This window comes from Gadus macrocephalus, chromosome 11, assembly GCF_031168955.1.
Source record: "Gadus macrocephalus chromosome 11, ASM3116895v1".
NCBI lineage: Eukaryota > Metazoa > Chordata > Actinopteri > Gadiformes > Gadidae > Gadus > Gadus macrocephalus.
In genome coordinates this window covers 21540894-21813300 of record NC_082392.1, presented here as the reverse complement: position 1 = coordinate 21813300, position 272407 = coordinate 21540894, and the positions used below count along the sequence as shown (strand labels likewise).

The 272407-nt window shown below is 45.5% G+C and overlaps 16 protein-coding genes, 2 long non-coding RNA genes and 1 pseudogene across 34 annotated transcripts; 9 read left to right on the top strand and 10 right to left on the bottom strand.

The window, feature by feature from the left end:
• Positions 1 to 2834: 2834 nt before the first annotated feature.
• seta (SET nuclear proto-oncogene a) lies at positions 2835 to 8297 on the bottom strand. 2 transcript variants are annotated; one of them, XM_060065771.1, is made up of 9 exons: positions 8043 to 8281; positions 7864 to 7899; positions 6995 to 7052; positions 6769 to 6911; positions 6471 to 6574; positions 6273 to 6386; positions 5855 to 6025; positions 5551 to 5682; positions 2835 to 3555 (listed from the first exon to the last, which is right to left on the bottom strand). In XM_060065771.1, exons 1-9 carry the CDS (start codon positions 8113 to 8115, stop codon positions 3532 to 3534), a joined length of 855 nt encoding a protein of 284 aa, XP_059921754.1. In that variant the 5' UTR covers positions 8116 to 8281; the 3' UTR covers positions 2835 to 3531. The 2 variants fall into 2 exon arrangements, with proteins under 2 accessions (XP_059921754.1, XP_059921755.1); XM_060065772.1 differs by lacking the exon at positions 7864 to 7899 and having other exon boundaries at positions 8043 to 8297.
• Positions 8298 to 9253: 956 nt separating this feature from the next.
• Positions 9254 to 50909, top strand: LOC132468115 (serine/threonine-protein kinase N2-like). 6 transcript variants are annotated; one of them, XM_060065767.1, is made up of 20 exons: positions 9254 to 9592; positions 11102 to 11204; positions 11685 to 11809; positions 12469 to 12640; positions 24415 to 24498; positions 24938 to 25047; positions 25373 to 25516; positions 27247 to 27322; positions 28113 to 28278; positions 37295 to 37391; positions 37583 to 37626; positions 37714 to 37771; positions 37854 to 37945; positions 42249 to 42425; positions 44784 to 44846; positions 46266 to 46351; positions 46597 to 46739; positions 48820 to 48927; positions 49187 to 49267; positions 49672 to 50909. In XM_060065767.1, exons 2-20 carry the CDS (start codon positions 11102 to 11104, stop codon positions 49867 to 49869), a joined length of 2127 nt encoding a protein of 708 aa, XP_059921750.1. In that variant the 5' UTR covers positions 9254 to 9592; the 3' UTR covers positions 49870 to 50909. The 6 variants fall into 6 exon arrangements, with proteins under 6 accessions (XP_059921750.1, XP_059921749.1, XP_059921747.1 ...); XM_060065766.1 differs by having other exon boundaries at positions 11062 to 11204; positions 46266 to 46342; XM_060065764.1 differs by having other exon boundaries at positions 11062 to 11204.
• A 19-nt stretch (positions 50910 to 50928) lies between these two features.
• Positions 50929 to 53996, bottom strand: LOC132468117 (palmitoyltransferase ZDHHC12-B-like). The gene is made up of 5 exons (XM_060065770.1): positions 53580 to 53996; positions 53223 to 53356; positions 52834 to 52923; positions 52022 to 52188; positions 50929 to 51851 (listed from the first exon to the last, which is right to left on the bottom strand). Exons 1-5 carry the CDS (start codon positions 53707 to 53709, stop codon positions 51530 to 51532), a joined length of 843 nt encoding a protein of 280 aa, XP_059921753.1. The 5' UTR covers positions 53710 to 53996; the 3' UTR covers positions 50929 to 51529.
• A 22359-nt stretch (positions 53997 to 76355) lies between these two features.
• Positions 76356 to 82531, bottom strand: slc25a25a (solute carrier family 25 member 25a). The gene is made up of 10 exons (XM_060065762.1): positions 82249 to 82531; positions 80825 to 80948; positions 80600 to 80687; positions 80354 to 80465; positions 79864 to 80022; positions 78486 to 78638; positions 78218 to 78325; positions 77702 to 77869; positions 77448 to 77598; positions 76356 to 77300 (listed from the first exon to the last, which is right to left on the bottom strand). Exons 1-10 carry the CDS (start codon positions 82405 to 82407, stop codon positions 77116 to 77118), a joined length of 1407 nt encoding a protein of 468 aa, XP_059921745.1. The 5' UTR covers positions 82408 to 82531; the 3' UTR covers positions 76356 to 77115.
• A 3595-nt stretch (positions 82532 to 86126) lies between these two features.
• gle1 (GLE1 RNA export mediator) lies at positions 86127 to 111514 on the top strand. The gene is made up of 15 exons (XM_060065761.1): positions 86127 to 86391; positions 86812 to 87039; positions 87398 to 87538; positions 88366 to 88514; positions 88673 to 88733; positions 93603 to 93842; positions 94785 to 95007; positions 95580 to 95692; positions 96036 to 96248; positions 97592 to 97782; positions 99238 to 99367; positions 100102 to 100206; positions 109479 to 109561; positions 110606 to 110669; positions 110868 to 111514. The coding sequence occupies exons 1-15, from the start codon at positions 86293 to 86295 to the stop codon at positions 110934 to 110936; spliced, it is 2109 nt and encodes a 702-aa protein (XP_059921744.1). The 5' UTR covers positions 86127 to 86292; the 3' UTR covers positions 110937 to 111514.
• Positions 111515 to 112251: 737 nt separating this feature from the next.
• Positions 112252 to 116956, bottom strand: ptgesl (prostaglandin E synthase 2-like). Its single transcript, XM_060065763.1, has 7 exons — positions 116553 to 116956; positions 115868 to 116044; positions 114843 to 114898; positions 114600 to 114752; positions 113998 to 114198; positions 113082 to 113199; positions 112252 to 112776 (listed from the first exon to the last, which is right to left on the bottom strand). The coding sequence occupies exons 1-7, from the start codon at positions 116910 to 116912 to the stop codon at positions 112645 to 112647; spliced, it is 1197 nt and encodes a 398-aa protein (XP_059921746.1). The 5' UTR covers positions 116913 to 116956; the 3' UTR covers positions 112252 to 112644.
• Positions 113518 to 113636, top strand: LOC132468440 (5S ribosomal RNA; annotated as a pseudogene).
• A 415-nt stretch (positions 116957 to 117371) lies between the features above and the next one.
• Positions 117372 to 146012, top strand: LOC132468109 (ral guanine nucleotide dissociation stimulator-like). 2 transcript variants are annotated; one of them, XM_060065760.1, is made up of 18 exons: positions 117372 to 117841; positions 131246 to 131550; positions 132171 to 132245; positions 132686 to 132879; positions 133744 to 133868; positions 134066 to 134281; positions 134734 to 134837; positions 135043 to 135127; positions 135956 to 136033; positions 136366 to 136452; positions 137418 to 137450; positions 137621 to 137742; positions 138919 to 139014; positions 139199 to 139415; positions 139544 to 139618; positions 140393 to 140641; positions 141243 to 141357; positions 142667 to 146012. In XM_060065760.1, exons 1-18 carry the CDS (start codon positions 117821 to 117823, stop codon positions 142840 to 142842), a joined length of 2373 nt encoding a protein of 790 aa, XP_059921743.1. In that variant the 5' UTR covers positions 117372 to 117820; the 3' UTR covers positions 142843 to 146012. The 2 variants fall into 2 exon arrangements, with proteins under 2 accessions (XP_059921743.1, XP_059921742.1); XM_060065759.1 differs by lacking the exon at positions 117372 to 117841 and adding an exon at positions 124046 to 124373.
• On the top strand, positions 124394 to 130879 carry LOC132468110 (uncharacterized). The gene is made up of 2 exons (XR_009528167.1): positions 124394 to 127725; positions 128377 to 130879. It is a non-coding gene; the product is annotated as an uncharacterized LOC132468110 (long non-coding RNA).
• A 1957-nt stretch (positions 146013 to 147969) lies between the features above and the next one.
• LOC132468105 (SWI/SNF-related matrix-associated actin-dependent regulator of chromatin subfamily B member 1) lies at positions 147970 to 153324 on the top strand. Its single transcript, XM_060065753.1, has 9 exons — positions 147970 to 148127; positions 148469 to 148580; positions 148698 to 148827; positions 148932 to 149069; positions 149674 to 149801; positions 150399 to 150565; positions 150956 to 151146; positions 152258 to 152389; positions 152984 to 153324. Exons 1-9 carry the CDS (start codon positions 148044 to 148046, stop codon positions 153021 to 153023), a joined length of 1122 nt encoding a protein of 373 aa, XP_059921736.1. The 5' UTR covers positions 147970 to 148043; the 3' UTR covers positions 153024 to 153324.
• An 88-nt stretch (positions 153325 to 153412) lies between these two features.
• LOC132468106 (derlin-2-like) lies at positions 153413 to 158156 on the bottom strand. Of its 6 annotated transcripts, XM_060065755.1 has the most exons (8): positions 157917 to 158156; positions 157514 to 157678; positions 156869 to 156934; positions 156702 to 156775; positions 156177 to 156270; positions 154958 to 155239; positions 154677 to 154767; positions 153413 to 154185 (listed from the first exon to the last, which is right to left on the bottom strand). In XM_060065755.1, exons 2-8 carry the CDS (start codon positions 157622 to 157624, stop codon positions 154148 to 154150), a joined length of 756 nt encoding a protein of 251 aa, XP_059921738.1. In that variant the 5' UTR covers positions 157625 to 157678; positions 157917 to 158156; the 3' UTR covers positions 153413 to 154147. The 6 variants fall into 6 exon arrangements, 4 of the variants coding, with proteins under 4 accessions (XP_059921738.1, XP_059921737.1, XP_059921739.1 ...); XM_060065754.1 differs by having other exon boundaries at positions 157514 to 158156; XM_060065756.1 differs by having other exon boundaries at positions 155044 to 155239; positions 157514 to 158151.
• A 5707-nt stretch (positions 158157 to 163863) lies between these two features.
• On the bottom strand, positions 163864 to 182686 carry mmp11a (matrix metallopeptidase 11a). Of its 2 annotated transcripts, XM_060065751.1 has the most exons (9): positions 182545 to 182686; positions 178844 to 179080; positions 174274 to 174476; positions 173024 to 173167; positions 171891 to 172024; positions 170828 to 171060; positions 168286 to 168490; positions 166096 to 166356; positions 163864 to 165233 (listed from the first exon to the last, which is right to left on the bottom strand). In XM_060065751.1, exons 2-9 carry the CDS (start codon positions 178976 to 178978, stop codon positions 165112 to 165114), a joined length of 1437 nt encoding a protein of 478 aa, XP_059921734.1. In that variant the 5' UTR covers positions 178979 to 179080; positions 182545 to 182686; the 3' UTR covers positions 163864 to 165111. The 2 variants fall into 2 exon arrangements, with proteins under 2 accessions (XP_059921734.1, XP_059921735.1); XM_060065752.1 differs by lacking the exon at positions 182545 to 182686 and having other exon boundaries at positions 178844 to 179614.
• A 174-nt stretch (positions 182687 to 182860) lies between these two features.
• Positions 182861 to 185870, top strand: gstt1a (glutathione S-transferase theta 1a). The gene is made up of 5 exons (XM_060065758.1): positions 182861 to 182994; positions 183543 to 183630; positions 184314 to 184470; positions 185029 to 185205; positions 185504 to 185870. Exons 1-5 carry the CDS (start codon positions 182889 to 182891, stop codon positions 185702 to 185704), a joined length of 729 nt encoding a protein of 242 aa, XP_059921741.1. The 5' UTR covers positions 182861 to 182888; the 3' UTR covers positions 185705 to 185870.
• A 12393-nt stretch (positions 185871 to 198263) lies between these two features.
• Positions 198264 to 201038, bottom strand: LOC132468357 (uncharacterized). Its single transcript, XM_060066085.1, has one exon. It carries the CDS (start codon positions 199576 to 199578, stop codon positions 198613 to 198615), a length of 966 nt encoding a protein of 321 aa, XP_059922068.1. The 5' UTR covers positions 199579 to 201038; the 3' UTR covers positions 198264 to 198612.
• Positions 201039 to 210721: 9683 nt separating this feature from the next.
• On the top strand, positions 210722 to 213215 carry LOC132468265 (uncharacterized). Its single transcript, XM_060065995.1, has 2 exons — positions 210722 to 210822; positions 211940 to 213215. Exon 2 carries the CDS (start codon positions 211990 to 211992, stop codon positions 212968 to 212970), a length of 981 nt encoding a protein of 326 aa, XP_059921978.1. The 5' UTR covers positions 210722 to 210822; positions 211940 to 211989; the 3' UTR covers positions 212971 to 213215.
• A 763-nt stretch (positions 213216 to 213978) lies between these two features.
• Positions 213979 to 218021, bottom strand: LOC132467554 (uncharacterized). The gene is made up of 5 exons (XM_060064902.1): positions 218010 to 218021; positions 217446 to 217645; positions 216269 to 216451; positions 215874 to 216225; positions 213979 to 214342 (listed from the first exon to the last, which is right to left on the bottom strand). The coding sequence occupies exons 1-5, from the start codon at positions 218019 to 218021 to the stop codon at positions 214199 to 214201; spliced, it is 891 nt and encodes a 296-aa protein (XP_059920885.1). The 3' UTR covers positions 213979 to 214198.
• Positions 218022 to 223413: 5392 nt separating this feature from the next.
• Positions 223414 to 225430, bottom strand: LOC132468099 (uncharacterized). Its single transcript, XR_009528161.1, has 2 exons — positions 225137 to 225430; positions 223414 to 224185 (listed from the first exon to the last, which is right to left on the bottom strand). It is a non-coding gene; the product is annotated as an uncharacterized LOC132468099 (long non-coding RNA).
• An 8745-nt stretch (positions 225431 to 234175) lies between these two features.
• On the bottom strand, positions 234176 to 251497 carry rusc2 (RUN and SH3 domain containing 2). 4 transcript variants are annotated; one of them, XM_060065736.1, is made up of 13 exons: positions 251013 to 251497; positions 247996 to 249620; positions 246944 to 247448; positions 245280 to 245939; positions 243079 to 243264; positions 242784 to 242912; positions 242158 to 242234; positions 241450 to 241624; positions 239281 to 239386; positions 238903 to 238949; positions 237630 to 238629; positions 236798 to 236950; positions 234176 to 236103 (listed from the first exon to the last, which is right to left on the bottom strand). In XM_060065736.1, the coding sequence occupies exons 2-13, from the start codon at positions 249430 to 249432 to the stop codon at positions 235920 to 235922; spliced, it is 4659 nt and encodes a 1552-aa protein (XP_059921719.1). In that variant the 5' UTR covers positions 249433 to 249620; positions 251013 to 251497; the 3' UTR covers positions 234176 to 235919. The 4 variants fall into 4 exon arrangements, with proteins under 4 accessions (XP_059921719.1, XP_059921720.1, XP_059921721.1 ...); XM_060065737.1 differs by having other exon boundaries at positions 242784 to 242909; XM_060065738.1 differs by lacking the exon at positions 243079 to 243264.
• A 1531-nt stretch (positions 251498 to 253028) lies between these two features.
• On the top strand, positions 253029 to 264018 carry LOC132468097 (protein unc-13 homolog B-like). Its single transcript, XM_060065747.1, has 9 exons — positions 253029 to 253357; positions 257913 to 257942; positions 259472 to 259571; positions 259774 to 259891; positions 262134 to 262257; positions 262376 to 262449; positions 262782 to 262824; positions 263380 to 263412; positions 263674 to 264018. Exons 1-9 carry the CDS (start codon positions 253336 to 253338, stop codon positions 263880 to 263882), a joined length of 753 nt encoding a protein of 250 aa, XP_059921730.1. The 5' UTR covers positions 253029 to 253335; the 3' UTR covers positions 263883 to 264018.
• The last annotated feature ends 8389 nt before the right edge of the window (positions 264019 to 272407 follow it).

Genomic DNA, 272407 nt, shown 5'->3' with positions numbered 1-272407 from the left:
ACGACGTACTACAGCTGACGGATTACAAAGCAAATAGAGTGGCGAAGTCACGCCCCTTCCGGTAGGGCTCATGGGACCTATGAGATCGAAAAATATGAATGGGGCTGTTTCCCAAAGTGAAGGCTGCAGCCTTGCTAGGACGCGTCCTTGCTAGTCGCGTCCTATGGAGATGAGACTGGAGTGCTAGCTCGAGTGCTTCCTGGCGTTTGTAACGTCGGACTTTGGGAACGACTTGGTAGTGTGGAAGCGCTTCCGCTTCCGCTTTTTAATACTGCGTGTCCGCTTGTAAACACATGTGCGCTTATGAATAAAACATGGCATCAATCAAGCTGATCGATATTTATTTGACTTTTGTCTGTTATGAATGCGGTCATGTCTCCTTCGCATGGAGCCTCTTTGGGGAAGTCACAAAAGCTTTGTTGTGGTTGATCGAATTGTCTTTATTAAAAGGAAAATCCATTCAATTTTTATAAAACTAAGTGAAATTGTCTGAGAACTTAATTCATGCATCACATTTACAGTACGGTTGATTACTATTATTCAGGGGGGAAAAGACAAAGAAAGAGATGATAATATATCATATAAAATACAATTAAATACGTTCATTAAAAATTACAAACATTGCAAATGATCGGTTGTGCATTAATTTTACAACATTGGATAGTGGCACTATCCCTTCCACCGGTAAACAAATGTTTGTGCGCCACCCTAAGGCGCACAAAAGCCTCCGTTTGCTGGGCTGACCCTAAAAAAAACGATTCAACACAAACATAAATAAGTATGCATAAATAATGTAATCTTGTGAGAGAGTAAATTGACATTGGTGACAGTGGTGTTTAACACCAGCTACGTCCATGCAAAATATAGCAACGTATCATTAAGTTGCAAAAACGTTTGAAAAGTGGCACAGGTCTTTAGGCTTGATTATTTGCATTAACATGATGAATCTATAAAAAGCAATACGGCACAAAATATTTCTGAAAACTAATATAACTTCACTTCGTTTGAACGTGTAGGCTACTGCTCTGCCATTTTCAAGAACCCGCCCAGTGAACGCAGAGGATTGTGGGTAGTTTTGGCTCGTCTAGGATGCAGCGATGCATCCTTGAAAAATCTCGGAATTCTCAAAAACAAAGGACGCAAAAATGGCGCGGCTTTCGAGTGTCCTCAACATTGGAACAGTGCTTGTCGGCGTTCTATGACGTAGCGTCCTTAAAAGGGCGGCCGTTGAGCATGCTTCCTTGACATTGGGAAACAGCCCGGGTGTCAATGGAGAGAAAATAATTATTTTCTGGTCCCAGTCTTTATATGCCCTGGATTACACATGTTGTTTGTGGATTTAAATGATAATTTTACATGCAAAGAAAACTAAAAATGTTCGTGAAGAAGTTTGATAATTTTAGGTTTTATGTGAGGCCGCTTTGTGAACTACAGCTCTTCGCTGCTCTCGACGCATATGATATACGTCACCACACCCGCCCTTGGAACTCGGCACAGAGATGGCGATCTCTCTGCCCCACTTCGCCGCTTTTTCCAAGGGGAGGATAAAAGCATCGAAAGAGGTGAAAACCATTATAAATCGGGGCACGTGCAGAGTTTCAGTTATGCCGATGGGAAGATTGTCGGTCTTCTCCACGCCAGTCGCATGGAGCGTGACGTCACATACGAGCCGTGTAGTCTTTCTCGTTGTGTTTTCTCTACAGCCTTTATCTGAACAATTGCACAATAAACGGTCGAACTCTTTGCATGAACAATTATCATTTAAATCCTCAAACAACATATGTGTAATCCAGGGCATATAAAGACTGGGACCAGAAAATAATTATTTTTTCTCCATTGACACCCATTCATATTTTTCGATCTCATAGGTCCCATGAGCCCTACCGGAAGGGGCGTGACTTCGCCACTCTATAGGACAGTCATTCATATATAATTCGGCCACACTGGCAAATCATTTGGTTTCAATCGAAAAAATAAGGTTTCCGGTTCCCACCATCCCATCTTATTCATCTCATCTTTGTTTTATTTCTGTAACCAAGAAAATGCAAGACCTAGCGCATATAGGCCACATTTATTTTAAATGATTTGACTAAATATTCGACTTATAAATAAAAACGGTTCCTCGTTCCAGCATCGAGCGCATTGATACCATTTAAGTTTCCGGTCGTGCATGCGTGGTGTATCTCTTTAAACACAGCCATGGTGTCCATCTGTCAAACGAGTATGAGGGGCCCATTATGCCCCCTGCTCCCCTTGTTGTGGTGCACACAGACATGTAGCGACGCGTGTGCGGTGGAAGCGAACGGCACAATGCTGCTCTGTAGGTACTGTGGACACACGACTCGGTTCCTAGTCCGTTGGCGCTCTCACCGCAACGACTCGCTGCTCGGAGCCAAACCGCTTCACATTCAACTTCAACAAAACCCTAACTGACCTCAAATCGAGGTCATTACATTTAGAACAGCAGATGTAGCCAAGCGGTGGCCGGCCGACGGGGGCTTCTCCTGGTTCCCGGGGTTCACCTGGACTTATTGCCTCATGCCCGAGGTGTGGAGCCCATCTGGGTAAATTCAAACCACACAGTGATCCGAACCGGGATAACTCCTAACGACCATGCTGTTCTCTTCATGATGGTCCTTCCAGCCCAGCGAGTGGCCCCTGACAGCCCCGGACAGCAGGTTTGACCACTCGGAGCGGACGTTTGAAGCGGATCACCGATAGCCTGTTGGCGAAAGACTTTGCTCAGTCTCCTGATCCCCAAGTCCTTCTCCAGCTGACAGCAAGGCGGGCGATACGGTTCTCTTAATCCGTTCAACTTGAGTCCCACACATGTATACACATTAAGTTTTATTGTAACAAAGCAAGTTGTACAACTCAAATTTAAAACAGTTTTTCCCCCCAGCGGAAAAGAAAACGTGATTTTAATGCGGATGAGTCGGTGGTCATTTCTTAAGCAGCGGGGGCCACAATTTACAAGCTTGTTTTTTTCTCTTTTTGTTCTCTTTATTAAAAATGTCATTTCAAATCTTATGGATATCTGTAAAACAATACAATGAAAAAAAAATCCCATAGAAATGGTGTCAAAACATCCACCTTCCCTGATAAGCCCATCACATCCCACCCCCCCTCCCCGAAAAACATTACAAGCAGGAATGAGCAGGATCTCACAAGGGACAACAGGTCATACAGAAATCATAGGGAACTAAGGAGTTGAGGAGTTCTTCTAGTGCTAGGTAACTACACCAGGTGGTCAGCCTCCAATTCATTTCTCGTTCCACTCACGGTGTCACCCTAAAGATATTTTTTGTACATTTTATTATTTTGAGATGATCTTTATTTTTTAAGGGAGGTTTTTCACAATTCAGGGCAAAGTGCCATTGGCCTGGGAGTTAAAGAACGTAACATGGCACCAAATAGGTGGTTGCTTCAGAATGGACAGAAGCACATGGAAATCAGAAAAAACTAAATACTTTGCTCCCGATCATGGTGGATAAAGCCAACGAGGAAGAGAAGTTTGAGGGTCTGGTAGCTTTAGTCGTCCTCTCCATCGTCATCCTGAAACAAAGCGTTTAAAGCGATCAGAATAACAAATAGACAGCCTTGTAGAATAATGTTTGCACTAGGGATGTGAATGACTCAAATTTTCATGGTCAAATAGTCATTGGGTGGTATAAATGAATAATCGATTATTCGATGTGTGCCGACCTTCACAAAGGCAGCCATTCACAAAGGCAGCCATAATCACTTAATATCTTCAACGCAAATTAACATCTACCCATCAAGTAGTTCCAGTCAAATTGTTGTGACAAATGCAATAAACTAATCAGAAAACACGGTTATATGCTATAGACCTTATAGTATCTGTGGTTTAAAGGCTGGGACGAATTTCAAATTATAAATATGTACACTTAATGTTGAAAGTATAGACTGTCGCGAATCCCATGGAAACGAATGGCGCAGTGATTCGGTCTTCAAAACGATACGTTAGCTCTCTGGCTCATAGCCGAGCGGACTAAAATACCTCCCGTTGCCAAGTCGTAGCTAAGGCCCGTCCGATTTACTGCTAGAGGACTGAACAACGTTTCCGTTGCACAAGAACCTTACGTGAAGTTAATGATAGTTCCAGGTATTAGTCAAACCCTCAGGCGTTACCAGGGAAACAAAGTTATGGCTTGATAAAAACGTTATATTTGAAGGAAAAAAATGTTAACGGTCCTAATGTTAAAAAACGATTTTGACCCCTTTGGAACGAATAATCGAATATTCTGACCCATCCCTAGCCTGCACCACACTGCTTTTTCCCCATAGGGACCCAGCAAAATAAACGAAATGCCCTATATTCATCAAGTTAAACTGATTGATTCTGAAGTCTTTATTTATTAAACCCATCAAAAGCCTTATTTTTTTTTAATTATGACCTTTCAGATTCTGCTCAAGATCATTTAGCATGAGTGCACCCGCAATGAACGCAAGTAGCAGTAGCACTTTGGTCCACAAAAGAATGATACGTGATTGATCCCAAAATAGAAAATTCATGGTAAGAGCACTCATTCAAAGTTTTGGCTATTGGCAGTAGAAAGTAGCAACACTACTTATAGTATACATGAATAGACTGGTCTATCATTTATAAAATACAATAAGGGGTATTGATCAATTCCGAAACACATTTTATAGAATAGATTAAACTACTACCTACTACTAGACAAACACTAAACAAGCTGCTTTGCTCTTTGCCAGGAACAGAAGGTTAATGGACGCCCTGAGAAGCATTACTAACTGAGTCAACCATAGCCTGGTAGAACATGCATAATATACAAGGTAATATAACAACAGTAACAATTTCACTGAAACCTGCTATATTATAGCAGGTTTCAGTGAAATTGTTTAGCAGCCTTTTTTTTTTTACACTTCACCCAGTTGTCCTTATACATCCATGTTGAGCAGCCAATGGAATGGGTGGAAAATAAAATATTAAATGCATAGTATATATTTTCCCCAATATCTATTCACACCACATGTTGCATTGATTTTAAAAGTTGAAACATGGTTTCTGGCCGTATAACATGTCTGGCTTATTTTAGTTTTGATGACGTAATATCTACATCGCCGCTAAAACTGGATTGGGTTGAGACAAGTAATAATTTGGGTTAAAATAAATAAACGCAGTGAGGTTATTAGAGCAGAGATCAACGTTATCCACGGTTAAGACCCTGCCAATTTCCGGCAAAACTGGCCGTGTTCAAGTAATATATAACTCAGCCCATAGGCTGTACTTTATATATTGCCAGTTTAAAGTGATTTGTGCATGTAAAATTCTCCAAATAGTCTCAGGCATTTGTTATAATAAAAAAATAAAAAATAATCTATGGTTCAAAGATGGATATTGTTCCTATGTTTTAGTTGTACAAACTACTGCTAGATATGTTTCTACAATAGTTATGGAAAATCAATTTACCCTTAAGAAAATTGCAAAGAATGGCATTATATTGAATCGTGATGACCCTTATATTGCATCACCATATTGCCAATAACGGCCTAGACCAGTCGTACCTCTCCATCTTCACCATCATCTTCCTCATCCTCCTCTCCATCTTCGTCTCCTTCTTCATCAATGTCTTCCAGCCCCTCTTCATCCTCATCATCATCTTCTCCTTCACCCTCCTCATCATCCATGTCTGGGACCTGCAGATCAGAACAACATTTGCATCCACTGTCAGGCCTTCATCTCTCTGGTCACTCATCTCACATTTCTCTTACAGCCAGGTGTAGTATTGGGTTAGGTCATTCTGCAGGGGTCTGGGCCAGATAGGTGGAGTTAACTAGGTGTGTATAGGAACCAGGCGAGACCCCTTACCAGGTAGTACTGCAGGGGGTTAGGCCAGATGTCATCCTTGATGACCTCTCCCAGCTCGTCTGCCCCAGCGTCAGCATGGTCGGTGAACCAGGTGAAGAAACTCTCTGGCTCCTCGTGTTGTCGCTTCCTTCCAGCCTTGTTCTGAGTCTGGCTGGAGCGCTTTGTCAGGTCCTGGACACAGATACATATTGAAATACATAACACACCACTACAAAACGCTTAAATGTGTGCTTGGTCAGGTCCTCTACAAACATTTTGATTCGCAACAAAAGACATATTGAAAACAAAGCCCAATATGAAAAAACACACTTGTAAACACTCTTAACTACTCTGGCCGAAAGTTGGAGGCCTACTTTCAGGCATATCTCCATGTCCCCATAAACAAGATCTGGTTGGATATAAAATCTCAGACACACACCTTTCCTGATTTCCATTTGATCTCAGTCGACTTTGAAGACGGGTCTCCACTCTCGTTGAGGTGGAACTCTTTGGAAAGAACTTTGTTTTCGAAGTACGGGTTTTCATCAAAATACTGCAACACAGAGACATGGTCTTAAGTTAGTTAGGGAAGAGGGTAGCGGGTATGCGGAATATCGAGAAGGATGACTGTACTTACAAAATCTATTCTGTAGCCCGACTTGATGTCTTCGAACTCTGTCACCTCCACCCGACTCAGGTAGTGAAGCGCCTCTTCATCTTCCTCCCCGAGTAGAGCAGAGACTGGAGACACAGAGCAGTCATGAACATCTATTCAGCCTGCATTACCCCTCCACCCAGCCAGTAGTAGAGTAGAAATGTAATCATTATTTTACGATGACAAAGTCACAACAGTAGCCGTATTCCCCCCAAGCATAACTCCTCCACCCTCAGGCCAAGCATTGGTGTGGATGAGATGCCCACACAGAGCCTCTCACCTTGCGGATGGTTGACGAACGTGGTGACCCAGAAGTTTGGGATTTTGGCGATCAGTTCTGACCTCTTCTGGAAGAAGGGCTGGCGAAGTTTATTGTATTTCTGTTCTACTTTGAGGATCTCCTCGCTTGCCTGCTCATTCAACCTGATGGAAGCAGATGGAAACACATGTTATTAATCTGGTCGTGTTTGTACTCCAGTTAAAAACACATTGACATAATGCCTTACCTGTCGATTTCGTTTTGAACTTCGTCGATGTGTTCAATAGCCTCCTGTTGCTCTTTTTCTGTGACAAATTAAATATAGTTGGAAACACATTAGTAATCTCATAGTAATCTAATAGTCCTGTACATTAAGTAGTTGGACGCAGTTCAAGGCAACTAAAAAGAGGCCTGCATTACTGGGGGTAGTTTCAAATTCTGGGGCTTACATGTTAGCTCCTGAACTTAAGTAATAGACCTCGTAGCCAACACACTGCATATAACCACCTCTACCCTCATAGCGATGACAAGTTGCATGGTAATGTCGAACATGGTGATTAGTATAGAAAAGTTAAATAACCATAGAAGCTGAATGAAAGGTAAATTGGCTTTTGTTTATTGGCGGCAGCCAAGAGCAAGATGAAGAAAAGCAGTGTGATTAAAATATATTAGTTTCAATATCCAGACAGGGTTATTCATAGTGTAAGGAGTTGTACATATATTAAATGGACTTCGGTTTACTGGTGGCGGGATGAGCAACATGAATCAGCTAGCGTTAGACAACGCCACAACACTGCTAATGGTAATCTAACAAATAACACAACCAACTTTAGTACTTTACTGCGTGTGTTGGTTTGTGTGGACACAGACCGTTGAAGAACACAGGATCTGGTATCTAACTCAAACCCCCTGACGTCCAGTAAGCATCTTATAGCATCCTAGACAAGACATCGGGCTACTCGACTGGCCATGCTGTTGATGCTACAACAACTAGCACCCATGCTAACCCTCTTCCATGTTAACCAGCCACCATGCTAACATGCTACTTAGCTACACCGTGGCCTCGCAGATACCGGTGTGGACGGAGCAGCATGCTAACAGCCAAAATATAAACACCTATAATCTTCTCCCCAACTACTGCGCCCAAGGGCCCTGCAAAGAGACACGATGACCTACTTTACCCCAACACACATTTATAACCTAGTGTTGGCTTTTGTGTTGAAGCTATCTGCGCTAACGACGCTATTCCTGCTAACGAAGAGTGAAAATGGCGGTGAACGGGAGGCCTTGCTTACCGGAGGTTTCGTCCGCTCCGTCGTGGTTTGAATTCAGCTCCTTTTTACTCACTTTGGCCGCCGAAGCAGACATGGTTTCGCGAGCTGAGAGTAACCGGCGCCTGAAGGGAATATGCGGTGAGGAGCGAAGGCTGGTTCTCCTGCAGCAGGAGAGGTTTGGGTCAGTGGAGGAGTCTGAACAACGTGCTGCTGCTGTCCACACAATGTAGCCGCGGAGCTGCACGGAAGTCAAGGCGCGTCTCAGTACGACGCGCCTCGGCGAGGGGGCAGGGGGCTCCGCCTCTCAAAATAGGTCTCCTTCTCCGCTCCAAACTGGACGAGAAGCACACGACTCCCCGCCCAAAATGAAATTAGTCATGGAATAAAACATCATGGATATTATGGATATCCCGGAATAAAAATATATATTTGTTTGGAGTCACATATTGAATGCATTTAGAGCAGGCCAGTGGGCCGTGAGCGGCGCGGAGCCGCACTTGCGCACTTAGAAAAGATGCTGAATGTCACAGTCCGTCCAAATGAGCACAAAGACTAATGACGAGATGTGTCTATTTAACTATGGTATTCGTTATTTCTAAAGACCGCTGATAACGGAATGTTTTTTATTTTTAAAAAAATAATTGTATTAAGTAGCCATTTTATACCAACAATATCCGTTCCCTCCAAAAAAAAATCTTGAGACAATATCGTTTCCCCTTCCGACAGTCTCCAAGGTTAGGAAGCTAATCAAGGAAAGTGTGTGGATAGAAGTGTTCCTGGACCTCTGGACTGGAGGAATCGCCTCGAAGTCTCCTACACATGACAATACATCATTTATAACGGCCTCCACCCGTAAACGGCCCTCACCTCCACCCCCCGGCCCCCCGAGTTATGGGACAAACAGCTGCTGTCCAATAATGGGCCTATTAGGCAGCCCCGTGTTGGATTACGAACTGGGGGTTGGGGCACCGTGTTGTTGGTCAATCATCATCATCATCATCATCATCATCATCATCATCATCATCATCATCATCATCATCATCATCATCGTCGTCGTCGATAGTAAGGTGTTACGGTATTGGCCCCCCCAGGCCAATACCGAGCCAAGAGAAGAGCTGCCCGGGGAGACTGAGCAGGTCCCGTATCCAAGAGCACCTCTACCATCCCGCGGGGGAGGAGGAGGAGGAGGGTGGGAGGAGGAGGATGAGGAGGAGGATGGGGGGGGCGGGGGGGGTATTCTGTTACAGAGGAGAGAGGAGGATGCGGAGCGGGCTGCAGTATAGGACACACAAACAAACCAGGCAACACATCACTGATCCGGTGCCCAAGATGTAGAGCACTCCGCTTGAGCGTGTTCAACAACATCCCGGGACCGCATCCACATAACGGTACAGCCGACCATAGCGGGACAGCAGACCGCGGGAGAGCAGACCATAGCGGGACAGCTACCGGGACAGCAGACCGAGGGAGAGCAGACCGCGGGACAGTAGACCTGGACTCTTTCTAGGCGGGTGAAGAAGGCTCCTTCCGGGCAGCATGACGAGTTAGTTGTCCTTCAGTCAGAGCCGCAGGTTGGTCAACACTATTCCAATTTATTACAAGAATATTATATTATATATTATATATTATACGTTATATGTATACACTAACATTATATGATATAATATATGCATACAAACACATCAATACATATGATAGATATATTTGTCTTAGATATGCAGTTCTATATATCACATCCGTCTTGTCTTCCTCAGAACTCATGTTGTGTGGGGTTGAGGTGGTGACATCAGGCATATTTGTACAGTATAAATACCAAATGTATACAACTTGATAATAATATGGAATTAGATAATGGATTCACAGTATATATATATATATATATATATATATATATATATATATAGTATTAAAGTACATTCAGTACCCTCACACAGCTATATGTGCTAAAGCGGATGTAGTATTCCATTAGCGGCTGTGTGTTGGTTCTCCTGTTAACCCCTCTGGTGCAGGGAGCCAGTGGGCAGGGCTGAGAGGTCGCTCCTGTGGTTCACCTGTGAGGGAGTGGCTTCGGTCTGCTGCCCTATAGTGGGGTTACCTTGGGTCTGCTTCTTCATGGTTTGGGTCCTTTCTATTCAGATCAATTCTGTTGTAATTTTACAGCCCTTCATAGGTACAGTCTCAAAGGGCTTAATAGGCCATCTATGTATGACCCCCTCCCCCCTGACCCTAGCCCCCCAGAGTGCAAGAAAAAGCTCCCTTAACTAGCAAGGAAGAAATCTTGAGAAGGAACGCAGAGTGGGGGATCCCTCCCTCCAGGGATGATCAGGGCCAGAATTGACGTACATATATCCAGGAAAAAAAAATATTAAATCAACGATGGGTTGCTGGCCGGTTAACCATAAGGAGAGTCCAGGCCTCCAGTTGGAGTCACCGCAACACGCTAGAATAGACAGAACTGTTTTGAACTCAGTCCTGTTTTTCTTTGTTGGGAATGCTCTTACACCATCCACACAGCACAATCAAATCATATTATTACTACACTAAACACAATATTTCATGTGAGGTCTTCCATCTTTGTGGTGATCACTGAGCCAGGTCCCCCTGGTCCTGGCTCATACAGGGACTGATGGACTAGTCCCGGCCCCGGATCTAGTGGACTAGTCCTGGCCCAGGATCTAGACCTAGTGGAAAGGTCCTGGATCTAGCTGACTTTTGGTTGTAGCTGACTGGTCCTTTTCTAACCCAATGGTCCTGTTCCAACCCACTGGTCCCAGATCTAGCTGACTTTTGGTTCTATCTAACTGGTCCTGGTTCTAGCTGACTAGTCAGGGTTCTCTCTAGGGTCTAACTGACTGGTCTTTGTTGTCTCTAGGGTCTAACTTACTGGTCTTGGTTCTCTCTAGGGTCTAACTGACTAGTCAGGGTTCTCGCTAGGGTCTAACAGACTGGTCTGGGTTCTGTCTAGGGTCTAACTGACTGGTCAGGGTTCTCTCTAGGGTCTGACTGACTAGTCTTGGTTCTCTCCTGGTTGGTGGACTAGCGGTGGTTCCCTGGTCGTGATGTTGTCCAGCGCTCAGCAGATGCTGCAGGAGAGCCGGTCCAAGATCGAGTCACTCCGGCTCCAGATCCTAAAGGCTGCCCAGAGCGGAGAGACAGAAGAGGGGAACCTCTCCCCTCAGACAGGTGGGAAGACCAGCCTCATAACTCCTAACCCGTGCGCTTTAGGATCCTCCACGTAACCCCTAACCTCAGCTCATTGGGTTCCTCCTCATGACTCCTAACCCAAGCTCTTTAGGATCCTCCACTTCATTCCCAGCCCCCGCTCTTTAGGATTCTCCTCCCGAGTCCTAACCCCAGCTCTTTAGGATGCTCCTTACACCCATCCCCAGCTCATTACGGTCCTCATAACTCATAACCCCAGCTTATTATCTTCCTCTTAACTCCACTCCCAGCTCAATAAGATCCTCCTCATAGCTCCTAACCCCAGCTCATTAAGATCCTCCTAACCCCAATTCTGAAGGATCCTCCACGTAACCCCTAACCCCAGCTCATTAAGATCCTCCTCATAACTCCTAACCCCAGCTCATTATGGTCCTCTCTCTCCAGTCAGAGTAACAGTATTTACAGTACCTAAAGGTATATTGTGGATGTGTACGTGTGCAGATGTTTCCCGGCGGACAGAGCTCCAGCATTACATCCAGAGAGAGAGCGACGCCCTGGCCCTGGCCACCGACATCGCCTCTAGCCTGCAGGACCTCAAGAACATGGAGCCCTCAGCCTCTACTGAGGTACACTCTCAGCCTCTTATGAGGTACGCTCTCAGCCTATACTGAGGTACGCTCTCAGCCTCTAATGAGATACACTCTCAGCCTATACTGAAGTACGCTCTCAGCCTCTACTGAGGTACGCTCTGTGTCTACTGAGGTATGATCTCAGGGTCTACTGAGGTACGCTCTCAGTGTCTACTGAGGTAGGCTCTCAGGGTCTACTGATGTACGCTCTCAGGGTTTACTGAGGTACGCTTTCAGCCTCTACTGAGGTACGCTCTCAGTGTGGGCGGCATTAGGCTCAGGAGGTTGGCTAGTAGCCGGAAAGTTGCTGATTCGTGTCCCTGAGCAGGACACCTCACCCTGACTGCTCCAGACGAGCTGGCTGTCGCCTTGCGTGGTTGAAAACACCGTCAGTGTGTGAATGTGTGCATGAATGGGTGAATGTTCTGCAATATTCTAAAGCGCTTTGGGTGGCCACTCGTTAGAAAAACGTGGTATAAATGAAGTCCATTAACATTTACTGAGGAAGGCCTACAGCATCTCCTTAAGAAGGCCTGGTGGGGTGTGAGTGTTGTTGTTGGCATTGCCCTGATGATGTCCTCAAGTATCTGGTACATCAAAGTATCATCATGATTAGGTCATGGCAACACTGAATCCAGTATCATCCTGTCCACCAGGCGCTGGTGAGGGTCTGTGACACCACCCGTCGGCTGGAGCTCCTGAAGACGTCGCTGGACCGGTGCCAGGAGGAGCCCAGAGACCATGTTCCCTCACTGCCTCCTTCTACAGAGCACGCCTCCCTCAGCTCCTCGCCCTCCACGCTCCTCACAAAACCAGCCTGCTTAACCGGTAACCAAACCAGAACACAACCCACCCAGAACCCAACCCACCCACCCAGAACACAACCCACCAAGAACACAACCCAGCTACCCAGAACACAACCCACCCACTCAGAACACAACCCACCCAGAACGCAACCCACCCACCCAGAACACAGCCCACCTACCCAAAACACAACCCACCCAGAACACAACCCAGCTACCCAGAACACAACCCACCTAGAACACAACCCACCCACCCAAAACACAACCCACCCACCCAGAACACAACCCACCCACCCAGAACACAACCCACCTACCAAGAACACAACCCACCCAGAACTCAACCCACCCACCCAGAACACAACCCACCCACCCAGAGCACAACCCACCCAGAACACAACCCACCCACCCAGAACACAACCCACCCACCCAGAACACAACCCACCCACCCAGAACACAACCCACCCACCCAGAACACAACCCACCCAGAACACAACCCACCCACCCAGATAACAACCCACCCAGAACACAACCCAGTTTAAGGAGCAGATATGGCTGAAACTAAGACTTTGAGGTACTGACACCCTAATTGTAGGCTGTATTTATCAGAGCCCATCTTCCCCCAACGCCAACAGCGAAGAAGATAGGCAAGAAAATAAAGACCATAGTCAAGATGAAGCCTACACATCTCTTGATGGCAGTGGACTTCAATATGCCCAGCATCAACTGGACAACAGTTACCACAACAAAAGGTCAGTGCCACATGAGTCAACCTTTTCTTGAGACCATCAGAGACACCTTTCTGGACCAGCACATAAACCAGTCTACCTGACACAATCACGGACAAATCGGCAACATACTGGATCTTGTGATCACCAAAGAATAGGACATGGTTGAGAACCTTCAATATCTACCAGGACTAAGCACGAGTGTCCACGTCTGTATGAGCTTCAACCTGAGAGTGTACACTGAACCAGATGATAAAGCAGACCCGAAATTCCGAAATCATAAATCATAAACATAAGAGACTACGACGGACTAAATAGCTGTATACAGGAAACAAACAGGACTGATATACTCCACCATATGAGTGTAGAGGAGGCCTGGCTCTATTTCACCAGTGTTTTCAACTCGGCCATGGAATAGTGCATCCCAAAATCCTGCCAAAAAAGGATAAAAGGCAAAGCTCTGGATTAACAGGCAGGCGATGGCCCAGAGAAAGAAGAAGTATAACTGCTGGCAGCGGAACATGCAGACCGGGAACTACATTGACTACGTCAGAGCAGCCAGATATAGGAGCAACCTGATCAACAGTACCCGTAAGCTCTGCCGAGAGTTGAAACATGATCTATCTCGCAACATCAAGACTGATCCAAGGGCGTTTTGGCGATACATGAATAGCAAATTGAAAAATCGCCCCTAACTAGGAGACCTGCAGCAAGAGGATGGCTTACTGACCAAGGATGACAGCAAGAAAGCTCAATTGCTAAACAACTTCTTTGCCAGAGTCTTCACCAGGGAAACAATGGACAACATGCCAGATGCCTGGAGCCCATAGTAAATCTGGATATCCCAGCTGATATGGTAGAGAAAAAACTAAAGAGGCTAAAACCCATAAAATCATCCAGACCAGATGGACTGCACCCCAGAGACCTCCAGGAAACAGCATCTACAGTTGGCCTCTAATTGTCATTGATCTTCAACAAGTCACTGGTGGAGAACCGACTTCCGGAAGCCTGGAAGTCCAGCAACATTACACCAGTCCACAGGAAGGGAAAGAAGACAGTACCAGGCAACTACAGACATGTTAGCCTCACGTCAGTTGTCAGTAAAGTTATGGAATCACTTGTCAGGGTGGGATTTGTTTCCACACATGACAGAGGGAGACTATTTTTGTGATGCTCAACATGGTTTTTCCCAGGGAGGTCCTGCAGGACCCAGCTCCTGGTCACACTGGTGATATGGACAGACACCTGGATTTTAAGAAGGCCTTTGTCAGTGTGCCTCATACTCGTCTCTACCAGAAGTTGCGAGCTTAAGGCGTGGGCGGCAACCTCCTGAACTGGATCCAGCACTTCCTCATGGGCCGCAAAAAGAGGGTGACCGTAAAAAAACCTCTCTGATTGGGCCACTGTACTGATTGGAATCCCTCAGGGGAGTGTCCTAGGACCGATACTGTATGTCATTTTCATAAATGACCTCCCCGACATGATCCGAAGCACAGCGAAGATATTTGCTGACAACACCAAGATCTTCAACAGAATGATAACCTGAGGCGACCCCCGTCAGATCCAGGAAGACCTTGACCTCCTGGTTAAATGGTCAGAAGAATGGCAGCTCGGCTTCAATGAGGGAAAATGCAAAGTGGTTCATCTTGGCAGCAACAACCCCGAACTAGATTATACAATGAATGGTGTTACCCTGATCACTGACACATCAGAGACATTTTTTTATTTCAGATTTGACCATTTTGTGTGTTTTTTTAAGGCAAAATTTAAAAGTTCTCTGTTACATAGTGTTTTTGGGAGAGACATGCTGGGTAAAAAATATTATGTTTTGAAACTCAAAAATAATCGTTGTTTTAATATTGACCAAAATAATCGTTATTCTGATATTCTCCGTAATCGAGCAGCACTATAGAGCTCGTAAGTATGCCCTTCCGGTAGACCCCCATGGGACCTCTGAGATCGTAAAATATGAATGGGTTTCAATGGACGGAAAGCAATTATTTTCTGGTCCCAGTCTTTATATGCCCTGGATTACACATATGTTGTTTGTGGATTTAAATTATAATTTTTCGCGCAAAGAAAACAAAAAAAATTCACGAGGAAGGTGATAATGTTAGGTTTTGTGTGAGGCCGCTTTGTGAACTACAGCCCCTCGCTGCTCTTGACGCGAATGATATACGTACCCACCACTCTTGTACAGACATGGCAATCTCTCTGCTCCACTTCACCGCCCTTTTCCAAGGGGAGGATAACAGCATCGAAAGAGGTGAAAACCATTATAAATCGGGGCATGTGTAGATTTTCAGTTATGCCGATGGGGAGATTGTTAGTCTTGTCCACGCCAGTCGCAGGGAGCCTGACGTCACATTCGAGACATGTAGTCTTTCTCATTATGTTTTCTCTACAGCCTTTAACTGAACAATTGCACAATAAACTGTGAAACTATTGACATGAAGAATGATCATTTAAATCCACAAGCAACATATGTGTAATCCAGGGCAAAAGACAAAAGAAAGAAAGAAAATAATTACTTTCTTTATATTGACTCCCATTCAAATTTTCCTCGCCCAGAGGTCCCATGAGATGTCTACCGGAAGGGGCGTACTTACGAGCTCCATGGGAATGTAATCTGGTCTCCACGATATCAATCTGACAGCAAAGAGGTCGAGAAGATCCAACGACGAGCTACGAAGCTAATACCAAGCCTCCGATCCCTCCCTTATGAAGAACTTCTCTCCAGTCAAACTACCATCACTGATGCACAGGAGACGACGTGGTGATATGATACAAGTTTACAAGATCAGGAATGGTATGGACAGAATGGAGCCCGGGCTCTTCTTCCAACGACCATTTCACACAGGGGACGTAGGCTCGACGTGCGACGCTAATTCTTCAGCCAAAGAATTGTAGCCGATTGGAACTCCCTACCTGAGAATGTGATCATGAGTGATATTATGAACTGTTTCCTTTCAAGACTGGACCGTTTCTAGCATTACAAGCAGTATAAGATACCGTGATTTACCGTCAAGTTGTTATATACAGTAAGAGGCCCACTATGCAGGATCGGCCATTCCCTTGCTGTTTTCTCGGTTGGTGCTCGCATTTTTCTCTACAGAGCTCCCCCTACAGCTTCGGAGTAGATATTTTCAACACTGTCGTAACAACTCGTTGACAACCCTTCTCCATCCATATCTACGCTAGCCGTGCGCATTTGTTTTTAAAGAAGCCGGCGGATGCGTGGAGTCATGTCCGAGATAGGTGTTCATAAAGAGTAGACAAGGTTATACATTTAGAAATCGTGTATTTAGGGTTATTTTTTTAACAGAATGATCAGTGTAAGAGGGTTGGCCAACATAATACATAACGATAGCATGAACATTTTGCGTTATAGCAGCATGGCCGCCTGGGTGTGGGAAGGAGAGTTGTCATAGCCAGCTGCTGGGTCTGGAAGATTAGGGACACCAGACTGACCCCAGGGCCCACTACACGGGCTTCAGGGTGCGCCGCCTGGACGTTTAGATGCTGGTAAATAAACATTGTAAATAATCATTATGACTTATCGTTTTTGTATGTTTCAATTTTTTTTATATAAACATGTTTTCACCACCTCTCTTTCAGTTCAATTATACACACTTTTTGGTTAGAAAAATATTTATTTTGGATATTGAAAAAAATGCAAGGGACAGTGCTTTATGGTTTCTTCTTGCCTTACGGCTATTGTGTAGCATCTTCTCAAGGGTTCTCTGGATTAAGGTTTCCTCGTAACACTTGTACCCGCACAAGTTTGGATGTGGGTTGTGGCTGTACCGGGGCAAGCAGGCCGAACCGTCTTGGGTCCTCAAGCCTCATAACGATCTTGCGAGGAAGGCCGGTTTCACTTCTTATGCTCCTGGAGAGGATGTCCGTCTGTATGCCAGATGTGGGAGTACAGTTTGCCTGCCCCTCATCTGGAGAGTCACACTTGTCTTCGCCAATGTCCAGGGACTGCTTGCTACAAAGAATGCATCAGTAATAGTGGATATACATATATTATTATGAGGAAAGACATGCAGACTACCATGGAATGCACTTACCTTGACTTCAAAACACCAACTGCTCCGTCAAGTGGCTGAACACCAAGTTCAGGATTGGCTTACTGTGTTTCGCTGTGTGAAAAGATGGTCGTCCATAATTAAGCATGTGCAACATAATGAAAGCCGGTTGTAGAAAATCATATACTGTAGATGGAAACGTACATGTCAGATTCCTTTGTGATGCTTGATCCCAGTGGTTGATGTGGTCTGTGGTAGTGTTTGCCAACACTTGAAACTAAGAAAAATGGCAAAGCAATCTTTTTACAAAGTGCAGGGTACTGCATTATATGGCAAGCCGGACAAATAACTTGATATAAGCATAATGTGCTTGGTAGTGAACTCGTAAACTAACACCCCAGCTAGCAAGCAAGCTAGAAACATGCAGGGCTCACAACATAACGGTCGATCAAACACATTTTTTGCAGAGACTATCAACATTGAGAAAGCCACAATACAAAGAAAAACAAAAAACAAAGTTCACCCAAGGATTCTTACAATTTCAAGAGCAACACGGCCAATTCGGCATCAGATTTGCTTCTGAATCTTCTTTTTTTTTCAGTTCACGCCATTCCTGTAAAGCTTGCCCACGTTTACTCATGTCTGGCCTCTCTGTTGGTCAGTCTCCCTTATCTCTTCTTCTGTTCCTCCGACATTGGGTTCCTCTGTCTATTTTTATCCGTCTGATCCATTATGAATGTAACAATCCCTTCGCTACTTGCGTTACTATTTCATTCCTACTGACCGCCAGAGGCGGTGCTTTAGCACTGGATGTTCCATCTCGCGCATGCGCAGGTCGAGTAATTATACCAACAAAGTCACCTGTGACACCTGGGTGACCCGAGAATGTCTATATAAGTTGTTATATACAGTAAGAGGCCCACTATGCAGGATCGGCCATTCCCTTGCTGTTTTCTCGGTTGGTGCTCGCATTTTTCTCTACAGAGCTCCCCCTACAGCTTCGGAGTAGATATTTTCAACACTGTCGTAACAACTCGTTGACAACCCTTCTCCATCCATATCTACGCTAGCCGTGCGCATTTGTTTTTAAAGAAGCCGGCGGATGCGTGGAGTCATGTCCGAGATAGGTGTTCATAAAGAGTAGACAAGGTTATACATTTAGAAATCGTGTATTTAGGGTTATTTTTTTAACAGAATGATCAGTGTAAGAGGGTTGGCCAACATAATACATAACGATAGCATGAACATTTTGCGTTATAGCAGCATGGCCGCCTGGGTGTGGGAAGGAGAGTTGTCATAGCCAGCTGCTGGGTCTGGAAGATTAGGGACACCAGACTGACCCCAGGGCCCACTACACGGGCTTCAGGGTGCGCCGCCTGGACGTTTAGATGCTGGTAAATAAACATTGTAAATAATCATTATGACTTATCGTTTTTGTATGTTTCAATTTTTTTTATATAAACATGTTTTCACCACCTCTCTTTCAGTTCAATTATACACACTTTTTGGTTAGAAAAATATTTATTTTGGATATTGAAAAAAATGCAAGGGACAGTGCTTTATGGTTTCTTCTTGCCTTACGGCTATTGTGTAGCATCTTCTCAAGGGTTCTCTGGATTAAGGTTTCCTCGTAACACTTGTACCCGCACAAGTTTGGATGTGGGTTGTGGCTGTACCGGGGCAAGCAGGCCGAACCGTCTTGGGTCCTCAAGCCTCATAACGATCTTGCGAGGAAGGCCGGTTTCACTTCTTATGCTCCTGGAGAGGATGTCCGTCTGTATGCCAGATGTGGGAGTACAGTTTGCCTGCCCCTCATCTGGAGAGTCACACTTGTCTTCGCCAATGTCCAGGGACTGCTTGCTACAAAGAATGCATCAGTAATTGTGGATATACATATATTATTATGAGGAAAGACATGCAGACTACCATGGAATGCACTTACCTTGACTTCAAAACACCAACTGCTCCGTCAAGTGGCTGAACACCAAGTTCAGGATTGGCTTACTGTGTTTCGCTGTGTGAAAAGATGGTCGTCCATAATTAAGCATGTGCAACATAATGAAAGCCGGTTGTAGAAAATCATATACTGTAGATGGAAACGTACATGTCAGATTCCTTTGTGATGCTTGATCCCAGTGGTTGATGTGGTCTGTGGTAGTGTTTGCCAACACTTGAAACTAAGAAAAATGGCAAAGCAATCTTTTTACAAAGTGCAGGGTACTGCATTATATGGCAAGCTGGACAAATAACTTGATATAAGCATAATGTGCTTGGTAGTGAACTCGTAAACTAACACCCCAGCTAGCAAGCAAGCTAGAAACATGCAGGGCTCACAACATAACGGTCGATCAAACACATTTTTTGCAGAGACTATCAACATTGAGAAAGCCACAATACAAAGAAAAACAAAAAACAAAGTTCACCCAAGGATTCTTACAATTTCAAGAGCAACACGGCCAATTCGGCATCAGATTTGCTTCTGAATCTTCTTTTTTTTTCAGTTCACGCCATTCCTGTAAAGCTTGCCCACGTTTACTCATGTCTGGCCTCTCTGTTGGTCAGTCTCCCTTATCTCTTCTTCTGTTCCTCCGACATTGGGTTCCTCTGTCTATTTTTATCCGTCTGATCCATTATGAATGTAACAATCCCTTCGCTACTTGCGTTACTATTTCATTCCTACTGACCGCCAGAGGCGGTGCTTTAGCACTGGATGTTCCATCTCGCGCATGCGCAGGTCGAGTAATTATACCAACAAAGTCACCTGTGACACCTGGGTGACCCGAGAATGTCTATATATTCCTGAAGTCACCTGAGGATCTGTTCCTTCTATTTTCTCGCGGTAGCGGACTAGCAGGACAGACAAACATTGTTTGTTGTAAAAATACCATATTAGCTTGTCGCAAGTAGCCTTGTAACCCAAGGGTTGGTGCCTCGATTTGACTTTGTCCATCAAAGGCTGCGACTTGCAATTTGTTCGATTTCGGCCAGGGGTGAGTAAAGTGTGTCGGCTACGTGTAGCCGTCAGCGAGCATGGCAGCTGATATCACCTTTCCACCTTTACTTTAATTTGCTTAGAGCATCAGTTGAACAATTGTTGACAGGGGGGGGGCAAAAAGTTAGTATTGGCAGGACCGGTTGTAATTTTTTATTTTGAGGCGGCAGGGGGTGTAGTCGCAGCTAAATGTAACTAATAAAGTAACTTGTAATCCAACTTAGTTACTTTTTTAAGGAGTAACTAGTAATCAGTAATCTGATTACTTTTTCAAGGTAACTCTGGCCACACTGCATTTTCCTCGTTGCTCGGGTTTGCTGCCCGTGTGGGCCGCCTTGGGAATTTGCTTTCTCAGATTGTTCTGGCTCTGTCTCAAACTATACGGGGGTCAGGTGCCGATCCTTAAGCACAGACCCAGGCCTGGGGCCTCTGCGGTACCCCGTGCCAATAGCTCTCAACCACGTTCAGGTGGACAATCGAGGGGCCAGCATTTGTCACCACAGGTTGACCAGCGCCGTAGCACTGCCCACAAGAACAGCTCGATGGGTTCTATTCAACCTACTTTCTGGTACCGAAGAAGGATGGCGGGTTTCGCCCCATTCTGGACTTGCCTCTCTTTCCGGCTGGGGTTCAGTATGGCAGTGCAGGGAGGCCAGTGGGATGCCCAGCAGAGACTGGAGCATATAAATGTGCTGGAACTCCTTGCGGTGTTCTTAGCTATCAGGCACTTCTTTCCAGTTCTGAGGAACCGACATGTTCTTGTCCGGACAGAAGACACCTCCACAGTCTACCATGTCAACCATCAGGGGGGCACCAGATCGAGGCAGAGCCTGCGGGTCACGCAATGGCTCCTTACGTGGGCGTTCCCCCATTTTCTAAGACTGAGGGCTGTCCATGTTCCAGGTGTGCGGAACACAGCCGCAGACCTTCTCTCTCGCCAAGGCCCACCCCCCGGAGAGTGGAGACTCCATCCGGAGGTGGTGGGCATGATTTGGGACAGGTATGGCAGGGCTGTGGCAGATCTCTTTGCTTCCGAAGAGACGACCCACTGTCCCCTTTAGTTCTCCTTGACGGAGAGGACCAGTCCCCTAGGACAGGATGCTCTGGCTCATGCTAGGCCAAACAGCCTGCTTTATGCATTTCCTCCAATTCCCATTACTGGCAACGCGCGTGGCAGTTAGAGCCTACTTCTGGTGGCTCCACATTGGCCAGGAAGGCCATGGTTCCCAGCGTTACTAAAACTCCTCAACAGGGAGCCTTGGGGCATCCCAGAGAGACAGAACCTTCTGACTCAGGTAGGCGGACGCGTATGGCACACGAATCCGGGGTGCCTGTGGCTGTGCGTGTGGCCCCTGAGAGCCAGGAACCACTGCTGACGTCTTGCGACCAGTCAGTGGTCCGTACCATTTTTAGTTCACGGGCACTCTCCACTAGGTTGCTCTATGCAAACAGGTGGAAGTTGTTTTCACAGTGGTGCGTGGCACGGGGTGAAGTCCCAGAGACTTGCTCAGTGGTAGTGATAATACACTTTCTACAGTCTGTGTTAGACAACAGGAGAGCTGCTTCTTACCCTGCGCGTTTATATGGCCGCGATCTCGGCCACACATGCAAGGGTGGATAACCAGACTGTAGGGTCCCACTACCTAGTCAGGCAGTTTCTGAAGGCCCAGAAGCTTCAACCGCCACCATCCCTGAGGGCACCATCATGGGACTTGCAAGTTGCTCTGAGGTCCTTACGTCTACCCCCATTTGAGCCGCTAAGTCAGGCGGACCTGACGCGGCTGTCCATGAAGAAGACATTCCTCCTTGCCATTGTGATTGCAAAACGGGTCGTGAAGTGGTGCTCTGGCCGAATCCATCCTTCCTACACAAATGATTGTCTCCCCATCATGTAAACCAATCAATCGAGTTGGCTGCTTTCAATCCCCCAGGCTCTCCAGAAGGTGCAGAAAGAGTGTGAGACCTGTTGTGCCTGGTGCGGGCGCTTAGGGCATATGTTGATGTGACAACCAGCTTGCGTAAGACGGATAACCTCTTTGTCTGTTACGGGGGCTGCAGGAAGGGGGCTGCCCTGTCGAAACAGAGACTCTCCCACTGGATTGTGGATGTGGTCTAGAATGCATATAGAGCACAGGGGCTCCCTGTGCCCTTGGCCGTTAAATGCCACTCTACCAGGACTATGGCTAAATCATGGGCTGCCTTGAAGGGGGTTCCACTTCAGGACATTTGCTCCGCGGCTACATGGTCCTCATCATGTACGTTAACCCGATTCTACAGTGTTAATGTCGCTGCTCCTCATCCTGTGGCGACGGCTGTCTTGTCGACGGCTTCAAGCCCTTAATTGGTGAGCACTCTTTGTGACCTTTTTGGTACTATTCATCCAGTGCTAAAGAACCGCCTCTGGCGGTCAGTAAGAATGAAATAGAACGATAGTTACGTATGTAACCACGGTACTATGTATTCCGGATGAGCGACAGAGTTCTCTGTCTATCAGACTTCTCAGATACCGCGAGAAGATCCAGTTGGAACAGATCCTCGGGGTGACTTCCGGAATATATAGACATTTAAGATTCAAGATGGTTTTATTGTCATATGCACAACAATTACAGAGCAGTCGCTGGCAATGAAATTCTTTAGTCTTGGGCTCCTCCAACAGTGCAATATAAGAGAAATTAAAAGTATAAGAGAAACACAAGTAGGAAAGCTGAGACTTAAATAATAAAAATAAAAATGAATATAATAATAATAATGATAATAATAATAATAAACATTGTCATCCTGGAGTCCATGTTCAATTCAATTCAATTCAATTTTATTTGTATAGCCCTTAATCACCATTACAGTCTCAAAGGGCTTAACAGGCCAAATATTTGTGACACCCCCCTTTACCCATGCCCCCACACGGGCAAGAAAAAACTCCCTTGAATCAGCAAGGAAGAAATCTTGAGAAGAAACGCAGTGTAGGGGATCCCTTCTTCCAGGGATGGTCAGGAGTGCAATGGGTGCCACAATTGACATACAGGTAAATACATGCACATCATATTAAAATGGTGATGGGGTTCTGGCCGGTTATCCATGAGGAGAGTCCAGGCATCCAGTCCAGCACCCGCAACACGCTAGAACAGACAGAATAGTGAATTAGAACGGAAAAGTACATAGTGGGAATGTATAATGTAATAAGAAAAGCACAAGCAAACAGAGTAGTCTTCACTTCGCATCTGTTGTTTTCACACTCCAAATGCAAGATTGTAGAGGTGCGTTTTGAGCTTTCCTTTGAATAGCTCCACAGAGTCAGCTTCCCTGATCGCTGATGGCAGCCTATTCCATAGGAAGGGGGCTCGATAGGCAAACGCTCTCTGTCCAGCCGATTTCTTTTTAACCTTCGGCAGTGAAAGAAGGCCGGCTCCCGAAGACCGGAGGGACCGAGAAGGACTATATGTTGAACCTCCACAAACTATCACAATGACTCTTAACCTGCTAATCAAATTATTAAACTAAAAGACTTGCATAGTTCCCCTTAAGACCGAAAACAACAGTCATCACGACTCCATATTCCGTATAAATGGTATCCAGGTATCAAGGTACAACCAACGCAGAACACAACACACCCAGAACACAACCCGATTCAAAACACAACCCGCCCAGAACACAACCCGATTCAAAACACAACCAACCCAGAACACAACTTACCCATCCAAACACAACCCACCTAGAACACAACCTGATTCAAAACACAACCCACCCAGAACACAAACCTCCCAGAACACAACCAACCCACCCAAAACACAACCCACCCAGAATACAACCCACCCATCCAGAACATAACCCACCCAGAACACAACCCACCCACCCAGAACAAAACCAACCCACCTAGAACCCGACCCACTAAGAACCTGACCCACACAGAACACAACTCAGCAGTCAATCAACCAACCAACCAATCAGCAAGCACACAACCAACCTGCACATCGGCACAATTTTATTTGATATAAATATAGCATTTATTTGTGGCTGTATTTTATTAATTTCAGATTATTGTGGATCTTTTCAGGCAAACTTGAAGTACAGCTTCTCGGCTGTGAAGATCTGCTGGAGTCTCTGACAGGAACGGGATTGCCCCTGACTTCCTGTAAAGGTAAGTCCCTCAGTTGCCGTGCTAAGCTAGCCTTATGAGACCCTCCTGTGAGCCTCACTTGAAACCAACTATCAAACCCAAAGAGTGGACAGACCAAACAGCGCTAGGGGAAGGGAGTTTCAGTTACCACTAACCCTAGTGATGGTAGGGAGAGAGGCGGTTCGAAGGAAGGGAGCAGAGAGGGAGGGAAGAGCCTAGGAGGAAGAGAGCAGAGAGGGAGGGAGGAGGCTGGGTGGAAGGGAGCGGAGAGAGAGGGAGGAGGCTGAGAGGAAGGGAGCAGGCTGGGAGGGAGGGAGCAGCACAACGCTGCTGTAGGCAAGGTTAATAACTTTGTACATAATATACACAAACAAAATGTCTGAATAAGGAATATTGAGATACTTACTAGATGCAGGTGTTGGTATTGACCTCTAGTTGACCGTTGGTTGTATGACGCTAGTCGAGGTTAGTGCTGAGCTGAAGCTGGATGGAAGGCTGGTGGGTCGGAGCCGCTGGGGCCCCCCGGGGAGACGGACCTGGGACCAGACCTTCTGCTGCCAACTGGACCGGGTTAGACCTCTCTCTCTCTCTCTCTCTCTCTCTCTCTCTCTCTCTCTCTCTCTCTCTCTCTCTCTCTCTCTCTCTCTCTCTCTCTCTCTCTCTCCCAATATGCATGTTTGCCTGCCTGTATATCTGGTTACCTGCGTGGCTGTCAGAAATCCTGGGATTAGGAATCCTGCATACGACTTTGTTGTTGAAGTTCTGGTCGTAAACAGCAGGGGTCTCTCCCAGCCTACAAAGGGGATTTATTTTCTACTAAAGAAGAACCATGTGGTGGCTGTGGTTGTTTCTGTTGTATGTGGTTGTATGTGTTTTGTGTGGTTGTGCGTGCTAGTCCCGGGAGCTGGAGGTGGAGGTGTGCTGGCGGGACCAACGAGGGCTGTGTGGCGTCCGCTTCCTCCGCCTCGGGGAGCTGATGGAGGGAACCGACCAATCACAGATCTTCAGGCTGGAGCCTCAGGGGGTCCTGTTTGCTACGGTATGATGACCCCCTGACCCCAATGGCCCCTGAAATCACCCCTGACCCCTGACCTAGCCTCATCAGAGGGGTATTCCATCAACCAAGCTAAAGGCAATGCCAGGCTTATTTCGCTTAGCCTCGCAACCTTAAGATAGAGTTGCGTTCCATTAACGTGACCAAAAGGAATCCCCGCTAAGTAACCATGGCAATTTATCCGACCAAACTAACCTGGTCAGTACCAGGCTAACTGTCTGGCTTACTTGATCGGTGTTTCAGAGAAGTCCATCTGTCGGAAAAAAGTGTACCAGAGGGTTCCGTCAAGCCTAGTCCTCACAATTTTGTCATCAATTTACAGATATGAAGTAGGCCTGCAAACAGCCTATATTTTCACTAATTAGGGTCTAAGATTAAATGATGGAAATTAAATTATTTAATGAATTGCTATCTATTGTTATCCACGATATTTTCACATTTTTAGACAAATATAATTATTCTATCATAATCGGGAACTAGCAGTTGGGTTAGTGTTCTAGCATTAGTCCTGTAGTACGGGCGACCCGAGTTCGCGTCCTGAGTGCTTCATTGAATTCTTGGCATTGGCTTATTTTTGTAATTCCTTTTATATCATAGAAATTAGGCCTAACAATTTACTTTTTATATAAATATGTCCAATATCCACAGAATACAAATCTAACTTGCAAAAACCCATGGTAAAGTTAATGATAATATTAATGTTACTGATAGTGAAGCCTTTGTCACTATGACAAATGGGAAATTGTCGGCCACATAAATTACATTCAGGGGAGTTTCTCGGCAGGCAGCAGAGACCACCTCTGTTGAAATAAATACTATGGTTAGTCAATTTAGTATATTCAAAGAAATGGAAAATTAAAGGCATGAAAAGTTGTTTGATTTCTCCAGTAATCCTTCCTAAATTACTAAATGGGTGGGGATTGAACCCCAGATGACCGGGTACAAGTCCGACACGTTACCTCCAGACTATCTCCCTGATGACAAATCATTTTCAATATTAAATTTAAGTATGTTACGCTTAATACTACTTATGCATTCAAAAGATCGGCAATTTTATTGCCAGGCAGCCTCCCTGTTTTTATTAACGGTTACGGGTTTCCCTTTTAGAGTTATTATATGCTTGTAGGCAAGGCAACTTTATTTATATAGCACTTTTCATACACAAGGCAGACTCAAAGTGCTTCACATATAAACATTGTCATACAATAAAATAAAAGATAAGTAAAAGAAAACATATGCAAAGAAATGAGTAAAATAGAAAGTTAAAAAGGCATTTTAGTATTAAAATAGAAATAAAGGCAAAGTTGAAAAAGCTTTTTAGAAAGTGCATTGTATTTAAGATTTAGCAGAAAGCTAAAGCAAACATAAAAGTCTTCAGTCTTGTTTTAAAGGTGCTCACCTCATAGACCTCCACAAGCAGCTTCTATTCACCGCTGGAAAAGATTCCGCTCTGTCCTATTCGGAGATATGATCCATGATTCGACATTCACGATTCTGGGCTGGTGTTGGTTACATATCTCGTGAGCGCATTTAATCCACGATAACATAAGCCTGGCTTGAACTAACCTGAGAAAGGTGCGACTGAACTGGGTTGATGGAATGGCTTTAGCCTCAGAGGAAGTTGGCGTTAGTTCTAACCGGGTTTAATCAACTAAGCGCCGATTTCGTTAGCGACTTTGATGGAATACCCCTCTGGTTACCTGGTGTGATTGCAGATGACCTTCGATGAGGTCGTCGTGGAACACCCGGCCAAGCTGAGACGTCAGCGATGCATCTTCACCAAGGAGAGAGGTAAAGATACAGGGTTAGGACTAGAGAGGTAGAGATACAGGGGTAGGACTAGCGATAAAGACCAGGGTTAGGACTAGAGTGGTAGAGATACAGGGTTTTTGACTAGAGATACAGGGTTAGGACTAGAGAGGTAGAGATAAAGGGCTAGGACTAGAGAGGTAGAGATACAGGGTTAGGACTAGAGAGGTAGAGATACAGGGTTAGGAGTAGAGATACAGGGTAAGGACTAGAGAGGTAGAGATAAAGGGCTAGGACTAGAGAGGTAGAGATACAGGGTTAGGACTAGAGAGGTAGAGATACAGGGTTAGGAGTAGAGATAAAGGGTTAGGACTAGAGAGGTAGAGATACAGGGTTAGGACTAGCAAGGTAGAGATACAGGGTTAGGACAACATTAGAGAGGTAGAGACACAGGGTTAGGACAAAATTAGAGAGGTAGAGATACAAAGTTAGGACAACATTAGAACGGTAGAGATAAAGAGTTAAGACTGGAGATACAGGGTTAGGACTAGATAGGTAGAGATACAGGGTTAGGAAAACATTAGAGAGGTAGAGATACAGGGTTAGGACAAAATTAGAGAGGTAGAGATACAGGGTTAGGACAATATTAGAGAGGAAGAGATACAGAGTAAGGACAAGAGATACGGGGGTAAAGACTAGAGAGGTAGAGATACAGAGTTAGGACAACATCAGAGAGCTAGTGATACAGGGTTAGGACAACATTAGAGAGGTAAAGATTAGGTCAGTAAGACAAGAGGAAATAAGTGTTAAGGATGTACTTTGTGTTTCCTAGGGAAGAACTTCCTGCGTGCCGCCCAGATGAACATGAACTTCTCCACCTGGGGTCACCTGATCATGAGAGTCCTTCCTCACTACAGCTCCTTTGCGACCTCTGACTGTGCGCCCCACCAATCCCATGAGACAGAGAAGGAGCCTGAAACCACCAGCTCACTGCCCAGGTCAAACCCTGCACAACCTCTAACCCTTTAAGGGGTGATATGATATTATGCTTTTTCGACTTGCCCCTTTGCTTTGGAGTGTTCTATGACAACCCGGTCTCACGAAAAGTCGTGACACTGTCACGTTATTTAATCTATTGAGACGTGTTCAGGATCACGTATTTTCAAATTTTTCGTGTTTTAAAGCACAAATTTCAAACCCATGTATTTCAATTGGAAGTATTTGTCGTGTCACCAGCACGACTTCCAAACTAAGGTTCTGTGCGGGAGCGTTCTCCCTAGTGTCCCTTAAGGAGCTCCGTACAGTACATTTATTGTTAAAAAATTTTGAACAATATGACAGCTTTAGGCCACCCGTTTCTACTTTCACCTTTGATTCTGAGAAATTGTGACAATTCACGGATATAGGCTATTAAATGCAGGTGCGCTGCTCAGGCAAAGCGCAAAAGAAAAAAGGGTAGCTGCTTAATCTTAATCTGAATTGTATGTCTTGATGTTTTGATCTAGCCATAGATCTATTGTCTTGTTTTTGGCTATGTGAATGGAAGTCCGCGTCGATGCCTCGCAAGTCCAGTGTCGCGAGCGGACGTGACATCTAGAAGTCATACCGTATAATAATGGGTTATCATTAATATTGATGCGTAGGGGTTGATTATAACTGTTGTTTATTGTTTATACCACAGTCTGGGGGAATACTCGTATTCTGATTGGCTGCAGGGTGTGTATTATCTCCTGATATAGGCTACAGACACCTGCTAAGTAGTTACAGTCAGTGTTTAGATTCTCTGCCCGAGCGTTTTTACTTTTATTTTATCATTATCATAAATTAGCCTAATCTGAGGAGAAATCTATGCCATAAACAGAAATATTATGGGTCTTTATTACACGGGTCTTCTCAATGCCGTGGAACGCTCCGTTCACTTGCATGGGTCCGGGGATATCTCGGGATTGGTTTCTTTATTAATCGAATGGGAAATGCAATAGGTCTATTTTAGGACCGAATCACCGTTGAACTTGTTTCTAATAACATTTCTAGCGAGAAATATACTTTTTACTTGCATAATCTTTAGTCAGTGATTACGTCTGATCTTTAGTTTTATAGTTATTAGGAAGATTTTATCGGCTCGCTCGCATGTTTCAACGACGTCAGGTTGCTAAGGACGCTGCTTTCGCTAAACTAGCAAACACACACACACACACACACACACACACACACACACACACACACACACACACACACACACACACACACACACACACACACACACACACACACACACACACACACACACACACACAATGCATTCCGCTGCAGATATTCCCTCAATTATTATTACTTTCAAAACGTTGGCCAAGGTGGGATATCCTTTTTATTTGGGCTGCTTCTAGGACATTTTGGGTGGATTTTGAACGGTATGTGGGCGGGACGTTTTTTGCAGGACCTGGCAACCCTGCGCTGTTGCCCGGGGTGCTGAAATGCTCCGGAACAGATCTGGATCCACTATGGCCAAAAGGCTTGTATGCCCCCCCCCCCCCCCCCCTTAAATAAATTATATGGCAGAATAAAGAATAAATTCATGCATTATCATTCAACTTGAACATGTGTTTTTACAGTATAGCGTGGTGGAGGGCTGACGTATGTTGCCCAACCCGGAAGTGAGCGTCGCCCTGGTTTCCCTTGACAAAAAGCCAACGGGTTTTTCCATTGGATTTTGGATTATTGCAGAAAAATTAGCATCTTTGAAGCATCTCCTCAAAAACTGAAAATAAATAAATAAATAAAAAGATCTGTGCTCCAAAGAACGAAATGTAAACCAATGCATTCTGAATAATAATAATAATAATAATAATAATAATAATAATAATAATAATACATTTAATTTAGAGGCGCCTTTCAAGACACCCAAGGTCACTTTACAGAGCATATAGTCATCATTCAAAACTATGTAAAACAGACTAGGAATAAAAGAAAAACAGAGGTTAAACATGAAGAATAATAATAATTAATAACACTCAAAGACGCCTACAGTGAAGGGGGGACCTCACTAACCACCACCAATGAGTAGCACCCACTTGGGTGATGAATGGGAGTGTTTCTCAGATTTTTCCATGCTACACAGAACGAAATGTAAACCCATGCAAATAAAGACTTCATGTTCATAATCATTTAAATATCATTAATCTCCTGAGTGTGTCGAGTGGTATTCTATTTTTTTCAACGGGGCTGCATCCAGTCACTTGACCGTCATGGTTGCTATGGTGGTTGCTATCGACCGCCCCCTCTAATCCTTACATGGTTCTAAAAACCACGCGGCAAAGGAGCTGCCGTCCATTGTGTTGTTTTTGTCGTAAACTAGGGTCAGATGGTTAAAAAATAGACAGATATTCCAAGGTATCCTTAAAAGGCAGCTTGGATGTTTTTATTTTGTGCAGTTTAGACTTCTTCTATAACCTATTTTTGAAAGCAAAACACCAAGCTCATTGATTTAACGAGGCAGGGTTATTTGAAACAATTTATTGAATAAATATTTATGAGAGGTCATTCCTTCTCCTGAGTTTGCTTCCTATTTATGTCTAGTGTACACCCCTACTGTCAACAAGCATCACCCCCCCCCCCCCCCCCCCTCCCCATATGGATTTGGAGAATTGCTGCCACGTCCCGGTGGTGGAGGTATCATATATATGAAAGAGGGCATTCAATTATACTACAATGATCAATTAGGAGGCCGAAGCCCTAAAGGAAGTGATGCAATAGGTGACTGAGTCGACAACATTTAAGTAAGCCTTGGGGTCTCTTATATATCAAAGGGGGTCTCAAAGGACGCATATACGCTTCAACCTGTGGCTTACAGGAAATGACTCAGCAAGTGCTCCATCTTGTTGCACCCACCCAGCGGCTCGCTTGCAAGATTTTGGCCTGAAGTTCTTCCCAGACCTACACCGTAGCCATCCAACCTGCATATCGGAGAATCAGGCCTCTCTTTAATAATGACAAAAAGTTATGAGAGGAATACACATGAACTTTTGTTGTCTCATAAGCGGCGTGGTGTCGGCTGCTTTTGACCTTTTGACCCCAGACTTCTGAGGGAATAGCTGAATCAATTCATTAGTTAATCAGAAGTATGTAAATATCTTCCCGGTGTCGTAAGAGGGCGAACAAGGTGTCCTTCAACATCTACGCTTCCAGGCGATTGCAATGGTGCCACACATGAGCATATTCGAACATGTTTAATGGTAGTAATTAGCTGTCGAAATTGGAGGCCTTAATCAATAATGAGCAGCTATTGATTTACTTTCCGATAGAAATTTGTGACAAATGACATATTATTTAGCATCTACACATTGAGCTGAGTCCAATGACACCAAGCATGACACTCTAGCAAATGTATTTTACATGGTACATATGGTCTAGGGCATGATCTCGGTGTGGCAAGAGGGCAAGCTTGATCTCATTGGACTCAGCTTAACGTGTAGATGCTAAATAACATGTAATTTGTCAAGAATCTCCATCGGGAAGCAAATCTATAGCTGGTCATTATTGATAAAGGCCCCCAAAATCGACAGCTAATTACTACCCCGAAACATATTCAAATATGATCATGTGTGGCACTGTTGCAATCGCCTCGAAACGTAGATGTCAAAGGACACCTTATTTGCCCCCTTACGCCTCCGGGAAGATATTTTCATACTTCTAATGGATTGATTCATATTTTAAGGTTCTCGGAATGAGACTTTAGGCGGCTGCAGCAGAAGTGTTGAGACGAAAGATGATATCAAGAAATTTATAGAATATTCCGATTCACATTATCATTCTTCGTCATAACTATCCGACCAAACATCCTTCACATTCACTGAGCGAAGATTATGAAAGTCCAGGCCCCCCTCCATCTCGTTGCACCTGCACCCAGCGGCTCGCTTGTATGATTTTGGCCTGAAGTTCTTCCCAGACCTACACCCTAGCCATCCAACATGCATATCTTAGAATCAGGCCTCTCTTTAATAGTGACAAAAAGTTATGAGAGAAATACACATGAACTTTTTGTTACCTCATAAGCGGCGTGGTGCCGGCTCCTTTTGACCTTTTGACCCCAGACTTCAAAAACGTGGCCACAGGCCAGCTGTGTCTACGCACCTTAAGCCACAAATGTACACATCCATCCCACAAAAAATGGGGACTAGAAACTAACCACTGTCTTATGTACATTTACTGTACTGATGGAGGTCACGCCCCTTTTCCGGCCTTTTCGAGATAGCTAGGGATACTGAAATGTTTACACACATGTCCCGGGGCCCAGAGAACGATATATCCGAGATTTGGAATTGTAGCCCTTAGAGAAAAAAAGTTTTCCCAAATGGACTGTCATTTGGACAAAGCCCAAAGTGTTGCCTGCAAGACCTAATGGTCCAGAATGTGGTGGAAAAACAGTTTTTGAGATAGGAAGGTCGTACCGCCCTGAAATTTGAATACCTTATTCTAGGGCCTAACTGGGACCCCCGCACCGAAACTTGGCCCGGTCGGACCCGGAGGGCCCTTCCTGCCCGAAACTTGGCCCAGTCGGAACCCGAGTGCAGGAAGTGGGGGCCTGGACTTTCATAATCTTCGCTCAGTGAATGTGAAGGATGTTTGGTCGGATAGCTATGACGAAGAATCATAATGTGAATCGGAATATTCTATAAATGTCTTGATATCATCTTTCGTCTCAACACTTCTGCTGCAGCCGCCTAAAGTCTCACTCCGAGAACCTTAAAATATGAATCAATCCATTAGAAGTATGAAAATATCTTCCCGGAGGCGTAAGGGGGCAAACAAGGTGTCCTTTGACATCTACGCTTCCAGGCGATTGCAACAGTGCCACACATGATCATATTTGAATATGTTTCGGGGTAGTAATTAGCTGTCGATTTTGGGGGCCTTTATCAATAATGACCAGCTATAGATTTGCTTCCCGATGGAGATTCTTGACAAATTACATGTTATTTAGCATCTACGCGTTAAGCTGAGTCCAATGAGATCAAGCTTGCCCTCTTGCCACACCGAGATCATGTCCTAGACCATATGTACCATGTAAAATACATTTGCTAGAGTGTCATGCTTGGTGTCATTGGACTCAGCTCAACGTGTAGATGCTAAATAATATGTCATTTGTCACAAATTTCTATCGGAAAGTAAATCAATAGCTGCTCATTATTGATTAAGGCCTCCAATTTCGACAGCTAATTACTACCATTAAACATGTTCGAATATGCTCATGTGTGGCACCATTGCAATCGCCTGGAAGCGTAGATGTTGAAGGACACCTTGTTCGCCCTCTTACGACACCGGGAAGATATTTACATACTTCTGATTGACTAATGAATTGATTCAGCTATTCCCTCAGAAGTCTGGGGTCAAAAGGTCAAAAGCAGCCGACACCACGCCGCTTATGAGACAACAAAAATTCATGTGTATTCCTCTCATAACTTTTTGTCATTATTAAAGAGAGGCCTGATTCTCCGATATGCAGGTTGGATGGCTACGGTGTTGGTCTGGGAAGAACTTCAGGCCAAAATCTTGCAAGCGAGCCGCTGGGTGGGTGCAACAAGATGGAGCACTTGCTGAGTCATTTCCTGTAAGCCACAGGTTGAAGCGTATATGCGTCCTTTGAGACCCCCTTTGATATATAAGAGACCCCAAGGCTTACTTAAATGTTGTCGACTCAGTCACCTATTGCATCACTTCCTTTAGGGCTTCGGCCTCCTAATTGATCATTGTAGTATAATTGAATGCCCTCTTTCATATATATGATACCTCCACCACCGGGACGTGGCAGCAATTCTCCAAATCCATATGGGGAGGGGGGGGGTGATGCTTGTTGACAGTAGGGGTGTACACTAGACATAAATAGGAAGCAAACTCAGGAGAAGGAATGACCTCTCATAAATATTTATTCAATAAATTGTTTCAAATAACCCTGCCTCGTTAAATCAATGAGCTTGGTGTTTTGCTTTAAAAAATAGGTTATAGAAGAAGTCTAAACTGCACAAAATAAAAACATCCAAGCTGCCTTTTAAGGATACCTTGGAATATCTGTCTATTTTTTAACCATCTGACCCTAGTTTACGACAAAAACAACACAATGGACGGCAGCTCCTTTGCCGCGTGGTTTTTAGAACCATGTAAGGATTAGAGGGGGCGGTCGATAGCAACCACCATAGCAACCATGACGGTCAAGTGACTGGATGCAGCCCCGTTGAAAAAAATAAAATACCACTCGACACACTCAGGAGATTAATGATATTTAAATGATTATGAACATGAAGTCTTTATTTGCATGGGTTTACATTTCGTTCTGTGTAGCATGGAAAAATCGGAGAAACACTCCCATTCATCACCCAAGTGGGTGCTACTCATTGGTGGTGGTTAGTGAGGTCCCCCCTTCACTGTAGGCGTCTTTGAGTGTTATTAATTATTATTATTCTTCATGTTTAACCTCTGTTTTTCTTTTATTCCTAGTCTGTTTTACATAGTTTTGAATGATGACTATAATAATAATAATAATAATACATTTAATTTAGAGGCGCCTTTCAAGACACCCAAGGTCACCTTACAGGGTTAGGGTTAACTATATGCTCTGTAAAGTGACCTTGGGTGTCTTGAAAGGCGCCTCTAAATTAAATGTATTATTATTATTATTATTATTATTCAGAATGCATTGGTTTACATTTCGTTCTTTGGAGCACAGATCTTTTTATTTATTTATTTATTTTCAGTTTTTGAGGAGGTGCTTCGAAGATGCTAATTTTTCTGCAATAATCCAAAATCCAATGGAAAAACCCGTTGGCTTTTTGTCAAGGGAAACCAGGGCGACGCTCACTTCCGGGTTGGGCAACATACGTCAGCCCTCCACCACGCTATACTGTAAAAACACATGTTCAAGTTGAATGATAATGCATGAATTTATTCTTTATTCTGCCATAGAATTTATTTAAGGGGGGGGGGGGGGGGGGGGGGGCATACAAGCCTTTTGGCCATAGTGGATCCAGATCTGTTCCGGAGCATTTCAGCACCCCGGGCAACAGCGCAGGGTTGCCAGGTCCTGCAAAAAACGTCCCGCCCACATACCGTTCAAAATCCACCCAAAATGTCCTAGAAGCAGCCCAAATAAAAAGGATATCCCACCTTGGCCAACGTTTTGAAAGTAATAATAATTGAGGGAATATCTGCAGCGAAATGCATTGTGTGTGTGTGTGTGTGTGTGTGTGTGTGTGTGTGTGTGTGTGTGTGTGTGTGTGTGTGTGTGTGTGTGTGTGTGTGTGTGTGTGTGTGTGTGTGTGTGCGTGTGTGTGTGTGTGTGTGTGTGTGTGTGTGTGTGTGTGTGTGTGTGTGTGTGTGTGTGTGTGTGTTTGCTAGTTTAGCGAAAGCAGCGTCCTTAGCAACCTGACGTCATTGAAACATGCGAGCGAGCCGATAAAATCTTCCTAATAACTATAAAACTAAAGATCAGACGTAATCACTGACTAAAGATTATGCAAGTAAAAAGTATATTTCTCGCTAGAAATATCCCCGGACCCATGCAAGTGAACGGAGCGTTCCACGGCATTGAGAAGACCCGTGTAATAAAGACCCATAATATTTCTGTTTATGGCATAGATTTCTCCTCAGATTAGGCTAATTTATGATAATGATAAAATTAAAGTAAAAACGCTCGGGCAGAGAATCTAAACACTGACTGGAACTACTTAGCAGGTGTCTGTAGCCTATATCAGGCGATAATACACACCCTGCAGCCAATCAGAATACGAGTATTTCCCCAGACTGTGGTATAAACAATAAACAAGAGTTATAATCAACCCCTACGCATCAATATTAATGATAACCCATTATTATACGGTATGACTTCTAGATGTCACGTCCGCTCGCGACACTGGACTTGCGAGGCATCGACGCGGACTTCCATTCACATAGCCAAAAACAAGACAATAGATCTATGGCTAGATCAAAACATCAAGACATACAATTCAGATTAAGATTAAGCAGCTACCCTTTTTTCTTTTGCGGTTTGCCTGAGCAGCGCACCTGCATTTAATAGCCTATATCCGTGAATTGTCACAATTTCTCAGAATCAAAGGTGAAAGTAGAAACGGGTGGCCTAAAGCTGTCATATTGTTCACAATTTTTAACAATAAATGTACTGTACGGAGCTCCTTAAGGGACACTAGGGAGAACGCTCCCGCACAGAACCTTAGTTTGGAAGTCGTGCTGGTGACACGACAAATACTTCCAATTGAAATACATGGGTTTGAAATTTGTGCTTTAAAACACGAAAATTTTGAAAATACGTGATCCTGAACACGTTTCAATAGATTAAATAACGTGACAGTGTCACGACTTTTCGTGAGACCGGGTTGTCTATGATGTATGTATACATGTTTTACATCTGCTAAGCTACAAAAATCTAAGTCCGAGCCAGGGGGAGTATTTGGTGCCCACCGAGAACACCCCTCAATAAGTGTGTGAAACAGCTAGTTTTTCGTCAAACTTTACCTCCGTAACAGTGTGACGTCAACCTGCACAGTGGGCGGTGCTGAAGTGCAGATTTCCCGCCTCCCAACTAACCGCAATGTTGACAACTACTCGGCGGTGTGAATTTGCCGACACACCCGCAAAGCGTTCGACCAATCACAGCAGACTGGGCTACTACTGAGGGGGGCCTTAAAGCGACAGTTTTTGAAAGACGCTGATGTTGGCTTTGCACAAATGAAATTTTAGAATAATAAGGGCTATTTCTAACATAGAGGCATATAAACCTATTGTAGTAGTATCCCCAAATGCATTTATTAACACAAAAAAAGCATGATATGGGATCCTTAGCCCTTGACACTTACCTCTAACCCTCACTGATCGGGTAAATACAGATCGACTGCAACTCAACAGCACAACTAAACAAAAAACAGAACACAACTACAATACAACGTGACAATACAACAACGTAACCGGTGAACAATGTGTTTAATGGTTGTGTTTGTGCACCTTTAGCGATGTAGCGCTGACCAGGCTGAGGGCGGACGAGGAGCCGGGGAAATCAAACCACATCGTACCACAGGAGACACCCAACAGCAACACGGAAACCCAGGTAACCACGACAACCGCCTCCCCCATCCCCCACTCCCCCAGAGTGGAGATTCATTCCACTCTATGGACGCTCTTGGAGATGAAAGATAGATGATATGATGAAAAATGTTTATAGTAGTGTTAAGCAGCATGTGAAGTAGTATTTGTATGAAATATGGGCAAAGGAGACATTTTCGCATTTTTGTTTGACAGTTGTGCGACAAACCAACCGAAGAGAATGACAGACCTTCTACCAAGTAAACATAATACACAATCACACAAATACAGACACATACAATGACAGGTTTGGTTCGTGTTGTGAGCATTCGGGTGTGTGTTGCCAGGTTGCAGATGGAAGAGTTTAACTACGTCTCGGTCCTGGGCAGAGGTCACTTTGGGAAGGTCGGTGTCCACTCATCCAGAGTTTTGATTCGTTTTATGTGGATGTTGGCCTCAGGGTTGTGATTGGTTAGTTGGTCTCCAGGTGCTGCTTGCGGAGTTCCGCAAGACGGGGAAACTTTACGCTGTGAAAGCCCTGAAAAAGTGCGACATCGTGTCCCGGGATGAGGTGGACAGGTAACACCACCCAACTGCTCATTACATCACTGCAGCACCAACCCCCTGCTCATGACATCTCTCTAGCACCTCCCACCTGCTAATGACATCTTTCTCAACAGTTTTTTACGCCAGCCATACAAAAAAATTTAATTATGAATGCCAGGTGCATTCATAATTGTATTTTATTGTATGGCTGTTGAAAACATAACAAAACACTAAGCCAATTATCGGTTTGACCAATGAGCAATTAGTTGACCCAAACCTTTGCAGAGACAGGCGACAACTCTGCTGCCTCTTCGAGTCTTCACGTAGGTCTGCGACTGGCCTAAGTTAGGGATATAAGTTATAAGTTAGGGATGTGGTCAGTAGGGTTGGGGGTGTGGTCCGTAGAGTAAGGGTGTTTTCTAGCTAGTCAGTAGAGTTGGGGATGCGGTCAGTAGAGTGAGGGTGTGGTCTAGCTAGTCAGTAGAGTTGGGGTGTGGTCAGTAGAGTGTGGGTGTAGTCTAGCAAGTCCTTCGAGTAGGGGGTGTGGAGTCAATAGAGTGTGGGGAGGGCCGCCGATTGCGATACGTCACCAACTGGGAAACTCTGTTATCAAAATCTGGCCCCAGTTGCCGAACGGAAGTAGAATCATAAGAGCGTCATGAGGTGTTGTTCACAAGAACTTTCCGTCGTTGTGAAAATGTTTTCCCCATCATTTCCAGTGCTGTGAACGCATCAATATTGGTGACGTATGGTTTACTAGTGATTCGCATGAACATGGCGGAACATGAACGTTTTACCCATGCAAAGTCAATGAGATCCGTCGACGGACGGAGGTATTGTGAACAAGCCGCCCTACGCGTGTTCCCGACAGCGACCGTTCATGTGCTCTGTGTTCGGAATCTAAAAGTTCTTCACAGCAGGGAACTACAGTAAACAGAACTCAGTAGGATCCGTTTCAAGTTTGCATGCCTTTATTTCCTTGATGCCTATCACCTACTATCCATTTGCTTTTATTTATGAGAAGCACATACAGTATTGCCACTGTATGGAAGGCAACACTTGCCCTTATATAGATCTGGTATTACAGTAAACAACGTTTAAAACTGAGCAAAGTCATGCCAACAGACGTTACATGATGATGATGTGATATGATGGTTGATTCTTTTATGTTGAGTAAAACGTTCATGTTCCGCCATGTTCATGTGCGTCACTAGTAAACCATATATCACAAACTTGGCAACTCTGTTATCAAAATTTGGAACGCACCATCATTCACACTACCTCCGTCACACTACCTCCGTCCGAGAAATGTTCAACTTTTCAGGCAGCACCGGATCCGTCGGCCAATCAGATTGAGGTACGCCTTGTTCAGGGCTCATTCACACTACCTCCGTCCGTCGACGGATCTAATTGACTTTGCATGGGGCGCTCGCGAAATGCATTGTGAGTCTGTCTGTCCGTTCGGCTCCGTGGCCTGCGTCAAAAAGTTGAGAAATGTTTAACTTTTCAGGCAGTGGCGGATCCATCGGTCAATCCGTTCCAATAGTATCTGTCTGCGTCCTGCAAGACGGAGGCGTAACTTGTAGTAGGAGGCGTAACTTGTAGTCGGAGGAGGCGTAACTTGTAGTCGGAGGCGTGTCTAGTACTTTTCTACACGCGGAAGTGATCTGTATGTAGCAGTGGTGCGCAGGTACATAAATGACCGCAACTCGGACCTCAAATATTAGGCCTTATATAAAAATTATGCACCCGACCCGCTCATTTAAAAATATGCTCTTGATTAGCTTAATCTTGATATGCTCTTGAATAGCTTAATCATAGCCTTACTTGAAACTGACATCCCTGAGTCATATGCATTTAAGAAAAGAAGCCTATTACAATTTTACAATGACATGTAATGCATATAGCAGTTTACCGTGGGGAACCTGCTTAAATTTAGCCTACTTAATCCCTTTATACCTTTAACAAGAAGACTGCAGATTAATAATTCAAAGAATTAAAGACAGCAGATTAATAATTCAAATAATTTTATTAGAATACATATTGTTATTGATTGCATGCTGCATGTTTTCAAGGTCCTGCATGAGATAGAAAACAATGAATTTAAATAAATATTACTGACAGAAACAAGACAAGAACAATGTCACTAACAGGAGGATAGTTATGAGAAAGCCTTCATATTATAGCGTTCACATTACAAGCCCTCATTTTATATATATTTGCCGGTCTTCAATACATGGATTTCTCAGGTACGTCATCATTAGGTGCGTTTCCATCCCCCTAATTTAATGCGAACTTTGAAGTATCGAATCAGTAAACGGTGATGGAAACACCAAAATTCGCATCAAAATCCTCTAATTCGCAAAAAACTTTATCCGTTCGCTTGAGGTGGTTTTTCAGAAATGCGAAACAGAGGAAATTCGCAAAATGGGAGATGGAAACACATTTTTCGAATCAGCTGTGACGTAGCGAACTTTGAACACACAGGACTGACAGTCTTTCCGATTTCCGCATAACGACCGGCCATAGCAACCCTGCCGACATCAACGTGTAACGTCATCACCCTATTCCGCTCCAACCACTTGATGGAAACGCACTTAATTCGAATTACTTTTTTGCGAACTTTCTAAAGATTTGCATCACCTTTTAGATGGAAACGCAACGCAGCTACTGTTGCACTGTGCAAACTCGGGGCAGAAAGAAGCAAGCAACATCTACTAGCCTGTACAGTATAGAGTATTTTGTGACTGTTCAGAGTGCATCTCAAACGTGTGCATCGAACTAACTTCACCGAGGTGGCGAAAGCTGGGGTTTCTTCCAACGTTAATACAGTAGGCCTAAGCGTTCGAACATTTCGTAAAGAATGTTAAACAGTATCACAACTAGAACTAGAACTAGGGCAGACTCACAAGTAGTCTGCCCTAGTTCTAGAGTTCATTAAGCTTGTAAAAACAAAAAAAATCATTCTTGTTAATCCACTTCTTTTTATATACCGACATGAGTATCTGAAGATCCGACTTCAAGGAAGATCTCGTGTGAACCGTGATTTACAAGTTTTTTTTTTACCTAGTACGTCTCCTAGTACAAGTTACGCCTCCTACTGCAAGTTACGCCCACTACAAGTTACGCCTCCGTCTTGCAGGACGCAGACAGACCCTACTCATCAGTTCGCCGTTATGCAAATACACTCTATGCGTCTACTGGATCCATTTTGCAATTACAAGCAGGAAGAAGCAGGAAAAATCTGGCCGTTATATTTTTTTAAAGAAATGTGGAATGATAGGATTGTTTTTAGTCACCTGTTGTTTTTGTAATCTTTTGTATTTATCACCACACAATCGGCTTTGATAGCGGGAAGCGATTTGATTGGCTGCAGTATGCGTCTACAAAGTCCCCTATACTCAGACACGCCCTCGGTCATCCGTCGATGGACACATTTAGTGTGAATGCGGCGTGACCCCCTTGCGTTGCGTCAATGTGGAACCATAAAGAGCCCTTTAGTCCTGTGCTCAGCTGCTGCATTAATCAACCTTGGCGTACATTGATTCTCAAAATGAAGAGGTCTAAACGTATAATTTGTTAAATATTCTTGAGCGTCCTTAATAGTATTTTTGTATACAATTTATCAGCGGTGACCCTTTTTGCTTATTTTTATTATCCTTATTTCCACAGTTAAAGTTAATCTCATGTTAAATATTCTTGAGCATCTTTAATTTATGCATGAAGGTAGACCATATTTTAACCACTTTTTTAAGATTCCTCACATGAGCACCTTTTGAGTGTTTTGAGTGCAAAAGAAAATGTTCTGAAACTTTTCTGTTTGTCGTCCATGCATCACACATTGTTCAATTGCAATGTAGTATAGTAGAGCTATAAGTGGGTGAAAAAACTGCTAAGCAAAGTAAAGGTAAATCAGTTAATATGTGTCTTCAGTGATGTTTAGTATAGTAATGTAAATTAACAGGGCATCATTCGCTATGGGAATGGGGGGCGCAAAACTCAATCTCGCCCAGGGCTACCAAAGGGCTACAGCCAGGTCTGAATGTGGGTGTGTTCTAGCTAGTCAGTAGAGTTGGGAGTGGGGTCGATAGAGTTGGGGGTGGGGTCAGTATAGTTGTGGGTGTGGTCAATAGAGTTGGGGGTGAGGTCAGTAGAGTTGGGGGTGAGGTCAGTAGAGTTGGGGATGTGGTCAGTAGAGTTTGGGGTCTGGTCAGTAGAGTAAGGGGTGTGGTCTATAGAGTTTGGGGTGTGCTCCTAATGAACTGGGGGGGTGATCTTGAAGCATTCGTTGGGGCAGTGGTCTAGCTGCTCATGTGACCTCCCTCTCCCCCAACAGCCTGATGGCTGAGCGGAGGATCTTGGAGCTGGTCCGGAGGTCCCAGCACCCCTTCCTGGTGCAGGTCCAGGGCTGCTTCCAGACCCACGATCACGTCTGTTTCGTCATGGACTACTCCCCTGGAGGAGACCTCATGATCCACATCCACCAGCACCCTTTCAGCCTGGACCAGACCCGGTATCTCTCTCTCTGTATTGCCCTGTTTCTATATCTGTCGGTCATTCCGTGTCTCTATAGAGCGTAACAGTGACCGCCCCCTTTTTTAACAGCTCTGGTTCCAGAAGTAAATTTCCCATTCATTTTCACCGTCCACCTTTCGTAAAATCATTATATAAACAGTTTGAAGCCTAGAACCAAGCCAATCGATAGTCAAGGTAGTGGTGACCAGAAAATGTTTGATTCGGGGAAGAATTTGGAAAACGGAAGAAAATGCAAAGGTACAAGACTGTGTACATTATTAACGGCTGAAGGGACTCCTCATCCCATAGACCTTTTCGCAATGGTTCCAACCAATAGTTTAGTGCATTTCTTGCATCTTATAACCTTTGTGTTTATTATATAGTTTATATTGCTGTGTCATATATTCTGCTTGTGTGTTAGTGTATGTGTATGTGTATGTTAGTGTTTCATATAGTGTATAGCGTTGTCATCGACATGGTACTTTCCTTAGCTGACTGCAGTCACGTGTATTAACGTTACTTGTTTTTAAAGGTGCGTTCATCGTCCTGGTAATAACGAGCGCCTCGTCAGTGATCTTCGCAAAAGTTTTATTTTATCCTATAATAAACAGTCAGAACTAAACAGAACTTAGTAAGATCAGTTTCAAGTTTGAACGCCTTTATTTCCTTGTAGCTATTGCTTTTTTTATGAGAAGCACATTGTATTGCCACTGTATGGAAGGCTATACTTGCCCTTATCTAGAGCTGATTTACCAGAACAAAGTTTGAAACTGAGCAAAGTCGATGCCAACAGACGGTTACAACGTAAATCAAGAGTAAAGTATGTGATATGATGGTTTATTATTTTATATTGAGTAAAACTTTCATGTTCCGCCATGTTCATGGCGTCAGTAGTTAACAATGCGTCACCAACTGGGCAACTCTGCATTCAAAATCTGGCCTCATTTGCTGAATAGAAGTAGAATCATCAGAGTGTCATGAGGTGTCGTTCACGAGAACCTTCTTACGCTGCGAAAATGTTTTCCCCATAATTCCCAGTGATCTGAACGTGCCATAATACATGTGAATTCAGTCTCGTATACCAGTTACGTATTCATTCAACATTATGTAATCCTTTGCTTTTATACTACCCAAATAAAAAGCACTGCTAGTGCTATATCATATATTTGTACTCAACATATCTTCGTGTTTAGTAGCAGCAGAGCCTGTCTACGGACTCCTTTTCCTTCGTATTAGACATTCTCTGGTAGCAGTAGCAGACATTCACTTTTGGGGTGCTGTAAACTTTTCCTGGTAACAGCGAGCTCCACCAATCAAGACGTGTCACACTTCAGGATTTATGGGTAGTGTAGTGGTTTCAATGACATCGCGAATAAGAAAATGTTTTTCAAAAAAACTAGATGTTGCTTCGTTTAACTTGTGGCTTCTACAGCAGCCAAAACCATTGATTCACAATATAACGGCACGTGGTGTGTATAATTTGGATGGTTACGACAATAAGGCTTTTAATCAAAATCTCTATGATGAAAATGAATGGGATTTTTACTTCTGGAACCACACTGTTGCACTCTATTAGGAGTGGAAATCACAGGGTACCTCACGATATGATAATACACGCGATACATGGCCCGCAATACCGATAATATTGTGATATAGCGATTCTCAATAATTGATAGATTGTTAGAAAATCTTATAACAATACATCACGATATATCTGTAAGAATGAATACAAAATGACTGTGAAAATGTAAAGTGCTGGATTTTGGTCCATGCTGTGTTTTTCCGTTCCTTTTCTTTGGTTAATTAACTTCATTCATTCATGTGTTGAGCGCCACCTCAAGGAGCAGGGAAATCTGTTTAGAGAGCCTTATAATTAATTAAAATATAGATATTTAGGGCGATATTTCCTGTCTCACGCTCCAGGAATAAATCATAAAAATGCAAAGAAATTATTTTAAAATAAATAATAATAATATTGAAAAATATTATATTGATTTTTGGCTGCAGTGTATCGATTCTCGTATCGCACGAAAAAGTGTGACGATATATCACTGTATCAATATTTTGTGCCACCCCTAGTCTCTATAATACCGGAGGAGACATCAGGATCTACATCCACCAGCACCCTTTAACCTGAACCAGACCCAACCCAGTACTGGCCTGTCTCTATATCTTTCTGTCTGTACATCTGTCTGTCTGTCTTTATATTTGTCTGTCTGTCTCTATATCTCCCTTTCTCTATATCTGTCTGTCTCCACATCTGCCTGTCTGATTTTATGTTTGTAACACTACCAGCCCGTATAATTGTATCTCTGACTAACTGTCTCTCTCTTTATGTGTGTGTGTTTGTTTGCAGCTTCTACTCTGCTTGTGTGGTTCTTGGTTTAGAGTTTCTTCACCAGAATAAAATAATCTACAGGTGAGAAGCCTCTCCGCTGTTATGTAATGACAACAGGTGATTCAGTCGACTCTCCTCTCTGTTGTTACGACCGCAGGATCCCTCTAACCTGTTGTCAAGACAATATGTCAGGGATGGGCAACTTTCATGATAAAGAGGGCCACATTTTTCATCATAACCATCAGAGGGCCACATGACTGCACACTTCAACTAAACGTGAGCTGAGAGAAGCTACACAATTTCGAATTTGGTAGACATGATTTCCTGTATTCTGGTGCATTTTGGGGATGGCCACTACCTAAAAAATCTTCCAGAATCATAACCTATGAACGGTATGTTAATTGAACCAACAATTTATTTCACGACGACGATTTATTTCATGACGACACTGATCTCTACTAGTCTTTACTTTACTAGTTCTTTACTAGTTAGTAAACACTGCCCGCTCCAGCTGTTCGCAGGATTCCCTCCAAGTCGACAATGGAAGCGTCATGCGATTCCCCAAAATTTCTGGCATGCCAAACTTTCATCGTGGGGTTTTCGAACAACGCAGACGAAAAAAATCGCAGATCCCAAGCATGTCACATTACAAGACTTCGTCTCGTCGCCGACTTTTCAAAATCGTGTACGACTCGCAAATTTGTCTGCGACGAACGAATCTGGGCAAAATCAGGCTGAAATCGTGTAGTCTGAACCAGCCAATGGCCTGAATGGCTGGTTTAGACCACACGATTTTATCTCGATTTCGGCCCGTTCCATACATTAGGGATAATGTAAAGAACGCCGGTCATTATCGGGAAAATAAGAAAATAACTATTATTTTCGATAATGACCGGCGACGTTCCATACATCCCGCTTATTACCTGGCTACTTGCCAAAACGAAGCTATAACTTCACCCGGTGTGTCTTTTTACAATTCTTTTGTTAGCAGCATTCGTAGTGTTGATCAGCAGAGAAATAGTCTGCCAAAGACGTTGATGTCGCTTAGCAACCGAGCACACTGGGACTATTACCGGACTATTGCGGAGTGATACGAAAGACGTCAATTATACTTAGCAACGGTGAATTATCAAATATAATTCACCGCCGGAAGTTGTGAAGGGCCCATGCAAGTGAACGGAGCGTTTCACGGCATTGACAAGACCCTAAGTATAATTGACCGCAGTCAAGGAAAGTAGATTTTTTTGCCGTCTTTCGTATCACTCCGCAAGTAGTACGTAAATTGATCAACCCTGGCGTGCTCGGTTGCTGGTCATTATCAAAAATAATAATAATTTTCTTTTTTTCCTGATAATGACCGTCGTTCTTACATTATCTCTAATTTATTACACGGGTCTTCTCAATGCCGTGGAACGCTCCGTTCACTTGCATGGACCCTTCACAACTTCCGGCGGTGAAAATAAAATGTAATAATATATATTATTACTATGACGATGACAGGGACTTGAAGCTGGACAACCTCCTAATGGATGCTGATGGCTTTGTCAGAATCACCGATTTTGGCCTCTGCAAAGAAGGTAGTACAAGTGTGTATATCTATCTATCTATCTATCTATCTATCTATCTATCTATCTATCTATCTATCTATCTATCTATCTATCTATCTATCTATCTATCTATCTATCTATCTATATATATATATATTTATCTATATAGATAAAGACATAGATAATTATCTCCAACATACTTTTTCTTCTTTCTATATTTGATTATATTATAGCATGAGGGCCATGCATGAGGTGTTGTTCTAGCTCAGTGAGTCTGTGTACAGGTATGGGTCATGGGGATCGAACATCCACCTTCTGCGGTACACCAGAGTTCCTGGCCCCCGAGGTTCTGACGGACGACGACTACACCCGCGCCGTCGACTGGTGGGGGATGGGCGTCCTCATCTTCCAGATGCTGGTCGGAGAGGTGCGTTCTGGGTAGTGTAGTCTAGTGTGGGCAATGTTCCAATGGATGTGTTTGAACACGTTTCCATTTGACGTGATGGACATCAGTGACCATGAGATATCATAGAAGGATGTATTAAGGAAATCATGGAATGAATGGATTGGAGACAATGAAACAAGTTCAGAAACCATATGAAACAAAATAATTTTCAATATTTCATATTTTTATAATGGGTTAAATAAATTCATCCCTCTAGCACAGTGATTTTCAACCTTTTTTGAGCCGCGGCACACTTTTTACATTTACAAAATCCTGGGGCACACCACCAACCAAAATGACACAAAATGACACTCTAACACAGTACATAGGCCTATAATACATATTGTAGTGGCGATTTGTCCTCAATGAAACAATAACTTGAAAATTAAGAAATCAAACAAAGCAACGTAATCAAAATAGCCAATGAGGCACCAGGGGGGACGAATCTTACGCAGTGCAGGGGAAAGAGTCAACTGTCCAGTCGTGAATTTAGATTTCTGCAGGTTTATTTTCCGATCTTCCAAGCAAACAAAACAAATGTGCAAGAGTGTGAACCAGCAGCCTCACTCCTTTGTCTCTCTCGTACAGCTGGTAAAAAACCATGACCCTTCCCAGTGCCTGTCTTACCTATGCCCGCCCCCTCTATATATAGGCTAGTAATAACTTCAAAACAAAAGCATAAACAAATTCAAATTAACTCATTTATAATACAAACTTGAAAATAAACATAAAAGTCATATTATTTTATATTAAGCAAACAAACTCAATAAATGTTTTACAATTAAATCTAAGAACTGCATAGCTCCAACACATATAGTTAATAATATAGTTTCTAAATGTATTTATACTCACTTAGTGTGAAACCTGGGCCTGTTTCGATTAACACCAAATGGATATCCTGGCAGGAATGGTAGAAAGACACACACAAAGCTCTTCCTCAACAGCTCTGTCTCTCTCTGTTTTAATGTTTAATTACCATTAGGGCTGGCCCGAATGCCATTTTTCAGGCTTTGAATAGGCCTACTCGTTGGTTTTTCCGAGCGAATATTCGAATACTCGTTCCAGAAAAAAACACCATCAAAAACAACATTAATAATCCCTATATACTCCCTGGAACAGATTTTGACAGTATCTGCATATTTTGTTTAAGAATGTTTAATAGCTTTTGAACGTTAATTAGTAGGCCTAAGTAGGTTGAAGTTCTTTAGTTTTTCCCCGTGAAAGCGAACAGCTGTTGTTCCGTTCCAAATCAGCTGTCCTCTGCCATCTCAGCCCTTACGTTAGAATTTGTGCAATAAATCCATAACAAATACCGAATATTGATTGTCTTATGTGTCCATATTATATCCATTATATTGTCCGGGTATTCCCAAGAAGCTCACGCTCTGCAGCAAGCCAGTCACAGTTGATTGGCGCGGCGCTGTACAGCGAACGTAAACAAACGACTAATTCGCATTTCGTCGAGTATTACTTTTCCTCCCGAGATCCCGTTAATGTTGTGTTATAAAGTAAAGGGAAACAAGATATCTGTTCTTCCTCCACCTCTCTCGCTTCTCTGCTTGGTGTCGCTGACGCTTATAGTTTGCCTCCCTCGCTCTTGTAACGTCACGTACGTGGAAAAAAAACAACGAAGCTCCGAATACTGATTTAAGCTTTGAATACTAATTTTCCGAGTAGCCGTTAAATGTAAAAATCCATAGATTAGCCGCACCGTTATATAAGCCGCAGAATCGAAAAATGGAGAAAAAAAAAAAAAAAAAAAGGCACGGCTTATAGTCCGAAAATTACGGTACATTATCTGCGACACTTTATTACAGCACAGACACCCGACAGTGGTTTATTAGGTGATATTAGAAAATTTCCCACGGCACACCTGACGATCTCTCGCGGCACACTAGTTGAAAATCACTGCTCTAGCAGACCTGTTTACTTCCTATTCCCTGGTGTTGGTATCCCTCCATCCGTCCATCCATGACTCCAAGGAGGTGGTACTACTTTGTGGGGGTATGATTCTAACCAACCTAACCACTCCTCCCCTGTGTCCCTCCGCCGCATCGTAAAGTCCCCATTCCCTGGTGAAGAAGAGGAGGAGGTGTTTGACAGCATCGTGAATGAAGAAGTGCAGTACCCGGCCACGCTGGCCCCCAACGCCGTCCTCATCATGAAGAAGGTATCCATGGCAACCCTTAAGATGGTTATTCACAATATAGACTATAGATTATCTGGGCATGTGTTATCTTGTATGGTATATATCGTAATATACCGTACAATATAATGTTTTACTGTATATTCTAGTGTATTTTGTGAATGCAGTACCACATAACACAATTGTGCTGTGTAATGTTTTGTATTTTGTGGAATGGGTCAAGTGGTCCAAAGTCGAGTCATGTTGATTATTGGTGAGACACATTGGTCTCGTTGCTTTCCAGTTGCTGAAGAAGAATCCAGTAAAGAGACTGGGAGGGGGAGAGGGAGACGCTGAGGACGTGAAAGAGGACACATTCTACCAGGTACATGCATAGCATATATAGTATTTGTAGTGTAAATATATGACGTCTCCTCAGAGAGTGGACTAGGATGTGTATATAGTGTAATATATAACACTAATGACACTAATGTATATATAGACGGGAAAACAGTGTAAGTGTTTGGTGGTAACCATCCGGTTAACCTTCCGGTTACCAGCCAAACTGGTTCCATCCCCGACTCCTCCGAGTGTTGAGATGTCCCTGAGCAAGTCATCTCACCCTTATTGCTCCGGACGAGCTGGCTGTCGCCTTGCGTGGTTGACTCCGCCATTGGTGTGTGAATGTTAGGCAGTATTGTTAAGCGCTTTGGGTGGCCACTGGTTTGAAAAGCGCTGTAGAAATGCAGTCCATTTACCATTTAATTTATAGGATTTTTGTGTTTTCAGAGTTTGGACTGGGCGTGTCTCTTGTCCAAGACCCTGCCCCCTCCCTTCCTGCCCAAGATCAGTGCTCCGTGTGATGTGAGTAACTTTGACAGCGACTTCACATGTCTGCAGCCTGTCCTGTCGCCCCTGGCAACGCCCCTCTCCCCACGACAACAGAACATCTTCCAGGGCTTCGACTACTCCGCCCTCCACAGCTGAGAGAGGGATGACTACAATAATAACCAGTACTACTGTAATACTACTAACCAGTGCTACATATACCCCTTCATGGACAGGAGTATTACTGCAATACTAACCAGTACAACTTAATACTCCTTAATGGACAGGAGGAGTATTACCGTAATACTAACCAGTATAACTAATACAACTTAATGGACAGGGATACAACTGTATAACGACAGTACTAATACACCTGGAGTAGAAAGTAGTATTACCATGTTTAAAAACAGTACTACAATACTAATACAGCTTTGTGAAAGTAGGTCAACAGAACAAACCACTATATATATAAATATATATATATATATATAAAATGTGTTTTAAATATCATTAGGATAAACAGTATTTTATTTGGGGGATGAACAGCACTTGAGTTGGGAGATTTACAGTACTTTAATTGGGGGATCAACAATATTTTATTTTGGGGGATTAACAGAGCTTTATTTGGGAGACATATTTATTTACCAGTTTTATTTTCTGATGATACTAAGCATCACTGTGACGCCGTGTCCACTGCCTTGACCCAACAGAACAACCCTTTTCTGAACACAAGCCTTTTTAAAGATATGGATTATATATATAATATAGGATGGATAATAATATGTATGTGTCAAGTGGAGCTCAAATATTTGCACTAACATTGTTTTTGTCATTCATTCATTTGTTATTCATTCTTGATGCATGGAACTGTGCTAAAGTAGGCCAAATAAAGTATGATATAGTATTATATAACTACTAGTATTATATAAACACAAGCCATAGAAGAGTAGCCATAGCAGCAACCAATATTTCTTTATGAGGACTAAATTAAGATGATGTCAGCATTTAAAACGACTTCCTAATACTTTAACAGAGGGTGTGTTAACTTCTGTTGGGAGGGCGGGGGTGTCGATTAAAGTGTACCCCTGAACAAGGGACCAACAGCTAGCAGAGAAGAAAGGCTGATAATATTCTGTGTAAATAGAGGATGAATGCTAGAGTTCTTGTACAGTCAACTCCTATAAATACAAATAAATAAATATATAAATAAAATATAAATATGTATTATTCATATTTTAATGTGTCCTGATTAAACAGACTAAATAACAGTATAAATAAAAGGTTACAAAAGTGTTACAGTTCTTGAAATTGGTCACAGTGACACAGTGAGGGGATATGATGGGGATATGGAGAGGAGACATCGGAATAACAACATTGATCAATCAACATTTGTTTTTGATGCCTACACATTTAAACTGGTATAGGGTTTAGTAGCGTTAGGGTCATTAGTAAAAGGGTTAGGGTTAGGGGTACATTTAGGGATTAGTAGTGTTAGCGGGATAGTAGGGTTAGGGGTGAGGCCCCTCCCCCTGAAAACTTCTAATAATGATGAAACATTATTAGGAACTCACATTACGTGCAGCATTAGAAGTAGAGCTTGTTTGAAGGTCTCCATTGGAACAGAGAGTCCCCTCATCTTAACTGAATCTGGTGGCCACCATGGCTGCTCCTTGGATGAATCCAACACAACACTGACCACCAAAACACATTGCCATCGGTAACGCTCACCACGCATACAAGTCCAGCCCAGCATGTCCTGTGGTGATTCCGAGCGTGGTTCGTGCTGAGCTCCATGGCGGTGCTGTAAGTGAAGATTACGTCATATGTGGTCGCGGTGGGCCCGCTGGTAGACCCGGTCCCAGGCCACGGTGCGGCAGACGCAGAAGAAGTCCCAGAGGTTGCAAAGGAGGCCACGGTCGAAGGGGTTGTCCTCCCCGTCGCCCCAGCTCCTCAGGTAGGCGATGCGCGGGCGGGACATGAACTCCCAGGTGGTGGTGTTGGTGGAGGCCAGGTAGAGGTGGCAGCCCAACAAAACCAGCACCACCATGCTGAACACCCCTGTCACGGCCACGCACCCCAGCAGCACACCGTGAGTCCTCAACCACGGACCCCACCCCACCTGGGACCAGCTCAGCCCTGACCTGAGGAGATGAGGGGAGGAATAGAGGAGATGAAATGGGGAGCAGAGAGGAGAGGAGGAGGAGAGGTTGTGAGGATGATAGTAACACCGGAACAGCACGTATTTATCATGAGCTCAGGTCATGTTATCAGATGCAAACATGAATGAGTGAGGCGCTATGAGGATACCCACAGAGCGAGGTGGAAGGCCCAGGTCAGAGCTCCCAGCTGGACCAGCAGGTAGAGGAGGAACCAGCGATGGTTCTGCTCCCCGACACAGTTCTCTATCCAGGGGCAGTGGTGGTCAAACTTGCGCACACACCTCTGACACGCCTTGCAATGCCTCGCTCTCATTGGCTGCTGCTCCAGAGAGAGAGGGACATAAGAGAATGACTGGAGTTTACTGGATTTGAGTAAATTATCTGATCATATTCTTTAGGGATATTTTAGGCCACTCTGGCAGCAACACAAACAGTTGAATCAATTCTTTAATCCTAAGGAGAATCACGGGGGAGAAGAGGAGTGCTAGGAAAACAAGAGTAACCCAGGATGGGGGGGGGGGGGGGGGTACCTGCCACTATGACCACTTTAAGTTGACTAAACAGCCTTTACGACAACTTTTCCATGCCCTCATCTCCCTCCCCGTCTCAGCCCTGTTGCTGATCATGCAGTAAATATGTTTCTTCTTCCTTGTTTTTTTCTGTATAGCGGTAACCAAATAGGAAATAGTGGGTTACCCCTTATTTTTGGTTAACTTAGAAAACCGATTATGATTGGAATGTATCCAGTATCCCTGCCCTATGTATGTGTTTTTATATACTGTTGTTTGTGATGAACTAAATATAATAATGGGAAAGGACACATAATGGGACACTGACATAATGGGATGGTGACACAATGAGAGAGAGTAACACATAATGGGAGACAGAGCCACACAGAGTGTGAGAGTGACAAGTAGAGAGTGAACCATATCGCATGATGGCGTTGGTTGGGAGGGGGGGGTACCTGCAGCAGGCAGTATCCGCAGCGTCGCAGGCGGGGAGTGGCGGCCTGGGGGAGCATGGCCTCCTGGTCCTCACTGGCCCCAAGCGGTCCCTGAAGGAGACACAGCTGTTAGTCTCACTCCCTCTTTAAGAGACACTGAAGTACATTGGTAGGATAGTACAGCACACATAGATAAGTTAATATTTTACACCTGTAGGGTATCAGTGAGGGTAGAACCCGGGTCAGTTTTAGCAATAGTAGAGTATATTTAGCATAGTACCTACCTCGACAGTGTCAATGAGGTATGGGACCATCAGAGAGGACCAAGTACAGTAGTATAGTATCGTACTAGTAAAGTACGTTAGGTTAAAGTATACCTGGACAATGTCCGTGAGAAAGTCAAAGTATACCTGGACAGTTTCGGTGAGGATGAACCCTGGGTCCATCAGAGAGACGGTGAAGTACAGCATTACAGACAGCAGGACGAGCAGCGAGAACACGACCGGCTGCATCAGCTCTCCCTGCTCCTCGAACCTCCGCAGGTCTGACCATAACATGTATACACACATAACATATATATGCTTATATATATATATATATGCTTATATATATGCTTATATATATATATATATATATATATATATATATATATATATATATATATATATATATATATACAGAACAGGGATTATTGTGTCCTGTACAATAAGCCAGGCTAGGACGTTATGTTTATAGTATATTAAGAGTTGTCATTTCAATATAATTACCAGTGTCATGTAGAAAGAGAACCAGAGTTATTAGCCATGTTAGGACGGTATGCCCGCTCCGAACAAGGAAACCAGAGCGGAAAACCTTTTTTAACATACTTTTAACTGAATGAATACAATGGTTTATCATTCATATATTATAAATCATATGTATCAGATATATCAGACAATATTGTAAAGAAAATGAATAAGTCTTCAGTATTTCCTACTTCCGTATTTTGCAACGGAAGTTGAGTTGGGACAAACAGTGCGGAGTAAAACAACAAGGCTGCATTCAAGTCATGTAGAACAGTCAACGGTCAAAAGCGATTCCCAACCAAGCCCCCGGGAACAGTAGCCTGGTCCTACCAGACCATCGTACTTCATTTAAGTTGTACAGAAGTAGTGAAGTAGTACTACCAGAGCCCGTCTACGAAGAGCCTGGGCACTTCCTATACGCCCCATTGTACCGATCTTGGTTGTAGTTCCATGAGACGTCCACTGGGGTTGATCGCGGGCGAGTCCAGATTGAAAGGGAGTCTATGGGGCTAGAACGGCTGATTATGCCTCTTTCACCTGCTTGTCGTTGAAATAACGCACATTTTATTGTATATTCCGCAAGTTCAATATAGATTATGGTTCAAAAGTCAAATTAATGAGTACTTATGTCCTTTCGATTTCTTACAGTTCGGGCCGTTGTTGGCCATACACGCTAGCATTCTGCTAATGAATGCTGATTGGTCAGGGACGGACTTGCGACTGATTACGACCAGAGACCCCTCTTGACGGCATCTGAAGCTGAAGCGCAATCAGAAACAATGGTGTTAAAGGCCCACTATGCAACTTTTTTAGCCAAAATTACATTAAGTATGCAGGTTGAGAGTTATGCTGATGGTTCTGCATCCATTTCTGGGTCGATTGGTGGGTGTGTCATTTACCCATGTCGCCTCTCCAGTGAAAAAGCGCATATGCAACTTGCTCTGTTCGGACCGACACAATCCGGATGTGACGCAGCGGAAGTATCCTCGAAAATGTAGTCAGATTGTAGTTTGGAAAATGCTTTACGGCAAAGACACACACCCAAACATGGCACCGGCTAGATATAAACAGCCAGTTGCGAGGCAATTGTTGCATTCATCATGGATCAATCGACTGATAAGGGACCCAAGAGGCGACCGTCGGTGGAACAAAAGAAGAATGGACCAGAAAAGAGATCAGACACGAGTGAAAGGGGAACTATGCAACTTTTTTGGCTTGATTTACCTTAATATAACAGGCTAAGAGTCATTGCGATGGTTCTATTATACATTTTTGTTTGATTGTTCGTTGTTTCGACTCACCCTTGCACATCTTGGCGGAGAAAAGGAATATGTTTCTGCCGGCGACCCGCCGCCCACTCTCGCGGGAGTCTCGGGTCTCGCGAAGTAACGAATTGCTTTACGGCACAGACCCCCAAACACGGAACCGGCTCGATATAAACACAAGTCACTAAGGGATTGTTATATTCATCATAGATCAGCCGACTAAAAAGAGACAGAGAAACCCAATGTCGGAGGAACAGAAGAAGAGAAAAGGGAGACTGACCGGCAGAGAGGCCAGACACGAGTAAACGTTGGGCAAGCTTTTCAGGAATAGCGTGAACTGAAAGAAAAAGAAGACTGCAAATCAGACGCCGACTTGGCCGTGTTGCTTTTGAAATTGAAAGTACCCTTGGGTGGCCTTTGTCTTCGTGGTATTCTTGATGTTGATAGTCTCTGTACAAATGTGTTAGCTCAACCATTTTGTTGTGAGCCCTGTAAAAATTGTTTTCTCGACCGTTTTGTTGTGAGCCCTGTATGTTTCTAGCTTGCTTGGTTGCAACCATATAAACACCTTTGTTTCCATGGGTGTTTTGCTGTTCGTCTGTCTCGTCCCCCAGATACAGACTGAATCCCCGAATCCAGGTTCTTGTTTATTTCGATTATTATGTTGGCCAAACCTCTTACACTGATTGTTCTGTTCAACCTAAGATAAAACAATTATAATCTAGGATATAAATTCTCCCCGTCAACTATAAAAAAGGATGGATTTATGTTTATTGCAATACAAATGCACCCTTTTAAAAATGTATAACCTTGCCTACACTTTATGAACTTCTACTTCGGACATGGCTCCACGCATTCGCCGGCTTCTTTGAAAACAAATACACATGGCTCGCGTAGAAGTGCATGGGGAAGGGTCGTCAACGAGTTGTTACGACAGTGTTGTGAAATATCTACTACGAAGCTGTAGGGGGCGCTGTGTAGAGAAATGTGCGTGCCAAAACCAAGAAAACAGCGAAGAAATGCCCGAAGTTGCATAGTGGGCCTTTAACTTCGACTTTCCGTCAAACTCATTTTTTGCGTACTGTATTTATATTTTCCTGCAGGCCCTATTATTTTTTAGATAGTATTGTAACGACCTCGCCGGTGACATAATCATGTCGAGTCATTAGTAATTGATCGTAGTTTTTAATCAACCAAAACCAGGTCACTGAAAAACCCGTAACAATGTAAACAACCGCAGAAAAACGGCACACAAACAAACCCCCGGTTACCCCGGCAACAAGGTCTCACTCGCGTGCAGGCCCCCACCCTGATTGACAATAAGAACATTACAATACATGCACATAGAACAACTGGCATAACGGACAATGAAATACAATGCAACACATAACACACAAACTATTTAATTGCATGTCCAGCCTGCTACATAAAGCCGCAAAGACACGGGATTCAAAATTTCTCCCCTGGTCACTGTGGATGGACTCCGCTGCCCCAAAACGCCTAATCATCCCCCCGACCAAAGCGTCCGCTATGGTCTCCGCCCCCTGGTCAGGCAGAGCGTACGCCTCCGGCCACTTGGTAAAATAGTCCATGGCCGTGAGGACATACTTGTTCCCCCTCTCTGTGCAGGGTAGCGGGCCCACCACATCCACCCCAACCCTCTCCATAGGGAACCCCACAGGGAACTGCTGTAGCTGGGCATGGGACCTTTCCGTGGGGCCTTTGCGGGCTGTGCGGCCATCACAGCGGCGACAGAAGTCCTCGACGTCCCTCTTGTGCTGCCCCCAGTAGAAGCCAAGGCGGAGGCGACGCAGGGTCTTTGTCACCCCAAAGTGACCTGAGCCCACGGCACCATGGACCGCTTGAAGCACTTCCCCACGCAGAGAGTGAGGCACCACCACCTGCCACCTCACCTCTCCGGTGGCGGGTTCCTTCCAGGCCCGCTGAAGCACGCCATCCCACAGTCGCAGGGCCTCGAACTTAGCCCACAGTCCCTTGGTGACCAGGGAGAGAACGGACACTTCTTCCCATGGGGGCCGCCGCTGTTGGTCCAACCACTGGAGCACTGGTCGAAGGTCTGCGTCCTCCTCCTGCTGCCGTCTCCATCCTGCGGTGTCGACCTCCCGGAGCTCACAGCAGACTGGGGACGCCACCTCCACCGCAGAACATCCCTCCTCCTGGCTGCACAGCTCCTTCTCACGGCTCTCCCTCCTTTCACAGTTGCGGCAGCCATCCTGACTGCAGGGGCGTCGGGAGAGGGCGTCTGCATTAGCATGGCGTACCCCTGCCCTGTGCACCACACTGAAGCTGTAGGACTGCAGCTCCTCGATCCACCGTGCGACCTGCCCTTCTGGCTCCTTGAAAGACATGAGCCACTGGAGCGCGGAGTGGTCGGTCCTTACAGTGAAGTGACGGCCACAGAGGTAATATTTGAAGTGGCGTACAGCTCTAACGATGGCCAGCAGCTCGCGGCGAGTGACGCAGTAGCGGCGTTCAGCTTTGTTAAATGTCCTGCTGTAATACGCCACCACCCGCTCCCCTTCCGGCCCCTCCTGTGCCAGCACGGCGCCATTGCCAACGTTACTAGCGTCCGTGTCCAGGATGAAGGGCAGGGCAGGGTCAGGAGGGGAGAGCACCGGGGCTTTGAGTGTCTCGAAAGCAGACTGGCAATCCTCTGCCCACACAAACTCCCTGTCCTTCTGTAGCAGGCGGAACAGGGGAGCGGCCACACAGGAGAAGCCCCTCACAAAGCGTCTGTAGTAAGACGCCAGTCCGAGGAAGCTTTTCAGCTGTCTGGTGTCAGTGGGGGTGGGCCAGTCCTGGACAGCTTGCACTTTGTCCTCCATGGTGCTAATGCCTTCTTCCACCACCCTGTGCCCAAGGAAAGTTACCTCTCTCCTCAGGAAATGGCACTTATCAGGATGGAGCTTCAAGCCCGCCGCAGCTACTCTCTCCAGAACCTGACGCAGCGAGGCAAGTGCTGTCTCGAAGGAGCCCCCGTGTGCCAGTATATCATCCAGGTAGACGATACACTGCTGCCGGGGGATGCCGGCGAGCACTCTGTCCATCAGCCTCTCGAAGGTCGCAGGTGCATTGCAGAGGCCGAAAGGGAGGACCCGAAACTGCCACAGTCCTCTGCTAGTGCAGAATGCAGTCTTGGGTCTGGGGTCAGGGGCGAGAGGGCACTGGAAGTAGCCAGAGCGGAGATCGAGTGAGGAGAACCAGGACGACCCAGCTACGACATCTAAGGCCTCATCAATGCGTGGGATGGGGTAGGAGTCCTTCTTCGTCACTGCGTTAAGTGGCCTGTAGTCGACACAGAATCTCCACTTACCCCCCTTCTTAGGCACCATCACCACGGCTGCTGCCCAGGGACTATCTGAGGGCTCTATGAGGCCTGCCTGCTGCATCTCCCACAGCGCCTGGTCCGCAGCCTCCTGGCGGGCCAAGGGCAGGCGACGTGGGCGCATTCTGATGGGCCTGGCATCCCCAGTGTCGATCTCATGCTGCACCAGGTGCGTCTGACCCACATCGCTCTCGTTCAAGGCAAAGCTGTCCTTAAACTCTGCCAGTAGTAGCCACAGCTGCTCCTGCTGTTGAGGGTCTAGTCCATCACAGTGCCCCTGCCAAATTGCCCGCACAGTCGACAGCACAGTCTCCTCACCTGTCTGAGGAAGCTGGGCAGGGCAGGGGAAGGGGCCCAGGCTCATGGGGTGGGGTGCTGGGGTGGCAAGGGAGTAGTCTGTAGGAGCCAAAACATTGACACAAGGGGGTGGGAGGGAGGGGGAAGGGTTGCAGGAGGAGGACTGAGACAATGGACAGGGATCGGGAAGACAGGGTGGTTGGAAGGTCTTTGCAAGGGGGTGAAGGGGGCCGGTGACGTGTGACTGTTCCATCTGAGCTGTTGTCGGTGGGGGGCGGATGTAGGAGGTGTTTGGCGGGGCCATATAGACTGTGGGCCCTCCTTGGAAGCCAATCGCCCCCCTCTCAAGGTCCAGCTGGCAGCCAGTGCACCGCAGGAAGTCCAACCCTAGGATACAGGGGTCCTGCACAGCTGCTACCCACACTGGGTGGAGGACAGTCTTTCCCCCTACGCAGATGGACAACAACCCCTTCCCTTTCATGGGAGCCCTCTCCCCCGTGACTGTGCGGAGCTGCACGGTTGTAGGTTGGAGTACCGTCCAGGTCGGCAAAATGTCTGGCCTCACCAGGGTCACAGTAGACCCCGTATCGACTAAAGCCAAACAGGCCACCCCCTCAACAGTGACAGGAACATGACAAAAGTCCCCCGCCCAGGTCCGCCCCACCACGACAACAGGCTCCGGGATGTTGTCGTCTGCTTCTGGGGGGGGTGGAGCTCCGCCCCCCCGGCTGTGATGATGGGCTCCTCCAGACGACGACGGCGGGGGTAAGGGGGCAGGGCCTCGCGTCTCCCCAATTACGCGGACCCTGACCCGTTTCCCTGGGCTCTCACAGTTGTAGGGCACTCTCTGACAAGGTGGCCAGGCTGCCCGCAGCCCCAGCAGACCCTCTGCTCTCGACGAGACGGGGGGCGGCGGTCCGCCTGCATAGAGACAGCGCGGACGAGTTCAGTGAGCTCGTCCACCCAGGCTGGCTTCTGTGAGTCCTCACTCCTCTCCCTCGCCGATCTCACCATCGGCTGAGGAGCAGGATGACCGTCGATTGCTCCAGCCCACACCAGCTCCCTCTCTATGGCCATCTCCAAGGCCTCTTGCAAAGTCTGCGGGTGGGCTAGCTGGGTCTGAATGCGTAGTTCTGTAGGGGAAAGGGCCTGGAGAAACTGATCCCGAGCGAGTTCGCTCTGCACGGCTGGCGGCATGTGGGCGTATGCTCGCCAAGACAGGCTCTCGATATCGTTGGCCAGTGCCCGCAGCGTCTCCCCAGGCTTCCTGCGCCTATTACAGAGTTCTGAGCGCATTAGCCCCGGCTTAACACATAGTCCAAAACGCCTACTTAGTGCCCCCACTAGGGCAACATAGTCCCCCCTGTCCTCTGGGCTAAGCAGCAACAAACAAGACAATGCGTCGTCCGCCAGACACATCGCAAGCTGCAGCGCTTTGACCTTCACTGACCATCCGGCAGCATCGGCTAAAAGTTCAAATTGCGCGTGGAAAGCTTCCCAGTCAGCCTTACCGGTGTATCTAGGCGTCTTGATGGACACCGGGCTTGATGTAAGAAAGGCGCCGCCGTGTCTGTCGCCGTCTTGTGGTGGCCAGGGGCAGTCGGCGCTGCGAACTATGCGTGAAAAATCATCTTTTTCCACGGCGGCCGTTTCCCGTTTGGTTCTACCCCTCACCAGAGACTCCGAGGCTTCTCCACATGCCCCCTCGCCGTAGTCGTCCATCTCTATCTTCACCCGACAGTCCGCAGGAAGCATTATTGTTGCAGAGAACAAGCCACAACAAAAACAGAGCTAACGGCGATCGCAACTTCAGCCTACTCGCCGAGCACAGCAGGACCGAGAAAAAATAAATAAAAATAAAAATAAAATAGTTTCACTTCTGACACCAATGTAACGACCTCGCCGGTGACATAATCATGTCGAGTCATTAGTAATTGATCGTAGTTTTTAATCAACCAAAACCAGGTCACTGAAAAACCCGTAACAATGTAAACAACCGCAGAAAACCGACACACAAACAAACCCCCGGTTACCCCGGCAACACGGTCTCACTCGCGTGCAGGCCCCCACCCTGATTGACAATAAGAACATTACAATACATGCACATAGAACAACTGGCATAATGGACAATGAAATACAATGCAACACATAACACACAAACTATTTAATTGTCCCAGGGTCGCTACAGTATGTATGGTGAAAGTACATGGGCATAAATGGAATTTCTTCCATTTCTTGTGTTCAATGTTCAATGTGTTATATACAGGGTAGGTACGGTATGACCACCTTAAATAATACAGTCAATGTCCCGCTCAATATCATTTCATTTGTCATTGTCTATTTTTCGAAAATAAAGATAGTTTAAAAAAGAAATGCCTCGTAAATGTGCAATGCTAAACTGCACAAACAGTGGAAACGGATTGTCCGTCTTTTCGTTTCCCAAGGACAGAAAAAGGTAACGTTCTTGCTTGCTCCTGTATGAATGGTCCTAGGCTACCTGAGGCTTCACCTGGTAAGAAAAGTTGCGCTGGAGCCCGGGTAATATCGCACATGGCTTATTCAAGTTGCGCGCTAGACATTCTCTAAAGTGTCGAGACTAAAGCACACAAAGGCCCACTATGCAAGATCGGGAATTTCTTCGCTGTTTTCTTGGTTTGGCACGCACTTTTCTCTACACAGCGCCCCCTACAGCTTCGTAGTAGATATTTTACAACACTGTCGTAACAACTCGTTGACGACCCTTCCCCATGCACTTCGCCTCAGCCATGTGCATTTGTTTTCAAAGAAGCCGGCGAATGCGTGGAGCCATGTCCGAAGTAGATGAAGTGCGGACAAGGTTATACATTTTTAAAACTGTGTATTTGTATTGTAATAAACATAAATCCATCCTTTTTTATAGTTGACGGGGAGGATTTATATCCTAGATTATAATTGTTTTATTTTAGGTTGAACAGAACAATCAGTGTAAGAGTGTTGGCCAACATAATAATCTAAATAAACAAGAACCTGGATTCGGGGATTCAGCCTGTATCTGGGGGACGAGACAGACGAACGGCAAACACCCATGGAAACAAAGGAAAGGAAACACACGGGGCTCGCAACAAAACGGTCGAGAAAACAGATTTTTACAGGGCTCACTACAAAATGGTTGAGCGAACACATTTGTACAGAGACTATCAACATCAAGAATACCGTGAAGACAAAGTTCGCCCAAGGGTACTTTCAGTTTCAAAAGCAGTCTGCGTCTGATTTGCAGACTTCTTTTCCTTTCAGTTCACGCTATTCCTGAAAAGCTTGCCCAACGTTTACTCGTGTCTGGCCTCTCTGTCGGTCAGTCTCCCTTTTCTCTTATTCTGTTCCTCCGACATTGGGTTTCTCTGTCTCTTTTTTCCCCCTCTGAATTACCCTATACAGTAACCCTCCCCGTGTGCTGTAGTGTGGGTACTGCCGGCAACTCACCGAGTCCCGTGATAGTCCCTCGTGGGTTTGCACGTGTCCCCAGGCGTGTCTTAAGGAGTCATCCTCCAGCTGGGCGGTGGCGAACCGTCCGCCCCTGTCCGCTCGCCCCTCGACGGCCAGGGGGAGGTCGGAGAAGTCGATGAGGGGTGGGCTCTCACTCTCCTCTGGTGGGGGTATCGGCTCGGAGGCGGTCATCGTGCCCGGTGTCCCCGGGGGAAGGGATTCCGAGGCGTGAGGCCGGCGTCCTACCTCTCTCGCGGGTCTCTGCGGAGGCTCGTCGGAGTCAGTCGGGGATGGCGGGGGTTGGCCTGCCATATAGACGGGGCGGCTTCGTAGCTGGCGCGGTCTCGTCCTTGGATGTCGGGGTCTTGGTGGGCGAAGCTCCGCCCCAAACAGTCGCTCGAAGATGGGACAGTCGCGTCCAATTAACAGGGGCATGGGTAGGTTGGGCACTACCCCGGCCTGGACCGTGAAGGTCCCCTTTGGGGTTTGTACCGTGAAGTGGAGGGTGGCGTATGTCTCCGTCTGTCCGTGGATGCAGCCCACTTCAATGTCATGCCCGGGCGTTCCACAGGCTAAGTCGGGCCGGATCAAGGTGACCACGCTCCCTGAGTCCAGGAGGGCGTGGGTGTCCCCCCGCCCCACCCGTACCGGCAGGTTCGGCGAGACGGTCCTCTCGTGTGACCAGCAGGTGGTGCGGAGGCAGGCTCCTCCCCTCTGGTCGGACGTGCTGGCCGTGGGCATTGACACATCCTCTGCGCCGGGACAGTGGCGTGCCAGGTGGCCCTTCTGGCCGCAGGTGTAGCACCTCCACTCCTCTCTCGGAGTCGGGGGGGCGGGGCCTCTGCGGGCCACAGTGTTTTGAGCCGGGTAGGCGGGGCCTCGGCCTACCGGTGTCTGGGAGCGCGGGGTCAATGTCATCCGTCCGCGTCGCTCGGTCCGCGGCTCCCCCCCTCCGGGAGGCGGGGCTGTTCCTCCGCAAAACCGCTGGGTTACTTGATGGTTCTCAAGGAGTTCCACAAGATCGTTCACCGTTCGGGGCTGGTTCCCGGAGGCCCAGCGTTTGGCGCCGGGGGGAAGAGATCGGATGCAGCGGTCTATGACGAGCCAATCCAGCAGAGGGGGGCCGTCGCCTTCTACGTGCCACCGCTCGGCCAGCCGGATGAGTTGGGAAATCTGGCTTCTCACTGAGCCGAGCGGTTCGTAGATCCAGTCGTGGTAGCGCTGCGCCTGGGCGGGGAGGCTGTGTCCATAATGCGCGAGGATGGCCCACTTGAGCGTCGGGTAATGCCCCGCCTGGTGGGGGTTGAGATCCCGGTAGGCGCGCTGAGCTTCCCCGGTCAGGAAGGGCGCTAGGATGTGGCTGGTCCGCTGGCCATTGTTCACGGTCCGCGGTCCGCTCGAACACCTCAAGGTACGCCTCTACGTCGTCGTCCGGTCCCATCTTTGTCAGCGTCTTCGTGGGGGCGGCGATTGCAGGACCCCGAGCGAGCTGCTCGGCCATTCGGACCATGCATCTCCGTAGGACGTCTATCTCCTCGTCCCTCGTGGCGGGTTGGTGGGCGTGCTCCATCGTGGTCTGGGTTGTGTTTAAGTCCAGGGATCGCGTTGCCTGCATTCTCCACCACTGTGGCAACCCCTTTCGTCGGCGGCGGGGATTCGGGAATTAATGAATGAAGCAGGTTTGCGGTGCAACAGGTTTTATTATAATTCCAGTCACAAAAGGGAAATCATACATAAACTAAGGTTCTTCCGTAATCGGGAATAAGGGTGCGGGACCTCCTGGTCCAGCCCTTCCTCGGGGTCGGCGGGGAAACAGCACCCGACGCCTCCGGCTTACTCCTGGTGGGGAAAACGTTCTGTTAAGTAACTTCGGGTCAATTACACGTCTCTTCCCGGTCAGCCCTCCTTCCCGTCTGCCCCGTCCCCAGCCCTTAAAGCTCCTCTCTCGTTCCCGTCCCCCAGGTGCCCCCAATGTTCTTGATTGCCTGGGCCCGCTTGAGGTTCCCTCTCGTGCAGCTGGGTGGAGGGGGAGGTATCTTCCTTCCACCACCCGTCCACGGGGCGGGTGCTGAAGCGGCTGGCCCATGGCCAATGGCGTGGGGTTGCCACAACATATATATATGTGTATGTATATATGTATACATGCATATATCCTTTTTTTTATGATTTTCCAGATGTTCAATGAATTGTATCCTTGCCTATACAACTAATAACAATAAAAAATGTAAAATTTTCCTCGTTTCCACTAGGAGTATCTTTGCTCTATAATTTAAAAAAACATCTGTAAAATAGTAACAATTTCAAGGTAGGCCTATAAGAATGTATATAATGTGTTACCACATTCAGCTGTATGTGTATTGCAGTGTGTGTTTGGATAGACACACACTAGCTGTGTTCGAAATCGTTCCCTATCATGGATGTAGTGCACTAAATAGGGTGCACGCCATTTTGTAGGGTGTTCGAATTCTCAGTGGTCCACTATATAGGGCACTATATAGTGGACTTAAAATAGGGTACATACGATGTTCCCTACATGTTACTCCCGTATACCACAATGCAATGCGGTTGTATTTTTCCAGGGGAGAAGAAGAAGCCGAATGACCGCGAAAACTAATACATTTAATGATGGAGTCTCCGGCTTTCGTTTAGAAATGTCAACAATTTATTTGGGATTTGACATAGAATATTTAACATTAAAAATTAATTAAACAAGGAAATGTAACATTCAACATCAATACAACCTCCAGCTTTCGTCGTGAGTGCCAGGTTTGTTTACATGATGTGGGCGCATCTATCTGCGTCACACAAATACCCGGCGCATTTACTGACGCAAATGACGTTTAGAAATGTTCAGCGTAGTGTCCGAATTCTCGTTCCCTATTCCCTATATAGTGCACTATATCATGTACACTATATAGGGAATAGGGAACGAGTGTATAGGGAACGATTTCGAACACAGCTTCTGACATAAGAGCGGAAAACCGGCTACTGAGTGACGCGCATGCGCATTTAATGACATCGTTTACAGGAAGTGCGTCATTATTGCGCATCTAGGACCCCCGAGCCGATCTGGCAACTTACCGAACACATCTGGTACTCACACCTGTCGCTTATTTCCCGATAATGGCGATAACCGGCGTTCTGTACATTATCCCTTGCATAACAGCACTCTCTCACCCAACAGTCTTCGCTGCGCACTCTCATCCAAATACGTAGTTTGTGGCGGAGGAGCAGTGGCGGACTGGGACAATAATTCAGGCCGGGAATTTGATGCCATTCCAGGCCACCCTTCTCATGCAGACCACCATACCTCTAGTTGTGTATTCTAACACTATTTGATAGTTAAAAGAGAGGAGTGACCGATGAGTTATCTATTTGAATATATGATTTTCATTGAAAACCCTGTTTTCAAATGTTATAGCAATGGATGAATACTCAAAAACTATTGAGGACAGCAGCCATAGGATACACAAATGTACAAGGCAAGACACACAAAACAATGGGCCTATATTTGTAAAAAGAGAGACAAATACTAGCTTGGATGTTCAATAATTAACTTTACTTTCAAGCATCAAACATATAAAACATTTATCAAAACTGGAATATATTAATTTCTTTAAATTTAACAAGCAACAATGTAAGAACAACAAAGAAGAACTTGGAATACAATATTCACTCATTAGTGTCAATAAAGTAGATCACTAAGAGTAACCAGTCAGCGATTATCCCTAGTAAACCAGTAGGCGGCGCAGTAGCTCACTGCTCTCTGCCATCTTGTCAATAATGTCATCTTTGTCAAGTGCCATTAGAATCTCCTTCTCTGTTGCCATCAGCATGAATGCTTCTAAGTTCTCTTGATTGAGAGAGGTTCTCAGGCGATTCTTCACAAGTTTCAAATCCGAACCCGACAAAGTCTATTCATATTTCATAATATTGTAATGACCACGGAAGAGGCAGTGAATGAAGTGATTAGACAGCTTAGATACCTAATAAACCGTTGGAACGCGCAAGACCGGTCACCATAGCAACGCTGGTAAACAAACCCTCGGAGCTCGGCTTTTGGCCGAGTTTTATACCATATAAAGGAATGAAGACATTTAATGGTCCAAATATTATTAATAAATATTCGAATATATTCGAATATTAATATTAATAAACATACGAACTTTTATCTTTGGTATACTACTGCGACTGCTTGATAAACGAACATTCCAGGTCGGGGAAGGGGGAAAATCAACAGAACTTGCGGTGGTTTGCGGCCATCCTGAACCAGAGCTCCCGGGTGTTTTCTTTTTAAATGCTCGTGCATTGCCGTAGTGCTGCTGTGGTACGCTAATGTAAATTTGCATAGTCTGCAAATAACCACCTTGTTGGGAGCGTTGAGAGTGAAAAAATCCCACACTTTTGAACACCTCAGTCGTGTTTTTTTTGCTGTTGGAGCTTCTGTGCTCCCGCTACTACTGCTTGCCGCCGCCATTGTTATGATTAAACGATTGGCGACTAACGTTCTGGTGCATATTTACCGCCACGACTGGACTGGACTGGACTGGGGGGGGGGAATAACGCTCGGCGTAATAACGCCGAGCGGCGTTATTACGTAACTAGATGGATCGATTTGATTGGCCCGGGCGTCAGTCACTCAGTCCGGTGACTGTTCAAGTCAGGCCAGGAGGACCATCAGGCCACCCGGTGCTCCCGACGGCCAATCCGCCACTGCGGAGGAGGACCGTGGTGAAGTTAGTTTGAAGTTGGATATTCGACAAATATTTTGCTCCTATTTTATTTAAATATTTAAAGAATCCCATTCATTTCCTATGGAAGACGGCTTTTTGCTCAATAGCTTCCGAGTTATGGGACCCAGAGGCCCCAGACCAATTTAGACCTGTTCTACTATGTGGTACTAACAACACACACCTCACTAAAAATTCATATTTTGCTCCTCCTATTTTATTTAAATATTTTAAGAATCCCATTAATATCCTATGGAAGACGGCTTTTTGCTCAATAGCTTCCGAGTTATGGGACCCAGAGGCCCCAGACCAATTTAGACCTGTTCTACTATGTGGTACTAACATCACACACCTCACTAAAAGTTAATATTTTGCTCCTCCTATTTTATTTAAATATTTTAAGAATCCCATTCATTTCCTATGGAAGACGGCTTTTTGCTCAATAGCTTCCGAGTTATGGGACCCAGAGGCCCCAGACCAATTTAGACCTGTTCTACTATGTGGTACTAACAACACACACCTCGCTAAAAATTAATATTTTGCTCCTCCTATTTTATTTAAATATTTTAAGAATCCCATTAATTTCCTATGGAAGACGGCTTTTTGCTCAATAGCTTCCGAGTTATGGGACCCAGAGGCCCCAGACCAATTTAGACCTGTTCTACTATGTGGTACTAACATCACACACCTCACTAAAAGTTAATATTTTGCTCCTCCTATTTTATTTAAATATTTTAAGAATCCCATTCATGGAAGACGGCTTTTTGCTCAATAGCTTCCGAGTTATGGGACCCAGAGGCCCCAGACCAATTTAGACCTGTTCTACTATGTGGTACTAACAACACACACCTCACTAAAAATTCATATTTTGCTCCTCCTATTTTATTTAAATATTTTAAGAATCCCATTCATTTCCTATGGAAGACGGCTTTTTGCTCAATAGCTTCCGAGTTATGGGACCCAGAGGCCCCAGACCAATTTAGACCTGTTCTACTATGTGGTACTAACAACACACACCTCACTAAAACTTAATATTTTGCTCCTCCTATTTTATTTAAATATTTTAAGAATCCCATTCATTTCCTATGGGAAATTGCTTTTTGCTCAATAGCTTCCGAGTTATGGGACCCAGGCACCCCAGACCAATGTAGACCTGTCCTACTATGTGGTACTAACAACACACACCTCACTAAAAATTAATATTTTGCACCTCCTATTTTATTTAAATATTTTAAGAATCCCATTAATTTCCTATGGGAAATTGCTTTTTGCTCAATAGCTTCCGAGTTATGGGACCCAGGCACCCCAGACCAATGTAGACCTGTCCTACTATGTGGTACTCACAACACACACCTCACTAAAAATTAATATTTTACACCTTCTATTTTATTTAAATATTTTAAGAATCCCATTCATTTCCTATGGAAAACGGCTTTTTGCTCAATAGCTTCTAAGTTATGGGACCCAGAGGCCCCAGACCAATGTGGACCTGTCCTACAATGTGGTAATAACAACACACACCTCACTAAAAAATAAATATTTTGCACCTCCTATTTTATATGAATTTTTTAAAAATCCCATTCATATCCTATGGAAAACGGCTTTTTGCTCAATAGCTTCCGAGTTATGGGACCCAGAGGTCCCAGACCAATTTAGACCTGTTCTACTATGTGGTACTAACAACGCACACCTCACTAAAAATTAATATTTTGCACCTCCTATTTTACTTGAATTTTTTAAAAATCCCATTCATTTCCTATGGAAAACCAACACAGTCTCACTCCGAGAACGTCAAATACCGACTGTTGGCAAAGGCACTTTAGCGTCGGTGACTGACGGGAAAGAGAAATGTGCATTTTACTTTCATAATCGTCGTTCGGCGAACGTGAAGGATGTTTGGTTTGATAGTTATGACGAACAATATTTCATTCGTCTCCACATAATTATAATAACATGGTTGATATGATGTTACTGAAACCAGCAGCTCGCATTCCGTTTAAATCATGGGTATAAAACCATTGTCATTGCTGGTTATGTAAGGGATAATGTAGTATAGAACACCGGCCATTATCGGGCGATAATGGCCGGCGTACAGGCATCCCGGGCTCACGAAAATAGGTGACACTGTCACGTTATTTAATCTATTGAAACGTGATTAGGTACACGTATTTTCTAAATGTTCGTGTCAAAAAGCACAATTTTCAAACTCATGCATATCAATTGGAAGTATTTGTCGTGATTTGTCACTAAGCACGACTTCCATCTAAGGTTCTGTCTGGGAGCGTTCTCCCTATTGTCCCTTAAGGAGCTCCGTACAGAACATTTATTGTTAAAAATTTGTGATAACTAAGAAGATGACAGCTTTTCCAGTCTCACCAATATGCGCACAGATCGCACGGTTTGACACTTTCAAAATGCGTGCAGTACATACGCCAAATTACCATTTTGCGTGCATATGATACGCAAAACCCAGCATTAACTACTGTGGAGGGCGGATACGTCCATTTCGCGTGCATATGATACGCAAAACCCAGCATTAACTGAATGGGAAATGCAATATTTTAGGACAGATTCACCATTAAACGTGTTTCTAATGACATTTCTAGCGAGAAATGTACTTTTCCCTTGAATAATCTTCAGTCAGTGAATGTGTATGGTCTTTATTAATCTTTATTATCTGAATGGGAAATGCAATATTTTAGGACCGATTCACCGTTAAACGTGTTTCTAATAACATCGAGAAATATACTTTTTACTTGCATAATCTTCAGTCAGTGATTGTGTCTGATCTTTAGTTTTATAGTTATTAGGAAGATTTTATCGACTCGCTCGCATGTTTCAACGACGTCAGGTTGTTAGGGACGCTGTTTTCACTAAACTAGCAACTCACGTGTTTCCTGCGTATGTGTTATTAAACCATTACTTTATGTAACTTTTTATGTAACTTAACGCATTTCAACATAAATAGCGTGTTATACACACACACACACACACACACACACACACACACACACACACACACACACACACACACACACACACACACACACACACACACACTGCATTTCGCTGCCAAATAAATAAATAAATACAAAGGCAGAATAAAGAATAAATTCATTCATTATCATTCAACTTCAACATGTGTTATTACAGTATAGTGGTGGAGGGATGACGTATGTTGGCCAACCCGGAAGTGAGCGTCGCCCTGGGTTCCCTGGACAAAAAGCCAACGGGTTTATCCATTTGATTTTGGATTATTGCAGAAAGATTAGCATCTTTGAAGCCCCTCCTCAAAAACTGAAAATAAATAAAAATAACTGTGCTCCAAAGAAAGAAATGTAAACCAATGCATTCCGAATGGGAGTGTTTCTCCGATTTTTCCATGCTACACAGAACGAAATGTAAACCCATACAAATAAAGACTTCATGGTCATAATCATTTAAATATCATTAATCTCCTGAGGGTGGTATTCTATTTTTTTCAAGGGGGCTGAATCCAGTCACTTGACCGTCATGGTTGCTATGGTGGTTGCTATCGACCAGCCCCTCTAATCCTTACATGGCTCTAAAAACCACGCGGCAAATGAGCTGCCGTAAATTGTGTTGTTTTTGTCGTAAACTAGGGTCCGATGGTTAAAAACAGATATTCCAAGGTATCCTTAAAAGGCAGCTTGGATGTTTTTATTTTCTGCAGTTTAGACTTCTTCTATAGCCTATTTTTGAAAGCAAAACACCAAGCTCATTGATTTAACGAGGCAGGGTTATTTGAAACAATTTATTAAATAAATATTTATGAGAGGTCATTCCTTCTCCTGAGTTTTCTTCCTATTTATGTCTAGTGTACAACCCTACTGTCCACAAGCATCACCCCCCCTCCCCATATGGATTTGGAGAATTGTTGCCACGTCCCAGTGGTGGAGGTATCATATATATGAAAGAGGGCATTCAATTATACTACAATGATCAATTAGGAGGCCGAAGCCCTAAAGGAAGTGATGCAATAGGTGACTGGGTCGACAACATTTAAGTAAGCTTTACTTTGAGGCCTCTTATATATCAAAGGGGGTCTCAAAGGACGCATACGCTTCAACCTGTGGCTCCAGCCCAACAGGAAATGACTCAGCAAGTGCTCCATCTCGTTGCACCTGCACCCAGCGGCTCGCTTGCAAGATTTTGGCCTGAAGTTATTCCCAGACCTACACCGTAGCCATCCAACCTGCATATAACCTCGTTAAATCAATGAGCTTGGTGTTTTGCTTTCAAAAATAGGTTACAGAAGTCTAAACTGCAGAAAATAAAAACATCCAAGCTGCCTTTTAAGGATACCTTGGAATATCCGTCTATTTTTTAACCATCGGACCCTAGTTTACGACAAAAACAACACAGTTTACGGCAGCTCCTTTGCCGCGTGGTTTTTAGAGCCATGTAAGGATTAGAGGGGCTGGTCGATAGCAACCACCATAGCAACCATGACGGTCAAGTGACTGGATGCAGCCCCGTTGAAAAAAATAGAATACCACCCTCAGGAGATTAATGATATTTAAATGATTATGACCATGAAGTCTTTATTTGCATGGGTTTACATTTCGTTCTGTGTAGCATGGAAAAATTGGAGAAACACTCCCATTCGGAATGCATTGGTTTACATTTCTTTCTTTGGAGAGAAATGTAAGCACAGTTATTTTTATTTATTTTCAGTTTTTGAGGAAGTGCTTCAAAGATGCTAATTTTTCTGCAATAATCCAAAATCAAATGGAAAAACCCGTGGGCTTTTTGTCAAGGGACGCTCACTTCCGGGTTGGCCAACATACGTCATCCCTCCATCACTATACTGTAATAACACATGTTGAAGTTGAATGATAATGAATGAATTTATTCTTTATTCTGCCTTTGTATTTATTTATTTATTTAGCAGCGAAATGCATTGTGTGTGTGTGTGTGTGTGTGTGTGTGTGTGTGTGTGTGTGTGTGTGTGTGTGTGTGTATAACACGCTATTTTATGTTGAAATGCGACGTAATCCAGTGTTCACGAAAACGTACACTGTCAACGTATGCTTTTGGCGACTGGGTTGGCTCTCAGATATACGTGTTTCTAACAAGATGATATCATTAAAAGTGACATAAAGTAACACAAACGCAGGAAACACGTGAGTTGCTAGTTTAGCGAAAGCATCGTCCTTAAACCTCTCCTGGAACCGTCACCTTATCGTGGTGGAGAGGTTTGCGTGTCCCTGTGAACCTGAGAGCTGTGTTGTCTGGAGCCTTGTGCTCCTGGTAGGGTCTCTCATGGCAGAGTGGTCTCAGGTGAGGGGCCAGACTAAGAATGGTTCATAAAACTCCAATGAATAACGGAAAAAGAGGAGATGTGACCCGGCCCGGAGGAAGCCCGGGGCCCCCGTCTGGAGCCAGGCCCAGACGGAGGGCTCGATGGCGAGCGCCTGGTGGCCGGGTTTGCCACGGAGCCCGGTCGGGCACAGCCCGAACAAACTACGTGGCACCCCCCCTCTCTTCATCCCATGGGCCCACCACCTGTGGGAAGACCCGTTGGGGTCGGGTGCGCAGCCACATGGGTGGCAGCGAAGGTCAGGGTTCTCGACGGACCAGACCCGGGCGGCAGAAGCTGGCTCTGGGGACGTGGAACGTCACCTCGCTGTGGGGAAAGGAACCGGAGCTTGTGAGGGAGGTGGAGCGCTATCAGTTAGATCTGGTGGGGCTTACCTCCACGCACAGTCTCAGCTCTGGTACCGTACTCCTGGATAAGGGTTGGACTCTATTCTTCTCCGGAGTTGCCAAGGGCGTGAGGCGCCGGGCGGGTGTGGGGATACTCATAAATCCCCGGGTGAGCGCCGCGGTGTTGGAGTTTACCCCGGTAGACGAGAGGGTCGCCTCCCTGCGCCTAAGGGTTGTAGGGGGGAAAACTCTGACTGTTGTTTGTGTGTATGCACCAAACAGCAGCTCAGAGTACTCGGCCTTCTTGGAGACCCTGAATGGAGTCCTGTATGGGGCTCCAGTAGGGGACTCCGTAGTTCTGCTGGGAGACTTCAACGCCCACGTGGGCAACGATGGAGACACCTGGAGAGGCGTGGTGGGGAGGAACGGCCTCCCTGATCTAAACCCGAGCGGTCGTTTGTTATTGGACTTCTGTGCTAGTCATGGATTATCCATAACAAACACCATGTTCGAACATAAGGGTGCTGATAAGTGTACCTGGTACCAGAGTACCCTAGGCCGAAGATCGATGATCGATTTCGTGATCGTGTCATCTGATCTGAGGCCGCATGTTTTGGACACTCGGGTAAAGAGAGGGGCGGAACTGTCAACCAACCACCATCTGGTTGTGAGTTGGATCAGGGAATGGGGGAAATTTCCGGATAGACCTGGTAAGCCCAAACGAGTAGTGCGGGTGAACTGGGAACGTCTGGAGGAGGCCCCCGTCCTAGGTATCTTCAACTCACACCTCCGGCGGAGCTTTTCTGGCATTCCTGTGGAGGTTGGGGGCATTGAGCCGGAGTGGGCGGTGTTCAAAGCCTCCATTGCTGAAGCTGCGGTGGCTAGCTGTGGCCTCAGGGTCTTAGGCTCCTCAAGGGGCGGTAACCCTCGGACACCGTGGTGGACTACGGTTGTCAGGGAAGCCGTCCGACTGAAGAAGGAGGCCTTCCGGGATATGATATCCTGGAGGACTCCTGACTCGGTTGCAGGGTACCGACAGGCTCGAAGGGCTGCAGCGGCTGCCGTGTCGGAGGCTAAGCAGCGGGTGTGGGAGAAGTTCGGAGAGGCCATGGAGAAGGACTTTCGGTCGGCACCAAAGTGTTTCTGGAAGACTATCCGGCACCTCAGGAGGGGGAAACGGGGAACCATCCAAGCTGTGTACAGTAAGGATGGGACTCTGTTGACCTCAACTGAGGAGGTCGTCGGACGTTGGAAGGAACACTTTGAGGAACTCCTGAATCCGAATAACACGCCCTCTATGTTGGAGGCAGAGCTCGAGGTTGATGGTGTTTCGTCGTCAATTTCCCTGGTGGAGGTCACTGAGGTAGTCAAACATCTCCGCAGTGGCAAAGCCCCAGGGATTGATGAGATCCAGCCAGAAATGCTAAAGGCTCTGGGTGTTGAGGGGCTGTCATGGTTGACACGCCTATTCAACATCGCGTGGGAGTCGGGTACAGTGCCAAAGGAGTGGCAAACCGGGGTGGTGGTTCCCCTGTTCAAAAAGGGGGACCAGAGAGTGTGTGCCAATTACCGGGGTATCACACTTCTCAGCCTCCCTGGTAAAGTCTACTCCAAGGTGCTGGAAAGGAGGGTTCGGCCGATCGTCGAACCTCAGATTGAAGAGGAACAATGCGGTTTTCGCCCCGGACGTGGAACTACGGACCAGCTCTTCACTCTCGCAAGGATCCTGGAGGGGGCCTGGGAGTATGCCCATCCGGTCTACATGTGTTTTGTGGATCTGGAGAAGGCGTATGACCGGGTCCCCCGGGAGAAACTGTGGGAGGTGCTGCGGGAGTATGGGGTAAGGGGGTCTATCCTCAGGGCCATCCAATCTTTGTACTCCCAAAGCGAGAGCTGTGTTCGTGTTCTCGGCAGCCAGTCAGTTTCGTTCTCAGTGGGTGCTGGTCTCCGCCAGGGCTGCGCCTTGTCACCAATCCTGTTTGTGATATACATGGACAGGATATCGAGGCGTAGTCGTGGTGGGGAGGGGTTGCAGTTCGGTGGTCTGAGGATCTCGTCACTGCTTTTTGCAGATGATGTGGTCCTCATTGGATCATCGGCCTGTGACCTTCAGCACTCACTGGATCGGCTGGCGGCCGAGTGTGAATCGGCTGGGATGAGGATCAGCACCGCTAAATCTGAGGCCATGACTCTTAGCAGGAAACCGGTGGATTGCTTACTCCGGGTAGGAAATGAGTCCTTAGCCCAAGTGAAGGAGTTCAAGTACCTCGGGGTCTTGTTCGCGAGTGAGGGTACTATGGAGCGTGAGATTGGCCGGAGAATCGGAGCAGCGGGGGCGGTATTGCGTTCGCTTTACCGCACCGTTGTAACGAAAAGAGAGCTGAGCCGCAAGGCAAAGCTCTCGATCTACCGGTCGATCTTCGTTCCTATCCTCACCTATTGTCATGAGGGCTGGGTGATGACCGAAAGGACGAGATCGCGGGTACAAGCGGCCGAGATGAGTTTTCTCAGAAGGGTGGCTGGCGTCTCCCTTAGGGATAGGGTGAGAAGCTCAGCCATCCGTGAGGAACTCGGATTAGAGCCGCTGCTCCTTTACTTAGAAAGGAGTCAGCTGAGGTGGTTCGGGCATCTGGTAAGGATGCCCACTGGGCGCCTTCCTTGGGAGGTGTTTCAGGCACGTCCAGTGGGGAGGAGACCTCGGGGAAGACCCAGGACTAGGTGGAGAGATTATCTCAACACTGGCCTGGGAACCTCTCGGGATCCCCCCGTCAGAGCTGGTCAATGTGGCCCGGGAAAGGGAAGTCTGGGGCCCCCTGCTTGAGCTGCTCCCCCCGCGACCCGACCCCGGATAAGCGGTCGAAAATGAGATGAGAGATGAGATCGTCCCTAACAACCTGACGTCGTTGAAACATGCGAGCGAGCCGATAAAATCTTCCTAATAACTATAAAACTAAAGATCAGACACAATCACTGACTGAAGATTATGCAAGTAAAAAGTATATTTCTTGCTAGAAATGTTATTAGAAACACGTTTAACGGTGAATCGGTCCTAAAATATTGCATTTCCCATTCAGATAAAGATTAATAGAGAGAGAGAGAGAGAGATGGGTCGAGGGAGATGGCGGGAAAGAGAGAGAGATGGGTCGAGAGAGATGGCGGGAAAGAGAGAAACAGAGAGAGAGTTGTGTTTCATGTTTGTGTGTTGGTGTGTGGAAATGAAATGGATTCTTAAAATATTTAAATTAAATAGGAGGTGCAAAATATAAATTTTTAGTGAGGTGTGTGTTGTTATTACCACATAGTAGAACAGGTCTAAATTGGTCTGGGGCCTCTGGGTCCTATAACTCGGAAGCTATTGAGCAAAAAGCAATTTCCCATAGGAAATGAATGGCCGAATATCTGTCGAATATCCAACTTCAAACCAACTTCACCACGGTCGGAGGAGGGGGTATATATTAAGACCGGACGAGAAACTGAAGTCGCTGTGCTGTCCTTAATTGAAGGAGCAGGCAGAGAAAGCTCTCCTGCTGGGCTTTCATTAAATCAAATACAAAAAATGTCACAGCCAGTCACACAGCCAGATGTGTCAGGTGTGCACGAGAGACCGTAGATGCATATATATATATATATATATATATATATATTACATTCGGATCGCATGATAGGAATAGATCTATTCCGAGAAATCTGATCAAAAGTGTCCATGTAAACGCGGCTAGTGTGTTGGATTCATGTCAATGTGTATTTGAAGACGATTCAATTTGCGAAAAAAAATTGCGGGGGGGGGGGAATAGGAAAAAGTCTTAATTGACCAAAACTTTCGCGACCACCTGTAGTACCTCCGCGGACCCCCTGTTGTAGACCTCTATAGCATTATTAGTAGACAAGCCAAAGGAAGTTGCTTTACTTACCAACTTCCAGATAGTTGCAGAACATTTACCTGTGTATTAATGCAATTATTTATGCAAAGAAAACCTAAAAATAGCAGTTTTACAAGAAATAGCATTTATTTTCATTAAAAAAAGTCCATAAAAAAATAATCCTTTCAATCGTTCTTTACAAAAGAAGTTAACTGATTCTTTAGTTCACAATTTTTGATAAAAGTGCATAATGTCACTCATACATTCTTCATCATCAGTATTCATTTTTAAAACATTACTATGACAAGACAAGACATCACTTTGGACCAGGAACAGATCAGATCATCTGAGGCAGCAGATCCAGAGGTTTGTGCTGCTTATTAAAGAAAAATTAAACAAAAAGGATTTCCAAGGTGGTACTTGGCTAGATACTTAGTGGTCTAAACTGACAGACAACTCTCAGAGTCGGAATATTCCAAACAGACAACTCCCGTAGCCCAGTCTGACTTAAAGACAGACACTCTTTAAAAGGATCAAGTAAAAAAAAACTATAAATACTGGATGGACATAATAAATACGAATCTCTCCTGTGAAGACTGAAGGCGGTTTGCAGAAAGATAAAACCTAACTAGAACCGTTAACTCAAACCAAAGCCTCTTCCAGCACCGACTCGGGGAAACCCGACATGGAGAAACATATACATGTCTTCAGGCAAACGGACTGGCAAAGGGACAGAAGTCCTTTGGTCCCGTGATCCTCCTTCCCTTCCACCAGAAATAGCAGCAGGAGCCCCCTTCTCAGGAGGCTCCTCATGTCCCTTTAGTCTCGGGTTATATTCACAGAGGGAGAAGCCCCCCTAAATGTCAAGTGTCAACGCGGTGTCAAGCATCAGCGCAAGGTCACACCCAGCGATGTCTTGATGTGCTCGTACACCACATAGCTGATGCTAACTGCTGGGATGACCTTGAGGAAGTTGGGCCCCAGGCCCCGGTAGAGACCAGTGGGTCCCTCTGTTTGGAGGATGTGTCTGAAGACGCCAGTCATCGACAACTGCCGGCTGCCCTCCTTGGTGGCTGGTGGGAGGGGCACAGACAAGAGGAAGTTAGCATCAGGTGGTTGATACATAACAGGCCACCGATCAGAGGTTCTGAAGTACCTCTATGGAGGTACTTCAGACCATAAAACATCCAGTGGTCTAGAACGGTAGGAGAAGTGTCTACCTTGGGCTTGCATGCGGGTGCGGACCAGGGCGAGGGGGTAGCTGGCGAGCTGCCCACAGGTACTGGACACGGTGCCACAGCCCAGCAGCACCAGGACACCTGGGTCGCTGCGGTTGGAGCCGTACTCCTGTAGCCAGCGGTTCTTGAGGGTCTGAGAGGACATCAGAGTAAAGGTTACCTTGTTAGTCATTTGACTAAAGCTGTACAAAGGTCACATGACCACACACAGGAAGTTCAAAGAGGTGGGGCCTCACCTCGTAGACGGCGAGGTCGATGCCGGCGTAGGGGATGATTCCCAGCACGTTGGGGACGTAGCCCCTGTAGAAGGCCCCGAGCCCCTCCCTCCTGAAGATCTGCCAAGCACAGTCCACGATCCCAGAGAACTGTCCCGTCCTCCTCAGCGCTAGCCTCGTCTTCAACATCTGGGGAGGGGGCAGAGCCATGAGCATGGTAACATTTAGGGGATTTTGTCTAAAGCCACTCACAACCATTCAGTCATACACACCGACGGCGGAGTCACACACGCAGGGCGACAGCCAGCTCGTCAGGAGCAGTCAGGGTGAGACGTCTTGCTCAGGGACACCTCGAAACTCAGCCAGGAGATCTAAGTAGCAACCTTCCGGTCACCAGCCGACCAGTTCTACCTCCTGAGCTACTGCCGCCCACACAACAACACAATAATCCCTGAATACACAATATCTTTATCTAATATCCCTGTATTCTGATGTGGCGAGTGAGGCGGTGTGAGCTGGGGGAGGGGTGTGTCTTACCTCCATGGGGTAGATGGAGCTCTGAGCGATAACTCCAGCCATTGATCCCGCCACGAAGCGATCCACGATGGTCAGAGTCGCATTGTCGCTGCCGATCATCTGCTTGATCTGGCAACACAACAGAGGAAATAATTTAGCTAACCAGCCTGCTGCTAGTGCTTTAGCATGCTGGGGCCGTGCTAGGCTAGCCGCTACCGCTATGAGGCAGTAAAATAGGGGAGCGCTAAGTCACCCCTTACTGCTAGGCAGTGGTCAGACAATACAGTACCTGTTCATAGGCCATGAACTTGAGTGCAGTTTCCGGGGCGATCTTGATTATGTTGACACCATTTCCCCGCCATAGTGAACGCACGCCACCCTCTCTCACCATCTGGGTCAAGCCGCTCATGATGCACATGCTATTGGCACGGCAACCATGAACCTGAGGGGCGAGAAGACAGTGGGATGGTTTAGTCGTAACTGAGGCACAGCTGGCCTCAGCTCCCTTCGCCTGCCTTACTGTGTCAGTCTGACAAAGTTCAGTGTGTGGAGGGTCAACACTTTCCTCCGTGGCAGCTTATCAAAGATGACCCGTGTCACAACACCTATTGACGCACGAGGCCAATGACTTGGGACTTCAGCTCCCAACACCTCGACAGCCTGACCTATGTTTCTATTGGTGGAAGAGCACAACGTCCCAGACTAACCCGTCACTCTTCGACCCACTCCTGCACTCATTAACCAGTTGGTTACGCAATGCGCTAGCAAGTGAGGCCCTTGCAAAAGAGTCAGTGCGTCAGCAGTGGCACATCTGAATGGATGGGACATAGTTGTGCAGGAGACATCGCCTTGTGTGGTGATAGATCAGTGGCTACTAACCAGTAGCCTACAGCAAATTACTTGTGGCAAGGTGTGAGTATTCAATCGATTGTTTTTCAGTAAATAAATTGAAATGGAGTAAACATGCACCAAATGAAACAAATAAAGTGACAGCTGAATGAAAAGCGCAAAGTACTGCAAAAAATGCAGACATGTAAAAAGAATTGAAGTATCTGAAAGGTCAAACGTATTGCCCTGCTGGGGGGTCGGGGCGCGCGAGAGAGAGCGAGAAGCTGGCGCGTGATTAAAAGGAGCCCGGTAGAGCGGATAAGCAGCCCAACACTGCCTGAACGTCCTCCAAAAGTAGCCCAATCCAGCGGGAAAAAAAACACCCAATCTGGCAACACCGCTGAACGTCATCACGCTCCAGCGTCAACGTAAATCAATGAGACCAACTGAAAACGAAGCAGGTATGAAACTAAAACTGTGATGGTGTGTAGATTTTTTAAATGGTTTGAAGGAAGATAAACGGTTGAAAATGTATTTAGTTACGTCTTAAACAGTTGAAGTACCAGAGGACGGCTCTGCCGTCCTCCCATTGACTCCCATGTTAAAAAAAAAAGTAGGTGTCTCTAGGTGAAAAATTGAGGAAGGAGATAGGTCCCAAAGTTTGTAAAGAATAATAAAGAGGAAAGAAAGAATAAAACGTATGAAGAACAATGGTTGAGCGCTGCATGCAGCACTCACCTAAATAGTGAATAATAAAAATAATTTCTTGTTGGGGTCGCGGTGTGTCTTCACCCCAAACAAAAAAGACCAGGTATTTGGAATCCGTGTTGACCACTGACCTGCATCATGACTTTGAGGCGGTCCAGGGGGGCGGTGCAGGTGCGGGAGACGATGCCCGCCCCCCCCCCTGCCACCAGGTGCCTCCACCACATCCCTGACAGGCGTTCCTCCAGCGAGAACTCATCTGGCACCATCAGGTTCTCGCCCACGTCAAAGATCTTCACAAACACAGAGAACACGCGCTATTGATATACACTTCTTATACACTCATTTAGTTTAGAGTAATGAAAGGCTAACCCAAAAATAAGGTACACCTTATTCACTATAACTAGAAACTATATCAGGCAATCAAACCAGACATTTAGCGATGGCTGCTAGAGTCATTAGTGGGAAGTTGCATCATCCTCCCCTGCACAGAGCAAAGGAGCAGTTAAGCCACTGACCCATTGCAATGTACACTAGACTGCTATCAAGAAAAGGAGGGGTGACTATCAAAAGGTCAGGACACACCTCACCATCAGTCAGGCCTACACCTGGGAAGTTTCCTACCGTTGAGTGCTTCCAGTAGAGGATGATCTCTGGGATGTTCTCCGTGGCTGGGACGACGGGGTAGTCACTCCACTCATTCCAGCTTATGGTCATAGTCCCATTTCTGTCCATGCTGTATAAAAAAAAGAAAAAAAAGACATCAAAAATGTAATTGAATTGGCTGCAATTCATTCACATCAAAACATAAGTAAAGAAATAAAAAATAAATAAAAAGTTTTGAGACCATTGGTTTCTTGCTGCCATTACCTGTGAAGGACACTCTGGGCATGCTGCTGAGAGATGTGGACGCCCAGGTCCTGAAGAGACTGCTTCAACATGCTGGCATCAATACCACCTTCAAAAAGATAAGATGACCATAAAACAACCTTTAAATGGAACATACATACCCACAACATAAGTAGGTTTGGTGCGTGAGGAAGAGGAGGTGGGGAATGGGGAAGAATAAGTAGTGAGGAGGAAGACTGGTCTCACCTGAGTGTTTCTTATCCAGACTCTTGACCACCAGCTTGAGGTCTTTCTCGTAGTCCTGGAGGTAGTGGACGAACTCCTCAAAGTCAAGCTGGCTTGACTTGGACTCCTCTCGGCCCGGAGGTTTCTGGAACAAAAAAAGTAGTTGAGATGAGAAACGTAATGAGCAGCAACTTTATCGTGCATTCAAGACCACAGTAGCGTATAATAACACGCTGAACCTAACAGGCCTTTATTTTGTACCACCGAGGAAAATAAGATTTATGAGTCACTCTGAGGAACAAGCACACCCTTTCCAAAGCGTTGAACAAGCCATAACTCGATATTAAATATTACCTCCTTCATACGCATATCGTGCTATGATATAAGACTCGCCACACCAACTTTACAGCATGCAAAATGTTAAATGCAATCCAAGAAGTGTCTTGCCCCGCGCCAAAGACAAAATGACCAGACCTAAGAATGTCCAAGCCCTTAAGACTGGTTGCATTAAATCATTGAAAAGTAACATACAGACCGGTAGAAAGTGCCGGTGCCGGTCTATCTTTAAACCTTGTGCGACCCGCCAACAACCAGAGCGATCAAATTCCATCTGCACCAATCTGCTCTACATACTGTTCCAAGGGAAGTGCTACCGCAAACATCAAGGCCCGCCACAATGCATGCAATAAATCCATGTAGTGAATCAGCCTGCCCACAATCTGGATCCTGGACGTCCCAATGTAACATTCATTCTGGAGGCACAAAGTTACACGACGGCCCTAACCCATTCATTAAAGTTGGCATCCACTATATTACCAACAGAAATTATAATAAAATCCTTTATTTTTCTGCAAGTGTATATCAATATAGTATAAAAACAAGTCATGTTCTAGGGAACCCGCCCCCTCGATTTTTACGTATTTCGGAGTTTGAAGAGAAAGACCGACCTGGTAGAAGTAGCGCAGTTGGCGGCTGTTGTTGGGCCTTTTCGTCCAGCCTACGAAATTATGAATCCTTCTATGTGGAAGGCATGAACCGCCCGCCCTCTGGTTGGGCTTCTCTAGCGCTGTTAGCCTAGCGCCGGCTTCTCTGCTTCTCTAGCGCTGTTAGCCTAGCGCCGGCTTCTCTAGCGCTGTTAGCCAAGCGCCGGCTTCTCTACCGCTGTTAGCCAAGCGCCGGCTTCTCTACCGCTGTTAGCCTAGCGCCGGCTTCTCTACCGATGTTAGCCTAGCGCCGGCTTCTCTACCGCTATTAGCCTAGCACCGGCATCTCTAGCCCTTTCAGCCGAGCCATGCCGGTCGGCGCCACAACGCATTCCATCGAACGACAAGGACATTTTATAGAGAAAATAATTACATTATACACACAAATGCGAATAATAGAGACCATATAAAGACTAAGAATGCGTCAATTACGAGAGTTAAAACACAAAAGTAGACTTTTACCTTTCTCCATTTCTGGTACTTCGAGAGCTCCTGAGACGGCAGGAAGACGCTGAGTTTGAAGAGCGATTTGAGCTCAGTGGGCAGGCGGTCGGACTCAAAGTACTGCACCTCGATGGGGTCGGAGTAGGGAATAGGCACGTACAGGCACAGGCCCAGCATAGTGATAAAAAGATCAAATATAAAAGTCTACAATAAATAAATAAATAGTGAACGGAATTTACTTCCACTCATTGGAGTCTATGTGACGAAGCCGGTAAGGAAGGGACTCTTGTTAAAACAAGATAAGAAACACGCCCCATTCCGGGAATCTAGCCGGTCATTGGCTGTGGGGCACGCCCCCTTTGGCTCTTACGTCAATTCAGGACTCACGCCCCCCCCCCCCCCCCCGACCTCGCAGTGTTCCCGTGCTCTGGTTACTCGTTTAGAATTCAGATCCCGCCTCACGTCTTTCGTTTTTCGCTTGCGGTAGAGCCCATGGGACCTATGAGATCGCATTTACACACACAAAGTGTGTGTGTGTGTGTGTGTGTGTGTGTGTGTGTGTGTGTGTGTGTGTGTGTGTGTGTGTGTGTGTGTGTGTGTGTGTGTGTGTGTGTGTGTGTGTGTGTGTGTGTGTGTGTGTGTGTGTGTGTGTGTATTGTTCTGAAAGAGAGAGCTTCTGACTTACGATTGTGGTAATGATTAAAGACCCTGCCTACCTGACCTAAAGACCATCCATATGAAAACAGACCTTACGAAGGACATGTGGATATCTAATCCTATACACTACGATTAGGCACTGACCATTTGCAAAGGAAAAAATAGCAGGGAGGTAACAGACCATTCATGATAGCGAGAGAATAAGAAATTAAGCTTTTTGTATATATAAATATATATATTCTTATTGCATACTGTTAACAGATGGGGAACAGGCTCATCTTAAATTGTATTGGCTTGATGTTTGCACAGTATATCATAGTTCTGCTGTTAGACTATTAGCCTGTTACTGCCTATTAATACAACTGAGACAGCAGCAGCATAAAATACAAATAAAACAAACAGTGAACAACATACAACATCACATAATAAACATTATTTAACAAATTTGACACATGCAGATAGGAAGCACGACGGCCAAGTCTAGACAGCTCCACGGACCTGCGTCACAGCTTTGACCATTGACTTACATTCTATCAGAGTGACGGGGATCCCTCATGCTCATGTTGTTTTGAAGTTCATTCTATGTTAAGGGGCCGGAAAACTGGATGTCTTTCTTACCAAAAAAAAACATATCCTCACCTTAGGGCCAGTCAAAACAATACGATCATTAGACAGTAATGCATAGGTGTCATTAGATTGATGTCTCAAAGTGGTGCAAGTTATGAGGGAGCTGTTCAAAAATAACTTTATAAATAAAAACCGGCCTCCTGAAACCTAATGATGACCAGCCCATCCCTGGATACAATTGTGTGTACAATTATGTGTAAGGGCTTTAGAGTTGTTAATAAACCTCTGTGGTATTCAGTGTCCAACATACACAGGAAGATAACTGAGGCAGACTGGTACAAAACCTCTCCATAATCTATCCCCTCCTTTGCTAATCAAAAAACAGCTCTTGTTTTTGAAAATAAAAAAATAATTTTATGTAGCATAGATGCAAAAGTGAAGGGATATGTAAAAGGCCTAGATTAAAAGCAGTGGAAAAGCGAGTTTAATTCTTTTAATTTTCTATGGGATTTGCATGGGAGAAAGGTCTGAATAGTCTGTTCGATGAACTGGTAAAGGCTTAGCTGAGGCCTTGGAACTAGGACTAAATGACTGCATTGGTTTTCCAAGTCAGGAATACTTAAACTAGCAGGTTCATGATGCTATCCTAGTGAACAGCACACAGGAGTCTTAGCCTCCTCAATAGGCTGACCATCTAATTTTCATTAACATTTTCATGTTTCGTCCCTCTCCTTCTCAAGTATGTTGTCTGGTTCAGGTATACCAAAGGCTAGGTTGACTTGTAGCCTGGGCTATCTTCCATTCATAAGTTAATATGGTGGTGAATCAGGTGATTTCATTATTTGTACAGTAAGGCGAGTCTCTGATAGAATATAAGAATATAAGTCGATAAACTGATCATCTTTGAAAAGTCAGGCATTTACAAGTGGCTTGACCAATTTTCTTCACTGTTACGGGGGCCTAACTGCAAGAGAGTCCTGTTTTAACATTCAACAGGACTTCCTCTGGGATGAGTGGTTCTGACCCTCTTAATGCCTTCAATCTCAAACAGATATTTTATAGAAACAATGTCCCTTCTAATTAGCCATGCGTCTGGCAACCGCATACTTGGTGAAGTGATCTGTAATTACAAGAATGACGTTGTTGCTCCGATCTGGCTCTAGGGAGAGGTAGTCCACGCAGACTCGCTCAATGGGCCTGTTGGTTTGGATGTTGACTTCAGGAGAAGCCATCTCCGGATGAGTTTTACATCAAACACAGAACAAAGATCCCAGATGTGGAATGTCTCTTCACCAGTAGACACCATCTGGTGCCAATACAAGTGGGATCCCACCAGGACCAGGATGCGTTCAATTTCCATTTACATGAAGCGGTTTGAATGGTGTCCTGAATGCTGAGAGAGCGTACAAAAACACAAATGCCCTGTTTTGTGCTGTGGGGTTCCGTCCTGTTTATGTTGTTGTTGTTTTTATCTTGTTTAATTGTATTTTCATTGCCAGGGGACTACAGATGAAAAAGGGCCTTTTGGATAATTCTGTCATTTTTAACCCATGTATCATCATGTGTTTTATTAATTTGCACTGTCCCCTTCTTAAATAAACTGAATTGAATTGAATTGAATTGAAATCAACTGTTGTAGTGCATAAGTAGAAAGCCCATGGGGAGTGTATATGGGTGTACATTGTGAACTAGGCCATGAGATAAGAGAAAACACTGATCATCACATGCTGGATGTGGAGGAGAGGTCAAACACAAATCAACATGTTTATGCTAAACTCTATTTATTGTTTGCACTCCATCATGTTTTCTTTCTGTCAATAGAAATAAAGTGTGTGTGTGTGTGTGTGTGTGTGTGTGTGTGTGTGTGTGTGTGTGTGTGTGTGTGTGTGTGTGTGTGTGTGTGTGTGTGTGTGTGTGTGTGTGTGTGTGTGTGTGTGTGTCTGGGATCTCACATTGAAGCTCATTTGGACATATTCCTCTGACTTGGAGTGTCCACCTCCACTAAAACAATAACATGTTTACTTGTGATTTTCAGATTATCTGTACATAACATTATGCGGATGTCGGACCAGTAGGCCTATAGTATTTACATGCTTTCGATCCATGGTTGCATGCCCATTAGTTGGACCTGGAAGAAAGGGTCAGTTATTTTCGGTTCTAAGCCTGACTTGCACAAGGCAACAGAAATCATAGTCAATGTTGGAGGTGATGTTTACCAAGACATCCATCAATAACCTAGGTTGTAGTTGGATAGCTACAGAGGATTGCATGAGGCCGGTTAAGGTTCAATCTGAAGAAAGATGAAGGAAGCTTAAGTTCCTGTACAAGGAATGTTCTACATTCAACTAATTTTAGAATGCTCCTAGCAAAGAGTATGTAGTATGGGTTTTATAGTCAAGGTGTATTTGTTTGTGCTGACTCTGCCATATGTGCCATCACTCTCAGGCCTTTGCCACCTTTAGTGACTTTATTTTGCTGTCCATGACAATGATGCATGCATCAGGGTCCTTTGGTTATGACCTTGAACTCGTGGCCAATAAATAAACTAAACTAAACATTTCATACAGATCGAAAATGTCTTTCATTTACAGAGAACGATCTGTGAACGGAGACGCATTTATATTCCATCAGAAGTGTACATGAAAGGCATTGAACACCGGAACCAATGTGCATGCTCATGTTTCCTGACGAACAGTATTTACCGTCGGACCCATATTCAATTCTTATTTTACAGTCTGCCCTGTAGGTTTTGGAAAAAACAAGGGGATTAAAAGGCGGTAAAAGGCTTTTAAAGGTTTTATTAACATCAATTATTCAAGCTTTGATAAGCGCCGTGTCATGGCTTTTGCAAGCTTACGATGGGAAACCATAGAAGCTCTAAATAATTCCTCAAAAGGCCAACTAAAGTATCAAGCGGACTGGGTGGAGAGGGGCGAGGTGAGTTCATAAAGTAATATTATGTTGTCTTCAACATTATTAATTAGAAGTGTTATCAGCAGTAGATGGTTATTACAGAACGGGTTGGTATTGTTATATAAATCTTAGCATACAATGTGATTTAATGCTATACTTCCGTATAGATTCGGGAGAGAGAGACACTACGGAATTGCTAAGCAAAACATAATCGCCTCAAGTCGGTTTCCTTTATAAACCAGTATACTCTACAGTATTATTGTTGAAGACAATAATACTGATTGAGCAATGCTTGAGCAATGCTCGCTACTATCACAAACATGAAGAAGGAAATCTCTCTAACACAGATATGGAACTGTTTTTTAAGGAAAGGGATGAACCAAACTATCTTGTTTATCCAGCCAGTGTTTAACTTCATATTCATCTGTCGCTGTGCTACTGCAGGACATCCTATCCGGTTGTACTGAGGGCCCCAGTTTGTCTCCTCTGTCTGGTCACATCATTACAAAGCTAAGCCCCAGGAAACGCCTCGGAGACGCCAGCTGTCAGTCACGCCAAAGTGAGACGGTCTCCCAAAACTGTCCTTCCTCCTCTGCTCCCAACAACATTCATATCCAATCTCCCTCAGTGAGTGAGATTGGGGCGCCATCAGAAAAGAGTGAAGGTGAAGAGGTAAGCTTCTCCCTCACTTGCATTCACCTGATGCCCCCCCCCCCCCCCCCCGCTACTGTTTCGCTGTTGTTTCGTCAGGTTCACTCTTCCTCTTGAAGAGTGAACCTGACGAAGCAACAGCGAAATGCGGCGTTCACAAAATAAATCAGCTTATACCACTCTGCAGTGATTTTACATTTCTTTGACTTGATATACCATTGTTGACTTCACATCACCAGCACCTGATAATCAAAAGGCTGTTCACAGGGACTTTGTTATTTTTCTATATATATATCTGTATATATATTTTATATATTCATACTGGTACATCAATATTTCTCTCCTGATGTAACCTGCTATGATGGCTCACCCCCCATAGCTGGTTCCTGATGTTCAGGAAGTTGAACCGCCCTCGCCCAGTCCCTCCCCTCCCCCCAGCATGTCGCTGCTGTCTCCCAGGGCAACGCAGACCGCCGGTTGCATCCGGCTGTGTGAGGAAAAGCACCGCGCCAAGGCCAAGGTCGGCCACTCCCACACACTACAGGCTGCACCCTTCATGCTACACTCTAAAGGCTGTACACCTCATACTAGACACTACCTACTATTACATTCTACATGCTGCTTTACATACTATCGCACATAACAAGTGCTACACACTACGTAGTATAAGCTACACTACATACCATTACACTAGTAATAGAGTAAATAACTAGATAATTTGCTAGACTGCGTAGCCCCGCCCATTCTGCCGGCGATTTGAGTTCGCCCTGCACAAGGTCCTGGAGAAGAGCAATACATTTCTTTCTGGTTCCGATACGTTTTTGCGAGAGCCAATCACCGAGCTGGCTTTTCCCCTTGGCGCCTATGGAGAGTCAGTTGAACACGCCTCTTGTGCTGAAGAAAATGACAGCAGCTTCCCCAGACCAACGTGCAATATACGATTGAGCTTGGTCTGGCAATAGCCAGACTAATAATTTGTGCCAATGTTGTTTTGATACATTTCAACGGCAACACTTCATGCTATACGCTACATACTGAACCCTATATCTACACACGCCACATACTAAATGCTACATTATGCGCATAACATGCTACACACTACATACTACAACTACACAGGCTACATACTACATTCTGCACACTACACACAAACATACTATACGATACACACTACATACATAATTACATTCTGCACACTACATACTACACTCTAGAACTACACATGTTACATTCTGCACACTATGTACTACACGCTGCACACTGAAAGCTACATGCTACATTGTGCACATTACATATTACATGCTACACACCACAGCCACACTGATGACATTGTGTATGCGTGTGTAGAAGGAGCTGAGTCTGCGGCAGGAGAGACAGGAGCAGCTGGTGATGGCGATGGCTAACAGAGAGTCTGAGCAGCTGAAACGCTTCGAGGAGCTCATGGAGCTGAAGCAGAGGAAGGACTCCCAGAGCATCAGAGACCTGATGGACAGAGAGTAATTCTAATGCACTATATACTATCACATCCACATTGAAACTATCAGAAGGAAGACCCTTTAGCATACTTTACATATTATAACTACACTATGCAGCCATTCAGCGAGGAGACGTTAAGGTTTGGAAAGTCAGTCCTCTTTCTTTCGCTCTTTCTCAGGACGAAGGAGAGTATTGGGCGACAGGAGAAACTGAAAGAGGAGCACAGACACAGGATGAAGGTATGACCATGTGACAAGGGATCATTGTGGAAACTTGCTAGATAAAGGCTTGTCTTCAATTGTTGTCTAAAAACAAACACACTGGTATAGGCTCCAGCATGGTTCTCTGTGGTGCAAGGTTATGCTGCAATCGCTCTGTGAAAGAAGATTTTGCAGGTATTATATAAATCGCTGCTCAGACGTAGCTTTAAATCATCACACAGTGGTGTTTAACTACAAGTGTCTGGAATGCTGAACTTCTCTCAGACGCAGCATTCAACTGCTGCCCAGACATAGCTTTAGGTTGGGGATAACCCCACCCACTGCTTCAGCCTGTCTAACAGTATGCAGTGATCAATAGTATCAAAAGCCGCACTAAGGTCCAAGAGTATCAGGACAGAGCACAATCCCTCATCAGCTATTCTTAAAAGGTCGTTGGTAACTTTCAGCAGTGCTGTTTCAGTGCTATGTTTTTTCGGAAGCAAGATTGAAACCTCTCAAAAATGTTGTTACTTTCCAGAATTGTGGGGCGAGGCCGTTCAATGATTTAAAGACAAGAAGGAGCATTTTGAACTCAATTCAGTGAAGTGATTTAAGAATAGGGATGGTATGATTAAATTTAGATATTCTAGTGAGTATTCTAGCAGCTGCATTTTGGATAAGTTGAAGTTTGTTTAACATCTGTTTTGTTATACCAGTATAGAGTGCGTTACAATACAATAAACGACTGGAGATAAATTATTTTTTCAGAATCCTGTAAAGAGAGGCCACAAACTTGGCAGGAGGCAAAAAACTAGAAATATTTCTAAGGTGGTAAAAGGCCTTCTTTGTAATGTTAGATATATGTTTTTGAAAATTAAGATTGGCATCAAGAGTCACTCCTACATTTTTAACATCCTTAAACGGTTTTACCAAGAGGGAGTTTAGGATTGGGTGAAAGTGATGTCTCAGGGCATTAGGACCTACAACCAGAATCTCTGTCTTGGCATCATTAAAAAAAAATTGGGCCATCCAATTTTTTAGTGAGGTCATTCATTTAGTGAGGTCATTCACCGGACTGGGGTCATCGGAGGAGATAGATATGTAAAGTTGGATATCATCAGCATATGAGTGATAAGAGATGTTGTGTTGCCGATTGATAGACCCAAGTGGTAACATGTACAAGTTAAAAAGTAAAGGACCAAGAATAGACCCCTGAGGTACCCCATATGAAATGGGCATTACATCAGAAGAGAGGCTTTTAATAGAAACAGAAAAAGATCTCCCATTTAAATAGGATGAGATCCAAGCAAGAGCTGTACCTTGGAGACTAAATGCTGAAGACGTTGAAGTAGTATAGCATGATCAACTGTATCAAAGGCAGCACTTGGATCAAGGAGAAAAATAATCAACATTTTATGATTGTCAGTCACAATTCTAAGGTCATTTACAACTCCAGAGCAGTTTCTGTGCTGTGATTTACCCGGAACCCAGATTGATAGGCATCAAATATCGAATTTTGAGTCATCTCCAGGCAGTTGACAGTGGATATTTCTACACCCAGGGTAAAAACAAGGTCCAGTGTATGGCCTTGGTTATGCGTTGGCCCACACACATACTGAATACAATTTAAAGATGTAACATTGTTTATAAAATCAGTAGCATAAACATTAGTAGTCATCAACATGAAAATTAAAATCACCAGAAAGAATATTTCCGTCATATTTCATAATAAGAGTGGAAAGAAAGTCAGAGAATTCTGCTAAAAAGTAGCCAGCTGGTTTTGGTGGGCGATAAATTATTGCAAATACAATAGGGCTGGGACCACCAAGCTTAAATGTAAGAGCTTCAAAGGAACTAAAATCCTCACAAGGTATTTGATAGCATTTCAAGTTCCTCTTGTAAACACACACTAAACCACCAATAAGATACCTGTGTTCTGATTGGTGGATACATTTGTGGATTTTCTTCTCTGCAGTTGTGGAAAATGAGTAACAAAAGATTTCTCAGCAGCAGTCTGTAGCCACAAGATGAGATCGACGAATGCGACAACGGTTTCACGCTTTGTGGATATGTGTTCACACTAGGGGTGGGCCGTTATCGGCGTTAACGGCTGCGTTAACGCGAAACTTTTATCGCGCGATAAAAAAAATATCGCAGTTAATCTATTTTCAAACACTTCCTTGTTCGGACCCATCACGTGACTGAACTAACCAATCAGAAGCTAGAATTTAGACTGAGGTAAACGTGAGGGAATCGGAGGCAGATTCAACAGAATATCCTTACTGTGTTAAATATGTAAACATGTAAATTGTCATAATTGTGTAACATAAATATGTAAATGATTAACTGACTAAACATTGTAAGTACATGTCTAGCAAATTAACTCCAATATAAATTATATTAATTTATTCTACAACTTTCAAATATTTAACTTCTAAACCTTTCATTATTATGGATTATTACACGGCTCTTCTCAATGCTTGTAGACTGCTCCATTCACTTGCATGGGCCTTCCCAACGTTCAGCTGTCAATTATTTTTGTTTATGCTCCGTTCACTTGCATGGGCACTTCACAACTTCCGTTGCCAAGTATAATTGACAGTTGTCAAGGTAAACTAAAGGATTTTTTGCCGTTTGCCATTTTAATCTAGATTAATTCCAAAATTAATCTAGATTAAAAAAATGAATCTATGCCCACCACTAGTTCACACATTTGTGGTGATTTGCTGTTCACAAATTCTTAACTTACAAATGCATAATCGATGTCGTCACGTCTCAAAAATGATTTACATATGTGGATTTTTAGATGCATGTAAGTAATATTGGCACTATATTCACTCCATCGGAGCCCCCCAAAGAAAATTGAGCCTAGGGCTCCTGTTGTCCAGAGCCGGCCCTGAGTGCAAGTACACCTTTCATCCACTGGGAAAATCTACGACCCTCGGGTCAAATTAACAACAGAAAGAACCGATAAGCGTACCGGAATAATGAGCAGTATCGATAAGTAGTAGTACTGTTAAAATTGTAACGATACCCATCCTTAGTCCTCGTTCCCCAAGTTGATATGGTGAACCACTGACCTTCTTGTCAAGCATTTTACCATTTGAACGGAAGAATGGACTGTTGTACGGAGAATGGGCCGGTTTATCTTCTTTTTATTATTTTTTACTGTTAATTCAATTCAAATTGATTTGTATAGCCCTTCATCACCATTATAGTCTCAAAGGGCATAACAGGCCAAATATTTACAGCGCCCTCCATAATTATTGCCCCCCCTGGTTAAGATGTGTTCTTTAGCTTCTAATAAATTCATTTTTTTTCTAAATAATATGGGACCACAATGAAAGAAAGTGTGTAATCCAGCCTTTAATTCAAGTGCATTTATTCAGTATCCCACATTAAGAAATAATTATTTAACATCAAATCATGTGTGCCACAATTATTAGCACCCCTGATGTTAATACTTTGTACAACCCCCCTTTGCCAACAAAACAGCACCTAATCTTCTCCTATAATGTTTCACAAGATGGGAGAAAACAGAAAGAGGGATCTTTGACCATTCCTCTTTGCACAATCTCTCTAAATCATCCAGCGACCTGGGTCCTCTCTTCTGCACTCTCCCCTTCAGCTCAACCCACAGGTTTTCAATGGGGTTGAGGTCTGGGGACTGAGATGACCAAGGAGGAGGAGGAGGAGCTTGATTCTGTGTCTGGTGAACCATTTCTGGGTAGATTTGGCCGTATGTTTAGGGTCATTATCTTGCTGAAAGACCCAGTGATGACCCATCTTCAGCTTTCGGGAAGAGGCCACCAGATTCTGATTTAAAATGTCCTGGTATTTCAACGCGTTCATGATGCCATGCACCCTAACAAGGTTCCCAGGGCCTTTGGAAGAGAAACAGCCCCACAGCATCACCGATCCTCCCCCGTACTTCACAGTGGTGAAGTACTGCTTTTCTGCATGCTCATCTTTTGTGTTCCGCCAGACCCACTTAGAGTGTTTGTTGCCAAAAAGCTCTATCTTTGTCTCATCTGACCAAAGCACACGGTCCCAGTTGAAGGTCATGTACCGCTTAGCGAACTCCAGGCGTTTGCGTTTTATGATTTTGAGTGAGAAAAGGTTTTTTCCGTGCATGCCTCCCAAACAGCCTGTTGGCATGTAGAGAGCGCCTGATGGTTGTTTTGGAGACTTTGTGACCCCAAGATGCTACCATTCCTTGCAATTCTGTGAGCTTTGGAGATTTTTTTATTTCTATTACCATCCTCCTCACTGTGCGTGGTGGCAACATGAACTTGCGCTCTCGTCCAGGCTTGTTTACCACTGTTCAGTTGTTTTAAACTTCTTGACGATTCCTCTGACAGTAGATATGGGCAGGTATAGGCGAGTGGCTATTTTCTTGTAGTCATTGCCTGATTTGTGAATGTCGACACACATCTGCCTTACTTGAACGGTGTGTTCCTTTGTCTTTCCCATGTTGAAGAGAAATGGCCTCTGTGGCATGTCATAATTATACCCCAGGGAAACAGGGAGTTATGAATTACTAATTAAATGTTCCTACATAATCTGATCAACTTTGTAAAGAAATGACAGAAATACTTTAGTTACATTTGTTTCCTAGGAATTGTTAGGGGTGCCAAAAATTGTGAACAGGTGATTTTATGAAGAATAATTATTTCTTAGTCTGGGATTTTTTTTTTTTCAGTTAAAATTCACTTGAGTTGAAGGTTACATTTTTCTACAATTTTCAGTGTGAGAGTATGCTTCTGCAATAAAAATAGAATTTATTTTGAGGCTTTTAAACACATCTTAACCAGGGGTGCCAATAATTATGGAGGGCGCTGTATGTTACTGGTGGAATAAATGATCAATAGAGTAGATCAATCCAATAAAGTTGATCTTGAACCTCAGATTCTGAACCTGCGCCTGCGAGAGGCGGAGCAGCAGCGTGTGCGGGAGGCGGGGCTAGAACGTCAGCGGCTGGAGGATGGACGGGATAGGCTGAGGAACCTCAACTCCATCCAGGAGGAGATCCTCCAACTCAACCAGCTGCTGGAGGCCGGCCCGGCCCCCGATGACATCACTGTCTACATAACCCGCGGAAACCAGCTGTGCTCCCAGGTGTCCGAGGTGGTGCGGACGACCGCAGAGGTGAGGTCATCGCCGGATCTGGTCCCTGACATATGGGCTGCATTCATATAGTCCTATATAAGCTCAGACATTATTGGTTCGGCTCTCGGTGCTCGAGAAATTAAGTAGATATATTTATTTATTCTTTCTACCTAAACGTCATCTTGCACATTATATCTCACCAACTCCACTTCTATTATGCAGGATTTAAATGAATAATACGAACAACGGTTATTGATTTGAAGTAACCATTACCCCGCTGATTGTTTTTGCTATTTGCGTACATGAATTAAATTTGGAATGCTTTCAAATGATTAATACCGTGCAGTAAAAATACTGTTGAGAAAACCTTTTTTGTGTTCAATCTCTTCGATCTGAAACAAAGGAATAACATATTTATTGTTATTAAACTGTCCTTTATCAGCAAAATGTTCTTGGATGTTTCTTAATTGTATATAATGCTGGATAGTTTAATGAATGATGATTCATCATATTTTATCATACATTTTCTGAGTAAAATCGATCACGTTCCGTCAAAAAGAACCGATAAGTGTACCGTTAAAGTACCGGATGAATAAGCAGTATCGATAAGAGTAAAAGCACCGATAAAATGGTAACGTTACCCATCCTCGGCCCCCCAAGTTGATACGGTGAACCACTGAGCTTCTTGTCATTTGACTATTGGAACAGCAGAATGGATATCAAGTAAAGATCTGAAGGGTTAACCGGAAGCCTAAGGGTGCACTCACACTCAAATTAGAGATCTAGCCTTTGAACCAGGTGGATGTGCAGGCTCATGTCTTATTTGCTCTGGCATTTACGTCTGGCCCCCCTCCGGTTCAGAGAGAATTCAAACGTGGCTAACTCCTGGGGGTGTGGCTGTGTGTAGGGGCGTGGCTAACTCCTGGGGGTGTGGCTGTGTGTAGGGGCGTGGCTAACTCCTGGGGGTGTGGCTTTGTTTAGGGGGCGTTCCCCAGCGTGGAGGACATGGCGGTAGCAGAGCGGGCTCTGCAGGTGATGCGAGCGTTGATCAGAGAGAGGCAGGAGGCGGCGACCAAGGCCCAGGAGAGGAAGAGGATGGATGAGGAAGAGGTGGAGGAGAGGAGGAAGCAGGTGGAGCTCAAGGTGAAAGTGGAGGAGCAGAAGAAAGCTGCACAGTCTGCTAAAGAGAAGGCGAAGAAAAAAGGTGAGTGAGTGCATGTAGACTATGTAATACAGGTTATACTTACTTAACAAAGACTATAATACAGAATAAACAGACTTAACATGGACTGCATATAATAAAGGTTAAACTGACTTGACGTAGACTGTAAATAATACATAATAAACAGACTTAACATAGACTGTATATGATTCAGGTTTAACTGACTTAACATGGACTGTATATAATACAGTTTAAACTACTGTAAAAATAAAATATTTTTCTTTTTACAAATTTTTACACTTAAATGTGTGCATTTCCAGTGAAAGTAAGGCGAATAAAGGTAATTTTACATCAGCCACATAACGAATAAAGGGCATTGCGTCAACTATTTACATCAGTTACGACACAAATATGGATTTTCCTCTTGCCTTTTAATTTAACCCTCAAAGTGCAGCAGATTGATGGGTTTAGCTTTAAAAAGTACAACATTTTCTGCGTGTGTGTGTGTGCGCGTGTGTTCTAAAATCTTCAACCCAATCCCAAGGATAGCAGCCTAGACTCCAGTGTCTCGCCCTCGTTCTTAGGGTTTCCTCTGTGTGTGTTTTGGTGAGCAGGACTGCAGAACAGTGCTGAAGATGCTACGTTGCAATGGTACCGAGAGCTCCAGGACGCCGCCTCCCAGACCCTTTCTTCCCTACAGTCGCTCAACACCGCCACGGACACCCAGGTGAGACTGGCTGACCAATCACAGACCAGGCTTCTCTTTACTCACATGCCAGTGACCTGTCAACTCGGGCTTGGGGAAAGAAACTGGAATGTGGGCATCGTGATTAGTTGCTTCCACAATACTTGCACAGTCAGGTCGACCCATAGCTCTCTAGATTATTGCTCTGGTTATACTCATAGGGTGATGTAAAAAAGTTAATAATCACGCAAAATCACAAAAAATGAAAAGATAATTGCAATGCATGCTGTACGTGCGTAACTGTAAGTTCAGGATGGGTTTAGTTGTCAACAGAGGTCTCCTGTCGTTGTGTAGTAGCTGTGTGGTAACCGAGTTCTCTACCTAGACCAAGAGGCTGAGGATGGAGCTCCAGAAAGCCGCCACCACTCCCGTCAGCCAGATCTCCAGTGTCTCTGGCTCCCAGCTCCGAGAGGTCCTGGACAAACTGGACAAGCTGCTGTCGGGACGGACAGTGGTGACCGGCGGGAGGTCCGTCTCCACCTCCCAGCATGCAAAGGGGCTGGCGTTCGTCTGTTACAAATTGGCCGAGAAGTTTCAGGTGGGAACGGGATGACGTCCTGTTAAGTCCTGTTTAAAGGTCCAATGGCATGAAAATGTCACTTTATGAGGTTTTCTAACATTAAAATTAGTTCCCCTAGCCTGCTTATGGTCCCCCAGTGGCTGGAAATAACGTTAGGTATAAAACAAGCACTAGGTATTCTGCTCCGCCTTTGAAAAATGAAAGCTCAGACGCTCCGATTTCGAGTTTGGCTCATAAGGAGCCAGGTTACCTCCCCTTTCTCTGCCTTGCCCACCCAGAGAATTTGGCCCGCCAATGAGACAATGAGCTACGGCCGTGCGAGCGCCACATGTGAGCGCCACCGGGCGGCGTGCGAGCGCCACCGGGCCCGGTAGCTGGGCTCAGGCGCGAGAGACAATCCCAGTCAACAATCGCGGGAAACAATCCCTTTGTCTTCCATGGCAGCACCAGAGCAGAGATAACCCCCACTTCGTGTCTCGTTGTGGAAGTACCGGGAGTCCGCAAACGGCAACAATCCCTTTCTCCTCCCTCAGTCTGTACTCCGGATTGACGTGGAAGAACCAGAGACGTCAGAGAACCCGACGCAATCGTTTGAGATTCATAATATCATCCACCGGCGCACACAGCTTTTGGGTGTGATAATATATATTATAATATTTAGATATCTTTTTATTATATTATTTAGATATAGAGCTCCAGGACTCCTGCCGGAGCACCCGGAGCGTTCTTGAGTATTTACAGAACACGGCCAAAAGCTGTGTGCGCCTCCAGATGATTAAATCCGAGCCATTGCGATAGGAAACTGTAAATGATACAGATACGGTGGCCACAAGCTGCTCAGGACCACACCCCCACCCTCCACCTTGACCCGCCTCTAAAAAAAGGCACGTTTTTGGAAAGCTCATTATGGGACTGGCTCCTAGTGGCTGTAATTCTGCACCACGGCAGAATTTCTTGAACATCTTCAAGTACTGTATTAGGGGCCCACTAACACCTATATAAAAGCATCCATGAAGTAGCATGCCATGGGTCCTTTAAGCCATGGATGTGAGTGTGTTTCAGAACTACCATTTCCAATTGCCTCATTCAGAGGTTACTCTCGAATGCCATAGCATGTCGATTTACTTTTAAGGAATTTAGCAGACACTTTTATCCAAAGCGACTTACATTAAATACGTTATCACTGCCGGTACAGTAAGGATGTTCCTAGAACCAAGTGCAAAGCACTAACAAGTGCTAGGTTAACCTATTCCCTGTATGCAACAATTACATGTAGGTGTAGCGGAGTTGGTATTTCAGTATAAACTTAAGTTAATCCTGTGTTTCCTATACTGCTTTGTGCTCCTTCTCCCTCCGGGTAGAAACAAGGGGAGGAGGAGGTGGCATCCCACCACGAGGCCGCCTTCCCCATCGCCGTGGTGGCCTCGGGGGTGTGGGAGAGACACCCCCAGGTGGGGGAACTCATCCTGGCCCACCTCCACAGGAAGTGCCCCTACTCCGTCCCTCACTACCCGCCCATGACAGAGGGCACCTCCCTAGAAGAGTACCAGAGGTACAGTGATACTTCTACTACTATAACAGTACTATCTATAGGGTTTCCCCTCCATGCAGCCAGCTGTGAAGCAGTGCCGCCGCTGGATTGGTAGCAACTGTGATCACTCCGACTATTGGAACCCTTAAAGCTGTTTTTTGGAATTATCAACATACAGGTTTCAATACATTTGACTATAGTGGAAAATGTACATAAAAAGTGAACCTCATATATTTTATAGATTCATTACACCAAAGTGTAATATTTCCAGACTTTATTTGCATTAATCTGCATGAATATGGATTACAGATCATGAAATCCAATATTCAGTAAATTAGAATATTGTGAAAAAGTTCAATATCGTAGACTCAAGGTGTCACACTCTTATCAGCTAATTACCTCAAAATAGTAATTCTTATGGTTCTCATTCTGGTTCAGTAGACTAAACCATCATCATAGGGAAGGCTGCTGACTTGACAGTTGTTCAGAAGATAGTCATTGACAGCCTCCACAAGGGATTATTGAATTATTTAAATTAATAAACTTTTCCACAATATTGTAAATCATTGAGATGCACCTAGAAAAAAAAAAAGGGATAAAATCCTACGTTCTTGCCATTTTCCCCCCAAAACTCTATGAAGGTTTCAATCTGCTGCGGGCGTTCTTTTCGTGACGTCAGATTACCGTTCGTTCTTCGGACACTTATAGTATAACACCAAAGTGTGTGGAGGTTGAAGCTCCGTCTGAACAGAGATGCATTTAATTCCCGTATCCGAGGCCAAGGCTTACGGACATATATAGTATAACACTACGGTGTGTGGCGCATTTCATATACAATATCGATTATTACCTAGGGTTACACCACGACGGTGCTAAATAAGTATCATAAAGTTGTCGTAACCTGGGTGATAACACGCCCCCCTCTTTCCTAAAACTCTCAGCCAAAAACACATTTTTTTAGATCAGTGTTCTGGATCTGAAACAGTGGGCTCAGTTGGCTTTTTCATTTGGTAGGACAGAAGCAACAGTATTATGAAATCCAGACGACGGGAGGGCTTCAAATTGCAGACGGAAAACGTGCGCCAACATTAATGCCGAAAATATACTCGCGCACATAGTGTGCTAGCATGCTATTGGTTTTCGTGTTATATCTACACACCATTGTATGGGACCATTAATGTTGAAAAATGCACCAGAGCCCTTCTAGGGTCATGCATCCAGCAACACACATCAACATAGTGCACCACACACACATCAGCACTGCTGCTGGCTACCTTGTACCATACCCAGATACTACTGTATATGGGTGATAGTTCTTTCTTAATATCCAGTATATAAATGGTCATGTTAATATTGTTCTGGTACATTATGGTTTGGTACAGTATGCTAAAATGCAGTATTATGCTACTTAATTACCAGGGTCCTTTGTTAATAGTAATGTTATGGTATTGTTAATATGAATGTTATTTTAAATAGGATCCTGGGCTACCGGGTGGATGACTCTGGGGTCGAGGGTCAGGACAGCTTCCTGAAGAGGATGTCGGGGATGATCCGCCTCTACGCCGCCATCATCCAGCTGAGGTGGCCCTACGGCGCCAAACCTGGGGTAGGCTGAACCACGGCTGTGCTAGCAGTAGAACCAGTGTTCCTGTTAGTACCAGGGTTACAGCAGTATAACCAGGTCCCCACTGTTAGTACCAGGTCAGTAGCAGTAGAACCAGGTCCCCACTGTTAGTACCAGGTCAGTATCAGTAGAACCAGGGCTATCCTTTTAGTACCAGGTCAGTAGCAGTAGAACCAGGCCATCCTGTTAGTACCAGGTCAGTAGCAGTAGAACCAGGCCATCCTGTTAGTACCAGGTCAGTAGCAGTAGAACCAGGCCATCCTGTTAGTACCAGGTCAGTAGCAGTAGAACCAGGCCATCCTGTTAGTACCAGGGTTCTTGTAGTTGTGCTGACCCTCTTTATTATCACCATAACTGTTACTCAGCTGTGTTGTAGTATTCTGACAGCATTATTATAATGGAGGTTCTAGGAGTATAACCAGGTTTCTGACAGCATTACTTTAATGGAGGTTCTAGCAGTAGAAGCAGGGTTCTGACAGCATTATCATAATGGAGGTTCTAGCAGTAGAAGCAGGGTTCTGACAGTTTTATTATAGTGGAGGTTCTAACTGTAGAACCAGGGTTGTAACTATGAATATAACGGGGGTTCTAGCAGTAGAAGCAGGGTTCTGACAGTATAATAACAGGTTCTAGCAGTAGAAGCGGGGTTCGAACTATTATTATAATGGAGGTTCTAGCAGTAGAAGCAGGGATCTGACTGGTGTTTTGTTTTCCAGCCGGGTCCTCACGGGCTGAACCATGGCTGGCGCTGGCTGGCCCAGATGCTCAATATGGAGCCTCTGGCAGACGTCACAGCAACGCTGCTCTTCGACTTCCTGGAGGTCAGTAATACTAGATTTTAATTTTGAGGCCAGGTTTATAATACGGAATTATAATGTTGAGAGCTGGGTTATAATCTGGAGGTTTGGATTATAATATTGGTTATAATCTGGAGGACTAGGTTATAATCTGGAGGACTGGGTTATATCTGGAGGACTGCATTATATCTGGAGGCCTGGATTCTAAATATGGGTTATAATCTGGATGACTGCGTTATAATCTGGAGATTTGGATTATAATCTAGAGGGCTGCGTTATAATCTTGAGGTTTGGATTATAATATCGGTTATAATCTGGTGGTGTGGATTATAATATCGGTTATAATCTGGAGGACTGCGTTATAATCTGGAGGTTTGGATTATAATATCGTTATAATCTGAAGGTGTGGATTATATCGGTTATAATCTGGACGACTGGGTTATTATCTGGAATTTTCTTAACCTCTGCCTACTACTGACCTCTTAATTTCTACGTACCACATGTGTAATGGCATGTTTTCCATCATACTATTCATGACCACGGTCATGGATTGTTCCAGAGCTGCCGGCATTTATACTGCCACATCAGGTTTAGGTGGACACAAAAGGACGGTATATCGGCTCTCAGGATATGAATACGCAAGACTGAATCTGCTCATGGGAGTTAAGCTCTGGGAGGACCGCATACGCTCAGGTCATCGGCCGCCAAAAGTGGCATGTAGGGTCACTGAGTAGCGACGTGGATCTCTGCAAACCTTCAGTACAAAGACTTGGGATTTGGCCTGAACCCTGATGCAAACCACCTGGTAGTCGTGTTGTATTCTTTGGTGGGTATGTTCAAGTGTGTACAGCAGGGATGGAAATTAACACCCGCCACCCGCCACACGCCATTTGCTGGTGGATTTGTATGGTGGCGGGTGAATTGTGTCACTTCACCCGCCACTGTGTCGGGTTATACTTTCCAGTCAGGTCCGATCAAATTTGCATATTTAATACATTCGTCATATGGCGCTGCAGTTCTACAACCATTACTGTCAACATCCGGCCCCCTTCTTCCTCTACGCCTCTTTTGCTGAACTGCGACTGTCAACATCCGGGATAATATACCGGTAACGGGGTTCTCAAGTCTCACGCATTCGGGGTGAGACACACGCAATTCGGAAGAAGACGATGGGTGTGTCGCATAGACGTCGTCATCGTCTTGCCGTCCCTCCCCGTTCTGTGAATGGTTCCCCATCTCGGGCGAAAATCGGATCCATGGAATCCAGGCTGCCTCGCAACGCGAAATGAAATCGCGCGCAAGGCAGCATGGCTATAGCCAGGCTATTTCGGAGGCGGGACACGTTCAGAATTCCATTCATAAATTAACAGACGTGACTGTGACGTGAATTGTCTGGCTGGCTGAAATTTGGGAGGGGTTCTTGAGTGTCCATGGTAAGATTTGTGTAACCAACGAGAGAGAGGTATGATCAGTAAGCATGACGAAGGAGAAGTGTATGGAAGTAAATCTGTGCCATCGGATTTTGAAAATAAAAAGCCATTGAATTCTAAGCACTGAATATTTATGCATTGAAATAACGTATCTGGATTTGAATTTCAACGTAATCAACGTCCCCACGTTGAATTTTTTAACGTTGAATATTTGATTTTGAATTTTAAATATTGAAAAATAAATTCAAATCCAGATACGTTATTTCAATGCATAAATATTCAGTGCTTAGAGTTCAATGGCTTTTTATTTTCAAAATCCGATGGCACAGGTTTACTTCCATAGAAGTGACTCAAACATTTTGTGGTTGAGAGGGCGTATCGGTTTCCAGCATATAGGTTTCTACAGGACATACCAAATGGATATGTTCAACAAAAGAACAAGGAATTGAAAGCTACTTACAATAGGCCTAGGCTACATTAATTTCCCATGATGGCAGCAATGTTCCACTTTCAGCTGGAATTCACCGGTACATCAAAACCACGTGTCTTCTTTAGATTTCAGTTCCCTTTATTTATTCACACAGTTCAGCAGCGGCATTCATTCAGAATCAGAGCCCGCATTATAGCTGCATTTAGGGCGACTATCACTACCCAGCTGATGCGCTATAAATGGTTTTGTATATAGCAGTCAGGAACATGGGCATAGTTATGGAAGTGCTGTGGCGCACAATAATTTGCAGTGTCAGCATTCAGATTTCTCAGAATTCTCTGACACTGCAAATTAAAGCGCTACTACTAGCAAACTACTTTCAGCGTGCTTGGAGAGAACTTCCTTGAATAACCTTTAATGCTAGATTTGCATGAACGCTTTTGTGTGAATTAGTTTGGTTCGCTTTCATGGAAGCCGGAAGTGGGAGATTCCTGGGGCTTGCCCCATGGACATATTATAGAATGGACACCGGATTCCAAAATGGCGCCCATTCATTCCTATGTAAACTGCTCAATGGCGCAGGGCAACATCAAGGAGAGATATGCTTCCGCATCATGGGAGCCTAGTCACGCCCTAGTTCATGATGTACCAGATGCAGAAATATTCTTGTTTTTTAGCACCCCCCCCGTCAACAAACCAGCGCAAGGTACGGTTCCCCCCCCTCCCCCTCCTCGGTCAACAACTTCAAGAGACCCCCACAAAAATGGAATCATAACTCGAACCCTGCATGGAAGTATAAGTTAACTTCATAAGTATGAAAGATTGCTCCATTTAACATGTAACACCAACAACATAGTAAATCTATGTAGGCCTAAGGCGAAAATACAGTTCAATGTTATTGCTTAAGAAACAGATTCCATCCAACTATATACAAAAAATGCAATCAATAATTTATATACAAATAAATGGTAACATATCGATCAGCAATGAGGTTGGAGTAGCCTACCCACATAAATAATTGTAATACACCAACATTGTTAACTGCAATACACAGCTAAACAAGCAAATGAAAAATTAAATACTAACGCTACTGAAACGTTTATTAGGCTATTAACAATATTATAAATATGACACCGTAATGCACCCGTTCTCTTTCAAGCAATTGTGAGGTATCTCACATATGGGTACGCCTCTCCACGTATCCCTCAGAAGCACTTTATCACTACGCCAGCCATGATTGGCTGGCCACGTCTGACGCACCCAGGCCAGCCCCTTATATAATTATCTGACCGTGCGTACAACGTCATTCAATTACCTCGTCTCGCTCAGAAGTAAAGATCGACGATACTGCTAAGTGCCAAGGTTCTATGCTACTGTCCACAGAGTGAGCTTACCACTCGCTCGCCGGGCGCTAGTGCCTACTAAGCGGTTGTCGACAGAGAGGCTTGTCACCAAACAACTATCTTTAACCAGCCTGTTTCCAAACAGTGGTTACTCGCTTCTACAGTGACTAGCTTGTATCCAAACATTAGTCACCGGGAACATTTAGCTGCAAAGCTAACTCAATCTGTAGCTGGAAAGCTGCACGTTTAGCTGGGAAGCTAAACCGAATCGGCTGCAAAGCTTCAATAAAATAATACAACTTGCCAGTCTCCAAACTTCTCCCCCTCCTAACACGAAAGATAGAAAGCTTGGACGGGTGTGTGTTTGCGGGAACCATATATCTGAGAGAGATACCCACCTCATCTGCAATGAGTGCCTCGGGCTGAGACATGCCCGAGAAGCACTAGCTCTTATGGGTACCTGCGACCACTGCGCACGACTCCCAATGAAAAGTCTCCGGCGTCGGCTAGCTCGCCATATTAGCCTGACAGAAGAAGAGCCGTTGCTGTCGGAGGCCCCCATTCCTAGCGGCCATACCCAAGTAGCCACAACGGGCGCAAACACTGGGGTGAAAGGATGGAGCAAGGGGACCTAAGGGCGATGACCGAGTCCGAATGCCTGGAAGGCTGTGATGCCCACGATGAGCTTGACTCGGACGACGCAGTCCTGTTTGAAGAGGACGGCGCTGACCCGTTCCAACCGGTCGAAAAGGCTGGATTGCGAAGAACCCCGCGCGACCTAAGCACAGAGGGTGCGAGGCGATGACGACGGTTCCCCGACTATCGGCACGAGCCTGCATGATGTGTGCAAGCGCGCTGCCACCAAGCTGGAAATCCCATGGCCCAACGCTCCGCCCGAAAAGACCGGTTCCCGGTACGAAGGCAAGCGTTTACCCCGGGTGAAAACGCGGAGAGACAACTTCTCCCCTTATTCCCCGGGTGTCTGGAAGAGGCTACCCGCACCTGGTCGCAGCCGTTCTCATCTAAGAGCCCGATCCAGGGGGGAGCCACGCTGAAATGCGTAGACATGGAAGAAAGAGGACTGTTCAAGCTGCCACTTGTGGAGCCGATGGTCGCTCAACATCTCCACCCGGGTCAGAAAGCCCTATCCACATCGTCCGCACCGAGCTTCCCATCGAAGACGGACGGTTTCTAGTCTTCTATGACTGACAAGGCATACAAGTCTGTGGCTCTTCGTGTGCGAGCCCTCAATGCATCGTCCATGTTGATGGCGTATCAGGCTAAGCTACAGGACGAGATGTCAGGATCGGGAGACATAGACCGCAAACTCTGGGACGAGATGTGTGTCGTGACCGACCTATGCCTCCGTCTTCACCGGTGCGCCGTGCAGGCTTCGGGAAGGTTTATGGGCACCATGGTGGCGCAGGAGAGAGCACGTTGGCTCAATTTATCCAGCCTCTCTCACCGAGAGAAAGTCCAGCTCCTCGACGTAGTGGTGGATCCAAAGGGCTTGTTCGGCCCGCTATGACCACCATGCAACGCCGCTGTGAGGAAAAGAAACGGGAGGGTGAGGCTCTGCAGACCTGCATGCCCAGGAAGACGCAGCCTCCTCCCGCTCCGACTTCCCGGCCATCCTTTGCACAGGCGGTGGCGCGGCCTCCGCCGAACTACAGGATTCCGAGACGTCCCGGTTCGCACCCCAGACCTCCAGCTCAACCTAAGACTGAGGCTGGGGCTGCGTGGGCCAACAAACCAGCTGCACCAGTGGATCAACATGGAGGCAAGCCACTTCGCCCACGCCCGGGCAAGAGGCCTAAGCATTCCACCTAGCTCGCTGCCGGGAGAGGGAAAACGTGTCTGCCAGACGCACGCTCCTCTCCCACAGCAAAGGGGTATGTCCGAAGAGTCTGCCGTTGCGACTCGGACGGTTTACAGTTACAGAACCCCTCCACTGTCGAAAGCACAAACATGTTTACAGCATTAAAATTGTACCCCCTAGTGCATCCACCCGCACTAGGGCCGAGGGCACTGCTTTTGAAAAAAAGACAAAAAATAAGCCATATAAGATCTTTGTCGGGGCAGGCTATAAACGGGGAAGCAACGCTCCCTGCCACAAGGGGGCGGCTTTGCTCCACCTGTGGCACTGGCGCCGGCAGTGGGCTCACTCGCACAGCGAATGCAGCACTGGCTGGATTCTGAAGACCATAGGGAAAGGGTACAGAATCCAGTTTATGCATTCCCCTCCAAGTTTCTCGAGAATAATAGGCTCGCTGGCAGTGGGGGAAGCGGCTCACTTTCTTGCAGCAGAGATAAAGTCTCTACTGGAGAAACGTGTGATTCAAGTGGTTCCACCAGCTCAAGCAATGAGTGGGTTCTACTCAAGATATTTCATTAATAAAGAAAAAGGGAGGGGGCATGAGATCATATTGGATCTAAGAGAGTTGAATACGCATCTCAGACGATACAGATTTCGGATGTTGACACATTCAGCACTGCTGAGGTTCGTACGTCCAGGCGATTGGTTCACCACCCTGGACCTGGCCGACGTATATTAGCATATCCAAATCTACCCCCGGCACAGAAAGTATCTCAGATTTGCCTTTCAAGGGGTGATTTACGAGTTTTCGGTTCTTCCTTTCGGCCTGTCACTAAGCCCGTGAGTCTTTGTGAAATGCACAGAAGCGTTAGGTCCACTCAGTACGAAAGGGATTAGTCTGGCAACCTTTATAGACGACTTCCTCCTGGCTGCGAGTTCAGCACAGGATGCAGTTGTTCATACGGAACACACAATGGCACACTTCATCGCTGGGGTTCAGGTTCAACTTGAAGAAGAGTGTACTGACCCCTTCTCAGTCAATAACTTTCATCGGGCTGTCTCTGGACTCAGTCACAATGAGGGCTTGACTAACTCCGGACAGAGTGAAGTCGATGCATGCATGTCTCACTTTATTTCGCAGGGGGAATTATGTCACATTAATCACAGAATGGCGTTGCCCTTGGCAGGCTGTATATGAGGGGTTTTCAACGTTGGGTGTCGAGACTCGGTCTGGACCCACGAGTTCATGCACACCGCCGCATATTTGTTCCAGTAGACTGCGCGCTGGCGCTTCGCCAGTGGAAGCATCCGTATTTCCTTACACAGGGCGTGCAACTTGGCATGATATGTGCGAGGAAGGTGGTTACCACCGACCCGTCTCTATGGGGGTGGGGTGCCACCCACGAAGGGCGATGGGTGAACGGCCAATGGAGATCGGAACTGCACTCTGTTCACATTAATGTTCTCGAAGTTATGGCAGTGTTCCTGGCGCTGAGAAATGTTGTGCCGTATGTAACAGGCGCTGATGTTCTGGTAAGGACAGACAATACAATGGTAGTGGCCTACATCAACAAGCAGGGAGGTTTGCCCTCCCCTCAACTACACAGGCTGGCACACAAACTGATCCTCGGGAGCAGCGCCAATCTACTCTCACTCAGGGCAACGCATGTGCCTGGAGTGATGAACCACGGCGCAGATTTACTCTCACGAGGGCACCCTTGTTATGGAGAGTGGAGACTTCACCAGGAGGTGATGGAACTGATTCGGACCTGCTACGGGTGCCCGTCAGTAGACCTGTTTGCCTCCAGAGAGAACACACAATGTCCCCTGTTCTTCTCTCTGAATGATCCAGAGGCTCCGCTCGGGGTGGACACATTGGCGCACCCGTGGCCACGCACACTCCTTTACGCATTTCCCCCGTTGGCTCTGATAACCCCCACATTAGACAGAGTGAGGAACGAGGGTCTAATTGCTATTCTGGTAGCGCCGAATTGGCCTCAGAAACATTGGTTGGCGGAGATAACGCAAATGCTTTATTCACAGCCGCTGCGACTCCCGCTGCGCAGGGATCTGTTATCCCAGGCTCGGGGGGACATTTTTCATCCCCACCCAGAACGTCTGGCTCTCTGGGCTTGGCCCGTGAAAGGATGAATCTAACGTCATGTGGCCTGCCACAGAATGTTATAATGACCATCCAAAGCGCAAGGGCGCCTTCGGCGCCTTATGAGGCTAAGTGGCGTGTCTTTGATACAACTTGCCAGTCTCCAAACTTCTCCCCCTCCTAACACGAAGGATAGAAAGCTTGGACGGGTGTGCGTCTCAGCAAAACGAGTTGATGATCTACACGCTTTGTCGGTGCATTCGTCATGTATGCAGTTTGGCTCTGGGGACTCTACGTTATTTTGCTGCGGCCGAACCCGGTGTATATTCCTAAGGTCATGGACACGTCCTACTCGTGCCTTTCCATGGAGTTTAATGCTTTCTACCCTCCGCCGTTCACCTCTGCGGTACAACGGAGGCTACGTACGTTGTGTTCTGTGCGCGCTCTGAGAGCTTATGTGTCAAGCCAAGGACTCTATCGTTTAGGAAAGCGGATCAACTGTTCGTCTCATGGTCTGGCCCTCACAAGGGTAAGCCTATCACAAAGCAGCGTTTATCACACTGGGTTGTTGAGGCTATAACTTTGTCTCATTCAGCAAAAGGGCTGGAGGTGCCTGTTGGTTTGCATGCGCATTCAACAAGGGGCGTTTCCACGTCGTGGGCCTTGTTTAAAGGGGTTTCGTTGCAGGAGGTCTGTGAATCCGCTTCTTGGGCTTCACCCACTACGTTCATGAGGTTTTACAGACTTGACGTTACTGCGCCTCGCTTGGCTCATGCTGTTTTGAATGTGAACTCATAGGGAGCGCAGGATGCTCTGTCATGATTGGAATGGTCACATATCGTTGAGGTTGGCCTGTCTGGCAATACGAGAGTAAACATATCCCATATGTGAGATACCTCACGATTGCTTGAAAGAGAACTTAAGGTTACGACCGTAACCCCGGCCTTGAATGACGCTGTGCGCACGGTCCGATAATTATATAGGGGGCTGGCCTGGGTGCAAAACAACATTTGTTTCACTACGACTCCTTTCAGCTACCCACCCCTCCTCCTCCAGGAAAAAATAATAACATAAAACGGCTAAGAAAACGCTTGAGGTGGCGTTTTGAAAAGAGAAAACTTAATTTTTTTAAGTATGGAATAAAGATAATTATGAACCTTTGATTGATATCCAGTCATTTTTTGCGGAGACACATTCTTGTTCCCCACTTGTATTGGAGTGAACGGAGATATCTACTTCTGGGCTCTATGAATCGAGGGACCCGTCCACAGCCCGCTTTAAAACAGCTGCAATACCAGGCTTGGCTGCTGAGCACTGGTGGATTGCGTAAGTATGCACTGTTCCTGGGGGCTTGAATTCAACCCATGCACACGCTCACACGCCACACTTCGTATTTCTCACGCAGAGAAATTACCAGGATAGCGCCCAACAACTTGGGCCGCTATTTAAAAGTGCTACAGTTAGGAATCAAATGTGTTTCTCGTACATAGGGTAACCAGACGTCCTCTTTTGCCCGGACATGCCCTCTTTTTGAGACACTTTTAAAAAATGTTTTGCGGAATTTCAAAATCGTCCAGGATTTTATTAAAACCTCATACATGTTCACATTGAATTTGCGTTGCGTTTCTCTGGGTCGTTCACAAACTAGTTAGGCTACGCCCTCCCCTACTCGGTTCTGTTCGCTTTGCATTGGTGGAAGTGAGTAGGGGGAGTGGTTAAGTAGAGCCTTCAGATTGGACGGTTTGACTTACTCAGTTACCGTCGTGTTTTGTATTTATTTTTTTACCATTATTGTTTTATGGGGACAAACATTAACAAATTTCTCCTACAGGGGATTGATAGTTATATCTAGACTATTGAACAGAAAGAAACACTTGGTCATACTTTACACACTTTACCACAGCATTGGCCTATGCCACATAAATATAAAATTATGTTTTTGCACGTTTGCAAGGTTTAAAAGTTCAGGGTATAAAGTTCAAGTACATGCCTCTACTTGTATTGCTTAACCAATAGCCTTTTCTTATCTATTGTTACTAAAATATAATAAATAGTGGCTGGTAGATTACCTGCCACAGTGGCTAGTGGGCAAAAAAGTTAATTTCCATCTCTGATGTACAGGTGTGTTGTTGGAATGGATGTTGTTTTGCATCAAGGTGTTTTGCTGTGTTCACAGGTTTGTGGTCACGCCCTGATGAAGCAGTACCAGGGTCAGTTCTGGAAACTCCTCATGTTCATCCATGAGGAGTACTTCCCCAGGTACAGGCGCGCACACACACGCACACGCACACGCACACACACGCGTATATATACACATAACAATTCAACCTTCCCCGCATGCGTGCATCTCAATAAATTATAATATTGTGGAAAAGTTACCGTATTTTCTTGATAATTATGGTTTGCAGCTCATGAAATCCCAGAATTCAGTATCTCAGAAAATGTGAATATTTTGAAAAAGTTCCATATTATAGTTCCACTCAAGGTGTCACACACTAATCAGCTTACTACCGCAAAATACCTTCAAAGGTTTCCTGAGCATTTTAATGGTCTCTCAGTCTGGTTAATATGCTTCACAATCACGGGGAAGACTGCTGACAGTTGTGCAGAGGAACATCATTGATACCCTCCACAAGCAGGCTAAGCCTCAAAAGGTCATCGCTAAAGAAACTTGAGAGTTGAGTGGAAGGAAAAATGTGATTGAAAAGGTTGCACAAGCAACAATAGCTGCTGCCCTTAGAGGATTGTTAAGCAAAGGCCATTAAAAATGTGTGGGAGCTTCACAAGGAGTGGACTGAGGCAGGAGGCAATGCATCAAGAGCATCTGCACACAGACGGATCCAGGACATGGGCTAGTACAACTGTCACCGAATTCATTGTATCGAACCAGCGACAACGTCAGAAGCGTCTTACCTAGGCTAAGAGAACTGGTCTGTCGCTCATTTCCTTTGGAAATCAAGGTCCAAGTTTCTGAAGGAAGAATAGAGAGGGACAGATTCCAAGCTGCTTGAAGTCCAGTGTGAAGTCAGTGATGATTTGGGGTGCCATGTCATCTTCTGGTGATGACATGGGCGTTGATTGTGTTTTATCAAGTCCAAAGTCAACGCAGCCGTCACCAGGATGTTTTGGAGCATTTCATGCTTCCTTCTGCTGACGCTTTATGGAGATGCTGAATTCATTATCCTGCAGGACTTGGCACCTGCCCACACTGCCACCACCCAGTCAAATAAAATGGACTTCCACTGAGGAGGAACCTCAGCCTCTCGGCGGTTCTCTAACGTTCTGGTTGGGTGTGTTCCTCAGGATCCAGGTGATCACCAGCGCTGGTCAGATGGGTTCCGTCATGAGACTTAAGCAGTTCCTTGAGGTGAGTACTGATCTAGGTTCAGTGGTTTTGGCTCAACGGATTTAGACCTCTAGCAGTGGGTCAGACATTTGGATAGAATGCTGGACTTTCTCTGTTATGTTGGATGTAGCATCTGAGTTGTTTGGTTGAATTTGTGTCTTTTAATGTTTGGTTATGTTTTGATATCTAATATGCATGATGTTCTCGTTTGTTCTCCAGGGGTCCTTGCGAAGCCGTCAGATCAGCCCTCCTAAAGGATACCTCACCTCAGAGTTCTGGAGGTATTGAGCCAACATGGAAGTCCGGATCTAACCTGGATGCTCCTAATTTTTGATAGACTTGAACCAGCTCTACTTGGAGCTCATCGAAGCAGACTCTCTCTGGCTGGGCTGAGATCCCCTTCCCTTTTTATAGTTTAACTATTTTTTTATTTTGGTGTGTGTCGAATCTTTGCGCTTGGGGCAGAGTCATGTGTTTTTTGAGACAACCTGTCAGACTGTGTACTGGTGGTTTGTCATGTTTATTTTATGGACCAAGCTATGGTTAAAACATGAGTTAGATCTGCTGAAGAGTTGCAGCACGTTATCAAATTTAATTGTTCAGTAATTAAATACTCTCCACTCTTGCTCACAAAAACACTGATGGTAGAACAAAAAAATGGTGGGTCAAAGCCTAGGCATCAGCCTCAATTTATTGTACAGCCTATAGTGTCTTGGATCATGGTTTTATATAAAGCTGTTTAGAGATGATTCTTATTATCTAATGCAACCCTGAATGTACTGAGATTTTAACGTCTAATGGTCTCACCTGCTCAATTTGAATATTAAATAAATCAATGATCTGTAAGTACCAGGTCAGAAAAAATCTATTCAAATCCTCTTGAGGAACTTATTCAAAGATCTTATATCATGCTTTTTTTAGGGTTAATAATTGCATTTGGAGCACCTAGAATAGGGTTACAAGCCTGTATGTTAAAAACACCCCTTATTATTCTCACTGCTCAATTCTGCAAATCCAATTTCAGCATCTTTCAAAAACGTTGTTTTGAATCTTGTCGCTTAAAGGCCCCCCTCCCGAGCAGCCCAGTCTGCTGGGAACAGTCAGCACACCCACTCTTGCAATTGGTCGAACACTTTGCGGGTGTGTCAGCAAATCCCCCCCCCCCTAAAAAAGTTAAGATTGCGGGTAGCCGGGAGGCGGGACTTATGCACTTCAACACTGCAAAGTTTGAGCAGTGTTGAGCAAGCTGTTTCACACATTTATTGAGGGGCGTTCTCGTGGGTGCGAATCCTCCCCCTGGCTCAGACTTAGATTATTCTAGCTCAGCAGACGTAAAACATGTATACATTCGTCATATAACGGTAAATGGAAAAAAGCATGATATCACCCCTTTAAGTGAAAACCTATACCATCTGTGGTCACACGAAGTACTGCATGAATGTTAAAATATGAACGGGAATTCGGAATAGGCTGTGCGTCTGTGTGCAGTGAGCGGCGGGTATGAAAGGAGACGGGGACGGACGCTGAAGGAAGAAGCTGAAGTTAAGAGTTATTAAATCATCTCTTAATGGCTAAATATTGCACAAATGAAGTTATCCTCATGCAGCATCATGTCTTTATTCAATATCTTTACAGTAATTAACAATATTTAGAATTTTGTTTGCAGACAAGCATAAAGTTTACAGCCAAACTGGAATTGGAATACTTACTACCAGAGTCCAACAAACACACTAATGTATTGCATTTCCAATTTGAGGAAGAATTATCAATGTAACCGCAAAGTCTGACCATGTTTTCCTCTGAACAAGCAGAGGATCCATGTTACTAGTTTGGTCTGCTCTGACACCTAAAACAAACACCCTCATAGTGAGGACGACGAGCTTACTGTGCCCTGCTGGGGCAACGAGTGTAGAACTGTGCCAATTGCCTTAGTTATTCTTAGGGTCTGGGACATAGGAGGAGAAAGGGTCTGGGTTAAGGGTGTGGAGCCCCTGGTTCAGAGCTGGAGATCCTGGGGGTTGAGCCTGGCCGTCTCCATGCGCTGGTACCAGCACTTCACCTTGGTGTTCTCCATCATGTCCTCAAAGGCCTGCAGCCCCTCCATTACCCTCAGGATCCCAAAGACTGCCTGGTGGGAGTGAGAGACCAGTCAGTCCTGGGAACAGCCCGACTCGACCCGCTGAGTTAAATACATTTCGGGACACGGGAGTGGATGGATGAGCCGGCACATAGTTGCCATGGAGACACAACAGACTTACACAACAGTACTTAAGAACTATTCACCTCGGGACCTGAAAAGAACAATTTCACGGTGACCCAATCTCACAGACAGAATGACAATGTACAGGCATTCTGGGTGTCGCAGACCATAGCCCAACCCCAAGGTGGATCGTGACCCATCTTCGGTGAAAGGCCCTCCCCTTGCTGTCTCACCAGGTCTGCCAGGTTGGGCTGCTCCCCGCCCATGAAGTTCTTCTTCTTGCCGATGGCGGCCACCCAGTCGTTGACGGCCGTATAGAGGTCCTGCCTCACGTCGTCCTGGAGGTGGTACCTGCAGGGAAGACACACTGGGCATCAAGAGATGTTTCTGGGGGGGTTGCCAGTGGCTCACCGGGTAGAGCGCGTACCATTAAGGCACAGTTGTAATCGCAGCGACCGGGGTTCGAATCCTGCCCGTGGTCGTTTGCTGCATCGCCTCCCCTCTCTCTCTCCCATACCTTCCTGTCTATCTCACTCTATAATAAAGCATAAAAATAAGAAATAAAGATTATTCTGGATAAAATTCTACACCCCTTTTATGTACCATGTCTCCTCAAAAGGAAAGTCACTGATGGGTGGATCAATATTATTTGTTTTTGGAAAGAACACAATGCTAGGTCATACCACCCTGAAAACGCCTGATCTCGTCTGATCTCGGAAGCTAAACAGGGTCGGGCCTGCTTAGTACTTGGATGGGAGACCGCCTGGGAATACCAGGTGCTGTAAGTGGTGTCGGGTGGTGGCCAATAGGTGGCACTCTTCCCTCTGGCCCCTTCCCTCATCAATCCCGATATCCCAGTGCAGTGATGGGGACACTGTGCAGTGGAAGGTGCCGTCCTTCTGAGGAGATCGTGTTGCCAGATTGAATGTTTTTAGGCCCCAATCTGCCGACTGGTTCCAGACTCTTATCTTGAGGCAAAACCGGAGGTGGGCTTTGCAGATTAAAGGCTATTTTCGTGAGGCTAGTTCCAAGGAGCTTCCAGAGCAAAATAAAACATTTCCAAAAGGGATTGCATAGGACGATGCTCTCATCTCTTGTCGTGAATGAACACTGACTCATCCCAGCACCTCACCACCTGGTCAGACTCACTTGTTCTTCAGTCTCTTGGCGATCAGGAACATGGCGGTGGCACCAACATACTTGGCGAAGAATCCCTCGAAGCTTCCAAATTTCCCCTCTCGCACGATGTAGTCGAAGGAGGCCAGGGCCTCACTGGGGGTCCGGTACACGTTGGGTGAGATGAGGTGAACGAGCCAATCGTCCGCCCACTGGCGCCACTTCATCTCCTCCCTGCAGGGAGACAGACGGGCGGCGTTCAGCAACACAGAGCGTTCAGCTTCACAACTTTCAACAACACAGAGGGTTCAACAACACAGAGCGTTCAGCAACACAGAGCGTTCAGCTTCACAACTTTCAACAACACAGAGGGTTCAACAACACAGAGCGTTCAGCAACACAGAGCGTTCAGCAACACAGAGCGTCCAGCAACACAGAGCGTTCAGCAACACAGAGCGTTCAGCAACACAGAGCGTTCAGCAACACAGAGCGTCCAGCAACACAGAGCGTCCAGCAACACAGAGCGTTCAGCAACACAGAGCATTTAGCAGCACAACGTAGCATGAAGCTGAAGGAGGTGGAAATCATTCTCCGGAGGAGTTGGTCAATGCTAGGGGGGTCGGGAGGAGGCGTACTTTTGCGCCTCCTTCTGGGGGTAGAGGTCCTGGGTCTCCTCCTGACTCAGCATCAGCCAGTACTTGTTGCTGTACTCCGTCACCTCCTTCCCGCTGTCATTCTTCGATCGCATCTCCGGGTAGTACCCCAACACCTCAGCGATAGACTTCTTCCTGACACACAAAACATTATAGTACACATTATATCACACAATACACACAGAAAACAATCATTTTAAGAAACCCACACACACACACACTCACTTGGTCACTGAGTAGGTCTTCAGGGAGCTGATGATAACGGATGAGTCATTCAGTTGCTAGGAAACAAGAAACAAGAGAAAATTAACAGCCAGAGCAGCCCAGGCAGTGGGCCTTGGGTACCCAGGAATACATCCATGGGTGCCTAAGGGGCCAAATAGGGTGCTTAAGGGGCCAAATAGGGTGTTTAAGGGGTCAAATAGGGTGCTTACGGGGTCCAATAGGGTGCCTAAGGGGCAAATAGGGTCCTTAAGGGGCAAATAGGGGGCTTAAGGGGCCCAATAGGGTGCTTAAGGGGCCCAATAGGGTGCTTAAGGGGCCCAATAGGGGGCTTAAGGGGCCCAGTAGGGTCCTTAATGCCGCGTTTCCACTGCAGGGTGCGGAACGGATCGGATCGCAAAGGGGCGGTAGGGAGGGGGCAGTATAGCCCAGCTCAGTTCCGAGGTCGCGTTTCCACTGCCGACAGTACCCTTGGTGGTAGGCCGGATGTCAATCGCCGCGGCAGCAACGTAAACATCGTAAACAACGTCTTCCTCCGCAAGAATGCAGACGAACGTCTCCACCTCCTTGTTCGCCCAAGCAAGCTTTTTACGCGACATGTTAATTGTAAAGAATAATACCTCGAGGCTACTGTTTGTTTGTTTTTATCCCCGCGTCACCCGGAAGTGACGATTCTGTCGACCAATCAACGGAGGGGGGGTGTAGCTAGAATTCCAGGGTACCCTTTCAGGCGTCTGGTCTCGTTTTGGGTACCACAACGGAGGAGTCCCTAGAATGGGGTCGGAACGGGTACGGCAAAGTCCGGGTCACGCCCACTTTTGGCGGTGGAAACGCGATCCGACCCGCACCTTTGCGATCCGATCCGTTCCGCACCCTGCAGTGGAAATGCGCCATAAGGGGCAAATAGGGTGCTTAAGGGGCCCGATAGGGTGCATAAGGGGCTCAATGGGGTGCTTAAGGGTCCAAGTAGGGTGCTTAAGGGGCCCAATATGGTGCTTAAGGGGCCCCGGGATTGTGGACGGTCGTACCACATCTCCATCCACCATGAGGATGGGGACCTTCCGGTAGGTGGACCACTTGATCTCCTTCCTCATGACGGGGTTGACCTCCACTACCTCGTAGGGCAGCCCCTGGAAGTCCAGGAAGGCTCGCACTTTGCTGCAGAATGGACATGTCTTGTACTGGTACAAGGTCAGCTTCAAACCCTGAGGACCATGGAAGGACATCAAGGTTATTGTAGCAGGAAGTGAGTATGCTTAATTGTATTGGTCAGCCTGTAAGTCGCTTGAGGTAAATGCGTCTGCCATAATACTAACAATCTTATTGCAGCAAGCTTTGGTTCATGTCGATATAAAACGACATAGCCTACAAGGTATAGTCGTGGTCAGCCAAAATGTCCTGGGTTCGAAACTCAACGTCCACACTCTGTGGACGTTATCTGTATTCCTCTTTAAGGCATGATGTCCTCACCCTCTCACTGTGCACCTCCTAAGGAAATGTCCACTGTTGTTGTAGTGTGTTTGTTTTTTATAACAGGACGTGAACCAACGTCGTGTTGGTGTCTGTGTGTGTAATTCTGTTCACCGGAAGTCGCTTTAGATAAATGCGTCTGCTAAAATACGAATTATTTATACCAAATAGCAGCAATAAGTAAACCAAGACTTAGAAACTGGAGACGAACAGCAGATGTAAACGCTGGTAGATGTGTGTCACCTTGGTGTCCTCCACAGCGAGGTGGGTCTGAACAGAGTTCTTTACGGTCTGGTACGTCCCGAGTCCGGCTCCCAGCAGGACGGCACAGCCCATGACACGGACACTGACCCGGACCCCGGCCCCTCTCCCAAACACACCGGGTCCGGAGGACCCAGAGCCGCCACTGCCGGTCCCGTACGACCTCCTGTACCCGCCTTGGGAGCTCGTCTTCCCCGGGGGAACCCCTCTCCCGGGTCGGTGGGTCTCGGAGTCCAATAGTCGTACTCCGATCGGACCCAGGGCTCCATACTGAGACCGGACAAGACCCAGTGGGTTAAAGTAAGATCGGACGTTACATAGGGCTCTACAGGAGGCTGCCATGTTTACGCTGCCTCCCAGAATGCATCAACAGGATATGTTCAAGAGCGGCGGGTGTAATGATGTGTGGGCGGGATAACCAGGGAACTCAATAACGTTCCTATTTAGTAATTATTACCGAACCAATACTAACCATAACCCACCATGTTATAATATCTAGTTATATTAATCTATGTTATTATCATACTAGATTTACATATTTCTATTTTTACTGATCTTTATTTACCTTATCGTGTAGTGTTGCTGCAATGTGGCTGTTGAGGAACCAAGCCTAATAATTGCACTATTTTGTACTTGTACAAGAAGATGTAATAAAAGTAATTCTGATTCTGTAAGTGTTAGAAACCGTCGCGTGCAATGCAATGGTTGTGTGCGGGGACCCGCACACAACCATCGCGTTCAAGAGCCGTACGTTTCAGCGTTTACCAACGCTGTTGGTGTGATGCTCCCGACATTTCCACCACCGCAGCTCCTTGGAGGAGGAGATAGCCAGAGCATCCATTTAATATATCAGTGTTATAGAGCTCCCATCCACAGTCACACCGACGATGGAGTCCAATATACAGGCCTTTATAATCCTATGAAGATCGGGTCCGCGGGATGCGATCTAACGGGTTTATCTTCTGACGTCAGAGAGAAGAAAAACATCATGATGGATGAAGAGAATTAAAATGATAGATAATCACTGGGATTCCGTAGCTAGGCTAACTAGCTAACTGGGTTTTCCTTGGATCGCCCGTCGATGTTTTTTTTTTCCAAGGATTTAATCTGAAGAGCATTTCTATGTATTTCGAGATGTTGGACATTTAGAGAATTGGTTCGTGCTCTCATCTCCTGCTGTGGATCAGTGATCTGAACTTGTGTTGACAGCGACTCCATGAAGGTGACGATTGGATGATGAGGGAGAGAGTATGATCATGTTGGAGAAACAGGTACAAGAGCATTGATGAGTAACCTTACATTCAAGCAATGTTCCTTATGTGGATTTATATTATTTGTGGATCTGACCTATTGTATATATATATATATATATATATATATATATATATATATATATATATATATTCTTTATAGATTGTATTATTTATTGTATCTAATTACTGTTGTCCCTCGGTCCGGATGTCTCCCTCCGAATGCACTTTGTTATTTTTAGTGTACCTCTTTTTCTCTCGCTGACACACACACCCATGCACTTAAAGACACACACACACACACACACACACACACACACACACACACACACACACACACACACACACACACACACACACACACACACACACACACACACACACACACACACTAGATGGGTTTGTGACCCTAGTAACCTCCAACTCAACATGTGAACTAGACTCAGGGACTCCATCTCTCTCTCCTCTAAGGCTGAGATCTTCCTGTTGTAGAGGGGCTGACTCAAGTCAGTTCCCTATTGCCTTCCGTTCCCACGGTCTTGGTTTAATGTTGTCAGGTGACCAGGTGGTCAGGGGAGGCAAGGTGTATGAGATGGAGAGATGGACTGTCCTTAAATCTATTTTTGTAATTTCTATAATTTCTATATTTAAAAAATACATACATATAATATTTTGTAAAACTGTGGGTGTTTGTGGGTGTGTTTGTTGATGAAAGCTTGTTGGTTCGGGTTGATGATAATTACATATTTATATAGCAGGACGTGATACAGCTTCAGCTGTGTGTGTGTGTGTGTGTGTGTGTGTGTGTGTGTGTGTGTGTGTGTGTGTGTGTGTGTGTGTGTGTGTGTGTGTGTGTGTGTGTGTGTGTGTGTGTGTGTGTGTGTGTGTGTTTTGATTTGTAATTCTGTTCACCCGTGTTCTTATTTGTTCCCTAGTCCCGCCCCCTGGTGGTGGCTTCTAAGTGTTTCTGCCTATGTTGTATTCCTTGGATTCCGTTTTTTCTATTGCATTGTAGAAAGCGTATATTATTTGCTGAGAGAGAGTACAGTACCCGCTAAAGTATTTTCTGTCCACATCCCCCACTATCATGTTAGTTTATGTCTTCTATTTTTATTCATTATTCCGGTTATTGTGCTGACCTTAACTAACAATAATGTCTTGTAAGTGTTGTTAAATTTCATACATTTTATCAAAATATAATATCTGATATCCATCAATATATTGTTGTGAATATCTTGAAAGTATTCGGTGGTGTAGGACCAGGAAGAGGAACCCCAGGTTCTGCCCCACTTCCTGTCTCTACTGCAGAGTGGGATGGGGAGGGGGGAGGTGTACTCGCTGTTTCCATGACAACAGCTCCCTTACTGTAAGGGGCCATGGGACACTGTCTCGCATATGAAATGGTATCCCCCCCCCACACACACACACACACACACACACATGCGCACACATGTATATGGAGTTAGATTCATGCCAAAACCCCGCACACACGCAAAACGTGTTTTGCTCACGCATAACGATTCACACGCACACAAAACGTGTTTTACTCACGCAAAATGATTCACACACACGCTCAGTGTGGTTTGCAAATACAAAACATCATTCACAAACTAAAGCATTTTGCTTCAGAAACAAATACAGTATGTTTTACACAAAGTACAAAAAAAAATCCTTCAAGTACACAAAACAATTCTACAAGTACGGAACACGAAAGCTGCGCGTGGATCGGAATGCATTTGCGCACGGATCGGATTGCATTTGCGTGAGGAACAGCAAGGCGGAAAATTAGTGCCAAAAGTCACGTGACAAATAAATGTCCTGTTATTCACACTACACAACAGCAGGTGGCGGTGTTGAGTCAGTTTAAGGCCGCCAGGACGATCTTTTTTCTCCCCAAAATCTTTATCTGATGCCAAAACAGAGTGGCGACACTTCCATTGGACTCACCTGTTGGCCGCTCATTTTGTTCAATTTAATCTCCCAAACTAGCTTTTCTCCGTGTCGTACGATTCCGTGACAAAGGGGCGGCAAGTCGCATAGTATGGAGTTGAATCCACACACGTTTGGCCGGCATCAAATAAAGATTTTGGGGAGAAAAAAGATCGTCCTGGCGGCCTTAAACTGACTCAACACCGCCACCTGCTGTTGTGTAGTGTGAATAACAGGACATTTATTTGTCACGTGACTTTTGGCACTAATTTTCCGCCTTGCTGTTCCTCACGCAAATGCAATCCGATCCGTGCGCAAATGCATTCCGATCCACGCGCAGCTTTCGTGTTCCGTACTTGTAGAATTGTTTTGTGTACTTGAAGGATTTTTTTTTGTACTGTGTGTAAAACATACTGTATTTGTTTCTGAAGCAAAATGCTTTAGTTTGTGAATGATGTTTTGTATTTGCAAACCACACTGAGCGTGTGTGTGAATCATTTTGCGTGAGTAAAACACGTTTTGTGTGCGTGTGAATCGTTATGTGTGAGCAAAACACGTTTTGCGTGTGTGCGGGGTTTTGGCATGAATCTAACTCCATACATGTACACACACACACACACACACACACACACACACACACACACACACACACACACACACACACACACACACACACACACACACACACACACACACACACACATTTTTCAATGACTAATAATTGTTGCAAAAAAAAGATATTTCGTAAGAATATGTTTGACAATTATTTTTGACCATATGCCTAACAACGGTTATATCATGGCATGTAGGACTACCAGGTAAGACTAGCAGGCTCATAGGACTGGTCTAGGGCAGGAAGAACCACTAAGTAGGACTCAGAGAGGAGTGGTCTAGGAAAGGTAGAACCACTAGGACTCAGGAAGGACTGGTCTAGGGAAGGTAGGATCACAAGGTCTGACTCAGGTAGGGCAGGGCTGGACCCACATGATGCTCGTGGGCAGGGCTCCGCAGCAGAGATGGATGTTTAACATCTCTGTTGCCGTTGGCACGGCAACAGAGATGGTATGGGTGGGTGGATGGTATGGTATGGATGGTATGGTATGGGGAGAGCCGGATCACAGATCTCTTCTCAGTATCTCCTCGTTGCTGTGGAGATACCCCAGTGTTTACTGCTCAGAGATAGAGAGAGAGAGAGAGAGAGAGAGAGAGAGGGGAACAGTAATTCCCCTGTGAGCGTCTCTCTCGCCCCTTACTCTGTGCTGTAACTCCGCCAGGAGACAGAGGAAACAGAGAAGAGACGAAGGAGAGGAGCAGTGGAGTAGAAAGGATGAGAGGAGGGATAGAGGAGAGAATGGAGGAAAAGGAGGAGCAGGGATGGACGAGTGGAAAAGTGAGGGAGGGGAGGAGGAGGAGGGATGGATAAGAGGAGAGCAGAGACATGCAGACAGAGCAGACTGTGTGTGTGTTGTGTCTCGTATTGGCGGCTAGTGAGGACGGACTTGTTTTTATGGGTGCCATGGAGCCCAGGTTCTCTCTGCACTTGGCTCTGGCTCAGCCTGTCAGGATGTGCATGTTGGATCTGCCTTTTAGCATCCTTGAGGACCTGGTAAGCATGCACGCACGCACACACACACACACACACACACACACACACACACACACACACACACACACACACACACACACACACACACACACACACACACACACACACACACACACACACACACACACACACACACACACACACACCGTGTAGCTGCTACAGAATAGCACCATCCTAACCCTAACCCTATATATGTATATGTGTGCCTAGAGTTAGGTGTGCCAAAAGTTGTAGGTGGCCTTGTTCCTCAGGGTTAGTCTTTTCTCCTCCTCTCTCCTCTCACCCCTCCTCTTCTCCTCTCTCCTCCTAGCTTCTTTTCATGTTTCCTCTTCTGATCTCCGGCATCTTTTCAATTATGGGATATTTCTTCTCTGCCCCTCCCCCCTTCTCGCTGTTGGTATTTGAAGTTATGATCGCCACACTTTAATTAATCATCTGAAGGCTTTTCTGGCATCTCATGGAACTTGTTCAGCCAACGTCACGATTACATCATATTGCTCGCTTGTGGCAAAACAAAGCAGCAGCTGGAGGAAAACACTACTCCGCTCAGAGTGGTGGGCTAAACCAACTATTGGAACGATGTACCTTTGCTGTGTTGTTGGGTGCCGGAAATAAATAATATTATGTTGTATAGATATGTGTCTGAAGGATTGGGTTGTCCAACTATACAGAAATTAGGGTACTAGGTGGAATTGATGATTTATCTTTTTGTAACTTGGCGCATTAGCTAACTTTATTATCTAGCTGTATGGCCAAAGGCAATCCCATAGATAGTCTTTCAATTGTGAGGTTAAAGGGAAACCAAACAAATGGAATTGGGGATCAATTTGATCACCGACGTGATTGATCAACAAAAGGAAAATCCTGTATTTTCCTTTTGTTGGTAGAATCTAGGGATGAATCATGGATTTGAAAGAATAGTTGTTCTCCCTAGAAAGTCTTATATCCTAGAAGGGCATGATACAATGTAATTGCAGTTTATGAAGTGCTTATTTTATTTGTTTACAATTGAATGAGTTTAGGACATTCCGGACTAGCTCTTCTTTACGCCTCAACACCCCGCCACCATCATTTCAAAGAAATACACGCATGTAATTTTTTTGTTAGGGAATTACTTTGGAACCATAGATAAAACGGCGGCCGTGTCGACCCAGTGTCACGACCAGTGCTGCAGCAGGAACTAAAGGGAGAGGATCCAAATGCAGTTCTGCCAACAAAAGGAAAATACAGGATAGCCCGGGAATTGGTTAGGGCGGCATGTGTCTCAGGAGGTAGAGCGTGTTGGCTGGTAACCGGAAGGTTTCTAGTTTGATCCCCGGCAGTGTCAAGGTGTCCCTGAGCAAGACACCTGACCCTAACTGCTCCCGACGAGCTGACTGGTGTCTCCTATGGCTGACATCACCGTCGATGTGTGCATGAATGGATGAATGCTGGGCAATATTCTAAAGCGCTTTGGTTAGAAAAGCGCTAAATAAATGCAATCCATTTACGATTAATCCAAATGCAGTCCATGGAACCGGCTTGCTGTGCATTGGCTCTATGTAAAACATATAGTGACAGTTCGTTGCAATTATTCATCTCTCCACGGTCTTATTACTATCATAGAAATAAGATATTACAGTTTGTTTTTTTATTACTGTTGTTCCTCGGGCCAGCTCAGGATGTCTCTCCTCTCAGATGCACTTTTTTCCTATCTGACACCATCATCATAATCAGTTTTTCCCGCTGGGCGCATATCTGGCCTTGGGGCGCTACTGCTGGAGAGTTGGAAGTTCCAGCAGCAGCTGTCGAAGACAGACAGGATGTCTGTCTTCGACATCACGACATCAGTCAGGGTTAGGTACCTTGTCAAGGACACCTTGACACTCAGCTAGGAGAAGCCGGGGATCGAACCAGCAACCTTCAGGTTACCAGCCAACCCGCTCTACCTCCTGAGCTACTGCCGCCTAACACACACACACACACACACACACACACACACACACACACACACACACACACACACACACACACACACACACACACACACACACACACACACACACACACACACACACACACACACACACACACACACACACACACACACACACACACACACACACACACACACACACACACACACACACACACACACACACACACAGTTGGTCTCTCAAAGAGCCAGATGTGATTCAGCTGTTTTCGTCCACCGTAAGAAAAGGAGTAGAACATGTTTAGAGAACAGATGTGTTCAGATAAACAGTACTTGCAGCTGCTATGGTCAGAGATAAACTGCTTTTAGTTTACATTATTCGGTTTCAAATAATAGGTTGAACTATAGACTGACAGATAGGGGGCAACGTTGGACCAATCATGCTGTTTACGCGTACTTGTCTTCCTACATCCATCTATCTGTTCATCTGTCTTTCTGTCAATCCCATGGACCTATTAAAGAAGGTAAATCCATCTATCCGTCTTAACGGGTCTTATCTGTGTAAAAGGTCTGTCTATCTGTCTGTTTATATATGGGACACTGTCTATGATATATAATATTGAAAAGAAGACGGTTATAGACATCAACAACATATATGTGACATGTAGACCCTGAACCATGTGTATGGGGGAGGAGGAGAAGGGGCGGGGCTAGGAATGGGGGAGGAGGGGAAGCGGGCGGAGCTAGGAACAGTGTTGCCAGATTGGGTCCGATTTCTGGCACAATCTGGCTACACTAGCTAGGAACCGAGCCTGATGAGTCACGGTCCGCCTCCTCACATCCCCGCTGGACCCGACCGCGGTCATAACGGATGTACAATGTTAGAGTAGCCTCCCTCCTCGGCCCCCATGGTGTATTTTCCGGGCTCTCAGTGTGGGGCTCAGTGCGGACACTCGGAGGGCCTGTACCCCGAAATGTTTGAGGGTTCGCGGCGGGTGCGCAGCATTTGGGGCGGGGTGCGGCTGGAGCTCAGCGACGATCCAAGCCCAGTCCTCCTCCACAGCTTCACCCACCTGGACCCCGACCTGCCCCGGCACCCAGAGGTGAGCTATTGCAGCCCCCTTTGGTACAGGCTCATAATAACTCATAATATAATAATAGACCGGTGCCGTTATTTGGAGCGGCATATGGCTCTGGAGGTAGAGCGGGTCGGCTGGTGACCGGAAAGTTGCTTGTTCGATCCCCGGCTCCTCTTGCTGAGTGTCGAGGTGTCCCTGAGCAAGATAGCTCGCCTTGATTGCTCATGACGAGCTGGTCGTCGTGAGCAAACCAGCTCTTTGGTCGTCGCCCTGCGTGGTTGACTTCTCCGTCGGTGTTTGAATGTGTTTGAATGGGTGAATGTTTGGCATTGTAAAGCACTCTGAGTTGCCACTGGTTAGAAAAGCGCTGTATAAAAGCTGTGCATTTGCCATCGGCACAGCGAGGCTGTTTTCTGTCGCTTCTGTCACTGTATATTGCCTATATAGGCCAACATTTGGATTATAGGCCTAAGTGGGAATGTGTTTATATGGTCAACCATAGCCTTCTAGTTGTTATGGATTAATTTATTAGTTGATGTAATCTTATGGATGACCATTTTTGTCGACCCTGGATTGTCGCCTTGTTTTCCTAGTTTTTTAGTTATAACTATAAGATTTCTTAAAGTTATAGGCCTAACTATCTAGGATAGCTCTAGGATAGTTATAACTATGCCTATATGATGGTTATAACCATATGATAGCTTAACTATATTATATAGGTCTACATTATGACACTGTTCTCCTGAGAGTCAGAATCAGCAGTGCATGACCATCACAAAGTGATTTTGTGTTTCATCACTTTATTTTGTTAGTTTGTTGTTGCAAACATATTTACTTTATTATTCATATTTTAGTTTGTCTGCCTTGTTGTCCTGTCCCAACCCTGCCACCTGTGAGGTTCATTTAATCTAATCCTCTCACTACAACACAATTAACTAATCCTTAATCTGTTCTCTCGTAGCAGGCCGCCTCACCACAACCTGCTGCCCTTCTCGTCCTCTAGTAAGGGATAGGATTAACACTTAAGCGTAGAAACTGAGTCCGGTCTCTGCTCAAGGGAAGAGATTTCAGCTGTGAACCATACCCATTAAGACAGGATATATCATGTATCATTCAGGCTATATAATAGATGACAACTTTGTAAGATGTATAGACTGTTTATCCTGTAGTCTACCCATATCATATAGCAACAGAATATAGTGACATAATACCAGTCATGCTTTCTAAATGCACTACTAGAACTGAAAAGGAATTACAGAGGAGTACAGAGGAGAACAAATTTCAATCCATCGGATGGTTAAGGTTTGCTGAATAGCATTACCTTAATAAGCACATATTATAAATTACATCACATATCCCACAAATGACATCACATATCCCACAAATGACATCACATAGCAATAAAAACATCACATATAACTACATTAATAACATTACATAGCTACAAATAGCATCACATATCACTACATTATTTACATCACATATAATTACATTGATAACATAACACATCACTTCATTAATAACATCACGTCACTACAATAATGACAAACAATTACTGCGATAACAATGCATATCAATGCTTTAACATTAACGTCCTCATTCAGGACATCACATTAGTAATATCATCCCGACATACAGTACATTGTAGGATGCTGTACATTAATAGCATACAGTATAGCAGACATCACCTAGACTCTGCATAGCCACCCCCTCTCGCCCCTCCTAAGCACTTATTGTATGTTATATGTCCTGGCACTTAATGTACGCACTTATTGTCTGTCATACTTAGCGATAGTACTTAGTTGTGTAGCTTCTTATCCTAGCTATCCTTGTTGTATACAGGTAATGGGTTTACTTAGGTTTTATGAACATCATTACTTTACCGACAGCAATATATTGTTTCACCTTCTTCTGACAAATGTACTTATTGTAAGTCGTTTTGGATAAAATCGTCTGCTAAATGCCCTAAACATAAAATGCAAATGTACATTCATTTATCGTACATCATCAATAGCATAGAGTGAGAGCTCCGATGCCTTGTTCTGGGGCCTACAGCAGTACATGCTTTTTGGAACGGACTGACTGTGACATCACAGTCATTGTTTGGTGAGGGAGGTCCCTGGTCAGCACCAGAACGCCCCAATGACCTTGTTTACACCAAGCGGCAGTCATGCCCGCCTGTTTGTGAGGCCCATGGCTAACATGGAGTTCCTTGAACTGCCCCAGGTGGTTCACGGTAGGTGGATCAGAGGGACCCACGTCCAATCTTAGTGAACAGGAAGATCTTAATGTTATGCGTTTTCAAAGGTCCACGTTGACGGCTATGTTGAAGTTATTAAGGATTGAATATTCATTATTTTTGTCCATAGACTAGTACAAGGTGTTCACCCATTCCAAACGTCAATGTGACAGAAATGGAAAGTTTTCACTGAAAATTGTATACAATGGCAAGGCTTTGAAGAAGGCGCTAGGTCACAGCCCCTAGCTGAGGATGTGTGTGTGTGTTTTGTGTTGTGTGTATTTTGTGCTGTGTTTGTTTTGTTGCATCAGTTGTGTAAGCTACAGCCAAATTGAGGATATAACTAGGGCAGGGGGATGTGTAGATAACAAAAACATGCTTTTTATGTTATGATTATAACACAAAATCCATATATTCCGGAATCCATATATTCAGATAATTAGATACTGCAGGTCTCTCTCCCTAACCCCTCGCTCATCTCCCTCTCTCCTTCTCTCTGACTGTGCAGATGGATGTGTAGAGGGAACAAACTGGTAGCCATCTTATATTTAGAGTGCTGACTCACTCTGGGGAGCCAGCAGGATGTGTGTTGTCTTGTATCCATGGTAATGCATCTCTGTCATTATAGCAGTAAGAAAAAATACCCACATCTAACTATGTTCCCCAGAGAGACAACTAACTCCTTGATCCCTAGAGAGATAACTAACTCCTTGATCCCTAGAGAGACTACTAACTCCTTGATCCCTAGAGAGACAACTAACTCCTTGATCCCTAGAGAGACAACTAACTCCCCAACCAGAAGTAATACTGGGCCAAACTTTGCGTTCTCAGAGGACGTTTATTTAACAATTTATATGCATTCTCATACACACAATGAAGTTGTGGTGAAACCAACCATAATAGGAGCCCATTAATGTTGACTCACCTAATGAGAAGGCTGATGTTGCATGCCAGACATCAAATGCTTGATGTCTGGCTTAAGTAATGAGAGTCAGTTTTAGATCAGGATAGAGAGATACAACATCGGAAAAGGCATCAGAAACCACACAGCTCTGTTGGAAAGATCGGGATACTCAGAAGCATTACGAAGTCAAAGGGTACTTTGTCAGCCTGGCCCACATGTCGATTTGTTTAATTGTTGCTTCTATTTTATTCTGGACATTTGAAGAAGGTGGCTGTGGCTGAAAATGTCGGCCAGGTATCCCCATTTAGCCAACCACTTTAAATCCCTGAAGCGATGTGCGAGTTCAAACTTTGTTGGAAGAAAAAACACCCTCCCCTCATCATGCAATTCAAAAAGTCACATCAGCACCTTCTCCCTTGAGAGTCATTGGACTCCGGTGTGTGACAGAAGCTGCTTATGGTCACTGCCTATCTCTTCACATAAAACGGATAATTAAATTGGATTGCAGGGGGGAGTCTTTTGATTAAGTTGTCTGCTGGAACTGCCTCATAGCAGTCCATAGTCTTTAAACATACAGGCTTTTTCTTTACAGCCAGCAGTTCTCTGTGTATACTGCAGTGGGCAGATGCTACCAGTGGAGCCATAGCCTTTTCCCCCGGTGATGACTCCACTGTGCCGGCTCTGCAGCTCACGGTGCTCCCCATCAGTGCTCAATCGCACACATTTGGACCAATCAATCCCATTTGAAACTGAACGCCTTCAGAATGTCAAAGAAGTCCTCAGCAGTTGAACACATCGTTAAAGATTTGCAAGGCAGGAACTCTTCTTTTATCCCTCCATTGTTTTCATACCTAACTGTATGTTCATACCAAAAGCTGTAAAAGATGCAAAATCGCCAAATAGCTCAAAACGCAACACTGTCCAAAATATTTACAGCTCATATCGCTCTTGCGTTTTCACGTGTATGTTCACTAGGACCACCCACGCCGACGAGAGACATCTACATTCCGATTGGCTGGCGGTCATTTACAGCCGAAAGCTACTAGCTCATTTGCATAGAGTTGAGCTGTTTTCAACTCTCATTTACAGCTTTACAGCTTTAAAGCTATCGATCAAGCGTTTTATCGCTCCAATTGCTTTATCACTCATGTGAATAAGTGAACGGGCGTTCATTGCTCAAAACGCTTTACAGCTTAAATTGGTGTGAACGCACAGTAATATAGGCATGGCGTAACATCTTTGTCAATGTCAATGTCAATGTCAATGTCAATTTTATTTATATAACGCATTTACAGACGGCTTAGCCGCACCAAAGTGCTTTACAGTAAAGTGCAATATTGCAGGAAGGCACAAAAAACAAACAAAAACATATTTGTTATGTCTGTCGATTTATCCAACTTTATGGCATACAAATAACTCTGGTATGCTCGCAATCAGCTGGTCTAACACTTTCTCGCCATATTGTCTATTTGGGATGCACCAAAATGAAAATTCTTGGCCGAAGCCGAAACCGAATATACTGAAACAGTTGGCCGAAAGCCGAAACCGAATACCGAATGTGGCATTTGCTGTTTTTCATTCAATTTGCTTTAATTTTTCACCATTGCATAAATCAAACAATTAAAAGTCCTTTATAAACTTTTTTGTCTTGATTTTCAATAAAAAAAAATCAATTACAAATTTTATACAAATTATTTATTTAATACTGAACGATTTCTAACATTCCAGCAGACCTTATAGCAAGAATTTAAGAACAATGTAGCTTTCAAATAAATGAGTAAATTATTACTATTATTATTTATTTTTTTAACCAAAAAAAAAAAGTATTTTTTTCTGCCTTTTTACTCCTTCGGCCGAAACCGAAAATTATGTTTTGGGCCATTTTCGGTGGCCGAATTTTCAGTGCAACCCTATTGTCTATCTTGAGTTTGACTTAGTTATCAGACAATGAGATTAGTTGATTGGCTTGCATGACTTCTCTCCCAACATCTCCCAAACTATCTATTTTTTGGCGGTTTTGTTGTATGGGGCTCACTAGACTTGCCAATGAGCCTTTGCATTCTATATGACCATGCATGACATTTACTTATTACTTTCTTCTTACCCTGATACTCCTTCAGTTTACTATTGAAACTCCCTGTCCCTAGATATAGAGACAGAAAACTCCCTGTTCCCTTGATAGAGACAACAAACTCCCTGTTCCCTAGAGAGAGAGAGAGATGACAAACTCCTTGTTCCCTAGAGAGAGATAGACAACAAACTCCCTGTTCCCTAGAGAGAGAGACAACAAACTCCCTGTTCCCTAGAGGGAGACAACAAACTCCCTGTTCCCTAGAGAGAGAGAGAGACAACAAACTCCCTGTTCCCTTGATAGAGAGACAAAAAACTCCCTGTTCCCTAGAGAGAGAGAGAGACAACAAACAAGCTGTTCCCCAGAGAGAGAGACGACAAACTCCCTGTCCCCTAGAGAGAGATAGACAACAAACTCCCTGTTCCCTAGAGAGAGAGACAACAAACTCCCTGTTCCCTAGAAAGGGAGACAACAAACTCCCTGTTCCCTAGAGCGAGGGACAACACACTCCCTGTTCCCTAGATAGAGTGACAACAAACTCCCTGTTCCCTTGATAGAGAGACAACAAACTCCCTGTTCCCTAGAGAGAGAGAGGCAACAAAATGCTCCCTAGAGAGATAGACAACCAACTCCCTGTTCCCTAGAGAGACAACAAACCCCCTGTTCCCTAGAGAGACAACCAACTGCCTGTTCCCTAGATAGAGAGGGACAACAAAGAGAGAGAGAGAGAGAGAGAGAGAGAGAGAGAGAGAGAGAGAACCAGCTCCCTGTTCTCTAGAGAGAGACAAAAAAAACTCCCTGCCCCCTAGAGAGACAAAAACTCCCTGTTCCCTAGAGAGCGATATTGAACAAACTCCCTGTTCCCTAGAGAGAGAGAGAGAGAGAGAGAGAGAGAGAGAACAAACTCCCTGTTACCCAGAGAGAGAGGGAGACAACAAACTCCCTGCTGCCTAGAGAGACAAAAAACTCCCTGTTCCCTAGAGAGACAACAAACTCTTTATTCCCTTATAGAAAAAAATAGAATTAGAAACGGAGAGGATGAGACAGGAAACAAGTCAGAGAAAGACAGAGTTAGGGAGACAGGGCAAATAGAGACAAGAATAGATTGAGCTACAGACAGTGGTTTGCGTACGGAAATAGAACTAGCTGGAATTTGGTAAAAGAAAACCCATCCTGACACACACAGACAAACTCTCTCCGTTGCTCACATCACAACACAAACACATGAGTGCAATTGTACAAAAACAATCAGCTGAAGGATTAAACTAAACTACAAGACCTCACCCACTGTTGTTCGCTCTCTGTTACCACGGAAACTTCCCAACGAGAAGAGAGAGAGACAGAGAGGCTGGTTGACCGAGAAAGTGAGAGTGAGAGAGTGAGATAGTATGCCGTGTGAGTCCTGTTGTGGGTATTCCCAAGAGACGATGACTGGTGTTCTAGATTACCCATCACCCCAGGAGAATTGTGAATGGCTCAGGGATATGTGCAGGGTTAACGGGTGGCGATGAGGTGGAGGAGTGCCTTTAAATATTTAACAACAGTAAAATTTGAAGATGCACCTAATTAGCTGACGATGGTGATGATGATGATGATGCTGTTGCTGCCGCTGATGATGATTATGATCATGAGGGTTTTGCTGGAGACGAAGAGACTGACGTCCTCCCTCTCTGCTCCTCCAGAGCTCCACCCAGGAGATAGGAGAGGAGGAAGAGGATGGGGCGGTCTTCACCATCACCCTGAGGAAGTTGCAGCTGCACCAGTCGGCCAGTAAGGGGCAGCGATGGCTGGGCGTGGACACAGACTCCGCCCTCAGCCTCTACGAGACCTGCAAGGTGCGCACCATCAAGGCGGGGACGCTGGAGAGGCTGGTGGAGTACATGTTGAAGGCGTTCCGCGGGAAGGACTCCAGCTACGTCACCATCTTTCTGTGCACCTACCGCTCCTTCGCAAGCACGCGGCAGGTCCTCGACCTGCTGCTCAACAGGTGTGTACCGATATAATCTATACAATATGTACCTGAATAAACTACAGGTCCTCGACCTGCGGCTTAACAGGTACCACCAATACATGTGTACTGTATAATATATACAATATATACCTGAATATACTACGACATGAATGCACACGATATATACCATATGGACCAGTACACACTACCAATATATACATGTACGGTATATACTAGCAAGACTACATTAATACATACAATAAATACCATATATACATGAATACACTACCAATATATGCCTGCATATACTAGAAATACTACATTGATACGTACAATATATACCATATATACATGAATACACTACCAATATATACCTGCATATACTAGAAATACTACATTAATACATACAATCTATACTATATATACCGGAATATACTGCCAATACATACCTGAATATACTAGCAATAGTACATTAATACATACAATATAAACTATATGTACCTGAATATACTACCAATATATACCTGATTATAATATAAATAAATGCAACCATTAAATACAACTACTTACAGAAATAACCTACATACAACCAGAAGTCTGAACTAGTGAAAGCTCTCTTCAGGAAAGCTAAACTAATGAATGTGAACAACCTCCAGGTATGCTAAACTCCAGAACGTTCCAGCCATGGCGGCCCACAGAGTGTGTGAGGACGACCGCATCGAACTGAGGAAGTATGTCGCATATTTTACATTCTTCAAAAAACAGGACTGTAGAAATCTGAAGTAACCGTATTGTTCTTTTTGAGACCAAGCGCTACGGCTAGTTAGCCGAATTCTTTAAAGGGAGGCAAAACGGTAGACCAGTCCTACTGCATATGTAAATAGTTAAACTAGTTATATTGTATTATATAGTGGATATCTATACATTTTATACACTATTCCTCTTGTTTTACATAGAGCATGTTTTATGTCTGTCTGTCTGTCTGTCTGTCTGTCTGTCTGTCTGTCTGTCTGTCTGTCTGTCTGTCTGTCTGTCTGTCTGTCTGTCCTATTGGTTTATATAAAGCATATCTATATATGTTAACACTAGTCAAACTATAAATAATGACTCTATACATATAATAGTTACACTACGATGTATATAGTGTCGTTAACCTCTCCCCCTCTCTCAGCACGGTGTCGTCTATCCTGGGCGCGTGGTTGGACCAGTACTCTGAGGACTTCTGGTCGCCCCCGGACTACGGCTGTCTGCACCAGCTGCTGTCCTACCTCCATAAACACTTCCCAGGCTCGGACCTGGAGCGCCGCGCCCACAACCTACTGGCCCACTTCCACCGCCGGCAGGTCACCGAGCCAGACCCCGACGGTAAGGGTCAGGGGTCAGGGTTGAGACTAGACTCATGTGGATTCAGGTTAACAGTGCATGAAAGAGCAGGTAGGGGTTAGACAGTGAATACAGAGACAGTTATTTAAAGAGCAGGTAGGGGTAAGACAGTACAGAGACAGGTCATTAAGGAGCAGGTAGGGGTTAGACAGTACAGGGCCAGGTCGTTAAGATGTTGAATACAGAGGCAGTTATTTAAGGAGCAGGTAGGGGTTAGACAGTACAGAGACAGGTTATTAAGTAGCAGGTAGGGGTTAGACAGTACAGGGCCAGGTCGTTAAGATGTTGAATACAGAGACAGTTATTTAAGGAGCAGGTAGGGGTTAGACAGTACAGAGACAGGTCATTAAGGAGCAGGTAGGGGTTAGACAGTACAGAGACAGGTCATTAAGGAGCAGTTAGGGGTTTGACAGTACACAGACAGGTCATTAAGGCGCAGGTAGGGGTTAGACAGTACAGAGACAGGTCATTAAGGAGCAGTTAGGGGTTTGACAGTACAGAAAGAGTTCATTAAGAGTTGAATACAGAGACAGGTCCGGCGTAAGTAGGGATTACTCACGTGTGTGCATACACTCTTATGTTGCTATTATTATTTCAGATTATCCCGGAAAGACACAGAAATGTGATGGTATGACTTGATTATTTCAGGGTTGTTCTGCAGCAGATATAGAGACATGTACAGAGTATGATGGTATGACTTGATGATTTCAGGGTTGTTCTGCAGCTGATATAGAGAGGCATACATAAATGTGATAGTATCATGATTTCAGGGTTATTTTGACCGCCGATATAGAGACATATAGAAATCTAATAGTAAGACTTGATGTTTCCTGCGATGTTCTGCAGCGGAGCATATCGGCTGTCCCTTCGCCACACAGGAAGAGAGCGGCTTCGAGGATGAACTCCCAATGCTCAGCTTCCTGTCCTTTGACCCCATCATGGTGGCGGAGCAGTTCACCCTCATGGACGCTGTGAGTACCGCTTCCTATAGAAAGTACCACCCACTTCCTGTGAAACACACCGCCACCATCCTGAACTGAACTGTCCACTTCCTGTAGAACACACTGCCCGTGTCCTGGGGAGCACTGGTCCACTGACTGTACAACACATTGTCCAATTTCTGTTTTCTACCTTTTGACTAATCTAATCTCCCCCCCCCCCCCCCTAGGACCTGTTTAAGAGAGTGGTTCCCTACCACTGTCTAGGGGGGATCTGGTCCCAGAGGGATAAGAAGGGGAAGGAGCATGTGGCCCCCACCATCCGGGCTACTGTCGCCCAGTTCAACTCCGTCACCAACTGCGTCATCACCACCCTGCTTAGCACGCCGCTGCTGAAGGCCAGCCAGCGGGCGCGCCTGCTGGAGCGCTGGGTGGAGGTGGCCCGGGTACGTTAGCATGTTAGCACTAGGGACGACCAGTTATGCTGTGTTCGATGGGTCCAACCCATGAAGTGCACTATTTAGGATTAGGGTCGGGAATCACAGGGGAGCTTTTCCTTTCTAACGCTTTAGAAAGCAAAAAGAAATTAAAAAAATAAAAGATAAAAAGGTACACCTAAAAAAATATGTATCGATATTAGGCGCCAGTTTATTGATTCTCGTATCGCACGGAGAAGGGCGACGATATATCACCATATCGATATTTTTTATCCAACCCCTACTCTTTAGGATCTCACCATGTGTTTGTTTGTTTTTAAGACTGCATCGTGTTGCGTAAAGGAGTGTGGGTTTTATGAGACTGTTTTGTGTTGTGTTCTGGAGTGTGTGTATTATGAGAGTGCTTTGTGTGGCGTTCAGGAGTGTGTGTTTTATGAGACTGTGTTTTTTGTTGCGTTCAGGAGTGTCGTATACTTAAGAACTTCTCCTCTTTGAGAGCGATCCTCTCAGCACTGCAGTGTAACGCCATCCACCGCCTGAAGCGCACCTGGGAGGAAGTTTCCAGGTGAGGAGCTACGTGCTACATGCTACAGGCAACATGCAACACACTACATACGACACGCTTCATTTTACATGCGACACACTACATGCTAGACGATGCACTCAAGGTGCAACACGCTACATGTTACACAATATATTCTAAATGCGACACAATGTATGCAACATGCCACACGCTACATGTAACATGCTACCTGACACTTCTCTCTTAGGGAAAACTTTCGTACCTTCCGGGAGCTGTCAGAGATCTTCTCAGACGACAACAACTACTCCCTGAGCAGAGAACTTCTGGTCAAGGTTAGTTGGTTAGATAGTCTGGCATGGTTTAGGTCTGGTATTGTATAGTATAGTCTGGTATGGTAGTTGGTCTGGCATCGTCTGGCATCTTCTGGTAGCGCCTTTTATGTTCATTTTATTACCTCCATTCTGAAGATAGTAGTTCATTGGAAAAGTGGCTTCTTTGTTGCATTTTTCATTTGGATTGATTGCGTTCGAAACACGTCACGCTGCACGTATCAGAAACAAACATTGGATGATAGAATAGTTACAGATAGTTTCCATTTTATTATCCATATTAGACCAAACATAAAGTTCTGGATGACGGACACGGCAAGAACAAGTTTCTCCTCCATTTTCTTCCACTTTCTCCGTTTTTTCTTCACTTCACTATTCTGGTTTGGTCTAGTATAGTCTGGTATAGTCTAGCATATGGTTAGGATTAAGCTTACAAATAAGCTTATAATAGTATAAGGATAATCATATGATAGCCCTATTAGATATAAGAATATATTTACAGAATTAGATTTAAGCTGGATCTACAGTTCTACTTACAGTTCTACGTCTGCGAAGATCCATTCAAGGACACAATTCAGATTCACGCAGAGCTAACCCTATCCATGTCACAAAATATAGTCATTTAAAAAATATGTTAAAACTACTTTTTTTAAATAAACTGCTGAAAAGCTGTTGATTTATTCACGTGTCGCACTGTGGAACCATATCAAAGCTCTACACCACACCAATCAATCGCGACCGGGTCACTGTACTGAAGTGGATCTTCACAGCTCTTTGACGTGCTGATGCACAAGTTTCCTCTGGGCTTACGGGTTGTGTTCTGTCCCTCAGGAGGGAACGTCCAAGTTTGCAACGCTGGAGCTCAATCCCAAACGCACCCAGAGGAGACACCAGCAGCAGAGAGAGCTGGTACACACTCACTCACTCACTCACTCACTCACTCTCTCTCTCTCTCTCTCTCTCTCTCTCTCTCTCTCTCTCTCTCTCTCTCTCTCTCTCACTCACTCACTCACTCACTCACTCACTCACTCACTCACTCACTCACTCACTCACTCACTCACTCACTCACTCACTCACTCACTCACTCACTCACTCACTCACTCACTCACTCACTCACTCACTCACTCACACACAGTCTAACTCACTCACTCTCACACACACACAGTCTAACTCACTCATACTATTATTTGTTTATAATGCATATCCAGAAAATATTGTATTCTCCTCCTCCTCGTACTCAGGGAGTCATGCAGGGTACTATCCCCTATCTTGGAACCTTCCTGACAGACCTGGTGATGATGGACACAGCCATGAAGGACTACACAGAGGTCTGGATCGCTCTTTTCAGCACCACTCCCTAGTACAACACACTAACCCTCTCAGGCCCTGTTTACACAATGTCAGAGATTCTAGATAGTTTTATACCGTTGCATATAGATTTATAAACAAATATGTTTACACAAAAGTCTCTGCATAGCCCTCCCACCCCTCCTACTTATTGTATGTGGTACATCCTGGCACTTAATGTACGCACTTTTTGTGTGTCGTAATAAGTTATAGTACTTAGATGTGTAGCATCTTAGTCTAGCTGTCTTTGTTGTACACAGGGAATGGGTTAACCTAGCGATTGTGAGTGCCTTGCACTTGGTTCTATGAGCATCCTTACTGTACCGACAGAGATATATTGTTTCCCCTTCTTCTGACAAATAGACTTATTGTAAGTCGCTTTTGATAATAGTGTCTGCTAAATGCCCTCAATGTGAACGTAAAAGATTACACATTTATATTACTCTGGATCATGATGCAATTCATGTTTTAGAATAGAATTGCAAAATCTGGGAATCATAGATTAGTAAAATGGAGGATATATGCATATGACACCCACCTTGCTTTATTGGTTAGCAACCGGTCACGTAACAGCTAAGCACGGGACTAGAGAGATTCTGTCTAGACCAGAGCCTGTATAAGATATGGACGCAGCATCTGTGACGTCAATTGGCACATTGAGGGCGGAATTTAATAGCTGCCTCCCAGTATTCATTAGTATTCATCCTTAATAACCCCTCTCAAATAACTAAAAAAACACAATATGTAGATGAACTAGCCGCTGACCTAAACAAACAAAAAAAAATATTCCCGTTGTTTAGACGATGCAAACATCTCTGCATCGCAAGCTCGTGACAGCTCAATTGAGATTTTGAAAGAGATTGAATATGCTTGTGTAAAGAAGGACACGGTTACGCAACACTCTATGTCATGTCAACTAAACCGATTGGTTTTCCGTGTATTGCAGGGAGGGCTGATCAACTTTGAGAAAAGGAGAAAGGTACGTTTGAAGACCTCGTGCTCATGGCTGAATACAATACTGAGAATAAATCTAGAGATCACCTCTCTAGCTTTATTGATTTATGTACCACAGAATGAAAGACATTCTCTCCTCTGACTCCCCCCCCCCCCCCACTCTCTGTCTCTCTCTGACTCTGTCCCTCTCTCCAGGAGTTCGAGGTTATAGCTCAGATCAAACTGCTCCAGCTAGCCTCTAACAACTACAGCTTCACGCCCGACGGCCACTTCAGAGACTGGTTCTCCAGCGTGGAGAGACTCAGCGAGGCCGAGAGGTGATTATTGCTACGCTAGGCTAGGCTAGTAGGCTGTAGGCCAGTAGTGCTATGCTAGGATAGGCTACTGCCGCTTTGCTCGTATAGCTAACTACTGATGTCTAGGTCAGTAGTACTATGATAGCAAGGCTATTATTGCTCCGCTAGGTGTGCAATGCTATGCTATCATAGGCTAGTGGTGCTAATAATCCTATACTTGGATAGGCTAGTACTGCTTTGCTGGTATACCTAATTACTGTTTTTCTAGGCCAGTAGTGCTATGATAGCAAGGCTATTATTGCTACGCTAGGTGTGTAGTGTACCTCTAGGATAGGCCACTGGTGCTAGTGGTACTGTACTAGGTTAGGCTAGAAGTGTAACGCCAGGATAGGCCAGTGGTGCTAGTGGTACTGTACTAGGTTAGGCTAGTAGTGTAACGCCAGGATAGGCCAGTGGTGCTAGTGGTACTGTACTAGGTTAGGCTAGAAGTGTAACGCCAGGATAGGCCAGTGGTGCTAGTGGTACTGTACTAGGTTAGGCTAGTAGTGTAACGCCAGGATAGGCCAGTGGTGCTAGTGGTACTGTACTAGGTTAGGCTAGTAGTGTAACGCCAGGATAGGCCAGTGGTGCTAGTGGTACTGTACTAGGTTAGGCTAGAAGTGTAACGCCAGGATAGGTCAGTGGTGCTAGTGGTACTGTACTAGGTTAGGCTAGTAGTGTAACGCCAGGATAGGCCAGTGCTTTTATCAACCAAGGGTTTTGCAGGTTTTGCATTGGGTTATATTCTTGAAACAGACAAATTTACAATACATTTAAAAAAAATACATATACAATGATAATACGTTTGGTTAATATAGTATTATGGCATAGGCTTCTAATGGTAGGCTAGAATAGGTTGGGTCTGCCACGATAGGATAGCTTAGTTGTGGTAGTGTCACCTTTCTAGCTTTAACCTGTCTCACCTGTCTAGCTATAACCTGTCTCTCCTGTCTAGCCTTAACTTGTCTCTCTTGTCAATAACCTGTCTCTCTTGTCTATAACCTGTCTCTCCTGTCTATAAACTGTCTGTCCTGTCTAGCTATAACCTGTCTCTCCTGTCTATAACCTGTCTCTCCTGTCTAGCTACAATCTGTATAGCTATAATCTGTCTCTCCTATAACCTGTCTCTCCTGTCTATAACCTGTCTCTACTGTCCAGCTACCACCTGTCCTGTGAGATTGAGCCTCTGTCTGAGTCGGCCAGCAACACGCTGAGGGCCAAGAAGAACGGAGGCATCATCAAACGCTGGAGCGAGTGAGTCACACACACACACACACACACACACACACACACACACACACACACACACACACACACACACACACACACACACACACACACACACACACACACACACACACACACACACACACACACACACACACACAACCAGACACACCGTATACAATAACCCTATTCTCTCTGTCTCTCTCTCCAGTCGTCAGCTGGAGGCGGGGGCCAGTGGGGCTCCGGGCTCCCACCATTCCAAGTCTTTTGACCACGCCCCCAGCAGGCCGTACCAAAGCAGTGGAGGCGGAGGGGGGGGGGACAGCGGGGACGCTTTGAGCGTGACGTCAGTCAGCTCCAGTGGTTCCGACCTGGAGGACGTCAATGCCAGCTTCCTGTCCGACTCACCGGAGGTCCACGAGAGGAAGGCACGAAGCCACTTAGCTTAGAACAGATTCAAGTTATATTAGCTGTGATGCTGTCTTCAATTTATTATACAAATGTCACTGTTTTATAAAGGTTTTTGTCCTTGTTTTGTTTCTGTTGTGTTTTCTAGACATCGACTCCTTCGGTCAAACATTCAATTTCTGTTCTGGGAAGAGAGACGCATGTTACTGAGACTGCCTCTACGGTAAGTCATCCACTCCCACTAGTCCATTGATGCTCCCCATTCCCAATGGCTCCTCCCCCTTCTCTTATCCATTCTCCATAGCTCCGTCCACTGCCCCCTCCCAAATGGCCCAGTAGGGCTGAGTACAGAGAGAAGAGGATCAATGACCTTTGAGACCCTTCTCCTGATGTTTAAAGTGCTTTTGTCTAATAGTGAAGTACTATATATTAGTGCTACTAGTGCATGACAATTTTCCCAAATGAGTCCGCTCTTACCTCTGGAATGTAGTTAAAGACCCCATATAGGGATGCCATTTTAGGGTTAATAATTACCTTTTGGGGTACTCTGTTGCGATTGGTTCTACACTTTGCGAGTGTGTTGGCAAACTCCCCCCCCGAGAAGTTGTAAACATTGTGGGTAGCCGGGAGGTGGGACTTCTGCGCTTCATCAACGCCCACTGCAGTCTGACGTCACACTGTTATGGAAGTAATGTTTGAGAGCAAACGAGCTGTTTCATCACTTATGAGGGGCGTTCTCGTGGAATACTCCCCCTGGCTCCGACTAAGATTTTTCTAGCTTAGCAGACGTAAAACATATAAACATACGTCGTATAACAGTCAAAAGCAAAGGGAAAAGTTGAAAAAGCATGATATCACCCCTTTTAAAGAACTCTTGTCTAATACTGTAGTACTGTATACTTGTACTAGTTGTACGTGAACAACCATTGGCCCAATGTTAATGAGTCCACTCTCTCCTCTGGAATGTACTCAACTGTCTTGTGTTTCCTGTGTGCAGTTCTGGGAGTGCACATCGCTGTCGTCCCTCGACACATCTGGCTCCGCCTCCGGCTCCAGCAGCACCTCCTCCTCCTCTGCCTCCTGCTCCACCCCTTTGGCCGCCTCCCGCTCCCACAAGCGCTCTGCCTCGGCCGTCTCAAACTACTCCACCCTGTCACTGCCGCTCTACAACCAGCAGGTGGACGACTGCTGCATCATCAGGGTCAGCCTGGACGTGGAGAACGGAAACATGTACAAGAGCATACTGGTGAGACGGGGGAGAGGAGGTGGAGGAGGGGAGAGGGCAGAGAGGAGGGGTGAGAGGGAACATGTACAAGAGTATACTGGTGAGACGGGGGAAGAGAGGTAACATGTACAAGAGTATACTGGTGAGGAGGACAGAGGGGAGAGAGAGATGGGAGAGAGGAAGAGAGGAGCCGAGGGGGAGAAGAGGTGAGGGGGAAGGGAGGGGGGAAGTCCTGTTTGGAAACACGTTCCGTAGTATGCTGTGGGGGGGGGGAGGAGAGGGGGAAGCGGGAGAAGAGAGGAGGAGAGAGGAGGGCAGGAGCAGAGGGCAAAGAAGGGGGAGGTCAGCCCCGACGCGGAGAACTGAAACATGAACGGGGGATGAAGGGGGGAGGGGGGAGGAAGGGAAGAGGGAGGAGGGGATTGGAAGAGGAGAGACATAGGGGGAAGGGACAGAGAAGAGGGGGAGAAGGAGGAGATGAGAGAGCAAACAAGAGTGCAAGACTGGTGAGAGGAGGAAAGGAGATCAAGATCAAAAGGGGAGAGGAGGAAGAGGGGCTGAGGAGAGAGGAGAGGAGAGAGAAGGAGAGGAGGAGAGGTCTCAATGTGTGTGTATGTCTCAGGTCACCAGCCAGGACAAGACCCCGGCGGTGATCCGTAAGGCGATGATCAAACACAACCTGGAGAGGGAGAAGGCCGAGGACTACGAGCTCATGCAGAAGATATCTGAGGAGAAAGGTGAACACACAGCACTGGGGTTGATGTTGATGTATATGCATATCATTGGCAGGAATTTATAATTAGTGGTGCAACGGTTCACGGGTTTCCCGTGATCCGTACGGATCAACCATCACAGCTGATAAAAAAAAAAAGTTGTGCGTTGACGTGATCAGCGCATGTTTAGAGGACAATTCCGGTATCAACAACATCATCAAGTATCGTAGCGAAATACAGTTTCTGTTGTGTTTTATTTGGCGTTCCGTAAATCCCATTGAAACGTAAACCGGAACCGGAACCGGACGTGTTTAGGTTTGGTTGTAGTCTTTTCGCTCGGTTCGCCGTATCAACAGTAGGGCTAAAACCGAGCGAAAAGACTACAACCAACCCCCCTTGCAATGAGCAATGAGTCTCGAAATCAATGAATTTACAAAATGCCAAATAAAACACCACAGAAACTGTATTTCGCTACCAAACTAAAAAAAAAGAAGATAAGGATGTCTGCATTGCCTTGGGAGAGTGTAGACTCTAAACTCTCCCCAGGCAATGCAGACATCCTGAATTGTAAATCCAGGCTTAGGGATTATTTACTATCCTATCCATGTTAAAAAGAAGGAATAATGCCTCAGATTGCAAATTTTTTAAATATTGATATAAGTCACATTTGTCTTGTTATCTTTATTGTTGTTGTTGATCACTCAAAAACCGTGACCCGATCCGAACCGTGAGCTTTGTGATCCGTTGCACCCCTATTTATAATACAATTATTATAATACATGACTGTACGACACATGGACCATGTGAAAACAATACCGTCCTGTACTGCGTGCGGTCAGGGTGATGTCGGTTATCTAAAATGCAGCAGGGGAGTGAGCAGATCTAGCAGTAGGACCTTTATAGCCAATAAGTGGGATAAGACGAGATGGGACATGTAAGTCATCAAAGTCAAAGTCTCAAAGGGCTTCACGTTCAAACTGTAGCATAAACAAGACAACGGTTGTCTATGTTTTTTGAGTAAGATGTCAGATAAAGTTATTCCTGTAATATGTAGTCATATGTTAAAGTACCAACATGACTATCGGCTTGTCTGTTCAATTCAATTCAATTTTATTTGTTCAGCCCTTAATCACCGGTACAGTCTCAAAGGGCTTAATAGGCCATATATTTAACAACCCCTGTCCCTTGCCCCAAAGAGAAAAGAAAGAAAGAAAAAACTCAGTTAATTAGAATGCAGAAATCTTGAAATCGCTGATGGGGTTGATCTGTTGATCTGACAAAGACTTAAAATTGGTGCTTCATGTCTTACGTCCTGTCTATCTCTCTGTCTCAGAACTGCGTATCCCTGACAACGCCAACGTCTTCTATGCCATGAACTCCACTGCCAACTACGACTTTGTGCTGAAGAAGCGCGGCCCCACACGCCCACTGCGCGCCAAGAGCGTCACCAGCTCCACACTACCACGCATGAAGCAGAAAGGCCTGAAGATCGCCAAGGGCATCTTCTGATCTCCTCTCCATCCTCCTCCTCCTCTCCTCCTCCTCTCCTCCTCTCCTCCTCAACCTCCTCCTCATCGTCCTATCCTCTTCCCTATCCTCCTCTCCTCCTCACCTTGGAGAGATGAACATAGCGTTGGCGTTGAATACTGGGACACAGAGACGCTTGCTCTGAGTAACACCCCCTCACCAGGACTCTATCATGGCTGCCAGCTCTCCGTGCTCCGCAGGACAGGATGTGATGTCATCGCTGCAGCCATGTTGAAAGGGGGCTCTCGCGCTCTGTGGCGTTTTCAGCTGTGAACACGGTTTAACATACCGGTAGTGCGAAAATTACTGCTTACGTGTATACAAACGAGATGTCATAACAGGTGGGAGGTGGACTTTTAACCTGCGTGGACAAACCAGGTGTTAAACCAGGGGTGAATGATTTTAACCTGTGTGAGGTGGCCATGGATCACATGGCACTGTTTTTTTTACTGAACGATATCTCACTCTGCCATGGGTTGAGGTCCTACTTGGGTGTCTGTTCTGGACCAGACCTGTGTGTACATAGAACATCCCTGGCGATGTTTGATTGGACCATGAGCTGCACCTTAATGGATCAACAGCGCTTAAACAACTGAAAGATACTCTCTCTCTCTGCTCCAGCTCTCAGTCTCTCTCTTGCTGGAATGGCAGGGGGTGGTTTCTCTGTGGTTACTATGGGTAACCAGTGACACACCGCCATGTCGGATTAGTGACCATATGACCTGGGATATAATGCTCTTTCTGATTGGCTGTGATTCTTGCTGAATGATGATGTCATTAACCTGGTTTGAGTTGATCAGTGTTTGGTGCCCCAGCAGGGATGGGTGGGGTGGTGGGTCAGTGGGTCTTTGATCACTGCTGGCAATGGAGTGTTGTGATTGGTGGTCGAGGTGATGTGAGGGATGGTAGAAGGGTCAGAGTTTTGGTCCAGTTTACACTACAGTACATCTAACAAGGTTCTACCAGTCTGTCTTGGGCCAAAGACTCAGGCGGAAGTGTGATTGATATTGTCCTTAAAGCTGCCAAATTCCAGCTAAAACATCTCGGCTTCACACAGCTCTATGCTTAACCATCACCTGCTCCTTCTTGTCCTGACACGCTAGCGCAACACGCTAAAACAACACACTACGCATACGCACAACACAACACGCTACCACAACACTACGTTTACACACAACACAACATGCTACATCAACACAACACACTACAACAACACAGTTTGCTTACGCAAAACTCAACACGCTACAATTACACACGTTTACACACTACCACAACACACTACGCGTACGCACTGCACAACACCCTACAACAACATACTGCGCTTACGCACAACACAACATGCTACCACAACACACTACTCTGACGCACAACACAACATGCTACCACACTACACCGACGCACAACACAACATGCTACCACAACACACTACTCTGACGCACAACACAACATGCTACCACACTACACCGACGCACAACACAACATGCTACCACAACACACTACTCTGACGCACAACACAACATGCTACCACAACACACTACTCTGACGCACAACACAACATGCTACCACAACACACTACTCTGACGCACAACACAACATGCTACCACACTACACCGACGCACAACACAACATGCTACCACAACACACTACTCTGACGCACAACACAACATGATACCCCAACAGACTACCGAAACCCACTACCACGGCACACTAACACCACACACGAGTCAACCGTGATGCGCATCACAACCCGGTACCACAACACTGTACCAAAAAACCCCGCTAACACAACACAGCTCAGAGCGGTGTCCTCCGAGTGTTACCTTCCATAGTTTTAACCTGCATGACGTTTATTATCATTCATCCTCATGCCATTGGACAAGTGAGCAGAGAGAGAGGAAAGACACTCCCCCAGGTGGCCACACCCCCTGGCTGCCACTATTGGGCCTCTACAGGTCATCACTGTGATCTTCCATCCATTAGCTCCGCCCCCTCTTTCTGATTGGCTGGTTGTGTTGTCATGTCATGGTCGTTTCAGAAGTGATGTGAGTATGTTATTATGTATGTTTATAGACCGGAGGCAGCAGACTTAACCCTTCATGTGCCAAAAGCAGGTAGATAGGTTGAGGCCTTTCACCAAACATGTTTGTTAATGGTTTTGTATGTCTAACGTGTTGTAATGAAGAAAGGTGAGAGGTGAAGCATGGTGAGACCCCGTGCAGGAATGCTACTGGAGACGTGAAGTGTTAAGTTGTAAACCCATACTGTTGGATTGAGATTTAAATCTGTTCTGTTGGGTTTAGTTCTAACCATATACTGTAGGATTTGATTCTAACCCTTTACTGTTGGGTTGAGTTCTTAACCTATACTGTAGGATATTGTTCTAATCCTATACTGTAGGATTTGGTCTGACCCTATACTGTTGGGTGGAGATCTAAACTTATACTGTAGGATTTTGTTCTAACCCTATACTGTTGGGTTGAGATCTAACCCTATACTGTAGGATTTTGTTCTAACCCTATACAGTTGGGTTGAGATCTAAACCTATACTCTTTGGGTTTTTTAGGGCTTAACCTACACGGTTGCTTGTAGGTCTAAACCTACACTGGGATCTGACAGCTGCATCCCTTCAACCACTAAATCCCCCAAGCAGCGCTCATGTTACATTGGGGATGGAACTTATGTCCTCCAGGGGGCTGTACTGTGGTGTATCTCTCTCTCTTCAACGTGCTTCTCTTTGATTTAGCGTGACATTGCTGTGTGTACATTAACCTAACCCTAACCCCATGCAAGCTTTTCCTATCCAACGAGACGGAGGACGGTTACCATGGCAGCCCCTACTGACCTGTGTTGCCATGGCGACACAGGCTGTGTTGTTATGACGACCACCTGGACCTGGCTTGCTTGTTTTCTAAAGTGTGCTCTGGTGCCATGAGCGTTTTTAGACACAGATCTTACATTTTTCTAACCCCCCCCTCAACTGTTTAGTATAGTAGATCCCTCCCCCCCCCCCCCCCCCACCGTCCTCCATGTACAACTTTATTTATTGATTTGTATATAGAGATTCTGTTTTGCATTGTACATTCTCTTGTTTCTTGGTTATAGATTAATATATTCATGTATATATGAATAAACCTTAAGTTTATAAAAGTTGAGATGGCTGTTATCTGTCCTGTTTATATCTACTATCTATCTAGATATATTTATATAGATCTATCTATCTGTATAGATAGATATATGCTGTTGCTGATGTTCGAACCCAATGCAATTTATAGTGTTTTTTCAGGCACAAGTTAAACTAAAAGAGAAATCATTAATGACAATCATATATACAGGACTTACTTAAGGCCCTCCTAACCTACTCTGGGCAATTGGGACCATGGAAACGGGCACAAGAGCAGAGGTGGTAAGCCCAGAGGGCGACAGTGAGGAGTTTGTCAGTACACACAGGCAGGGGTGTTGCGCGCAGACACCCTCGCCCTCTGCCTCTTCATTTCGACTACTCACTCAAGAAAATAATCAGTGGAACTCGGCTTCACCATTACCCTCTGTGTGATTCGCGGCCGTAGTCCAAACGGACCTGGGCTCTGCAGATGACATCAGCCTGATATCAGACCGTGTGGAGCAGGCACAGGGGCTCTTGACCAGAGTCTGCCAAGGTTGGTCCTAGCTGGCTAAATGCCAAAACTAGCTTCCGAGTATATGAGTTTCCAAAAAGCATCTGTAGTCAGGGAAATGAAACTGGTCGCTCATTGCCTGAGACACCAGGGGCTCCCAGCAGGCTGGTGCTTTGGGAACCAATTCATGTTTACACATTAACATCTGTCCGTGTAATGTCTGTCTGGAGTGGAGGCTGAAAAACCTGAATCACAACGATTGCCTTAAAAACAATCAACTACCCAACAATCATACGTCTCGAAAGACAAATATGTATTTTGAGAAGTATGCATTATAACAAAAACATAAATAAAACATAAGATCTCCCCCCACCAGTGGATCTTTCTTTTCTTGATGCTAACATAATTTCTAAACAGCATTTTACACAGCAGCCTATGATAGGAAATGCTCAAAGGTAAATCAGCGTAATTTAACACTGACTGTAGCTTTTTATGGGTAAAGAAGCAACGGTGAAGGACCGTACTAAACGCCCTATCCATTGTATGGGTCTGTAAAATGCTAATCAAATCAATCACATTTTAAGCACATTTAATAAAAAGGTAATTGGTTGGGGGGGAGATCTTATATTTTATGCATGTTTTTGTCATGCCTGTACGCTTCAAATTCGTGTATATTGCAGAAAATATGCAACAGCGCCCCCTGGGGTCACACTTTTCGGTGGGTCGCAGAATTCGGTGTAACACCGGTATGTACATTTAAATAATAAGCTAAATGAAAAGCTGCGTAAAAAAACAAAAAAAATTGAAGAAAGTAATTCGCTTTAGTCTCACGCATAATGTCTGAGAGTTGGTAGCTCTGAGTACCATGTAGAACAGGGGTTCCCTACCTTTTGTTCCAAGGACAGGCATATTCATAACAAAAAATTGAGGACCGATAGTCAATTTAATGCCTTCACTTTAAGGTGGTCATTTTTAAATAAAGGATGTGGCTGTTTAAGTGCTTGAGTCTCAGGCTTCCTTTGATGTTGCAATAATATAAAATTATTATTATTTTATAAGAGAAACACAAGAAAAGTCACCTGAGACTTCAATAAACACAAAAGCAGTGCAAAGCCACTGCATTTTACATTTGGTTTAGATGCAACTAGGTGGCTATACAAAGGCTAATTGTATGAATTATATTCTCCACTGCAAATATGGAGTATATTTGTTGGAGGAAATAACATGACTCGTATAGCCTAAGTTATAAAAAAAAAAAAATATGTATACATACATTTTCTTTTTAATATATATATTTAAAAATACCAGTAGCCTAATAAATTTTCTTTTGCCCTTTCTGTCAATACTAAAGGTTCTAACGGGTCCACGGACTTGCTCCGGTCCGGGCACCGGGGGTTAGGAATCGATTATGTAGGACCATGGACCTATAAAGAGTGTACACTTAATACAAATAAATAAATAATAATAATATAAATAAATAAAATGATTGTGACAAACGTCATCTCAAGGGGAGACGAAAATGAATTTGCGCATGCGCACAAACTCCAGGCTTTGTTGTTGCATTTCGCCATGGCGCTTAGCAAGACATTTGGACAGAAACCTGTCAAATTTCAGCTCGAGGATGATGGAGATTTCTATATGATCGGGTCAGAGGTTCGTGTTTTACACATATCTATGATTAAAAGGTTGATGTTGTTGTGAGAATATGGTTTTAGCACCGGAAGCCGTGGCGTCCGCTAGCCCACCAGCTAATAACTCATCTACGGTGGCTGCGACTCATTCATTTTTTCTGCGTTTGAGTTTGAACTTCGAGCTAATACCAATGCTCTCCGTTTGGAATATAAAGTATGATGTGGACGTATCCATTATTCTTGCTATTAAATTAACTAAATTCGTTCGTCTAATTTAGCGGTCTCTGATATGAGTTAAGCTTCTCGTATAACAATTGGTTGACGTGATAAAATGTCCTAGCTGTGTTTTATGTGTCCTTGTAGGTGGGGAACTACCTCCGCATGTTCCGGGGTTCCCTCTACAAGAGGTACCCATCCTTATGGAGGAAACTAGCATCGGTTGAGGAACGGAAGAAGATAGTTGAATCATCACATGGTCAGTGAAACGCCTGTCATCAGTGATTGCTGTCATCAGTGATGGCTGTCATCATTGTCTGTCATCTAATGGCCGTCCATGTCAATGTTTGTGTTTTCTGGTGTTCTTTTTGCTCAGATCACGGCTACACGTCATTGGCCACCAGCGTCACTCTGTTGAAGGCGTCTGAAGTAGAAGAGATCTTTGAAGGAAACGATGAGAAGTACAAAGCTATATCTATCAGCACAGAACCTCCAGCATACCTTAGGTAGGACACTACCTTACATGGGCCTTCCTCTACCTTTTTTGGCAAAGCACCTACCTTATATGGTCCTTTCCCTACCGACTACCTGTGTTCTACCTGTGTTCTAGGGAGCAGAAGGGCAAGAGGAACAGCCAGTGGGTCCCCACCCTCCCCAACAGCTCCCACCATCTGGACGCCGTCCCCTGTTCCACCACCATCAACCGCAGCCGGCTGGGCCGTGACAAGAAGAGGACCTTCCCCCTCTGGTACTACAGGGACTCACACAGCGTGCTGAACTCAATCAGAATAGAATGTGTTGATATTTGTTCAATAATTGATTAATGGTCGAGAAACAATTCTACCATGAGAACAGGGTTTATGTTAAAGTTGAGAACAACACGTGCTCATGGTGGGTCCAACCCCTCAAGATGTTGTATGTGCTTGTGCCGAACCGAGAACACTGGAGGTGTTCGTGTTTTTTTGTGCCGGCCTAATCGGTGAAGTGAATTGAAAGGGAAGGCAGCAGTAGCTCAAGAGGTAGAGCGGCTTGACTGGTAACCGGAAGGCTGCAAGTTCGATCCCCGGCTCCTCCTAGCCGAGTGTTGGTTTCCCTGAGCAAGGCACCTCACCCTGACTGCTTCTGACGAGCTGGTTGTCGCCCTGCGTGGTTGACAGAAACCACGCAGGGGGCAAAATCCCCTAAATGTGAATGAAAGTTTTAATGTCCCCACGTGACTTCTTACTTGGCCTTATAGTAGAGCCGTGTTGAATAAATCAAAAGAAAAATGCATTTCGTTGTCTTGGGGAGCCTATATTGTGAGTTCCATCCCCTGCCATGAATAACGTCTATCTCTCCTGGCGGGTGTCCAGCTTCGACGACCACGACCCCGCTGTGATCCATGAGAATGCCACCCAGGCCGAGGTCCTGGTTCCCATCCGTCTCGACATGGAGATCGAGGGCCAGAAACTCAGAGACGCCTTCACCTGGAACATGAACGGTAAATCACAGCCAGAACACCCTCACCACTATAAGACCATCACCACCATGCCACCAGCATAATGCTCACATCACCACAACACGGCTACCACGATAACACCGTCACCACCACAACACTGACAGCACTATAACACCTTCACCACCAGGCCACCATCACAACGCCCACATCACCACAACACTGGCTCCACGATAACACCGTCACCACCAGGCCACCATCACAACACCCACATCACCACAACACTGGCACCACGATAACACCGTCACCACCAGGCCACCATCACAACGCCCACATCACCACAATACTGGCACCAAGATAACACCGTCACCACCAGGCCACCATCACAACGCCCACATCACCACAATACTGGCACCACGATAACACCGTCACCACCAGGCCACCATCACAACGCCCACATCACCACAACAATGGCACCACGATAACACCATCACCACCACACAACCAGCATAACACCAACCTCACCGCAACACTGCCACCACTATAACACCAACATCACCGCATCACTGCCATCATCATAACACCGTCACCACTATACCACCAAAATCATCAAAGTCACTCACTCTGTTGGTTGTACTTCAGAGAAGCTGATGACTCCGGAGATGTTTGCGGAGATCCTGTGTGACGACCTGGACCTCAACCCCCTGGCCTTCGTGCCGGCCATCGCCTCAGCCATCCGCCAGCAGATGGAGTCCTACCCCACGGACAGCCTGCTGGAGGAGCAGAGCGACCAGAGGGTCATCATCAAGGTGAGACCACCGCTAGATCAGGACTCATCCGCTGGGACAAAGGACTGAAGCTTTGATAGAGATGTAATAAAGCACAAACCGTAGCTGTAATGATGAAGTACAGCCTGTAGCTGTGATGTAGCAAAGACTTCAGCTGTGATAGAGGTGAGAAATTAACTGTGATTAACTACTGTAGCTTTGATAAATGACTATAACTGTGTTAAGGAACGGGCTGGATCTACGATCGAGGACAGGCTGTAACTGTGATGACCTACAGTGGCTTTAATTATAAGACAGAACAACTGTTATGATGAACTAGCATTGACAAAGCCCTGTAGCTGTGATAACCGACCTCTCTAGCTGTGATGAAGGACCGACCGTGATCAAGGACTGTCCCTGTGCCCCCGTCAGCTCAACATCCACGTGGGGAACATTTCTCTGGTGGATCAGTTTGAGTGGGACATGTCTGAGAGGGACAATTCCCCGGAGAAGTTTGCCCTGAAGCTGTGCTCGGAGCTGGGCCTTGGGGGGGAGTTTGTCACCACCATCGCCTACAGCATCAGGGGACAGCTCAGCTGGCACCAGAGGACCTACGCCTTCAGGTACACACTCTATACGCTATGCAGTGCAAAAAAGATGAACAGTTCTGCATACGATATGTTTGCGAAGATCAAATTCAATTTTCATTACATTTTATTACCACAATCACCAATCATCAGTCTCAAAGGGCTTAACATACCATATATTTATGATAATATTTATGAAATCATAAATGTATGATTTATTTTAGTAATCCACATTGTGATGCAGAGAGACAAAATCGTTCTTTGCAGTTCTGCACGCGTTCATACTTCCATTTCGTGTTAACGTGTACACAAGGGTTTTGGGGAGTAAAAAACAACCGTTTTTATGCCCTGTTTTTCTAAACGGTTTTGGTTTCCATGGTTCTTTTTTTCCACTATTGAGTATCAGAGTGAAAGTATTGCAACAAATTGAAAATGCAGCGTTTAGATGTCCCCCGGTGTGTTAATTTATTCTTGTTTCTTTCTGTGGAAACACTAGGCATCTTAGCTTGACTTTCTGAATAAAATAATTATTCCTTGCATAACCATACATTCCATGTTCAGAAGTAAATAGGAAGGAAGGAAACAAGCTTGACATTTCTCCTTATTCCTCTCAATGGCAACCTGAGGACAATAGGCCCATGCTGTATAATTACTAGAAACAGTAAGGCCATCAATGGATGGAGCAATATTTGAATGTTTAGAACACACACACACACACACACACACACACACACACACACACACACACACACACACACACACACACACACACACACACACACACACACACCCCCCTCCCTCCAGAGTTTTGTGTGTTGGAGGTCAGAGCTGGAATGCTAAAACCTCAACATCTGGTGTTTGCTACTCTAAATGCCTGAGAACCGATCACTTTTGGCTCTGATGAGTTCATGACCTGCAGAAAAACAAAAACACATTAATCTGGTCTCACTGCTTGGCCTGTGCTGTCGTGACCGGAAGACAGATTGAGATGAAGGAAACATGGGGATAAAGAACAGCCTGTGATAAAGACTGTACTAGACTGATAGAGGGCAGACTTTGATAGAGGACAGATGGACAGAGGAATGACTGACAAAGGAAAGACTGCTATAGGACAGATTCAGTGAAGGTGTGATTATGTGTTGTGCAGTGAGAACCCGCTGCCCACGGTGGAGATCGCCATCAGGAACACAGGGGAGGCTGACCAGTGGTGCCCCCTGCTGGAGACCCTGACGGACGCCGAGATGGAGAAGAAGATCAGAGACCAGGACAGGAACACCAGGTGAGGACCTGTTAGGGAGCAGGGCTCCCCTCCTGGCAACAGTTTATTGGCTAACAGGACCAGCCTGGTTCTGCTACTTACTGAATACCAGAGAGTGGGCATAATGGGAGGTTATGGTAATTCTGGGGGCTCTGGGAGAAAATTTGTTTGCTGGAATGCTGTCCGTGGGTCGGCTTAGCTCAGGAGGTAGAGGAGTTGTAACCGAAAGGTTGCTAGTTCAATCCCCACTTCCTCCTAGCTGAGTGTTGATGTGTCCCTGAGCAAGACACTTAACCCTAACTGCTCCTGACGAGCTGGCTGTCGCCTTGCATGGTTGTCTCTGCCGTCGGTCTGTCAATGTGTGTATTAACCGATCGCTTTGGATAAAAGCGTCTGTTAAATGCCCTAATTGTAATTGTAATAATTCTGTGACATTCTGAGAGAATATTGAAATTCAAACTGGTTCTTGGAGAATATAGGATTTCTGGGGGACTGGGAGACTATGGAAATTCTGGGAGAATATGGGAATTCTGGAAGATGCTTCAGTTCAGGAAAAGATGGCAGCCTCTGAAGACTGATTCAGTGTTGTGACCTGATGCTTGATTTGTTTTGCAGGCGAATGAGACGGCTGGCCAACACCGCCCCTGCCTGGTAGCCCCTCCTCCCCCAAAAGCCAGTGCTGGCTAGCTCGCAGCTAGCTGACGGTACGAGGCCTCAAATGTTGGCGGCAATCGAGACATTCCTTCTGCTCGCTGGCCCAAATCAGGTTGTCATGTTGATCTGCGTGTTTTATTTAATTTTCAAATTCCCTGCTAGTTGACAGCACCATCCCTCCCTGCCCCTCAGCCAATGACTGTTGTCTCCGCACCGCCCAATCACAGATAATATATGCTGTTGTTTTAGTTGTCTTTTTGTACAATTTAATAATTCTTACAAAATAAAAGTAAACAATCTCAGTTTGTCTGTTTATATCTATACATCCTATATCATATGTATACATGATTCATCTTGTATCTCGTCAAATACCAAAGAATCCAGCCCAGGTTTGTTGTTTGAAATATGGTTCTTTAATCTTACAGTAGTCACTTCAGAAAACTGACAAATGTCACGGTTCATGCAATATCTGGTGCATGAATGTGTTGATTGAATGATAATGATTGTGATGGTCTTTGAGTCCACGGTCAGATGGTTTGCAGCCATGAGGTCGCAGGTGGGTTATCTCTCTCAGCACTTTCTATTCTGTGATCTCCACAAAGGCAACAGGGAAAGTGCAGACCTGGCACAGATTCCAGCGCTAGGCTGAAACCTTTCAGACCTCGTCCTTTAAAACATTTAGTCATGGTCCTAGTTGGCCACTGATGACTGTTAAATGTATAATGCTTTATTTCTGCTATAAAGATATATAATGTTTTAATAGATGGTTTAAAAGGTTTTTAGATATTAAATGTCACTTGCAGAGGTTTCACCTTCATGCTTCACCGTTTTTGCATAATTTGAGACATAAATAAATATGGATAATATTCATATCATCCTAAGCTATTTGGGGGACGCTCTCCTCCAATGCTTCTTGGAGTACTTCCATAAGATACCAGTTATTTGGCCGGTCTATTTCCGTCCCATCGGAGCACAAGGAAGCTTGATTCAGTAATGCTATTCTGTTAATGTGTGGGACTGAAGGAAAGAGAGGCTGGTCGGAATTGAGGGTGGACCCACTCTGTCCATGAGCCCAGGGACTGTAGCTTTAGTGCTGCGTACTTCTAGCGTAGCTCTAGCGCAGCATTAATGGCTCCCCCTCCTGGTGATCCAACAGACACCGTCTGAAAGAAATGACAGTCTCTCATCCTTTATTCCAGGTACATTTCTTAACCCCACAGTCATAAACAAAAATAGTACTCAGTGCTAATGTTGTGGATTTGCATGTAAAATTTTTTTATGTTAAGTCACTATCGCCGCACAAAATTCTGATGAAAAACCTTGTATTTGGAGTAGGAATATTACGAAGTGGGTGTCTGTGGCGACACCGTTGGGACCTATGGGAACAATGCCCGCTTATTGCCAAAGCTGTCGCAAATTGAACAAAAAGCGATATCTTTGAGCGAGCCACTTTAATACTGAAGTGTCTAATGCGGTAGTTAGTAGATTGTGGCATGTTATTGAAATACTGTATGTAAATGTAAGGTTTCATCTCAACCCGGGCAGCTGTACTGTCTCTTTACTTCTGACGGAGGACTTTTACTTTTATGTACTAGAATTTACAACTGACCACATCCTAACAGGATGAATCGACCCAGCAGATAGGGGGACTTACAGGATATGTGGCGTCCGGAGGAGCTTCCATCCACCCGGCTGGTTTGGTAGGACATCCTCCAGATAGAAGTATGTTTGACCCACCATAATCCCTGGGGACGACAACACATGAAAAACATTAACACAAGACCTTCACAGAAACCCCGGGGACCAACACCGAACCGTTGCCCTAAAACCTTTACCCTAAAACCGTTACCCTAAAACAGTTACCCTAAAACCTTTACCACAAAACTGTTACCACAAAACCATTGCTACCACATAACTTTGTTTCTGAAGATTTACCACATAAGGATTCCTTAAAAAATTCAGATTAAACATGGTACTATTCCAGTAAAACGGCTGGGAATATTGAAGTAAAGCTTGTGTACCGAGAACATCAACGACGATTGAGTTGCCGAGCATAAGTGAAAATGCAACCAGCCCCCAGGGCAGGAAGCGGGCGTGGAAGGACAGGAAGCCCAGGAAGTGGATCTTCAGGAGCGGGTTCCGCCGGCTCCACACGTAGACCAGCATGGAGGGGAAGGACTGGCCCAGAAAGACCTGGTCCGTGAACACACCCATTACCTGTGCTCTGGAAGGTTAATACAATACACATAACTGAGCTCTGAAAGGTTAATATGATACTACGAACACACATCTGGAAGGTTAATGCAATACACCAAACACACCTGACATCCGTACATCAAACATAGCTGACCTCTTAGGCTTAATACAATACACCAAAACTACCCAGTACCTGAGCTCTGGTGGGTTAATTGAATACACTGAACACACCTGACCTCTGTACACCGTCACACCTGACCCATGCACGGTTAATACAATACACACACCTGACCTCTGAAGGATCATATATTGCAGCAACCCACCTGACCTCTGAAGGATCATACAATACACTGAACACACCTGGCCTCTGAAGGCTCAATACACCATACACACCTGACCCCTGGTAGGATACAATAAACACTCCATTGGAACCTTCCAAGTAAATACAAAAAATCAAGTAAATAAATATCTGACCAGTAGTGATTATCTTCCCCAGGGTAGGTGGATGAATTCCAGTGCCAAAACAAACTTAAACTTATTTAATCAGCGATCAATCATTAATGTAATTAGCATGTAATACATAAAATAATAAAAATGTAATACTGGTTATTTCATGTGGAAAAGGGTCCAGAGAAACTGTCCTTAGCACGTAGAACATGTGACTTGCATTAAATGAGACTGATTACCAGATAATTACAACAGACTAACAGATCAACGACACATGAAACCTAAGACCGCTTCAAACACACTCATTAAACTCAGCATTGACCTTCGCAGGCCTGCGTCACATAAAGGACAGATCTACCTCCTTGCCGTCTGGCTCGCACGGCCAGACGGCACCCTTGTGCTTGATGTCAGAACAACCCCATCACAGTATATCACAGCTAATCCCCCCAGCTCCCCTAAATTCCCAGCTGCTGGCTTTAAGGCTTTTACAATACTTCACACGAAAGGATACGGTCATTAGGACTCCGCCGAACAGAAAGAGGAAGACGAAGTCAGCCGTCCGGCGACTGAAGCAGCCTTCTTCCAGCAGGCGGCAGTACCGGAACCTTGGGAATCGTCAAGGAACGCAAACACTTTCATACCGTTCCTGTATGGAACACAGTCCTTACGTATGGATCCATAATCCTTAGTTGTGGAACCACAATCCTTACTGATGGAACCACAATCCTTAGCTATGGAACCACAATCCTTAGCTATGGAAACCACAAGCTTTAGTTGTGGAACCACAAGTGACCTGTATCGAAACACAATCCATACGTATGGAACCACACGCCCAACCGATCAGAACCAAAATCCTTTCATTTGGCACCATAAGCCCCCTGTATTTGTACCCCAAGGCCCCGGTATATGGTACCACAAGCCCCCGTAACACAAGCCCACAGTCTACAATATATCATCTAAACTGAGTTCTCCCGGTACCTTAATCATTTGGTAGTCATTGATTAAGTTACTAGAAACAGGGGGGGGAATAAGATACAGAAAGATGATGTTGATCAAGAAGCCAAAGCTGAGAGAGCCGAAGAACAAGAAGTTTGTTATCAGACGCCAGATCTGAAAGATAAGGGACAGAGAGAGAGGGGGTCTGAGAGGAAGATCAGTCCAAATGGAGGCTGATCCACCAGGTTGTTCTGTGTTCCTGTATACCTGCCACTCCCTGAAGACCAGCTGAGGGTTGAAGGCGAGCTGGAGAGGAGTGATCAGACCAAGTTGCTGCAAAACAAAACAAACACCCACAATACCACCGTCAATAATAGCTTACATAGACCATAACCGTGGATGGTACCACTACCACTTGAACACTTTACACTACACTTTACCACACCTCATTACTTATTACCACTGTCCTAGTTTCTTTAATTATTACTTAGTTTATTATCATTGTTTATTTTAATGATCTATGCTGCCACTTAATTTTACATATTTGTATTTGTACTTATCTTTATTTACTTTCTCTTGTATTGTTAGTTCTATCTGGCTGTTGAGGAACCCAGCCTAAGAATTGTACTCTTGTGTAGGCCTACTCGTACAATAAGATGTGATAAAACTACTCCTGAATCTGATTCTGACTCGGCTACTACAAAAAACGAATCTCTCATGATATGAACGTTTAATACGCGACAATAACATACAACTTTAAAACTCAACTTAATCTCCATGGACACCTGTGGTTCACCATTAATAAGAAGCCTTCATCAGAACACAGTTAATCGACATCAGGCCTACTATTAAGCACAGCACCTACGCATGATCCCCGGCCTACATCACCTGTCCAAGGTATGGGGTGCTTACCACGGCCGCTGTGGTCAGGACGCAGGCGGTCACGTAGACCCGGGTTACCGCGGGGGTCTGGAGGTAGAGGCGGACGGGGCTCAGGGCCATGGCATGGCTCTTATTAAACATCCATGATGGTTACTTCTAGGGGCGGCATGTGGCTCAGGAGGTAGAGCGGGTTGGCTGGCAAACCGGAAAGTTGCTGGTTAGATCCCCGGCTCCTGAGTATCGAGGTGTCCCTGAGCAAGACACCTCACCCTGACTGCTCCCGACGAGCTGGCTGTCGCACTACGTGGTTGACTCCGCCGTTGGTGTGTTCATGTGTGCGTGAAATGGTGAATGTTAGGCAATAATTGTAAAGCGCTTTGAGTGGCCACTTGTTAGAAAGGTGTTGTATAAATGTAGTCCATTTACCATTTACCTCTCATAAAACGTCCATGATGGCTGGTAGCCTACTGTTCAAAACGGCATTACCGTTTTACGGATCGATACGCCTCTCCTCGCATTGACCAATCGAACCCCTCCAAAACCACCTCCATCACTCGATTGGGAAAATCAATAGAGGGATTATCAGTCTACGTCACTCTACGCTCTACGCGCATATCGTTTGCAGAAAGAGACGAGAGCGACAAGAGCCGCAAATGTCTTGTTGTGCGGTTGGTTGCACAAACCCTTTTGACTGATTATCCCATTTATTCTTCTTGCTTGCGAACATAATAAAACAATTCAAATACTTTAATTTTTTTTTTCTTATTCGTATTGCATGCTTATTAAATGTATACTCTATTTGAGTTCACCTCCCTTAAAAAGTAGTCCCCTTTAATTACGATCGATCAAACATGTTTTTGATACCTCAAAGGGCATTATCCTGCTTATACCATGGTCACTTGACAAAGAAAAGAAATTAAGATCATTCATTTATATTTTCATGCGTATTACAATCCAAATATAACGTTTTTCACATAAATAGGACGGACTGTAGCTACGACTTGGCAACGGAAAGTATCCTAGTCCGCTGAGCTATGAGCCAGAGAGCAAACATTATGGATTAATTGTACATATTTATAATTCGAAATTCATCCCAGCCTTTATACCTGATACTATAGGGTCTATAGCATATAGCTGCATTGTCTGATTACAGTTTAATTCATTTTTCACAATTTACCAGCTCTTGTTTTGAAGAATAATCACCGCGCCATTCGTTTAAATGGGAATCGCGACGTTATGCTTTCAACATAAAGTGTACATATTTATAATTAGAAATTTGTCCCAGCCTTTATACCACAGATACTCTAGGGTCTATAGCATATAGTCGTGTTGTCTGATTTCAGTTTAATTCATTTTTCACAATTTACCAGCTCACGTTTTGAAGAATAATCACCACGCCATTCGATTCCATGGGAATCGTGACGCTGCATGTGCTTTCAACATAAAAAGTGTACATATTTATCATTTGAAATTCGTCCCAGCCTTTACACCACAGATACTAAAGGGTCTATACAGCATATAACCGTGTTTTCTGATCACAGTTTAATGTAACAGTAAGCTGACAAAATCTCTAATTAACACCGCAACTGCAAATTAACCACAGAGATAACCATGGCAACTGGTTAAACAAATTTTCCTTTTGCCATCATTCTGCGTGATGGCAAAAGGTCAACATGACGATAAACAAATAATCCCCCTATACACTCACAATTGACCAATAGAGCTCTAAATACGCCCCTTCCAGTAGACCCCTCATGGGACCTCTGGGCGAGGAAAATTTGAATGGGAGTCAATGGAAAGAAATGTATTATTTTCTGAACCCAGTCATTAAATGCCTTGGATTACACATATGTTTTGTGTGGGTACAAATGATAATTTTTCAGGTAAAGAGTTTGACCGTTTATTGTGCAATTCTTCAGTTAGGCTGTAGAGAAAAAAACAATGAGAAAGACTATACGTCTCGACTCTCGTATGTGACGTCACGCTCCCTGCTCTATTCATACGGTTCATCTACGTCACGTTTTCTGGAACGCCGCCATTTGCACGACCGATCTCGCCAAGTATGGCCGCCCACACCGCTCATCTGAATGTTAAACCGGGATTCCACTGGACGCGTATGCGCCGCGGAACGGCTGCGTCCTCTGCCCTGTGTCCATTCCTACCGGGCGCGTAACGGCAGCGTAGCGCTGCCTTGCGAGCCAGCCGTATTCACGCGAGATCACGAGATCACGCGACAATCCTAAACCTAATGTACTCACCTTCCACTCCCAAAACTATTGCAATTAAATGCCACGCTTTGTCCTTTCTGACATTTTCCTTATAAAAATGATGATTTGGTACATAAATGACTTCATGTTGCTGAACTTCGACAATGAGGCCCCGTCCACACAAAGCCGATTTCATGGCGAAACCGCAAAGGACTTGTACGGTTCGGCCTTCCGTCCACACGAAGCCGGTGAATCCGCTGACCGAAACCGTATACTTCTGAAACCACCCTCGGAGGTGGTTTCAAATCTACCCGGTTTCGTTTTGGATTCGTGTGGACGCCTGAAACCGACTGAAACCGTAAACCATGACGTCATCGCCCCATCCCTCGACCCTCTAGCCAATGACTGTTAAGCCCGCGGAGTCACAGAACTCACAACAAAAAAGATGATGGCGGACTACAGGCTTGCAATCGTTCTGCAGCAGATCATGTCCCTTGTTGGGTTGCTAAGCCATTATTTATTGAGACTGTTGACTGACTGTTTGTTTGTGTTGTTAGTGGTTCGGGGGGCAGCCTTTATGCGCATGCTCGCCTCTTCTTCTTATTTAATTTTCTTCTGGATTTCTGTAGCAGAAGCAGCGCCCCTTATTGGCCTGGCATGTGTTCTACAGCGTTTCTACAGATCTACCCGGTTTCGCTTGACTCCGTCTTTACGGAGATACTCCGAAACCGGATAGATCGAAACCGAAATGGTTTAGCCCGTTTCGGCTTCGTGTGGATGGGGCCTGAGTCTCTCGTCGTCCATGTTGCCAACCCTCTGAGACCCTTTGATTGATTGACTGCTGACCTGGGGCCGTATTCACATAGCATTTTATCTTACCGCTAGGAGTGCTCCTAACTCGCGCTAAAACATTTTACGTAGGAGTTTTTTCTTAAAAGTTATTCACAAAGCCGCTGAGACCTACTCTTACTAAGGATAAATCACAAAGAGTGAACTAAGAGTGACGCGCCGTTGCTATGGATTACGTCAATTCTCGTGCACGAGTTTAGAAGCAGTCAGTTCGGTGATTGGTTGTTCAGACGAGCCCACTGAATCACCGAAAAACAAGGAAATAGCCTAGGCTAGAAATGAATTCCTATTAAGTAGTTATAGTGCAGTTAGCAGAATACACGCATGATGACAATTTTGTGCAGACCACGATAATGACGTTGTAGCCTGCACGTTCAATAGAGAGAGAACGCAATCAATAAAAATACGTAAAATTTAAAAGAAAATAAATGTTATGAACTACACAAGTGTTGACTGATTTGTGCCAAGGTGTTTACCTAAAATGTGTTTTCAAAGTGATCCCTAAATGCCGGCCAAATTCATTGTCATGTTGATCGCCATCATCATCGTCTGGCTGTGGAATGTTCCTCCGCTTGCAGAGGTTGTGTAGAATGGCACATACAGTATTGACTGTGCTTGCCCTCTCTGGGGTGAGGCGTATTTCACCGTGGAGGACATGAACCGACGTTTCATCTGCCCAATTCCTCTCTCCACAACATTTCGTGTATGTTTGTGTGCTCTAGCATATATGGAAGAAATCAGTAAACAATAATAAATATGGATTAAAAAAACACATACGATGTGTTTTACACGTAGGACTAAGCGTAATATGCGCAATCACTTACATGTTATACTTTAACTGTGCTCCCGGTTGTGGATTGAGGTAGGGTGTCAAGAGCCACGTCTTGCATGGATAGTCACTGTCTCCCAGCAAGTGACACCCAACTGGTACATCTCAAAACGCTGCCTCAGACCGCTCTCCATTAAAATGCGTGAATCATGGGTAGCTGAAGATCCAGGCCACTTTGCAACAACATCCAGTAGGCTATGTTAAAATTTGCATCAAAAACAACCTGCGTGTTGATGGAATGCACTTTCTTCCTATTGACGAACACGTCCTCGTCTTTTGATGGCGCAATTATTTTTATGTGTGTCCCGTCAATAGCACCGACCACACCGGGCATACCTGCAATTGCCATGAAGTTGGCTTTGATCCTGTGTAATTGTTGAATGTCCGAAGGAAAGTTTATGGCACGGCTGACTGATGGTTGCGATATTTTTAAATCGTCGGCATTGCAAAGTTGCATTGCACCTGTTGCTAAATAACGTAGTATGGGCAAACATTTTATTTCGGGACCAATCGGATTATTCCTGTTAGTCGGGGATGTTATTGCATTGCGATTAACTCCACAACAAGTTTAATACCCTAACATTTCGTCTCGCAGGCATTTATGATTCTTTGTGAATAGGTCTTACTGAGTTAGGAGTCCTCTTGAGGACTTTTAAGCTCTCCTAGACTTAGGTGCTACTTTTAGGCCTAAAATACTTTGTGAATTGCTCTTAGTGAAAAAAATTAGGAGTCCTAAATTTAAGAGTGACACGCCCATTATTTTTAGGAGTTACTCCTAAATTCGCCAGTTAGGACCTACTTTTAGCCCTAAAATCCTTTGTGAATACGGCCCCTGGTGCCACCGGTCATGACGTAATAATGGTGATGTGAAGTTACATGAGCTGAGTATTGTGTTTTATTTTGAAAATTGACCGGATGCTCTATGGCTTTTACTTTTCACTTCCTGCCCGGCTCGACCTGCTCTGTCGAAATTGACGCGGTTGAGCAGCGTTTCATTTAACATAATGTAGGATACCCACATCCGTTCAGTAGGTCGCCCTCTTCACCTCTCCAGAAAGGAACGTATTTCACGCAAAGAGTATGCTGCGATCTGGTCCATGGCTGGCACGCGGTGGGTCCCAGTCTAATTTGAGAAATGCATTCCTGCCGGCGACTTTCATTGGTTTAGGAGATTATGGGCGGAACTATTCTGTCCCGCCCACGGACGCTCTGGCATCTACGGATACCTATACATTTACCACCTAGACGTGTTGCAAAACTAACTGCAAAAAAAACCACAGCTGAGACTTGCAGGAGCAGACTTGTGCTCGCTCATTAAAATGCTGAATCAACATAGGGTTCTTTATCATTTTATTTGTGAGGAAATTTTTCACAGATGTGCAACTTCTGATGCATTAGTTCAAATTTGGGTTTACAAATGCACACATTTTGGGCATGTTCTCAGATTATGTTTTTTGTGCACCTGTAACACAGATTTGCATACTTGTAGACCCTATTTTGTGTTTACAATGGTAGAATAAATATATACAACTTCAAATTTACTGTGACTTTAGTGTACGTATTCGAATTCTGCAGTTACAGGTGCTAAAGACTTTTGCTACAATAATACCTTCATACTCAAGATCCGGCTCCCTTCAAAGAGCCATAAATCCCCCTTGATGCGCATTCTCTGCCTCTTCTTCTTCCTTTTTGGTGGAGTTCTGTAGCAGAAACAGCGCCATATATAGGCCAGGAAAATGTATTGCAGCTATTGAGCTTTTCTGATAATTCAGAAGAACAGGGCAGAATTATTTTTAATTAGAAACTTTTCTGAGATAGATTTGTTGTTAATTAAAAAAAAGAAGAGCAGAATTTATTTTTTGAGCTGAATACTTTACGCTTTCCTATGTGTTTGTATAGTTTAACCTTTAGTTTAAGCTCAGAATGAGCCCTGATATATACATATATACATTGTCTAGGGAGGGCCTAATTTGTGAAACTATAGTGGGGGGGTTCCAAACCCTCTAAGGTGTTTTGGGGGCATGCATTTCACCAATCATATGCACTTTAAAGGATTTCGCCATTTGGCCAGGAAGCAGGTTAATTGTTAATTGTATGTTCCGAAATTGGGCAGTTAGCAAGACCATGACATCCATTATTTTAAAGAATTCCTTTGCTTAGGATTCTAGCTGCATGCCTGTCAGTCTCCAAGTTTGTGAGCATGCATAGAGGTAGTAGTGTGTAAAAAGTAGTTTGTTGGTTTGAGAGCATTATTGATTATTGAAAAACACCTGGCCAGGTATGACTGTATTGTGTTGAAAATAAATAAATAATCAGCTGTGAGAATTAGCCAAAAAATGAAATCATGTAATAATATTGATAATATATAGAATTATAATTATAGTGCATTTTTAAAACCAATCCTGCCTACAAAACCCAGAGACAGGACTACATTTTCTATAATCCGGTATACCAGTATTAACCTACGTTACACACAGTGGGCCTGATAGTAATACTTTCTTGTTTGGTATTTTATTAGAAATCAACATATATGTATGTTTTTACATATCAGTGAGTACAAAAGGGGAAAAAAAAGCATACATCTACAGCAAAATGTGTGCTCAATTGTTTGCTTATAAATACGTTGTTGTCGTTTTCATCATACCAGTCATGATCAACAGCTCTTAAGAGGAAGACAACAAAACAACAACAAGCACAACAACAAGATCACTTAGTACAGAGAGGTCAGTGTAGCGCCAGCGACCCGCGCTGGTCTCCTCCGAGCACCGCAGGAGAGTTACATGTTTCACGACTCAGCAATTCACACAAACAAGCATGCATGCATGCGCAATTGCGCATCCGCACACAGCACATGGGGATTATTATGATAAAAGGTCAAAATTATCACACACATTCCAATGACATACTCGTATTTATTGTTGTATGTGCCAATTTTTTTGCTGATAAGGTGAAACAAGATATATGTATTAGAATTGCTATAAAAAAAATTGATATAAACACAATTTTAGGTTTTGAAGGAAATGAGGCAACTAGGGTTTGAGAAGGGTATCAGGATGCTGGTACCGGGTAGGGTGCCAGGTTCTGCCGAGGCGAGGAGAACCGCAAGGTGTGAGGGGTTTCAATGTGAAGAACCTTACAGATACTCTCTGGTCTTCTGTCCCTGAAAAGATTATCTTGAATACAGCACCGTGTTATAATTAATAACTTCATTAAATACAAAAAAACGAATAACATTTGGAGAACTTGCAGTTCTAGTTTTCCCTGTAGATCACACTAGAATCAAAAGCTGTTTGCAGATGGGTGGATACATGTGGCTCATGGTGAGGATATACATCTTATGGTTGTGCTTATGGGAGTGATTTCACAAAACAGAGAGTATTTTTGAGAAAATAGGAAACAATTAGTAAACATCCACTGACACACAAAATGTCATATGAAGAGGGAGAAAAATGTTATATACAGTAGTGGTAAAAAAAGATCCTGATAACATAAAGGCACAGTTTCTCCACAAAAACTTGCAGCATCTACCTCTTTTTGTCCTAAAGTTAATAAGTGTCTTGGTCTACTGTAAAACATGGTCATTATTATCGTCATTCCTTTTATAATGACAATAACAACACCAGCGGTCAGAGTCTGAGGAAATGTGTTCCTGAGAGGACGGCCGAGTGATCATAAAAGAAGAAGAATAGGAAGGGTTCTATTCTGGTCCAAACGAATAGAATGCCCCCTCCACTCTCTCCGTGTCACTTCTTCTGTCTGCAGCCGAAGAAGTCCTGGCCGATGTACCGTGGGTAACCCTCCAGAGAGTTCCTAGCCAATGGGTCAAACTTCCAATACTGCCTTCCCCGGATGAAGTGGGCATAACCTAAACCCAAACACACAAGGGGATATGGGTCAATACACTGTGTGTATATATATATATATATATATATATATATATGGGCTTGGCAACAATTAAAAGTTTAATTCGCGATTAATCGCATAGTATTGGTGAGTTAACTCGCAATTAATCACAATTTTAAAATTCTATTTTAAATCGACTCCAATTGAAGTTAAATGAGATTATCAAATGGAATGACAAATTATCATTCATACCAAATGTACTAATAAGCAAAAACTAGACCAAGTGATCTTGAGGGAGTTTTATTGACTCAATCAGTGTGGGTTGAATATGAAACTTGCGGAACACGACAGATTTGGGAATTGTAAACAGGTAGTCAATTAGTACAATTGTGAGTGAACAGTTGCTACAACTGTAGTTAAATTAAAATAAGTAGTGCCACAGATTTGGGAAATGTAAACAGGCAGTCAATTACTGCAAGTCTAATTTAATGTAAAGTAAGTGGAACCAAGATCAAAAATTAATTCTGATATGAATGTTGACATTCTGTGGGCAAAACCTTTCAAAATCAAATAAAAAAATAAAAAAAATAACATGCGTTAATGTGTCAATTTGAATTAATGGCGTTCAAATAAGATTGCGTTAACGTGTAATTGACGTGTTAACTTGCTCAGCCCTAATATATATATATATATATATATATATATATATTTATACACAGATATAGGCACATTGAACGGGTTAGGCTTTTATAATTTACTTAAAAGTCAGGGTTAGTTAGAGGTCGTACTAGGTTAGGGTTGCGATGGTCGTACTTTAGCAATTAAAGGTTAAGGTAATAGATTGGGGTTAGTAAGTACTTCAAGGGTATTTAATGTCGAGTTACCATAGATGTCTTTGAAGGCTGCGTCTACGTCGTGTGGGATTCCGCTCCAGTCCTGCATGCTGTGGGGGTAGACTGACTCTACACGGCCCTCACTGGGGCTGAGCTTCCAGTAGCTGCCCGACTGGAAGAGGTAGGTGTTGTAGTTAGAGTCCTGCCCCCAGCGGAGGGCGGCCTGGAGGTGGGACACGGACAGACCCAGACCCCGGATGGACTCTGGCCCCCTGATTGGCCGCTCTGCGTCAAACACCCAGTAGTTGTTCCCTGCACACCGAGACATTAATCACCATGATGACCATCATGACCATGAAGACCACTATGACCATGACAACCATTTTCACCATGACAATCAGTCATTAAATTGGGCAATTTTTTTAAGGAAAATGTCATATCAAGCAGTAACTTAATGGATCCCTTTCCTGTCTTTTTTTGGTTGCCTTAAAGGAGCATTTCACTGGTGGAGGCATGAATATGTATTGAAATTGGGTCCTATATGAAGTCGAATAATAAAATAAAATTCTAATTTGGTGCCGTCTTGACTGAAAAAAGGCAGAAAGTGACTTTTTGCCTCTTGTGGATTGAAGACAACAACTCCCACCATGCACCACGATGCACAGCTTCGCTGGCCACTCCCGCTTATCTAGATCTCCGCCTATCGGACACCTCGCTGTTCCATCTACCAAGCTGATACCGCAAGACTGCTTGAAAATCATTTCACACAACATTTCTAGTGAAGAGTATTAGTTGGTGAACTCAGTGAATTAGTCCTTGTTTGTATTTCTTTCGAAATGGTGAACTTTTGCATGGTGCCATCTTCTATGTCAGATCCAGTACCTTCCGCCATTGTACTTCAGTTTTATCAACAGCCTCTGTTAGCTTAGCTTCAGACGCTGTGGATGTTAGTTTCTGCTGGTGAAGTCCCACCCACTAGCACTGCTCTAATAGGTCTGTAGCATCAGTGTGTCCCACCCCCTATAGAGGGGTGGGACTAGTGCTTGTAGTCTTACGAGAATCCTCCCCTCTTACACTTCCTATTTACTTCTACGCAAAAATCATCATATTGCGACATGTCTCTCCAGAAAATAAGGGAATGATGCACGACCATTCAAAAATATGAGTGGGTTTCTAACGATACAAAGCTTTTGTATCGTTAAAGTTTCCCTTTAAACCAATAGGCAATAGTTTTTTTTATTATTCTGGTTACTCAAAGGCAATTACTGTTAGTGTGCCCTATGAGGTCAAGCGGCATCATCAAAGTTTGAAAGCACACGCACACACACACACATTTATATAGGAGAAGCTACGGTGTTCTGTACTGTTCCAAAATAACGTCATCGTCTAAGACGGCATCAAGTAGCAACATTTCTAGTGATGCGGTTCTTTGACACAGATATAATTTTTTTTGGGTTATTTGGTCTGTAAAAACTATAGGCCATAGCTTAAAATAAATATTGCAATTGTGATTGTTCAATGTTCTGCATGGTGGTAGCGTTTTAGAAAAACGTGTCTTATCTATAGCAATTTGTCCGCTGCAACATTGCGGGCTCTGGGACAGAGGGTCCTCTTCAAGGAGGCCGCCATGTTGTGCCGCCATATTTATGCTGTTGCCCAGAACGGACTAACAGCTCTAGAGAGGACGTTTTTACATTTTATCTTTTATCATAATAGCCATCTTACTTGTAAGCTTTCTAGCTAACTTAATTATTGAGTGAGCTAGAGTGAAGAAAAAAACATATTTGCTTTCAAATGTGTGAAAGTCTGTACTTCTGTACTGACTCCTAATCAACGCACCAAATGAACAGGGAGTTTTCCTCAACAGGGAGTTTAGCTGAACATGTCGTTTTCCTTGATTAAAGTTTGTCTGTACCTCCAAACCAGACTGCTATCAGGGCAATTTTGGTCGTGCCTGGTATGTTTTTGATCATAATAGCATGACTTGGAATACCTTACAGTGGTTGTTAATTCCTGTTATGTTGTAGCCCCACCCGTACGGGATTCCAACGTGTTTAAACCAAATCTCTCAGGGAAACATTTACAAGAAAGCCTTTAATTGGACGATTGAACGATCTCAGCTTGTATTGTTCTTTGTAATCTTATGTCTGCTGCAGTGGAAGTGTGAGATGGTTTGTCTGGTGTGATCTCGGTAAATATCGGACTATTCTAGGTGATGAACCACATGGCAAGAGGCCTAACCTTGGAAGAACCAGATATTCCCCGTCTGGTCTTCGAAAGCGGCATCCACGGTGTCTGGGATTCCTTTCCAGTGGCGGGAGGCGAGGGCCGGGTAGCCGCGCTCAAGGTAGCCATCGCGGATCCGCCACACATAGCCGCTCTTGAAGAAGAACAGCTCGCCACGGATCATGGACACGGCGTCAAAGTCTGTGTGACATGCGTCAGGCTGGAACACAGACACATGTGATGGGAGGGTGGCTGAGGAAACCATCGTTCATAGCTTTGTAATTCAGAGCTACAATGGTGTGTTGTCGCTAAGCAACAGGTCTTTAAATGTTTGATTACGACAGTAAATGACTCCACTACGTGGATCAGTTTGACAGCAGAGAGCAAATGTTCATGTTGGAATTGGTGTAAAGACCTTTTTAAAACTAAACTTTAACTTGTTGTTGAGGTCCCCTATTTAAACAGCAGGTGTGATGTTGATGAGCTATCACAAGCCATTCCTCTATCGACCCTTTAGTGACATCGCAGGTGGGAGTGTCCACCCAGATGTATGATAGATAGATTAGGTTACCAGCCAACCCAGTGGTTCAGGCAGAGCTTCACCATTTACGCACACCGTGGTGGTGTATGCAATAGGTGCCCCTTGATCATGATGCCAGACTAAGGCCCAATCTCAATACTTCCCCTTACCCCTTATCTTCCCCCTTACCCTTGAAGTTGCGCGTTCATGTGAGAGCTAGTGGTGTCTCAATACCCAATTTGATCAAGATTAAGGGATAAGATTGAGTGCTATGTACCCCTTATTTTTAAGATGATTTGAGAGCTCACTTGCTCCTCCAAGGGCTATCCCAGAGCACATAGCGAAACCGGGAATTTTCAAAAAAACATGGCTGCTTGATGCGAGGAATATTTTACAGCTATCTACACAACTTTTTATATGTTTATAATGACTCGGTTTGATCTGAAATGTGCTACACGAACGATGCATAGTATTGTAGGTCTTAACTGAAGCTTTCAAACGGTAGTTTTAGGATACAATTAGCGCGTATACCACCACTCCATTGGCTTATATGGTAGCTTGCCAGCTAGATGCTAGGCCTGCTGATTCGAATTGTATCCGAATCCGTTCGGTTCGTTTACCACAGTTCGGAGCATTCTGGAGATCCGCGGATTTCGGTTTCATGAAGGCATTGCCTTATGTAGCGTACTTTGCCTACCGTAGCCTACGTCCGATACAAAAGGGTGTTTAGGACCCAGCAGAATGCATTCTCTCCAGTGCTGCCCGAGCCAATGAGACGTTTCCCGCGCCTCCCTTGAGCCTGTCAGCGTTCAAAACAAACTGGGCTTTAAACTTCGTTGCGCTCGTCGCCAGAGTTCTAAGCCTCGTCGGCCGTTATCCCTTACATGTTACACTCAGTGCACCATGTTTTCAAATGCATTTAGGGGAACATTTATTGCACAAAAAAGCCTTGCAAGTTGTCTGATTGCAGTCAATTAACACATTGCAAATAGCCTGTGGGTCTCATTCATTTTTGTGTTTCTCCCCCAAACCCTCCGTCAAAAAAAAGTCAGCCTTTTTACTATCACGGACATGATCCGAACCGTATCCGAAACCGAGGCCCAAAACGGTTATCTGAACCGAACCGTATATATCGCCTATATATATATCGCTCTTCTTCTCTGGCTTTTATTGGCGTTTCGGCGCTCTGGTGACGGGGAAGCCAGCTGGCGACGATGAATGATGACGTACCCGAAACCGAGTGGCGTCTCATTTCATAGGGGAAAGATCTCAGCCCTTGGCCCTTACACTTGCAAGTGCTAGGGTTAAGACAAAGACAAAGACAAAGCAAAAGGGGCAAGGGGAAGAATCGAGATTCGGCCTAACTCGGAAAAGGGAGTCTGACGTCACCAAACAAACGTCACCTGCGTTTGCGGCAGAGCAAACCATAGTGTTTTGGAGAGAATGGGAAAAACATAGGATTTTACCCCTTTTTTCTCTAAATGGGGACTTATTTCAGTACAGTGATAAAATGGCATAGATTTCTATGTTGAAGATCATATAAGACAAATGACCACGTTCAAGACAAAAAAAACCTGGGTTGGGTTCACTGGATCTTTAAGCTCTATGATTTGTTTCAGACTAACCTTGGTTGTCTAGTACTATGATGCGGTCAACACATGATAAGCATCCCGCTAATTGGACACCAGGTTGGGTGTCAGACTACAGACAGCTGATAAACGTGAGTTCAGCACTTTGAATGCATCAAATTGGTTTAGGTACGGAAATCAAGAGCACTGTTGGATTTTGTGTTGTGGTTGAATTAGAAGGTCAAACAAAGCTGTAATCTGATTGGATGCACTTCAACTGGGGTCAAAGTTGAAATTATTTAAACTTTGAGCGCAGCGTCAAGGTGTGGCTTCAAGGCCAGGCAAGGCTTCAACTCTCAAGCTCAGAGGAATACTTTGGCAACGCCAACACTGAGAGATGAGTTGAAAGCTTTATGTGTTTAGAACTATGCTTTTAGTGATCCTATTTGAGCTTGAGGGTGTCACTCACAGTGATCTCATTGGTCTCTGGGTTGACTGGGGGAGGGGGCCGGGGCGGGGCCAAGGTGGGGGCCTGTGGCCGGGCGCCGTACAGGTACTGGATGCCCTGCCGGTCGTCCCGGCTGAGCTCCAGGGGGTAGGAGAAGGTGTAGTAGGCCGACATGACGGCCCCGGGCTCCCTGGAGTGCTGCAGCCCCAGGACGTGGCCGAACTCATGGGCAGCCACCTGGAGGAGGTCCGTGCCTGGAGGGCACATTTCCATTCAGGGCATTTATCCAAAGCACACATTAACACACCGATGGCGGAGTCAACCACGCAGGGTGAGCACTGACTGCTCGTCGGGAGCAGTCAGCAGTCAGACTGCTCGTCGGGATCAGTCAGTGTCTAGTTTGGTGTCTTGCTCAGGGAGTGTCTTGCTCAGGGAGACCTCGACACTCCGGGGATCGATCTGGCAACCTTCTGGTTAAAAGGCAGCACGCTCGATCTACTGAGCTAGGCCGACCACATTGTCACATGGTGTCAATCACCCTCTAATCACTGTGCATGATCTTTCTTAGCCGTTTCTGTACACAGAATCCCTTATATTCTTAATTTAATTATTGGTGCGAGGTGACCAGGTGACTGTGTGCAGATGGGCTGATTGTTTGTGTTTAAGGGAGCTCTTAACCGTGGCTCCTCCTTTGGTAAGACGTAGGGTCTTGCTTCATATTTTATCTTTTCGGAATGACAGTCAGACTTGTATGAGCACATCGGGTAAGTAGGATTGAAGTATTTGCATTTACTTCAATAAAGTCTACTTATTAATGAAGTAGACCAAAGTGGCCATGTTGCTGATCACATGTTGTTTCAGACCCCACTGCTCCGAGCAGTGAGCCGATAGTGTGTGAGTGTGAGTGGACCCAATTTATTATTTATTTATTGTTATATAAGATAAACAAGATTTGACATTGTTGTATTTAGTTTTATTATTTGAATAAGCCTATTATTACTATTATTTTGGAAGCAATTGAGGGGGGTTAATTATAAATACATTCCTCTAGGGGTCCGAAGCCGTGTGCCTGGTCAGTTCTTACCCATGTCGTTGCCCAGCGTCCAGGACTCGTCGTAGTCGAAGTGGATGTCTCCCTGGCGGTGGGTCTTGGGGAAGAAAGCATGGGCCAGGATTCCCCCCGGCCCGTCGAAGGGGAGGCTGTCCCCGTGCCAGTACCTGGACCACATCGACATTTACTTTACAACCGTCCCAGAAACACTAAAACAAGCAGCAACTTCCTGTCAACATTGTCAACACATTATAGGTATTTTTACTTTTAAGCAATGATCAAGTTTTTATTGTTTGCCATTTACCTGTTTGCGCAATTCACTTCAATACAAGTACTCTTTTGTAATAGCACAAGTACAAAGTCTAATAAGGGGCTTAAAAACTGTTTAACAGCAGTTTTAAGACAATAGAGATTGTTATGCTGCTGCTTACAACCATGACCATACCAGTCAGCAGTTTGAGACCCATGCACGTCAAGACACATGCACACACGTGAGCGTACGGCAACATGAGACCTGGCACCACATCTGACGGGTCAGGCCTTGCAGGTTTCATCTTGTTTCTTAATCTCTCAGTTTGTCAGCGATTATTTGTGTAAATGTTAGTCTATTGTGCACGTTGTAATTTACCTGTGGGCTTAAGCAATATATAAATTCCAATCTGTTTTTCCGAATTAATCTCCTTCTGCCAAACTACAGTGCTAGAATACACATCAAGAAGGAGTATGTGATGCATATCGTATGTTGTTGTGATAGATTGATAGATAAGAGAGATAGCGAGAGAGAGACACAGATATACACAGCTTGAGACAAATGGTAGTTATGATATTATCTATATATATATATATATATATATATATATATATATATCCATAAATATATTGGTCGGATATACAGGTGATATAGAGGTGGTGAGAAGGGTGATGTGGTGGTGGTGAGGGGAGATGTGGTGGTGGTGAGGGGAGATGTGGTGGTGGTGGTGAGGGGTTGATGTAGAGTTTGTGAGGGGGTGATGAAGGGGTGGTGAGGGGGTGATATGGTAGTGGTGAGTGGGTGATGTGGTGGTTGTGAGGGGGAGATGTAGTGTTGGTGAGGGATGATGAAAGGGTGAGGGGGTGATGTATTGTTGGTGAGGGGGTGATGAAGGGGTGGAGATGGAGTGTTTTACCTGGTGAAGTCGATGACTATGTCCGCCTTCCCGCTGCGGAGCTCAGTGAAGGTGAGTGGCGTCACTTCGCTCCAAACCCTCAGAGCTTCCTGTAGCACCCGACGAACCTTATCCTCACCCATCTGCCATGGAAACCGCACAATCCTGCACACACAAACACAAACACACACACACACACACAGCCACACACACACAAAGGTACTTAATTACACACAAACATACATTTGGGAATGCGAACAACATTAACACCCCGACAGACATGTTGACTGTATATGCTTTCTCTCTCTCTCTCTCTCTCTCTCTCTCTCTCTCTCTCTCTCTCTCTCTCTCTCTCTCTCTCTCTCTCTCTCTCTCTCTCTCTCTCTCTCTCTCTCTCTCTCTCTCTCTCTCTTTATCTCTCTCTCAAACAGAAAACTCATAATTGAATTGAGAGCTAGAAGCAGTCAGACAGAACACACCCCTTCATTCAAACACCTTCAAACAAACACCAACGACCTCACCACCACTATGATCTCTTTGATTGCGTGGAATCATTTTGAGGTTAAGCTCCTTCAAGTGTTCCCGAGTTTTATGAGGTGAACTACATCACAGCCTGCAGTCGACCTAACCCTTTTTATACAGAGCTAAACCCCCACATGTTATAAGAAGCTTGTATTATTTTGCCAGCATTATAAGGTTAGTGGTATTACATTACGTGTGAAACGAAACATGTTGAACTTGGAGCAGGGCTGATGAAACAAGGGGTCTGGTTCAAAACGTTTTCCTAATGCTGGAGATGAGGCTTGTTAACGCGAGCCTGGAGCCCCATCAGAAGCATTACCAGTAGGAGCCATGTAGAACGGGGGACGGCTGGGACAGCTGAGCTGGGCCATGTTACATTGAGAGCATTTAGCAGACGCTTTTATCCAAAGCAAGTTACAATAAGTATATTTGTCATAAGAAGGTGAAACAACAATATATCACTGTCAGTACAGTAAGGATGTTCATAGAAACAAGTGCCAAGCAACAATCGCTAGGATAACCCATTCCCTGTATACAACAAAGGTAGCTGGGATAAGATGCTACACAACTAAGTAGTATAACTAAGTACGACATACAATAAGTACGTACATTAAGTGTGATGTTCACTGGCTGACCTTCAGACTTTGTAGCCAATCACGTTTGTTATATGTGGCCATGTGTCTCTAAGACATGATGTTAATGCGAATCTCAATAGACAGACATTGGCAACGCAGCCCAGGTGTCAGTACTTGTAGGTGAGGTCGGTCTTCTCCCAGCGCCCTCCGTACACAACGAAGCGCTTCCGTCGCCCGCTGAGGTGTACCGGCCCGGGGAAGTCCGGGACCCCACAGCGCGGGCGGCTCCAGGCCTGACTGGAGTTGGATTGGGGCCCCGGGTCCTTCGTCGGGGTTTCTCTGCCTCTCTTCCTCAGGACTGGGAACCTGTCCGAGCCCTGCACAAGACAACAGCAGGAGGAGGATCAGCGTGTTGATACCAAATGCTAATTAACAGAAGCATTGGAGAGGAAGGATGGAGAGGAACCCTTTCAAACTTTGTAGCCACCCTCTTCTCCTACAGTAGGGCACCATCCCTCTCCTCCTACACCACCCCCTCTTCTCCTACAGTAGGGCACCATCCCTCTCCTCCTACACCACCCCCTCTTCTCCTACAGTAGGACACCATCCCTCTCCTCCTACACCACCCCCTCTTCTCCTACAGTAGGACACCATCCCTCTCCTCCTACACCACCCCCTCTTCTCCTACAGTAGGACACCATCCCTCTCCTCCTACACCATCTCTCACTCCTCCACCCCCTCTGCTATTGTATGGCAACACCCATAGCCTACCCCGCCCCACCTCTGACACCGTCTCTCAGAAAAAATAAAGATAATATAAAATTTGATTTCTCTTAGATCAGATTACATTAAATTTAATATGAAAATACAATTGATTATTGATTGGGTCAGATTCAGATTAGATTCGATATAATGTCAGATATCAGTATCAACCACCGCTGCTTCCACTGTGACATTACTACACTACAATATTGTAGTGTAGTGTCAACGCTTTTCAAAGAGAGGTAGAGAGAGGGAGGGATACAAAGAGAGGGAGAGAGAAACATACAAAGAGGCAGAGCGGTAGAGAGAGGGGGAGGGAGAGAGAGAGAGAGAGAGAGACATTGTGTCAGCAAGTGTCTCTCTATCTCCTGCTGTTGTGGTATAATTTGTGAGAATCTCCCGAGATGGGGGGGGGGGGGCTGCTGACTCGTCAGGAAACATCACGACCACAACGTGTCTCATCGCCACGCCAACACATGGGGGTGTGCATATGGGTGTGTGTGTGTGTGTGTGTCCTTCTGGTATTTGAGGAGCAAATCCAGCGTGTTTTAACACGCTCCTAACATACGACAGCTTGTTCTACAACATTTCTGTAAAATATATTATAGAATAAACTTCTCTTTTTATACATGATTATATTCCCACGTTAATACATTATGGAGCTCAGAGGACGTATAGAAAAAATGACATACCTATGTACAACTTTAAAGGAGATATATGTAAAACATGTACTGTACCTAACCCATATCAGAAAATGACCATGATATTTTATTGGAGTTTAAGAAAACTCTGTTCTCCTTTGAAATTCTGAGCGTTTGTTTATTGCTTTGGCCTGTGTGTACCCGGGACCCCGGGTTGCCAGATGAGAAACAAATTGGCCCACAAAGACAGAGTGCTGCAGCCGCGGAGATTGCCTACATTCTACTCCCCTTAAAAAGCCTTGTCCTAGCTTTGGAAAAAGCTAGGTTGGGAAAAAGGTTGGAACCCAGAAGGATTTCGAGATGCCACATGAGCTGGTTTATAATTTGCAAACAATGAATAAATTACAATTGTCATTGTCAATATAGAGTTATTGCACTAGTCTAAGATGTATAATGTTGTGCTTGTCTCGTCTTGCGCTCGTGCTTTTTCCCTGTCCTCAACTTTGCAACTCACGTGAGTTCTAGTCTGGAGAGGCATTAACATATTATACGCTCTGCTACATATTGTTCCTTTAACTACAGCACAATCAGCAAGCCAAACCGACACAGACGCCTGTGAGCAAGATGCTAGTGTGTTGGAAGCTGCTGCACTATAAATCAGCATACAATCAGCATAATCACATCATGTACTCACAGGTCCTGACACTTTAATATATTTTGAGTCCTCGATATATGAATAAAAGTTATTATTAATGTTATAATTAATAGCGGGATGGAGGCCAGGCCTAAACCCTGCAACCTACTAACGAGTTGAGCCTCTCCTACTAACGAGTTTAGCCTCTCTCACTAAAGAGTTGAGTCTCTCCTACTAACGAGTTGAACCTCTCCTACTGCCTCTCCTGTTAGTAGGAGAGGCTACTTGTTAGTAGCCTATCCTACAAACGAGTCGAACCCTAGCAGGAACGATCACCATATGGTTGTAATTCTTTCATGCATAGACTGGTAAGATGCACTCATTCAACCCCCGCCCTCTTATGAATGGGACCAGATATGGATTGTTGCTCGGTTGCTAAAGTTTCAACATTGTGACAACGCTCCGATGGCTGACAGATGCTTGTCCATATTTTTGTTTATGATTGAACCCCTTCTAACGAGTTTGCGTCTCTTCTCCTAACGAGTAGAGCCTCTTCTCCTAATGAGTTAAGCCTCTCCTTCAAACGAGTTGAGCCTCTTCACCTAACAAGTAGAATTCTTCTTCTAATGAGTAGAACTCTTCTCCTGATTAGTTGAGCTTTACCTAACGAGTGGAGCTTCTTCTAACGAGGTTGAGCCTCTTTACCCCGCAAGTTGAGCCTCTTTTTCTAATAAGTTGAGATTCTTCTAACGAGTTGAGCCTCTGGTCCTAATGTGTTGAGTCTCTTCTCCTAATGAGTTGAGCCTCTTCTCCCCACAAGTTGAGCATTTTCTCTTTATGAGTTAATCCTCTTCTGCGAACAAGTTGGGCCTCTGCTACTAATGAGTTTAGCTTCTTCCTTTACTAACAAGTTGAACATTTTCTCCTAATGGGTTGAACCCCTTTGGCTAACTATTTGACCCTTCTCCTAGCGAGTTGAGTCTCAACTAATGCCGAGTTGAGCTTCTAATACTAAAGAGTTGAACCCCTTCTACTAACAGGTTGAGTTTCAACTAATGCAGAGTTGAGCCTCTAATACTAAGGAGTTTAACCCCTTATGCTAACAAGTTGAATCTCAACTAATGCAGAGTTGAGTCTCTAATACTAAAGAGCCGCACCCGTTCTACTACTAATGAGTTGCGCCCTCCTAACGAGCTAAGTATGTGAATAGCAGCTAAAGGTGTGTGGTGGTTGGGAGGCTGGGCGGGGTGCCAGGGCCGGTCTGACCCAGATCTGGGTCTGCTCCGGGGGCCAGTCTGCTGCTGTGTTCTGAGGCTGGGGTCTGCAGCAGACAGGATGAGGCAGGAGGCAAGAGGCCCTGGCCCTGCGTTTATTTACAAGAGAATTATCCACCAGGCTTTTTCTCCCGGGAGCCCACAGGCCTGTCCAGGCGTGTCTAATCTCTCTCCTCTCCCTTGTCAACAATGGCAAACAAATTGACCAAACTACAGATTAGACTTTCCAGGTTAAAAACAGCAGACAAAATAACACGCAGACATTGCAGGTGCAACCCACTGATAAATAATGTTCCCTCACAGACTCCCAACATGTGGTTGTATTCATCTCTACGTTGGGCTCAGCGCAAGTTGGTCCCATGGATTGTAACTTTCTATGAAGTGTTGCAGTTTGATTACAATCTTTGTCAGTAAATAGATTGTTTATCGATAGTTTACTGTGTAGAAACTTTTCTGTCTTTGTTTGTCAATGTTCACGCAGCAGTCTGTGACTGTAGTATGTCTGCTACACATTTGATGTTTCATGTACCTATATTTCTTCAAGAAGTGGTCACACTGCTATCAAACCATTTCACTTCTGGTCTGCTATGCCTGAGCCCTTGCCTCGCCAGATTCCACCGTCACAAAGTTAGCTCCCCTCTCTTTCTTTATGGTGTTGTTGTTGAACAACTGTTATTAACGCTTCCTGCCCTGCAGACACGGGAACCCAATCCCCTTGTCAAAAACATATTTTCTCTCGGGTGTCAACACATCTCCAGAGCGCTGGCTGCAGACTGCAGAGCAAACAGAACCAGATAACAGTAATCTATTGCAAGTCAAAGCAGCCTTACTGCTTATGCTGGTGGTACTAGGCTGTTACTCATGTAATTACTGTGAGTGCAGGCTGTTTTCAACGCTTCAAAATATATATATTTTTAATCATTACACAAGTGACTCATATTCATTGTATCATTGACCCAAGCATGAGGCGGGGGGAGGGGTTCTGCTGAGCGGACAGGACCGAGCTTGGCGATTTTTGCTTTATAATGAAATGTGCGTTAAAACACACACACGCACGGGAGTTAAAGCGCGGGATCGTGTTTTAACTCGCGTGCGTGTGTGTGTTTTAACTCGTGTGCGTGTGTGTGTTTTAACTTGCGGGCGTGTTTTTTTTTACTTGCGTGCGTGTGTGTGCTTTAACTCACATTTATTTGTTATTCATTAAAGCGGCGAACACGTGACATGCCTGTCCCAAGTCCCAACACATTTCATCCTTGTAGATATTGATAAGGAAGAAGTTGTTTATCTGTAATGGGTTTACTGGAGGTGTTAAGGCAGAATTTCCCACTGCAGTAGGTAATCTGTTTACTGTGTAAAGGTGAATTTCCTTCATCCATGGAGAGGGTTTGGGTTGACGGGACAAATTAAGTTGTAGTGAAAAGTGTTTCACTCACCGGTGTAGCAGCGCTCTGCTCGCTGGCCCCACCGCGGAGAACCGGAGAACAATGCAGCATGCCTCGGAGGCAGAGCAGCGTGAAGAAGCACCAGAACACTGGACCCGTCCTCATCATCATCATCATCATCCTCATCCTCAGAAGCAGCAGCCGGAACCGGGAGAACCGGGAGAACCGGGGACCCGGACCCTGCAACCTTCTCCTGCGAGCCTGGCGCTGGGTGACTCAGTCTCCCTCCTGGTAAATAGATTGTGATTTCTTTGTTCTCTTTTTCTGCACATACACTTTTTATAACGCCACTCGCTTAGCCACGTGACTCTTAACCCCTTCCAACCCTACTCAGGCGGTGGATTCAAAGCAGATGAGGTGAGAACCACCTGTGGGTAAACTTGAAGACCCAATGTTTCCCTTGTTTATTATTGACTGCAATAATTAAGAACAATGCAAGAAACAATTAAGAAACAATTAAGAAAAAATAAAGGGCCAAACAACAGCAATGCTATGCCTTCATGGTTTGAAACAGAAGTTTAGTTTGAATGTGAATCCTGGCCATCAGTTTCAAGGCAAGGATGGAGGAGAGTCAAAAGGCAGAGGGTTTTTGAAAGGAATCTAATACGGAAAAGTCACACAGTAACGAATGGGTTATTGACAATGGTAGAGCTGTTGACATTTATTATCATATGTCACTACAGAGCTATAGATCAGGAGTCAGGCCCCTACTAGACCAGGACCATTTACCACCACATTTATTATAAATCATGTGTCACTTTAGAGCTCTCGTCAAAACACAATAATTTCTATAACATTGGAGTGTGTTTAAATCTCCTTACTAATTACTCATAACTAAAGACCATACCAGACCTGATCAGCCCCCAAGAGACCAACACTTTAGAGTTTAGACCACACCGAATGACTCTTACAAACAGTGACAGAAGGTGGCGTTAAACGTGTGTTTGTGTGTGTGTGTATGTTTGTGTATGTGTGTGTGTGTGTGTGTGTGTGTGTGTGTGTGTGTTTGTGTGTTTGTGTGTGTGTGTGTGTGTGTGTGTGTGTGTGTGTGTGTGTGTGTGTGTGTGTGTGTGCGTGCGTATGTGTGTGTTTTTCATTATGCATTTTGAGTAATCGATGGGTTTTGACCACATCCTGCACTCGCATCCCAAATACTGTCTGGAGGTAAAACACTTCCAGACACTAAATAAAAAGCACTATGTTAAAAGTGCCTGAGGTGATGGACTATGGCGATAACTCTCCTCTCAGGACCCGTCTAGACCAGGACCCTGCTAGACTCTACTAGACCAGGACCCTGCTAGACCAGGACCCTACTAGACCAGGACCCTGCTAGACCAGGACCCTACTAGACCAGGACCCTACTAGACCAGGACCCTACTAGACCCTACTAGACCAGGACCCTGCTAGACCAGGACCCTACTAGACTCTACTAGACCAGGACCCTACTAGACTCTACTAGACCAGGACCCTGCTAGACCAGGACCCTACTAGACCAGGACCCTACTAGACCAGGACCCTACTGGACCAGGACTCTACTAGACAAGGACCCTACTGGACCAGGACCCTACTGGACCAGGACCCTACTGGACCAGGACTCTACCAGACCAGGACCTTACTGGACCGGGACCCTAGACCCAACTAGACCAGTAAACTTCTGAAAGCAGGTCGCAATGTACCAGGTCTACCTGCCTTGCACTGCTGGTTCCTCTGGAAGCTCAGCAGGTCTGGTGAGTCCTCTGAGAGCAGCTGCTACTGGTAGAGGTTTTGGAGGGCCAGAAGGGAGTGCTCATCCCTCTACATACTGCCACAAAATATCCGGGACGTAGGGCACCTTCTTTTGGATGAGAGGATAAACCAAGGTCTCTCTGTGGTCACTACAGATCCCACTCATCACAGCAGTAGTGGGGACCAACCCGCCTGGAGTCCTTGCCAAATCCCCACCCTGGCTCTTGTCCCATCATGGCCAACCCATATTCCTCTGGTCACTAATTAGACGGCATCATTCCTCTGCACTGTGATGTGTGTCAGCAGCATTCTGGTGCCCACTGGCTGCTGTGCGTCACCCAGTCAGGTGATGGCAACCAGGTGGGTGATGTCACCCAGGTGGGTGCTACCAACGGGTAGCAGGTCTGTAGATCTATGTGGTGTCATATTCCACCAAGACAAACTCCCAATGTAAGTACTCTGTGGGCCTTGCAAAAATCGGTAATATCTATGTGATTAATTACAAATGAATTTGTAGGCCAGGACCCAACTAGATAAATTCACAATTAGTCCTTACTAGAACTGGACCATTCTAGATCCTGCTAGACCCTACTAGACCAGGACCCTACTAGACCCTACTAGACCAGGACCCTACTAGACCAGGACCCTACTAGACCAGGACCCTACTAGACCAGGATCCTACTAGAACAGGACCCTACTAGACCAGGACCCTACTAGACCCTACTAGACCAGGACCCTACTAGACCAGGACCCTACTAGACCAGGACCCTACTAGACTAGGACCCTACTAGACCAGGACCCTACTAGACCAGGACCATACTAGACCAGGACCCTACTAGACCAGGACCCTACTAGACTACGACCGGCTAGACCCTAAACTACGAGAACCGTACAAGACCAGGTCAGATGGGAGAGCTGTTTGTGTTTAATATGGTTATAACAATATAAAACCCCTGTTTCTATATATTGTATTTAACGTGTTCGTAATGGCTTCCAACAAATCATGAAGAGTTCATGTGTCATACGTCTTAGCCTCAAGTCTCAAACGCATCCCACGTTTAATACGAACCAGACACACTAGCCCCCGATGCTTTGGGCTGTGAGCAGCAACCGCTGCTATTGGCCGGGACCAGAGCCCTATCCTCTTAATTGGGAACAGAGTCCTCTCCTATTGGCTGAGAGCAGGGCTTCTCTGCTTTGGGCTGGGGTCATGACCCTTGGCCATGACCCCTGAGGCCTGCCCCTGTCATAACAGAGCCTGGCGGTAGGAACAGGAAGTCAGGTCATGAACTCTGGGGCAACGGCTCAGACCTGGGTCTAACCCTTTTCTGGTGTGAATATTAATGTATGAATGTATATATGAAACATTATATTTTTGGTCATACAATTATTGTTAACTAGTGCATCATCTGTTCTTGTATTCATACATTAAAGCTAGGGTAGGCACGTTGAAGAGACCAGCCAGAGTAAACTAGATTTTGAAAGTATCCAACCAAAATATAAACTATATAATATCAACACCCAACACACAACAACAGTATAATATTAATACAGACAATATTTTGAACTACTCCATCCACACTTCTGATATTATACACTATTCATTACCTACCACACATGGTATTAAACACGTGCATTTATTGATAATAACATGACTTCAAAGAGATTCTTCCTTCAGTCCGGAAAGCTGTAAACTAGTGGTGTGAATAAAGGCGTCATGAGACATCATAGGCTCCTGGACCTTAACCCTCACCAGTATTGGAAAGCGTTCAGCTCTGATCTTCCGGATTCAATGTAAACACCATTAGTTGACTTACCTTTCAGCCACATTCAAGCACCGACGCAGAAACTAATATATGAATTTGATTGTGGGACAAACTCTGAAGCCTCTATTTTTGATCAGTTGTTACTTGTAGTTGAAGACTTTATATTTGAAAGTTTGTAACTAGCAGTTAAAGGCTACATACCTAAACAGTTGTTCCTGGCAGTGGATGCCTTTACATCCGATCAGTGGCTGTAACAGAAGCCTTTATAGCTCATTGGTTGTAATTGGTTGTGCCGTCACACACGTCTCGGCTAATTGGGGTTGTCGGCTAGTTTGTAATCATTCTTTCGGCCAAATCATTTCCAATAATTACAAAATGTTGGTCAAAGCTTAAGGCCAAAGTTCAGACCAGTCATCCACGACAGACGGCATACTTTGAACTGTCGCTATCACTTAGCGAGGCTGCTGGCAGAGCCGTAGGAGGGACAAAAGAGGCGGTTGGTGCGGTTCCTGAGCAGACCGCGACGGCACAACGTGTGGGAGAACATGGAGCTGTACCTGGACCTCCACTCACAGCCCTGCCGCTCCGTCTATCTCCTGGCCAAGAGGACCGGCATCCCCTTCACCTTCAAATCAGTGGACCTCTCTGCAGGTGGGCCTTCGTGTTTCACCCTTGATACATCTCATCCTTATTTATTTTTACTTGCCTAAGAGGGCTGTGCTTTAACCATGTAGATCATTATTTTATTTAACACATTGAGACACAGATGTGTATGTATGTGTTTACAAGTGTGTGAGTGTGCGTGTGTGATTGTGTGTACTCCCACACAGTACTCTGTACTGTGTGGGGAACAGAGCACTTGTAATGGGTGGATGGCTGCGAGGGAGCTGCAGCTTGCAGGCTGACCCAAGAGCAGATCTCAACAGCTTGCATTACCTTGTTCAATATCAGCCCCCATAGGCAGTTGGTCTGTAGATCTATGCACATTTTGCATTCCAATGGAAATGAGTGTAATATGTGTATCTATATATGTATTCAAATAGAGCAAATAGCGATGTCAAACCTCATTATTTGTGTGTGTCTAGGAGGGCTTCTCTTCTTCCATATAGCCTTTCATTTATTGTAACCCATTCAGTCAACAATGCTTGTGTGTCTGTGGGTGCTTAGATTAATAATGTAAATAAAATGTATATCCCAAGGTCAGCAGTTTGGGGAGGATTTTGGTAAAGTTAGTGTGGTGCGGAAGGTGCCAGCTATGAAAGACGGCGACTTTATCCTGACAGAAAGGTAAAAAAAAGATTATTTTAACACACTGAAACATTTCAACCATCAGCCTTGTTTTCATTTTTTATTTATCTATATTCTTACAGAAATTCATAGATTGAAATCAAACGAAAGGACATTTTAGATAAAAAATAACCAGAAATCGATCAGTTGGTTGACTCTAATGTTGCTTCATCTAAAGTCAACTGTCCAACTTGCAACTGTGTGACGAAAACTACCGAGCTAGAGTAGGAGGTGTTTTCGTAGTACACATTTTGCAAACAAAGAGAGTTAAAGCATTTTTAATTTGTAGAAAAATATCAGTTGTAAAATGTGATTTTACAACTGATATTGTTGATAGTGATTTTACAACTGATATTGTTGATAGTGTTATTTTATATTCACATCCTTGAAATCGATATCGGTCTGCATTGACTACAGATATGCCCAGGTTATTTTAAGCTACATGCTTGTTTAAATATTTTCTGTTATGTGTGTGTCTTTATGTGTGTGTGTCTTTATGTGTGCGTGTGTGTGTCTTTGTGTGTGTGTGTTTGTGTGTCTTTGTTTTTAATGTGTCGGTTTTTTATGTGTGGTTGTGTGTGTCTTTATGTGTGTGTGTGTGTCTTTATATATGTGTGTGTGTGTGTGTGTGTGTGTGTGTGTGTGTGTGTGTGTGTGTGTGTGTGTGTGTGTGTGTGTCTCAGCGTGGCTATCCTCCAGTACATGGTGGAGAAGTTCCCCCAGCTGGTCCCTGGTCACTGGTACCCCTCTGACCTCCAGCGTCGAGCCCTTGTCAACGAGTTCCTGTCCTGGCAGCACACCGCGCTGCGGGCCCATGGCTCAAAGGTCTTCTGGTTTAGGGTAGGGCATCCTGCTGCTTCCTAGGAGGCTCCCTACCTCGTTTCCTAGCTCCTAGAGGATGGTTCCTTACTCCTAGTAAGGTTTCTAGCTACCTAGACAATGTCAGCTAGCTCTGAGAGAATGTTTCCTAGCTCCTAAAGGATGCTTCTCAGTTCCTAGAGGATGTTGCCTAGGATGGTTCCTAGCTCTGAGATAGTGTCACCTTGCTCCTAGGGGGGATGGTTCCTTGCTCTGATGAGGAATGTTTCTAGTCCCTAGACAATGTCACATAGCTCCTAGCGGATCTAATGATCTAATGATCTCCTGTTGTTGATTAAATCAGACTTCCCCCCCTACCCCGCCCCACCCTGCACTCCATCCAGTTGGTGTTCAGTAACAAGGTTGCACAGCACTTGGAGTAATTTTCGGTTACTCTTACGACTACAAGTTTGATTGTATGTCTCTCAGCCTCACTTGTTACCCTCCATTTCTAACGACTAAATGTAAGGAATGTTTGAGAGCTACGGTGATCTTGGAACAAACTACGGCAACTGAATAATATACACTTGTCTTTTGAAGGCTGTGGTTCCCGTGGTAACAGGCGTGGCTGTTCCGAAGGAGAAGATGGACTCAGCGCTTGAGGACCTGAAGCAGACCATGGATTTGTTTCAGAGCAAGTTTCTAAAGGACAGCAGCTTCATCGCTGGGGAAGAGGTTTCCCTGGCAGACCTGGTGGCCATTGTTGAGATCATGCAGGTAATAGACCTGTCCTTCTGGTATGTATATATATATATAATATATATATATATACATACATGCACTTCACCATGTTGATAAGAGAATTAAAACGAGAAGAATTAATGGGACAAAGAAATCAAGGGATATCTAGCATAGAAAACGAATTTGCGATTAATCGCGATTAATGTGAGTTAACTATGACATTAATGCGATTAATCACGATTAAATATTTTAATCGCTTGACAGCTCCTATATATCGTTTTACATGATATATATATTTATATTTATTGATCAAAAATAATGCTCTGGTTTGCAGCCGGTTGGAACTGGTCTGGATGTGTTTGAGGGCCAGCCAGCACTGAGTGCCTGGAGAGAGCGTGTGAAGAAGGTGATCGGAGAGGAGCTGTTTGATGAAGCTCACAAAAGCATCATGAATGTGGACTTCCTGGCCAAAACCTTCCAGGACAACGGCATGCTGGAGTTCCTCAAGCCTCGCATCAACAAGATGTTCACCTGAGCGTCAGGTCAAGCTGCTCCACTTCAGTTCACGTTTTCGTGTATGCAGGGTGATGAATAATTTTCATTATCGTTTCATTTGTTTCATTCCAAAGGTAGTTCTTGAACTTTGATTGAGATATTTCTTAATTTGTGGTGTGGATTAAACCTTGTGTTGAGCAATGCAACATTGTGTTGACTGTATATTGTCCAGCATTCTCCATGCACCACTATTACCATGACCTTAACGATCAACACGGCATCAAGCGATTTTGTGCTCATGCGCACAAACGTTAATCATTGAATCGTGTCCCAGAGCACGATTGTCCGACTTTTTTCGTGCTACACAGAACGAAATGTTAACCAATGCATTTTGAATGGGAGCGTTTCTCAGAAAATTACCGCGCTCCACAGAACGAAATGAGAGAGAGAGCGAAAGAGAGAGAGGGAGGGAGAGAAATGTAGGCAAGGCAAGGAAACTTTTTTTATAAAGCACTATAAAGCACACAAGGCAGACTCAAATGCTTCACATATAACATTGTCATACAATAAGATAAAATAATATAAAATAAAATAATTGAAAGAAAACATATGCAAATATTTGTAAAATAGATAGAAAATAAAGCCAAAGTTAAAAAATAATTTTAGAAAGATCAGATCAACAACCTCTCCTCGAACCGTCACCTTATCGTGGTCGAGAGGTTTGCGTGTCCCTGTGAACCTGAGGGCTGTGTTGTCTGGAGCCTTGTGCTCCTGGTAGGGTCTCTCATGGCAGAGTGGTCTCAGGTGAGGGGCCAGACTAAGAATGGTTCAAAAACTCCAATGAACAACGAAAAAAGAGGAGATGTGACCCGGCCCGGAGGAAGCCCGGGGCCCCCGTCTGGAGCCAGGCCCAGACGGAGGGCTTGATGGCGAGCGCCGGGTGGCCGGGTTTGCCATGGAGCCCGGTCGGGCACAGCCCGAACAAACTACGTGGCACCCCCCCTCTCTTCATCCCATGGGCCCACCACCTGTGGGAAGACCCGTTGGGGTCGGGTGCGCAGCCACATGGGTGGCAGCGAAGGTCAGGGGTCTCGACGGACCAGACCCGGGCGGCAGATGCTGGCTCTGGGGACGTGGAACGTCACCTCGCTGTGGGGAAAGGAACCGGAGCTTGTGAGGGAGGTGGAGCGCTATCAGTTATATCCGGTGGGGCTTACCTCCACGCACAGCTCTGGTACCGTACTCCTGGATAAGGGTTGGACTCTATTCTTCTCCGGAGTTGCCGAGGGCGTGAGGCGCCGGGCGGGTGTGGGGATACTCATAAATCCCCGGCTGAGCGCTGCGGTGTTGGAGTTTACCCCGGTAGACGAGAGGGTCGCCTCCCTGCGACCCTCTTGCGTTGTAGGGGGGAAAACTCTGACTGTTGTTTGTGCGTATGCACCAAACAGCAGTTCAGAGTACTCAGCCTTCTTGGAGACCCTGAATGGAGTCCTGTATGGGGCTCCAGTAGGGGACTCCGTAGTTCTGCTGGGAGACTTCAACGCCCACGTGGGCAACGATGGAGACACCTGGAGAGTTTTGGTGGGGAGGAATGGCCTCCCTGATCTAAACCCGAGCGGTCGTTTGTTATTGGACTTCTGTGCTAGTCATGGATTATCCATAACGAACACCATGTTCAAACATAAGGGTGCTCATAAGTGTACCTGGTACCAGAGTACCCTAGGCCGAAGATCGATGATCGATTTCGTGATCGTGTCTTCTGATCTGAGGCCGCATGTTTTGGACACTCGGGTTAAGAGAGGGGCGGAACTGTCAACCGACCACGATCTGGTGGTGAGTTGGATCAGGGAATGGGGGAAATTTCCGGATAGACCTGGTAAGCCCAAACGAGTAGTGCGAGTGAATTGGGAAAGTCTGGAGGAGGCCCCCGTCCTAGGTATCTTCAACTCACACCTCCGGCGGAGTCTTTCTGGCATTCCTGTGGAGGTTGGGGGCATTGAGCCGGAGTGGGCGGTGTACAAAGCCTCCATTGCTGAAGCTGTGGCGGCTAGCTGTGGCCTCAGGGTCTTAGGCTCCTCAAGGGGCGGTAACCCTCGGACACCGTGGTGGACACCGGTGGTCAGGGAAGCCGTCCGATTGAAGAAGGAGGCCTTCCGGGATATGATATCCTGGAGGACTCCTGACTCGGTTGCAGGGTACCGACAGGCTCGAAGGGCTGCAGCTGCTGCCGTGTCGGAGGCTAAGCAGCGGGTGTGGGAGAAGTTCGGAGAGGCCATGGAGAAGGACTTTCGGTCGGCACCAAAGTGTTTCTGGAAGACTATCCGGCGAGAGAGCTGTGTTTGCGTCCTCGGCAGCCAGTCAGTTTCGTTCTCAGTGGGTGTTGGTCTCCGCCAGGGCTGCGCCTTGTCACCAATCTTGTTTGTGATATACATGGACAGGATATCGAGGCGTAGTCGTGGTGGGGAGGGGTTGCAGTTCGGTGGTCTGAGGATCTCGTCACTGCTTTTTGCAGATGATGTGGTCCTCATTGAATCATCGGCCTGTGACCTTCAGCACTCACTGGATCGGCTGGCGGCCGAGTGTGAAGCGGCTGGGATGAGGATCAGCATCGCTAAATCTGAGGCCATGACTCTTAGCAGGAAACCGGTGGATTGCATACTCCGGGTAGGAAAGGAGTCCTTAGCCCAAGTGAAGGAGTTCAAGTACCTCGGGGTCTTGTTCGTGAGTGAGGGTACGATGGAGCGTGAGATTGGCCGGAGAATCGGAGCAGCGGGGACGGTATTGCGTTCGCTTTACCGCACCGTTGTTACAAAAAGAGGCAAAGCTCTCGATCTACCGGTCAATCTTCGTTCCTATCCTCACCTGGTCATAAGGGTTGGGTGATGACCGAAAGGACGAGATCGCGGGTACAAGCGGCCAAGATGAGTTTTCTCAGAAGGGTGGCTGGCGTTTCCGCTGCTCCTTTACTTAGAAAGGAGTCAGCTGAGGTGGTTCGGGCATCTGGTAAGGATGCCCACTGGGCGCCTCCCTTGGGAGGTGTTTCAGGCACGTCCAGTGGGGAAGAGACCTCGGGGAAGACCCAGGACTAGGTGGAGAGATTATATCTCAACACTGGCCTGGGAACGCCTCGGAATCCCCCCGTCAGAGCTGGTCAATGTGGCCCGGGAAAGGGAAGTCTGGGGCCCCCTGCTTGAGCTGCTCCCCCCGCGACCCGACCCCGGATAAGCGGATGACGATGAGATCTCTCTGAGTCTGGTACTCCAACCCGACCTAAAGGAACTTGGTCCTTTCTCTGGGACTCCAACCCAGATTCTAGGACTCTAACAGACAGAACTTGGGTCTCAAACGCTTATCCATTCTCAGATCATGTATCTCTCTGGTAAAAATAGAAAATAAAGGTAAAGTTCAAAAGGCATTTTGAACTTTCGTGCTCCACAGAAAGAAACAAGAGAGAAAGAGAAAGAGAGAGAGAGAGAGAGAGAGAGAGAGAGAGAGAGAGAGAGAGAGGAGAGAGAGAGAGAGAGAGAGAGAGAGGCTTCAGAAGGAGTGTGTGCAGACAGTACAGTGCACCCTCTAGTTATGTATATGTCAAAACAACAAATGCATCAACGGGTAAATGTAGTGTAGGGATACTCAGATTTCCCAGTTTCTTACAGCAGACCTCAAAAATATTTCGTGCTCAAGCTCACGAAATGTAATCTATTGAATCGTGTCCCAGAGCACGAATTTCTGACTTATTTTGTGCTACACAGAACAAAATTAAATACACTGTCTATCAATTTATATATTTTCTTCAACTACAAACGGGGTGTGGGCAGATAGTACAGTGCACCCTGTACTTGTGTATGTGTCAAAACAACAAATGAATCAAGGGGTAAATGTAGTGTATTAGGGATACTCTGATTTCCCTGTTTTTTACAGCAGACCTCCTCAAAAACATTTCATGTTCATGCTCACGAAAAGTACTCTATCCTCTCCCAGAGCAAGATTGAACCCATGCATTTTGGACGGGAGCGTTTCTCAGAATATACACAGGTGTATATATATTTATATGCAAAATAAATTACCCAGCAAGTCCTCCATGACGTTGCACCTCACCCAGCGACTTGCTTGCAAGATTTTGGGCTGAAGTTCTTCCCAGACCTACACCCTAGCCATCCAACATGCATATCTGAGAATTAGGCCTTGCTTTAATAATGACAAAAAGTTATGAGAGAAATGCACATTCACTTTTTGTTATCCCGTAAGCGGCGTGGTGTCGGCTCCTTTTGAGCTTTTTACCCCAGACTTCAAAAACTTGTCCACAGTCCAGCTATGTCTACCGACCTTAAGGCACATATTTACACCTCCATCCCACATAAATGGGGACTAGAAACCAACCTCTGTCTTATGCACATTGACTCTACTGTTGGAGGTCACGCCCCTTTTCCCATCTTTTTGGGTGGTGCTTGTTGACAATAGGGGTACACTAGACATAAATAGGAAGCACACTCAGGAGGAGGAATGACCTCTCACATATGATACTTAATTAATTGTTTCAAATAACCCTGCCTCGATAAATCAATGAGCTTGGTGTTTTGCTTTCCCGAATAGGTTATAGGCTGTGTCACTATAAAATCTGTAGATGTGCATCACTCAGAGTGATGGAACAAGCCCCCAGACAGTGAAAAAAAACAACGAGTCAAGTTCATTACAAATGTAACTTATTAATTACAAGTCTAAACTGCGGAAAATAGAAACATATTCCAAGGTGCCTTTTGAAAGACACCTTGGAATATCTTTCTATTTCCTAGCCAGCCTAGTTTACGACAAAAACAACTTAATTGACGGCAGCTCAGTTGCCGCACTTAATATTTTTAACGTGGTTTGGAGCAGAGGGGGCGGTCGATGGCAACCACCATAGCAAACATGACAATCACGTGACGTAGACGCAGGCCCAATGAAAAGAAAATGCCAAAAACGTAGGCATTTGACATGTTTAGAGCCGTCTACTCTGGTGTAATAGTGTGATCCAGACAGGGGCGCCGATAGGGATTTTGGGCCCCATGAAAATAATCTTTACTTAGTGTCATTATTTTTTCTGTATTATAATTTCATCATCATTAGGGGCCTCTCTGGGCCCCCCTCCATCATGGGCCCCTAGAATCCGTCTCCTTTACCCCCCCTTTTCGGCGCCCCTGGATCCAGATGCCTCAGACACAATCCATCTAAGTTACACTTGTGACATCATTTCCGATCTTGGAGCACTTATAGCGGTCACGTCCGTCTTTGTGATTTTGTCATGAAATTGGCTAGTCGTTGTTTATTGTTAGCTACATAGCTTCTTTAGCAAACCAGCTCGAAAACAAACAACACAACTTTACATTGTATTGCACGCACAGCAAGACCGTGCAATGCATACATTGGTGACCGGAATAAAGTAGCAATGTAATCAAGTGTTAAGAGTTTTTAAAATCGACAATAAAATGACCAACGTGATACAAATACAAAGAAAAAAATCTCTTTTCGTGGCCATTTTTGTTCAGAGCATCATTACTGAACTCGGTATACTCTCAGAATTCTGAGGGGGCTCGACCAAAAAGGGGGCATGTCTCCGTGAAATGCCGCAAGAATGCTGGGAGATTTCCCCACTTCTAACTCGGAACCCTCGTGTCCGAGGCATCTGGATCACACCATCATGCCGCCTTCAAAACGCTCATAGTTTCCGAGAGGTTCGGATCTAAAGCACGGAGGAAAGTGCTTTGAACACTCTGTTGGGTCTGAGTTTTCGCTCTGAGTTTCTTGCGGAAGTAAAGCTACAGAGTCCTCCGAGATCACGTCACAACAATGGCTGCCCATTTCATTTATACACTAAAGTGAACTACCAGCAAGCAATAAGAGGCGAACGTAACACCCATTCTAACATTTACATTACGATACATTATTGCTTACAATTATAAACATCACCCGATAAATTCTCGCTCATGTTCAACCATCGCAAGCAGTTCTAATAACTGATTCATCTGATTCAGCAAAGAAGCGCAAAGAGGTCCCTTCGGGCATCCATACTTGTTGTTGTTATGAAGTCTAGTCTCACGAAACATGTTTTTCCGGTTTTATTACGAGCTTCTGAGGGGCGTTTCCTGAACACTCTTATTTCGGTAGAAGGGAAGGTTTACGCAAAGACACGTAGGAGCTTCTGAACCTCCGAGCTGTTTTGAAGGCGGCATAAGACTGGGTTTAAAGGAGCATTTCACCGGTAGAGGCATGAATATGTATTGAAATTGGGTCCTATATGTAGTCGAATAATAAAATAAATTTCTAATTTGGTGCCGTCTTGACCGAGAAAAGGCAGAAAGTGACTTTTTGGAGCTTGTGGGTTGAAGACAACAACTCCCACCATGCACCACGATGCACAGCTTCGCTGGCCACTCCCGCTGATCTAGATCTCCGCCTATCGGACACCTCGCTATTCCATCTACCAAGCTGATACCGCAAGACTGCTTGAAAATCATTTCACACAACATTTCTAGTGAAGATCCAGTACCTTCCGCCATTGTACTTCAGTTTTATCAACAGCCTCTGTTAGCTTAGCCTCAGACACTGTGGATGTTAGTTTCTGCTGGTGAAGTCCCACCCACTGGCACTGCTCTAATAGGTCTGTAGCGTCAGTGGGTCCCACCCCCTGTGCTTGTAGTCTTGCGAGAATCCTCCCCTCTTACACTTCCTATTTACTTCTACTTCTAGTGTTGGAGATCGATACGGATCTCTCCAGTCTCCAGAAAATAAGGGAATAACAAGATCTGTATCTGGCCATTGAAAATCCACTTCCACCAATGTGGAAGTGGATATACCAAGTTCAGGTATAACCAGACAATATAAAAATATTTATAACATAAAAACTAGGCTATATGTACAGCATATCATACATTTGACATGTATATAGAGTTAGACTAGATGTATGTATAAGGTTATACATACATGGATGGAGCTGAGGAAGAAATATCGGCAGTCCCTAAGAGATCTCAAAATTGACAATGGCCCCTTTACAATTAGCGAGCTTGCAGCAGTAAAATCCACCATGAAGCAAGGGAAAAGTGCTGGGCCAGACGGCATTCCCCCAGAGTTCCTTAAAAACTGCAACCTCGACGACATCATCCTGGAGATCTGCAACCTAGCTCTGATGGTAAACAACACATGATGGTCTCTTTCCAACATCATCCCGTTGCCTAAATCTGGAGATCTCTCAAAGCCAGACAACTACCGAGGCATCAGTCTGACATGTATCATCGCTAAGATGTACAACCGTATGATACTGAATCGGATACGGGTTGCCATCGACCCTCACCTGAGAGAGAACCAAAATGGCTTTAGAGAGGGGAGAGCCACTGTATCCCACATCCTAGCCTTAAGGAGGATCATCGAAGTGGTAAAAAAGAACAACCTGACAGCGGTCCTGTGTTTTATTGATATTGACTCAATACACAGAGGAGTGATGATGGCCATTCTTAAGGCTTACGGTGTCCCTCCTAACCTACTTCGGGCAATAGGTACCATGTATGAGGGCACAAGAGCAAGGGTGGTAACCCCAGATGGCGACAGTGAAGAGTTTGACATCCTAGCAGGGGTGTTACAAGGAGACTCCCTCCCCCCCTTTCTCTAAATTAAAATGCTGGACTACGCACTCAGGCAAGCCATCAGTGGACGAGAACTGGAACTCGGCTTCACCATTACACCGAGGAGGTCTAGGAGATTCCCTGCCGTAGTCCTATCAGATCTGGGCTGTGCAGATGACATCAGACTGATATCGGACCGTGTAGAGCAGGCACAGGAGCTCTTGACCAGAGTGGAGACGGAATGTGCAAAGGTTGGTCTTAGGCTAAATGCCAAGAAAACCGAGGTAATCACCTACAACATCCTCCTGGACCATCCAACCCTAATTACAACAGGGGGCATTGCTCTGAAGGTGTTACCAACAAGCGTCTGTATGGTGGGCTACCAGGGATGAGCGAGAAGGTAGCTGCCAGGAGAATGAGACTGGCCGGTTATTGCCAGAGACACCGCAAGCTTCCAGCAAGCAGGCTGGTGCTATGGGAACCAACACACGGGCATCGATCAAGAGGACGTCCCACACCAACATACGTGGACATACTTCTGAAAGACGTGGGAGCAGAAAGCACTGGCAAACTAGCCAGATGCATGGAGAACCGAGATGATTGGAAGCAACGCTGGAGGACCCGTCTGAGGACGATCTAGAGAGAGATAGGCCAAATTCGGTTAAAATTCAGCCTCTGCTGGCCCACCACTAGATCGTCTTGTTGTCTCATTACACGCTTTTTATAAGTTAACTATAATTAAATTATTATAACCATGGAGCCTTTATTTTCTTGGCGTTATCATTACATCCTTTCTCGTCATAGCTATATAATTTCTCGAAACACAGTGGAAAGGAGAGAGAGGGAGCGATAGAGAGAGACACTGATGCACTGCAGAGCCAAGTAACTGATGGGCTTAAAGGAGAAAGCCAGTGTAAAATAGGATCTGGGATATGTTTAGTCTGATGAATGAGTTGGAATGTTTGTTTGGTCGCAAAAAAGCGCATGTAGACGCATTCTTAAGTTGGCTGTTTTGCTGATTTTACCAAAACGCTATCAACTTGGAATGATGGGGGCATCTGTTATGGTAAAAACTAAATCGCTATTTTAAACCACTTAAAAGGCTAGAAGTAGTGGTAGTATTATAAGGGTCTTAACATTTAAAACGAGGCATTGATAACTTTGTAAGTGTACTGATTGATTATTAAAAAGGACATTTTATACACAAAATACCATTAGTAGTTCACCCGTCAACGCCATCTTGTCTTCAAGACTCGATAGGTAGCGAAAACAGAGCTTGTGACATCCGTGAACAACAAGTAAACTCTGCTTTTGCCAATCTACTTTTAATACTTTAGTTTTTACGATAACACGTGCCCCTATCGTTCCAAGTTTATAGCCTTTTGGTAGAAACGGTTAAAAACAGCCAACTTAAGAATGAAGGCCCTATTTGAATGGTCTGAAACGCACGTGAGAAGCGCCAAACGCAAGTAGCTTTGTGGGCGGTTCTATGGCGATGTTGCTATTTTACCGGCGAATAAATGACTCTTGCGCCCAGCGCAAATCTAAAAAGGGTTGGTCTGAAGTAGCCTAATTACCCGTAGGTGTGGTTTGGGCGTTACGTGCAATAAACCAATGAGAGTGCCATCTCCCATCCCCTTTAAGAGCCATGAGCGCATTTGAATCTGACGAGTTGATATTATGACTGCGTTTGCAGTCTCCGATGAGACAGATGCATGACCACATGAATTTGAAACTTCAAATGGCTCAGTTTATGGCCAAATAATATGGCCTAATTCACATATGGAATAGCGTTTTCTTCCACAACTTCAGAAATACTGAAAATAAATTTCGGCAAAGACAATTTAACACACATATGATATGCGGTAACTGTGGTTCTATTTAATGATCTACGCAATACATTAACAAACATCGTTTCTTACCAGTATTGCATGCATTATCGTTACCGACTTGTGATCCTAATGGCGTGTTCCTGAATCCTCGGACGCCAGCCTTCCGAGTTGCACGTTTGACGTCACTTCCGGTCTCGGAGCATTCATAGCGTTCCTGTTCGTCTTTGTGATTGGGGCATGAAATTGGCTAGTCGTTTTTATTGTTAGCTACATTAGCCTCTTTAGCAAACCAGCCCGAAAAAAAACCCTTTACATTGTATTACACGCACAGCAAGATCATGCAATGTATAAATGTTGACCGGAATAAAGTAGCAATGGAATCAAGTGTGTAAGAGCATTTAAAATCGACAATAAAATGACCTTTGTGGTACTAATAGCAAAGAAAATATCTCTTCACGGGCGCAGCCATTTTGGTGAGAGCATCATCACTGCTCTCGGTCTACTCTCACATTTTCGAAAGATGAAGACAAAAAGGGGGCGTGCCTTCGAGAAATGCCGCAAGAAAGCTGGGAGATCTTCGACTTTCGACTCGGAAGTCTGGCGTTCGAGGATTCAGGAACACACCATAATATGCATGTGTCCCCCCGTTAATATACATTGCCATGGACTGTATTATGGGTTACATATTTAGTTTATGTGTGTTTAAACAGATGGACGCACCCACGCATTCATTAATTATTTTACACATACACACACGCGTGCCCGCATTCATTCATTCTTTTTAACACTCACTTGCGGTAAAACAATGTTTTCTCACGATCAAATTCTCATCAATCCTAAAAGTTATGGCCTTGTACACGATGTCTGTGTCAAGAAAATATGTGTTTGCTGTACAGTGTTTGCAGATGCATTGATTTAAAAGTACAACTTATTACCGCTGTATCAGCTGTTCTTTCCCAAATAATTTACCAAGAATGTGTGGCTAGGTAGATGAGAGAAAAAAGTATGTGCAAAGTGTTGGCGCGCGCAAAGTGTATGCGCGAGGTGCACAAGCAACATTGTGCATGAGCCCTTAAAATAGCATCTGAACAACGCGCCACTGACTTTAAACCAGGTATTTCCTGGTTTGTGGCGGAATTGTTTTCTGAAACTGCAAAATAGCACCAGGGAACGTTTGCGCCAGAACACGCCTCCTCCTTTCGCCGAACCGCCCCTTGGGGCGCAAGATCATTCCCTAATTTACCGACGCGTGGCGGTGGAGGACAAAGAACGCTCTGTGCCAGTTGCAAACTAGCAACAACACATGCGTCAGTGTAGAAAGTCAATTGCACTGGAAACAAGATAGGGCCCTGAGTCTATGTGCTTTTTTGTTCCCAAACGAACATCCCAACTCATTATCAGATTAAACATATCCCAGATCCATTTTACACCGGATTTCTCCTTTAAGAGGGCCTCTCTGTATATAATAAATATATATACATGAAATATATATCTATAAAAAAATAATCTGAGAAACGCTCCCATCCAAAATGCATGGGTTTACATTTTGTTCTGTGCAGTACGAATAAAGTCTGACAATCATACGTTTGGACACGATTCAATAGATTCATTTTCGTGAGCATGAGCACAAAATGTTATTGAGGAGGTCTGCTGTAAAAAACGGGGAATTCAGAGTATCCCTAAATACACTACATTTACCCTTTGATGCATTTGTTGTTTTGACACATACATAACTAGAGGGTGCACTGTATAATCTCTCTCTCTCTCTCTCTCTCTCTCTCTCTCTCCCTCCCATTCAAAATGCATGGGTTTAAATTCCATTCTGTGTAGCATGAAAAGTCTGAGAAACGCTCCAATTCAGAATGCATTGGTTTACATTTCGTTCTGTGTAGCACGAAAAAAGTCGGACAATCGTGCTCTGGGACACGATTCAATAGATTAAGCTTTGTGTTCATGAGCACGAAATCATATGATACTGGGTTGTAACGATAGGCACTTACTACAACATTTTAATCATTCTCAGAAACTCCTCATATGGGACAGGATTCATCTTTCAAAGGAGTGGGTGCACATTTTTCCAAAGACTGAGCAATACTTTAAAGACTCTAGACTCTAGATAAATTCAGAGCGGCCATAAAGCACGCAAGCCGCCAGTAGTCATTGCTTCAAATGTGACCTTGTAGGAGTCCAGAAGATTACATTTTAACAACTAACTTGTTAACTAATAGACCTACACAAAGTAGCAAGCTATAGTGTGCAGGAAAATGCTAAGATGTAATATATTTGACTATGCGTAAATATTTTGGACACTTTTTCAATTATCATAGTCATTTAATGTAGTAGTAATTTAATGATCATTCCTGTACTTGAAGTAAAGAGCATGACTATTTACAGACATTTTCCATGTTACATAACTTTCTTTCCATGAAGAAATGAACATAGGAGTAAAAAGAAAATAGCCAATAGGCGGATCATTGACCTTGTGGTTAATGATCACGGTTGACCACCATTAACCCAGACTGGACCTAAGCAGTCCCACAGACATTTGGGACTGCTTAGACATTTTCAAAACTAGGAGGGCTTAAACCTACTGCAAAGACTTGCTACAGCGTGCTGTTTCTACTACACAGTCAGATCAGTGCACTCGGCTCTTTGAGCGTATGGCCGTGGACAGATTACAAAGCGTTCTGCATGTTTTTAAAATGTTTTAATGCTCTGTTAAAAAAATATAAAAATGTGAGCACATCTTAGGAAAATAAAATCGTATTGTGCGATTCAGAGATGATATTATTGAATTTTTTAAAAATACCCAAATTACTTTTTGCTGGTAAAGACTGGTAAATGACCATTCTTTATTTCTGGCTCCCAACATCAGCACAATAACATAGTTTTGATAGTTGGGGTTGCCCACTACTTCAAACACTGACATTGTCCTTGCTTTTACTGGAAAGGGGATGATGGGCTACATTAAGACGTGCAGAGACAGCCAAAAATGACAAAAATATGCATTGGGTAGCAAACTGTCAAGTGATGAGGTTCCTTGATAGATTAAACACATTTATTTAGTTATTACTGTAAAACTAAAACTAAGGCTTGTCTCAGTTATTACTGTCATACCAAACAAGTAAGATTTCAATTATGATTGTTTAAGCCGTTCTGGGCTACTTCTCTGTGGAAGAGGACCCACCCCCTTGGTAGATTTATAGGGCTAATTCTAAGGTAAGGAAAACACAACCATTCTTATTTTCATAGTATTACAAACCAATTAAAACATAACTCTTTTTCATTTTGTATCTAGTCGGTTCCGCTAGATGGCACAAAATTCTACACACATCCCCTTTAAGGTTGAATAACTCAATACAATTCTACCTACAGTAATTGCACCCTCTTTGATGAAACTGATGACTACCTTTCTGATTCACCAAAAAAGGGATGGGGCGTTTTCCAGCCATTCCCAATCCCCATCGTATCTTTCTACTTGTTCATGTGTGACACGAGGAGAAACTCAAGTCACGGTGCACTCATCCCTGGACAGCGCACGGTCTGCAGAACAGCACTTGCAGGCGCTGCCTCAGCGGGAGGTTGGAGGCCGAGAGGAGGGTGGCGGACGCTAGGCAGTAGAAGGAGAAGGTGTAGAACAGGAAGTCCGCGCTGAGCTTGGAGTAGTAGGTGCTATGGATATAGAAGATGGTGATGGTGATCAGCGTGCAGATGAAGACCCACACCAGGGCTACCGTCACCCCACACACCAGCAGGTAGGAGTCGGGGCTGCCGACGCCGCCGTGATGAGCCTTCATGGACAGGGCGTGGGAGAAGAGGAAGAAGACCAAGCGCAGAGATGTAGGCAACATGGTACACATGGGGAGCAGGAGCATGTAGCTGATGAAGGAGGCCACATAGACGTACATATTCAGCCGGACAGGAAACCCGACAGCAGAGGAGACGCAGGTGACGTTTTCTTGGAGGTTCTGAAGGGCCGTCTGAGGGAGACTCTGCGAGGCGTTGGTGGTGTTCAGCGCGATCGGGTCGTTTGAGGCGTGGGTCGAGCACGGGACGGGACGTCTCTGGAGGCTGAGGAACGGGAGGAACACCAGGTAGGAGGAGACCAGCGTCAGCGTTAGCCCAGCACGGACCACGACTCCCACGTTCCTCCTGGCGGCGAGGAGGAGCGGCGAGGAGGAGCGGACCACCGTGACGCAGTAGAGCGTGCTGAGCAGCGCCACACTCCAGAAGCTGACCGCGCTCGTGCCCAGCCACACCACCAACAGCACCGGCAGGTACAACGGGAGGCGGGCGCGTTGCAACACGTGCTCAGACTCCACCACATGCATGGCCAAGGTGGTAGCGTTTAGCAGGACGTTGGCGGAAGAGATGAGGCCGATAATCAGAGAGGACGGCTGCAGCGGGCGCGGATGGCCCAGCGTGGCCAGCAGGTTGTAGGAGTTCAGCACCGCTCCGAGGAGGAGAAAGAGAGCAGGGAGCCACATCCTCAGCCTGTTAGCTTGTCTCCTTGTGATTGCTTGTCTCTTTATGAAGGCTTGTCTCCTTATAAGTGCTTTTCTCCTTATCAACACTTTTCTCCTTATTAACTCCGCTGAAGGTTTTTCTCCTTATAAGCGGTATTACCCGCAGCCGTATGTAAATTAGTGGTATGGGGGAGGTTGTTTTTAGTAGACCCTGAGGTTGCAGGTTACATGTCTGATCCATTCATGAAAATTATTTAGAAAATTTGCATTTTGGGATATTTTGCGTGCTCGTGTGTCGTTTGAAAGCATATTCAGGAGTAGTTTGTTATCCGACATAGTGCTCTGCATTGGTCTGGCTGCCTGACACAAACTGATTAATAATTATATTAGATACTTTGGAATCTGGATTATTGGGTGTTTATTACTGTTCATTTGGAGGTGGCAGTCTATGTAACTAAAAAATACTTTGTTCTTTGTCTTTGTCTGTTTTGTTCTTTAGTGAGTCTATATAAGGGCGCTTTACTTTCACTGTGCTACGTACTGATGGACATATCTAACTTTTTTCTTCACGATACGTTACCTCTACAGTCGACGGTAAGATGAAATCTAATGGAAACAAAGGCAAACACTTTGATCCAAACTGAGAAGTTTATGAGTTTAAGATGGAGTGAGACATCTCGTGTATGAGGTCATCATGATTCATGGTCTACATACTCCAGAGTGTTAGTGCTGCTATAGCTTAGGGCTCTGAGATCTGGGAACATCAGTCTAATAATAATCACATATTTTATGAGCTCTTGTCAAATACAATGAGGTCCATTGTTGCACAATTCTCCTTGTGCGCCAGTAGGTTGCCGTGTGTGTGTGTGTGTGTGTGTGTGTGTGTGTGTGTGTGTGTGTGTGTGTGTGTGTGTGTGTGTGTGTGTGTGTGTGTGTGTGTGTGTGTGTGTGTGTGTGTGTGGAGTGTGTGTGTGTGTGTGTGTGGAGTGTGTGTGTGTGTGTGTCTGTCTGTGGGTGTGTGGGTGTGTTTTCCTGGTATTTTACTGATTTACATCTGAGCCAATGGAGTCTAGACGTGGTTTTGTTTGCAAAACAGATCCTACTATCACGTTTCATGTTAATGTAGGCATATATTGACTTTGCCTTTAAATTGTATTAGCAAGTAATTACGCTTCACTGATAGTTATGTAGGACACGACAGTCATTCCTCATGTTATGCATACTTGTTTCATTGTTATTCCCATGGCTACGCTCTACGGCACCTGTCAAGAAGAACTTGTAACATTGTTCCGGTCCTAGTAAATCAGAGTTAATATAGATATCAACGTCCTGACCTGCGTTCTTGTGTCACTCCGTTACTAAGAAGTTATCCTTATATTATATAAACTAGAGTTTTTGCGTGCGCATTGCGCGCGCTCAACCTCTAGTTGTAATTAAACCCTTAGCAATAATGTGGAAACGCCAGTCAATTATGTAACAGATTTCTGAGCGCATAATATAATTACATTTCGCCTATAATGTTACAACGTATAACATTCGTTCACCACAAATTACTCTTAAAAGCAGTGCCAACATTTAAATAATCTTTTAACCATTAAGCTATCAAAAGGCAACAGGCTGATTATCATTTAGGGGGCCACTCAATGAAATACACATCCACACGCCCACTGAAGTGGTGTGAGAAATAACAACTTTCTACTCCTCATTCACATATAAGGTAATTTACATTTCCTATGGAAAAAATACTACCGCAGGGGTAGTATTATTCAGGAGATTTTCAGGGTACGAATCTCAGGATATGTTGTTCACAGATACGGCCCAACTGGAGAATATCAGGATTTACATGTGTCTGAAAGCAGCTAGTGTTTGAGCATTTAATTTATGGTAACAGGGGTAATTCTTCAATGGAAAGTGTAGTATACTATGCATGAAAATACTACTATAACTACTAGTGGTTAGTTGAAAATAATAATCATCATTGAGATTAAACATCTCTTCCAGTGTCCTGGCCAAGACAGGCAGCAGTAGCCTACAGTCACACATAACATACACACAAAACATAAGAAAAATAAAACAACTAAAACAGTCTGCAGGGGGGAAGGGCTTATCAATATCCCAAAGCATTTAGGGAAGCTGAAGGAGATTCAGATTCAGATTCAGAAAACTTTATTGCCTGTCGTAACAGAAAATCATCTTTGACGTGGCTCGACATACAAACATGAAAATGTACTGATAGGCATTCATACAACAACATTGATCTCTGAGAGCACATACAGTGTGTATAGATCTTAAAACAAGTATAAATATTAAAAACTGTAAAAATAACTAAATAAAAGCTGTGGATATGTGTAAAGTGTAAAGTGACAGTGCGTCAGAGTTCCTTTGTCCATAGTTCATTGTTTATTTAAAGGCACCCAGTGCAACTTTATGTAAACATTCAATGAAAAATAAACATTCAATTTCTAGTCTTTTTTACACGTAGTAAGTTTCAATAACTCCATACCATTACATATCGACATTCAAGGAGCAAAGATGAGACGTCGTTGTGTGGTGAGAACTGATAGAAAATCGTAAACAACAACAATCGCCGGTGGGGAGAAGCCATTTTTCCATTGACTGGAAGCCTGCTTTATTTATTGTAGGTTACAAAAAATAAAGAAAATGGCGGCATTGTTGTTGTTATCGATTTTGTATCAGTTCTCACCACACAACGACGTCTCATCTTTGCTGCTTAAATGTCGGTATGTAATGGTATGGAGTTATTGAAACTTACTACGTGTAAAAAAGACTAGAAATTGAATGTTTATTTTTAAGCCTCGAAAGTTGCACTGGGTGCTTTAAAGCTGTTTATGGCAATGGGTATGAATGAGTTTTTGTGTATGTTTTTCTTAGATAGGGGTACTCTATACCGGCGGCCTGATGGCAGAAGTTGGAAGGACTTGTGCAGGGGGTGGGTGGGATCCTGTGTAATGAGGTGGGCTTTCCTTTTAACTGCCTGGCTGTGGAGTACTGATAATTGAATTTGAGTTTTGCCAGTTATTTTGCTTCCTTGATTGACGATCCGGGAAAGCTTTGATTTGTTTTTGACAGAGGTGAGGGTGAACCAGGATGTGATGTTGAACGTGAGTACAGATTATATGAGTGATTTATAGACAGCTGTTAAAATGTCCTGTTTGACATCAAAGCTCCTGAGTTTCCTCAGCAGGAACAGGCGTTGCTGTGCCTTTTTGTACACAGAGTCTGTGTGCTGGGAGAAGGACAGGTGGGTGTCCATATCTGTGCCCAGGTATCTAAAGGCCTCTACCTGCTCCACTGTCTGCCCATTCAGCCTCAGAGGTTCAAAGAGAGGTTGGGGGGAAGATGTTTGCCTCCCCCCACAACACAGCTCCTTGGTCTTGGAGATGTTGAGCTCCAAAGAGCTCTCTTTGATCCACTGCATCAGGGCGTTGACCTGCTGATAGTAGGCAGCCAGAGAGGAGTGATCCTTGATGTCGGCCACCAGAGCCATGTCATCTGCATACTTAAAAAGGGGAATGTCACTGTTGTTTGTTATGTTGTTTGTGTAGATGGAAAATAAGATTGGTGATAAAACACAACCCTGGGGGACACCGGTGTTTAAAATCATGTTCTTGGATTTAAAGCCATTTACCACCACGTGCTGGGACCGGTCCTGCAGGAAGTCTTTTATCCACAGGATGAGTGATGGGTGGACTTGTAGAACCAGAAGGCGGTTGCAGAGGGTGGCCGGGTTGACTGTGTTAAAAGCGGAAGAAAAGTCCATGAATAAAATCCGTGTGTGGGAGTGTGGGGAGTCCAGCTGTCTGCAAACGGTGTCCAGGAGAGTCAAACAGGCATCCTCCACCCCCCGCTTTGCCTTATAGGCAAACTGAAGTGGGTCAAGCTTGTCCACCACCATAGAAGTGAGGTGATCACACACCACCCTCTCCATACACTTAGAGAGAATAGATGTGAGGGCCACCGGTCTGAAGTCTTTCATCTCCCTGGCGTTGGCTCTCTTCGGCACTGGTATAAGCGTGGACTCCTTCCACATCCGTGGGACACAGCTGGAGTCCAGGAGATGCTGGAATAGTCGAGTGATTACATCACCCAGCTGAGCTGAGCATTCCCTCAGCACCTTGCCCCTGAGCCTGTCCGGGCCAGAGGCTTTGTGAGGGTTGATGCGGCCCAGCATGGATGTGACCTTCCCTTTATCCACTGTGAGTGATGAATTGCTGGTGAGGGTCCAGTCATTCTGGGGGTGTGGCATGTTGAACCTGCTGTAGTATGTGTTGAGCTGCTCTGCAAAGGTGGCAGGGTCAGAGCATTGGATGAGGGCCGGTTTCTGGGCTCTGCCCATCATGGTGTTTAGTCCCTGCCATGCCTCCCTTGCATTGCCAGTGGTGAATTTTTCCTCCACTTTGTTCTTATAGTGGAGTTTGGCCAGCCTGGTCTTCCTTCTCAATTCACTGTTGCACTCTTTCACTCTGTTTTTGTCTCCCTGTAGGAATGCCACCTTTTTGTTGTTAAGACACTGTTTCAGGTCCTTGGTAACCCAAGGCTTGTTGTTCGGGTACATCTTGACCTGCTTTGTTGGAATAACAGTGTCCACACAGAAGGACAAATAGGAGGTGATAGAGTCTGTCAGCAGATTAAGGTCTCCCTCACAGCTTTGGAAAACTATTTCCCAGTCTGTGATCTCCATGCAGCCCCTTAATGCATCAACAGAGTCATTGTTCCAGACTTGAACAGTTTTTGTTTGTATGTCTTCTGTTTTTAGTTTTTGTCTGTATTTTGGAAGCAGCAGAATGACATTGTGGTCGGAGCGACCGAGTGGTGGGCGGGGCTTTGCGACATAAGCTCCCGGTATGTTACCGAAGCACAGATCCAGCGTTCTGTCAAGTCTGGTAGGTGTGGTGACATACTGCTCCAAGTTTGGAAGCAGTGTGGTGACATCGCATCTGTTAAAATCCCCTAGCAGGAGGACAGGCTGATCGCTGCTCTGATTGACAGCTCTGTTGTAGCAGTCAGCAATGCGCTCCGCTGCACATGTGAAATCAGGTCCAGGGACATACACTAGGATGGCTGTAATTTGTGTAAATTCACGGGGAAGGTAGTGAGGCCTGAACGACACGGTCATGACTTCATGGTGTTTACTGCATTCAGTCTCTCTTACAGTGAAGTTGACAGCCCACTTTGTGTTGACAGCCATACAGAGCCCGCCCCCAATCGACTTCCGCGTCATCCTAGTGTCTCTGTCAAAACGAATGATCTTAAATCCATCTATATCGACATCGGTATAAAGGAGAAGAGTAATGTTAAGTTTGTGCAACAAAGTGTAAAGACATTTCGGGAGGCTCACAGAGGAGAGTAATATTACATTTGAGCAACAAAGTGTAGTCTTGTGGTGGACTCTATAAACATAATTCACCATACTGTATTATTGACATGTTTTTGTTGTGTCATAGGGACACTGTCTCTTTAAGATCACGTGACTTTTGTGTTGATATTCCGTTCGGCGCAATGTTTGAATTTAACGTTTTTTATATGACAAAATGAACGACCTGCCATTGCTTGTCGAGGTGAGAAATTGTCTCTTCCCTTCTTTTATCGCAATTTCTAGTCCATAGACAGAACGTCTTACCTGGGAGAGTTTGTCGACGGTGGAGCGAGTATGTTTAAAAACATTTCGGGCCCTATTTACCGGTCTGAAACGCAAGTGAGTAGCGCCAAGCACAAGAAGCTTTGTGGGCGGTTCTATGCCGATGTCGCTAGTTTACCGGGTTTACCGGCGCAAAAAAAGAGTTGGTCTGAAGTAGCCGAATGCTGCGTTTTATTACCCATCCGTCTCGGAGGTCCGAGAATGTTGCCTAGCGACACGCACAAACACGCCCCTTTTCCTCGGACGGCAAACTCGCCATCTCGGTTGAACTCAGTGGTGACCGAGCAAAATTCCGAGACAGAATTCAAGATGGCTGCGCCCGGTGTGACTTGAAGTATAAACTGTTTTCATTGTGCTTGGACCACTTTGGTGGTTTAAAAGGCAATTTCAATCACTCGTATTACTGCAATACCTTACTGCGTCCGTATCTCTGCCTATGGCCTATAGCCTACTTATTTTGGAGCACCTGGTCCACTGCCAATGCTACCGCGACAACAGCTTTCCGGGTGGCGTCCATGTTTTCCTCCAACGACGACCGAGCGAAATAATAAAACGCTTGAAGTGTGGGCCGTGGCGTCAATTCCGAGATCCGAGTCGGTTCGCAGAGAATACTCGAACGCAGCATTATTACCCATAGGTGTGGTTTGGGCGTAACGTGCAATAAACCAATGAGAGTGCCAGCTCCCATCCCCTTTAAGAGCCATGAGCGCATCTGAATCTGACGAGTTGATATTTTGACGCCTGCAGTCTCCGGTGAGACAGATGCACATGAATTTCAAACTTCAATTGGCTCAGTTTATGGCCAAATAATATGGCCTAATTCACACATGGAATAAGGTTTTCTTCCACAACTTCAGAAATACTGAGTACAAATAATACAAATAAATTTCGGCAAAGAAAACGTATATGATATAACATATGATATGCGGCAACTGTGGTTCTATTTAATGATATACGCAATACATTATGAACATTGTTTCTTATCAGTATTGTATGCATTATCGTTATTGACTTGTGTTCCTAATATGCATGTGTCCCCCCGTTAATACACTTTAAACAGATGGAAGCACACACGCATTCATTAATTCTTTTACACATACACACACGCGCGCCCGCATTCATTCATTCTTTTTAACACTCACTCGCGGTAAAACAATGTCTTCTCACGATCAAATACTCATCAGTCCTAATAGTTATGGGCATGTACACGATGTCTGTGTCAAGAAAATATGTGTTTGCTGTACGGTGTTTGCAGATGCATTGATTTAAAAGTACAACTTATTACCGCTGTATCAGCTGTTCTTTCCCAAATAATTTACCAAGAATATGTGGCTAGGTAGATGAGAGTAGCAAAGCGTATGCGCGAGCTGCACAAGCAACATTATGCATGCGCCCTTAAAATAGCATCTGAACAACGCGCCACTGTCTTTAAACCAGGTATTTCCTGGTTTGTGCCGCGAGTGGTTTCTGAAACTTCAAAATAGCATCAAGGAATGTTTGCGCCAGAACACACCTCCTCCTTTCACCGAAATGCCCCTTGGGGCGCAAGATCATTCCCAATTTACCGACGAGTGGCGCAGGAGGGAAAGAACGCTCTGCGCCAGTTGCAAACCAGCAACGATACATGCGCCAGTGATTAAGTCACTTGCGCCGGATGCAAGCAGGGGCGCTGCCTGGCGGGGAAAAGTGGTACTGATTCTAAGGGCCCAGCCCAACGCAGCACGGCCCACGGCCCGCGGATGGCAATTAATAATATAATATTAATATTCTTTCATAGGGCCCAAAATTCCTGGCAGCGCCCCTGGATGCAAGATACGGCCCACAGCTTACCTGGGCAAGTGTTGCTACGGTGTGTGCGTTTGTGTTCTTACCTGGGCGCGTGTGTCGATGGCGGTGCTGTCACATCAAAATTGTACTAGGGGCGAAAATTGCACCACCTCCGTAATCCAGGTTCCAACATTCCAAACCTGCCTGGCAACGGACAATCGCGTCGACCGATGATGTAGGAAGGTTCATGAACATTCGCGATCATTCGCTCTCATTCATTGAGCGTCACAAGACGAAATAACATTAAAAAGATAAAACTTATTTTACAAATTCCATTTATTAGCGTTGCTAACTTTATATTTGTATTGTATTGAATTGTTTAATCGCATTTAGCTAGTAAACTGTATCATAGTCTAGCTAGCTAGCTTGTGTTCATTTAATTTAGATTAGATAGATAGATAGATAGATAGATAGATAGATAGATAGATAGATAGATAGATAGATAGATAGATAGATAGATAGATAGATAGATAGATAGATAGATAGATAGATAGATAGATAGATAGATAGATAGATAGATAGATAGATAGATAGATAGATAGGTAAGCAGACCGATTTATTTATTGAACCTTTATTGAATGGTTCAGCAGGATCCTACTGGGTCGTCAACTTCTCTCGAAGGCCACCCGGCTGGTTTAACCAGTTAACAATGGAGTTGTGATTTGATGTCCTGTAGCCAGTTGTGGGGGGCTGATCAGGTATTCTGCCCAGGAATTCGGCCAGGTGCACTTTGAGTGTATCAAGGTTATCCTGGGTGTTGACATTGATAGATAGATTTTAGGTTTATAGGTTTTTCTTGTTGATTGAAAATAGTGTCAATTAATTCTATTTTCTTGTATCTTTCGTCTCAGATGCATGAAGCAGGGGTCTCTCTCACGGAGAAACAGCAGATCCGGAGGGATGCAAAAATAAGTCACTCTTAAAGGTATTCGGTAATTAATTAAATAAATAAAATTGTATGCAGTCCATCTTAATTCATCTTCCATTTTCACAAATTAGTAGGCCCTGCAAAGGAAACTGAATTAAGTTATAAGCAATCTACAGCTGATGCAGTGCTGATGTATGTTCTCTCCCTCTTTCTAGAAAATTGTATGAACTACCTTGGGGAGAGTAGCCTTTCAATGAGGAGGGTGATCCTCACTGAGAAAGAGAAGGATTAGGTGCTGACAGAAGTCAATGCTGGCCACTTTGGAGACAAAGATCAACCAACACTTCTACTGGAAGACAATTACCACAGATGCTCAGGACTGGGCAAGTGATCAATTTGTTCAAGTTATGTTTCATCCAGATCAGCTCTAATATTTCCTGTGATACGTTGATGCCGCATGCACATGAGATTTAAAGAAAATGTATAGTTATTGCCTTATATAAGTAATTGTTCAGTCAAACTACTGTGACACGCAAAGAAAATCGCCTCTACTCTAGAGCATATTAGTAAATCTGTTGTTTTTAATCTCCTTGTGTTGTAAAGGTGAAAAGCTGTATGTCATGCCAGAGGTTTGAGCAAGTGAAAACGGAGGCACCAGAGTTGAAGCCCATCAAACCAAAGTCACCATGGCATATGATTGGTGAGACGTCTTGCTTTTGGGTTCTGTGAAATGGCTACAACCTCTCGAAGTAATAGTTAAATTTTTATTATTTTCTTAATGTACTGTATTGCCTTTTCTATCTCCATAACGTCATGGCCTGTGGGCAGGTACTTGGCATGTGTTTATTTGTGTCCCTACTCTAGGTGTTGACCTAATTGACCCATTCAAAGCCTCAAAGAATGGGAACCGCTTCTATCTGACAGCAACTGACTTCGTCCCTAAGTCGGTGGAGGCCAGGCCCATCAAGGACAAGATTGCGACTGCCACATCACAGGTGTCTAAATCATAGCAACATTTGCAGCGTAGTCACATATTGTGAATGCATTGTTAAAACTGAGTTTGCCTTGGGGGGGGGGGGGGGGGTGTTGGAGAATGATTTCAGTTTCTTTTGATGTTCCACAGGCTTTGATGGACATTTTCTACACTCATGGGGCTCCTGAGGTCCTCTTGACAGACCAGGGTCATGAATTCTGGAACAAGGTGAAGTATTTTTATTTACACATGTGTGATTTAACAGTTATTGATTAACACTGGCAAACAAGAAACCTAATAACTGTTGAATTTCTTAATTCAGGTAAACAAGTCCCTGTTTGAGGAGTTTGGTGTCACGCACCGAATCACATCAGCATACCACCCTCAGGTATAGTGTTTATTATGTATGGGATAATGTACAGTGAGACGGTCATTATTGAGAAATAAACCCCAACAGGGTGATGCAGGACCCCGACGCGAATATGATCAGAACTGCGTCCATAGCAAAAGTCTGTTATTCATAGCAGCGGTCTGTTATACAGAAATAACAGACCGTAGAATGCCCTAATTGACCAATTAGAATCGAGTATTCAACAAAGCTGTGTAATGAAGAAATAAAAGAAAGATCGATAAGCTTCTAAATAATGTTACTATTAACTTATAAATATTTGTGACACTCTTTCAATTCTCTATTCCCCTTGCTTGTACTTTGCTGTTTTGACAGACCAACGGACTGGATGAGAGGACCAATCAGACAATGAAGAGGTCCATTGGCAAGACCCTTGATGGACAACAGGAGAGGTGGGAAGAACAAGAAATTGTTTTTTCAAATAACTGTTGTGTCCAAGCCTCTTCCAGGTATTCGCCCTATCGTCTGATGTATGGACGGGAGCCACGTCTGTTTTCAGAGGTGTGTAGTGGTTGACTTTTTAATATTACCATATTAACAATTTCTAAATCAACATTTTCACTCTTCAGGGAGGAAGTTACACTTTGTATGGTATGAGGAGAGGACTTAAAAGTGGGAAATCAACATGAGAAGTATATATATGTCAAAATAATAATTTCTATGAGGCTGATTGGAACATACTTTATTGCTTGTCCTTTGCCTTTCTTTTTCCTATGTTACTTAAGACCACTGGAGATCTTCCAGATGATTTGTGGACATTGCTTCTCCAGATAAGGAGAACATTGCGAAGTACGTCCAGGCAAGGGCTGAGAGCGATGGAAAGGTCATTGACAAGGCAAGTGTATTATAAATGGGAAGCAAATCATTAATTATTTTATTATCATTATGTATTTATGTTTTTGCTTCATATTTGAGGACATCACCAGTAGTTAAGTTAGTTGCCTTGCACAATTGCGAGGGCAGAATATTCATATAGCGATTAACTATCCTGCATCAGGTGACTGGCAACATAGAGAAGGCCCAGGAGAGACAGAAAGAGTCATACAAGAGGAGGTCCAAGAGGGGGACCAAGCGCTTCAGGATCACACAACCAGGCATGGAGGCCCTGAAGAAGGGACCCAGATTGGCCAATTGTGTACAGGTAAATGGAAAAGATGCAAAAAAATTGTTAAGACAGCAAAGGCATCAAGTTCATAGGAGGACCCCCTCAAAAACAAGATGCTTCATCTCAAGAGGCTTATCCTGCCAATAAATAAATTAAATTAAATTAATGGTTTGACTTTATATCAAATTCTATGATATAAAGTCCATTCTATTCTAACACAAATCTTTTCTTTAATTATATATATATATATATATATATATATATAAGAATAAATAAACAAAACTCGATCTAGCTCTCACATTGATGTTCGATATTTTCAGGATTACTGAGGTTACTGACAATAACCTTGTGCAGCCTGAGACCTTGGATGGAAAGCCATTGAAGACCAGGACACCCTATGCTTCATTGAAGCCTGTGTGGAGAAGTATGTTCATTTAATGATTAAAATCTAGACTATTCACCTTATTCCGCACGTAAACAAGGGGGGCGCCATATTGGTTCCGTTTTGTGTTCTATCTTCCGGTTGAGCAACTCTGTCCGTCATCAGTGGCACAATACATTAGCAATTTTAGTCAAGATGATCAGCATTATTTGTTCCGTGCGGGGCTGCCATAACAACTGGAATGAAAGACGGGTGTCCTTGCAACAATACTGTGTTGTACACGGGAAAACCAGGGCAGAATGTTGTGGGGCAACCTTCAATCTTCATCCTCCGCCATCCAGCGATGAGGGCCGGCGTATGTGGCTAAAGGCGCTAAATTTGAAGAACCCTCAGAAAAAAGCCTACACCGTTCTTTTCATTGGACGGCAGACCATGGACGGCAGACCATCAGACCAACACCCATACCCCGAGAAATGGTTGGGATATTGTGGCGTCCCACCCCTTAAACCTCGGCCCGGACGGACCCGAGGTTTCCTCCTGGACGGCATATACTACCGTCATCCACTAGCCGGCGACGGAGAGCACCCGTCGAACCCCAATCAGCGAGATGGGAGGCACCTGGCTGGACAGCCAGGAAGACACTTTAAAAGACACTCAGGAGCAGACAAGGGGAGGAGACGAGTGACGACAAGGAAACACTCAGTTCAGCACTACACTAGAGTTCCTCGGAGATCCTAGGTGTAGTCCAACTTATATGATTGCAAACCCTGCATAATAAATGCCTTTATCGGCTAAACCTACGTCTGAAGCTGTATTTGTATTTGGAACCCGAGCCACATGGAACCGCCTCATCACAATATGTTATTCCTCCGGCGAAAAAGGCTCATCGAATGCTTGTGAGGCTCCATGGTCAGATAACATTTTAGCACTAACAGCTATCAATTTCGCTAGTCGTTAGCCAGCTAGCGTCTAATGAGTATGATCAGCATATACCCGTATCTATGCCTTGGCTTGACCTCAATAAATGAACAGCATTACAAGATAAGATCAGTTTGAGGCTTTCTAATTTGATGTCCAGGACTGGTTATGTTGAAAGGTAGCAAAATGATTAACCTTATCGTTGATAACTTACTGATGTCTGATGCTGTTATTTCTACAGAACCCTCAACCAGCTCTGGAATCCAGGAGACTGATGGGTTGACTGGTGGGATGACACACCGTGATGCTTCTACACAGGGGAAGTATACATTCATGGAAGATCACATCTATGCTGTCAGTGACTCACTCCATTGTCCTCTCCTCCATGACCAGGCAACACAGTGTCCCGAACAACATCTTGTACACACCGAACTTCTCCGGAATGATCGGCTGTGCCTACTGTACACTGGGTTGTCAGTGGATGCCTTTGAGGCTTTATCCGACGACCTGAAAGAAGGATGCAGCATCTCTCAGCTACATCCCAAGGATCAACTGTTGATGACCCTGATGGAGCTCCGGCTGAACCTATTGCAGGCCGACATCGCAGAGAGGTTCAGAGTGTCCCAGTCTGTGGTCAGTAGGATAATCTCTCAGTGGCTGGACTTCATGGAGGAGAAGATGATGTGCTATGTTCCATGGCTGCCCAGGAAGACGATCCAAGCAACGATGCCACAGAGCTTCAAGGAACATTATCCATTAACCACATGCGTAATCGACTTTTCTGAGACCCCTCTTCAGAAGGCTCACAATCTGGACTCAAGAGGCGAGTCTTACAGTCATTACTATGGACATAATACAATCAAGTTCCTCATAGCTATTTCACAATGTGGTTTGATTATGTTCATCTCTCCACAATATGGTGGGAGATGCAGTGACAAGTTCATCACAACCAACTCAGGGTTTCTGGAGTATCTGCGTCCAGGTGATGAGGTGATGGCTGACCGAGGAGTTGCTATCCAAGAACGTCAAGTCAAGCTCGTCCTGCCAGCTTTCACCAGAAGAGGCCTTCCCTTGTCCGAAGAAGACACCACCAACATGAGGCGCATAACTAACGTCCGAGTGCACGTTGATAGGGTCATACGCAGCCTGAAGAACTACAGAATAGTCTCTCAAACAGTGCCCATTAACCTTGCCCCGAAATTTGACAAAATTCTGAGAGTCTGTGCAGGTCTATGTAACCTACGTGGGGACATTATACAAGAAGATAAGTAATAAGATGTTCAATCAGTTATAAGTTAAATCAGTTGTAATGGTTACATGGTTAAAAGCCTACGTGCAGGTTAACCGTAAGTTTTGAATAATGGGTACATAAAGCACTCACAATATGTGTATCATTTAAAAATGTCTCCAAAACAGTGTTAAAGTTAAATTTTTTCATTATTTTTTTTCATGATAAGATTTTGTGATACCTAACAACATTAAATACAATAAAAAACAGTTTAAATCTTTATTACCAACAAGCAAATTGCACAAATTCGTTGGAAAATAAACCCTGCAACACGGCCTTTAAAGGGATACGCCATGTGAATCGGCATACTCCTTTAAAATGCAGCTGACCCTTGCCCTGTCCTTAGAGTTTCAGTTTGCATTATGGCTGTGTTATACTGCACGTCTTCAAAGTGTTTCACAACAAAACACTTTGTCTTTGACAGTGCATTACAAACATTGCAATGATCTACACAAAAAAGTCCATAAAGTACCTCCAGAAAAAGATTTTACAAGCAGTTAAAACGGTCCATATCCGGGTAAAAAGTGCAAGATCAAAGTGATGTTGACCAAGATGGTTTGCACCTTCATCCTCTTAAATTTAATCCAATTGTAACAAGTTCAATGAGCGAATGGACACCGGGGTTGCTTGGAAACACACAGAAGACTTTTATTTGCTGGAGTTACGACAGTCCAGAAATTATAAATCCGCCACCGCGGTCACAGGGAGCGTTTCCAGAGACTTTCTCACAACGTAGTTCATGTGCTCCAGTCATTGTCTCTGCTCCTGATCCCTTCCCAGTACAAGATAAAGCAGGCACGTAAATACACACTACCTGATTAGTCTGATTGCTAGCAGTTGTCCACAATGAGACCCAACCCACCCAGCCGATCCGGTGTGCTCCCAACATGCCCATACTCCCCCCTGCAGACCAGACGCCGTATGTCCCCCCACAAACCCCCACCGCCCGACACAGGCCGGGGACACACATCCGGCCGCCAACTCACTCCCCCCCCCCCCCCCCCCCCCGGAATGGAAGAGGAAGTCCGCCACGGCCATCTGCGCCCCAGGCCTGTGCACAAACCGAAAGTTGAAGGGTTGCAACGCGAGGTACCACCGTGTAATCCTCACGTTGACATCCTTCATGCGGTGGAGCCACTGGAGGGGGGCGTGGTCGGAGTAGAGGGTGAACGCGCGACCCAGCAGGTAGCAGCGAAGGGCGCCGACCGCCCATCAGATGGCGAGACACTCCTTCTCCACCGTGCTGTACCGACCCTCCCGGTCTGATAGTTTGCGGCTCAGGTACAGCACCGGTCGGTCGGCCCCCTCCACCTGCTGGGTCAGGACCGCGCCCAACCCCCTGTCTGACATGTCTGTCTGCCGGGAAAAAGGGAGATCAAAGTTAGGAGCACACAGGACCGCTTCCCCACAGAGGGCTGTTTTAATAGCCTCTAACAACACTTCTGGGGCCCTCTTACGGGTGAGGTCGGTCAATGGGCTGGCTAGGTCCGAGAGGTGTGGCACAAACTGCCGGTATTACCCTGCCAGCCCCAGAAGCCGCCTCACCTCCTTCTTGGTCCTGGGTCGAGGGGAGGCGGCAACCGCAGCGGTCTTACCGACCTGCGGCCGGACCTTCCCCCCCCCCCAGGTGGTACCCCAGATACTGGATCTCCCTCCTCCCAGTTTTCTTTAAAGAGGTCCAGGACACCCCTGGGATTGCGCCCATAGAGCAACTCAAATGGGGAAAACCCCGTGGCAGCCTGAGGCAGTTCCCGCACTGCAAACAACAGAGGGTCTAGCCATTGATGCCAATTTCGAGCATCCTCGTGTACGAACTTACGGATCATGGACTTTAACGTCCGGTTAAACCTCTCACACAAGCCCTCCGTGGCTGGGTGATAGACGCTCGTGCGGATGGCCTTGACCTTAAACAACACGTAAGGTTCCCTAATCGTGCGTGACATGAAATTGGTGCCCTGGTAAGTGAGAATCTCTTTTGGGATTGCCACCCGCGATATGAAACAATGCCTGCGCAACACTCTTCGCGGATGTTCGCACAAAGGAAGGAGGGGGCTTCCACCAGGGGAAGGGGCCACAAGGGAGCCCTGGGGACGGCCGGGGGATTCACCAACTGACACTCGGGACAGGAGGCGCACCACCTGCGCAACTCCGCCCGAACCCCCGGCAAATAGATCCAAGCCATTATCCCGTTAAGTGTTTTATCGTATCCCAAATGGCCCGCCATAGGGTTATAATTCGCAGCCTGGAAAATCATTTCCCAGCGGCTCCTGGGTACCAGCAATTGGGTTACAACCTCCTCACTCTGGGGGTCAAGACCCACCCGATAAAGCCTATCCCTGACCGCCACAAAGTGTGGGTAAGTCAGCACTGCGTCTGGCTGTACCCGAGTAACATCAATAGCTATCACTTGGTCGAAGGCTGAGCGTAGGGTAGCGTCTTGAGACTGCTCGAGGGGCAAAATCTTCCACCGGTGGGAACCTTGGCACTGGGATCTCGGATTGAGGACTCAGCGCCTCCCCCGGTCCCTGAACAGCGTCAGACGTCCCCGCATTGGCGCAGAACACAGCACACAAATCACATGTCCCTATCTGTCGTGTACGCACCCCGTAGTCCCCCTAACAGCCTGTGGAAACCCAATCCGATCCAACCCTAGAATCAGGGGATGCGTGAGGCTCGAACTATCCGCCGCCTTGATTCTATGCTTTTTCCCCCCATAACAAATTTCGATAGGAACCAAGGGACACTCGTTAACATCCCCGTGTATACACCTCACCGAAATGCTAGATGCCTCCACCAATGCCTTGGATCGCACCAGGCGCTGATGGATCATGGTCTGCATGCAGCCAGAATCCAAAAGCGCCTGGTACGTACCCCGCTGTATCCTTACCGGGACACTGTACGCCTCGCCTGGACCATGGGGGGGAGACGGGGCACCGGTGACGCTGACGACCTGGCCCACCTCCATCATAGGGCACTCCTGCCGGAAGTGGCCAGGCCGTCCGCACCACCAACACCCCTCCCCTGCCGTCTGAGCGCCCGTCTGCAGGGGGGGGGGGAGGCGATTCACATGCCCGCTCTGGCCCCCCATTTCGCCCTCGGCACCGGGCTCGGCCTGTCCCACCGCAGGGCAGCTGTGCCGGTGCACGGGCCCGGTGTAGGTGGTCGCTGGCCCGTCGGAGGGGGGGGCAGGTGGCTCTCCGCGAGGTCGACAGCGGCCGATAGGCTCTCGGGCGGTGGTACTGGACACAGGCGGCGGTTCTGGACGAAAGCCCCTCGATGAACCTCTCCAGGGTTATCAGCTCGACGACCCCCTCTGGCGTGTTCCGGTCCGGGACCAGCCACTTCCTTGCTTGGTCCCGCAGCTGCTGGGCATAGGCGAAGGGTCGGTCCTCCTCAGCGAAGGACAAAGGCCGGAAACGGCGCCGATGTTCCTCCGGATGGAGGCCAAGCCGGTCCCAGATGGCCCTGGCGAATCGGCGACGGTGTCGTAGTCCCGTAAATACACACTCCCAGATTGGTCTGATTGGGAGCAGGTGTCTGCAATCAGACCCAATCCACCCAGCCGATCCGATGTGCTCCCAACATGCCCATACTCCCCCCTGCAGGCCAGACGCCGTATGCCCCCCCACACCCACGTTGTTCCAAGTACCAGTTGCATCTATTATACCTCCAGGTTGTGAAGCCCGGCAATACATTGCCCCAACCAGCATGTTGCCTGTCCTCAGGCTACATGCTGGTGGGAGAAATGTATTGACAACAAAGTCTCTATAGGGACGGGGAAGCTGCCCCGGCCGCCTTCGAACCCGTGGAATTGCATGGCTTTTGGAGGTTGCTAGGAGATGTCTATAAGTCAGACAGCCAAGAGGCGTTAGGATGCCAAGCGGTCTCGTCGCAAAACCACCAGCCGTCCCCGATACACAATGTCTGAAAGCTGTTCCAACACCTCACAGGGTCCCAACCACAGGGTGCTCAGTTAAGGAGAGACTGCCTTTTGCCAGGTTGGGTTGTAGACCCACATCCCTCCCCAGGAGCAAAGGAGTGTCCCTGACAACGGAGGTCATACCCCTGCTTTTGCTGCCTCCCTGCCTGTTCGGAGGGGGCGGCAGGTGGCTCTCGGCGAGGTCGTTGGCCTACGCCAGACACTGTTGTATGTCCCGCAGGTACTCCAAGCCCGTGATTTTGGGGACATCAGTGTCAGGGAGGGGGGGCTCCAAAGGGTAAGTCTACAGGGGTCCAAAGCTCTGCTTTATTGTGCAGGTGCCCTGCTCGGTACTGGACCTTGAAAATGTAATCGTGCAGGGGCTCAATCCAACGGGCCACTTGACCCTCAGGCTCCTTGAGGCTGATCCGTCTGTTGGAGGAAGGGCTGGCCGTAAAGGTAGGGGCTCACGTTGGGTGACACAGTAATTGCGCTCAGGACAGCTCAAAGAGCGAGTGTAATAAGCCACCACTATCTCACCCCCGGCCCCCTCCTGCGACAGGACTGCCCCCAGTCCCACGTCGCTGGTGGGGGAACGTGGTGGAGGCATTACAGAGACCAAAGTGCACCACACGGAACTGCCAGAGCCCTTGACTGATGGTGAAAGCTCTCTTTGTTCTTGCTTCTGGTGCCAGCTCCACCTGCCAGCAGCCACTCCGCAGGTCCAGTGAGCTGTACCACTATGATCCAGCAAATTAGTCCAGGGCGTCAACAATGAGGGGCAAGGGGTAGGAGTCCTTGCGGTTCGCATTGTTCAGACGACAATAGTACACACAGAACCTCCAGTTGTCGTCCTTTTTTGCCAGGATGGCAGGGGAAGCCCAGGGGCTTTTGGATGGTTCTATCACCCCCGCCGCAGCCATCTCCCATATTATCTTCTCTGCAGCGTCTTGCTTGGCAAACCCTAGACGGCGGGCTAGCAGTCTAATCGGCGGGGCTATGCCAGTGTCAATTGAGTGCTGCAGTGTCTTTGTTGCTTCAACGGTTGTTCACTGCTGCCAGCCCCCACTTGAGCTAGATATGGCTCGAAACGACAACAATCACTTTCTCCTCCATGTTGCCGTTCCTTATGGACTTCAGGGAGTGTACACTAATAGGCTGTCACAACAAATCCTATAGCGAAATTTGTGAATTTTTTGAGTGTTTGAGCGAATACGATCACATGAAATCCATGGGAACAAGGTTTTTGCGGTGTCCCATTACGGCAGAATTTTTTTCTCCATTTGCGTATTCGCATTGACATTTATTGATTTGTGCTGCACCTTCATTTTTGGGGTGAACGCTGCAAAAAATCGGATGCTCCCACAAGTATATCGTCGGTTCTGTTCGAAAAGAGGATTGGCTGTCTGGAGAACGAAATACCCGACGGCACGCAGCACTTCATCGACTCCATTGTAGAGCTGAAACGATTAATCGATTGATTCGAATAATTAGATTACAAAAAAGGATCGATTAATTTTTCTTGCATCGATTCATCGTTTATTTAATTTTACAGCTGAGGTCACAGTTTTCCGCATGGACCATTTTTAGTGTGACACAACCGGCGCATACGCCAACCACAGAACAGACAGACGCGGCGGTTTTGAATTGTTTAGGGCGTAACATTAGCACTTGCAAAACTGGAAGACATGAGTGAGGAGAGCCAAACGGGCAAACGAAAGCGACAGCGAATGTCCAAGGTGTGGGATCATTTCACCTTGAGAATTAATGAGAAGACCGTGGTGTGTGTCCACTGCAATATTGAGCTGGCGTACCACAGCAGCACGACTTGCATGCTGCAGCATCTCGAAAGAAAACATCCATTCGGCAGACCGTCGACCCGAGACAAGGTAATTTTAAAATCAATGCTGCTATAGTTTACGCTACATAAGTGCAGATGGAGGCTAAGTTGTTGTTTATTATGACTAACGTTATAAGTATAGCTAGTTAATTAAATGTGGCGGCTAATAATTATGCCCCCAAGACTAACGTCACGTCTTTATTTTCAAAAAGACAGCGCTGTTCAAGAAATAAATACACGATAGCTTAAGCTGAACCATAGCTGGTCACTTCTAGTAGACAATACGGTGTTTTGAAGCAGACGTGTGTGTCTTGATTGATGGATACAATATCTAAATAGCAGTTTAATGTGAATATAATAATAAATTATATTATATTAATAATATTTTTTTTTCTTTTTCAGTAATCCATCACAGTCTTGGATTGACACATTTATGCTGAAAACCCCATCATGTACCCCTGAGCGTGCAGCTGATTTGACAGGCAGCATTTTAAACATGATTGTCGCTGACATGCGGCCGCTGAGCATGGTGGCAGATAGTGGCTTTAAAGCAATGATTTCCACTTTCCATCCAAAATACGAGCTTCCATCTAGAATTATTGTAATGGTCTTTTGACAGGCCTTTCTGAAGGAGCTGTTCGTAAATTGCAACTTGTTCAAAACGCTGCTGCTAGAGTCCTAACAAAAACAAAAAAATTTGAACATATTACACCTATTCTCAGATCTCTACACTGGTTACCAGTCTGTCAGAGGATTGAATTCAAAGTACTCCTAATAGTCTATAAATCGCTAAATGGTCTCGGGCCAAAATACATGTCAGACCTCCTTTCACCTTATACTCCAGCTAGACCCCTAAGGTCAGCTGGGACCAGTCTATTAATCACTCCAAGAGTGAAAACAAAACACCGTGAAGCAGCTTTTAGTTATTCTGCCTCGTGCAAGTGGAATAAACTCCCTGATGAACTAAAACAAGCCGAAACTCTAAATACCTTCAAAACCAGGCTTAAAACCTTCATGTTCTCCAGTGCCTTCGACTAAACACTAGCACTTTGTTTCACTCTTTTATTTTCGACTACAACACTAGCACTTTGATTCACTCCTTTATTTTGAGCTATATTCTTATTTATTTTTTTATCTTTTATCTTTATATACCCTCTATTTTTATTACTTTTTATCTTTTATGCTCATGTGTATTCTCTTATCTATTCTCCCTGTTTTGTATTTCTTATGCTCTATGTAAAGCACTTTGAATTGCCATTGTTGTATGAAATGTGCTATACAAATAAAATTGCCTTGCCTGCCTTGCCTTGCCTTGCCTTAGAACCTTCTTCACAACACAGATGGAGAAGAAGTATGAAGGCATCAAATGCAAGGTGATGCAAGCCCTGCAAGAGACCAGCAGTGTTGCACTCACAACTGATATTTGGACCAGTGTTGCAACAGAGGCTTATATGGGGGTGACATGCCACTATCTTGGGAAGAACTGGGATATGGTGTCCCACTGCTTGACAACAATGCCACTCGATGAGAGACACACAGCTGCAAATATTGCAGTGTGGATTGAGGAGGTAATTGCTAAATTTGAGATCCCACCAGAGAAAATCAAGGCTGTTGTCCATGACAACGGCTCTAATGTTGTAGCAGCAGCAAAGATTTTGCAAGAAAGGCATGGATGGGCCTCAGTGCGATGTGCAGGACACACCCTCAACTTGGTCGTGCAAAGCTCTCTGAAGATCAACCAGGCTATCATCAAGTGTGTGGCTGCTGCCAGAAGCCTTGTTGAACACTTTAAGAAGAGTGAACTGGCATGCACCAAATTGAAGGCTAAGCAGAAGCAAATGGGTACCAAGGAGAACATGCTGGTGCAGGATGTCTGTACACGTTGGAACAGCACATACGCCATGCTGTCCAGGCTGCAAGAACAAAGATGGCCGGTGAAACACTACCTCGATCTCAAGCCTGAACAGTGGAAACTGATTGAGCCAGGTCCTTGAGCCCTTTGAATCGGCAACAGTGTTCCTGAGTGGACAACAATATGTCACACTCTCTGCACTTCCACATCTTGTGCACAAACTTAAGAAGAACATACAGAGTTCAGAAATTGAGACTGCACCTGTGAGGTTGTTCCAGACTCAAGCGACAGACCAGATCACAGAAAGATGGCAAGGTCTAACTCAGTTTACACCTGACACTCCAAATATCACCCTGCTTGCTGCTGCTCTGGATCCAAGGTTTCGAAAACTAAACTTCTTGCCTGCTGATGAAGTCTTCAAGGTCCAAAGCACAGTACAAACCATGGCACTTGCTGCCAAACAGCATGCACAGCTGAACACTGTTGAAAGTGGAGCATCTACCACAGCACAGGACTCCCCACCAGAAGCACCTGCCAAGAGGGCCACATCATTCCTTGAATCAGACTCCACCACCAGTGATGATGAACAAGATGAGGAGCAGCAGTCCAATGAAGCTGTACAGAAGGAGGCATGTTTTATTTATTTATTTTCCCATTTTGATTCAATAACAATTTCCACAAGCATTTTACACATAATTATAAATGTTCTACAGAAACTGGAAATTACTTTTTTAAAACCATATTACAATATGTAATAATAATAGTCTGTTGTCTTGAATATTCTACAGGTCTTGATGTATTTTGGAGAACATCCCCTGTCCAAGAAGGAGAATCCACTGACATGGTGGAAAAAGAATGCAGCACACTATCCAACACTGGCAAAGCTGGCAAAGTCCCTGCTGTGTATACCCGCCACATCCACACCATCAGAGCGTCTTTTTTCAGCAGCGGGTAACATCACCTCAAAGAAGAGGGCAAGCCTCAGCCCTGAGCATGGTGATATGCTTACCTTCCTTCACTGTAATCACATGCTTCTTTAAAGACTTGTGTGTACACAGCAAGAGACATAAGGAGGTGTAGCCAAGTTATTCTTCACAGCTACAAATTTCTGCCTCCTGAATGCCAAAAAAAATGTAAAAGAAGAAGATGGTTATGGCTGTTATGTCTGAAATGTAGATTTTCAGATGTGAAGTTGCGCAAATTTAAGAAAGTTTTTATGTTTTTTATTACGTATTTTTATTTTATGTATAACTTATTTTTGATACTAGGAACAGACTTAATAATAGTATTTATCTTTCTTTTCATTTTTGATATAAATGTTGATTTTTCAAAAAAAGGAAACAAATTGTTCATTATTAATTGACATGTGTTATTTTCTTATTGTCATGGGGTAGAATGTCGAGCGGTCTTAGGATCAGCAAAAAAAGGCAGTGGTGAAGCAAAAATTACTTTAATTTCCATTTTCTTCTCACATAACAGAGCATATACAGAGAGCACATGGCCTAGCTTCCGCCTTCTAGCTCCCCCCCCTCGGGACTGACACGCCTCCCTTATATCAGCTGACCCGAGATTGGTACATACCAATCCCTCAAATATCGGCGGGGGTGTTTACATATCAATCAACTAAATATGCATCAAAACTGGTCAAGACAAACGTATCTTCAACGAATTAAACTACATCACCTTAGTTATTATTCGTGCGTGCATACCCGCCACTACTTGCAAAGTATATGTTCAAACAAAGATCATTGATTTTGCGGAGACGCAACGGCGTCACTCGCGCACGCCCCGCACCATATAGCTGTCCCCAGTCGGGCGCGCGCTTCCTAGAAGCCGCATGGATCGCACAGCTGACAACGGCGGTGAGCAGTTCTCTTTTTTTTACCACTCAATAAGCGAACTCGCCCCACAATCGCATAAAAACCCCAAACAATATGCAGACAATATGCAGAAACTTGATTACTGGTGATTACTCTTGCATGTCAGATAAATGCCCCGGTGCGGCCTCAATACGGACGCGTGAGGACGCGCCAATAGCCGCGTCATCACACTCATGTTTATTTATAATTACTTTTCAATTAAGCAATGTAAGTTTTATCCGATTACTCGATTAATCGATGGAATAATCTGTAGAATAATCGATTACTAAAATATTCGATAGCTGCAGCCCTACTCCATTGCCCGGATGTTTGCGAACAGCACAGGGGTGATATAGGCTGTGTCCCAATTCATAGGACGCATCCTTCGTAGACCACGTCCTTCGAAGGATGCGGCCTTCGTAGACTGCGAAGGACACTCCGAAGGCCGAAGAAATGGGACGGTCTAGCCTACGGAGCATTTCTGGTTTACGTAACAAACCGTTACCGCCCTTTCACTTGCGTGACCACGCGCTGCTCCTGTCACCTAGCAACCCTGACAGCTGAACTGATCTGTTAGTAAACAGAAGTTAAACCGGACAGCGCGAAAAAAAGAAACCAACAAAAATTATTGATCATTATGTTTTTGTATATAGTAGTTTTATAATAATTGTTGTAAATAGTCACATGAATGTTTGTTGTAAATAGTTTTATTGTTGTATATGTTTTATAAGTTATATACAAATACATTAGTCAATACAAAAAGTTAGTAAGGGTTTTTAATAAATAGTTAATCAAAAAAGTTAGTTAAATAGTTAGTTAAATAAGTAAGTTTCAATAAATATGTAAATAATAATAAACAATGTGTTAAATATAACAGAACATAAGTTATTTGTCCACCAAACACTCCAAAATGTATCCATTCTTTCCCTGCTTTCCTGGGCTCTTCTCTCCTCTGCCTCCCTTTGTAGCCTCATGTCCTCTTTTATTAACTGGAACATTGACATTTTACATTTACATTTAGGGCATTTAGCAGACGCTTTTATCCAAAGCGACTTACAATAAGTACATTTGTCATAAGAAGTGCATCAATATATCGCTGTCGGTACAGAAAGGATGTTCATAGAACCAAGTGCAAGTACCACAATCGCTAGGCTAACCCATTCCCCGTGTTACAGCCATGATAGCAGCTACTGCAGTTGCTACACAGTTAAGTACTATAATACAATACAACACAGTGTACAATGGTTGCCAGAAGGGGGAGGGTGGCTATGCAGTCGAGGTGGACTCTGAACAGGTGAATCTTGAGTCTTTTTCGGAAGATAGTGAGCGACTCTGGAACATGTCTTCCTCTCTGTCCCTCTTTCTGGACCTTGGCCCTCGCTGTCTTTCCTCCTCCTGATCTTGTCCTCAACCTCCTGATCCACCACTGCTGTACTTGCTGTACTTGGCCCTGGTGTGTTCTCAGGGATGGAGGCAATTAGGACAGGGGGGTTGGTGGTATGCATATGTCACAATACCTTATCCAAGGGGACAAACCAGGGCCAAGTGGCAGCAGTGGGTTTCCCACCTACCCCCTCTCCTGACCCTGGATACTTGCAATCCTAAGGCAGAGGAAATCAATCATGGCAGTTAACAACAAGAGCAGTATCAAAACAAATTTCAGCAAAAGTTTTTCTTTGCCTGCGGGGGAGACACCTTCCCCTGCAGGCCTATTTTCTCCAGAATTGTCCTAAACAGTAAACACAGAGACATTATTAATCAGAGAAAACAAGAGACACATTTATCAATCATGTTAATAGCCCATGTTAACAATAGGCCATTTATAATATATATATTTGACCATCTTGTAAAGGTTACATTTAAATTAGCCCTCATCCTATATGAAGCCCATAATAATAAGACAACCAGTAGAAGTCAAAACACCCTTTTTCTTTGTGTGTTTTTCTAGTGCTGTCTAGTACTGATGCGAGCTGTGACTTTTTTTTGTCTTTCTTTCTTTAATAACCCAAAATAGGACATCGTAGTAAACGATTTCTGGGGATGTTGTATCGGTCCTGCTGTTTAATGAGGGCTAATTTAACTAACCTTTTTTCAAGATGGTCAAATGAAGATATATAAATGGCCTATAATAATTTTTATAAACTAACTTACGATATAAATAAACGATTGTTTCTTTACCCCCAAGCCACACTTGCTGAGTATTTCACCCCGGTGCAGCTCATCATTCTCCCCCCTCAATAGAATAAATCGAGCAGTATGCTGCTGGCCCCCTAAACCAAAACCAAATGTTAGAATTAGTTTTGCTTTACACTACCAAACCAAACCAGCTTAAATAGCAAAATAACCAAGTTAACTGTGTAATCAATCCCAACGTCTGTAACGTTACGGTCTGAAAACCAGGGTCCACAACCTGTGTTCGCGTTGGTCCATTTATCTAACCTTACAGAATAGCAAATTATCTATATAATCGCCACAATTTCGGTAAATATAACCATTTTAACCTCTTAAATTTGAAACTATAGGGCTTAACGGGTGTTCTTAGTTAACGTTACAGCGTCACTAACTGTAACGTTACCTTACTTATATTGCCTATTACTTTAATGAAAAAAGTTTTAAGGGCCCTTGTATTTTTAACATTTGTATCGTTAAATACTCGAGTGACTAGAAACCAAATACTTACATTTAAATGCAGAACTTAAATCGCCATTCTCCGCCATCTCCATTGATTGAATGCGCAATGAATCTTGGGAGGGATACGTTGGGCCGTGAAGGATCTTGGGATACGTTGGGCCGTGAAGGATACAGCCGATGCATCCTTCAAATCCGGGAAAAGAAGGCTGCATTCGTAGGCCGCATTTGAAGGACCCTTGGAATTGGGACAGCACTTGGCGCGACGCTGTGACGCAATCGGCGTCGACGCATCCTTCGAATGCAGCCTTCGAAGGATGCGTCCTAGGAATTGGGACACAGCCATAGAGTGGCGAAGTCACGCCCCTTCCGGTAGGGCTCATGGGACCTATGAGATCGAAAAATATGAATGGGTGTCAATGGAGAGAAAATAATTATTTTCTGGTCCCGGTCTTTATATGCCCTGGATTACACATATGTTGTTTGTGGATTTAAAGGATAATTTTTCATGCAAAGAGTTAGACCGTTTATTGTGCAATTGTTCAGATAAAGGCTGTAGAGAAAACACAACGAGAAAGACTACACGGCTCGTATGTGACGTCACGCTCCCTGCGACTGGCGTGGAGAAGACCGACAATCTTCCCATCGGCATAACTGAAACTCTGCACGTGCCCCGATTTATAATGGTTTTCACCTCTTTCGATGCTTTTATCCTCCCCTTGGAAAAAGCGGTGAAGTGGGGCAGAGAGATCGCCATCTCTGTGCCGAGTTCCAAGGGCGGGTGTGGTGACGTATATCATATGCGTCGAGAGCAGCGAAGAGCTGCTCTCTTATGTGAGATCCACAAAGCGGCCTCACATAAAACCTAAAATTATCAAACTTCTTCACGAACATTTTTAGTTTTCTTTGCATGAAAAATTATCATTTAAATCCACAAACAACATATGTGTAATCCAGGGCATATAAAGACTGGGACCAGAAAATAATTATTTTCTCTCCATTGACACCCATTCATATTTTTCGATCTCATAGGTCCCATGAGCCCTACCTGAAGGGGCGTGACTTCGCCACTCTATTGCTGCCAAAGTGGGCCCAGCGCTTCTCGCCACACTGGCACCGTTACATAGCGGGGTGGGACGGCATCTTCAAATTTGACGGGAGCATGATTTGAGGTTGAGAGTGTTCTGATCACAATGCTATTGATAATACTAATAAAAGTATTATGCAATATGATTGATTATAATGCTCAACTACAATGAGTGCCTAGCTGATCCAATACGTACAACTACATTTTATAGTTACATTTTATAACATAGTTAAACCAGCTCTGTGTTTTCCCATTAGCAGCTACAGTACATCCCTATTAACTTGAGTTGTAGCTAAAGTTATATCTTATAGCTATATCATCTTCCTACAGCTGGGCAGTTGATTGACATTGTAGCAATGTAATCAAGTGTGCAAGAGCATTTGAAATTGACATTAAAATGGCCAACGTGGTACAAAGCCAAAGAAAATAAATCTCTTCACGAAAGCAGCCATTTTTGTTGAGAGTGTCATCACTGCTCTCGGTCCATCTCAGAATTCCGAGAGATGAAGGCAAAAAGGGGGCTTGCCTCCGAGAAATGCCGCAAGAAAGCTTGGAGATTTCCGACTCGAAAGGCTGGCGTCCGAGGATTCAGGAACACACCATAAGATACAGTTGAACCTTTCTAAACTAACCTTATCAACCGTTAACTATTAGCCTACCCAGTAACACTAACTCAATGGGATTAAAACAAAAATGCTAGCATGAGCAAAGAAAGCATCCTCGATATAATGTTCCCCTTTCATCTGTCGTGTTGGGTAAGTTAGTTATTTTAAGTAGGTATAACTTACCTATCACTAACCCTTGCCAAACAAGCAGCCTCTTCTGACTTGAAACATCATCTCTGGATTTTGTACGGACCAAGAGATTTTGTTTATGTGGCCCATCCGGCCGAACTTCGAACCGAAGAGGCATTTGGTCTGCAGCGCTAAGAGGAATCAGAGGGACCTCGAACAATATGTGTTATAGCAGGGGTTGTCAACCTTTTTGTTCTAAGGACCGTCATATTCATAAATTAATTTGGAGGACCGGTAGTTAATTTTAGTACATCATTTTAAGATGCATAATTTTCAAACAAAGGAAGTGGCTGTATTTGAATTCAATTCAATTCAATTCAAATGACTTTATTTTTCCGTTAGGAACTTCAGATGTGGAGGAGCAGCAGGGTGTGTCCATACCCAACAGTACATACAATAAACAAAAGAAAAACACGCACACAGTGGCGTGCACAGACTTTTTGAAGGGCAGGGGCGGAAAGAGAAAAAAAGGGCACATATAGCGCGTTCTCACCACTGAAGAGGGCACTTTAGACACGTTTTATATGTTATACAAATGAGGGCACTCTAGCACGCGTTTTGGCTTCAAAGGGGGCAGTTTAGCACACGTTTTGGTTCCCGAAAGGACACTTGAGGGCAGTTTAGCACGCGTTTTGGCTCCCAAGGGGCCCCTTTAATACGCGTTTTGGCTCCTGAGAGGGCACTTTTGCACGTGTTTTTCAACAATTGGGCCACAAGGGGGGGCGACCGCCCCCCCTTGCACGCCACTGCACGCACACACTCGCAAACATACACCATCAGCCCTGCAGACAATAAAAATAAAAATCCTTGCCTAAGCCTAACAAATAAATAGTATTATTACCTCCATAGTGGAGGATAAATAAATAGTTTAAAACGATTTAAAACGATTCCAGGTATTAAAACAAGAGGATACAGTTCAAGGAGGGGTTAAACCATTCAAGAGTCTTATGGATGCCGGGACAAAACTTGACAGGGCTCTGTTTGTCCTTACTGTGGGGGCTCTGTATCTGCGGCCTGAGGGTAAGAGGGAATACTGGCTGTGTAGAGTGTGTGTGATGTCAAGGGTGATTTGTGTTGATTTCTGCTTAGTCCTTTTGTTGTATATATTGATGAGGGATTCCTGCTGTTGTCCAATTATTTTGCTGCTCAGTTTGATGATTCCAACCAGGCTTGGAATTTGAAGACGGTTTATCTATCATATATTCACAACAATTAACCCAACAGCAATGAAATGCTCGAGTCTCAGGTTCCCTTCAATAATACAATAATATAAAAAAGTTGATAATAGTTATTATATAACTATTTATAAGAGAAACACGAGAAAAGTCTTCAATGAACACAAAAGTAGTGCAAAGACACAGTGCATTTGTGCTTAATTTCCGGTGGTTTTGTTCAATATTTTAACGACCTGTGTTCTCAACATGTGTTCGTTCCCTTCCGGGTTCGCGCGGGGGATTCTGGGGCGCATGTTGTTGTTGTTATTGTTGTTGTTCTGGGTCCGTTGCTAGTTGTTGGCGTTTGTGGATGTTCAGTGGGGTTAATGGGTTGGGATTGTTCATTGTTGTGTGTTGTTCTGTTGTGTGTCGTTGTTGCCACCGTCAATGAGAATGACTTGTGTGTTACGCCTCGTTTCCACATACGTATGTTTTTCGTATCCGTGCTTCCGTAAATTTACGGAAGGAGTCGCTAGTGTTTTACGTACGGACATGAATTTATTTACGGACAAAAGATGGGGGAGCGTATGATAATGGCCTTTTTTAGGAGACCGGTACTTTGGAACATGAGGATCGACATATACAGAGATAAAAACAAAACCAACCAGGCTTGGAAAGAGATCGGCGAGGAGTATGGCCTGCCAGGTACTTACATGTTTTGTGAAAAACATAAAAACTTTCATACGGTATCTCCGTAAAACGACGGCGAAAGTTAACGCCTCGTTTCCACATACGTACATTCTCGTATGCGATCCAACCGTCTCCGACCGAAAGTCCATTCATTCCTATGTGATTCTCCATAATGTCCGTTTTTCCTCCGAGACTCCTCCCCTCCGTAAAATTTCTGTCCGGTATGTCCGTAATACACGTTCAAAAAATGTAACTTTCGCCGTCGTTTTACGGAGATACCGTATGAAAGTTTTGATGTTTTTCACAAAACATGTAAGTACCTGGCAGGCCAAACTGTTTTTCGACATTGCGCGTCCAAAGGAGGAAGACTCGGAGGAATGGCTCGGCGCGACGGCGGCGCAATACCACCACCCAGCGGCCGTTGGCGGTGTCGCAGGATCGGCGGCGGTCGGCCGCCACCTGGTGGCCAGGCTGCCCAAGTTTTCCGGGGCGACGCCACTGGAACCTTACCTGGCGCAGTTGAGGATCGCCCCGGGATACTACGGCTGGGATATGGACGAGTCCGCCGCCCAGCTTGCCCTAGCTTTGGAGGGAACGGCGTTACAGGTTCTGCTGGACCTGGCCCCAGCGGACCAGCGGGACCTCCAGGCCCTGACCCTGGCCTTGGAGAGGCGTTTCGGGCAGCGGAGGGTCGTGAGCCACAGCCGGGAGTTGCTGACCAGTCGCCGCCGCCGGGAGGGGGAACGTTTGGGGGCCTACGCAGCGGACGTACTGCTGTACGCCCAGCGGGGCTACCCCGACTTCCCTGCTGCGGCTAGGGAGGAACTAGCCCTTCAATCGTTCCTCCAAGGACTTGCCCCGCCGCGGCTGGGACGGCACGTCTGCCTCGCCGGGCCCCCGAACCTCGATGTGGCTCTTGAGCTGGCAGAACGGGCGGAGCGGGAGCTGTCCGACCTACAGCCGTCCGGTGCCTCCCGCCCTGATGTCCGGCAGGCGGACTACGAGCGGGACGAGGACGAGGATGACGAAGAAGAGTGTTTCCAGGCCTGGACCTCGCCCCAGCGTCCCCGACAGCGTCCACCACAGCGTCCACCACCCGACGACAGACGTAGGTCTGGAGCTGACCGGGGCTGTTTCAGATGCGATGAGCCAGGTCATCTGGCCCGTGACTGCCCGGCACCGGCACCACGGGCTAGACCATCTCGTCCGGCGGAAAACGACGGCGGAGCGGCCCAGTGAGGGGACCGCCGCTCCGGATTCCTGCCCCTCTCCACGGTCGGTGCGCTCTGGTTGGCGGCCCAGGCCGCGCCAGGGGCCTTTACCTCCGCTGTGGGATCGACGGCCGACCCTGCACGGCCCTGGTGGACACTGGGTCGACCATCTCCCTGGTGTGTCCGGGCGTTTTTCCGGGCACCACCGGTGCACTCTCGGGGGGGGTGGACGGCAACCAGCGTCCGCCTGACGACTGTCACGGGACAGGAGACCGGAATGTGGGGAAGGAAGCGTCTGGCCTTCCGGGTGGGTGACCGGGAGGTGATGCATGAGTTTTGGCTGCCGCCTTTCCTTCCCCTGAGACCGCCGAGGCCGTCAATGCGCTTTGGCTGCGCAGTGGAGCTGGCCTCGACGTACAGCGGAGTCTGCAGCTGAGGCTGTTACTCGAGGAGTACGGGGACATTTTCGCGGATCGGGATGAGGACTGCAGTCGGACAGGGCTGGTGCAGCATGCCATCGACACCGGCTCTGCTCGGCCCATCCGCCTGCGGCCCAACCGATTAGCGCTAGCCCAGCGCCAGGCAGCGGAGGGCAAGGTCCGCGAGATGGCTGCCGGGGGAGTGATCGAGCCCTCGTCCAGTCCATGGGCGGCCCCGGCCGTCCTGGTGAAGAAGAAGGACGGTAGCTGGAGGTTCTGCGTGGACTACCGGCGCCTCAACGAAGTCACCCGGAAGGACTCGTACCCGCTTCCACGGATCGACGACGCCCTGGACTACATCGGGGGGTCTGGCTGGTTCAGCTCCCTGGACCTACGTAGCGGCTACTGGCAGGTGGAGTTGGGTCCCGAGGCCAGACCTAAAACTGCGTTCACCATCTGACAGGGGCTGTGGCAGTTCCGTGTCATGCCGTTCGGACTATGCAACGCGCCGGCGACGTTCGAGCGGATGATGGAGAGGGTGCTGGCGAGCACCCCCCGGAGTCGTTGTGTCGTGTACCTGGACGATTTGTTGGTGCACGCCCGCGATTTCGGGGGGTGCTGGCGAACCTGCGGGAGGTTCTTGGGGCCATCCGCCGGGCCAGGTTGCGGCTGAACCCTGCCAAGTGTTCCCTGCTGGCCAGGGAAACGCTGTTCTTGGGGCACGTGGTGAACGAGGCCAAGGCGGCTGTGGTCCGGGACTGGCCGACCCCCACCAACGCCGGTGAACTGCAGAGTTTTCTGGGCCTGGCGGGGTACTACCGCTGGTTTGTCCAGGACTTTGCTATGGTCGCCAGCCCCCTCCACCGCTTAACCGAGGCGGGCCGGCCGTACGTCTGGGACAACGCCTGCGCCACGGCCTTCGCCCGACTCCAGGCGGTGCTCACCGAGGCCCCGGTCCTGGCGTACCCCGACGCTGGTCGCCCTTTCGTCCTCGACACCGATGCCAGTAACGTGGGGGTCGGTGCGGTCCTCTCCCAGGGGGTGGGGGATGTCCCGTCGCCTACTTCAGCCGCACTCTCAGTCGGGCGGAGCGCAATTACTGCGTGACCCGACGGGAGCAGTTGGCTGTGGTCCTGGCCGAGCGGCATTTCAGGCCGTACCTACATGGCAAGCGCTTCCTGGTCCGCACCGACCACGCGTCCCTCACGTGGACGCACTCTCCCGACGGCCCTGTGCAGTCCTGGTGTGTCGCTACTGCCTGCGACAGGAGGAGCGGGTCCACCATCGGAGAACGAGCCATCGGAGAACGTTCTCGTTCTCCACCATCGGAGAACGTTCTCGTTCTCCACCATCGGAGAACGAGTCTCCGATGGTGGCGGCTCTCCAGACCACCGAGGCTGACCAGACCATCAGTGAGGCAGAGGGGTGGCTCCTGCTGACGGCGAGTCAGTTGGAGCAGCAGCAGCGGGCCGACGAGACCCTGGCGTTGGTGAGGGACTGGCTGGAGGAGGGGCAGCGCCCCAGCTGGCCGGAGGTGTCGGCACGAGGGCCTGAGGTGAAGGCCTACCACTCCCAGTAGGGATGCTTCCGGCTCCACAACGGGGTGGTCCACCGCAGCTGGCAGGACCCTAGGGGTAAGAACAACATTCTACAGCTGTTGGTGCCCCGTGCGCTTCGTCCCCAGGTGCTGCAGCTAGTCCACGGCTCGGTGGGAGCGGGGCACTACGGGAACGCCAAGACCCTGCATCGCCTGCGGGGGCGGTTCTACTGGCCAGGCTGTCGACGGGACGTTGAGCTGCACGTCCACTGCTGCGACACCTGTACGGCGCAGAAAGGGCCTGCCCAGCGTTCCCACGCCCCGCTCCAGCAGTACCTGGTAGGAGCACCGATGGAGCGGCTGGGGGTCGACGTCCTGGGGCCGTTTCCAGTCACCGACTCCGGCAACCGCTACGTCCTCGTGGCCATGGACTACTTCACCAAATGGCCCGAGGCGTATGCGGTGCCGGATCAGAGCGCTGCCACCACCGCGGAGAGGCTGGTGGAGGAGATGTTTGCCCGTTTCGGGGTCCCTGCCGAGCTCCACAGCGACCAGGGGCGGAACTTTGAGTCCCAGGTCTTTGGGGAGGTCTGCCGGCGGCTGGGGGTGCACAAGACCAGGACGACGCCGCTCCATCCCCAGAGTGATGGGTTGGTGGAGCGGTTTAACCGCACCCTGGCCACCCAGCTCGCCATTCTCACCAGCCAGCAACAGCTGGACTGGGACCGCCACCTGCCCCTGGTCCTGTGGTCCTATCGGACGGCAGTGCAGGAGTCCAGTCACTGCACGCCGGCTGCCCTCATATTCGGGCGGGAGCTCCGGACACCGGTGGACTTGGTGTTCGGGTCCCCGTCCGAGCCTGAGATCGCTGGGGGTGCGGCTATGGACTACTTCCGCCGGCTGAGGGATCGCCTGCTGGTGGTCCACGACTACACCCGCCAGGCTCAGGCTGCCTCAGGGGTGAGGCAGAAGAGGGGCTATGACACTCGCTGCCGGGGACGAGCGTTCTCACCCAGGGACAGGGTGTGGGTGTACTGCCCCGTCAGAAAGAGGGGGGTCTGCCCTAAGCAGCGGAGCCACTGGCAGGGACCGGGGGAAATCCTCGACAGAGTGTCCGAGGTGTTGTACCGGCTGCGGATGCCGGGCGCCCGGGGGCGTGTGGTAGTGTTGCACCAGGACAGACTCTCTCCGTACCGCCCCCTCGCCGCGGTTGTTGCTGGTGAGGGAGGCGGAACTCCTCGTGGTTCCCCTGGCGGCTCCCCTGTCCCTGCCGGCTCCCCGGATGGGGCCGTTGGCCCTGCGGCTGCCGCCCCTAGGGGGGCTCAGCGGCCGAACCGGCGGCGCCGGGGCCCTGAACGCTTTAAGGACTATCGTGTCGGGTGATGGGGTCGTCGGGGACGACTGACCCCTCAGATGGGAGCTGTGTAACGACCTGTGTTCTCAACATGTGTTCGTTCCCTTCCGAGTTCGTGCGGGGGATTCTGGGGCGCATGTTGTTGTTGTTATTGTTGTTGTTCTGGGTCCGTTGCTAGTTGTTGGCGTTTGTGGATAATCAGTGGGGTTAATGGGTTGGGATTGTTCATTGTTGTGTGTTGCTCTGTTGTGTGTCGTTGTTGCCACCGTCACCGAGAATGACTTGTGTGTTAGTTAGGTGTGCTGTTCTATGTACGTGTTGGTGGGTTAATAAAAAGGTGGTTTCTGTAGTCAAGCGGTGTATGAGGCGCAGAACCACTATTGACCAAAAGCCTGACTCCCTGACTCCCTGTTCTTCCTGGTCGGCGCTACAATATTAATCGATTTTACGTCCATGTGTTGGATGAAATAACATGATTCGTATAAATTACAAAATAGGACAAATTTAAAATAAAAAAATATGGAAATAATTCAAGGCTCGGTACCAACTGACCGGCTCCGGTCCGGGGACCGGGTGTTAGAAATCGCTGCGGTTTAGTGTTTTAGGAAAGAGGGGGGCGTGTTATCCCCATGTTTAAAACCAAACAAAACCATGAATTGTGTGTTTGACCATTCTGATGGTCAAACAGTGTTTTTTTTGTTCAATGGCTGCTGCAACAGAGGAACTGTTATACACTGAATTTATTCAGCAGAAACTTTAACATAACAGCCCCATCTAGTGGTGGAGCAAAACCTGAAACAAAAAACAAATTAACTAGCTCAACTCAGGGACAAGAAGGACAAATATTACTTTGTTATTTACATACATAGTAATTTAATAATTTTCACCAGGTAAACTTCACACAGAACAGGGACAAAGAGAAGCACGGTTTTACTGGTGTTATGTACAAGAGGAAGATACCGTCTCTCTCTCTCTCTCTCTCTCTCTCTCTCTCTCTCTCTCTCTCTCTCTCTCTCTCAACAAAGACTCAAACACTCAACTGGAGAATGTTGGTCAAAGTTTGCCAAAACTCATTCAACGTGTTTGTCACAAAAACCTTCACCTGACAACAGCCAACAACCACCAATGGGGAATAACACACTGGTCTAATGTCAGTGTCCAAGCACCCTGCACGCATTCCTGTCCTGGAAGTCTGGCAGAGAGCTGATTGGGCGCCAGCAGACCTGCTACTTATCCCCATGTCCTGACATCACCTGGCAATACAGTCATCTGACAGGATGATCACATGACATGCGATGGTGTTGCAGCTTATAATTGCTTCCTGTGCTAATCACACATTGAATAAATATGTTCGATAACTCCTTATTTCTGTCAGAAATACGAAATACAGTATCAGTATTTCAACCAAGAAGATATGATGCAATGTGCCAAAATAATGTCAAATGAATAGGACTGTAACAAAAAATACCTAGGGTTATGCAACATTTCTCGTAAGTTTACATTAAGGCGTGAATATACATTTTCCAGTTTAAAATGGTGTTATTCGGACTGAAACATATAATATAATAATTAATAACATTTACCCAAGTATGTGAGCGGTGTCAGTTCACTTTTCAACAAAGGCCACAATTCTGTTGCAATACATTTTATGTGTTCGTTATACCTTTACCTTTGATGCAAATAAAACATTTCAATAAACCTATACTCTGTCAAAGCTTTAACAGAATATATAGGCCAAAGTGAATTCCACAGCTTTCAGCTGTTCTGTGTCAAGCACTCTAAGGCATAGACATCCAGGACCCCTTAATAGAGGACCTTTGAACTAATCCTCATCGATCAAACTAAAATCTAAAGATGAATTGCAGACAAATGTCATAGGATACTATTCCTTCTTTCTTTCCCTTTTCAAAAACCAAATGGAGTCTGATTGGAGGATGTGCTGTTTTTGACTTGCGACACTCCTCACAGTGCGCAAATAATCCACATCAAAAACATATGGCCATCCATATATATAAAGTCTTTAAATCTGTGAACCATTTTCCTAACAAAATAACCATAAAAGCTGTCTATGCAGAAAGGAGAGCTTGTCTATCAGCAGATAGCCCAAGGGTGGGCGTGGACCGCTATGTACATGGTGAGCTACAGGGAGCACAGAGGAGTGCAGCTTGGACTAACTGTGATCACTATCACCCGTGGCTAGCAGGACAACTTTCTGTCACAAAAGCCCAAAACATGGATATTATGTACAGTTTCAGTTTTAGTTTGTACACGTTTTAGTTTGCAATGGTGCTCGGGCTTACTTCCTAACAGGGCAGTGTAGGCATGCATATAAGATATACTGTATATGAATGGAAGCTTAGAGCAAAGGTTAAGGGTATGCTTGTGTCTACATGCTTGCACTGCATGTCTCTGTACATCTTCATGTTTTTATTGTTTTTTGAGTGGATGTTTAGTAATCAGACCGACCATCTAACAATCATTAACTCTAACTGGAAAATGCAGTTTTGTCTCAAGTAGTTATGTGAGAAGGGTGCCCTCTGTCTCCAGTGTTGTTTGCCGTTGTTTCCCGGCTGCTCAGGAGGTTGTGGTTCAGAGTCGGTCCTCCTTGTGCTCCAGGGTGATGTAGACGATAGGCACGAGACCCTGGCTCCCGCCCAGGGAGCACAGCAGCCAGTCAGCGCTGGCCTTGTTCAGCACCTTCAGTCTGTCCCCTTTGTGGAAGCTCAGATGGCCTGGTTCAGAGGCTATGTGGTGACACAACGCCCGCACCTCACTGTGGACAAGAGGTCAAGGAAATGAGTCTTAATCTTTATGCATGCAAAACATGCTTGGATATGATTAGCAATAGTTATTATAGCAAATCCATTTATTTTTAATGGAGAGCGGACATGTGGGTGCCACAAGCAGTGAGTATTGGACAGTAGTTACCCTACATTATCGCTGTTGTCCCACAACAATCGCAATCAAGCAAACAAAGTAGGAGCGGCAAATGAAAAACACAAAAGTCCACCTGAAATTTGACACCTGGAATGAGACACCTGGAATGTGACCATATAAACCTCCAGGAAACTGGAGGATTACAGAGAGCCCGCGTTGCGTTACTGAAGGTTGCACAAGGGGCCCACTCTCATTTTTGGTCTCACTTCACAAAGACGTTTATAAATTCTCCTATTTTCGGCCTGTAGCTTGGCTTTTAGAACGTTTTCTGCACTTTGTTATTGCTAAGCTGTGAGGGACCTAACGGCATTTTTGGATTTAGTTTTCTATTACATCTTCAAATTTCCCAAATGATCCCATCAATTTAGATTTGTGCACCGTAATCTATCAGGCTGCTATTAACCCAGGTAATGCTATAGACTTCACAAGAATAAGTTATGGTAATGATGTCAAATTACCTTAAGAGTAAATATCTAACAACTCCAACACCACTCTACCATGCAACCATGCACCTTGTTATATTTACTCACCATGGAGATGGCTGGCTGCTTGCAGAAGTTGGATTCAAGGCTTTGCTCTGACTGGGTAAGATTGGAGACTCTTTCTTTCCTGTTCCTGAACCAAGGGTCTGGGTCATAAGGTCGAGAACCGAACGATCGAGGCCAAGCCAGCCGGATGGTGGCCTTGAATGGTCAGATCAGAGCAAACATTACTAAACATGCAAATTAGTTGATTGTTTATTATTACATAATAATGACTGTGTTCTACAACATTAACTTAAATTTGATGTGGAAAGACATTGCCATTTTGACAGCACAAGTGAAGTCAAACTGTTACTATGATAGTATACTTTACTTATATAATATAATATAATACTATACCAATACAATAAGTCTACTATCATAATAATATAACTTTCTTACTTTTATTCTAAGAACGATACAGAGCCTCATCGGACTTATTTATTAATAATAGGCCTTTCTCGCATGAACTCCGGAAAATCAGGTCTGAAGATAATCGTGAGTTGCCCTTTCACACTTGCAACACACAACAGGAGATAAGTCATATGAGGCGTGGTCACACGTATTGGAGATTCTCAATATACTTAAGGCGAGGGGTTGCACCTGGTTAGAGCATGAGGTAGGAAGGATGTAAGTGTTCTGTTAACAACACGTAAAGGTGGCAGGTAAGGTTTCACACTCTTTAATACTGACTCTTTTTGCAGTGATATCAATACTGCATTTATTAAGACTGGAAATCTGAGAGAAGTTGGAACGAAAAAGACCAGCCAGAAGAGAAAAGCATGAAGCAGCTACACTCCTGAATGAGTTGAAGGCCTGAATAACATCTTTCAACCCTCACCTGCTCTTCCTGGCCCTCTGTTGGGCTCCCTCCTTCCTAGAAGGTGAGCCGAGTGTCGATCCAAACAACCTGCCCCAGAGGGGGCTTTCTGCTGGGACGGCTGTGGCCTGGGCCTCCGCCCCTGGGGCCTCCGCCCCAGGCCCAGCAGCCTCAGGGCCAGCGGTCTCCTTCTCCTGGCTGAGGACAGACTCTGGAGGGCTTCCCATCCATGAAGTTCTGGAACGTGCTTCTGCAATGGGGGCCTTCAGGCTTCTTCTGCCCACGTGTTCTTCTGCTTCCTGCTTTGACTCCGCCCCTTCAACGACACCCTCTCTGCTTGGCGGGGGCTGCCTTCTCTCTGATGACCTCCTCCTCTTTTCACTTTTGATGAACTTTGACCCCTCAGCTGATGGGTCGATGTAGACCTGGGAGGACTGCATCAGTTGGTACCACCAGCCCGCTTGGCGGTCAAGATCCCTATCTCTCTCCTTGACTCTCTTTCTTTGTCCATCCTCTGCATGGCTCTCTTCCCCTACACCTTTCATCCTCTGGCCACTGATCCCTCTCTCGGGCCACAGATCAGCTATCACTCGGGATGACAGTAGATTGCCTTCAACTGTGGTCTTTCTGCTGACAATGGCTGTTGACGGCACAAAGTTGTTCCCTCCATCTCTACTTCCACCTGTCCCCTCCATCCTCGGCCCCGTTCCTTCTCTTCTTAGCCCCGCCCTCTCCTTCTTGGCCTCTCCGCCCTCCTTCAGTGATTGGGTCACAGCAGCGCCCCATCCTCTCATGAGCTGGAAAGTGGAGCGTGTTGATTGGTCGACAGAGCAGAGCTGCAGCTTGCGGAGGAGGTGCTCTTGATCTTTCTGGAGGAGGTGGGACTCAAACAGTACGTCCAGGTCGAAGGGTAGGAGAGAGAGAGGCTGCAGCAGCAGCAGCAGCTCTTCAAACAGCGCCCGACACGGCCCCTGAGACAGGGGTAGGAAACCCCGCTGGTCGTAGTGAGCAGCTACTATATCTGAGGGGAAAAAAACACTGAGAAATTACTACTGCAACCAAACTACCATAACCAAACTACTGTTAACTGTAAACTACTGTAAACACACTCCTGTAAATCAAACTATCATAACTAATCTACAATAACCCAACTACTGTCAAATAACTACCATAACCAAACTATAATGAACGACTACCGTAAAGAAACTACTTTTACAAACGACTTTACTCAAACTAACAGAAAACAAATAACTGTAAACAAACTACTGTCATAAAAAGTAAAGTGGGATCTGACCTTCGTGTGTATAGACATGATTGAACCAGAATTCCAAAGATCTCAAGCTGAAAGATAAAAGGACATAAGCATAAACCTACATGGGTATTTCAACATAAATAACGCAGGTTGCAGTTTCAGCATTTAAAGGAAACCAAACACCTTTGTCTGAGGCAGTGAAATCATATATAATCTAAATGTAAAAGGAAAGTGTTAATTGTATTTACATAGTCTGTAATACTTTGCAATATAGCTCCTACAGATGGTGATGAATAGTTGTAAGGTTGTCTTAGAGGTTAGATGTGGTCAACCAAACATTAATGGCTCCTGGACCGACATTGGCATAGAGCACTGTTTGAAGAGCACAGAGGAGCATGCAGGTAAACTGGAGGAACTTACTTGAGCAAGCCGAAGATGAAGGCATTCAGCCTCATGTGATGGCTGGTGAGTTCAGAGAACTGGCTGACCTTGGAAAACAGAGCGTAGAGCAGCCGTGTGGAAGGGCCTGCACAACAAACGGATGACGTTTTTAGTTGATCAAAAAGCACACATTTGTCATTCAGGAACAGGGTTAATTGCATCCTAGGAATCCTCCTGAAGGATGGACTGCATTTATACAGTGCTTTTCTAACCAGTGGCCACTCAAAGCGCTTTACAATATTGACTAACATTCACCCATGCATGCACACATTGACACACCGACGGAGGATTCAACCACGCAAGGTGACAGCCAGCTTGTCAGGAGCAGACAGGGTGAGGGGTCTTGCTCAGCGACACCTTGGCACTCAGCTAGGAGGAGCCGGGGATTGAAGCAGCAACATTCAGGCTACCGGCCAGCCTGCTCTACCTCCTGAACCACGTACCCCTCTGGATGCCTCCATGGAGAACATTTGGGTTCAAACTTTGAACTTTTCGACAACTAGACTATCCTGCCCCCCATGGTATGTTAACGGGGTCATCCCGATGTTCCCCGCTCGGGGAACATAGGACCCTTTTTGGGAAAAGCTTGGAACATAGGACCCTTTTTTAAAAAAAAAGGGTCCTATGTTCCCCAGTCTCATACAAAGAGGGGAACATAAGACCCGGGGAACATAGGACCCGGGGAACATATACACGCACCCTATGTTAACCATGAGCAATGTAGCTGTGAAGGAGGGTGACTCAAAACCTCTGAATTATCTGACAGATCTGGTGAATTGTACTTTTAGTCGAACGGCAGCAGATATAAAGCCTAGGTCCTGTTATATCACTGTTGGCATAGAAACTGCCATTACACAACGTGATTGGCACACCACTTACACATGCTTTCATACAGCTAACACAGTGCTAACACACAGCTAACACATGCTTTCATACAGCTAACAGAGTGCTAATACACAGCTTACACATGCTTTCATACAGCTAACTCAGTCCTATCACACAGCTAAAACATGCTCACGCACAGCTGACACAGTGCTAACAGACAGCTAACACATGCTTTCATACAGCTAACAGTGCTAACACACAGCGAACTCATGCTCACGCACAGCTAACACAGTTCTCACACATGCTCACGCACAGCTGACACAGTGCTAACAGACAGCTAACACATGCTTTCAAACAGCTAACACAGTGCCAACACAATACTAACACACAGCTAACATACAGTTAACACATGTTTCCATACAGCTAACACAGTGCCAGGGCTCTGTGACTGCATACATGACAGTTTCCACAGACATGGTGACTAATGTATGATAGTAAACATTATTGGCCCTTAACACAAATTTTCAGAAACAACACTTCCACAAAAGGCTATTGGCTTAAGCAACACCAGTAGAGGCTTATACTTTGCCCTGAACTTTTAAATGTTGCAAACCTGCGAAAACATATATGTATGTGGCATTCAGTCCAATGCTTAAAATATATCTGTGGCATTCAGTAGGCCAATGCTGTGGTAAAGTGTGAAAAGTATGACCAAGTGTTTCTTTCTGTTCAATAGATAGAACTTCATCAATCCCCTGTAAAATAAATGTGTTAATGTTTGTCCCTATAAAACAATTATGGTAAAAAAAATAATACAAAACATGACGGTAACAAAGTAAGTCAAACCGTCCAATTGGCTCTACTTAACCACTCCCCCTACTCACTTCCACCAATGCAAAGCGAACGGAACTGAGTAGGGGAGGGCGTAGCCTAACTAGTTTGTGAATGACCCAGAGAAACGCAACGCAAATTCAATGTGAACATGTATGTGGCTTTAATAAAATCCCGGACGATTTTGAAATTCCGCCACAAGTTGTCTCAAAAAGAGGGCATGTCCGGGCAAAAGAGGACGCCTGGTTACCCTACATACGGGAAACCCATTTGATTCCCACCTGTTCCACTGTTGAATAGCGGCGCAAATTGGTGGGCACTATACTGGTAATTTCTCTGCGTGAGAAATACGAAGTGTGGCGTGTGAGCGTGTGCATGGGTTGAATTGTGTGTGTCTCACGCCAAATGCGTGAGACTTGAGAGCCCTGCAGTGCTTACACACAGCTAACACATGCTCATTCACAGCTAAGGCAGCACTAATACGGTCCTTACCCAGCTGTGTTGAGGCCTCCACCAGGCTCCAGGGCTGGCACCGCCGCTGGCCAACGATCAGGTCCAACAGGTGGGCCTTCAGCCCGTCCTGAAGCACCTCCCGCAGTGCTGGACACAGGTACTTGAGGATCAGGTGGCCCACGTTAGGACTCACCCAGCTGTTCCCCAACTTTGCCTGGGAATGATAAAATGTAATTTTCTATTCCCAGAGAGGTAGTGAAAAGATGAGTTTTATTATCCCAGATGCGAAATGGTGGTGACGTAGTCATGTAGAGCGTATGGGCTAAACGGTTGACATTCTCCTCCTCTGACGGGGGCAGCTGGGTCTTATGAACATGCTCTGCTCAACCATTCTGGCTAAATGAACAACATGACTATGTCACACCGAGCAAGAACACCATGCATCCGACTGGCATAATGTTGGAGTTTATGATGAAAAATTAACCATTTTATTCGTGAGCAAATTTGATTATTTAGTACATGCTATCGCAAAAAGTTACACCTTTACCTACAGGGGGCCAGTGTTTAAGGTATCATGTTCACCTTTACCTACAGGGGGACCAGTGTTTTAGGTGGGGCAAATACCAACACTAGCTTTAACACTACTTTAATCTCCTGTAATTAAATGTATTCATATATGTATTTTACAAAAATGCGTATTGTTGAACATAACATTATCCAATATAATATGACATAATGTTATCCTACCTTTACGTCCGGGTCTCTGCTGGTTCCAAAATGGGCCACTATCAGATCCACCGCTGTGTTCACTGCCTTGACCAGACCTGAGAGAGATAGACAGATAGGTACTGCTTATAGATTGACAGCTAGGTACTGCTGAGAGAAATATACACATAGGATACTGCTGAGAGATAGACAGCTAGGATGCTACTGGAAGAGACAAATAGACACTGCAGAGAGAGATACACAGATAGGGACTGCTGAGAGAGTTAGACAGATAGAGATTACTGAGAGGGATAGACAGATATGATACTGATGAGAAATAGACAGCTAAGATGCTACTGAGAGAGAGAGAGAGAGAGAGAGAGAGAGAGAGAGAGAGAGAGAGAGAGAGAGAGAGAGAGACAGAGAGAGAGAGAGAGAAATATAGACTACTGAGAGAGAGTGACAGATGGGATACTGCTGAGACATGGACAGGTAGTATTGTGCAGAGAGTTATAGTCAGATACTGTGGAGAGAGATGGACAGAAATATACTGATTAGACAGTTAGTCAGATGGATAATATGGAGAGAGGGACAGATAGATACTGATCAACAGGTGTTCTTCAGTTATGCTACAGGTGGACTAAACACACGGGGCGCCCACACGGTACCTTTTTTGTGCGGCAGGTCGACGGAGGGCTTGGAGGAGGGGGGTTCCGGGGAGAGGCAGAACTCCTCTGGGGGCTTCTCTGTCAGGGAGAAGTAGTCCAGGAGCAGCTCACTGTAGGAATGACCTCCTACTCACAAACACACACAGACACACACCCACACACACACACACACACACACACACACACACACACACACACACACACACACGCACACACATGTTATGAATGTCTTATGTCTATATTAAACCACCCTTTATTAAATGTTTATTGTGTATTAAACCCTTGAATAAAGCACCATGATGTCGGGGGGCGTGGCTGGAAGAGGCGTGGTCAGAGGGGGCTGATGGGAAATCAAAGACGTTGCGTCTGAATCTGCGTGGCGCCTTCCCCCCGGAGGCGGAGTCTGGGGATCTTTCCACCCCCAGCGGGTTTCTACGGCGATACTCCCGCCACTTTAGGGCCTGGGGGGACAGGTGATGCGCTGGGGGGTGGGGGGGGGGGTATTGGTGGGGGGGGTTGGGTGGGGATGGGCGGTTCAGGACGGGGGTGGTTTAGGGGGGATGGTAGATTCGGGGGTAGGGGGGTATGGTTGTGGTAATGGTAGGAGGACGGTAGGTATAGACGGTAGGGTGTTGGTGGGTTTAGGGGTAGGGTGATGTAGGGTATTGGTGGGTTTGGGGGTAGGGTGATGTAGGGTATTGGTGGGTTTAGGGGTAGGGTGATGTAGGGTGTTGGTGGGTTTGGGGGTAGGGTGATGTAGGGTGTTGGTGGGTTTAGGGGTAGGGTGATGTAGGGTGTTGGTGGGTTTGGGGGTAGGTTGATGCAGGGTGTTGGTGGGTTTAGGGGTAGGGTGATGTAGGGTGTTGGTGGGTTTGGGGGTAGGGTGATGTAGGGTGTTGGTGGGTTTAGGGGTAGGGTGATGTAGGGTGTTGGTGGGTTTAGGGGTAGGGTGATGTAGGGTGTTGGTGGGTTTGGGGGTAGGGTGATGTAGGGTATTGGTGGGTTTAGGGGTAGGGTGATGTAGGGTATTGGTGGGTTTAGGGGTAGGGTGATGTAGGGTGTTGGTGGGTTTGGGGGTAGGGTGATGTAGGGTGTTGGTGGGTTTGGGGGTAGGGTGATGCAGGGTGTTGGTGGGTTTGGGGGTAGGTTGATGCAGGGTGTTGGTGGGTTTAGGGGTAGGGTGATGTAGGGTGTTGGTGGGTTTGGGGGTAGGGTGATGCAGGGTGATGGTGGGTTTGGGGGTAGGGTGATGTAGGGTGTTGGTGGGTTTAGGGGTAGGGAGATGTAGGGTGTTGGTGGGTTTGGGGGTAGGGTGATGCAGGGTGATGGTGGGTTTGGGGGTAGGGTGATGCAGGGTGATGGTGGGTTTGGGGGTAGGGAGATGCAGGTCGTGGGTAGAAGGGGGTTAGAGTGAGGTAATGGAGGAATGATGGTTGATGAGGTGAATGTGTGATCAATTTATACAAGAGATAAACATAAGGAAGAGGATACATTACAAAATGGTGAAAATAATTGAAATGAAATCGTGATTAGAGTAATGAATGGAGAGAGAAGAGAGAAAAGAAATTAAGTGTCAGATTATGAATTCATTGTAATAGCCTTTTCGACTTGTAACTTTGTCAATTTGATCATGGACACCTCTGTGGTTTAACCATGGTTCATTGTGTTGATTATTGTAATTCATTCATTATATGCCTAATATAAAATGTATTTTTTTTTACAATAAGGTAACATGGGGTGCAACTATTCAACGGCATATAAAATGTATGATACATATTTTTTAACAAGAATAAGTAACATCATGTCCCAAAAACACTGTAGAGATCAGCTAAGCCCTGTATACTAAAAGATCTGAATATCTCAATCCTCTCTAACCATGCAGTGACCTTTTTTACACAAAGGCGTTTTGAATCTCTCTTCAAATCGCAAATTGTAAACAGTTCTCAGATCGCAATTCACAGAGAGAGAATTTTTCTGTCTAAACAATCACTGTCTTTTGACGAACAAAAAATGTAGATGACTGCTCTCGAAAAGCCCTTCAGAGGGATGTACATTGTGGCGTAGAGCCAGTCACGTGCTTTGCTTTGATAGCCCCTCTTTTTTTGTACGATTCCTAGCCAAAGCTGTGTAAAATGGTTGGCAAGTCTTACCCTTTCTTGGAGATTGCAAAAACCATGGGTTTTGTAAAATTCAGGAAACCGGAAAACCAAGCGAAAACTTCTCACATTACTCTATATAGTCGATATTCATAAATGGACGTAGCATCTAGATATCCTCAAGTGAAAATAGGCTCCCAAATTATCCACAGCAACTGCAATGTAGCAACGTACAACCCCAACTCATGCAGTCAATTCAACAATTTTGTTATTACATGAAATTTACATTAGCCATTCATGATAAAGGCCTGTTACAGCCCTCTGTTACAACAACAGAACAAACAACAAATGGAACACGAATAGGTCTAAATGAAGAGCCATCACCACGGCGATGTCTTACCATTGTAAGGTCGGCATCCAGAGCTCTTGGTTCCATCTGGTGGTCTGCTGGAGTCCATGCCGACCAGGGAGCCCAGCACGTCCCTGGGCATGCTGGGAGCTGCTCCATGGTAACAGTGGCCTTGAACCGGGGACAGAGTGGGGGGAATGGACTCAGCGTTCTGTCCCAGTAGATCAGGGGGAGGGGCTTGTCTGAAGGGGTCTGAGGGCAGGCTGTGGAGGGGTCCCAGGCCTGGAGACAGCAAACAGGACCGACTGCATGCCGACTGGGGGCTGGGCGTGCAAGTAGAGCATGTCCCAGAACTGACCGCCCCCTGGTGGCGGACGGGGGAATAGCTTCCCAGAGGGGAGGGTCTAATAGAGCCAGGTGGGGGGCCCCCAGCGGGCCCCTGCCGGCTGCCCTGGTCGCCAAGCACGTTCTCAGTGGAGTTTTCACTCCCCTCCCCAACCAGGGTCCCAGCGGGGCCCCGGGTCTGCGCCCCAGAGGCCCCCACCCCGGACCCCATGCCGGCAAGCAGGGGGCGCTGGGGCTTGGGCTGGGGGGGTCTGGCCCCCAGCGGGTGCTGGAAAGAGAAGGGCTGGATGGGGAGGGAGGTGGGGCGCTGGTCCTTAGAGTAGCGCACCATCTCCATGGAGCCGTCCTTAGAGATGCACAGACTGCCTGGAAGAAGACAGAAACAGGGAATGAATGAATGCATTCTTTTTTGCTCGTAACCAAAGGGTAGGGGCAGAAGCTTCAGCTTATATCAAGCCCCCCCTTCACACATTTTTAAAAGTAACAAACAAATGTCATATATCCAGTGTGCTTGCATGTACATGTACATGTATACACTTACCTACATATATACACACAGGGAGTGAACAGAAAGATAGATAAGGAGTTAGAGAAACTGGTGTCTGACTCTACCAAGTACTACCGCGGTGTGAGGCTGGGGAGCTTCCCGCGTTTATTTATTGAGGAGTCACAGGGGGGGGGACCAAGAACCAGTCAAGGGAGGCCCATGGGATATCAGCAATTAATGCATATATGTGTAGATATTTGGATAGATGCAAATAAAGCAAATACCTTGTGACTCAAAATAATATTGTTTAGTGCCGATACACCATAGACGTTGGACGTTGACAGCGCTCTGATCCAATTTAATTAGGCATCGTCAGATTGAAAATACACCACCCAAATGCCATTGGAGGGGGCATTAATAAATAGGCACTCCTTTTTCACAGGGCGGTGCCGGCCCCGTGCCCCTCCCCTTTAGACCCGCCCCTGGTGTGAGGTGAGGTCCAGGGCATTACACAAGCGGTTTATCCCGTTCAGGCGCACTTATCGAGGTATCAAGTTACTGGTGCAAGATGAACAAGACAAGCCCCACTTCGACTGCATCACTCTCTTCCCTACACTCAACACAGTGCCTGAGTGACTTGTCAAGGCGGGGTAGATGGACTGCATTTCTAACACACTTTTCTAACCAGTGGTCACTCAAAGCGCTTTACATTATTGCCTAACATTCACCCAGTCAGCCAACTCGTCGGGAGCAGTTAGGGAGAGGTGTCTCGCTCGGGGACACCTTGAGCCGGGGATCGAAACAGCAACCTTGCGGTTACCAGCCGACCCGCTCTACCTCCTGAGCCTCATCCCGCCCTAGTGTGGCTGTGGGGGATTCGTACCTTGAGCATGGGCCTCCATGCCACTGAGCAGGCACGGCTCCAGGCTGCCCATGCTGCAGCAGCCCGCCAGGGGCGACGGGCCAGGGTTCCCCCCCTGGGCGTGTGGCTCTGGGGGGGGGAAGGCGTCCAGGGAGGTGAAGGGGCACCCGGAGAACAATGCCTCGCCCCCCTTCGGGGTCGGGGAGCTCGCCCCCCCCCCACTCCTCCTCTTGCTGCGGGCGATCTCGGCGAAGGAGGTGACGCGGGGCGGCGGCGAGAGGAGCTGGGCCGCCGCGTCGCTCAGGCGGACCGGGCAGCTGAGCATGCGCTCCAGAGAGCCCAGCCGGGCGGGCGGGGCCTGGCCCAGGTTACGGTCGTAGCTGCGGGAGCGCGGGCGGGGGCCTCCTGCGCAGGAAGCGTTCCCGTTGACGCTGTTGACGCACAGCTGGCCTTGAATCGCCGCGGCGACACGGTCCTCTGGTGGCCGGGTTGGATCGTCCTTATTCTTCTCTTCGTTTTCATTTGGCTGAGCACAAAAACACAGTGTTAGTTCATGGGATTATTAAAAACGATTATTAAAAAAGTATATAATTATATAATATATATATTAAGAAATATTATATTTCAACAAAGGATGAGGACAGTTATCACGTCTCTGCGAGTTTTGCATCAGAACACCGCTGATTGGTCGAGCAGGGAACGAAGGTAGCACTTTGTTTTCAACAGCCAAACAAGAGAGTAAAATGAATGCACCCAGCGAAATCAAAGCTTATTCTCAGCTGGTTCAACATTTTCTTCACGTGCACTTTTTGGAAAGGAGAGGGATTCGGAAAAGACAGGGAATAACATGCAGCATAGGATAGCAGGTGGAAATCATCTGGGCCACTATGAGGCGTTCTGCTTCTGTGATTAGCGTAACAGTTGTTGAGCCACCATTTGAACATATATTCAGTGAACCCGGTCTCGTTATTCTGTGTCCGGATTTTCTCGCAGGTATGTGTGGGGGCATCTCGGTGAAGATCTGCGTGATGCAAACGCTTTGTACGTAGAACTGTGGATCCAGCCTAACTCACCCCTAAGGAGGCTGTAGTGGTGTCCTCTCCTGGTCTGAACAGGTAGTATTCTCTGGGGTGATTGGGCGTCGGACTCCCCTTGCTGGGCTCCTCGGAGCAGCTGGTGGCCGAGGAGCCCACCGGACTCGGCGACGACTGGGAAGACAGGTCGCAGGTTACCAGCTTGTAGTAGTTCTGGGTGGCCACCACCAGCCGCGCCTGGCTCTGCAGACAGGTAGTGAGGTCGCCGGACGACCCTGAATGCAGAGGGTGGTAGGAGTTGCAGTTGGCGTCGAGGTCATGCCCCTCCTGGGTGGAGGAGGAGCGGGTGGAGGACGTGGAGGGGTGGGGCTCCTGCACTGCAGGCTGGCCGAGGAAGGCGTTCTGCTGGTGCGACGGGAGGGGTTCGTTAGGGGAGGTGTGGAGGTCCAAGTAGAACGCCCCAACGGTCGGGTTCCTCTGACTCCCCGGGGAGAGGGAGGGGTCTCGGGAGTGGTTGAGGTTGGTGGGTTTGCTCATCTTGTTGTAAATGGCGCTGAAGTTGACCAGCACCCCGTCAGAGCTGTTGCAGGACGAGTCGCTGCCGTAGCCCTGCTGGCCCCCCTCAGAGAAGGGCTCGGGGAAGGAATGCAGGAAGTGCTCCTGGTAGTCGTGGGAGTTGCAGGAGGACACCGTCTTGCTGCTCCGCCCACACCCCATGTGTTGGTCCTCATCGTCCTCCTCCTCCTCGGCCCAGTCCTGCTCCACACAGTCCATGGACATGTTGGAGCCGCTGCTGCCGTGACGCCGTTGGCCGGCCAATCCCAACAGCCGGAGGTCGTCCAAGTGATTGGATAGCTCAGAGGCCATGCCCCTGAGAGACTCCTGGCTCTCCTCCCCGATAGACCCCCACTTCTTTCCCAGGGCGCCGCGCAAAGCAAAAGGCTCCGAGCCCAGGTCCAAGTCATGCAGGCGGAAAGGAAGGACCTCTTCCTCGAGAGTGGAGCTGGGTCGGCCGTGGAGGTGGAAAGAGGAGTCCTCCAGGTAGCCGTATAGGTTGTCTCCATCCTCATCCTCCTCCTCGTCCTCCTCACAGTGATCTGTGTTGAGCAGGAAAGGGTTGTGGCGAAGAGGGTTTCTGTTGCAGGCCTTGGCTCTGGGGAGAGTGTGAGCGATCACGAGGTGGTCCTGGGAGTTGGTCGAGGAGTCTCCCCTCCGTTCGTCTCGAGCCTCCCTCGCCCGCCCCCCGGAGGAGGTGTGAACGACGCTGCCGTACAGCAGCCCGTCCTTCTGGAGGATGTCTGTCTCGGGGAGGGAGGTGGTCCGGCTGAGGCCTAGATTCTCTGAGGAACTGAAAGGGTTGCTCCTCTTTAGCGATCCCCCAGACCCTGCCTGCCGGCTCCCGGAGACCTGGCAGTGCACCAGGGGGATGTGGTGCACGATGAGGGTCTCACCAGACAGCTTGGGGGACCGGTCCATGATTGAGACTTTAGCCAACAAGCTGGACTCTACAGACCCCCTGGTGTGAACGAAAGGGAGGGGTTACGCTGGTGGCTGGATGGGGGGAGGGTCTTCTACGCTTTGCTCCAATGGGCTAGAGAGGAAGGGCATCTCTGGATTTGGAAGGCGAGGTGGTGGAAGACAACGTCACGGTCAGAGCGGGGCATCTAAGGAGAGGGAGGAACATGGATTAAAGAACTTCATTGTGAATAAACCACTAAACGAGCAGTTTTGAATGTTTTGTTTTGCGTATTATGTCTTGTCACTGTTTACATTGTTAATGTATGTGGGCTCAGGCCTGTCAAACCCTTTCACTGTTGCATGTTCTTCGTCATGGTTTTTGCTTTAGTCAATTATATTCCAACTCTGTTGAGCTACAATGCAGAATTTAAATTTAGGTTGTAATTAGTAACATTTGGCCAAATTGAAACAACCAACATGAAATAAAGCAGTAGGATCGTTGGTTCTGTTTAATTTAGCTTTGTTGAGGACTTGCAAGTCATAGCTAGAACTGAAATTACATAAAAATCGAATTAAATCCAGTCAAACCCCTGAAAAGTCTTCACACGCTGACAAGAGCAGCTGACTGCTTAACATGCTTTTTAAAGCTATGATCTCATTCTGTCACACACACAGGCAAGCACACACACATAAAGGTATGCTCCCTCACACACACGCGCGCACACACACGCACACTCCCACACACACACACACACACACACTGCCTGACAGTCATATGGAGAAGTTACATAACAGATATTCCAGAGGCTGATATAATATTATATTATGAAATAAAGACTACATCATTATGTTATTAATGGTAACACATGAGTAAATTTACACATTACCACTTTACTACGCATACCATAGGGCTATGGTAGAGACAGTAGGGCTAGGATAGACAGTGTAGGGCTATGGAGACTTCAGTGATAGGATAGAGACAGTAGCGCCATGATAGACAGTTGGGCTATGATAGAGGCATAAGGGCTTTGATAGAGACAGTTGGGCTATAGAGACAGTAGGACTAGAGACAGTAGGGCTAGGATCGACAGTAGGGCTAGGATCAACGGTAGGGCTATAGAGACAGTAGGACTAGAGACAGTACGGCTGGGATAGACAGTAGGGCTAGGATAGACAGTTGGGCTATAGAGACGGTATGGCAATGGTAGGTGGTTGTTCGCGGGCCGACACAGACACCAAACCGGAATGTATTAAGTAAACAAGCATAATAACGGTGATGATTAACGATGATTGGCCTTTGCGAAGTGGCCCGAATACCGATTCATTCCATTCCGACTGCATGAACATAAATATAAACGAACCCGTACGAATGAAACGATGAAGCCTTCAGAAGACGCGCATAGCAACGCATGTCCCTGCTTACAGCCCTGGGGAGTCTATCATAATAATAGGCTACTATTGTATCATATTAGGATTAGGCGTGAGGCCGTTTTTTGTGTTGTTGTTAGAGGTTGCCCATCGTATACGTCATTCTGCAGGCTGCGATGCGGTGTTGGAAAAGCGATCTCATTTACTAGACCTAGTCCAATAATACTCACCTCTCAGCGTCTGTTGTCGTTTATATTCCGAAATAAATGCCGATTCGATCTGATCTGATGCCAAAATATCAACAACAAAGACCAGAGTCGTTTGTGATAGTCCCGCCCCAGGCCGCTATGTGCACCGGCAGTGCGTCTGCATGGACATCTGTTATGGAGCCGTCTGCAGGACAAACAACACCCAGGGAGGGCCCTGCGTCACTGGGGCAGCCTGACGTCGCTGCTCGGCCCGTTAGTCGAGTCTCTTCACTCTTCTTACTGACTGTTAGTTTTAATTAAATAAGGTTAATATTGCACAACAGCAACGACCCTATTCCTAAAGACTGAATAATCAGACGACTGCACGTTCTGATGGGCAATTCAACAGACAGGCCAACTCAGAATGAGTGTGAATCCCAATAGATAAATAGACGAACTGAGGTCTTCGGATAACCACCCCTTGTGATTGTCAACAGCGCATGATGACCTAAAACGTGGGGGAAACACTAGCTAACATTCAGTTATGTATCTTTGCCTTACATGGATTTACCACCATCTAATGGTTGCATTGAGTACTTGCACCTTTACTTAAAATTCACGCTTACTGAAGGCCTGTGTGCTGCAAAACATGAACAAGGTAGCCTAAAATAAGTAACTTAATGTTTTAATCTTAACCCTACTTCGACTAATGTCTCAAGTGGACTAATTATCTATCAAACTCAAGCCTTTCACATTGACCATGTTTGTAACTTTCAGACTTTTCTTTTACATTATTGATTTGGTTTGTACATTTTACAATCGTGGCATTGTTTCTGCTTGAATTGAAGATGGCCATAGTCAACCCTACTGAGTGGGGTCGAGTATGCAGTGGACATATAACATACAACTCGATTGATATAATATCACTATATATAAACCATAACAGTCCCCATGTCCTGCTCCCTTATTCTCCCTGTCCATGCAACCCAGTCCATTTGCTGTATCCTATCCCAACACATCCTGCTCTATTCCTGCTGATCCCTGCCTAGTAACATTTCCTACTTTCTAGTCATCATCAGTATACTTATCATTCTGCTGACTGGAACTTCATAATCCAAAATATAACCACAGAAAATAAGATCCCTGCATATGCAGGCAATAATCCACTTGCCTTTTCAGAGATATAACCACAGCAAAACAATAAACCAAGACAATAATAAAATCGCGCAGGCTCATATGATGTAAACAACACAGCAACAACGAATACAATTGATATTATGTGTGTTAGATTTACAGTGTGCGTTTCATTGATGATTGATAATTAATCATTGATAATGGTCACTATGGGAGGGGGGGGGGCGGGGTATAATCTGATTTTATTGTCCAGTCTGGACCAGATCCATTACAACAGATTACATTGCAAAAGATCACAGACGCGTGTCACATAAAACAATGACATCAAGCCAAGGGTTTTCTGCATTGATGCCATCGCCATGTCTCCATCAGCGGTTGTGATGCCGTCGGCCAGGGGGATCCGAGCAGACGGAGTGGTTCGCATCTGTGCCATCTGCCGCGCAGTGGGCTCCCGTCAGATTAAGTAAATCAGTAGATACTTTATTCATACCCTTTCAGGTATTCATTAGCAACAGTCAGTACAGTACAGTTGAATAACAAAAAGATTGACAAACAGTAAAAGTCAAATAATTATTTTGTTGACTTTTATAGACTTTTATTGACTTAAACTAGTAGCCTAAATAAAAGTTAATAAGTGAACAATATTTCACATAATTAAAAATTCCATAGAAAAAAGAGCCGAAGGTAGATAAATATCATGCAATAGCACATTGTGCAGTGTGTGTGAGGGTGGGTTGGGGGGGAGAGAGAGAGAGAGAGAGAGAGAGAGAGAGAGAGAGAGAGAGAGAGAGAGAGAGAGAGAGAGAGAGAGAGAGAGAGAGAGAGAGAGAGAGAGAGAGAGAGAGAGAGAGAGAGAGAGAGAGAGAGAGAGAGAGAGAGAGAGAGAGAGAGAGAGAGAGAGAGAGAGAGAGAGAGAGAGAGAGTCATACACACAGATTACCTCTAGGACCGCCCAGTCGGCCGGATTAACGCCTGTCTGTCGTCCGTCTACAGGGATGACACTCAACGCACACTCCAAAGAGTCTCCTGCATCCACTTTAGCTTCGATGTCCACTTTCCCTGCAGCGACATGACGACGTGCAGTCGAAAGCGACGCTCTGAACTGGTGACTCGGGCCATGCCAGCCCCGCTTTGTTTATTTATCTTTATTTTTAAGGTCAACGCACTGGCCCCGCCTGGAGACGCTCAGCAGAAGTAGAGTATAGGGCTTCAGGTGGACCGAGCTGCTGCCATGTCGCTGCTGTGTGTCCGAGGTGAGTTGGATATTCACAAGTGGTTATCACTTATCATTCGACCGAATGGGTTATTTGGACCAAACTATATCATATGATTTGTTGAAGTGTCACTTTACTCTTAAACTACCTTTATTGTATTTAAATCTAATTTTATTTGTGATCATGATCCACTGAAGGCTGTTTCTGATATTGGGTCTGTAGCAGGCATCAACACACTGTAGCCTATTTATTGAGGATGTTCTGTAAATTGGATTTTGGTTTTGTTTGTCTAAGATTCATGATAATCAATCCTGATCAATCCTAATGTGCCTACAACTATTCTCCTCGGCTCAGATTTTTACTCCGATTACAAATGCACAGCTATTAGGCCTACGGTAATGCACTTCTCATTATAGTCATTATAATGGCTCCTCATTATACTGACTCAGATAGAAAAATTGTGGCATTTTGTTATATAATAAAATATAATAGTAAATCCTGTACACTGTATTTACACTAATGTTACATGCTACTTGTGCTTTCCGTTGCTCATCAGTTGTGAATAACTAATATCTGAGTCATGTTGACTCATGGAACTGAGTGTAAAATAAGATGTTTATTTGATGTGTTGTAAGTTAAACATAACGTTCATTGTTTAAAGCGAGCTTCTCCAGTGACCGGACAAGTTAACAGTAGACCATCTCTAGACCAAAATAGTGAGCAGTGTACCTTCTGTAGAGCAGACTAGTAAAAAAGTAGCCCTCCTCTAGAGCAAAGTAGTGTAAAAGTAGACCTTCCCTGGAGCAGACTAGTACAGAGCAGTAGACCTTCTCTAGACCAGACGAGAAGGTCTACTGCTCTGTACTAGCCTGCAGAAGGTAAACTGCTGCACTACCTTCTCTATGGCAGATTAGTTCAGAGCAGTAGACCTTCTCTAGGCCAGACTAGCAGTGTACCTTAATACGTATAATGTGCAGCGTATAATGTTTGAAGAGTACGTTGAGTCTTCCACCTTGAGTTTATGTTTTACCCCTCTGCCTGACCTGGTTTTGAGCTTCTATCGGTATTAAATAAACTAGCTTGAAGGTAAATGGCGAGACCGTGTGGGTTCGAATATGTCTCTGTTGTTAAAATAGGGGTTAAATGCTTGGCTGCTTGGCTTGTGCAGAATGCTTGTGCGTGGTGGGCAACTGGTGTGCAATGGCCTTTATCTGTTACAAGCTACACTGAAAATAATACAAGCATACAATCCGAATTGAAGAAACTACAAAAAAGTGATGCAGAACATCAAAAAAAAGCAGGACGGATGTAAGAGTAGCTAGGAATCCGAAATGAGTGGCTGCCTACTGCACAGAATTACATTAATTCACATTTCAAAGGGCTTTCCACAACATAGTTTAACTCAACAAAGTTCATTTTAGACTTCAAGAGCCAGATACGACATTCAGCCAATGTGAACATGTCAGCTTGTGCGTGTTGAAGTTGGGGAGGCATTCTACATACCCAAGGGAGCTAGGAGGCTCAGTCCACATTGAGGTCCTACAAATGAGAAGAGTTTGGACTGAGAATGATGTCCACTAATGACGTCTCTTATTAGTAGACCTCATAAAGCGCATAGCGACGGATGAGTGATGAGATGTGATTCCAAAGTGGTAAAACAACAAGATTCTAAGTTCTAGTAGCCTCCTTAATAACTGTAGATACTGCGCCTAACCACACATTGTATCTATAATACAGTAGTGTTGTGCTGGGTGGATGCTAAGCTAAACACAAGGCTGGTTTACATTGGTTAAATAGCAAGGAGAAGGAAGAGCAGTATCTGGTTGGGTACAGGTGTAGCGAGGTTTCTGAGCTGTGTACAGGGTTAGGGATATATGTAAGGGTTCGATTAGAGTACAGGAGGGGTTAAGGTTAGATGTTTGGGTAAAATAATGGTTTGGGATTAGGGTTAGATGTTAGGGTTGGATGATTGGGTTAGATGATTCATTTTAGATGGCGATTAAGGTTAGATGTTCGAGTTAGATGTTGGGGTTGGAAGTGAGGGTTAGATGTTATGGTTCGATATGAGGTTTAGCTGTTAGGGTTAGATGAAGCTTAGATTTTAGGGTTAAATGTTGGAGTTAGAGGTGAATTTGATTTTGCGGCGAGGTTTTAGGGTTAGATGAGGGTTAGATGCTAGGGATAGGGTCACTCCAGGGCTCCACTGAAAATGCTGTGTCGCTGTGCCATCAGTGTCCCTCCACCGTTGATGATGTTCGCCATCTCCATCTTAGTTTGGGCGGTGTTTGCCGCTGGTTGTGGAGCACCTTTCATTGATTATAATAACAGCAATTTCCAGTCAAATTGAGAGGTGGACTCAATGGCCATTTTATACAACGGGGGGCCTAAATAGGATACAGGTGGGGTACAGCTACAGATTGTATCTGATGGTCCATTCACAGGTCAGCTACTGCTGCAGCTCCATCTGGCTGTTAGAAGAGAGTAATCCCCAGACCATCTGCTGTGTGTGTGTGTGTGTGTGTGTGTGTGTGTGTGTGTGTGTGTGTGTGTGTGTGTGTGTGTGTGTGTGTGTGTGTGTGTGTGTGTGTGTGTGTGTGTGTGTGTTTTGTGTGTATGCGCGTGTGTGTGAGTATGTGTAGTTGCTCTGTAGCATGATGCTTCTTGGTAGACTTATAATACCAAGGCAGAGCCTGCAATGACCAGAACTATTGAAATACTGTGCTGGCATCTGGAGTGCAGGAGTGGTGACTCTCCAGTCCACTGATTATAAATGTGGACAAATCAAAATAACTGATTATTTTCTGCAGCCACCAACTGCCACCGTGTCTCCTCTGTGACCTGAACGACCAATTGAAATGACTTTTAAATATCTCAGGCCAATCATTGGCTTCCTTTTTAATCTGGAAATTCTGGAGTTTTGGAGTGGGTCAGTCTGGGGGTCCTTTTAGAAGGTTTATGTAAGCCTTGTCAAAAGTTTCATTGGTTACAACATCACCACATGGTTTGGTAGCCTTGGTTGTTGGGGAGGAACAACTGAATGACTATGACTCTACAAAGCTAGGGCCATAGAGAAGAAGCCCTCCCCCATCTACGCTATATAACTATGACTCTACATAGCTAGGGCCATAGAGAAGAAACCCTCCCCTATCTACACTATATAACTATGACTCTTCAAAGCTAGGGCCATAAAGAAGAAGCCCTCCCTATCTACAGGATACAACTATGACTCTACAAAGCTAGGGCCATAGAGAAGAAGCCCTCCCCTATCTACAGGATATAACTATAACACCACAGTAGGGGAAGCTATATAAAGGCCATATAAAGGACAACAGAGACCCTCTCCATGGTGAATTGTACCAAATGCAATTGCTTTTTTAAATAACCCCTATTAACTGCTGCAATTAATATATGTCACTGTCTTATGTGAGTGTCATGCACACTGTTTTAATGTTTTAGATGAGAAATAAGTCCCACACTTGGCGATAAAGCCGAATTATATTATATTATATTCTACGACCAACCATAAGGCCATCCTGACCACCTATACTCTGACCAGATCTTAGGTCAGAGGGTGGTCACATATCAGGACAGTGGGGCGTTCCATATAATCTTAGGTCAGCGGGTCGTTCCATCAGATCACAGGTCAGTGGTTGATCGATCAGATCTCAGGTCAGAAAGTCATTTCATCAGATCTCAGGTCAGAAGGTGGTTCCATCAAATCCGGTCATAGGGTCGTGAGTCGTGACAGTATGGTGGAGTACCAGATCTCAGGCCAGTGCTACGTAAAGCTGATGAGAGTTTAGTGTTGGGGGGGATAATCCCTCCCAGCTAAATCCCTGAATGGCTCAAATCTACGACAGGAGGACAAGTGTCTGTGTATAGACAGTAGCCCATGTAGGGGCTGCTAAACAATTGATTCTTTAATAGTAGGCTCAGGGTTAGGGTTTTTTGCATAATATGACCTGGTGTGAATAATCTGAGACTATAAATGTGATTAAGAGATATACAATTTAAGTCACAACTGCAATTCACTTACATTTTTTCCATTTGATCTTTAATCTTTTTAATTTTTAAAGGAGACTTTATAATATTTTTTGAGTTATGTAACTTTATCATACTTGGCTGGGTTCTATGGGTCAGGGTTAGGGTTTTAACGGACATAGATATAATATATTAAAGGATAATGATCAAAAGAAGTAGAATGAGTAATTTCCTTTGGTTAAATATCGTTTTATCAGTTGCCCATTCGATTTACTTGTCATTTACCGAAAACAAGAGGAAGCTCAGTGCTGTATTTATTTAGTTAAATAAAGGTAATGACAAGGTAAATACTCATTTACTTTGGGCAGGTTCATTATTAATTCATTGAGTAGGGTTTTTTAGTTAAGACTACTTGACAAAACAGATAACAACACTGTTATAAATAACAACAATTCGGTATTCAACCTCATCTAGTCTCATATTTCCATATGTTATACTGCTTCCTATTACGATTTTTAGGTAGTCTGTTAAAAACATAAAACATTTTGACACTTTCACTAACTCGTTGCTTCTGACTGATGTTGTCATGAACTTCTTGTTTCATCTTTTATAGTGAAGAAAGCCAATCTCCATGGCCCTCCAGGTAAGAGTTCACCTCCTCATCATCACATCCTCACCTGCTCCTCAACACCTCCCCCTAATCAACATCACCACCTCCTCATCACCTCCTCCTCACCACCTCATCACCAACACCTCCTCACCACCTCATCACCAACACCTCCTCACCTGCACCTCATCACCTCCTCCTCACCACCTCATCACCAACACCTCCTCACCACCTCCTCCTTAACTCCGCCTCACCTGCATATCATCCCCTTCTGCTCACCTGCTCCTCATCACTTCCTCCTCACCACCTCCTCCTCACCTGCACCTCAGACAGTAGTGTGTAGAGGTAGGGCCTGTAGGAGGTGGTAGTGTGTAGTAGTAGGGGCTGTAGTTAGCGATAGTGTGCTGTAGTGGTAGGGCCTGTTGGTAGCGTGTAGTGGTAGTGTGTAGTGGTAGTGTGTAGTGGTAGTGTGGGGCCTGTAGGTAGTGGTAGTGTGTAGTGGTAGTGTGGGGCCTGTAGGTACTGGTAGTGTGTAGTGGTAGTGTGGGGCCTGTAGGTACTGGTAGTGTGTAGTGGTAGTGTGTAGTGGTGGTGTGTAGTGGTGGTGTGGGGCCTGTAGGTACTGGTAGTGTGTAGTGGTGGTGTGTAGTGGTAGTGTGGGGCCTGTAGGTAGTGGTAGTGTGTAGTGGTAGTGTGTAGTGGTAGTGTGTAGTGGTGGTGTGGGGCCTGTAGGTACTGGTAGTGTGTAGTGGTAGTGTGTAGTGGTGGTGTGTAGTGGTGGTGTGGGGCCTGTAGGTACTGGTAGTGTGTAGTGGTAGTGTGGGGCCTGTAGGTAGTGGTAGTGTGTAGTGGTAGTGTGGGGCCTGTAGGTACTGGTAGTGTGTAGTGGTAGTGTGTAGTGGTAGTGTGGGGCCGGTAGGTACTGGTAGTGTGTAGTGGTAGTGTGTAGTGGTGGTGTGTAGTGGTAGTGTGGGGCCTGTAGGTACTGGTAGTGTGTAGTGGTAGTGTGGGGCCTGTAGGTAGTGGTAGCGTGTAGTGGTAGTGTGGGGCCTGTAGGTACTGGTAGCGTGTAGTGGTAGTGTGGGGCCTGTAGGTACTGGTAGTGTGTAGTGGTGGTGTGTAGTGGTGGTGTGGGGCCTGTAGGTACTGGTAGTGTGTAGTGGTAGTGTGGGGCCTGTAGGTACTGGTAGTGTGTAGTGGTATAACCTGTATGTGGGGATAGTGGTGTTGTTGGACCTGTAGGGGGGTTGTAGGACTTATAACCAGGTTGAAAAGAAAATTAAACAGCCTAAGGTCTTCTGTTATTTGTGATATTTTCATTCAGCCAATCATACAGAAGTGGTATTATCAGTTACATATGAATGAAATGTAGGCTACCTTCTATACGGAAGAATGGAATTCTACATGACTTAGAGAAACACAAGAATGACAACAACAACTGAACACAAGAGTCTTCATCCAATGTGATTGGTTATGCAACAGTTCCTACCTCCAGATTCCGGGCTGAGAAGATTTCCACTTGATTTTTATCTCATTTGCTCATTTTCTGATCTTTTTTTTCCCAGATAAATTCAATGCTTACGTTACCTTAAAGGTGCAGAAGGTCAAAAGCACCACCATCACGGTCCGGGGAAATCTGCCATGTTGGGAGCAGGACTTCATGTTGTAAGAATCTCTCTGCCTCTTCATCTTCTGAGCATTTAAGCTGTGCATGTACTTCACATTGTTTTAGTCCAAAACTATATCTGTTGAGGAAAACATAATTCTTATGCATACTTTCATGGATCTTTCAGTACAAGCAAACTGTACGAAATATAGTTAGTCTAACCACAAATTCTTGTGCGATGTGTGTGGATGGGTGTTAAAGTGAGATCAGTCATCTAGATTCAAGCTTGGTGGTGGAACTGTGGAATAAAGGTCTTATCTGGGATACTATGATTGGAACAACACTCATCACCCTGGACAGCATCCCCCAATCTAACAAGGTAATGCATCTGACCAGCTGACTAACTCACCTGACAAGGTATCACACCTAACCCGGTAACTCACTTGACCCGGTAACTCGCCTGAAAAAAACCTGACCAGATGAAAACCTCACCTGAACAGATAACTAAAGCCCTTTTATCACATAGTTGCAGGTCAATTACTGGGATAACATTGCAGGCACCGTTAGTGATTTAGATTATTCACGCATGTAGATACGTTCAGGAAAATTTATGTCTTGCGCCCGTTCACACGCGGCAGGGCAATGCCGGAGTACGGCCGAGAGACAGTCCAGCAGAGGCAACACTGAGTGGAGGGCCCTTATTTCGGAACCTGTCCTGTTTCCATAATCTTTTGAAAAAAGACTTGTTCGTAAACAAAAGAGGCGGTATTGATATTGTTATCGGATCACCCAAAAGCATTAGCTCATTAAGATCAATAGTCGCAGCTTCAAATTCTTCCTCAGCGGAGTCTTGAGATTGGTTCGCTCACTAAACACTTGTTCGGAACCTGTCCAGAAAAAAGCAACTTGTTTGCAAAAATAAGACGCTGTATTGATAATATGCATTGGCTCATTCAGATGGAAACAGTCATTGATTTCATATATGTTCTCAGTGGAGTCTTGTGATTGGTTGGCTCGCTCTATGTAAAATTGTCTCTACCGTTGTTCTGCCAATTAAGCTCCCTTGTCCGATTTCTCTATCACGATGCTCCTGCTACAGAACCACGTTATTTTACACCACTACTCGGCCCATGTACACTGTAAGAATATTGGGAGCATATTTTGATACTGTATTATAACGTCTATATTGGAGATTTCAGGGGTTCTACTGATTCCGTTTTTTTGCTTAGGAAATTTCCTTACCTAACGAGGTGACCCGGAAATATTTGGAGGCAAGGTTGTTAGAATTCTAAAAATGTTTAGGAAAGATGCCTCGATGCAACCTTTAACCCACCTTTTGCATAGGTTACTCCTGACCGACCTTTATGAAAGGAAAGGATATATGTTTAACCCATAATCCTTTACTGTGAAAATATTTAAAGACACAAAGTGTACAGACTCTCTGCGAAGACGCATGAGAGACGCTGTAAAGCAGAAGAGAGGAAGAGTTAACCAAACATTAGGGAGAAGAGGCGAAGAATGGAAAGAACGCCTAAAAGACCAACATCATAATGGTTATTTTCGTAGCCCATAATTTAAACCATAAGAAAATAAAATGCCAACTTCATATTTAAGAAAGACTAATGGGGGCAGTTCATTTCAACATCAAAGTTTGGTCCCTTTTTTCAAGTTGGCCAAGTCTGACCTTAGTGTTTTCACTGTTGGCGCAACCTGATTGAAATTAATACGACAAGAACGCATGGATCGAAAGAGCGCTTGTTGTAGTCCATCTTCGGAAAATTGTAGTACCACGTTAGAGACGCTAGAGGTCAGCAATATTCGCAATTGCGCAATGACGTTGGTTAGGAAAAGTGTTGAATTCATTTTATACAGTGCTGTCTTTTCCTCTATTCGAAAGGAAGCACCTTTTCATCTCTCCTTGACCTGATGACGTTTTCCACAAAGGTTAAGGAAAGGTGGCATAAAGGTTAGGAGATTTGACTTTCCGAATTGGTGTGTATTTTAGAAACTACTACACCGCGGATTATTATTGTCGGCAGGGCCGTTGCACCAAGTCCTGGGCCCCTATACAAGAGGTACTGATGGGCCCCCCTGTGCTGAATTGTTGACGCGGGGGGGGGGGGGGGGGGTGGAAGGAGCAATTGTTGACGGGGGAGGGGGGGGGGGGGTTGGAAGGAGCAATTGTTGACGGGGGGGGGGAGTGGAAGGAGCAATTGTTGACGGTGGGGGGGGGGGGGGGCTAGTACTATGGGCTGGTAGTTAATTTTTTTATTTTTAGTTGGCCCCCCCTGGGCTGTGGACCCCTAGAATCGTCATCACCTTTCACCCCTTTACGACGGCCCTGATTGTCGGCATGCTCATGCGCAGAACCACTAGCAAAATCGGACAAGGGAGCATTAATTGGCAGAACAGCGGCAATCTGACTGCTGTTATTCCCAACACAGCCGGGCATGCAGTTATCCGGGAATTTTTCTCCATTTTGGGCAAATCATGGCAAAACCTACACCATCATGAGTGACTGATGATGTCTGGAGTACTTCCAACATTTAAATCTATACCATTCATGTATTATTTATTATGAACATAATCAGGGCTGTTCTGTGTTCTTCTTGGTGGGCCAGGAGGGCTCAGGGCACTGGCTGCAACTGGACTCTGAGCTCCTGATGAGGGAGGAGGAGATCTGTGGAACCAGCACCCCCACCCCCCACCAAGTCCTGCTGGACACACGCTTTGAGCTTCCCTTTGGTAAACGCACACACGCACACACACATATACAGACAGATACACATAGACATACACAGACACACACACATACACTCATACTCCTTCATTGCTGCATTATTTGGTCTACATCTCTCCCCAGATATACCAGAAGACGAAGCCCAATACTGGACGCGCAAACTGGATCGAATTAACTCCATTCACATCCATGGAGAGGTGAGTTCCTACTAAGGCTAACCCCTTTCACCTAACCCCTAGTCCAAACCCCTAACTGCTAAAGCTGACTAGTCCCTAATGCTGGACCAATTCTGAATGAATTTACATAATGCTACTTATAATAATTGACAGAATATTAATATTTATAAATCTGTTGAACTGTTACACTTTTTTGTTTCTTTGCACACAGCCATCTTGTCATTGCAACCCTATGACACAATGTGATATGTTTTCTTCCTTCAGTTTTTTCTCCTTCTCTTTCTTGCTGCGTCATTCTATTCTTCCTCTCTTCTTTCCTGACTTTTGTCCCTTCCATGAAATTGTCTCCAAAGGAGGAGATCCAGAGAATTATGCCTTCCGTCCCCTCTCAGTGTTGTAAGTTTGAAGACAAAATCAAAATATCTATAACAGTATGGAACATTACATCAAGCAAAAACATTTCCCCAGTATTAAACATACCATAAAGATAGAAAACCTTGATACTTGATGCAGATTGCGTCATTTATGTTATCAACCAAGTAGGTTCTTTCAAACAGAGTATCTACACAGGATGTTCAACGGTTACATTTCCACATCTTGATTTTAAAACGGGATCATTAGGTTATAAAGAGCATGTAAGTATTAGGGTGTGAGGACTATAGCATGCTAGTGCATTAGCGGGCTAGCATGTTTGCTTTAGCAAGCTAATGGAATAGTTGTTATATATATAGCATGTTAATAAGGTAGTGTGCTAGAGCATAAGCTACCGATCTTCGTAACCAGAAGGTTGCCCATCCCCATTAGAGGTCAACGCCCCAGGGCTTCGGCATGTCTCCGAAGGGAGACATGTTGCTGGCCTTGCTTTCTGCGACTACTGAATGCATTTTCTAGTTGCCAAATTATACTTTCTTTTTTTTGTTTATTTTTTTTGCCACATTTGCCTCTCCCCAGGTAGTTGGAGTTACTTCAGCCGAAACGAAAGGAGTATGTACATATATTTTATAATTGTTTTTATTAATATTATTCTGATTATGTTATTATCTACTCTTATCTACTCTTCCTGGCACTAACCTTATTTTCAAAATTGGGAACTATTAAAATTGTTTTTTTTTATATTTTTCTCAATGATCAAATGAGGTATTACATATTAGAGGTTTAAGAAGTAAATAACTATTGTGCACTATTTTTGTCACTGTTTATGCTATCCTATCGGCTAAAGAAGATGATTTACGTGTTGACTTCCAGCGTTGGATGACCAGGACAGTGTAGTGGATGACCGAGGTGGTTACTACCGCAATGAGATGGCTACAAGACCCCCACGCTACCACAACACACCCCAGAACAACTCCTCCGCACACCAGTATCCCATCGGCAGGCCTCCCCAATACTCCCTGTCCAGAGAGTCCCTCCAGAGATTTGAGCTGGATGAAAGGGAAGCTAGGGCAAGCAGGTAAATGTGGGACATACATACTTTCTTACATGCATACATTCCTGTGTATATACATGGGTACATATGTAAACATGTATATGCCTACATTTATTTGTACACAAACACATACATTTGTATTTATCGATTGTGGCAACCCGGCTCGGGGAGTGAACGGCCTCCTCAAACCGCACACGATTCTCTTTGGTTCTTAAGCCACAAAGGCATCATTGCTGCTTCTGCTGCCAGCGTGGCTCGTTTTGCGGCCTCGTCCCTCGCAGCCTCGGTCCCTCGCAGCCTCGGTCCCTCGCAGCCTCGGTCCCTCGCAGCCTCGTCTCCGGTAGGGATGGGGACAGGGCTCCAGACTAACTTTTTCCTTGGGTGCACTGGTGCGCCTACATTTTTAATTTGGGTGCACCAGCACGTATTTATGGTAGGGATGGGCATTTGAAGAAATTTTCTTGATCGAGCATCGCTAGAGTTATCGATCAATTATCGATTAATCATTAACTTTTTTCTATGTTTTTTTTCTAATGTTTTTATCAATGAAATCTTTATTCCAACAATAATGTATGGGCCAAAATTAATACAATACAGTTAACTTGAAGACCTACAACTGTTTAACAGTTTTAAAATAATAAATACAGGCATTATAGGTTATAGGCCTATGCGGCGCTCGTAAAGTCCGAACAATGCGCCTACAGGCGCTCTTAAAGGTTTGGAAACGATTCAACAAGACTAAATCTGTAGCCTATTCCAATTACAATAAGTAGCGAACTTATCGGACAACAATAATCAAACAAAGGCAGTAGGCTAAAAGTGGGCATTAAACTGTATAACTGTTATGAAAAAAAAGGGGGGGAAAAGGCCGACATATAATGCCTGCAGGCGGCGCGCGGAAAAGGCTCGCAACAAAAAGATGAGCCACCCATTTACAAACAATTGCATGAACTAGTCTATCTAAAAGCAATACCTTATTGAACATATATAAGGCTGGACTTGTTGCTAAAATATCACAGTTTTGGCAAAATGTAATGACTCCAAGAGGCACCAAGCGGAGCGAGAGTCAACACATTAAGAAAGAAAAGAGCGACTCACATACGGTGGTGACTGTCGTCCATAGCATACATACAGTAACTCCAGCCTACATATTTTTGTTTAGGAATATAAGCATGTTAACATGCTCGGGGGTCAGACGCGAACGCAGCCTTGTAACTGTCAGTCCAGCAGCAGAAAACACCCGCTCTGACGGGACCGAAGTTGCGGGGATGCAGAGGTATTGTCGCGCTAACTTTGACAGCCTGGGGAACCTTCTTCCATTCACTTTCCACCAGTCGGCAGGGTTATATTCAATTAAATGCTTCAAGACTCACAGTATGCAACACAACGTCCTTTTGATCGATAACAATATAAATTGATCAACGCATTTCTTAACGATCAATTATCGAGCATCGATTAATTATGCCCATCCCTAATTTATGGTGCACCCAAGTTTTGAGTTGTTGAGGGGGGGGGGGGGGGGGGCGTTGGACTGTGCCTGCCTTGCGCTGAGTTGTTGACGGGGAGGGGGGAACCGGGCAGCTGCACCGGTTGCACCGTCGATATTTACGCCATTGAATATTTTGACCATTAAATAAATGCCTTAAATAAATGCCGAATCTGTATCTCTCATAGAGAATATCGTCAGAAACATTGCCAAGGGATCGGCTCTGTCCCGAAAAACCCTCTGTCTCCGGAGAGACGCCTGTACGATAAGTGCGCCGAGGTCCATGGGAACATCCACAAATGGTGACGCCATTATCGGAGGAGGGGCTAGGAAGCTGCGCACGCCGATATAAGTAGCCGATCTCCGGGTAGACTCGCTGAAAAGCTGCTCCCCCGACCAGGTTTGGTTGCGAGCGTAAGTCACCATGGTGATACAGCGACGCTTAAAGAGATCGACTTTCATGGTACACCTAACCCAGGCTTTCAGCTCAACATACCTCGCTAACCCTCTAATCGAGCTTCGTACTACAGGCCCCTGGATTGGGCTTCGCGGGTTTGTTTACCGGCGTTGCTATTGTTACCGGTCTTGCGTGTTCCAACGGTTTATTAGGTATCTAATAAATCACTGTCTAATCAATACTTCATTCACTGCCTCTTCCGTGGTCATTACAATATTATGAATAGACTGCTATGTAAAAAAATAAAATAATAATAATTATACCAGATCAATTTTCAGTCGCACCGGTGCGCCCAAATAAAATATTTGGTCGCACTACCCCGAATTCTAGGCCCATGTGCGCCCAAATTAGGCGCACTCTGGAGCCCTGGATGGGGATCATTAATATTAATTAATATCGATACCATTTTCGATACTCCTTAACGATCCGAGTCTTTATCGATACCGCCATCGATACTTTTCTATTAATAGGTGGAAATACGACGCGTTTTTAGTGAGGAGTAAAATATTTAGGAAATAAATAATTGTATTATAAATTAAATATGTAATTCTTAATAAATATTGACATCAGTATTTTTAATTAGATATACTAAAATGATTAGAGCACTATACAACTGTATTAGTAATACAGAAACATGAGTAATACAGTATTACTCATGTTTCTCACCAAAAACTCAATTTACCGTTTCCCTATGTTACATTTGAACGCATCATGATAAACTGTCGTTTTACTGAGCCAACCTCAACACATAACGCAGCGCATCTGAAACTTTATTTACTTTTTAAAATAACTAGCTTGTATGCTGCCGATACAACAACGATTTCACAATTGGATTACTATTTTTAACTGACGGGACCAGTGAAAATGTCTGTGTGTGCGATTACCGCTAGTACTTTGAGGCCACGTTTATACGTAGCAGGGTATTTATAGAAACAAATATTTCCCCCCCTCCGTTTTCAAAAATACCATTATGCACACAACATCGTTTTCAAAAAAGTTGTCGTCTACATCAAAACTGATAAATACGCCGTTGGGACATTATAACTATGCCAAACCTATGGGCGGCAGTGTAGGGATAAAGCTATGTAAAGGATAAAGCCATGCAAGCCAATCAGAATCCTCAGAATCAACAACAACGAATAACACGAGCGTCTTCCTGTAACAAACAAACTGTAAACATAGGGCGCTCATATGACGTTAAGCATTTCCTGGCGCATAATGTGACGTTTCAGAACCTAAAACCCCGTTTCTACCCGTTGACACGACAACACGTAACCGGCGTTTTCAGAAATCTCCACTTTGGCCGGAGTTTTTAGAAATGATAGTTTTCTGTGACAAAAACAGCGTTTTCGTGTAAATGAGAGGCCAAACCGTGTGAAAATATCTGCGTTTTCCCTTTGTGTAAACGGGGCCTGAGTGGATGATTAAGAGGTCTGTGGTGCGACAGGAGAAGGAGGAGACAGGAGTCTTTTCGACCAGGAGACAGTCGAAGGTACTGCAATTGGCCTTTATTTGATGCACAATACTAATGTGCTTGGCCATTGAGGTTGTGTTCCCCCCTTTACAATAAATGATTTTCACCCTTTTTGCCCGTTCAGCCATCCTCGCGAGCAAAGTTAACAGCCAGACTTCACTTGTTTTACAGCACACGATTCCCTTTAGTTCTTAAGCCACCTGTTTGCTTACAATTCCATTCAAAAACATTGGTGGACACGCTGCAGTGATTGGATTGATTTGACTTAAATGCCATGAGGCGACTCGAGGGACACAATATTACGTTACAGGACCTACGGGACAAAAAAAAAGGGTGGGGACGGGACTCGATATTGTTATCGATAAGATAAAAAAAGTGGAACCGGGTCCTTGATAGAACTGGGTTTCGTTCCCCATCCCTAGTCTCCGGCTGCGTCGTCTCCGGCTGCGTCGTCTCCGGCTGCGTCGTCTCCGGCTGCGTCATCTCATTCACTCCCAATGATTGTCCGTAGCTCGGGGAGTGAATCGCCTCCTCAAACAGCACACGATTCTCTTTAGTTCTTAAGCCACAAAGGCTTAATAATAAAAAAAACAAGGATCTCCACTGCCTGGTTCCGCTGGGTGGAACCACCACAGCGGCTGGTCTCTCCTCACACCCAAGCCAAGACAGCCCCGAATGTGCCTTCGAGCAGGCTATTTAAGGTCTGCTCTCTCACTGGCCCTCAGGTGCTCTGCATGAAGTTGATTGACAAGGGCCGGGTTGCCATACTATGTTGATTGAAGTGTGCCGTTAACACTAACGTAGTCCCCTTAATCTTGAATAAAAATGTTTTTTTAATTTGTATTTGAGGAAGCTGTTTTAAAGATGTTATATATATATTTTAAATATGATCATGAACGTGAAGTTTGTTGTTTTCTATCACTTTTAAACTTTCAGTTTAATCTTTCATGCTTTTTTCAAGGATTTGACTATATTCTTTGTTTTTTCTAAAATGTTTTTTTTCTTTCTTTGCATCCTTTCTGCATGGCTCTGCATCAAATTGCTTCCTGTCTGTGCCCAGGTCGAGCCCTCAGGGTTTCAGAATGACCCCTGTGGACTCTGGAATGGGAGTAGAGGACTGGGAGAAGAGGTACAAGGTACCTGATTCAGGGGTCTTGGATGATTACTTAGATGATGAGCAGAAAAAGTGGGAGGATGACGACAAAAGCATTATCTACCACATCAACAACAGCCGTAGTGAGTCCAAAGGGAGCAGGTTTTATCAGACTGTAGAGTGTGACATGTCACCAAAAGATCCAGAAGACTGCTTTTATGACACAAGTCTACCTGGTGGAAGGACAGCTGCGTTTGGCAGTGGAGAAGTACGGTTGGTGAACAGGGAGGCTGGCAGTTTTGAGGATGAATCATCCCCTCCAGAAATTGACATAATTCCATCGGTCAAACAGCAACGACGACAAGCTGCCGGAGACGGCCTCCTGTACAAGACCAGGCTATGGGCCAAGACGGCACTGGAGGGAACGCTTGAGAGCTACGCTGCCTTTCAGAGGGAGGAGGTTGCCAGGGAGGAGGCTCACAGGGCCAGGAGCGAGTATGGCTCCATCAGTTCAGACGAGATGCGGTACTCGTTTGGATCTGAGGAGGAGCTGGACGATCTGACGTTTATTGACGGTGATGTTACATTTGAGTACGAAAATTACTACTATCCAGAAGGATATGTTGGTCAAGAATTTTGGGGTGAGGGGAGAACAGGCCATGGAGAAGAAAATGTGCTGTCCATGGAGGGAGAGGAGGAAGGGATTGAGGAACCAATAGATGAATACATAGATGCGATGGGAGAGCTAGAGAACTTGGTTCACTCAGTGTCTGAATACCTGGCAGTTAAGGAGGAGGAAATAAACAACTATGAGTCTCTGCCTAAACCCATAAGAAGAAAACTCCCAGAATTACCAATGGAGGTCAAAGCTGATGCACTAAATGCTAAACCAGAGGAAGAACTGGAAGAGGAGGAAGAAGCTAAAAGCAATGAACAGGAAACACATGAAGAGGAAGAGGTCAAAGTGAAGGAGGAGAGTACTGTTGAACAAGGCATAGCAGGGGTAAAAAATGCCATGAGCTCTATATTCAGCACGATGACATGTTCAAAGCCTACTGCTGAGCTTCCAGAAGCATCGAGCACATCACCATCTACTCCTCCTATGCCACATCAACCAGATTCTGGCATTTCAAAACTACTCTCCTTCATTTCTAAACCAAGCGGTGAGGCTACAGAGGGCGCTGTTACAGAAACAAATTCCTCTCAAGTTCCGTCGACAACCGAGAACGGCCTCTCAAAGCTTCTTTCGTTTATTCCCAAATCTGGAGGCTTTAGCCCTCCTGTTGCCATAGTACCTCCTGCCCCCCAAGAGACTATGCCTGAAAAGAAGTTCACTCTTCAGTCCTTCTTGCCTTTTCATTCCTCTGATTCTAGTCGTCCAGCTGAAGCTGGCCAAAGCTCACAAGGCAGTGATTCCACCTCAAACCAACCAACCTCAGTGGTTGACTCTGTATTAGGAAGGCTCAGTCCCATGAGGCTTTTCTCTAGTGCTCCTACTTCCCGGGAATCATCCCCCCAGCCTGGAGAGCAAAGAAGTTCTTCTGCCGCAAGTGTTGAATCCAGGCAAGAGTCTTTAGATAGAGGCAGGAGTATTAGGAGGTCAGCCTCACATGCAGATCAACAGCTATCTGGGGAAGGGAGTGGGTCTGTGGAACTCCTGCCAGGATCAGGGAGTGGTTCGGTTGATCTTCTCCCAGGTTCAGGGAGCGGTTCGGTGGATCTTCTACCAGGTTCAGGGAGTGGTTCGGTGGATCTTCTACCAGGTTCAGGGAGTGGTTCGGTGGATCTTCTACCAGGTTCAGGGAGTGGTTCAGTGGAGCTCCTTCCTGATATCGAGTCATCTGGTGAGTTACCTGAAATTCAACAAAGAAAGAGTTCAGCAGTTTCTGAACCAAAGCCAGAAAGTAGCACAGAGGACACAGGATTCTTCAGCCCTTTCAAAAAATCACTGTCCGCCCTCATATCAAACTCCGGTGAATCCTCTCAGCAGGTAGAAGCAAAATCTGCAGATGAGTCATTTTTAGGCAACAAGCTAAAAATGTTCTCATCTGAAAAAGTCTCTGCCCAGGCACCCAAGGTCGAAAGCGGCATGTTCTCTGGGATACTTAAGTTTGCCTCTGGGGAAGATAATACCAAAGTCTCCTCACCTAGCCCAGCTAGAACTGCGCCTCCGAGTCGTTCTGTACTCCTTGAAGGTGTCCCCAAAGGGCATGCAGACACAGGATGGTTCTCTAACCTCTTCAAGGTGGCCCCATCAGATTCAGACCAGCAGCCAATACAATCACACGTCCCTCCCACTGTCACGTTGACCGAGCCCAGCGGTCAAACTGAGCCAAACACTGAGCCAAACGCTGAGCCAAACACCCCTGAAGATTTGAATGAAACTGAATCAATACCAAAAGGGCAAATAATTCCTGATGGAACAAGCCAGTGTCATACTGATGCCAATATAGATGCCTTGTCTAAAGATCATAACCCAGAAGCAGTTAAATCTCCACCAGAACAACAAGGTTTGCTCTCTGGGCTGTTAAAACTTGGATCAACAGAAGGCGTTAAGGCAGGTGGAAATGCCCAGGGTGCGGCAAGTCAGCCTCAGCAGAGTGGGCTTCTCTCTGGGTTATTTTCCTCCAATCCACAAACTTCCCCCCAGGCTCAACATGGCTCAGAAGGGGGTTTTCTGTCTGGCTTCTTAAAAAGGGCCACAGACACAGTTGCTGGGCCCCAACCCCCCCCTTCCAAGCCAGGGTCTAATCCATCCGATCAGAATGCTCACAAGGAAGGTCCTGGGCAGAGATCAACTCAAGTTGATGCATCTCCATCACAGAAAGGAGACACTTCTAATGAATTACATGAAATATGTTCTTCGGACGAAGGATCACAAAAACCAGCAACCACTGAACTACAGTCAAATCAAAAGCAATTTTCAAATGTGGAAGCAACACCACCATCCGGGGGCTTCTTTGGAGGTTTATTCAAAGGCCCACAGGTATTAACCCAGCAAAGTGCTCCAGGTGTACAAACCAATCAACCGACCAGTGTCTTATCTGGACTCTTTAATAAGATGGTGGAACCTTCTCTTGCCTCATCCCAGGCACAATCAGGCCCTAGCAGTCAAAGGTCAAGCCAAGGACCAAAGCAGCCACAGGAAGGAGGGATTTTATCTGGGTTGTTTGGGAATAGTGGACCAGACACTTCTGTAAACCATGCCCCTCCTCGACCGCACCAAGTCAGTGGCCCCCCAAGCAACCAAGCTAACCAGCAATCAGGAAGCCAGCAAAATCTACTCAGTCAAAAGCCAATCCCAGCACAGCAGCCAACTGCAGATACCGGAGGCCTGCTTTCTGGACTGTTCAACAGAATGTCAGATTCCCCTCAGCCACATGAAAGTCAAACAGCACGAGCACATATGATAAGGCCAGGTCAGAGTGCACCTCAACAACCATTGAATCCACAAGGGGGTCTGCACTCGGGGGAAAAGCAGCCTCAGGAAGGAGGGTTTTTATCTGGTTTATTTGGGAGTATTGCACCAGATGCTTCTGTAAACCCCGCCCATCCACGACCGCAACAAGACAGTGGTCCCCCAAGCAACCAAGCTAACCAGCAATCAGGAAGCCGGCAAAATCTACTCAGACAAAAGCCAATCCCAGCACAGCAGCCGCCCGCAATTCCTGGAGGCCTACTTTCTGGAATGTTTAACAGAATAGCAGATTCCCCTCAGCCACCTGAAAGTCAACCAGCACAGGAACATATCATGAGGCCGGGTCAAAGTGCACCTCAACAACCATTGAATCAACAAGGGGGTTTCCTCTCAGGGTTGTTTTCAATGGGGCCTACGCCTCCAGCACAGCAGCAGAACCCTGACAATAAACCAAACCAGCAACAAACTCACCAAGGTAACAGACAACCTTTACAAAGACAAAATCAGATACCTCCACAATCAGCTGCGTCTGTTTCTGAGTCACAGCAGGGTGGACTGCTCTCAGGGATTTTCAGCAAGTTAACACCTTCTGAAAATTCACCCCAACAATCCACTCCCAAGACTG

Excerpts from the sequence above, each read along its gene's own strand:
- LOC132467554 (XM_060064902.1), bottom strand. Across the intron at positions 216,452-217,445 it reads GTCGCAGGAGGGGGCCGGGG|GGCCATCTGGGACCGGCTTG; the intron begins GTGAGATAGTGG and ends CCGATTCGCCAG. Across the intron at positions 216,226-216,268 it reads GAGCTGATAACCCTGGAGAG|TACCACCGCCCGAGAGCCTA; the intron begins GTTCATCGAGGG and ends GCCTGTGTCCAG.
- gstt1a (XM_060065758.1), top strand. The coding sequence starts at position 182,889 with ATGGAGCTGTACCTGGACCTCCACTCACAGCCCTGCCGCTCCGTCTAT. Across the intron at positions 184,471-185,028 it reads CAAAGGTCTTCTGGTTTAGG|GCTGTGGTTCCCGTGGTAAC; the intron begins GTAGGGCATCCT and ends TGTCTTTTGAAG. Across the intron at positions 185,206-185,503 it reads CCATTGTTGAGATCATGCAG|CCGGTTGGAACTGGTCTGGA; the intron begins GTAATAGACCTG and ends TCTGGTTTGCAG.
- LOC132468109 (XM_060065759.1), top strand. The coding sequence starts at position 124,179 with ATGGTGTATTTTCCGGGCTCTCAGTGTGGGGCTCAGTGCGGACACTCG. Across the intron at positions 132,246-132,685 it reads GACCGCATCGAACTGAGGAA|CACGGTGTCGTCTATCCTGG; the intron begins GTATGTCGCATA and ends CCCCTCTCTCAG. Across the intron at positions 136,034-136,365 it reads ACCAGCAGCAGAGAGAGCTG|GGAGTCATGCAGGGTACTAT; the intron begins GTACACACTCAC and ends CCTCGTACTCAG.
- LOC132468357 (XM_060066085.1), bottom strand. The coding sequence starts at position 199,578 with ATGTGGCTCCCTGCTCTCTTTCTCCTCCTCGGAGCGGTGCTGAACTCC.
- LOC132468115 (XM_060065764.1), top strand. The coding sequence starts at position 11,081 with ATGTTGTCCAGCGCTCAGCAGATGCTGCAGGAGAGCCGGTCCAAGATC. Across the intron at positions 25,048-25,372 it reads TCTGCTGCCAACTGGACCGG|TCCCGGGAGCTGGAGGTGGA; the intron begins GTTAGACCTCTC and ends TGTGCGTGCTAG. Across the intron at positions 37,392-37,582 it reads ACAGCAACACGGAAACCCAG|TTGTGCGACAAACCAACCGA; the intron begins GTAACCACGACA and ends TTTGTTTGACAG.
- slc25a25a (XM_060065762.1), bottom strand. The coding sequence starts at position 82,407 with ATGCTGGGCCTGTGCCTGTACGTGCCTATTCCCTACTCCGACCCCATC. Across the intron at positions 78,639-79,863 it reads GCCTCAAAGTCATGATGCAG|GTTCATGGTTGCCGTGCCAA; the intron begins GTCAGTGGTCAA and ends CTCGCCCCTCAG. Across the intron at positions 78,326-78,485 it reads AGTTCATGGCCTATGAACAG|ATCAAGCAGATGATCGGCAG; the intron begins GTACTGTATTGT and ends TTGTGTTGCCAG.
- gle1 (XM_060065761.1), top strand. The coding sequence starts at position 86,293 with ATGGCTTTTGCAAGCTTACGATGGGAAACCATAGAAGCTCTAAATAAT. Across the intron at positions 88,515-88,672 it reads AGAGACCTGATGGACAGAGA|GACGAAGGAGAGTATTGGGC; the intron begins GTAATTCTAATG and ends GCTCTTTCTCAG. Across the intron at positions 88,734-93,602 it reads AGCACAGACACAGGATGAAG|ATTCTGAACCTGCGCCTGCG; the intron begins GTATGACCATGT and ends CTTGAACCTCAG.
- rusc2 (XM_060065736.1), bottom strand. The coding sequence starts at position 249,432 with ATGGACCGGTCCCCCAAGCTGTCTGGTGAGACCCTCATCGTGCACCAC. Across the intron at positions 243,265-245,279 it reads TGGATGCCGACCTTACAATG|CGCATCACCTGTCCCCCCAG; the intron begins GTAAGACATCGC and ends CCCACCCCCCAG. Across the intron at positions 236,951-237,629 it reads CAGAGGGCCAGGAAGAGCAG|GCCACCATCCGGCTGGCTTG; the intron begins GTGAGGGTTGAA and ends TGACCATTCAAG.
- LOC132468106 (XM_060065754.1), bottom strand. The coding sequence starts at position 157,624 with ATGTTTAATAAGAGCCATGCCATGGCCCTGAGCCCCGTCCGCCTCTAC. Across the intron at positions 156,935-157,513 it reads TCCTGACCACAGCGGCCGTG|CAACTTGGTCTGATCACTCC; the intron begins GTAAGCACCCCA and ends TTTGTTTTGCAG. Across the intron at positions 155,240-156,176 it reads TCGGCGGAGTCCTAATGACC|GTAATGGGTGTGTTCACGGA; the intron begins GTATCCTTTCGT and ends TCCAGAGCACAG.
- mmp11a (XM_060065751.1), bottom strand. The coding sequence starts at position 178,978 with ATGAGGATGATGATGATGATGATGAGGACGGGTCCAGTGTTCTGGTGC. Across the intron at positions 174,477-178,843 it reads AGCAGAGCGCTGCTACACCG|GGCTCGGACAGGTTCCCAGT; the intron begins GTGAGTGAAACA and ends TGTCTTGTGCAG. Across the intron at positions 166,357-168,285 it reads GAATATCTGGTTCTTCCAAG|GGAACAACTACTGGGTGTTT; the intron begins GTTAGGCCTCTT and ends CTCGGTGTGCAG.
- LOC132468265 (XM_060065995.1), top strand. The coding sequence starts at position 211,990 with ATGACACACCGTGATGCTTCTACACAGGGGAAGTATACATTCATGGAA.
- seta (XM_060065771.1), bottom strand. The coding sequence starts at position 8,115 with ATGTCTGCTTCGGCGGCCAAAGTGAGTAAAAAGGAGCTGAATTCAAAC. Across the intron at positions 7,900-8,042 it reads CGGAGCGGACGAAACCTCCG|GGCCCTTGGGCGCAGTAGTT; the intron begins GTAAGCAAGGCC and ends GTCTCTTTGCAG. Across the intron at positions 7,053-7,863 it reads AGTTGGGGAGAAGATTATAG|AAAAAGAGCAACAGGAGGCT; the intron begins GTGTTTATATTT and ends AATTTGTCACAG.
- LOC132468117 (XM_060065770.1), bottom strand. The coding sequence starts at position 53,709 with ATGATAAACCATTGTATTCATTCAGTTAAAAGTATGTTAAAAAAGGTT. Across the intron at positions 52,924-53,222 it reads TCCTCACCGAAACTGTCCAG|GGACCGCTTGGGGCCAGTGA; the intron begins GTATACTTTGAC and ends TGTCTCCTTCAG. Across the intron at positions 52,189-52,833 it reads GCGGATACTGCCTGCTGCAG|CAGCCAATGAGAGCGAGGCA; the intron begins GTACCCCCCCCT and ends TCTCTGGAGCAG.
- LOC132468105 (XM_060065753.1), top strand. The coding sequence starts at position 148,044 with ATGGCGCTTAGCAAGACATTTGGACAGAAACCTGTCAAATTTCAGCTC. Across the intron at positions 149,070-149,673 it reads AAGAGGACCTTCCCCCTCTG|CTTCGACGACCACGACCCCG; the intron begins GTACTACAGGGA and ends GCGGGTGTCCAG. Across the intron at positions 152,390-152,983 it reads GACCAGGACAGGAACACCAG|GCGAATGAGACGGCTGGCCA; the intron begins GTGAGGACCTGT and ends TTTGTTTTGCAG.
- LOC132468097 (XM_060065747.1), top strand. The coding sequence starts at position 253,336 with ATGTCGCTGCTGTGTGTCCGAG. Across the intron at positions 259,572-259,773 it reads TGGGAGCAGGACTTCATGTT|TGAGATCAGTCATCTAGATT; the intron begins GTAAGAATCTCT and ends TGGGTGTTAAAG. Across the intron at positions 259,892-262,133 it reads GCATCCCCCAATCTAACAAG|GAGGGCTCAGGGCACTGGCT; the intron begins GTAATGCATCTG and ends TTGGTGGGCCAG.
- ptgesl (XM_060065763.1), bottom strand. The coding sequence starts at position 116,912 with ATGGCAGCCTCCTGTAGAGCCCTATGTAACGTCCGATCTTACTTTAAC. Across the intron at positions 114,199-114,599 it reads CCCCAGAAGGAGGCGCAAAA|GGAGGAGATGAAGTGGCGCC; the intron begins GTACGCCTCCTC and ends GTCTCCCTGCAG. Across the intron at positions 113,200-113,997 it reads GCCAAGAGACTGAAGAACAA|GTACCACCTCCAGGACGACG; the intron begins GTGAGTCTGACC and ends TCTTCCCTGCAG.